Source organism: Tachyglossus aculeatus, chromosome 7 (genome assembly GCF_015852505.1).
Source record: "Tachyglossus aculeatus isolate mTacAcu1 chromosome 7, mTacAcu1.pri, whole genome shotgun sequence".
Classification (NCBI taxonomy): Eukaryota; Metazoa; Chordata; class Mammalia; order Monotremata; family Tachyglossidae; genus Tachyglossus; species Tachyglossus aculeatus.
This window is the reverse complement of record NC_052072.1, coordinates 46,948,384-47,236,741: the sequence shown is the minus strand read 5'-3', so window position 1 is coordinate 47,236,741 and position 288,358 is coordinate 46,948,384. Positions and strand designations below refer to the sequence as shown.

General features: G+C 46.0%; 10 protein-coding genes and 2 non-coding genes across 12 annotated transcripts; 2 read left to right on the top strand and 10 right to left on the bottom strand.

Moving 5' to 3' along the window:
* Positions 1 to 79,772: 79,772 nt before the first annotated feature.
* On the top strand, positions 79,773 to 276,584 carry TSPEAR (thrombospondin type laminin G domain and EAR repeats). Its single transcript, XM_038749174.1, has 12 exons — positions 79,773 to 79,866; positions 224,128 to 224,348; positions 226,699 to 226,937; positions 234,520 to 234,610; positions 235,935 to 236,091; positions 238,449 to 238,580; positions 240,959 to 241,185; positions 250,203 to 250,389; positions 251,332 to 251,561; positions 270,521 to 270,708; positions 274,057 to 274,158; positions 276,431 to 276,584. Exons 1-12 carry the CDS (start codon positions 79,773 to 79,775, stop codon positions 276,582 to 276,584), a joined length of 2,022 nt encoding a protein of 673 aa, XP_038605102.1.
* On the bottom strand, positions 88,745 to 89,530 carry LOC119930640 (keratin-associated protein 10-3-like). The gene has a single exon (XM_038749178.1). The coding sequence runs from the start codon at positions 89,528 to 89,530 to the stop codon at positions 88,745 to 88,747; it is 786 nt and encodes a 261-aa protein (XP_038605106.1).
* Positions 95,722 to 96,507, bottom strand: LOC119930637 (keratin-associated protein 10-3-like). Its single transcript, XM_038749176.1, has one exon. The coding sequence runs from the start codon at positions 96,505 to 96,507 to the stop codon at positions 95,722 to 95,724; it is 786 nt and encodes a 261-aa protein (XP_038605104.1).
* Positions 101,747 to 102,532, bottom strand: LOC119930636 (keratin-associated protein 10-3-like). The gene has a single exon (XM_038749175.1). The coding sequence runs from the start codon at positions 102,530 to 102,532 to the stop codon at positions 101,747 to 101,749; it is 786 nt and encodes a 261-aa protein (XP_038605103.1).
* LOC119930643 (keratin-associated protein 10-4-like) lies at positions 107,823 to 108,533 on the bottom strand. The gene has a single exon (XM_038749180.1). It carries the CDS (start codon positions 108,531 to 108,533, stop codon positions 107,823 to 107,825), a length of 711 nt encoding a protein of 236 aa, XP_038605108.1.
* On the bottom strand, positions 111,769 to 112,554 carry LOC119930639 (keratin-associated protein 10-3-like). Its single transcript, XM_038749177.1, has one exon. It carries the CDS (start codon positions 112,552 to 112,554, stop codon positions 111,769 to 111,771), a length of 786 nt encoding a protein of 261 aa, XP_038605105.1.
* LOC119930641 (keratin-associated protein 10-3-like) lies at positions 115,183 to 115,905 on the bottom strand. Its single transcript, XM_038749179.1, has one exon. The coding sequence runs from the start codon at positions 115,903 to 115,905 to the stop codon at positions 115,183 to 115,185; it is 723 nt and encodes a 240-aa protein (XP_038605107.1).
* Positions 119,398 to 120,282, bottom strand: LOC119930834 (keratin-associated protein 10-12-like). Its single transcript, XM_038749537.1, has one exon. It carries the CDS (start codon positions 120,280 to 120,282, stop codon positions 119,398 to 119,400), a length of 885 nt encoding a protein of 294 aa, XP_038605465.1.
* On the bottom strand, positions 124,557 to 128,939 carry LOC119930833 (keratin-associated protein 10-6-like). The gene is made up of 3 exons (XM_038749536.1): positions 128,209 to 128,939; positions 128,018 to 128,102; positions 124,557 to 125,330 (listed from the first exon to the last, which is right to left on the bottom strand). Exons 1-3 carry the CDS (start codon positions 128,937 to 128,939, stop codon positions 124,557 to 124,559), a joined length of 1,590 nt encoding a protein of 529 aa, XP_038605464.1.
* Positions 134,718 to 139,711, bottom strand: LOC119930832 (keratin-associated protein 10-3-like). Its single transcript, XM_038749535.1, has 4 exons — positions 139,602 to 139,711; positions 139,327 to 139,508; positions 139,139 to 139,165; positions 134,718 to 135,535 (listed from the first exon to the last, which is right to left on the bottom strand). Exons 1-4 carry the CDS (start codon positions 139,709 to 139,711, stop codon positions 134,718 to 134,720), a joined length of 1,137 nt encoding a protein of 378 aa, XP_038605463.1.
* LOC119931182 lies at positions 219,526 to 219,663 on the bottom strand. Its single transcript, XR_005452039.1, has one exon. It is a non-coding gene; the product is annotated as a small nucleolar RNA SNORA7 (small nucleolar RNA).
* Positions 274,319 to 274,456, top strand: LOC119931260. Its single transcript, XR_005452110.1, has one exon. It is a non-coding gene; the product is annotated as a small nucleolar RNA SNORA7 (small nucleolar RNA).
* Positions 276,585 to 288,358: the final 11,774 nt, after the last annotated feature.

The following is a 288,358-nucleotide window of genomic DNA, read 5'->3' as shown; positions in this document are numbered from 1 at the left end:
TATTTTTTATTCCATTTGTTTTATTAATGATGTATATATATATCTATAATTCCATTTATTTATACTGATGCTACTGATGCCTGTCTACTTGTTTTGTTTTGTTGTCTGTCTTCCCCCTTCTAAACCGTGAGCCCGTTGTTGGGTAGGGATTGTCTCTGTTGCGGAATTTTATTTTCCAAGCACTTAGTACAGTGCTCTGCTACACAGTAAGCGCTCAATAAATATGATAGAGTGAATGAAAGTAGTCCCTCAAGTCTAGGAGCAAAGCTATTCCCTGGTCAGTGTGGACAAGACAGGATATCTATGTGGGCCAATCCTATTTGGAAAACCAGGCAAGTCACTTCACTTCTCTGGACCTCAGTTACCTCACCTATAAAATAGGGGTTGAAACTGTGAATCCCACATGGGACAGGGACTGTGTCCAATTTTTAGGCTGTGAGCCCACTGTTGGGTAGGGACTGTCTCTATATGTTGCCAACTTGTACTTCCCAAACGCTTAGTACAGTGCTCTGCACACAGTAAGCGCTCAATAAATACGATTGATGATGATAATGATGATGATGGTGATTCGATTGAATCCACCCCGGTGCTTAATACAATGCCTGGCACCTAGTAAGAGCCATAGAGATACCATTGTTATTATTATTATTATCATTAACTGAAATTCATCCCGACTCTCCTTTCTGCTTCATCTTAAACTCCAGCCTTCATTCTTTCTACTCATATTGCACTCTGTCCCATCAGATACCTTTCACCCAATGTCCCCCGATATTTGCGGCTAGGTGTCACGTTGTTGTTTTTTTTTTCCGAGACCCCAGAAAGGATGATTAAAAAAGTAATTAACTGAAATAGATTGATTGACATAAATAAATGAGTTGCGTGAATCATCTGCGATGTACCAGCCTACACATGTTCGGCTACCAGGTGAACTGAACTGCGGGGGGAAAAGCTACCAACTGCCAGAGGAGCAAAAATTCCTCCTACTCCACAGACAAGGTGGAGGACAATGCCCGTCTTGAGCTACATGGTGGTTTCATCTTAAAATGTAGGTGGCAAAGGAAGTCGCTGTCTTTGTCAGGTGCCCCACGGAGGCAAGTTGAAGAGGAATGTGCTGCCAGATGGCTCAGAGGTAGGGATCTGGCAGAGATTGCTTCACTCCTCATCCCCCGTTGAGTAAAAAGACTGCCGTAGCCTGTCTCCTGGGCCTCAAATATGCTGCCCTATCCCAAACTGGGCCAGGGTTCTTGGAGAAGGGCCAGCTGTCTTCAGTCTGGAGGCTGTGGTGATGGATTTTTGCGGAGAAGGGTGCTGCACCATCCCTGCTGAGGTTGTCGTTATTATAAGTAGTAATGATAATAATAACAATAATGGTATTTGTTCAGCATTTGCTACGTGCCCAGCACTGAGCTGTGAGCTGGAATCGGTAGAATCGAAGTTTTGCCTGAGAAATTCTGCACCAAGTACTGTCTGCATTAAGTAAAATTTCAAGAAATCCGGGAGCCTGGGCCAAGTGGCGGGAGGGGGCTTTTGTAACCTACAGGGGGTGAGCCCAGATCAGGGTAGAGTGGGGGAAACGGCTGGAAGGAAAGAGACGACGGGGGGGATGAGGAATAGGAGGGAATGATAACGATAATTGCGGTATTGAAGTGCTGTGTTTCAAACACTGTACTAAGCCCCGAGATGGATGCAAGTTAATCAGGTCAGGCACAGCCCCTCTGAGTAGGAGGAAGGGAACAAAATGAAAAGCAGCACGAGCCTGGGAGTTGGAAGGTCATGGGTTCTAATCCCGGCTCCGCCATTTGTCTGCTGTGCCACCTTGGGCAAGTCACTTCACTTCTCTGGGCCTCAGTTACCTCATCTGTAAATGGGGATTAAGATTGTGAGGCCCAGGTGGGACAGGGACTGTCCAACCTGATTACCTTGTATCTACCCCAGTGCTTAGAACAGTGTCTGCCTAGAGTGACATGCCTAGAGCATTTCTGTAGAAAGATAATCCAGGGAGCAGAGTGAAGTATAGACTGATGTAGGGATACACAGGAGGATGGGAAATCAGAAAGGAGGCTGATGCAGTAATCCAATCAGGATAGGATGAGAGATTGAACCAACAAGGTAGCGGTTTGGATGGAGAAGAAAATTTTTCAATCTTTGTTTCTGAAATGTTTCTCAATTTCAACAATCAATCAATGGTATTTATTGAACGTTTACTGTGTGCAGAGCACTGAACTAGGCATTTGGCATTCAATCATATTTATTGAGTGCTTACTGTTTGCAGAGCACTGTACTAAGCGCTTGGAAAGTACAGTTCGGCAGCAGATAGAGACAATCCCTACCCAACAACAGGATCACAGTCTAGAAGGGACTAATAAATACCATAAAAAAAATGGAAGGGATGGGGAAAGAACTTTGTGATCATGGAAGGAAAATATACCATAAGCCGTAGATGCAGCGTGGCTCAATGGAAAGAGCCTGGGCTTTAGAGTCAGAGGTCATGGGTTCAAATCCTGGCTCCGCCAATTGCCAGCTGTGTGACTTTGGGCAAGTCACTTCACTGGGCCTCAGTTCCCTCATCTGTCAAATGGGGATGAATACTGTGAGCCCCCGTGGGACAACCTGATCACCTTGTAACCTCCCCAGCGCTTAGAACAGTGCTCTGCACATAGTAAGCGCTTAATAAATGCCATCATTATTATTATTATTATTACCTTTCCCATAATGATCTTGCAGTCTAGAGGACGAATGTACAGTCTAGAGTCGTGAGGAAAGAATACCTGGAGTCAGAGGCTGGCATCGGATGAAAGGCCAAGAGACCGTCAGAACCCGTTCCAGAGCGAATGCCCAGCGGAAGAGCAAATTCCTCCACCAGTAGCATCTGTGTTACAGAAAGATTGTAGAAACGGAATGCTAGTGAACTTGTGTTTGATGAGCACCTAGAGACTGTTAGGCCAGAAGGGAACCTCCATAGGAGAAAGGGGAACACGGAAAGCCCTGCTGGATGCTGTTGGTGGGATTTGCTGTTGGGTGCAGAATCTTGTGAGTTTTCAGACTCAGATTTTCCAAGTCCTTCCCACTGCCATCCTCTCCTCTCTTGGCTTCCCTCCCCTCCCACCCAACTCTTCAGTTGGGCCAGAAGGGAACCTCCACAGGAGAAAGGGGAACACGGAAAGCCCTGCTGGATGCCGTCGGTGGGATTTGCTGTTGGGTGCTGAATCTTGTGAGTTTTCAGACTCAGATTTTCCAAGTCCTTCCCACTGCCATCCTCTCCTCTCTTGGCTTCCCTCCCCTCCCACCCATCTCTTCAGATGTCTCTTGATCATCAGCCGCCTTGACTCCTGTCCTGGCTCTCTGAGCCATAGCTCACCAACTATCTTCACATCCCCTAATCATGAAACCCCCAGTGATCCCCGGTGGAGAGCTTTCCATGAAGTTTTCATCTATTATATCTGCATTCAGTGCAGAGGTTAGCAAATATCCTCTGCGACACATATACTACAAAATATATCACATCCCTTATGAACAAATAACAGCAACATAAAAACAACAACAGCATTGAGAAGCAGCATCATCAAGTGGATAGAGCACGGGCTTGGGAGTTAGAAGAACCTGGGTTTTAATCCCGGCTCTGCCATTTGTCTGCTGTGTGACCTTGGGCAAGTCATTTCTTTGCGAGGCCTCAGTTCCCTCATCTGTCCCTCATCCAGTCAGGGATTAAGACCGTGACTGGAGATGCGTCTAACCTGATTGGCTTGTATCTTCCCCAGCTCTTAGTACAGTGCCTGGCACATAATAAGCACTTAACAAATACCATGAAAAAACAAAAACACAAATCAAACCCATCCACCCTCATTCATCATCCATCCTCACTCTGGCCATCTTCACAATCATCATTGTCACGGCCATCGAGTTGCAGGGAGCAGGAGGAGCTGCCCGCCTTTGTCAGCTGGGTTCAGGTGGAGGGTTTAATAATAATAATTATGGTACTTGTTCAGTGCTTACTATGTGCCAAGCACTGTTCTAAGCACTGAGGTAGATACAAGTTGATCAGGTTGATGATGATGATGGTATTTGGTAAGCGCTTACTCTGTGCCAAGCACTGTTCTAAGCGCTGAAGTAGATACAAGGCAATCAGGCCGTCCCACGTGGGGCTCACAGTCGTAATCCCCATTTGACAGATGAGGAAACTGAGGTCCAGAGAAGTGAAGTGACTTGCCCCAGGTCACACAGCGGACAAGTGGTGGAGCTGGGATTAGAACCCAGGTCCTTCTTACTCCAAGGCCCGGGCTCTTTCCACTGAGCCACACTGCTGTCCCATCTAGACTGTGAGCCCATTGTTGGGTATGTTGCCAACTTGTACTTCCCAAGCGCTTAGTACAGTGCTCTACACACAGTAAGCGCTCAATAAATACGATTGAATGAATGAATGAATGTAGGGTTCACAGTCTTAATCCCCATTTTACAGTTGAGGTAACTGAAGCCCAGAGAGCGGAAGTGACCTGCCCAAGGTCACACAGCAGACAAGTGGCAGAGCTGGGATTAGAACCCAGGTCCTCCTGATTCCCAGGCCTCTGTTTTATCCACCAAAGCCATGCTGCTTCACACTTGTCTCGTGGACTGTTAGCCCCTTGCTCCTCCCTACCCCACCCAATCGACTTGTGTAGAAAGGGATTCATTAGTCACCGGAGGCAAAGCACAAAGCAGGTATTCTTCCTTAAAAGAGAATCGTGTAATTTGTGGCTTCACTTGGCAAACAGCAATTCATTGTTTGTTCTTTTTGCCTAAGAGCCCGGGTTCTATCCTTGGCTCCCTTACTGACTCCCTGTGTGACCTGAGACAATCTGCTTCACCCCTGTACGCTTCAGGTTCCCCATGAGTAAAATGGGGGAAAACAATGCTTCTCCCTCACCCCACAAGGACCTCGTGTGGGTTCTTGAGCATCTTTGAGGAAAGAACCAGGAGTACAGTCAAGGAAGATGCACCTTTGGATGGTTTTATAGTTTCTACTGCTTTTGGTGGTAACAATAATGGGAACAGCAACAAAACAGGAAAAAAATCACCAGAAGGGTTGGAAGGATCTGACTGCAGCCTCACTGAGTCTGGAAATGTCTTAGCAGCATGGCCCAGTGGATAGATCATGGGCTCGGGACTCAGAAAGACCTGGATTCTAATTCTGGCTCCACCACTTGTCTGCTGTGTGACCTTGGGTAAGTCACTCAACTAACCTGCCCCTCAGTTCCCTCGTTTGTAAAATGGGGATTAAGGCTGTGAGCCCCATGTGGGACACGAACTGCTTCCAACCTGTTGACTTTGTATCTACCCCAGCGCTTAGAATGTGCCTGGCACATAGTAAGCGCTTAACAAATACCATAAAAATTGTTATTTTATATCCGCTTTTCCTCAAATGTAAAATGAGGATGCAGTACCCGTTCTCCCTCCTACTTAGACTGTGAGCCGCACATGGGGCAGGGAAGAGCTGATTAACTTGTATCTACTCCAGGGTGATAATAATAATGATCACCACCAGCATCTGCTTATCTTCCCTATTAGAACAGGGATTCCCTATTTTATTTCTTTATGACCCCCTGCCCCTTCTCAGGATCTCACCTGGAGAGTTTCCAGTACTCTACCAGTCTCGGCTACAGGAGGGAGAGTCAAGCAGAGGCATACGCATTTCTTTCCTAGCTTGAGCAGTGGCTAGCGAGTGGAAGGCGCGTGGAAGAGAGTTGAGGGCAGAGAATCAAGTTTTCTGTGTAGAAGGTGGCAATGGTAAACCACTTCTCTATTTTTACCAAGAAAACTCTACGGATCCACTACCACAGCGATTGCGGATGGAGGTGGGCGTTCTGGGAGAGATGTGTCCATGGAGTCGCCGTGGGTCGGAGATGACTGGACGGCATAAGACAAGACCAGATGACCCCCTAATACCTAGTTCTGCCATTTGCACATAATAGATGGTCAATAAATAATGTTGACTTTGTTGTTGTTGATGAGGTCCAGGTGTAATAATAATAATAATGATGGCATTTATTAAGCGCTTACTATGTGCAAAGCACTGTTCTAAGCACTGGGGAGTTTACAAGGCGATCAGGTTGTCCCACAAGGGGCTCACAATCTTAGTCCCTATTTTCAGATGAGGTAACTGAGGCCCAGAGAAGTGAAGTGACTTGCCCAAAATCACACAGCTGACAAGTGGCGGAGCCGGGATTTGAACCCATGCCCTTTGACTCCGAAGCCCTGGCTCTTTCCACTGAGCCACGCTGCTTCCCTTCTGGTTCAAGCAGGTGAGTGATGCTCTTGTGTGTACTCCTAAGTAGTATGATTGGTTACCTCACCAGTCACTGTCAGTCTCCTAGTCTGAAGAGCAACGGTCAAAATGTTATCCTCAAAAGGATTCCTTTAGTTGTTGAGTTTTTTTTTAATGGTATTTGTTAGCCGCTTACTATGTGGCAGGAACTGTACTAAGTGCCAGCGTAGGTAAGAGATAATCAGCTTGGACACGTTCTGTGTCCCGCATAAGGCTCACAGTCTCAATCCCCATTTTACAGAGGAGGTAACATGCACAGAGAAGTGAAGTGACTCACGCAAGGTCACACAGCAGACAAGTGTACCTTTTCACTGTCATCAATTAACTACACTACTATGTGCAGAATACTGTTGTAGGCATGAGACAAAATGGTTAAGAGCCAGATTTGAAATTTTGTTTCAGCCAAAAGACCCATGACCGTTTGGTCCCAAATCTGCTTCTTACACCACATGGTTAGACGAAATCACTCAGTGAGGTCCCAGAAAATAATTAGTTGGCCAGCATCTTATTGCAACACAGCGGTGTTGGACTGAGAAAGCCACATGAGGAGAATGAATTTGAATTTGATTTCGTATGTTCAAAAAGAAACTCATCTCTCCCCACGTAAGCTTTCTCCTCCTCCTAACTTTTCCATCACTCTTAACAATGCAAACTCCCATTGCTCCCTCAATCTTGCTGGTTCTTCCTTGATAATATTTCAGGAATCTACCCCTTCCTCTCCTCTGTTAATACCAACGATCTTGGTATTTGTTCAGCGCTTACTATGTGTCAAGTACTGTAACTAAACGCTGAGGTAGATATAAGAAAATCAGGTCCCACATGGGGCTCACCTGCTAAATTGGAGAGAGAACTTACTGAATGTTGATAAAATCCCCGTTTTGAAGATGAGGGAACTGAGGCACAGAGAAGTTAAGCATTTTGCCCTAGGTCACACAGCAGGTATGTGGAAACCTAGTCCTTCTGACGCGTAGGCCCGTGGTCTATCCACAGGCCATGCTGCTTCTGTTCTGACCACCAGCCGATTAAAGCGTCTCACCCCCACCCATCACCTACAACAATCTCTTTACTGATTTACCTGCTTTGTGCTTCCCCCTCAAAAAACCTTCAGTGGCTACCATTTTCTTCCTTTTTGCCCATCCCTCTTTACCCCAGCCGCTGACCCTATTGTGACTCGTTTTTTTTTTTGCCAGTTCACTACCTGGGAGCACTTTCTGAGCCAAACCCTGGCAGAGGCCAAGCGATTCACTTGAAACAGTTCAAGTCTTAATGGATGTTCACACTTTTTCCAAGTCACTGAAGGGCTTTGGGCTGAGGAGTTACTTCAGCCAGCCTGGAGCCTCTGCTTCTCCGAAGCCGGAGAGTAGAAATGGAGGTGATCGAAAGCTGTGGATTCTAGTTACATCCTCTTGCCTGATCCTGGAGGTCTCTGCTCACGGCAGCACCTGCCTTTCTGTGTGATTTATCTTTTTGCTTTGCAGCGCAGTAAATTAAGCCAGGTAGTTTAGGAAAAAAAATGGAGCCATTTCTCCTGGAGATTTCCAAGCACTTCAAACTTTCTTTAGCCTATACAATATTTTCCTCCAGTATCAGAGTGATTTTTTACAGCCGGACAAGCTGAAACACAGAGACATAGTGACTTGCCCAAGCTCTCCCAACAAGTCGGTGGCAGAGCTACGACAAGTCCCTACGGCATTCTTCATTAGATAAGTCCCGCAAGCGTAGGCTAACCTATCTGGTTTCAGTTCCTGACATGGTTTTAGAAGAGGAAAATGCAGTTGGTCTAATTATGAAGGGGCGATGTTCCAGCTAGTGGGGGGAAAATGGAAAACTGGAGCTATCAAATTCCAAACTCCCATTTTCAGGCACACCAAAAATGTCTAAGGTGTAACGTCACAGAGCAAAGAGTATATTAATTTATGGGATTGACAGTTTGCCGAAGGGCACGTAATGAAAAGGGGTCATGTGTTTCAGCATGAAAAGGGGGAGAGCAGAAAGATAACTCAGGGAGTGGTGTAGGTGTCCAATTTTTCATTTTTAATGGAAACTGGGAAAGGGGTGCTGAAATGAGATTTTTCAGGGTGGTGGGGTCCACCCAGGGAAAAACAATAGTAAATAAGAGGGACAGAAACCGAGCAAAACAAGAACATTTATTTATTCATTAATTCAATCATTATTATCATTAGCAATAGTTATTATTAAAATAATAATAATAATGGTATTTGTTAAATGCTGACTATGTGCAAGGCACTGTTCTAAGTGCTGGGGTAGATATAGGATAATTAGGTTGGACACGGTCCCTCTCCCTCTTGGACTCAGTCTTAATCCCCATTTTACAGCTGAGGGAACTGAGGCACTTAGAGGTAAAGTGACTTGCCCAAGGTCACAAAGCAGAAAAGTGGCAGAGCTGAGATTAGAACCCATGGCCTTCTGACCCCAAGGCCGATGCTCTATCCACTAGGCCATGCTGAGCACTTACTGTGTGCTAAGCACTCGGGAGAGTACGATACAACAATAAACAGACACGTTCCCTGCCCACAATGAGTTTACAGTCTAGGGGGGAAACAGACATTAATATAAATAATGTTTATCATGAAGACTCAGTGCAAAGTCAGAATTGGCTGTGCAATTTAGGACCGCTGCGTTCCAAAACTTTGACTGGAAAATCTTGGTTCCCGATTTTTCTCCCCTAGAGCAGTGGTTTTCAGAGAATATTTTCTGGGTTGTTCCTGGAACCGTTACAGTTCTTGTGGCTGCAGCTTTTTAAAAATTAGACAAATGATGAGGAACGATTTGAAGTTGAAGATATTGCCTGGAATCAATCAATAGTGTTTGTTGAGCACTTACCGTGTGCAGAGCACTGTACTAAATGCTTAGGAGAGTACAATGTAACAGAGTTGGTAGACGTTTCCTGCCCACAACAAGTTCGCAGTCTAGAGGCACTGAGGTCCCGTTTTCACAGCTCGAAAAGTTGTGACCTGTTAGTAATAATAATGATAATGGCATTGATTGAGCGCTTACTATGTACAAAGCACTGTTCTAAGCGTGGGGAGGTTACAAGGTGATCAGGTTGTCCCAAGTGGGGCTCACAGTCTTAATCCCCATTTTACAGATGTGGGAACTGAGACACAGAGAAGTGAAGTGACTTGCCCAAAGTCACACAGCTGACAAGTGGCGGAGCCGGGATTTGAACCCATGACCTCTGACTCCAAAGCCCAGGCTCTTTCCACTGAGCCACGCTGCTTCTCCCGAATGCCACGCCCTCACCTGCTTCCTCTTGAGAAACTTTCTCTTACAAAGGAGTGGAGAGAAACCAGGAAAAAGAGCAGGACTTAAAGTATTTGAAAAATGAATATTTCAATAGAGTGCTGTCATTTTGATTCATTCACTCAATTGTGTTTATTGAGCGCTTACTGTGTGCAGGAGCACTGTACTAAGCGCTTGGGAAGTACAAGTTGGCAACATATAGAGATGGTCCCTACCCAACATGATTTTGGTCATTTGATTATTACCCCAAGATCATTAATGGCCTCACTGGAGGACAATTAGTCTAAAGATCTAGATAATCTTTCATTTTAGCGTTATTCATTTCAAATACTACTAATAATTGCGGTATTTGTTAAGCATTCATTCATTCATTCAATCGTATTTATTCATTCATTCATTCAATCGTATTGAGCACTTACTGTGTGCAGAGCACTGTACTAAGCGCTTGGGAAGTACAAGTTTGCAACATATAGCAGTTACTATGTGCCAGGCACTGTACTAAGCACAGGGGTAGATACAAGTTTAACAGATTGGACACAGTCACCATCCCACATGGAGCTCACGGTCTCAATCCCCATTTTACAGATGAGGTAACTGAGGCATAGAGAAATGAAATGATTTGCCCAAGGTCACACAGCAGACAAATGACAGAGCAGGGATTAGAACCCATGACCTCGTGACTTCTGTGCCCGTGCTCTATCCACTATCCCACACTGCTTCTATTACTCTATTCTATTTATTTATTTTACTTGTACATATCTATTCTATTTATTTTACTTTGTTAATATGTTTGGTTTCGTTCTCTGTCTCCCCCTTCTAGACTGTGAGCCCACTATTGGGTAGGGACCGTCTCTATATGTTGCCAACTTGTACTCCCCAAGCGCTTAGTACAGTGCTCTGCACACAGTAAGTGCTCAATAAATACAACTGATTGATTGATTGATTGATTCTCTTTTTAACATTCAAGGGGCCGAAAAGTCCAGCGATCCTGACTGAAGCAGCATCTCCGAATTCACATTTTTCTGTATACAGTAAAAACTGGGGATTGCTATGCAAATCTTCATCAAAGGAGAATTATGAAGATGGATTTAATAAACCAGTCAGTGCTTGAAAAGCATCTCAACATGGTAAGTCTGGTCTGTGATCTGAGCTGATCGCTCCTCTACCGCTCACCACCTCATTGTGCCTCGTTCTCCTCCGTCCTACCGTCGACCCCCGGCCCACATCCTCCCCTTGGCCTGGAATGCCCTCCCTCCGCATATCCACCAAGCTAGTTCTCTTCCTCCCTTCCAAGCCCTACTGAGAGCTCACCTCCTCCAGGAGGCCTTCCCAGACTGAGCCCCCTTTTTCCTCTCCTCCTCCCCATCCCCCCCGCCCTACCTCCTTCCCCTCCCCACAGCACCTGTATATATGTTTGTGCCGATTTATTACTCCATTCTACTTGTACATATTTACTATTCTATTTTGTCCTTCCAAGCGCTTAGTACAGTGCTCTGCACACAGTAAGCGCTCAATAAATACGATTGAATGAATGAATGAATGAATTTTGTCCATGATGTGCATCTAGCTTTACTTCTATTTATTCTGATGACTTGACACCTGACCACATGTTTTGTTTTGTTGTCTGTCTCCCCCTTCTAGACCATGAGCCCGCTGTTGGGTAGGGACCGTCTCTATATGTTGCCAACTTGTACTTCCCAAGCACTTAATACAGTGCTCTGCACACGGTAAGCGCTCAATAAATGCGATTGAATGAATGAATGAATCTTAAAATCACTGAAATCGAGATAAAGTCAAAATTGTGTATGAACTGAACTTCTTGAAGATATTCAAAATCGAAACCAGCCCAAGTAAACTGCCATCATCGTTGACAAGTTCAGGAAGGCCCATAAGAGTCTTGTTTTAAATTTCCAAAGTGTGCTTTAGGCATCTTTGACAATTTTACCGTAAGCTCCTCTGAGGGTAGGGAACATGTTTACCGACTCTCTTTTTCATAGTATTTGTTAAATGTTCTGTTATGTGTCAGGCACTGTACTAAGCCCTGGGGTAGATAAAAACTAATCAGATTTGACACAATCTCTGTCCCACATGGGGCTCACACTCTTAATCCCCATTTAACAGATGAGGTAAATGAAGCCCAGAGAAGTGAAGTGACTTGCGTAAGGTCACACAGCAAAGTAGTGGAACCTAGATTAGAACCCAGATCCTTCTGACGCCCAGGCCTATGCTCTATCCACTAGGCAATATTGTTTCTCACTAAGTCAGGCTCCTTCTCCACAAACAATGATCAATGAGCGAATCTGTCCCCATTTCTGGAAGTAGAATGCTTGGCGAAACCTTGTGAAAATTGCCCTCCTGAACAACCATTCTAATGCTTCTTGTTTCTCCTCCTCCCTAACCCCGTAAGAAAATACGGGTAAAGATTACATTAGCTTTTACCGTTTTAATCCCCCGCAAGGTTTGTCTGTTATTTTTCGTATCTCCCACCCCAGCTTCTTTCCCAGATTCAGTTCACGGACGCCGTGATAGAAGAAAAAAAGCGTAAAGCTGTCTTTGACTTGTATTGAAGTAGAAGTCGAGTGGGATGCAATCGAACTACCTGGCGAGCCTCTTCATGGGTGATTTTCAAGTGGAAAGAGCACAGACCAGGAGTCAGAAGACCCAGATTCTCATCCCTGCTCCCCTACATAATAATAATATTATTATCCATTATTATCCGTGTTAGAATCCATGACCTCTGATTCCCAAGGCCGTGCTCTTGCCACTGAGCCACGCTACATGCCTGCTGAGGGTGACCTTAGGCAAGCCACTTAGCCTCTCAGTGCCTCAGTTTCCTGATCTGTAAAATGGTGGTAAAATAACTGTTCTCCCTCAGACTGTTAGCCCTGGGTTGGACTAGGCCTGCATTTGATAGGATTATCTTGTATTTACCCCTATACCTGGCATAGAGTAAGCAATTAATAATCAAATGATCAATCAATGGTATTCATTGAGCACTTACGGCATGCAAAGCAATGGATCAATCAATCATATTTATTGAACACGTACTGTGTGTAGAGCACTGCACTAAACACTTGGGATCGTATAATGCAACAGAGTTGGTAGAAGCGATCCCTGTCCATGAAGAGCTTACAGACTAGAGGGGGAGAAAGATAAATATAAATAAGTAATAAATTACCATGCCATCATTACCATAAATAAGTAATAAATGCATCATTACTAGTAGTAATAATGGGACTTGCCAGGTGCTTACTATGTGTCAAGCACAGGGGAAACAAAGTGGCTCAGTGGAAAGAACACGGGCTTGGGAGTCAGAGGTCATGGGTTCTAATCCTGTCTCTGCCACTTATCAGCTGTGTGACTTTGGGCAAGTCACTTCACTTCTCCGTGCCTCAGTTTCCTCATCTGGAAAATGGGGATTAAGCCTGTGAGCCCCATGTGGGACAACCTGATGACCTTGTATCTCCCCCAGCGCTTAGAATAGCGCTTGGCATATAGTAAGCATTTAACAAATACCAAAATTATTATTATTATTATTCAGTTATTTCTTCTGGTACACGTGTTCTCTTGACCCCACCTCACCTTCTAGTTATCGCCCCATATCCCTCCTACCATTCCTTTCCAAACTCCTTGAGCGAGTTGTCTACATGCGCCGCCTCGAATTCCTCAACACAAACTGTCTCCTCGACCCCCTCCAGTCTGGCTTCCGTCCCCTACATTCCACAGAAACTGCCCTCTCAAAGGTCACCAAAGACCTCCTGCTTGCCAAATCCAACGGCTCATACTCCATCCTAATCCTCCTCGACCTCTCAGCTGCCTTCGAGACTGTGGACCACCCCCTTCTCCTCAACACGCTATTCGACCTTGGCTTCACAGACTCCGTCCTCTCCTGGTTCTCCTCTTATCTCTCCGGTCGTTCTTTCTCAGTCTCTTTTGCAGGCTCCTCCTCCCCCTCCCATCCCCTTACTGTGGGGGTTCCCGAAGGTTCAGTGCTTGGTCCCCTTCTGTTCTTGATCTACACGCACTCCCTTGGTGACCTCATTCGCTCCCACGGCTTCAACTATCACCCCTACGCTGATGACAAGCAGATCTACATCTCTGCCCCTGCTCTCTCCCCCTCCCTCCAGGCTCGCATCTCCTCCTGTCTTCAGGACATCTCCATCTGGATGTCTGCCCGCCACCTAAAGCTCAACATGTCCAAGACTGAACTCCTTGTCTTCCCTCCCAAACCCTGCCCTCTCCCTGACTTTCCCATCTCTGTTGACGGCACTACCATCCTTCCCGTCTCACAAGCCCGCAAACTTGGTGTCATCCTCGACTCCGCTCTCTCATTCACCCCTCACATCCAAGCCGTCACCAAAACCTGCCCATCTCAGCTCCACAACATTCCCAAGATCCGCCCTTTCCTCTCCATCCAAACCGCTACCCTGCTCGTTCAAGCTCTCATCCTATCCCGTCTGGACAACTGCACCAGCCTTCTCTCTGATATTCCATCCTCGTGTCTCTCCCCACTTCAATCCATACTTCATGCTGCTGCCTGGATTGTCTTTGTCCAGAAACGCTCTGGGCATGTTACTCCCCTCCTCAAAAATCTCCGGTGGCTACCAATCAATCTGTGCATCAGGCAGAAACTCCTCACCCTGGACTTCAAGGGGTCCATCCCCTCGCCCCCTCCTACCTCACCTCCCTTCTCTCCTTCTCCAGCCCAGCCTGCACCCTCCGCTCCTCTGCCACTAATCTCCTCACCGTACCTCGTTCTCGCCTGTCCCGCCATCAACCCCCGGCCCACGTCATCCCCCGGGCCTGGAATGCCCTCCCTCTGCCCATCCGCCAAGCTAGCTCTCTTCCTCCCTTCAAGGCCCTACTGAAAGCTCACCTCCTCCAGGAGGCCTTCCCAGACTGAGCCCCTTCCTTCCTCTCCCCCTCGTGCCCCTCTCTATCCCCCGATCTTACCTCCTTCCCTTCCCTCCAGCACCTGTATATATGTATATATGTTTGTACATATTTATTACTCTATTTATTTTACCTGTACATATCTATTCTATTTATTTTATTTTGTTAGTATGTTTGGTTTTGTTCTCTGTCTACCCCTTTTAGACTGTGAGCCCACTGTTGGGTAGGGACTGTCTCTATATGTTGCCAACTTGTACTTCCCAAGAGCTTAGTACAGTGCTCTGCACACAGTAAGCGCTCAATAAATATGATTGATTGATTGATTGATTGATTACACAATTCTGCTCTAACACAATGGAAATATTAGGGTCAGTTCAGAGTCAGTTCTGAGTCTAACGTGATCCACAAGTTGGCTCAGTTAGGAATGGTGTCAGGAGAAATGACTGGCCAAAGGGTGCGGTGTCAGTCAAAGCGCAATGCTGCTTTGCTACTCAGCAGTGTACGGTACTGAATGGATTTTTTTATGGTATGTGTTAAGCGCTTACTGTATGCCAGGCACTGTACTAAGTGCTGTAGTAAATACAAGCTAATGATAATAATACTAATGGTATTTGTTAAGTGCTTACTATGTGCAAAGCACTGTTCTAAGTGCTGGGGGCTACAAGGTGATTAGATTGTCCCACGTGGGGCTCACAGTCTTAATCCCCATTTTTACAGATGAGGTAACTTAGGTGCAGAGAAGTGAAGTGACTTGCCCAAAGTCACACAGCCAATAAGTGGCGGAGCCGGGATTAGAACCCATGACCTCTGACTCCCAAGCCCGGGCTCTTTCCACTGAACCACGCTGCTTCTCTGGTCGGACGCAGCTATTCAGGTCGGATACAGTCCCTGTCCCACATGGGGCTCATATTTTTAATCCCCATTTTATAGGTGAGGGAACTGAGGCACAGAGAATTAAGTGACATGCCCTTGGTCACACAGCAGACAAGGAAATGAGCAGGGGTTAGCACCCAGGTCCTTCTGACTCCCAAGCCTGTGGTCTTTCCACTAGGCCACGATATTGCTTTTGTGTTTATAGTAGTAGCGGGGATAGTATTTATTAACCGCTTACTGTGTGCAGAGCACTGCATCAAGCACTGAGAGAGAATACTTAGGGTTATATTACAATAAAATAGCGATCGGATGGCGTGAGTGGAAGGCAGCCTAAGTCTCTCAAGTCAGAGCCAAAAGGGGCTTGGAGAGGTTGGCTGGAAGTCGCTCTGGCCAGGACCGTGGGCAACCCGTCCCTAGAAGCCAGCTAGCGGGTGGGCGAACTCTCCAAAATCTCTGCTTCCCAGTCCCTCTGGCTGTTTAGAAGACCTGCTGGCAGTGGTGCTAATTATTAGTATTATTATTGGTCATCATCATAATTGTGGAATTGAAGAATTTTGTGCCAAGCACTGTACGAACTGCTGGTGTAACAAGGTAATCAGCTAAGATATTCCCTGTCCCACATGGGGATCCTACGCTATTGAAAAGGGAGAACGGGTTTTGATCCCCTTTTTTCAGGTGAGAAAACTGAGACTTGGAGCAGAGAAGCAGCGTGGCTCAGTGGAAAGAGCCCGGGCTTTGGAGTCAGAGTTCATGGGTTCAAATCCCGGCTCCGCCGACTGCCAGCTGCGTGACTTTGGGCAAGTCACTTAACTTCTCTGGGCCTCAGTTACCTCATCTGGAAAATGGGGATTAAAATTGTGTGAGTCTCCCGTGGGACAACCTGATCAGCTTGTAACTTCCCCAGCGCTTAGAACAGTGCTTGGCACATAGTAAGCGCTTAACAAATGCCAACATTATTATTATTATTATTATTATTAATAAAATGAGTTGTCCAAGATCATCCAGCAGGGAAAGGGCGAAGCTGGGGTGAGGGTCTTCTGACCCCCAGGCCGGTGTTCTTCCCGCTAGGCCAAGATGCTTCTCATGAACCCCCTCCTTCTTCTCCCCCTTCTCTCCCTCTCCATCCCCCCCACCTTACCTCCTTCCCCTCCCCACAGCACCTGTATATTTGTATATATGTTTGTATGTATTTATTACTCTATTTATTTTATTTGTACCTATTTATTCTATTTATTTTATTTTGTTAATATGTTTTGTTTTGTTCTCTGTCTCCCCCTTCTAGACTGTGAGCCCACTGTTGGGTAGGGGCCGTCTCTAGATGTTGCCAACTTGGACTTCCCAAGCGCTTAATCCAGTGCTCTGCACACAGTAAGCGCTCAATAAATATGATTGAATGAATGAATTGTCCCCGCCTCTTTTGTGGGAGCACTCTGATGGCTGTTTCAAGGACCAAACGTCATTGTCGTATTTATTTGGTCGTATTTATTGAGCTCTTACTGTGCGCAGAGCACCATACTAAGCGCTTGGGAGGGTACAGGAAAACAATAAAGGGACACATTCCCTTCCCACAACAGGCTTACAGTCTAGAGGGGAAGACAGACCAGCCAGTCGGTCAGTTCCAATGGTCTGACCATCCTCACAATATCCCCTAGCTCCTTAATCCAGCCTTCACCCCCAGACGGGCCAAGACCAGCTTTCATCAGGCCCCTTTCCTGTGCCTCCCTGTTTTTCATTCTGGGACCCGAGTTGTGGGGCCTTTCTCTAGGAATTTAAGCACTGTAAAATAGATTTACTGTCTAGCCACTTAGCAGCTGACATTCAAATGAATCTAGGCGCCTCAGGTTAATGAAAGATAAGTTCATACAATTTACCAGCAGCGCTCGGGGACTTCTCTTTGACAACTTGAGGGAACGAGCATACTTTTACAAGCTGCGCCTTGCATTCTGTGTAGGGGCTGTGAGGAGCAAACGTATAAATCAGTGTGAATCTTCACCTGACACGCATCTTCAATACCTTCTTTTATGACTGCCGAGTTAAGCTAGTTGTATCCAATTTTATTGTTTTTGATAACTTCCTGAATCTCTGGGATTGCAAAATTGTAATAAATACATCACTTTCTTTAACGTGTGAGAATCGGATTACATTTCCTCTGAACCCAAGTGGGTAAGAAAAGGAGACAGATGCTTTTGTTGCAAAGTAAAGGAAGGCTTTTTCTGTGGCTCTTGCCATGGAAGGGGAAATGTTGTGAATTGGATCTGTTCTGGGGACAGATCTTGGTAAAAGATTTATTGATTCATTCATTCCATCGTATTGATTGAGCACTTACGGTGAGCAGAGCTAGAAGCAGCGTGGTTTAGTGGCAAGAACCTGGGCTTGGGAGTCATAGGTCATGGGTTCTAATTCCGGCTCCGCCACTTATCAGCTGTGTGACTTTGGGCAAATCACTTCACTTTTCTGGACCTCAGTTCCCTCATCTGTAAAATGGGGATGAAGGATGTGAGCCCCATGAGGGACAATCTGATTACCTTGTATCTACCCCAGCGCTTAGAACAGTGCTTGGCACATAGTAAGCGCTTAACAAATACCAATATTATTATTATTATTGCTAAGCGCTTGGGAGAGTACGATGCAACAGTAAACAGACACATTCCCTGCCCACAACAAGCTTACAGTCTGGAGGGGTGGAGACAGATATGAGTGTAGATAAATTACAGCTGCGCTGTGGGGTTGGGAGAGGGGCTGAATAAATGAAGCAAGTCAGGGCGATGCAGAAGGGAGGGGGAGAAGAGAAAAGGGCTTGTTAGTCAGGGAAGGCCTCTTGGAGGAGATGGGCCTTCACTAAGGCTTTGAAGTGAGGGAGAGTAATCGTCTGTCGGATTTGAAGAGGGAGGGCATTCCAGGCCGGAGGCAGGACGTGGGCGAGGGGTCAGTGGCGAAATAGATGAGATCGAGGCACAGTGAGAAGGTTAGAATTAGAGGAGTGAAGTGTACGGGCTGGGTTGTAGTAGGAGAGTTGCTAGATGATGCTAAATCTTGTACATATTTACTATTCTATTTATTTTGTCAATGATGTGCATCTAGCTTTACTTCTGTTTACTCTGATGACTTGACACCTGACCACATGTTTTGTTTTGCTGTCCCACCTCTAGACTGTGAGCCCATTGTTGGGTAGGGACCGTCCCTATCTGTTGCCAACTTGTACTTCCCAAGCACTTCGTACAGTGCTCTGCACACAGTAAGCGCTCAATTAATACGATTGAATGAATGAATGAGGTAGGAGGGGGCAAGGTGATAGATGAGTCCTTTACCCCCTCTAGACTGTAAGCTCATTGTGGGCAGGGAATGTCTACCAACTCTGTTATATTGTACTCTCCCAAGCTCTTAGTAAAGTGCTCTGCACACGGTAAGTGCTCAGTAAATATGATTGATTGACTGATTGTAATTTTTCTCAGCTGCAAAACAGTCATTTAAATAGGATTACTTACTATTTACCATGACTGTGCAGATTAGTAGGGCCCCGAAGACATCAGTGTTTAGCTTTTCCCCATAGTCCTGGAATAATGGGAGAACAATGGAAGAGAAGCAGCATGGCCTAGTGGATAGAGCACGGCCCTGAGAGTCAGAAGGACCTGGGATCTATTCCTGACTCTGCCATTTGTCTGTTGTATGACCTTGGGCAAGTCACTTAACTTCTCTGGGCCTCCATTACCTCATCTGTAAAATGAGGATTTAAGACCGTGAGCCCGTGTGGGACAGGGACTGTCTCCTACCTGATTATGTTGTATGTATCCCGGCACTTAGTACAGTGCCTGGCACGTAGTAAGTGCCTAACAAATGCAATAAAAATAATTGTGGTATTTAAATGCTTACTATGTGCCAAGCACTGTTCTAAACACCGGGGTACGTGCCGGGCTATCAGTTTGGACACAGTCCCCGTCTCAAAATTGGCTCACAGTCTAGGTAGGAGGGAGTGGCATTTAATTCTCATTTATACAGCTGAGGAAACAGAGGCATAGAGAAGTGAAGTGACCTGCCCAAGATCACACAGCTGACAAGTGGTGGAGGCGGGATTAGAACCCAGATCCTGGGGCACACATTGGCTTGAGGGAAGGTAGAGAGATGACGCTGCAGTTCTCTGTTCTTTCCCTCCTGGGCCTCCCTTTCTCCTGGCCTTTGCCTGGGCATGGTTTTATGGCATTCCTTTGGTCTTCTTCTCACTAGTGCAACCCTGCCACTGGTCTGTGGACATGGTGGGAGTTCAATAAATACTTGTGGATAATGATAATAATAATAATAATAATTGCGATATTTGTTGAGAACTTACTATGTGCCAAGCACTGTTCTAAGTGCTGGGGTAGATACGAGTATTCAGGTTGGACACAGTCCCTGGCCCACGTGGTCTGTGGACGTGGTGGGAGTTCAATAAATACTTGTGGATAATGATAATAATAATAATAATTGCGATATTTGTTGAGAACTTACTATGTGCCAAGCTCTGTTGTAAGTGCTGGGGTAAATACAAGTAATCAGGTTGGACGAAGTTCCTGACCCACGTGGGGCTCACCGTATTAATTCCCATTCTACAGATGAGGTACCTGTGGCACAGAGAAGTTGAGTGGCCCAAGGTCACACAGCAGACAAGTGGTGGAGCCGGGATTAGAACCCGCGTCCTTCGGACTCCCAAGCCCGTGCTCTTTCCACTAGGCCACACTGCTTTTCACAAGTGAGGATTTCACACACACACACACATATCAATATATATATATAATAATAATAATGGCATTTGTTAAGCGCTTACTATGTGCAAAGCACTCTTCTAAGCGCTGGGGAGGGGAAACAAGGTAACGAGTTTGTCCCATGTGGGGCTCACAGTCTTCATCCCCATTTTACAGATGAGGTAACTGAGGCTCAGAGAAACAATCGTATTTGAGCGCTTACTGTGTTCAGAGCACTGTACTAAGTGCTTGGGAAGTACAAGTTGGCAAAATATAGAGACAGTCCCTACACAACAGTGGGCTCACAGTCTAAAAGGGGGAGACAGAGAACAAAACCAAGCATACTAACAAAATAAAATAGAATAGATATGTACAAGTAATATAAATAAATAAATAAATAGAGTAATAAATATGTACAAACATATATGCAGGTGCTGTGGGGAAGGGAAGGAGGAAAAATGGGGGGGATGGAAAGGGGGACGAGGAGGAGAGGAAGGAAGGGGCTCAGCCTGGGAAGGCCTCCTGGAGGAGGTGAGCTCTCAGTAGGGCCTTGAAGGGAGGAAGAGAACTAGTGAAGTTAAGTGACTTACCCAAGGTCACACAGCAGACGTGTGGTGGAGCCGGGATTCGAACCTGTGATCTCTTACTTCAAAGCCCGTGCGCTTCCCACTGAGCCATGCTGCTTCTCCATATATCGATGTCCCTGAAAACCTAAAAGGTAAAGTTGATTCAGCATCTCTAAGCCTCCTTTTTCGTTAAAATGCTGGTTGGGGTGACACCTGTGAGCTAGCAGTGTCCCCATTTTGCAGAGGGATGATGAGGCTGAGGAATGAGCTGGGTTTTTTTTTTTTTTTTGGTTTGGTTGTTTGTTTTTTGTTTTTATGGTATCTGTTAAAGCACTGTGTGCCAGACACTGTAAGAAGCGCTGGGGTAGGGACTAGCTAATCAGTTTGGACATAGTCCCTGTCCCGTGTAGGGTTTACAGCCTTAATCCCCATTCTACAGATGAGGTACCTGTGGCATAGAGAAATTGAGTGGCCCAGGGTCACACAATAGACAAGTGGTGGAGGCAGGATTAGAATCCAGGTCCTTCGGATTCCCAGGCCGGTGCTCTCTCCATTAGGCCACGCTGCTTCGCTGATGCTGTTATAGATTATTTCAACTCTCCCCCCACGTTTGCGTCTTTAGACGTTAATTATTTCTCTGCCAGCTCATCACTAATGAATTCGCAGCGCATTTGTGACCGTGTTTATTTTCATTCTAACCAGTTTCCAGCTGTACAGTTGCCGTTGGCCTTTGAAAACATGTCCTACTGTAAATCATCCTTTTAAGTTCCTCGACTGAAGCTCTGTCACACGAACACGGCAGAGTAAACCTGCTCCCTCTTGTTCGTCCTTTGTGTAGGCAGTTTGGCAGTGTATGAAAAGAGGGGTTTGCTATTTAGTGTTAGGCCCGGAGCCTTTAGGGCTGGCATGCAGCGAAGGGAAAATACAATTCATTAGCTCCCGGGATCTTCGGATTCAGGGGACATTCATCCATCGTGGCGCTGTGAGTATCGCGCAACGATTCGGCTTTGTCCTGAGGTCTCAGGGGTGGTCTGAGGGACTGAGGTGAAAAGAAGGAACTGGGATATTAGCGTAGGAGTGAACCTCCTTCCCTTCCCCACAGCACCTGTATATATGTATATATGTTTGTACATATTTATTACTTTATTTATTTATTTATTTATTTATTTATTTATTTATTTATTTTACTTGTACATATCTATTCTATTTATTTTATTTTGTTAGTATGTTTGGTTTTGTTCCCTGTCTCCCCCTTTTAGACTGTGAGCCCACTGTTGGGTAGGGACCGTCTCTATATGTTGCCAATTTGTACTTCCCAAGCGCTTAGTACGGTGCTCTGCACATAGTAAGCGCTCAATAAATACGATTGATGATGATGATGTTAGTATGTTTTGGTTTTGTTCTCTGTCTCCCCCTTTTAGACTGTGAGCCCACCGTTGGGTAGGGACCGTCTCTATATGTTGCCAATTTGTACTTCCCAAGCGCTTAGTACAGTGCTCTGCACATAGTAAGCGCTCAATCAATATTATTGATGATGATGATGATGATGATGATGATATGTGGTGACCAGGGCTAACTTAAAACAGTGTGGAGGGGCTCGAGGAACATTACCTCCAAAAGAGAATTGCCTGAGAGGAAACTGAGGCCGTCAAAGCCAGGGCTCAGTGCCTTACCTTCGTTCCTTTTTCTAATTATGTGGAGTGGTTAGATTAACTGGTTCGAAGCCACTTTGGCGGCGTGTCTCGGTGGAAAGAGCCCGGGCTTTGGAGTCAGAGGTCACGGGTTCGAATTCCGGCTCCGCCACTTGTCAGCTGGGTGACTTTGGGCAAGTCACTTCACTTCTCTGGGCATTCAGTGACCTCAGCTGGAAAATGGGGATTAAGACTGGGAGCCCCACATGGGACAACCTGATCACCCTGTAATCTCCCCAGCGCTTAGAACAGTGCTTTGCACATAGGAAGCGCTTAATGAATGCCATAAAAAAAAAACTCTGCTTGCTTCCAGATTTTGAATCAAAATGGATGATGACTCTCTGTTTTATCCAATGGTGTGAAATGAGGTGGCTGAGAAGCAGTTGTGGCTCAGTGGAAAGAGCCCGGGCTTTGGAGTCAGAGGTCATGGGTTCAAATCCCGGTTCTGCCACTTAGCTATGTGACTTTGGGCAAGTTACTTGACTTCTCTGTGCCTCAGTTCTCTCATCTGTAAAATGGGGATTAAGTCTGTGAGCCCCTCGTGGGACAACCTAATCACTTTGTATCCTCCCCAGCGCTTAGAACAGTGCTTTGCACATAGTAAGCGCTTAATAAATGCCATCATCATCATCATCATCAATAATGCCATGGTGAGGCCCGTGAGGTTTAATGATAATAATGACGATGGCATTTATTAAGCACTTACTATGTGCAAAGCACTGTTCTAAGCGCTGGAGGTGTTCTAAGGTTTCTGGAGGTGTGTTGTCTTCTGTTCTCTCTCGTGGCTCAGTGGAAAGAGCCCGGGCTTTGGAGTCAGAGGTCACGGGTTCAAATCCCGGCTCCGCCACTTGTCAGCTGTGTGACTTTGGGCAAGTCACTTCACTTCTCTGGGCCTCAGTGACCTCATCTGGAAAATGGGGATTAAGACTGGGAGCCCCACATGGGACAACCTGATCACCCTGTAATCTCCCTAGCACTTAAAACAGTGCTTTGCACATAGTAAGCGCTTAATAAATGCCATCATCATCATCATCATCATCAATAATGCCATGGTGAGGCCCATGAGGTTTAATGATAATAATTACGATGGCATTTATTAAGCACTTACTATGTGCAAAGCATTGTTTTAAGCGCTGGAGGTGTTCTAAGGTTTCTGGGGGTGTGTTATCTCCTGTTCTCTCTCGTGGCTCAGTGGAAAGAGCCGGGGCTTTGGAGTCAGAGGTCATGGGTTCAAATCCCGGCTCCGCCACTTGTCAGCTGTGTGACTTTGGGCAAGTCACTTCACTTCTCTGGGCCTCAGTTACCTCATCTGTAAAATGGGGATGGAGACTGTGAGCCCCCCGTGGGACAACCTGCTCACCTTGTATTCTCCCCAGTGCTTAGAACAGTGCTTTGCACATAGTAAGCACTTAATAAATGCCATTATTATTATTATTCTTTAACTCCTTTTTTGAAAATCAGTGAAATAAGACTTGTAGCACTAGTTTATTTTGCCAGTCAAAAAATATCTGAGGGCTAACTATGGGCCGTGTAAGGCATTGGACACTGGACTTGTATGTTGGATAATATGCCTTAGTGTTCTGTTGTTGCTGTCTGTTGTTTAAATGGTATTTGTTAAGTGCTTACTAAGCGCTGGCACTGTACTAAGCACCGAATAGATGTGAGCTAATCGGGTTGGACGCGGTCCATGTCCCGCATGGGTTTCGCAGTCTTGATTCCCATTTGACGGATGCGGTAACTGAGGCACAGTGGAGTGAAGTGACTCAGCAGACAAGTGGCGGAGCTGGGATTAGAACCCCGGTCCTTCTGACTCCCAAACCCAAGCTCTATCCACTAGGCCATGCTGCTTCCCAGTTGTACTTCCCAAGCACTTAGTATGGTGCTCTGCACACAGTAAGCGCTCAATAAATCCAATTGATTGATTATTTTACCTTTTCTCAGGATTCTTACATTCCAAGGAGTTTTGGTCTGAAGCCACAGTGGGATTCAGGCAGTGCACGGCTGACCCCTCTTCAGTAATCGACCCAGAAGGATTCAGACTAGAATCTTGTTCGAGATGAGAAGCAGCGTGGCTCTGTGGAAAGAGCCCGGGCTTGGGAGTCAGAGGTCATGGGTTCAAATTCCAACTCCGCCACTTGTCAGCTGTGTGACTCTGGGCAAGTCACTTCACTTCTCTGGGCCTCAGTTCCCTCATCTGGAAAATGGGGATTAAGACTGTGAGCCCCCTGTGGGGCAACCTGATCACCTTGTATCTCCCCAGCGCTTAGAACAGTGCTTTGCACATGGTAAGCGCTTAACAAATACCATCATTATTATTATTATTCTCTGGGCCTCGGTGACCTCATCTGGAAAATGGGGATGAAGACTATGAGCCGTCTCTAGACTGTGAGCCCGTTTCTAGACCGTGAGCCCGTTGTTGGGTAGGGACCGTCTCTATATGTTGCCAACTTGTACTTCCCAAGCGCTTAGTGCAGTGCTCTGCACACAGTAAGCGCTCAATAAATACGATTGAATGAATGAATGAATGAATATGAGCCCCATGTGGGACAACCTGATCAACTTGTATCCCCCCAGCGCTTAGAACAGTGCTTTGCACATAGTAAGCGCTGAACAATCAATCAATCGTATTTATTGAGCGCTTACTGTGTGCAGAGCACTGTACTAAGCGCTTGGGAAGTACAAGTTGGCAACATATAGAGACAGTCCCTACCCAACAGTGGGCTCACAGTCTAAAAGACTGTGACAAATACCATCATTATTAATACCATCATTCTTGTTATTATTATGTAAAGAGTGTGAGGCCCAGTAGTTTCCACAGTCAGCTCCCTCCCCGTCTTCTGAAAGATGGCGGCATCTTTGAAATCTCGTGGTAGACCAGCGTGGCCGAGTGAATCGAACACAGGCCTGGGAGTAAGAAGGACATGATAGTGGAAAGAGCATGGACCCGAGCATCCGAAGGACCTGGGTTCTAATTCCAGCTCCGCCACTTGTCTGCTGTGGGGCCTTGGGCGAGCCACTTCTCTTTGCCTCAGTTGTCTCAGCTGTCAAATGGGGATTAGGACTGTGAGCTTCAACTGGATTAGCTCGTATCTACCCCAGTGTTTAGTAGAGGGCTTGGCACACTGTAAGTGCTTAACGCGTACCGTTTTTTCCAGCATTCCCTGCGGTATGTGAGGATTGCATTCATCATCAATCGTATTTATTGAGCGCTTACTATGTGCAGAGCACTGTACTAAGCGCTTAGCACTGTACATTCCCTCCTGGCATGTAGATTTCTGCAGGAATGCATCCGTCCCAGGTGCTTTTCCATTTGTCATAGCTTTGACAGCAGAAGCTACTTCCTAAGATGTCAGGGGCTGGGACCACTGCTTCCTCTTTTGTCCAGTTAAAGCACCGCCCTGGAAGTCCGAAGGACCTGAGTTCCAATCCCAGCTCTGCCACCTGTCTGCTTTGTGAACTTGGGCCAGTCATTTAACTTCTCCGTGCCTCAGTTACCGCATCTGTAAAATGGGGATTAAAGACCGTAAACCCGACGTGGGACAGGGACTGTGTCCAACCCGACTAGCCTGTATCTACCCCAGCGCTTAATACAGTGCACGGCACCTTGGAAGTGCTTGGCTCAGTGGAAAGAGCCCGGGCTTTGGAGTCAGAGGTCATGGGTTCAAATCCCCGCTCCACCAATTGTCAGCTGTGTGACTTTGGGCAAGTCACTTCACTTCTCTGGCCCTCAGTGACCTCATCTGTAAAATGGGGATTAAGACGGCGAGCCCCCTGTGGGACAACCTGATCACCTTGTAACCTCCCCAGCGCTTAGAACAGTGCTTTGCACGTGGTAAGCGCTTAATAAATGCCGTTATTATTATTGTAACATATACCGTAAACATGGGAAAGGAGAGTTCAGAAGATTATTGTGGTGTTCTTGCCATCCAGGTAAGATTTCCTTTGGGTCATTGGTGCGGATGGGTCCAACTACGCTTTCTGTAATCTTTAACAGGGCTGCGGTAGTGGAAATGGGATCATAAAACTGAAGAGTTGAAGTCCTTTGCTGGAGGTGAGCAGATCTCTCTGGCTTTGGCATCCCTTGAATTGCATCTCCTGTCAGAGGTTTGTGAGGGGCTACGTTCTGTTAAAATCAAGGAACTGTAAGGTCTCATTGGACCACTTTAAGCTTGGTCACAAGTAGTTTTTTAGTCTTTGAATCATTTTCATCGAACCGGTCTTGATGACATCTCTTTGCCGTCCTCATTATCTTATTGGTTGCAGGCAGACAGTTTGGGAGAAGGGCTTATTTGCTATCTATAGGACTACTTGTAGTTCGTTCATTCATTCATTCATTCATTCATTCATTCATTCAATATCATTTACTGGGACTATAGTAATAATAATCATAATGATGACATTTATCATCATCATCAATCGTATTTATTGAGCGCTTACTATGTGCAGAGCACTGTACTAAGCGCTTGGGAAGTACAAGTTGGCAACGTATAGAGACAGTCCCTACCCAACAGTAGGCTCACAGTCTAAAAGGGGGAGACAGAGAACTAAACCAAACATACTAACAAAATAAAATAAATAGAATAGATATGTGCAAGTAAAATAAATAAATAATGATGGCATTTATTAAGCGCTTACTATGTGCAAAGCACTGTTCTAAGCGCTGGGGAGGTTACAAAGTGATCAGGTTGTCCCACGGGGGGCTCACAGTCTTAATCCCCATTTTACAGATGAGGTAACTGAGGCCCAGAGAAGTGAAGTGACTTGCCCAAAGTCACACAGCTGACAGTTGGCGGAGCCGGGATTTGAACCCATCACCTCTGACTCCAAAGCCCGCGCTTGTACCATTGAGCCACGCTGCTTCTCCTAGTACAGGCGGGTGGTTTTTCCCAATAGGGATGCTGCGATGTTGTCACTGAATGTCTTGCAGGTTTATTTTCCGGGAGCCCTATTTGGACTGCTTTTTTTCAGTGCATTGGTGCTACCGATTTAGAATTTGGAAATTACAGGTTGGTGGTCAGTTCAGCATCTGACCCTACACATAGCTGCAATGAACCATACGTATCTCATGCTATCGAAGCAGCATGGCTCAGTGGAAAGAGCAAGGGCTTGGGAGTCAGAGGTCATGGGTTCGAATCCCGGCTCCACCACTTGTCAGCTGGGTGACCTTGGGCAAGCCACTTAGCTTCTCTGTGCCTCAGTTACCTCATCTGTAAAATGGGGATTAAGACTGTGAGCCCCACGTGGGACAACCCGATCATCTTGTGTCCCCTCCAGAGTTTAGAACAGTGCTTCTACTGAGCACTGGCCCTGCTGAGAGCTCACCTCCTCCAGGAGGCCTTCCCAGTCTGAGCCCCTTCCTTCCTCTCCCCCTCATCCCCCTCTCCACCCCCCGCATCTCACCTCCTTCCCTTCCCCACAGCACCTGTATGTATGTATATATGTTTGTACATATTTATTACTCTATTTATTTATTTTACTTGTACCTATCTATTCTATTTATTTTATTTTGTTAGTATGTTTGGTTTTGTTCTCTGTCTCCCCCTTCTAGACTGTGAGCCCACTGTTGGGTAGGGACTGTCTCTATATGTTGCCATGTGGGGCTCACGGACTCAATCCCCATTTTTCCTGATGAGGTAACTGAGGCACAGAGAAGTGAAGAGACTTGGCCAAAGTCACACAGCAGACAAGTGATGGAGATGGGATTAGAACCCAGGTCCCTCTGACTCTCAGGCCCGGGCTGTAGCCACTAGGCCACAGTCTTCTGAGTTCAAACTGCAGCCGCTTGCAAAACTCAGAATCAACCTGGAGTGACGCTTGGTAAAAATACTGAGAAGCAGCTTGGCGTAGTGAGAAGCAGCATGGCTTAGTGGATAGCGCACGGGCTTGGGAGTCAGAAGGTCATGGGTTCTAATCCCGGCACCATCACTTGTCTGCTGCGTGACCTTGGACAAGTCACTTCACTTTGCTGTGCCACAGTTCACTCATCTGGAAACGGGAATTGAGACCGTGAGCCCCACATGGGACAGGGACTGTGTCTAACCCAATCTGCTTGTAATAATAATAACAATAATAATGATGATGGCATTTATTAAGCGCTTACTATGTGCAAAACACTGTTCTAGGCGCTGGGGAGGTTACAAGGTGATCAGGTTGTCCCACAGGGGGCTCACAGTCTTAATCCCCATTTTACAGATGAAGGAACTGAGGCACAGAGAAGTTAAGTGATTTGCCCAAAGTCACCCAGCTGACAATTGGTGGAGCCGGGATTTGAACCCGTGACCTCAGACTCCAATGCCCATGCTCTTTTCCACTGAGCCACGCTGCTTGTATCCATCCCAGTGCTTAGTACAGTGCCTGGCACATATTAAGCACTTAACAAAAACCATAATTCTTATTATACAAATCAAGACATGGTTCTTCTGAACTTTGGGGAAAGTAAACATAGTAGCTACGAACTTAACAATTAGAGAGACGCGGTGTTTAGCCTTTTCTAAAAATTTAGGGAATGCATTTCATCATGAAGGAGGCCTGAGGGCTAAAACAGCACAACCCCCTGCCTCAGACCCCGATGTGGCCATAAAGGTACTTTTTTTGAGTGATTTGGGGTATGACAATCACTTACCTTGTCTTTTTTTGGTTCCTCATTTGCAAGATCAGAGGGAAAAAATCCTCAGGGATGCTGTAGAAATTAATGTGTGGATAAATCCTTTTCAATGAATACAATTAAGCCACCGAGGCGAGATTGGTAGAGCTTAAGACTGGAAGAAATAAGCCGCCCAATTGTAGATAAAGACACAAATCCTCAGGCTCCTTTAGAAAGCAGCCCCTCATTTTCCCTCAATATCAATTTTACATAAGAACCCCAGCACTGGCTGTGGATCTGAATAATCCGACCTCAACTCCTGATTCTTCGAGTGGGGGAAATCCTTAAGCAGGTTGTTATGTGCTGCCAGCCTTGAATCGCAGCCAAATTACGCAGAAAGAGATTTCATGCCTTTTACCATTAAAATGCTGTCAAAACTCAGAAAATAAATTAGATAAGCATTGCCTTGGGTAAGAACTAACAGAGTAAACAATTGGGTCGTTTGCACCCAAATGGAAGTTTATGAAGCAGCCTCTTTGGCTCTTTGGGGGCTGGTTTTTTTTTTTTTTGTGTGTGTGTTTTTAATGATATTTGTTAATTCATTCAATCGTATTTATTGAGCGCTTACTGTGTGCAGAGCACTGTACTAAGCACTTGGAAAGTACAAGTTGGCAACATATAGAGACGGTCCCTACCCAACAACAGGCTCACAGTCTAGAAGGGGGAGACAGACAACAAAAGGTATTTGTTAAGCGCTTACTACAAGTCAAGCACTGTTCTGAGCGCAGGGGCAGGTTGGACATAGTCCCTGTCCCACATGGGTCTCACAACCTTAATCCCCATTTTGCAGATGAGATAACTGAGGCATAGAGAAGTCAAGTGACTTGCCCCAGGTCAAATAGCAGATAAGTGGCCTCTATATGTTGCCAACTTGTACTTCCCAAGCGCTTAGTACAGTGCTCTGCACACAGTAAGCGCTCAATAAATACGATTAAATGAAAAAAAAATGGTAGAGCGGGAATTAGAACCCAAGTCCTGCTGAATCCCGGCTCCGCCAACTGTCAGCTGTGTGACTTTGGGCAAGTCACTTAACTTCTCTGTGCCTCAGTTTCCTCATCTGTAAAATGGGGATTAAGACTGTGAGCCCCCCGAAAGACAACCTGATCACCTTGTAACCTCCGCAGCGCTTAGAACAGTGCTCTGCACATAGTAAGCGCTTAATAAATGCTATCATTATTATTATTATTATTAATCCCTAGCCCATGCTTTATCCATGTTGCCACTTGTACTTCCCAAGCGCTTAGTACAGTGCTCTGCACACAGTAAGCGCTCAATAAATACGATTGAATGAACAAATGAAATAGGCCAAGCTGTTTTGCATACTATGTGCCAGGCACTGTACTAAATGCTGGGGTAGATACAAGCTAATCAGGTTGGACACAGTCCATGTCCTATATGGGGCTCACAGTCTTAATCCCCATTTTACAGTTGAGATAACAGGCCCAGAGGAGTTAAATAATATCCTGAAGATCACACAGCAGACGAGTGGCAGAACCGGGAAGCGCTTAGTACAGTGCTCTGCACACAGTAATCGCTCAATAAATACGATTGAATGATTAGAACCCAGGTCCTTCTCACTCCCAGGTTAGTCTCTATCCAGTAGGCCATGCTTAAAGGAAGTTGAAAATACTCCCTGTTAAGGTCAGTTTCAATTTTGATGAGTTTTCTAGCCTAATTTAGTAATAATAATAATGATGGTACTTATTAAGTGCTTTCTACGTGCAAAGCACTGTCCTAAGCACTGGGAAGGTTACAAGGTGATCAGGTTATCCCACGGTTATCTTCATCCCCATTTTCCAGATGAGGTAACTGAGGCACAGAGAAGTGAAGTGACTTGCCCAAAGTCACACGGCTGACCATCATCATCATCATCATCAATCGTATTTATTGAGCGCTTACCGTGTGCAGAGCACTGTACTAAGCGCTTGGGAAGTCCAAGTTGGCAACATATAGAGACAGTCCCTACCCAACAGTGGGCTCACAGTCTAAAAGGGGGAGACAGAGAACAAAACCAAACATACTAACAAAATAAAATAAATAGAATAGGTATGTACAAGTAAAATAAATAAATAAATAGAGTAATAAATATGTACAAACATATATACAGGATACATATATACAGGAGTGGAGCTGGGATTTGAACCCATGACCTCTGACTCCAAAGCCTGGGCTCTTTCCATTGAGCCACGCTGCTTCTCGCTTTGGTAGATGGTTGCTTTGGGAGATCGAAAAGCTTTGGCATGAGCTAATGGGGACCATGTCCTTTTCCAATTAATCAATAGAAATGATTCATTCAGTGTGTACTGTTTTCAGCGCACTGTAATAATAATAATAATAATAATAACAATAATAATAATAATAATAATAATAATAATAATGACATTTATTAAGTGCTTACTATGTGCAAAGCACTGTTCTAAGCGCTGGGGAGGTTACAAGGTGATCAGGTTGTCCCACAGGGGCCTCACAGTCTTCATCCCCCTTTTACAGATGAGGAAACTGAGGCACAGAGAAGTGAAGTGACTTGCCCAAAATCACACAGCTGACAAGTGGTGGAGCCGGGATTTGAACCCATGACCTCTGACTCCATAGCCCGGGCTCTTTTCCACTGAGCCACGCTGCTTCTGTACTAAGCGCTTGGGAAGTACAAGTTGGCGAAATATAGAGACGGTCCCTACCCAACAGCGGGCTCACAGTCTAGAAGACTCGGGAGTCAGAGGTCGTGGGTTCTAGTCCCGGCTCTGACACTTATCAGCTGTGTGACTTTGGGCAAGTCACTTCACCTCTCTGAGCCTCGGTGACCTCATCTGGAAAATGGGGATGAAGACTGGAAGCCCCATGTGGGACAACCTGTACCCCAGCACTTAGAACAGCATTTGGCACATAATCAATCAATCAATCGTATTTATTGAGCGCTTACTGTGTGCAGAGCACTGTACTAAGCGCTTGAGGAGTACAAGTTGGCAACATATAGAGACAGTCCCTACCCAACAGTGGGCTCACAGTCTAGAAGGTGGGCTCACAGTCTAGAAGCTCACAATAGAAACAATTCATTCAGTGTGTACTGTTTTCAGCGCAGTGTACCAATCGCTTGGGAGAGCAATTATTCCATCAGTGCTATTTATTAAATGCTATGTGCAGATTACCCTACTAAGCACTTGGGAGAGTTTGCTACCACAGAATTTTTTAAAATGGTATCTGTTAAGCGCTTACTATGTGCCAGGCACTGTACTAAGTGCTGGGGTAGATATGGGCTAATCAGATTAGACCAGTCCCTGTCCCACATGGGGCTCCCAGTCTTAACCCCCATTTTACAGATGAGGTAACTGAGGCTCAGAGATGTTAACTGACGTACCCAAGGTTCCACAGCAGACAAGCAAACTAGAGAAGCAGCTAGTCTAGTGAATGGCCAACTTGTACTTCCCAAGCGCTTAGTACAGTGCTCTGCACTCAGTAAGCGCTCAATAAATATGATTGATGATGATGATTGATGATAGAGCATAGGTTTGGGAGTCAGAAGGACCTGAGTTCTAATTCTGCCTCCGCTACCCGTCTGCTGTGACACCTTGGGCAAGTCGCTTAATTGATCAGTGCCTCAGTTACCTCATATGTGTAATGGGGATTAAGACGGTGAGCCCCACGTGGGACAGGGACTGTGTCCAACCTGATTATCTTGTATCTATCCCAGTACTCAGTACAGTGCCTGGCACATAGTAAGCGCTTAACCATTAAAAAAGTGGCGGAGCCGAGGTTAAAACTCGGGTCCTCCAACTCCCAGGTTCAAGCTTTATCCATGAGAAGCAGCGTGGCTCAATGGAAAGAGCACGGGCCGTTGAGTCAGAAGTCATGGGTTCAAATCCCAGCTCTGCCAATTGTCAGCTGTGTGACTTGGGCAAGTCACTTCACTTCTCTGTGCCTCAGTTCCCTCATCTGGAAAATGGGGATTAAGACTGGGAGCCCCCCGGGGGACAACTTGATCACCTTGGAACGTCCCCAGCACTTAGAACAGTGCTTTGCACGTAGTAAGTGCCTAATAAATGCCATTATTATTATTAGGCCACACTGTTTCCCACATTCCCTACTCACAGTGCTTACGGTCTGGAGGAGGAGTTGGCAAACATTAAAGTTAATTATGGATACGCACATTAGTCCTATGGGGCTGAAGGTGGGGTGAATAGCAAATACTTAAAAAGTACTGATCCAAGTTCATAGGCGACAGAGAAGGGAGAGGGAGCGTGGGAAACGAGGGCTTAGTCGAGTAAGGTCTCTTCCTTGTTTGACATTCCTGGAAGTAGCTGGTTGCTGTGTCCAGACACCAATTTTCCCTGGATACGCCAAGACCATGGCAAAATGATCCTATTTCCCGAGGGATTCTTATGGGATCCTTCCTATCTGCTCTGATTTCTTACAATTAATGGTTGCTAATCGTGCCTTATCTGCTGTTCACAATCTTTTCCCGTGGCTAGTCACTTAGGTTCCTTTCCCTCCCATCCTAAGGAAAACAGGTCCAGTCAGGAATTCTGGATAATACAGAGGTTAACAGCAATCTTCTCAGCGCTGCTACTTATCGGTGTGATCAATTCTGATCAGGTCCACATAAACCTTCTTTGTTTCTCATTTATTTATCAGAGTTTCCTAGGGTGACATCAGGAAAAGCAGACAGGCTGAGGAGGAAGGAAAAGACTTGCTCCTAAGGAAAAGGATGGTTTTGCCGTCTGTCATTCAGCCGGGCTGAGTTCCTCGATCGAGATCTTGAGGGTCTAAATAAATGAGGCTTTGTTGGGTAGGGACCGTCTCTATGTGTTGCCAACTTGGGCTTCCCAAGCGCTTAGTACAGTGCTCTGCACACAGTAAGCACTCAATAAATACGATTGATTGATTGATTGATTGTCTACATGGTAATAGTAACGATAATGATGATGATGATAGCAAGACTCTTGATGCTGGTATTTATTAAATGCTTATGTGCTAAGCTCTAGGGGTAAGATAATCAGATCGAACATGATAGGTTGGACTCAGTCCCTGCCCTGTACAAGACTCTTGGTCTAAGCGGAAAGCAGAACAGGTATTTTATCCCCATTTTACTAATGAGGAAACCGAGGCACAGAGAAATTAAGTGACTTGCCCGTGGACTCACAGCAGGCGAGTAACAGGTCTGATATTCGAACCCAGGTCTCTTTACTTCCAGACCACAGTCTATCCAGTTTGTGTGGGGCAGTCCTTGCTAATGTCAAACTGAAATATTCTGCTGATGCCTGGGTTTTCCCACTGGAAAATGCATGAAAACAATACACTTGTCCTGTGCATTGGCTTCTTTTCCTCCCAGCTAAAAAGCCTTAATGGAGCAGTCGATCAATCATATTTATTGAGGGTTTACTGTGTGCAGAACATTGCGCCAAGTGCTTGGGCGATTACAGTAGTAGAGAATTGGTAGACCCACTCCCTGACCTCGAGAAGCTTGCAATCCAGAGAGGAAGGCAGACATTAAAATAAATTATAGATTACGTACTGAGGTGCTGTGAGGATGAAGGTAAGGTACAAATCTACAATAGCCTGTGCATTGTAAACTTGTCCTCTAATAATAATAATGGCATTTATTAGGCGTTTACTACGTGCAAAGCACTGTTCTATGCGCTGGGGAGGTTACAAGGTGATCAGGTTGTCCCACGGGGGGCTCATAGTCAATCCCCATTTTACAGATGGGGGAAGTGAGGCACAGAGAAGTGAAGTGACTTGCCCAAAGTCACACAGCTGACAATTGGCAGAGCCGGGATTTGAACCCATGACCTCTGACTCCAAAGCCCGGGCTCTTTCCACTGAGCCACGCTGCTTCCCTAAACTGCTTTCTCTAGACTGAAAGCTCCTTGTGGGCAGGGAATGTGTCCATTGTATTCTTACACTGTATTCTTCCAAGCGCTCAGTACAGTGCCTTGCACACAGTAAGCGCTCAGTTGACAGAACTGATTGGTCGATTGATGCAGATCGATCCAGAAAGAGAGTCGAATCGGCTTCAGAAAAGTGAGGCCTCGAATGCCTCTTCGAGCAGTGTGGCCTAATGGGTAGAGCAGAGGCTTGGCAGTCCGAAGGACCTGGGTTCGAATCCCAGCTCTGCCACTTTTTCATTGGGGGATCTTGGGCAAGTCACTTAACTTCTCGGAATCTCAGTTACCTCGTAAAATGGGGATCAAGACTGTGAGCCCTGTGTGGGACGTGGACTTTGTATCTATCCCAGCACTGAGAAAAATCCCTGACACATAGTAAGTGCTTAACAAGTACCATAAAAAAAAGTTATTTGGGCTGCTCTTCGGCTCTTTGATAGTAATGGTTAATAGTGAGTCTTTTATAGGGACGCAACCTTAAGTACTGGCTTAGTGACAGCTAAATTAACATTAATGAGCTTCTGCGGATCAAACCCGTTCGAAGCAACTCGTCTGTATTTCAAAACAGAATTTGAAACCAGTATTTATATTCAAGGTACCATTACCCGGAGGCCATTCTGAGAAATCCCTATAAATTCTAACACACTTTCCCAGCGCAAGCAGCGCTCAGTATCGTGCTCTGCACACAGTGAGCGCTCAATAAATACGATTGAATGGATTTTATTCCAAGTCATCCTTGTCCCCTTGCTCCCACTGGCAAGTGAAGAGTTATTGCCAGCGGCATAAAGGAAAAAGGGGAAAAAAAAGGGGCGTGTGATTGCTTTATGTGGCTGTCTGAGGGAAGCTTCAGTGAGAGACTACATCTATGGATTTGCCAACTTGTACTTCCCAAGTGCTTAGTACAGTGCTCTGCACACAGTAAGCGCTCAGTAAATACGATTGAATGAATGAATGGATTACTCCCATGTATCTGAAATAGTGGCATAACGATAATGAATAAGGCTCCTTGTGAGCAGGGATTGTTACTACCACCCTCGTTGTATTGTACACCCCCAAACGGTCAGTACAGCGCTCTGAACAGAGTGAGCACTCAATAAATACCACTGAATGATTAACTGATTAGATAGGAGGCTACCAGAATGTGCATCACAGGAAGGAAATGTTTTTCTTGCCAAAAGGCACATATATGTTGCTTATGTTAAAGGGAAAACAGTCAATGTGAGATTATCATTGTGAGTTTTGTGCGTCAGTACCAAGTTACAACTATCAGCCCATTCATTCATTCATTCATTCAATGGTATTTATTGAGCGCTTACTGTGTGCAGAGCACTGTACTAAGCGCCTGGGAAGTACAAGTTGACAACATATAGAGGCGGTCCCTACCCAACAGCGGGCTCACAGTCTAGAAATGTGACTTCTAAGTGCAAAAAGTGATCTGCACTTGTGGGAAATAACAGCATTTTGCCTCTACTGGTATTTACTCCCTCTTAAATAACAGCACGGCAGCCAATTTACAGATGGCTTCAGGCAGGAAAGCTGAGCCCAATAGTATAGAATTAAATTGGAAAAAGATAATGATCATTGTGGTATTGATTAAGTGCTCACTATGCTGCTAAGAACTGTGCAAATATCATTCATTCATTCATTCAATCGTATTTATTGAGCGCTTACTGTGTGCAGAGCACTGTACTAAGCGCTTGGGAAGTACAAATTGGCAACATATATCATCCTCATCCGTGGTACTTATTGAGTGCTTACTGTGTGCAGAGCACTGGAATAAGCACTTAGGAGAGTACAGTCCAACAGAGTTGGTAGATACATTTCACACAATGAGCTTACAGTCTACAGGGGGTTTATATGCAGTTAGTTACCTATTCTTATATCTATAATTACATTGTAGGTCAGTTGGTTCAACTGTAACAGTGGTGGTTTTGCTGTCAACTCCGCTACTCACATCGTTTGTTTTGTTCGGGCTTTTTCTGAACAGTCGAAGTTGCGCAAAGGAGGAAATGATCAGTGAATTTAGGCAAGGACGAGACTCAGTTCCTTATTGTTAAGGGGATGGTTGGCGGATTCAAAGTATATGGTTTCAGCCAGGAATTAAGCATGCTGTCCGCAGCGATTTGAATTAAGCGTTCTCCCAGTCTGCACTTCAGGATGGTCTAGGATTGGCTCCACATTCCAACCAGATAAATTGTATGAAATTTACTCCTTTAATTTCTCAGAAATTACTATGAATAGATAGCCAAAGTATTTCTTATTTATGTATGTATGTATGTATTTATTTATTTATGTATTTATCTATTTATTATTGTGCATTTATTGAACACCTACTGAATACAGGGCATTGTACTGAAATGCCCAAGAAGTACAAGACAGTTCCTGCCCACAAGGAGCTTCCATTCTAATGGGGGATACAAGCATAGAAAAATTCACAAACAGTGAATCAAAATTAAGTTGAATGTTCAATCGAACGTACATTTTATATTAATGCTGAGGCTAGGCTTATGCACAAAAGGCAGTTGACAGAATTCTGGGTTCTGAGGAGTAATCAGGGAAGGCTGGTTGGAGGAGGTGGGATTTTAGGAGGGCTTTGAGGTGGGGAGAGTTGAGGAGAGGAAGTTAGTTTTAGGCAGAGTTGAAACTGTGTGGCCTAGGGTAAAGAGAACAGCCCTGGTAATCAGAGGACATGAGTTTTTAATCCTGGCTCAATGGAAAGAGCCTGGGCTTTGGAGTCAGAGGTCATGGGTTCAAATCCCGGCTTCGCCAATTGTCAGCTGGGTGACTTTGGGCAAGTCACTTCACTTCTCTGTGCCTCGGTTACCTCATCTGTCAAATGGGGATTAAGACTGTGAGCCCCCCTGTGGGACAACCTGATCATCTTGTAACCTCCCCAGTGCTTAAAACAGTGCTTTGTACGTAGTAAGCGCTTAATAAATGCCATTATTATTATTATTATTACTTGCTCGCTGTGTGACCTTGGGCAAGTCACTTAACTTCTCTTTGTGCCTCAATTTTCTCATCTACAAAATGGGGATTCAATGGGGCAACAAGCAAAGGGATGGAGGTGAGCAAGGTGAGAGCAGGGTACCGCCAGGAGGTGGGCTTGGGAAGAATCAAGTAGATAAGGGCAAGGGGCATAGAGTAAGCACTTAACAAAAGAAAGGGAAATAATAAGGGAAAATAAATCAGAATAAGTAATCAATCAGCATTTACAAGTGCAGGAGACTCAGTTCCTTTAAACCCTGGTCCTTGGACTGAAGTTTGAAAAAGGAAATCCAGCCGAAAACAAAAGGCCCCAAATACTCTAGATTTCCTTTACCTGTGCTGACCAGCTTCAAGAAGTTTTCCAGAGCTTCTCTCTCTGGGTTTGCATTTAACTCATTGTTAAATAGGGACTTCCTTCTCCCCCCCCCCAATTTTCATTCATTCATTCAATCGTATTTATTGAACACTTACTGTGTGCAGAGCACTGTTCTAAGCACTTGGGAGAGTCCAATAAACAGACACATTCCCTGCCCACAGTGAGCTCTGTTCATAGATAAAATCAGGAGATAATATGTTTGAATGAATGAACCCAAATGTGATCGTGATTTTTCAATCCCTGCTCAGACGTAACTGCTGTTACCAAGCAGTTCATTCATTCATTCAATCGTATTTATTGAGCACTTACTGTGTGCAGAGCACTGTACTAAGCGCTTGGGAAGTACAAGTTGACAACATATAGAGACGGTCCCTACCCAACAGTGGGTTGTGATTAGATCCTCTCCAACATTTCTTGTGTGACCGGAAAAGCAAAATTTCTTTTTCAAGAGTGAAGGTGGTTTGTAATCCAGGTGATCGTTATGCATTTATATATTCATATATATCTTACATATATATTTCACATATAAATACATATTATATACCAGCTCTGTTGTCTTGTAGTCCCCCAGCACTTGATACAGTGCTCCGCACACAGTAAGTCCTCAATATCATCAAGGATATTTTTATATTTAGAGCCTCCTCTCCATTAAGAAAAATATATTCTTTAAGCAGAATTTTTTAAAAAACCAACCAAACATCACCGTATATTTTACCACACTTTAAAGAAAACACCGCGAGGCGGAAGAGGTGCTCCATGTCTAGAAAGAGAGTATTGAGTTCCTGGCAGGGAATGTGTCTGTCCTTTGTTACATTGTATTCTACAACCGCTTCGTACAATGCTTTGCACACAGTAAATACTCAATAAATACTACTGAGTGAAAGTTGACTCGACAGGTAAACATGCAAGTATGATGAGAGGTATGGGTTAAAAAAAAATTGCTCTCACTCATTTTAATTACCACAGACCTAGGATGGTCAATTTAATTTGAAGTAATATAACTTGGCCTGTTTAAATAAGCCATCGTGTACTATATTTCCAAACAGACAGCATGGCTTAGTGGAAAAAGCATGGGCTTGAGAGTCAGAGGACGTGGGTTCTAATCCCCGCTCCTCCACCCGTCTGCCGTGTGACCTTGGGCAAGCCACTTAACTTCTCTGGGCCTCAGTTACCTCATCTGTAAAATGGGAATTAAGACTGTGAGCCCCACATGGGGCAATCTGATTACCTTGTATCTACCCCAGTGCTTAGAACAGTGGTTGGCACATAGTAAAGCACTTAACAAATACCACAATTATTACTAAGTAATTTGCCAATCTGTAATTTCATCCAACAGACTCCCCTTGGCTCTTTGACCATTTTTAATGATCAAAGTGTCCCTCAAGAGGTAATGATAGTTAAATATTAGATCAAAGTTAAAAGATTAATTAAAAAGAAATAACTCTTAATAATAATAATGATGATGGCATTTATTAAGCGCTTACTATGTGCAAAGCACTGCTGTAAGCACTGGGGAGGTTACAAGGTGATCAGGTTGTCCCACGGGGGGCTCACAGTCTTCATCCCCGTTTTACAGATGAGGGAACTGAGGCCCAGAGAAGTTAATGAAGGAGAGGGAAAGGAACCCTTTAGAGTTAAGTGCATCGAACTAGTAAGGATAGGGTTTGGTAATCTCTTATTGATGACAGAGAGTTTCACAGGAAAACTCAAATGAAATATTTAATTTTCACGGAATTACAATTGTGTCTTCTGCTACAGTGACACAGTCCAATCAATCAATCAATCAATCAATCGTATTTACTGAGCGCTTACTCTGTGCAGAGCACTGTACTAAGCGCTTCAGAAGTCCAAGTTGGCATCTGTTTGCTCCATTCTCAGCCCCAGAGCACTTATATACATATTCATAATTTATTTTTATGTCTGTCTCCCCCTCTAGATTGTAAATTCCTTGCGGCAAGGGAACATATCTACCAACTCTGTTATATTGTACTCTCCCAAGTGCTTAGTACAGTGCTCTACACACAGTAAGCACTCAATGAATACCACTAGGCTATGAAGCTCCTCGAGGGCAGGAATTATGTCTACTGGTGTTTCTGAATTGTTCTTTCCCAAGCACTAAGTACAGTGTTCTACACATAGAAAGTGCTCATTAAATATGATTTATCTTATTCATTCATTCAGTCATATTTATTGAGCGCTTACTGTGTGCAGAGCACTGTACTAAGCGCTTGGGAAGTACAAGTTGGCAACATATAGAGAATTTTATATCTACGATGGTATTTGTTAAGCGCTTACTAGGTGCCAAGCACTGTTCTAAGTGCTGGGTTAGAAGGATACAAAGTCATCAGGTTGTCCCACGTGGGGCTCACAGTCTTGATAAGTAGCGTGGCTTAATGCAATGAGCCCAGGCTTGAAGATTCAGAGGTCGTGGGTTCTAATCATTCCTTCATTCAATCATATTTATTGAGCGCTTACTGTGTGCAGAGCACTGTACGAAGCGCTTGGGAAGTACAAGTCAGCAACATGTAGAGACAGTCCCTACCCAACAACGGGCTCACAGTCTAGAAGGGGGAGACAGACAACAAAACAAAACAAGGAGACGGGTGTCAAAACCATCAGAATAAATAGAATTATAGCTGTATGCACATCATTAATAAAAATAAATAGCGTAGTAAATATGTAACACAATCCTGCCCCCGCTGCTTGTCAGCTGTGTGACTTTGGGCAAGTCACTTCACTTCTCTGTGCCTCAGTAGCCTCATCTGGAAAATGGGGATTAAGACTGTGAGCCCCACGTAGGACAACCTGATCACCTTGTGTCTCCCCCAGTGCTTAGAACAGTGCTTGGGACACAGTAAGTGCTTAACAAATGCCATCATCATTATTCATCTCCATTTGACCAATGGGGTAACTGAGGCACAGAGAAGTTAAGCGACTTGCCCAAGGTCACACAGCTAAGTGTGTTAAAATGTTACAAGCGTGTGTAAAATCTAATGTAAAAGTATATTAAAATATGAGTCACCTGCTGCTTTGATAATAGGGCTGCAGGTACCTTAGGGTGACCCACAGTCAGTGCCCTAATCTTTGAGGTGATGCCAAACACGCCCGGGCTGCCGAACTTTCTCTGGGTGTGTACATCATCATCATCAATCGTATTTATTGAGCGCTTACTGTGTGCAGAGCACTGTACTAAGCGCTTGGGAAGTACAAATTGGCAACATATAGAGAGAGTCCCTACCCAACAGTGGGCTCACAGTCTAAAAGACTGTGTACATGTGTGTATATTAATATCCTTCTAGACTGTGAGCCCGCTGTTGGGTAGGGACCGTCTCTATCTGTTGCCAATTTGTACTTCCCAAGCGCTTAGTACAGTGCTCTGAACACAGTAAGCACTCAATAAATACAATTGAATGAATGAATGAATCCATCTCCCCCTCTGGACTGTAAGCTCGTTGTGGGCAGGGATTGTGTCCGTTTATTGTTGCATTGTGCTCGCCCAAGCGCTTAGTACAGTGCTCTGCACACAGTAAGTGCTCTGTAAATAGGGTTGAATTGAATTTTAATTGAGGTGCTAACTCCAGGTGACCTTGAGCAGTGCCCATAAGATGATGGTGACGCCGGGGCTGCTGAACTTTCTCCAGGTGTGTACATGTGTGTATATTAATATCCTTCTAGACTGTGAGCCCGCTGTTGGGTAGGGACCGTCTCTATATGTTGCCAACTTGTACTTCCCAGGCGCTTAGTACAGTGCTCTGCACACAGTAAGTGCTCAATAAATATGATTGAATGAATTGGTTAAGCACTGTTGTAAGCACTGGGGAGGTTACAAGGTGATCAGGTTGTCCCATGGGGGGTTCACAGTCTTCATCCCCATTTGACAGATGAGGGAACTGAGGCACAGAGAAGTGAAGTGACTTGCCCAAGGTCACACAGCAGACATGTGGCAGAGCCGGGATTCAAACCCATGACCTCTGACTCCAAAGCCTGGGCGCTTTCCATTGAGCCACGCTGCTTCTCTATGTTAGGCCCATTTTCTGAATTGTATAAAGGAAGTTGGCAAGCTAACAAGCCACCCCCTGGGCTGTTCTCCACCAGATGGGAAGCAGCATGGCTCAGTGGAAAGAGCCCGGGCTTTGGAGTCAGGGGTCATGGGTTCAAATCCCGGCTCCGCCACTTGTCAGCTGTGTGACTTTGGGCAAACCCTTCACTTCTCTGGGCCTCCGTTCCCTCATCTGTAAAATGGGGATGAAGACTGTGAGCCCCCCGTGGGACAACCTGATCACCTTGTAAACTCGCCAGTGCTCAGAACAGTGCTTTGCACATAGTAAGCGCTTAATAAATGCCATTATTATTATTAGATGGGCCATCAGGGCCACTTTTTTTTTCCCAAATCGATCAATTGGGATTGAGGAGCCAAGTAGTATCCCAATGCTGGGAGGGAGGGGCCCTCTCAGGTGCCTTGCATTGTGTTGCCCAGGCAACAGGGCTCTGTTGCACCTGGTTATTAGGAGTGTGGCAGTCATTTCCTGCAGTGAAGGAAGGAGCTGCCCCCGTGGCTCCATCTTCCCTCTTGCCCTCAAGCCATTTTCCTGGCCTGAGGCTCCCCGCAACAGGGGGGCATTTCAGGAGCAAAGGGCTTCCCGCAAGCAGAGGCTTCTGAAAAGGCAAGAGATGGGAGGGAGGGGGTATAGAGTCTCAAAAAAGGCAGGAAAAAAGAAGAAAAAAAAAAGAGGAGGAAGTAAAGGAAAAGAAACAAAATGGGAAAGGAAGAAAAGGTTAAGAAAACACAAAAGAAATACGGGAAAGAAAATGGAAAGGAAAGGAAGAAAAGAGACCAGAAAGCTTCCATTGGTAGACAAGGTAAATAAATACTCTGATGTCTGTCACCCTTGGTAATTGTCCTGCTCTTCCTGCTTTCTCCCATTTTTTTTCTGCTTTGTTCTCTCCAAATCTGTTTCTTGGTCTCTCTCATAATAATAATAATAATAATAATAATACTAATGATGGTGGTATTTTTAAGCACTTACTATGTGGGAAGCACTGTTCTAAGCACTTGGGAGGTTACAAGGTGATCAGGTTGTCCCACGGGGGGTTCACAGTTTTAATCCCCATTTGACAGATGCGGGAACTGAGGCCCAGAGAAGTGAAGTGGCTTGCCCAAAGTCACACAGCTGACAGTTGGCAGAGCTGGGATTTGAACTCATGACCTCAGACTCCAAAGTCCGTGCTCTTTCCACTGAGCCACGCTGCTTCTCTCATGTCTTTGGGTCTGTCTCTTTGACTCTCTTTTCTCTGAATCTGTCTCCCTGTCTCTGTCTCCCCTCTGGCAAACCTGGCTGTTCGGAGGGCCACCAAAAAATTCTGATTCTCTCTCTCTCTCCCCCTGACTGTCCCTCCACTTTTGTGCAGAAAACAGATTGGCATTATGTAACCCAACCAATGAGTGGGTTCCTCTTTGCTGCATTAATTCCCTCACCTCTTCTGAAGCCCCACTGTTAACCTTGTACATTATAGGAGCCACAAGTATATTAAAATGTGTGTCACCTGGTGCTTTGATGATTAAGTTGCAGGTGCTTTAGGATGACCAACAGTCCTTGCCCTAATCCTTGAGGTGATGCCAAGAAAGTTCTCTGGAATTGGGGTACCAACTCCAGGTGATCTGGAGTAGTGCTCATAGAAAAAAGTGAATTTTTCTCCCTCCTGTTTGGGTGACTCAAGTCTTGTAGCTAAAAAGTAAGTCGATTTGTTTTTCCACTAGGAACATCATTCATCGCTACCAATAAAGATTTTATAATCTTAACTTGCTGATTACCTGGTTGCTGAAACATAAATCTCATAGGATTCTAGTCCCAGATTACTAATTGTAAATAGGACAGTGGGCAGCTATCTACATTCTGTACTGTCATTGCATCATAAATGTTCTTTCACTGTAAATCTGCTTAAAGGAGAAAAGTAGTTCTACAGATAATTGATTATGACATCATTTTAAACTTTGCTCAAAATATTAAGAAAATCCCAAGTGAATTTTTCTCCCTCCTGTTTGGGTGACTCAAGTCTTGTAGCTAAAAAGTAAGTCGATTTGTTTTTCCACTAGGAACATCATTCATCGCTACCGATAAAGATTTTATAATCTTAACTTGCTGATGACCTGGTTGCTGAAACGTAGATCTCATAGGATTCTACTCCCAGATTACTAATTGTAAATAGGAAGGTGGGCAGCTATCTACATTCTGTACTGTGTGTCATTGCGTCGTAAATGTTCTTTCACTGTAAATCTGCTTAAGGGAGAAAAGTAGTTCTAAAGATAATTGATTATGACATCATTTTAAACTTTGCTCAAAATATTAAGAAAATCCCAAGTGAATTTTTCTCCCTCCTGTTTGGGTGACTCAAGTCTTGTAGCTAAAAAGTAAGTCGATTTGTTTTTCCACTAGGAACATCATTCATCGCTACCGATAAAGATTTTATAATCTTAACTTGCTGATGACCTGGTTGCTGAAACGTAGATCTCATAGGATTCTACTCCCAGATTACTAATTGTAAATAGGAAGGTGGGCAGCTATCTACATTCTGTACTGTGTGTCATTGCGTCGTAAATGTTCTTTCACTGTAAATCTGCTTAAGGGAGAAAAGTAGTTCTAAAGATAATTGATTATGACATCATTTTAAACTTTGCTCAAAATATTAAGAAAATCCCAAGTGGATTTTTCTCCCTCCTGTTTGGGTGACTCAAGTCTTGTAGCTAAAAAGTAAGTCGATTTGTTTTTCCACTAGGAACATCATTCATCGCTACCGATAAAGATTCTATCATCTTAACTTGCTGACGACCTGGTTGCTGAAACGTAGATCAACAGTACCGAAGGCTTGTTATGCTATATTGCAGCTGTTTGGGTTTAAGTACTGACTATTAAAAAACATTTATTTGACAGTACATTAAAGTAGATTGAACATCAAAGTTACACAGACCAAGCAAGCATGGGGCAAACCTTAAAGGCTGAAAAATTTTGCAGAATACACATTTTTCTTAATATCCCCACAGGATCTGCCTTGTTACATTAAACTTTGGAACTGAACTGGGACTAAAATATTGGGTCTAAAAGGGGATAAGGGCTGAAAAGCACTGAGTTGAGTTCACAAAGACGTAGGTTGTTGTTTTTTTCTGATCAGTCATCAAACCCATTTAATTAGGCTTGATGACACATAGTTTAATGAAAATATGTGAAGGAAATGAAAAAAAAACCCCAAAAACCCAACCCAACCTTTCATGTAGAATATTTATCAATCACTCATGCTTGTATACTGGGAGGTTTCATTTTAAACAAATGCCCAGAACAAAAATGCATTAGAATGTGGCTTTAATAATAATCAAAGGACCAAGAAACACTCTTATCAAATCCTTTACAAAGAGTGTAGCAAATATCGGCAGGGGATTCATCTGTTTATCATTGTATTGTACCCTCCCAAGTGCTTAGTACAGTGCTCTGCACGTAAAAAGCGCTCAGTAAATACAGTTGATTGATAAGGTTAGAGAAAACTCCGTGTGTGCCAGTCTAAATGGCCCACTATTGTCCAGGTTTGTCTTTATCAGGATTATATGTCAATTTACAGCCCTTCTGAAGTCTTTTCAGCTTGCGCAGACCCCGTATTAGCAAATTTAACCCAAACGGGAATGCCTTATAAGTTGCCAATATTTTATAGCCCCTTTATTTGTCTATTTCTTCAAGGCCTGTTCAGCTACATTTCTACACACAAATAAGATCTTACCATCAGTAACTTCATCCTCAAAAATGAAGGGCATTTTTTTATACTGTGTGCTCTGCACACAGCACTCAAACACAATTGACTGATTATATATATATATATATATGTGTGTGTGTATAAAGTTTAATGTAACAAGGTAGATGCACACACACAAACACATATACATATATAAATACATGCATTCTTTACCAGTCAGGAGTGGATTTTAAGGCATTATGAAATTTAAGACAGTTACTTGAAATTTGTATTTGATTGCCTGAAGTGTGTACTTCTCACGGCATTTTATTTCCTCTTGTCCAAATTTTATTCATTGCAGGGAAAACCAATTCATCTGAATAGTTGGGTCCAGGGAGACATAATGTGAATTGAACTGATTTTGAAATTGAACATAGCAGATATCATCTTCTTGGAAATTGCTAGAGTTTCATTCCAGACAGACATTTTTTCTTTACTATTACTTGCAGTCGGGCCTGCAAACTCAATGGGCACCATATGAGTTTGGCTTGAAGAAAATCTTTTTCTACCACGAATTGTTTCCTCAACAGTTAATTATACTGAGGTCCTGTTGAGCAAATCTCACTCTAAAACAAGATCAGGCCACTGGTCAAGTCCCCTAGAGCTATTGCATAAAAATTTTTAACAATGTTCATAATTGTGGCCTCGTCAAAACTCCTCACTCTTGGCTCTCGATCACCTGGCCCCCTCCTACCTCACCTCCCTTCTCTCCTTCTCCAGCCCAGCCCGCACCCTCCACTCCTCTGCCGCTAACCCCCTCACTGTACCTCGTTCTCACCTGTCCCACCATCGACCCCCATCTCACGTCCTCACCCTGGCCTGTTATCCCCTCCCTCCACACATCCACTAAACTAGCTCTCTTCCTCCCTTCAAAGCCCTACTGAGAGCTCACTTCCTCCAAGAGGCCTTCCCAGACTGAGTCCCCTTTTTTCTCTCCTCCTTCCCACCCCCAGCACTTGTGTATATATTTGTACAGATTTAACTCTATTTATTTTACTTGTACAAATTTACTATTCTATTTATTTTGTTAACAATGTGCATATAGCTTTAATTCTATTTGTTGTGATGATTTTGACACCCGTTTGCATGTTTTCTTTTGTTGTCTGTCTCCCCCTTCTAGACTGTGAGCCCGTTGTTGGGTAGGGATCATCTCTATATGTTGCTCCCAAGCACTTAGTACAGTGCTCTGCACATAGTAAGCGCTCAATAAATACGATTGATGATGATGTTGCTGACTTGTACCTCCCAAGCACTTAGTACAGTGCTCTGCACACAGTAAGCACTCAAATACGATTGAATGAATGAATAATTCAGGGCTTTAAGTTTGCTGAATAGCCACTATACTGTGTGGGGCATAAACAAATATGATTTTTTGTAAATTTGTCTTAAATCTTTGTCTACTCTATGCATTTTCAAAGCTGATATATTCTCAGCTTCAATATTTTGTATGGCTAGACTGTCAGGTCACGACTGTGGGCAGGCAATAAAACTCTGTTGTACTTTCAAGCACTTAGTACAGTGCTCTGCACACAGTAAACAGTGAATGAATACCACTGACTGATGGCTTGCTGAAGTCCAACTTGCACTTCCCAAGCACTTAGTACACAGTAAGCGCTCAATAAATATGATTGAATGAATGTGCTGCTTCACTGTGAGCAGATTCCACATTTTGTAAGACAGGTCTTGGAAAAGAGTAAATCTTTACCCTGAAACCTCCCAAGTGGCAGCAATCTGATGGGATGGGGTAGGGAGCTGCTAAAACAGCAAAATAATAATGGTATTAATTAAGCGCTTACTATGTGCTGAGTATTGTTCTAAGCCCTGGGGTAGATACAAGGTAATCGGGTTGCCCCACTAGGGGCTCACAGTTTTAATCCCCATTTTACAGAAGAGGTAACTGAGGTTAAAGTGACTTACCCAAGGTCACACAGCAGACAAGTGGCAGGGCCGGGATTAGAACCCATGTCCTCTGACTCCCAAGCCTGTGTTCTTTCCACTGAGCCACACTGCTTTTGTCCATTTGGAGGACGGGTCTCACGGGCTCTGAGGCTGGTGGTCCTCAGCTCTAGTAACATTCATTCAATCGTATTTATTGAGCGCTTACTGTGTGCAGAGCACTGTACTAAGCACTTGGGAAGTCCAAGTTGGCAACATAAAGAGATGGTCCCTACCCAACAGTGGGCTTACAGTCTAGAAGGGGGAGACAGACAACAAAACAACATCACTTCTGCCATCCCTTTGCAATCCCTGCTGATGTTAGGCTTCCCTTTAGGCGGCCCTAGAAATTTGGCTGCCCGTGAGCATCGGATTCTATTGAGCTAACAAGCAGCATTCCATATGTATATATGTTTGTACATATGTATTACTCTATTTTACTTGTACATATCTATTCTATTTATTTTATCTTGTTAGTATGTTTGGTTTTGTTTTCTGTCTCCCCCTTTTAGACTGTGAGCCCACTACTGGGTAGGGACTGTCTCTATATGTTGCCAACTGGTACTTCCCAAGCGCTTAGTACAGTGCACTGCACACACTAAGTGCTCAATAAATACAATTGATGATGATGATGTGACATATCATTATAGCTAATCAATCAATCGGGCAATAAATATTTATTGAGCACTTACTAAGTGCTTGAGAGAGTATAATGATTGTCCAATTTATTCCTCTAGACTATAAGCTCCTTGTGGGCAGGGAAGTTGTCTACCGACTCTGTTACATTGTACTCTCCCAAGCGCTTAGCGCAGTGAACCCGTTGTTGGATAGGGACCGTCTCTATATGTTGCCGACTTGTACTTCCCAAGCGCTTAGTACAGTGCTCTGCACACAGTAAGCACTCAATAAATATTGAATGAATGCTCTTTGCACAGTAAGCGCTCAATAGATATCATTGATGGTGATCAGATCAAACACAATCCCTTTATATGGCATAGTGGATAGAGCACGGGCCTGGGAATGGGTTCTAATCCCGGCTCCACCACATGTCTGCTGTGTGACCTTGGGCAAGTCACTTCACTTCTCTGTGCCTATTTACCTCATCTGTAAAATGGGGATTGAAACAGCCCCACGTGGGACAGGGACTCTGTCCAACCTGATTCGCTTGTATCCAACCCGGTGCTTAGTACAGAGCTTGGCACGCAGTGAGCCCTTAACAAATACCACAGTTATTATTATTTCCCATTTGGAGTGAAGGGGGAAGAAAATCAGGTTTCAAATTCCCATTTTACAGGTGAGGAAACCGAGGCCCAGAGAATCAATCAGTCATAGTTACTGAATGCTAACTCTGTGCAGAGCACCGTATTAAAGCACTTGTCTGTGGTTTTTATTGAGTGCTTACTGTGTGCGGAGCACTGTGCTAAGCATTTGCGAGAGTACCATAAAATAGAGTTGATAGACACAATCCCTGCCCTGAAGGGAGATTACAATTTAGTGGAAGGTAAGTGACTTCATTCATTCAGCCGTATTTATTGCGCACTTACTGTGTGCAGAGCACTGTACTAAGCGCTTGGGAAGTACAAGTTGGCAACAGATAGAGATGGTCCCTACCCATCAGCGGGCTCACAGTCTAGAAGGGGGAGACGGACAACAAAACATATTAACAAAATAAAACAGAATAGTAAATATGCGCAAGTAAAATAGAGTAATGAATATGTACAACCATATATATAGGTGCTGTGGGGAGGGGAAGGAGGTAAGGCGGGGGGTTGGGGATGGTGACTTTGGAGAAACAGCGTGGCTCAGTGGAAAGAGCCCAGGCTTTGGAGTCAGAGGTCGTGGGTTCAAATCCCAGCTCCGCCAATTGTCAGCTGTGTGACTTGGGGCAAGTCACTTCACTTCTCTGGGCCTCAGTAACCTCAACTGTAAAATGGGGAGGGATTAAGACTGTGAGCCCCCCGTGGGACAACCTGATCACCTTGTAACCTCCCCAGCACTTAGAACAGTGCTTTGCACATAGTAAGCGCATAATAAATGCCATTATTATTATTTCCCAAGGCATAGTGCACAGCAGGCAAGTTATAGAGCCAGGATTAGAACCCAAGGCTCCTGATTCACAGGTCCATGCTCTTCCCCTGGGCCACCCTGTGAACCTAGAGTGTTTCTCTGGGAGGATCCATCATTCACCCCACTGTTCCAGGGTCATCACCTTCCCTTCCCAGGTAATAATAATAATAATAATGGTACCTGTTAAGCACTTAAAATGTACCAAGCACCGTTCTAAGCACTGAGGTAGATACAAATTAATCAGATTGGACACAGTCCCTGTCCCAGAATGGGCTCATGCTCTTAATCCTCCTTTTTTACAGATGAGGTAACTGAGGCACAGAGAAGTAAAATGACTGCCCAAGGTCACACAGCAGAAACGAGGTGGAGCTGGCATTAGAACCCATGACATTCTGAGTCCCAAGCCCGTGCTTTATGCCACGAGGGCCCCGTTAACTACCACAGGGGCTGCTTCCATCTTGGGCTTGGAACCTAAAAATGAAATAGTAATAATAATAATAATAATAATGGCATTTATTAAGCGCTTACTATGTGCAAAACACTGTTCTAGGTGAAATAGTAGACAAAGCTAACATGTCTGTGCCCTGTCAGTACTGGACAGGGGACAGACCAACTGAAAATTGGACTGTCCAGGATAAAACCGCGTCAATAGCCGCTCCAGTCCTGGGCCCTATTTTGAAATTGTTGGTAATTTCTTAAATTCACTTTTAACTAAAAACACATTCAATACTTGAAGCCCCTCGTTTTTCGGAAAGATCTTGTTCATGTTAGAAGTAAAAAGCTTTGTGCTCCGCTTCAGGTCATTTAGAAAGGCAGTGGTGAATTGAACCTCTCTTCGCCTCTTCACATTCTTGTTTTGATTTAAAAGAAAGGCAAGCAAGGGTTGCTAGGCAAATACACAGGAGAATGACTTTCATTTTACATGGAAGAAAACATCTTTTAATTTGGCTGTAATTCCTGCCAAAGTTCCTGCTTGGTCACTTCCAGGTTTGCACATAGTAAGCGCTTAATAAATGCCATTATTATTATTATTATTCCATTTCTTTCTCTTTTCATGTGTAGCTGATTTTTGAGAAGATCTTTAATGATATTCAACACGCCATTCCTTGGTGGGGCGGGGGGGGTCATACAAATGTAAATTTGATAGTGGATTGTTGTACAATGTAGTAATATGGTTTTCATTTTCTTTGGCAAAAACTTTCCGCATGTTGCAATCCACTTTTAATATTTGAAAAAACAATTGGTTGGGATATCTTCTGTTTCAAACATGTTCAGGAATAGATGGAGACGAGTATGAAGGTTTGTGCGGGGTAAGCTCCGTTCACTGGTACCCTCTCTTAATCCATCCAAGCCCAGAGGACCTGTTTTGAGGATTTCACTTAAGGCTGTGGCTTCCGTGCATACGAGAGCAAACTGGGATAAATTTCCTAGCTCAGAGGGGCAAACCAAAGAAGACGGAGTTCGCTAAGGGCCTCTCTGAATGCAGTGTAGGCCTTTTAGTTAGAGTTAATCAATTAGGAAAGCCTCATCGTCTTATACACGGATCATAGGCCTGGGATTCACAAGGACCTTGTCTCTAATTCTGATTCCAACACGTTGTCTGATGTTTGACCTTGGGCAAATCACTTAATGTCTCTGTGCCTCTGTGACCTCATCCGGAAAATGGGGATTAAGGCGGTGAGCCAAGTGAGACAAGACTCTGTCAAACCCGATTTGACAGTCCCTGGAACATAGTAAGCATTTAACAAATACCATAAAAAAATTATCCATCGAGGAAATATTATCTTTTATGCTATCAAGAGAAGCAGTGTGGCTCAGTGGAAAGAGCACGGGCTTTGCGGTCAGAGGTCATGGGTTCGAACCCTGGCTCCACCACATGTCTGCTGTGTGACAATGGGCAAGTAACTTAGCTTCTCTGAGCCTATCTCATCTGTAAAATGGGGATTAATACTGTGAGCCCCACGTGGGACAACCTGATTACCCTGTATCCCCCCCAGTGCTTAGAACAGTGCTTTGCACATAGTAAGCGCTTAACAAATGCCATTATTATTATTATTATAAAGTCAGAGGAGACAAACAGATTTTCTTTTTTTGCCTGGCATTTAGGTCTGCTAAAGGAGGAATAAAAATGTACAGATATTAAAAGGCGGGGAAGGGGATCTGGGTATTTTTTTTACAATTTTAATTTACTTCAAATGAATCCGGCCTTTGTTCCTAGTAGAGCCATGTGTCAGTAAATAGAGGCCTTTGCTCATAAAGAGCAGGAGATAAATACGGGAGCGGGGAGGATGGGGGGGCAGGGGGGAGCCGGGAGACTGCGTGATGGTGATGAGCAATCCCTTGATCACACCCTGAGCCCAAGGTTTTTGAGATATAATTATAGCCCTTTCTCTGTAAGCCCAGGCAAGGCAAGGAGGAGTACCATCCTTCCCATTTGCAAAACCTTTGAAGTTGGGAACTTGAAGAAATCACTCATAGCTGCTCTTGCATCTTTGCCCTGTTAATTGCAGTTTGCCTTTCGGAAGGCAAGAGCCTCTGGAGAGCTAAGTCTCTCTTGGCTCTTCTCGACAGGAGGCTGGTGGAAATTACAGTGCAGCTCATGGTAGAAGCTAAAACCTACACTTTTATTAAGTTTAGATTACTATGGGTTAATCTGGAGAAGAATTTAAAAAATGTGCTCGCTTAATGCTGGGTTGTCTTAATGGCAGAAAGAGTGGGAACTATTCCTATTGTAGGAAAGAATGGAATTTTCCAGGCACCTCACTTATTCTTAGAGAGAGAGAAATCAGAATTAGAAAGGCCAGGGTGTTATATTGTATTCTCCCAAGCGCGTAGTACAGTGCTCGGCACATATTAGGAGCTCAAAAAAAATACAATTTGTTCAATTGTATTTCATTCAATCGTATTTATTGAGCACTTACTATTGGCAGAGCACTGTATTGGCAGAGCACTTGGGAGAGTACAACAGTAAAGACACATTCCCAGCCCATAAAAAGCTTAGTCTAGAGGCTGGGGGGAGACAGACATTAATATGAATAAATAAATTACAGATATTATTACCTAAGTGCTGTGGTGCAGGGAGGGGGGGATGAATAAATGGAGCAGGTCAGGATGATGCAGAAGGGAGAGGGAGAAATGATTGACTGTTTGGAAGAATAAAAGAGGATGTGTCATCTTGAGGGGCTTCAAGGTTCATACGAAGGAAGAGGTCCACAAGGTTCTCGTGGTATCCAGCCTTCTGGATGGCTGGGAGACCTGAACTCACTACAGAAATCACTTCCAGCTCCTGAAGCAGTGTCATCAGCATTGCCTACGAATCAATTTCAACCTGAACATCTGCTTTCCCTCCTACTCAGACTGTCAGCCTCATGGGGGACAGGAACGGTGGGCAACCTAATTAATAATAATAATAATGGCATTTATTGAGCACTTACTATGTGCAAAGCACTGTTCTAAATGCTGGGGAGGTTATAAGGTGATCAGGTTGTCCCATGGTGGGGTTCACAGTCTTAATCCCCATTTTACAGACGAGGGAAGTTAGGCCCAGGAAGCAGCGTGGCTCAGTGGAAAGAGCCGTGCTTTGGAGTCAGGGGTCATGCGTTCAAATCCCGTTCTGCCACTTGTCAGCTCTGTGACTTTGGGCAAGTCACTTAACTTCTCTGTGCCTCAGTTACCTCAGCTGTAAAATGGGGATTAAAACTGTGAGCCCCCCGTGGGACAACTTGATCACCTTGTAACCTCCCCAGTGCTTAGAACAGTGCTTTGCACATAGTAAGCACTTAATAAATGTCATTATTATTATTATTAAGTGACTTGCCCAAAGTCACACAGCTGACAATTGGTGTAGCCTGGATTTGAACTCCAAAGCCCGGGCTCTTCCACTGAGCAACACTGCTTCTCTCACTAACTTGAGTCTAATAATAATAATGGTACTTGTTAAGTACTTACTATGTGCCAGGCACCATACTAAGCACTCAAATGGATACAAGCAAATTGAGTTGGACACAGTCCTTGTCTCACGCGGTGCTTACAGTCTCAATCCCCATTTTACAGATGAGGTAACTGAGGCACAGGGAGCAAAGTGACTTTACCAAGGTCACGCAGCAGACAAGTGGCCAAGCTGAGATTAGAACCCATGGCCTTCCGATTCCCAGGCCCGTATTTATCGTAGAACAGTGTAGTAAGCATTTAACAAATACCATTTGAAAACAAAAATGTCTGGACAAGATTCCAATAATGAGATCAGGGCAGGCAGTCGGATCACCAGCACTGAAGCAACGCGCACAGAAACACAGCGTTGGTGGAATGGGCATGTGGGGAGAATGCACAGCATGATGGCAGGGTGCCCAGGGGGCTGCTCGGTGATGAACTGAAAGGGGACACATGCCAACCCGGAGGACAGAAAAGACAATGTAAAAACTCCACGAAACCCAGTCTCAAATAACGCACCTAAAATGGACTGAAAGGACCCGCTCAGACAGACTGGTCGGGCACGTGGAAATTGGGAGGTGGGCTGCTCCCAATTTGAAGTCTCTTCAAGAGCAGAGACTTTGTGAAGACCAAGTTGTAAGGAAGCCAAGTCGAAATCAGGGACAAACAAGGATTTTTCCTTACTTGTTAACAAGATAGGAAGAAGGTTTTTTGTGTGTTTTTATTCTTTTCTGGTATTTACGGGCTTACTTTGTGTCGGGCACTGTACTAAGTGTTGGGGAGATACAAACTAATGACACAGTCCGTGTCCCAAGTGGGACTCATAGCCTTAATCCTCATTTTATAGATGAGGTAACTGAAGCACAGAGAAGTGAAGTGACTTGCCTAAGATCACCCAGCAGAGAAGTGGTTAGGATGAGAACCCAGGTCCTCTGAGTCCCAGGCCTGTGCTCTTTCCACTCCCGCTGTTGGGTAGGGACCGTCTCCATATGTTGCCAACTTGTACTTCCCAAGCGCTTAGTACAGTGCTCTGCACACAGTAAGTGCTCAGTAAATACGATTGAATGAATGAATAGCCCCCACATTGGTCTTTTCAGCCACACTCCTACACAAGTACAGGACTTCACTCCCTGATATATTATCGTCAAAAACAAATATTTAGTATGTATAGAGTATACCACATACTATATATATATATACTATTATACTATATATAGTATACTGTATATTATAGCATATAGAATATAGTGTATTTATAGTGTATATTTATGTCTGTATGTATGCATAATGTATAAAATATTCATAAGATATATTTCATACATTATAAACAATAATAATGGCATTTGTTAGGCACTTACTATGTGCAGAGCACTGTTCTAAGTGCTGGGGAAATACAAGGTGATCAGGTTGTCCCACATGGGGCTCACAGTCTTCATCCCCATTTTACAGATGAGGTAATTGAGTCCCAGAGAAGTTAAGTGACTTGAACAGAGTCACACAGCTGACAAGCGGCAGAGCCTGGATTTGAACCCATGACCACTGACTCCTAAGCCCGTGCTCTTTCCACTGAGCCACGCTGCTTCGAACAACTTCAATTGTGTTTCTCTGTCTTCAATCTAATTTAATAATAGTACATTAATTTATATTCATTTCTATCAAAAGTATTTATTGAGCACTTAACTCTGGGTAAAGCACTTGACAGAGCACTTGGGAGAGTAAAATAAAGCAACCAGACATGATCCTTGCCTCGAGGAGTTTACAATCTCATGAAGAAAAATCTAAAATAAAATTAACTAAAATAGAGTATAACTAGAATCTTCATTCTAGTAGCACACAACCCATTTTTTTTGAGGAGGGTTGAGGATTTTAATTTTTTTAGGACTAGTTTCATGCCATGAGTCCACATTACTGGACCAAGCATGGAACATATTAGCGAAAAAACAAAACCAAAGTGATAGCATTCTTATCTTTCCTTTTTCTTGATTTGCTAAGGGATAGTAAAATACTGAAACTTCAAAATCCACTAGTATCAAGTTCTTGGAGAATGAGTTACAGTACTATTTCTATTAATGATGAATAATCTCTCTCCTCCTCTAAATCTACCCCCTACACCTCTGCTTCTGACCCAATCCCTTCATACCTTTTTAAAATACTCACGCCCTCCTCTCTTCCCTCATTGACTGCCATCCTCAACCGTTCACTTTCCAATGGCTTCTTCCCCACTGCTTTCAAACATGGCTACATATCCCCTAATTTTAGAAAAAAAACCACACAGCTTTGTCACCGTGGCTCCTTTCAGTTATTGCCCCATCTTCTTCCTACCGTTCCTCTCCAAACTTCTTGAGAGAGTTGTTTCCACCTGCTGTCTTCTCTTCTGTCCTCAATTGTCTCCTTGATTCCTTCCAGTCTGACCCATTTCACCCCAAACAGCCCTCTCTAAGGTAAACAAATCGCCAAATCTGATGGCTGTCACTCTAGCCTAATCCTCTTAGACTTCTCACCTGCCTTCGACACTGTAGATCACCCCCTGGTCCTTGAAACTTTATCCAACCTTGGCTTTACTGACACTGTCCTCTCTTGGTACTCTTCCTACCTCTCAGACCACTCCTTCTTAGTTTATTTTGCTCTTTCCTCTACTGCCTCCCAAGCTCTAACTATGGGAGTCCCTCAAAGATCAATTTTAGTGACCATTCTCTTCTCCCTCTATAACCATTCCCTTGGAGAACTCATTTGTTCCCATGGCTCCAACTACCATCTCTATGCAGCTCATTCCCAAATCAACAACTCCAGCCTTGACCCCTTTCCTTCCCAGAAATCTCTCATTTCCTCCTGCCTTCAGGACATCTCTACTTGGATGTCTCACCTCAAACTAAACAGGTCCAAAACTGAACTCCCACCCAAACTCTGTCCTCCTCTGGTCTTTCCCATCACTATAGACAATAATACTATCATCCCTATCTCTCAAACCTTTAACCTAGGCTTTGTCCGAGTCTCATCTCTATTTCAATCAGTCACCAAATTCTTTCTGTTCTACCTTCACAACATTGCTAAAACCACCCTTTCCTCTCCACGCAAACTGCTACCTTGTCGATCTAAGCACTTATCCTATCCTACCTGGACTACTGTGTCAGCCTCTTTGCTGACCTCCCTGCCTCCTGTCTCTCCCCACTCCAGCCCACATTTCACTGGGCCACCCAGCTCATTTTCTTTAAAAAAAAAAAGCTCAGTCAATGTCTCTCCACCCCTCAAGAACCTCCTGTGACTGCCCATTCACCTCCACATCAAACACAAACTCCTTCCCGTTAGCGTTAAAGCACTCAGTCATCTTGCCCCATCCTTCCTCACCTCATTAATCTACTACAACCCAGCTTACAATGTTCACTCCTCTAGCACGAACTTGCTCACTGTACCCTCATCTCATCTATCTCACTACCGACCGCTTTCCCACATAATTCCCAGCCTGGAACACTTTCGCCGCTTCATATTTGCCAGACCACCACTCCCTCCTACCCATTTCAAGCATTATTAAGGTCTCATCTCTGAGGCCTTCCCCAATTAAGCCCTCTTCTTCCCACTCCCTCTCTCTTCAGCGTTGTCTATGCACTTTGGACATTTGATATTTTCCCCACCCTCAACCCCACATTGCTTACGTACATATCTTGAAATTATGTTTTGAATTACTTATGTTTTATGTCTGGCACCCCCTCTAGAATGTAAGGCTTCTGTAGGCAGGGAACCTGTCTGCTAACTCTGTTGTATTGTACTCTCCCAAGCGTTTAGTACGGTGCTGGGCTCCTAGTAAGCACTCAATGACTACCGTTGATTGACTAATATTGTCGGGGGAAGAGAGGGAGGAATGGGGTAAAGGGAATTAGAAGGGAGGAAATGATGATCACTTTTCTAAACCCGGACATTGCCTTGGGGTCAAACTAAAAGGTTTCATTTCTTTCTGGGATGGCAGAGGCTCCATTGTGCTTCTCAGTGTTTGTTTTCCAAATACTAAAATTAGAACTACCTGGAAGCAGGCCGATGTGAGCAAATGTGTGTTTCCCACCTGGGAGAGTCTTCAAAGCAAAACCGGCTAAGTACTTCAGATCTCTTTCTCTTTGAATCTGCTAATAAGGCGTAATTCATTGAGGGCAGTTTTTCAGGGTGTGGCACATCTCAAAGTCTTTTACTGAAATGGACTGAAACTTTTGTAGGGCAGTACAATGGGGAATGGCAAAAAAAATAACAGTCGTCCTGTTTCGTATCATGTCCTACTGTTATGCGGCTGCTAGGCAGCTACACAGTTGATTCAGTGGAAAGCGCTCTGCTTTGGGAGCAGGAGACCTGGGTTCTAGTTCTGTTCTCCTTGGCTGGCAGTATGGCCTAGTGAATAGAGCACTGGTTTGGGAGTCAGAGGACCTGGATTCTAATCCCACCTTCACCACTTATCAGCTGCGTGACCTAGTCAAATCATTTCACTTCTCTGTGCCTCCGTTACCTCATCTCTAAAATGGGGATGAAGACTCTGAGTCCCATGTGGGACACAGACTGTGCCCAACCTGAGTAGTTTGTATCTACCTGTCACATAGTAAGCGCTTAGCAAATACAGTTTAAAAAAAAAACAGGCAAAGATTGCACTGGAACTTTGTACCTGAACTGCACTCCTGTTAGGCTACTTTCTGGTTGTCCTTCTAACGTTAGCAAGAACATTATTGGCAGGGACAAGAGACTTTGGGAGGCTCTGCAGAAGGCACCATCAATGATGATAATAATAATTGTGGTATTTGTTAAGCACTTAGTGTGTGCCAGGCACTGTACTAAGTGCTGGGGTGGATACAAGCCAATTGGGTTGGACACGGTCCCTGTCCCACGTGGGCCTCTCAATCTCAATCCCCATTTGACAGATGAGGTAACGGAGGCACAGAGAAGTTAAATGAGTTGCCCAAGGTCACCCAGCAGACAAATAGCAGAGCTGGGATTAGAACCCATGACCTTCAATCAGTGGTATTTATTGGGTGCCCACTATGTGCAGAGAACTGTTCTAAGTCCTTGGGAGAGTACAGTACAACACAATTAGTAGACCTGTTCTCCGCCATAAATAGCTTACTAGACTGTGAGCCCGTTGTTGGGTAGGGACCGTCTCTATATGTCACCAACTTGTACTTCCCAAGTGCTTAGTACAGTGCTCTGCACACAGTAAGTGCTCAATAAATATGATTGAGTGAATGAATGAGCTTACAGTCTAGAGGGGACTGTCACCATAATAATAATAGTGGTATTTGTTGAGCACTATTTGTTGAGCACTTCTGTACCAAGCACTGGAGTACATACAAGATCATTAGGTCTTACATGAGGTGTGAAGTCTAAGTAGGAGGAGGAATCAGGTGTTAAATCCCCATTTATAGATGAGGGAACTGAGACAGTGAAATTACAAGGCTTATTATAATAATAATGATGACATTTGTTAAATACTTACTATGTGCAAAGCACTGTTCTAAGCGCTGGGGAGGATACAAGGTGATCAGGTTGTCCCACGTGGGGCTCACAGTCTTCATCCCCATTTTCCAGATGAGGTCACTGAGGCACAGAGAAGTGAAGTGACTTGCCCAGAGTCACACAGCTGACAAGTGGCGGAGCCAGAATTTCAGCCCATGACTCGTGCTCTTTCCACTGAGCCACACTGCTTCTCTTGCCTAAGCTCATCTGTCATCCCTGATGGGAGATTACATCGTGAATTCAGCGAGGTCGATTTAAAATGAGCCCCATCTTTAAATCTAGGTATTGGGTCACCTGTTTGTCAATTCAGGTTAACAATGAACATGTTTTTAGTTTGGCAATTGCTAATCCAGCTGTGCAGTGGATCAAAGAATTTGAAATCCAGGGTTTTCTGGTTCCTTGTCCTTTGTTCTGTTCTAACTAGATGGCTCAGCCTTCTGAGTTCTTATGAGATTAGCAGGGTTGAAATATTTTATGGAGAAAGACAGATTCTTTGGGGGAACATGCCTTGGCAAATGAAATAAACGATTAAAAAATGTTAGTATCATTAGAATTTTGTTCTCATTAGGGTTTGGAAATATTCATTACAATGGCTACAATTTGACCTAATACTCTGGTCAGTTTTTCACATTTTTAAAAACATTTGTTTATCTAATTGGGCTCTTAAATTTAATTGTCAGGACCATTATAGCAAATTTGCAGATGACTAAATGCAAATTTAAGATTCTTTAAATAAGAAATATTATGTCCATTGTTGTTTTGGTTGCTTTTTACCAGGACTCATATTTCATAGGATGACTATTTGCAGGAACCCTGAGGTTAAACTAACTGTCAGAATTATGTAGAGGAAATTGCCAATTTCTATGGACATTGGGGCCCATAGCATTCCCATTTCCTTTTGACTCTTTTGTTCTCTTGTTCAGTAGTCTGCGAAATAGCTCATGGCTGTGCTACTTGAGAAGCAGTGACATTCCAATTAAATGGACGTGGCCGGTAGTTAGACCTTTACCCTTCTCATTATTTAAGCAGTCTGATTTTTAGTAACTAGATTGGATCATTAGACTGAAGTTTTACTTAGTGCTCTCTATTGTCAAATAGAGGTTATTTTGGGTTTTGCTTTTAAGGCAGCTGTTAGCCTTTTTATCCTTTGGAACTGTGTCACCCTAAGTTCAATTAATCATATTTATTGAGTGTTTACTGTGTGCAGAACACTGTATTAAGTTCTTGGGAGAGTACAATATAAAAGACTCAGTAGATAAATTCCCTTCTTGTTCTGAGTAGATCAGTCATATTTAAGGGCTTCGGGTGTGCAGAGCACTGTATAAGTGCTTGGCAGCTCTGTTCCTCGCCATTCCTTTGGGGTTTCATTGGCTAATTTGCTGGTGGCCTTGAATTTTCCACAAAGATAGGGCACTAGACTGCAAGTCAAAAGATGTAGTTGTGCTCAGACTATTTTGTTGAGTGAACGTGGGTAACGTAATTTAACATCATATGGAATGATTTACATATATTAATCACAGAAAAAAGTTGGATAATTGGTCAAAACAAAGTACAGTTCTATGAAGACAAACTGCAGAAATTCAAGACAGTGATATTATGTCTAAGAACAGGAGAGAAATTGAAGGGGAGCACAAGTTGAATATAAGTCAACAATGTAATAAATTTCTCAAGTAAGAATGATTCTAGACTGTGAGCCCACTGTTGGGTAGGGACTGTCTCTATATGTTGCCAACTTGTACTTCCCAAGCGCCTAGTACAGGGCTCTGCACACAATAAGTGCTCAATAAATACAATTGAATGAATGAATGATTAGGCTAGGCAAAAGAGTAAATGCAGTCTCCATGGTACTTGCAATCTAGTGATTTGGCCATTTCTGTGTTTTTGTTTTTTTTAATGGTATTTGTTAAGCATGTACTACATGCTGGAGTAGATACAAGTTCATCAGGTGGGACAGAGTCCCTGTCCCATATAGGGCTCATAGTCTTAATCCCCATTTTACAGATGAGGTAATTGAGGCACAAAGAAGTTAATAATAATAATAGTAATAATGATGGTATTTGTTAAGCACTTACTGTGTGTTAAGCACTGTTCTAAGCGCTGGGGGGGGGATACAAGGTGATCAGGTTGTTCCACATGGGGTTCACAGTCTTAATCCCCATTTGACAGATGAGGGAACTGAGACACGGGGAAGTTAAGTGACTTGCCCAAAGTCACACAGCTGACAAGTGGCAGAGTCGGGATTCAAACCCATGACCTCTGACTCCCAAGCCCGTGCTCTTTCCACTGAGCCACGCTGCTTCTCGGCTGTTAAGTGAAGTGACTTGGCCAAGGTCGCACAACAAACAAGACAACCCAGGTCCTTCTGATTCCCAGGCCTGTAATCTATCCCCTAGGCTGGGCTGCTTCTGTTGGATATTTTTTCCTAGGTTACAGCCACCTCACAAAAAAATGTAATCCAGAGATAGTCAGGCTTGTCTGATACTTCAGCAATCCAACTAATGATTAGACTCTGAGCCTTTTTCCTCAGGAGACTGAAATTGGGGACTTTTTGTCTATAGCCCCCAAACTAGGATCAAAACCACCTTTCCGGCATTTGGGACTTGCCAAGGCAGTTAGACGATGGCAAACAGAGTTTTGTTCCTAGCATCCATGGCCACACCAGATCCCAACCAAGACAAGATCAAGTAAGGGTTTAATCAGGACCACAGATGGTAAAGGATGACAATAAAAAATACTAAAGTCGATGTTACGGGGTAATGTTTAAAGCTATTGAAATTCAAGACTGCCAGAGCCAAGCTGAAGATCTGATTAACTGCAATCAGACACTATGTGCCTTTAGCAAGCAGCTGCTTGAAAGCTCCTTCGGGGAAATGGCCAGGGACAGTATTCAGTCTAAGATAAGCTCCAAACTAATTCGCTCCAGTTTCCTTTTTACCCCAGGTGTAGTTTAAACTGAGAGACATACTTTACCACATGTCTCCCCCTTTTAGACTGTGAGCCCACTGTTGGGTAGGGACTGTCTCTATATGTTGCCAACTTGTACTTCCCAAGCGCTTAGTACAGTGCTCTGCACACAGTAAGCACTCAATAAATATGATTGAATGAATTGAATGAATGAACATGAAGATCTCTTCTAGCTGGGCCTTAGAGAAGCCGACAGGCACAACACACCACAGTCAAGCGAAAAGTAACCGACTTCATTCTCCAGTTTCTCCCTGAGGAGGAATTGCACCCATCCTCACTACTGGCTGAAGTGCCAATCTTGTCAGCGTGGCTCAGTGGAAAGAGCCCGGGCTTTGGAGTCAGAGGTCATGGGTTCAAATCCAGGCTACACCAACTGTCAGCTGCATGACTTTGGGCAAGTCACTTCACTTCTCTGTGCCTCAGTTCCCTCATCTGTATAAAGGGGATTAAGACTGTGAGCCTCCCGTGGGACAACCTGATCACCTTGTAACCTCCCCCGTGCTTAGAACAGTTCTTTGCACATAGTAAGCGCTTAATAAATGCCATTGTTATTATTATTATTATTATTATTATTATTATATGTCCCAGTAGGTTTTAAGATCTATTGGTAAAAATAGCTTCTTTGTATCATGGGTTTTGTAGTGCATACTCCCTCCCCTACATATCTCATGTCAACCATTTTAAAGCACCTTCCTCCAGCTGTGGCCTTACCTTCCAACAGTCATTGCAAAATACCAAAACAGATGAGGCCACCTGTGATTTTGGGGATTATGAAGTCTTGCTTCAATTTTAAGGGAAAGATGGAGAAAGACAGAAGAGTTCTTAGGTGTAAAGAGGTGCTTAGAAGATGTCCTGCTCCACTGTACTTCATGAAGATAAAACTGTCATTTTACCTAAATTGGAAAAGTTCTTCGCTAGTTGAGAAAAAAAAAACACTTTTATAGGCAGCAGAACGAGCTTCAGCTTTGGCAAAGGCTCATAATAATAGGACAACTCATCCAGTTAAAGTGATGTTGTGCTTTGAATTACATTAACAAAGATTAGGCAATAGTTTAGTGATGTTTTACCTACCAGTTAGAGTAGATAAAGGAATTTCATATTATTTTGTCAGATGCTGGAACAGATTCCAATTTATAACATAGACATACATGGGAAAACGTGCCCCACAATATAGCCATTCGTGATACAGCCACATTTTCAGGGAACATAACCCTGCCTGTGTAGACAAATTCCATGGCATGTAGGAAACGTGGGGTAATCCTCCCAATTAGTCTCAGCACCAATCAGAGCCTTTCTATTATATCATGTCCAATTTAGAGATAGAAAACTTGTTCAGGAGTTAATTATAAGGAACTGAGCAGGACAATAAAGACAAATTGTTTAAGAAAGGCTAAATGAGTTGAAATCATTTAACCTAGGAATCGTTCTTTATTTGTTAGTACTCAAGTGCTTCACTGAAGATGTTCATAAAAACATAAAGTATGTTAAAAATTCTAGGTTGAGGCAATAGTCTCTAGGTGACTTAAAGCATATTTTATAAAGGCTTCCACTGAGGATAGAATAGAAGGGAGTGGAGAGAATAAATGATTTAGTTGAGTTCGAAGGAAGAACTTTCTACTTTTAGAAATGGTTGCTGAAACTCTCCAGTGGGATAGTTTTTTGGTGTACTACTGCTCCCTGGTGAAAAGGAGAAAGACCAGATAATCTCTCACCTTCCTATTGTACTTATATAAAGCAGAAGATTTATATAGGCCTGTAGCAGGTTCACCTGTTTTAACACTGATTTGGCCATATTCTTAACACTGCTGTAAAACAAATAGAATGTAAACTGCAAATTGTAGAAATAACTTTAGCAGTTTCAATGTTGTCAGGAAGTAGATCTGGACAAAGCTTTTTGAAAGGGATTCAGAGTCCTTTCACGATCATTCCGATTTCCACTTTCTGAGAATGTGAAAGTGGAAGGGAAATTGAAAGAGGAGTGCTTTGGGCTTGAATTGTCTCAACTCCCTTTAAGAAAGGTCTACATGAGGTTAAAAGTATATACTAAATCTTTAGAATTATCCTTGCGGGAAATCTGTCGGGATGTCAGAAATGCAACAAACCCTTCGATCGCCAAAACAAGACCATCTCCCTTAAAGCATAAGGAAACTCCAGACCAGAGAAGCCGCATGACCTACTGGATAGGGCACGGGCCTGGGCATCAGAAGGATGTGGGTTCTAATCCCTGCTCCACCACTTGTCTGCTGTGTGACCTTGGGCAAGTCACTTACCTTCTCTGGGCTTCAATTCCCTTATCGGTAAAGTGGGAATTGCGACTGTGAGCCCCGTGTGGAACAGGGACTGTGTCCAACCTGATTTGCTTGTATCCACCCCAGAGCTTCGTACAGTGCCTGGCTCATAGTAAGCGCTTAACAAATGCCAGTTATCATTATCATTAGGGAGGGGCTAATTCACTCACTTCCATATATCGACTTGATACCTGCAGTGGCCCTGTTAATGATATGTTGAATTTAAGACTGTGAGCCCATTGTTGGGTAGAGATTGTCTCTTTCTGTTGCCGAATTGCACTTTCCAAGTGCTTAGTACAGTTCTCTGCACACAGTAAGCGCTCAATAAATGTTGAATGAATGAACGAAAGTCTTGAAAGATTGGGCAACCAAAAAGGGCCCCAACTAGCAATGATGTAGGTCATTTAAAATAAAAAAATGAAGAGCGTGTGGGAGCTGGGGAAATGCCATCCAGCTGCAGTGGCGGGGCAGAAATCAGGAGCTCCCTGCTCCCACCCTCTCAACGGGGAGGGCTCAGGTTCTGCGGAGATTGTGGAGATGGAAGGAAGACTTCCAGAATAACCCACAGGCTCTTGACAGAGTGGGTGGCCTCTGTTCCTCAGGCCCCTTAAAAAATCCAAACACACACACACACATCTTTCCCCCTCTACTCATCCACATAAAGCATGTCAGATTTCCTGTCCTCTTTCCCACCCCTTGAATCATTTCTATCTCCAGGATCTGGGTGGGTATGCAGGGCGTATCACCTTCTGGAGGTGTTCTGCTTCCTTAGATCCACTAAAAGTCATTGTTATTTTTGCCTCCTTAGTCTCATTTGTGGCAAGGAAAGCATATTGATATAGCATCCAAGTTACTGTCATTTTCCTAGGTTAATTTGAACTGGTTTTATAACAAACAGAAGCTTAAAGCGCCCCAGTGCTCTGTTCGGTTCCTGGCACGTAGTATGCACTTAATAAATGCTGTTATTATTATTCTTATTGGGAAGAAAACTATTTTTATCCATTATGTGTTCCTTTATTATTCCTACATTAATTAGCGTAGGCTCAGAATGCTTATTTTCAACCATCATAAAGCTCTCTAACTTTACCCAGTGTGACTGTAGGTTCAAACTGTAAATTCCATCAGTCTGAAGGCTAAGCCTTTGGTCTTACCAACCATAGTTTTGTCAACTGAGTTTTTCTTTCAGGAATCTAACCTCAGTGGCTGTGCAAGGAATACCCATTAGTGATTGTGTGTGTATGTGTTTTTGTAATGAGTACTCACATGCCCACACAAAGTGTACTGTGTGTTGTGTGTGTGTGTGTATATATATATATATATATACATTTATATGTATATATATATATATATGTATATATATATATATATGCTGGTGTAGGTATTTTAGTTTGTTTTGGTATTCATTAAGCACTTACTATGTGCCAAGCATTGTGCTAATTGTCAGGGTGGATTAAAATATGGCAGATCAGACACAAATGCTGTAGCATGTGGGTTTTATAATCTGGGTGGGGCTTGGAAGACAGAAGCAAGGTAACAATGGGTTGCAAACAACAACAAAGAGAGTCAGCCTCCGGAGCTGATGTCTTGATGTCAAGACACATCAAAGAATCAATCTGGGGAGTGGGGGTCCTCAGAAACCCCACTGCTCTGAGCCATGTGTGATTGAGTCCTTGTCCCCCTCTGCCGTACAATGAATGAGAGTTGGGTCATGCTGTGTCCTGCAGGTTCATTCATTCATTCATTCAATCGTATTTATTGAGCACTTACTGTGTGCAGGGCACTGTACTAAGCGCTTGGGAAGTACAAGTTGGCAACATATAGAGACGGCCCCTACCCAACTCTAGGCTCACAGTCTAGAAGGGGGAGACAGACAACAAAACATGTGGACAGATGTCAAGTCATCAGAATAAACAGAAGTAAAGCTAGATAGATGCACATCATTAACAAAATAAATAGAATGGTAAATATGTACAAGTAAAATAAATAGAGTAATAAGTCTGTACAAACATATATACAGGTGCCGTGGGGAGGGGAAGGAGGTAGGGCGGGAGGACGGGGAGGGGGAGAGGAAAAAGGGGGCTCAGTCTGGGAAGGCCTCCTGGAGGAGGGGAGCTCTCAGTAGGGCTTTGAAGGGAGGAAGAGAGCTAGCTTGGTGGATGTGCAGAGGGAGGGCATTCCAGGCCAGGGGGAGGACGGGGGCTGGAGGTCGACGGCGGGACAGGTGAGAACGAGGCACAGTGAGGAGGTTAGCAGCAGAGGAGCGGAGGTTGCGGGCTGGGCTGGAGAAGGAGAGAAGGGAGGTGAGGTAGGAGGGGGCGAGGTGATAGACAGCCTTGAAGCCGAGGGTGAGGAGTTTTTGCTTGATGCGTAGGTTGACTGGTAGCCACTGGAGATTTTTGGGGAGGGGAGTAACATGCCCAGAGCGTTTCTGCACAAAGATGATCCGGGCAGCAGCGTGAAGTATAGACTGAAGTGCGGAAAGACAGGAGGATGGGAGATCAGAAAGGAAGCTGATGCAGAAATCCAGTCAGGATAGGATGAGAGATTGAACCAGCAGGTCTGAGGAAGGCTGCAGCCATAGAGTCTTCCCAACTTTCTGGAGGCGGTAAAGGCCTTGGAGAAAAACGTCCTCCCTCTGCCGTGCTGAAGCATGGGTTGTTGCGAGTTGGGTTACTGTCTAGCTGGTTCATCTTACTCCGGGGCAGCAGGCCTTAGTGTTCCAGGGCTGAAGTAGCAGCAGTGTCTCGAGCTGTCTCTGTCTCCTTTCACCTTGGCTGGGGATGGGCCCTAAAAATTGCCTGCCCAACTCACTCACATCAATACCAGTATTCTAGGATACGAAGGACAGCTTTATCCTTGAGACACTTCTTCTGCCTGACCACGTAGTCTTTCATTCATTTACATTTATTGAGTGCTTACTGTGTGCAGAGCACTTGGAAAGTACAATTTGGCAACAGAGACAGTCCCTACCCAACAACGGGCTCGTAGTCTTCAGCTCTTTGCTGCCACTAGAAGCTTGGCCTAGCAGATAGAGCAGGAGACTGGGAGTCAGAAGGACCTGCTGTGTGACCTTGGGCAAGTCACTTCACTTTTTTGTGCCTCAGCTACCTCATCTGTAAAATGGGGATTGAGATTGGGAGCCCTACCTGCCCAATCTTGTATCCACCCCAGTGCTGAGTACAGTGCCTGGCGCATAGTAAGAGCTTAACAAATAACACAATTAATATTACTGCTTCTGTGTGGGTCTACTGCCATAGCATACAGGTAATATGGATTTGGTACATTACCCCCTCTAAATGGGGATGGAATAGAAAACCTCTGAGCTTCCCTTCCATATCTGGGATTGCATGATAGCTGACAGAGCGCAGCAAAGTCACATGAAGCCCTTTTTAGTCCAACTTCTGGGACGTTTTTCGTTCTTTTCTTCGTAATGCTGCTTTCCAGATCTGAAAGTGAGGTTAATTAAGAACCGGGAGTTTCTTGGTGGTGCATCTGCCTATATCAGAGTATTTTCATTGCAGAGTTTGCCTTATTGCCTCATTTAAAATGAAAGAGGGGTGTGCCTTTATAGCTCAAGTTTTAAAGGGCTAATTGTGACAACTTTAAAGCTCCTGAAAAGTCAGACAGGCAGAAACCAAGATGCATTCATTCTAGGCAAGAAATTCAAGTCTTGAATTACCTTTTACTATGAAAGTGAAAAGTATTTGCTTAGAGGTTTATTATTATCCTTTTAGTATCAAATGAGGATCACTTTCTCCTTTTCCCTCAAAGTCAGAAGCCAATATAGATGTCACCTGGGACAAAATAATAATAATAATTGTGGTATTTGTTAGGTGCTTACTATGTGCCAGACACTCTACCAAACACTGGGGTGAATACAAGCAAATCAGGGTGGAAACAGTCCCTATCCCACATGGGGCTCACAGTCTTAACCCCCATTTTACAGATGAGGTAACTGAGGCACAGAGAAGTGAAGTAACTTGCCCAAGGTCACACGGCAGTCAAGTGGCAGAGCTGGGATTAGAACCCATGACATTCTGATTCCCAGGCCCATGTGCTATCCACTATACCATACTGCATCTTTAAACAAATCAAATCAACATCGAAACAAAAAAATCAAGGTTTCCGAGGTTTTAAAAGAAATTTGATCGACACTTGTAGCTAGAAAAAAAAATCATTTGTAATAAAAGTGTAACATGAATGTAAGATATGAAGGCATTTTACTTAAATTATATATCACTGGGATCCACCTAAAAAGGCATAATTCTGAAGCACTTGCAGTTAGGCGAAGGGAATATAATAAAATCATGAAATCCTGTCACCTACTAGACTATCTAAACCTGAGGTTACAGAAGGAGCCACAGCAGCCTGTAGTTGGAAAGTTTCAAGCCTTTTCTTGTTTTGGAACTTCTGGCTCATGATACTGCATGAAAATTTTGCATGAGCCAGGAAAAAATGTCTGATTTTATGGCAAGTGGAAACAGTTTTGGGTCGCCAAAAGGTAACAGTAGTTAAAATCTGTTATCATCTTGGAGCATTATTGTGTTTTCCTGCCATCTAGGAGCTGGCAACTATTTAAAATAGAGTCAGTCAATCGTATTCTGTGAATGCTTACTATGTGCAGAGCACTATACTAAGCGCCTGGGGGAGTACAATATAACAGGCACATTCCCTGCTCACATAGTGCTTACAGTCTACTCCCACTGAGGGAGAAGCAGTATCAAGACTGAGCAACAGAGAGGATGTCATAAATTCTCCCAGGGATGTAGAAAAGAAGAGGTCTTTATTAAGGTGGCCAGTCTCCCAGTTTTCAGCTTTTATGTCTCCTGTTCTAGCAGTATTACCCGTATTACTACTAATAATAATAATAATGGCGTTTGTTAAGCGCTTACTAGGTGCACGAGAAGCAGTGTGGCTCAGTGGAAAGAGCACAGGCTTTGGAGTCAGAGGTCATGGGTTCAAATCCCGGCTTTGCCAACTGTCAGCTGTGTGACTTTGGGCAAGTCACTTCTCTCCTCTGAGCCTCAGTTACCTCATCTGTAAAATGGGGATTAAAACTGTGAGCCCCCCGTGGGACAACCTGATCATCTTGTAACCCCCCCAGCGCTTAGAACAGTGCTGTGCACATAGTAAGCGCTTAACAAATACCATCATTATTATTATTGTTAGGTGCAAAGCACTGGGGTGGGGGGATACAAGTTGATCAGGTTGTCCCACGTGGGGCTCACAGTCTTAATCCCCATTTTACAGATGAGGTAACTGAGGCTCAGAGAAGTTAAGTGGCTTGCCCAAGGTCACACAGCAGACGTGGTGGAGCCAGGATTAGAACCCATGACCTCTGACTCCTAAGCTACTGAGCCACGTACGATTTGAGAGCCTAGGTGATATAATGCACTGTACTAAGTCCTTGGGAAATCCCAAAGGTTTGGATCCAACATCATTGCTTTCATGTTCAGTGGTTTGATTTTAAGTCCCCAAATCTCCCACCGCCTGAGCTCCTGCTGCCGGTTTCCCCTGCTTGGAAATGGTACCCGTGGTCACAGCAATCTGGTGGGGGTCAAAAAAAATTCTGGAGCAAGTAGGGAAGGAGAGGTTGGGGTCTCCCTGGAGAAACCCTCTGGGTTCAGGTAGCCTCGGGTGGACGTCCACCAAATGGTGCGTTTGACGTTATTAGGTTGCACTGTGGGCCCGATGTAACACGTATGATGTCACGTGCGGCAGTTATGTCCAGTATCTCTGAGTGATGTCATTGGTTGCCCCAGTAACTATAGACTCTGTGACAGGTTCCCAAACTCTTAAAAACAACAAAAACTGAGTAGGTGCCATGTTGATTAGGAGAATGCTTAAGATGCAGTTTTCCTCTCATATTAACAATTTAGAAGATCCTTTAATTACACTTCTTTGGTAAAAAAAAAAAAATAATAATTATGGCATTTAAGTGTTTACTATGTGCCAGGCACTGTACTAGGTGTTGGGGGGGATACAAGAAAATTTAGTTGGACACAGTCCCTGACCATGTAATGGGAAAATAGAATACCACATTCAAATGATGAAGAGATGTCATATTTGTGGCTATACTTATGAAATGGAATGTTTCAGGGAGAATTGTTTGCATAAGCCATCGTCGTTCCATCTGGGTCTGAGTCAGTCAATCCATAGGCTTTAGCGAATGTCTTCTGTGTACCAGTGCAGTGTGCTGAGCACTTGGTTAAGTGCGACAGGAAAAAAAAAAAGGTATGATCTCTGACCTCAAGGAGTTTTACAATCTATTGGGGGAGAGAGGCAGATACAAATTATTTACAAGAATGGGGATAGGAAGGAGAACAGAGTTACCACAGAGTATGGAAAGAAGAGTACATTCTAGACTTTAAGCGCGTTGTGGGCAGGGTGTGTGTCTACCAACTCTGTTATATTATTATACTGTACTCGCCTCAGAGCTTAGTACAGTGTTCATCACACAGTAAGCGCTCAATGAATATGATTGATGAGTAGATTCATTCATTCAATCATATTTATTGAGCACTTACTGTGTGCAGAGCACTGTACTAAGCACTTGGGAAGTACAAGTTGGCAACATATAGACATGGCCCCTACCCAACAGTGGGTCACATGAATAAATCAGTGAAGAGTTGTAGAATACGTTGATAGTTGCATACGTTAATAATAATTATGGCATTCATTAAGCGCTTACTATGTGTCAGGCACTGTACCAAGCGCTGGAGTGGATACAAGTCAATCAGGTTGGACACAGTCCCTGTCCCATGTGGGGCTCACAGTCTCAACCCCCATTTTACAGATGAGGTAACTGAGGCCCAGAGAGATGAAGTGACTTGCCCAAGGTCATATGGCAGACAAGTGGTGGAACTGGGTTGCTAAGGCTGCCTGGGTTTATTATATACATGCTAGGGGGTGACTTCTGGAATGGTGGGAATAAGCAAGCGAAGCTCCTCTAGAGTGTAGGGTAGGGACTGTATATGTTGCCAACTTGTACTTCCCAAGCGCTTAGTGCAGTGCTCTGCACACAGTAAGCGCTCAAATACGATTGAATGAATGAATGTATGCTTATTGTGGGCAGGGAACGTGTCGACCAACTCTGTAATATCGTATTCTCCCAAACAGTAGAGTGCTCAATAAATATAACCGATTGATTGATTGGAATGTGGGACAGCAGAATGGCATTGAACAAAGGGAAAGTGTGGTCTGGCAGATTTGGAGAGGGAAGGTTGTAAGCAAAGCGTGAGAGGTGGGTGAGTTGAGAACGAGCCGTAGGTGAGTTTGAGAGGAGCAGAAAGCAAAGAGCATCAACTGGGGAGTAGTGAGGAAAGAGAGGAGGACTAAAAGGAGAGGAAAATTGGTGGTAAGCAAAAAAATGAAATATTACCAGCGTTAGCATTCTCTAAAGCATGGGAATATGGAGTGTGATGCAGCAGCTCATCTAGAAATAATTCATCAACAAACTCAGACACGGCAATGAAATTTATGCTACGTTCATCCCGATGTTTGCTAATTAACAAAATTGTGCTGCTACATTTGGATTAACTTGGCTGAGGCAGATCTTGCTCTTCCATAAAATAGAAGGCATTAAAATTGACATTTAAATTTCTATCAGATCTATCTTGAAGGAAACTGTAAGCTAGTATAATATATCATAATAATATTGGCATTTGTTAAGCGCTAACTATGTGCCAAGAACTGTTCTGAGCGCTGGGGTAGATACAAGGTAATCAGGTTGTCCCATGTGGGGCTCGCAGTCTTAATCCCCATTTCACAGATGAGAGAACTGAGGCACAGAGAAGTTAAGTGACTTGCCCAAAGTCACACAGCAGACAAGTGGTGGAGCCGGGATTAAAACCCACGACCTCTGACTCCCAAACCTGGGCTCTTTCTACTGAGCCACACTGCTTCTCTAGTAGTACATTTTTAGTACTGTACTATTTTTAGTAGTGGGCAGGGAATGTGTCTACCATCTCTATTATATTGTACTCTCCCAAACACTTAGTACAGTGTTCTGCAGTTAATAAATAGTATTAATTGACTGATTGATTGGAAGAGTTGATCAGTGCAGATGATATATTGGTTGCGAGGTGATGAATTGTGACATTGGCGAATGTATATCGTCGCTACTGTATAGTATACCACTGATCAATATAAAGTAGCTAAGATTGAATATTAACCATTAACATTCAATTGCCTAGTACCGAGTAAAGCAAAACCATATTACAAGTTTGGAAACAGCTGTCACAAGAGGTATTGGAAAACAGCTGTGATAGGTCAGTAATTCCCAATCAGCCGATGCTTCATTTACTTGTTTAATAAAGTTAAAAAATGATGATAGTGGAGTTTACTGTTGTTCCTCCGGTCAAAATATTCTGATATTAGATGCAGAGGAGATAAATGAATAGGTGGATCTGAAAGTGGAACTGAAATTGATGGGGACACTGAAGTACATCAAGGAAAAGCCAGTTATAGTGGTGACATACTGGACTTAAATATTTTACTGGACTGGGAATTCAGAAGAGAACACCCGCCTAATCAGCAGAATTTTTATTTTAAGTATAGATACTCTGTTACTATATTTGGCAAGAGCTTTTATTCTTGTAAAGGGTAAAGGTAAGATAACCCAATCCCTCTGTCTTCTTCGCTGATCATCGAGCCTGTATGCTTTGATCTCTTTGCCGTAATAACTTGCTGAAGAGGATCATAGTCTGAAGGAAGAATGTTGAACTGGAGGTGAGCTGGAGCTGAGTTACCCGTGTTTAATTTCTGTTCCGACCTCTATTTTGAATGGCATCTGTCCAAGTCATTTCGCCTTGCCATATATTTGTTCCCGTTTCTACTGTTTTATTGTTGAGGAGAGTATCTTATGTAGGAGCTGCATCGGATTTTGTCAGGGAAATGGCGACACGTACGCTGTCATCCCCAGGCCAAGGTGAACTAGCAGAGTTGGAATCCACACTCTCCTCCAAGTTTGCCATCATCCAGAGACAGTGGCCCACCGTTTGCCAGGGATTATTGTAGATGAGCCTGCCTCACACAAGTATCCTAGAGAAGCAGCGTGGCTCAATGGAAAGAGCCCAGGCTTGGGAGTCAGAGGTCGTGGGTTCTAATCCCAGCTCCACCACTTGTCAGCTGTGTGACTTTGGGCAAGTCACTTAACTTCTCTGAGCCTCTGTTCCCTCATCTGGAAAATGGAGATTAAGACTGTGAGCCTCATGTGGGACAACCTGATTACATAGTATCTCCCCCAGTGCTTAGAACAGTGCTTGGCACTTTTTTTAGAGAAGCAGCATGGCTCAGTGGAAAGTGCACGGACTTTGGAGTCAGAGGTCATGGGTTCAAATCCCGGCTCCGCCAATTGTCAGCTGTGTGACTTTGGGCAAGTCACTTAACTTCTCTGGGCCTCAGTTACCTCCTCTGTAAAATGGGGATTAAGACTGTGAGTCCCCAGTGGGACAGCCTGATCACCTTGTAACTTCCCCAGTGCTTAGAACAGTGCTTTGCACATAATAATAATAATAATAATGGCGTTTATTAAGCTCTTACTATGTGCTTACGTAGTAAGCGCTTAACAAATACTATCATCATTATTATTATTATTATTATAAAAATAAATAAGTCTGTACATTGCTTTGAGGAAAGTATCATCCCATTCAACATTTTCTTTCCGTATTAAAAAGCATCATAAGATTTCCTTAAAGTTTGTATAGGTTTCTTTTCTAAATTAAACCTGTCTTGAAAAAAAAAATGAACTCATGTAATTGCTTGCCGTCTTACCTGAAAACTTTACTTTCTCACATCCGGAGGAAGTGGAGGAGTTGTCAGGTGAAAGAAAAGGAGAAGGAGTACAAAGATCAGAACACAGTGGCCATTGGGCTAGTTCCCATTGGAGTGTAGTAGGGATCCAGGGGAATATGGGAGGTGGAGAAGAGGGATACGTAAAGCCAAGAGTTATTTTGAGCCAAGGAATAATAATGAGGGGGTTATACTTCTGTGGCAGAAGTGAAGTACTGAATATTATATTGACCCCCGGTAGCAGAGTTTGTCCTAGTGGATAAAGTACAGGCTTGGGAGCCAGAGAACCTAGGTTCTAATCCCAGCTCTGAGATGTGCCTGCTGGGTGACACTGAGTAAATCACTTAACTTCTCTGCGTTTGTTTCCTCAACTGCAAAATGGGGATTCAATACTTTTTCTCCCTCCTGCTTAGACCATGAGCCCCATTTCGGATCTGATTATCTTATATCTACCCACCAAGTGCTTAGGACAGTCCTGGGGGCATATTAAGTGCTTATCAGATATGACAATTGTTATTATTAGTAGGAACGGTGTCTGACCTGATTAACTTGAATCTGCCCGAGTACTTAGAACAGTGCTTGACATACATTAAGAACTTAAGAAATACCATTAAAAATGGTGCTTGGACATAATGGTTGAGTTCAAGCACAGTGTTTTCTGATAAGAACTTTCTTGAGATGCCCTTATCTGTGCAAGATTTAACCCTACTTCACAGAGAGCCTCGAAATCCATGAGAAAGTAGGACGCTTATTTTCACGTGACTGCAGACATCGGCAAGGCCCCATTGTTTGACTGACAGTGATCAAATTGTGAACTGTTTAGATCAGCCTCCTTGATCAAATTCATTCATGGGATGGTATACTTTTCTTTACCCCTCTCCTCCCAGTCTCATCCCCGACTCATTCCCTCCTCTCTCCTTTCCCCTTCCTCCCTGTATCCAATTTCAGTCATCATTTTCTCTCTCCTCTTTCTCTTCCTGCCCCTACTTCTCTGAACTGTCCCCAAAGCTCCATCTACTCCAAGCTCCGCTCCAAGCTCAAAGAGTATGAAAGAATATACAGGTGAAACACAGACACTGGCCCTCGACGGACAATGAAGCAGTAAAACACTGAGACAGCATAAGCGAAAAGGACAAATACGTAATACACCAAATAAAAACAGAAGTCACTAGGGGGTTGTGTTTAGGGGAGCAGAATTTCAAGTTCCTGGTGATTGAGTCCCCAGCATACAGAAGCCACAACAATGGCTATCAATCAATCAATCAATCAATCAATCGTATTTATTGAGCGCTTACTATGTGCAGAGCACTGTACTAAGCGCTTGGGAAGTACAAATTGGCATCACATAGAGACAGTCCCTACCCAACAGTGGGCTCACAGTCTAAAAGGGGGAGACAGAGAACAGAACCAAACATACCAACAAAATAAAATAAGTAGGATAGAAATGTACAAGTAAAATAAATAAATAAATAAATAGAGTAATAAATCGTAGCCACTAGGAAATTTTAGGCAGCAGGGGCTGTTCTTTTTCCTGCAGCATGCTGGAGGCAGGCAGTCCAAGTTCAACTGGCCGTGGTGGTTGGGGAGAAGGGGGTTTGAGAGCATGGAGGGAGGTGAGGTGGCGATTGCCAGATGTTTCAATCAATTGTGGTGGAGAGGGGACAAAAAGAAAGAGTAGTCAATAGTTTTTATTGAGCACTTTTGTGCAGAGCACTGCACTAGGACTTAAGAGAGTACAATGACTTTTATACTTGGCCCGATGCACACAGAGCAAGCTGGGAACAAACAGTTCACTTCACCATGGTTTGGTGATGGGGGTTGCCAAGATCAATCAATCAATCATATTTATTGAGTGCTTACTGTATGCAGAGCACTGTACTAAACACTTGGGAAAGAACAATTTCTGGACTGTGAGCCCGTTGTTGGGTAGAGACCGTCTCTGTATGTTTCTAAGCACTTGGTACAGTGCTCTGCCCAATATAAGCACTCAATAAATATGATTGAATGAATGAATGAACAGTATAACAGTTGGTAGACACATTCCCTGTCCACAGTGAGCTTACAGTCTAGAGAGGAAGGTGGACATCAATATAAATAAATAAAAAATGGATATGCACCAAAGTGCTGTGGGGCTGACGGAGGGGTGAATAAAGGGAGCAAATTAGGGTGATGCAGAAGGGAGTGGGAGAAGAGGAAATGAGGGTTTAGTCAGGGAAGACCTCTCGGAGGAGATGTGCCTTCAGTAAGACTTTGATGATGGGGAGAGTAATTGTCTGTCGGATATGAGGAGGGAGGGAGTTCCAGGCCAGAGGCAGGATGTGGGTGAGAGGTTGGCGGTGAGATAGATAAGATCAAGCGGTTAGTACAGTACTCTGCACATAGTAAGTGCTCAATAAATACGACTGATGATTGATGATGATAAGATCGAGGTGCAGTGAGTCAGCATTAGAGGACCAAATTGTGTGGGCTGGGTTGTAGTTGTAGAGCAGTGAGGTGAGGTAGGAAGGGGGAGGTGATTGAGTGCTTTAAAGCTGATGGTAAGGAGTTTCTGTTTGATGTGGAGTTGGATTATTATTGCATTTGCTAAGCGCTTACTATGTGCCAGGCACTGTACTAAGCGCTGACGCAGATGCAAATCGGGTTGGACACAGCCCCGTCCCACATGGGGCTCAAAGTCTCAATCCTCATTTTACAGATGAGGAAACTGAGACCCAGAGAAGTGAAGTGACTTGCCCAAGGTCACACAGCAGACAAGTGACAGAGCAGGATTAGAACCCATGGCCTTCTGGCTCCCAGATCCATGCTCTATCATGGTGGATGAGCAGCCACCGGAGGTTGTTGAGGAGCGGGGAAACACGGACTGAATGTTTTTGTAGAAAAATGATCCGGGCAGCAGAGTGAAGTATGGACTGGAGTGGGGAGAGAAAGGAAGCTGGGAGGTCAGCAAGGAGGCTGATTCTAGACTGTGAGCCCGTTGTTGGGTAGGGGCCATCTCTATATGTGGCCAACTTGTACTTCCCAAGCGCTTAGTACGGTGCTCTGCAGACAGTAATCGCTCAATAAATACGATTGAATGAATGAATTCAGTAATCAAGGCGGGACAGGATAAATGCTTGGATTAACATGGAAGCAGTTTGGATGGGGAAGAAAGGGTGAATTTTAACGATGTTGTGAAGGTGGAATAATAATAATAATAATGATGATGATGATAGTATTTTGTTAAGCACTTACTATATGCCAAGTGCTGTTCTAAAAGCCAGGGCAGATATAAGGAAATCAGGTTGTCCCACATGGGGCTCACAGTCTTAGTCCCCATTTTACCCATGAGGTAACTGGGGCACAGAGAAGTTAAATGGCTTGCCTAAGGTCACACAGCAGTCAAGTGGCAGAGCGGGGATTAGAACCCCCCTCCTCTGACTCCCAATCCCGTGTTCTTTCCAGTAAGCCACGCTGCTTCTCTGGAACCAAGAGATCACGCCGGGAGGCGAGGCAGATAATTGCCAGATACTTTGCTCAGTCGCGGTGGTGAAGAGGTGGTGGAGTTTTCTAGCTCTGCCAGAACTGCAGGTTCATGGGCGTTTCTGGGATGACCATCTGCCATATTTACAGCTGCTTGGGAAACCCCCGTAAAAAGGCCTGGAAGGGCCAGTTTTCCCCAGCGGCGATGGTAGCAATAGTGCAGCTCCCCTTTTAGACTGTGAGCCCACTGTTGGGTAGGGACTGTCTCTATATGTTGCCAACTTGTACTTCCCAAGCGCTTAGTACAGTGCTCTGCACACAGTAAGCACTCAATAAATACGATTGATGATGATGATGATGGTGGCAACCACCGCCGCTACAGATACCATTGTTTACTCCACTGCGGCTGAGGAATTCACTCCTCTCACCCCAGCCGAAGGTGAGCTACTGACAGATCCTGCCTTAGGCCCTTCAGGTGGCAGGACAGAATTTAGGATCTGTAAAACATACAGTTTTAAACTCCGCAATCTCTATTGCTTCCAGGTTATTTTCATCCTGAGTGCCCAGTGACAGCATCTGAGCACGTCAAATTAAAGTTTCACCTGAAGCCATTTGTAATTCTGGACGCACATATTCTTGGGTCTTGCCTTGCAGTCAGATTCCACTAGTAATTTAATAATTCCGAGACAAGAAACAGTATTACTCACGTGGGAGGCACTATAAAAGAAAATGAGTCCTGTCTAGGAAAATAGTCTTTCAATTTCCAGGTGTAGAATTCTAATCATCAGTGTTTAAAAAAATGGTAAGGGCTAGAATTGTTACCTACCCTTCAATTGTTTTTCAGGACTTCGTTTCATGAATAGTCACTTTTTTTTTTTTGCTGGTCAGGCCATTGTTTTCTTATGCAATGAATATTCATTTCAGTAGGAGTTGGGTAGAACTTTGTATCAAATACATTTTAAAAAGATACAGTAAAATCATCTATTTGTATGAAACTAGGGCTTAGTTGAATAACAAAGAGAGAAGAAAGCTCTTTGCAAAGTTTAAATTCTAGGAAATTTCATGAAGTAAGTTAACATTCAAGCCTAACAACTATTATCTCTGTACACTGTTGATTTTGATTTTTCCCTGTAAGTTCTGACCTCTTTAAAGAGGGAAATTCCTTTACCTAAACATTAAAAAACAACTCAAGAAAGAAAAAAAAACCCCACACTCTCGAGAGGGTTGGGCAAAAGATAAAAAGATCTCCAAGTCATCTGAACTCCTCCTCCTTGACAACTGACTTCTCATTTAAATGTCTATTAAAACATAAGCTCTTTGCTTTCTTTTCAGGCTGTTGGTAAGAAGACTTCCAATATTTGTGAAGAGTTGTAGTTTGCCATAGGTTATAAAAATTGGTAGAAATCACCTAAAGAAAATAGTTTCTGCAGTGTTGTTTTTTTTTTTTAAAAAAAACCAACTGCATGAATTATTCTTGCTCTCCCTTTGGGGAAAAATGCCTGTTACCTAACGAATAATAACAGGCTAAAGCGAAGATTTTTATCAGATGTCATCTGCAAGCCAGAGATAAATATATCAGGAAAATTAAGAGCTAAAATGACAGACTCTGGGCCCTCCACTTGACAAGCTCAGGTGCTTTCTTTGGAGTAACAATTTGCAGCTTTTTTTTTTTTCCCTCCCCGCCTTCAGTAAGAAGCCTTTGGGAGCCTTTGAGGAGATCGTTTTCAAGCTGTTGGCATGTACCTGTGAGTGAAGTGAATGATGTGGTCCAGCCAGCTTCTCTTTACTCAGGTAATGAAGAACCGCGTCGGAGTCGTGCGTAGCTGTCCGTCTACTTACTGGCAGAAGGAGGGAAGTTGCTGTGGATGGATTTACTGAACCAAGTCCCCTGATGTCTGCTCTGCTGCGGATTTGTGCCGTGCTTCTGCACTTGGGAATCCCCAGCTGCACTGCCAGAGGATGGACGTCATGGGAACACTGCACAGGTAGGAACTGGCTCTCAGGATAGGTAATTAAAAATTATTCTATTAAAAAAATGATTTACTGGGTAAGGGCACTGAAGATGAGAAAGCACGTATCGCTCCCTTAACCTTTTTGCTCATTGCTAACTGGAAACAATTTTAAAACTGGGGCACTTCAAAAATCATAAGATATTAAAATCCTCCCCTGGGGACTTTACGAATGCCAAAACGCCAAATTAAGATGATGAGCCCAGAAAACGACACTGGGAAAGAGGTGCTCTAAGAAGGATAAAGTGATAAAGAGTTTTGCTGCTAATAGTTAATGCTTCTAAAAGCTGGTTGTTTAAACAGTGAAGATTGACAGTGATTCACATGTGTTAACCTGCTGAAATGAATGGCAGTTTTGTATAAAGGTGCTTACACCTGCCCTTCAGGAATGAAAATAGCAGTGACTGCTGTCCCTTTACGTGCACACCGTGGAAATGAAACATTTCCTCAAAATGACCGGAAAGGTCATTCTTGATCATTAAAGCATGACTCCCCAGTGAAACGCTAACCTATAGTAATAAAAGCCAAGGGGAGTTTCCTGGGTAGATTAAACGTGCTGGAGAGCAGTTTATAAGGAACCCCCATATAAATCTCTGACCAAAAGATTGGATAAAGTGTACTGGAGCCAGAATAAAGGAACCAAAAAATAAGCAAAATAGGAAAGCAAGAAGTTGGCTTACTTTAAAATTGAAGGAAATAGGTTGGGAATAACTAAGGGAGGAACTGGAGGAAGATTTTTGCCCCAGCATTGTGTTTAGAAAGTCTATTTTGACTTAATTGTTAACAGTTATGCTTTTATAACCATCCTAGGATTTATGCCAGAAGATTGTATTTATCAGGCCTGTAATTAAAACAAAGAAAACTTAAACATGAGGTTTGCAAAGGCGGTAGTTAGAAAACATTCAGTTATAAAGTAAAACAATCCAGTTTCTTAGAAACATTCTTGGTGAAGGGTGTCTTCAGACTCCAGTAAATCTATAATTTGGAAAAATATTCATTTAGGTTAAAAGGTTTTGCTGCTGCCCAGAAGTCTGTCTTTATACGCAGAAGAAAGTTGATAGAAAAATTACACTTTCATCTACACTATTTCCTGAAAAGGAAGTCGTTCCACCATTGAAACAAAACAAGCCCTTTTCCTTCCCTAGTCTTCCCAACAAAAATGCAACTCCAAATCTAGGATTTCAGTCGAAGTTCGGGAGGATTCTAGTGTTTTTATGCTTTCAGTCCATTGGCTTATTTTTATTGGGGGGGGAGATGTTGTAATCTTTAGAAATCTTTTATTCTTTTTAAGTGTCTTTATATATGATATAAAATACAAGTTTAACCTTCTGTTTTCTGGAAAAAGAGATCATTGATTTTCATTGGAATATAGAAATTTAGAAAGCGTAACTGGGGTTTTTGATTTTGGGGGAAGGTTGAGAGGACAGTGTTCCCCCAAAAGGTTTTAGTGCTGCCGTCCTGTCCAGGCAACTCCAGACTGAGCAGGCAGTGGTGGAACAGAGAGACTAGGAGAGAGATAAAAGGCAGGGAGGAGCAGGTGAGCAAGGACACCGCTGCTCTTCCCAAACGACCTGGTCGAAGCTGAGCCGGGTTTGAAGAGTCCTGGATCCAAGTGGGACCCAGGGCTAAATGCCATCATTATTATTCAGTGCCAAGCAACCAGATGTGGTGTGTTGTCTTACACGTGGTTGTCCCTTCTCGCCCCCACCCTCTCGATGAAAAGCTGGCCCCTGTGGAGTGGAGAGTAAGGAAGAGACAGCTGATGATGCATCTTTGAAACCAGTAGACAGGCATTTCTGTTTGGGATGGAGAGAAATGACTAGCAGTTGGAAGTTTTTAAGAATCAATCATATTTATTGCGGGCTTACCGTATGTAGAGTACTGAACTAGGCACTTATGAGAGTACAATATAACAGAGTTTGTAATCGATCAATTGTATTTATTGAGTGCTTACTGGACACAGAGCACCGTACTGAGAGCTTAGGAGAGTGTAATATAACTGAGTTGGTACACACGTTCTCTGCCCGCAAGGAGCTTATAGTCTAGAGGGGGAGACAGACATTGATGTAAATAAATAAATTACGGCTATGTACACAAGTACTGTGGGGCTGAGGGAAGGGTGAAAAAGAGAACAGGCCTGGGTACTAATCCCCACTCTGCTCTTTGCCTGCTATGTGTGACCTTGGCCAAGTCACTTAATGTCTCTAGAGCTTCGGTTTCTTCATCCTCTTGACTGTAAGCTTGTTGAGGATCTGTTTAATCATTGTGTTGTACTCTCCCAAGTGCTTAGAACAGTACTCTGCACACAGTAAGAGCTCAATAAAGATGATTGATGGATTAGTTGGACACACCCTGTTTATGGATTTTGGAACATCTGGGTTGAGGATATTGTGAAGTCAAGCAAAGGTAATCTTAGTATGAGAGAGAAAAGACTGTCTTTGAAGAAACAGCCAGAGGAGAGTGAGAGATTGAGGATAGCAATTAAAAAAGGAGAAAGGTGAGACCAAGTATTTTTAAGAGGTGAGAAGGGATGGGGCTTATGGCCCATGAAGAGAAATTCGATTTTTAAGAGCAAGTGGGAAACCTGTTCAAATGAATGAAATAGGTTTGTAAATGAGGTTTACCACTGAAGAAAAATATGAAGATAAAATTGGAATGCGCAATATTTTGAGTCACCTTAAAATCTTATTCCTAACCAGGATTGAATTCATCTACCTCGTTTTTGTATAATGAGGTTTTATCCAATCTTATAAGCAAAACCCAGAGTGAGTAGCTGAACCACTTAAACTACAAGCTTCAGTGATCGGAATAAAATGAGTGATGAGTCAGAAATCTGTCTTTTCAAGTTCCCGCTAGCCATTTGAATAAGAAGAAGAATAATTGCATTTATTAAGTGCTTACTGTATGCTCAGCAAGGAAGGTTAGATATCCCAACCCTAACCTTAATCTGTACAGGTCTCACAGTCTGTGCCCAGTTTCCAGATGAGGAACCTGAGGTCCAGAGAGGCGAGGTGACTTGCCCAAGGTCACACAGTAGATGAGGAGTGGAGCAGGGATTTGAACCTGGAGCCTTCTGATTCACAGTTCTGTGCTCTTTCCTCCTCTCTAACCTTCCCGCTTCCTATCTCTCTCCACTCCAGTCCAAATTTCACTCTGCTTCCCAGATCGTATCTCTGAAAAAAAAAGTCAGTCTACATCTTCCCACTCCCCAAGAACCTCCAGTGGTTGCTCCTCTTGTCTCTGCCTCAAACAGAAACTTCTTACCCTCCGTTTTAAAATGCTGAATTACTTTGCCCCCCTCTGTCTTATCTTGCTGATTTCCCACTACAACCCAGCCGGCACACTTAGCTCCTGTAACACCAACCTACTCACTGTACTTAGAGAAGCAGCATGGCCTAGTGGCTTTTTTTTTTTTAATGGCATTTATTAAGTGCTTACTATGTGCAAAGCACTGTTCTAAGCACTGGGGAGGTTACAAGGTGATCAGGTTGTCCCACAGGGGACTCACAGTCTTAATCCCCATTTTACAGATGAGGTAACTGAGGCACAGAGATGTTAAGTGACTTGCCCAAAGTCACACAGCTGACAAGTGGCGGAGCCGGGATTCGAACCCCTGACCTCTGACTCCCAAGCCCGTGCTCTTTCCACTGAGCCACACTGTGGAAAGAGCCACTGTGCCCACACTGCTTGGGCACAGTTTTGGAAGTCAGAAGACATGGGTTCTAATCCCGGCTCTGCCACTTGTCTGCTGTATGACCTCGGGCAAGCCACTTAACTTCTCTGGGCCTCAGTTCCCTCATCTGTAAAATGGCTTTTGACTCTGAGCCCCACATGGGACAACCTGATTTCCCCGGGGCTTAGAACAGTGCTTGGCACATAATAAGCACTGAACAAATACCGTCATTATTATGATTACCTCAATCTCATCTACCTCACCACCAACCCCTCATCTACGTCTTTCCTCTGGCTCGGAACTCCCTTACTCTCAGAACCTTATTATAAAGCAGTCAGTCAGTTCATTCATTCATTCATTCAATCGTATTTATTGAGCGCTTACCGTGTGGAGAGCACTGTACTAAGTGGTTGGGAGAATACAGTATAACAAAGTTGGTAGACACATTCCCTGCCCACAAGGCACCAAGGGACCTTCCCTGACCAAGCCCTAATTTCCCCTTTCCCTCTCATTCATTCATTCAATCGTATTTATTGAGCATTTACTGTGTGTAGAGCACTGTACTAAGCGCTTGGGAAGTACAAGTTGGCAACATATAGAGATGGTCCCTACCCAACAATAGGCTCACAGTCTCTCCCTCCTGTGTTGCCCTTGCATTTGGATTTGTACCCTTTAAGCACTTGATATCACCCTTAGAGCACTTATGTACATATCTGTAATTTATTTATATTAATGTCTGTATCCCCCTGTAGACTGTAAGCTCATTGTGGGCAGGGAATATGACTGTTACGTTGTTGTGCTCAAATCTCTCAAGTGCTTAGTACAGTGCCCTGCATGCAGTAATCACTCAATAAATACGATTGATTGGAACATGTCTACCAATTCTCTTATACTCTCCCAAGAGCTTAGTACAGTGCTGTGCACACAGTAAGTACTCAATAAATACCATTGATCAATTTTTCACTAGGCAATGCTGCACCTGTATTATGGTAGCAGATGTTATTTATAAAGCCCACCCCCCTCTTCCCTCAAGTTTAACAGATAATTAAAGGACAACCTAATGAAAAATATAATGGACTAGCTAAGAAAAACAAATGATACTTATCTAAATATTTATTGTTTCAGTTCAGAGTGATCATAAGCACTTTGAAGACGGACAGACAGGATTTTATTTCTCCCAAACATTTAGTCTTTTATTGCATGTAAGTATTTTGGGTTTCTTTCAGAGCAGGGGCATAATTATTTGAAGTGCAGAAGACTTTAGAGACACAAATAATGAAATAGCCTGCTACACTATTTTTATTTTAGCAATACAATATGTGGTGACCCAACCTGTCAAATTAAGAGAAAATGACCTGGAATAATAGTGACAGAGCCAGGTTCCTGCTAGATCATCACCTGGGGGGGCCACCCTACTCAGATAAACGCTTAGTACAGTGCTCTGCACACAATAAGCACTCAATAAGTACGATGGAATGTATCTGACCTAGCTTTTCACTTTCTGTAATCAAAACATTATCACTGGGGAAAATCCAGAAAATGCAGTTGATACCCAATGAAGGAAATCCCAGGGAAGAAATTTGCCAGGAAGGGAAAATCCCTGGGAATTAACTTTAAATTCCAACACTCCCCAACTCCCCACCCCTAAGGGAACTGCATCTTTAGCCCTAAAATGGTCTGCTCAATATGGATGATGGCTATAACCTGCTGCTCTGGGCAAAGTTTTCCCTGAAGGAACTTTCTCTTTCTGCATCAAGGAGCATGCCTGAAAATGAAGTTAAAAAGCACAAAATATTAAATAGACATGTTGCCAATTGTGTCAGATGAGAAACAAAGATCAGGTGAGTACGTAGGATCCTTGCAGGACATTAGACAGTAAAGAAGTTTGAAATACACAAAGATAAAACTAGGAAACAGGATGGAGAGATGAAAGCAGTTAAGTCAGAGAAGGCTTCCTGGAGGAGATAGGATTTCAGTAGAGCTTTGAAGATGGGGAGAAGAGTGATCTGCTGGATGGGAGGAGAAAGGAATTCCAGTTTGGAGGGAACAAGAAGTCAACAGCTAGAAAAACTAGATGGAGAACCAGTGAGTAAAGTGTTAGAGAGGTATAATAATAATAATAATAATCACATTTGTTAAGCACTTACTGTGTGCAAAACACTGTTCTAAGTAGTGGCAAGGATCCATAGCTGAGTGAGTACTTTAAAGCTGACAGTGAGGAGTTTCTGTTCGATGCCAAGAGGGATGAGCAACAACTGGAAGTTTTGGAGGAGTGGAGTGATGAGTGTAGAAGAAGATGTTCAGAAAAATAATATGGACAGCACAATGATGGCTGGAAAGGGGGAAGGCTGGAGCCCACTAAAGTAACACTTTCGATGGAGAGAATAATAATAATAATAATGGCATTTGTTAAGTGCTTACTATGTGCAAAGCACTGTTCTAAGTGCTGGGGGTGGGGGATACAAGGTGATCAGGTTATCCCATGTGGGGCTCGAAAGTGGTGGATTCTGGAAATGTTCTGAAGAGAATGATAAGGATGATGCCCAGGTTGGGGGCTGAGGAGGTTGGGTGGATGATGATGATGATGGCATTTATTAAGTGCTTACTATGTGCAAAGCACTGTTCTAAGCTCTGGGGAGGTTACAAGGTGATCAAGGTTGTCCCACGGGGGGCTCACAGTCTTCATCCCCATTTTACAGATAAGGTAACTGAGGCACAGAGAAGTGAAGTGACTTGCCCAAAGTCACACAGCTGACAATTGGTGGAGCTGGGATTTGAACCCATTACCTCTGACTCCAAAGCCCGGGCTCTTTCCACTGAGCCACGCTGCTTCATGGTGGGATAGGATAAGTGCCTGGATTCATGTAGCAGTAGTTTGAATGGAGAGGAAAAGGTGGGTTTTAGTGCTCTTGTGAAGGCTGAACTGACCGGATTTAGTGATAGATTGAATATGTGGGTTGAATGAGAGAGAGGAGTCAAGGATCATGCCATCTTGCTTGTCCTGTGCTCCTCTGTCCGGTGGCTTTGCTTTGTTAGGTGGTGTTCTGCGATGAGGGAGTGAAACCACTTCACTGTGTCCCCGCGGGGCCCGAAAGTACCTGCCTTTAGGACTGGCACCTGTTGGCACAACGGAGGAGAGTTTCAGACCCCATCAGGCAGTTTCTGGCCAAGCCTCTGAATACGCTGGGGGCCACAAACCACAAACAGGCAAGCCGACCTCGCCGGAGCGATCCGCTAATCTTGGCGAGGCTCTTGGAAGTTTTTCATTTCCCTCTGTCCCAAAGGCCTTGGCCCCTGTCACTGCCTGAGTCCCCACCACCATTTCATTCATTCATTCATTCAATCGTATTTATTGAGCACTTACTAGGTGCTTGGGAAGTCCAAGTCGGCAACATATAGAGACGGTCCCTACCCAACAAAGGGCTCACAGTCGAGAAGGGGGAGACAGACAACAATTTCCTTTCATTGACATTAAAGCAACCAGATGGGTAAGGACGGAGGCTTCCTGTCCTCCTGTCCTGAGCAGGGTTCTGATTAAGGCACAGAGCCAGAAAAAGCAGTTCCCAGAGTATTGATCATGGCCAGTATTAAGTACCAGGTGCCCAGTAGGATGGCGGAGAGCAACTTGTGTCACCTCAGCAGAGCGTAGCCGGAGGACAGGCCAAGTCCCTAGGAGATATGAGGCTGTCCTTTGCTGCAACGACATTTTATCATTGTTGGGAGAGCCTTGACACCAGTCAGCAAGCTCAGACACTGAAGGGAGCAGTGGCAGTCTCCTGGGGAGGTGGGTGGGAGCATTCCTAATGTCGCCAGCTGAACCAGACTGTTCACCAGGGTCCTGGACAGCCAATATGGGGTCCGTGTAAAGGTCTCTGGGCCATCCCGGCCCTGCTCCCTACTGTAGGGAGTTGGCCGAGGTCTCCTTAACCCTGGGAGCTCAATAATAGTAATAATAATGATGATAGTAGTAATAATAATGATGTCATTTGTTAAGTGCTTACTATGTACAAAGCACTGTTCTAAGCGCTGGGGGGATACAAGGTGATCAGGTTGTCCCACGTGGGGCTCACAGTCTTCATCCCCATTTTACAGATGAGGGAACTGAGGCTCCGAGAAGTTAAATGACTTGCCCAAGGTCACACAGCAGACATGGTGGAGCGTAGTAATAGTAGTAATAATAATAATAAGAATGATGAGGGAATTTGTTAGGCGCCTTCTATGTGCCAAGCTCCCTTCTAAGCACTGGGGGAGATACAAGGTAATCAGATTGTCCCACGTGGGGCTCACAGTCTTAATCCCCATTTAACAGATGAGGTAACTGAGGCACAGAGAAGTTAAGTGACTTGCCCAAAGTCACACAACAGACAAATGGCTGAGTTAGGATTAGAACCCATGACCTCTGGCTCCCAAGCCCGTGCTCTTTCCACTGAGCCATGCTGCTTCAAATTGTTAAGCACTTACGATGAGCCAAGCACTGTTCTAAGCACGGGGGTAGATGCAAGGTAGGTTGTCCCACACGGGGCTCACAGTCTTAACCCCCATTTTACAGATGAGGTAACTGAGGCACAGAATAGTAAAGTGATTTGCCCAAGGTCACACAGCAGACAAGTAACAGAGCCGGGATTAGAACCCACATCCTCTGAATGGAGAGAGCAGCAGCACTGAGAGCCAGGTGGGGTAGGAGACAGCTGACTTAGTTTATTAGAATCACCCTGAAGGTTCCCGGGCTGTGAGACAATTCAGTCAAGCAACTTCCTTCTAGACTGTGAGCCCACTGTTGGGTAGGGACCGCCTCTATATGTTGCTAAATTGTACTTCCCAAGCGCTTAGTACAGTGCTCTGCACACAGTAAGCGCTCAGTAAATATGATTGAACGATTGAATGAACTTCCCAGACAAGGACACGAGAGATTTTTTGTGAGTGTAAGGCGGGTTTCTGGTGTGCAGAAGGACCGACTCAGGAGCTTAGGATTTGAGCTGTAGCCAGGAGCTCTGTGGACTGTCCTGGAGTGCCAGACTGGCCTTCTCGGTGGCCCAGGTGGGTTTCGGCCCGGTGGTTGTGGGGCAGTGTGATAGGACCCGTCCTGTTCATCTGTGCAGAAAGGGGCTGGAAGGGAAATAGCTCCCTGGAGAAGGTTACCGGGGATGGTGGAGGCCGGCCCTCTTTGTGCGGGGCTCCCTGTTAACAGCAAGACTTCTGGCTGGAAATGACCCCGCAGCAAGCAGGCCGGCTGCAGATGGGTCGGCAGATCATAGAGACGCAGGAGGCGGGCCGGCAGCAAGAAGGCTGGCAGAGGGCAGGCGCACAGCAGCTGGAGTCGCAGCAAGCCGGCTTGCAGCAGACGGGCACGCAACAGACTGGGCGGCTGCACACTGGGCGGCAGAGGAGGGACACGCAGGAAGTGGGGTGGCAACACGTGGAGTCGCAGCAAGAGGGCTGGCAGCGAGAGTCTCCGCAGGAGACACTCGGGCAGGGGGTGGACACGCAGCAGACTAGCTTACAGCACACGGGGATGCGGCAGACTGGCTTGCAGCAAACGGGGATGGAACAAGAGTCTGGACAGCCAGCGGGTGGGCAGCAAGCTGACTGGCCACAAGAGTCTTGGCAGCAAGCTGATAGGCAGCAGGAGTCTTGGCCACAAGACTGTTGGCAAGAAGATGGCGAGCAGGAGCTGGCACAGGCCAACTGGCAGGGGCTGGGGCCACAGGGTGACTGGCAGCCGGTGGGCACGCTGCAAACCGGCCGGCAGAGGAGAGCCACGCGGCAGGTGGGTGGGCAGCACACCGTGCCACAGCAAGCGGGCTGGCTGCAGCTGGGTTCGCAACAGGATGGCGCGCAGCAGGGAGGTTCGCAGCAGGTCTCTTGGCAGTTGTCCAGGGGATACGAAGAAATGTTGCAAGAACCGGGCAGGCAGACGAAGCTCCCGCCACTGCCCTCGCTCAAACAGATGGAGACGGCAGAATCCATGGGAACGCAGAGCCCGGGGCAGCAGGTGGTGGCCATATCGTCAGTGAGTTGGGCTGGTTGGTGACAAGTGGGACAAGAATGACCATCTTCCCACTGTGTGGGGCTTTTATATCCACCGAGCCTGGTCCAAATCGTGGCAGGGCATCTTTTCCTTGTTATTGTGAATGCTGTATGGGTCAACTTCCTTCTGAACTGCTCATTAGCCGTGGATTTAGGTACGAATGAAATGTTGTTCAACTCATAACATCCTTATTTTGGTTTGTGGTTGATAAGGTGCATCCATACTGCTACATGCATCTCCTTAGCGTCTAAACATAAGGCTGTAAGCTCACTATGGGCAGGGAATGTGTCTGTTTATTGTTATATTGTAATAATAATAATAATAATGATGATGATGATGATGATGATGGATTTTTGTTAAGCACTTACTATGTGCCAAGCACTGTTCTTAAGCATTGGTGGTGGGGGGATACAAGGTAATCAGGTTGTCCCACATGTGGCTCACAGTTTTAATCTCCATTTTACAGATGAGGGAACTGAAGCCCAGAGAATAATAATAATAATAATAATGTTGGTATTTGTTAAGTGCTTACTATGTGCCAAGCACTGTTCTAAGTGCTGGTGTAGATACAAGGTAATCAGGTTGTCCCACGTGGGGCGCACAGTCTTCATCCCCATTTTACAGATGAGGGAACTGAGGCCCAGAGAAGTGAAGTGACTTGCTCAAAGTCACACAGCAGACAAGCGGCAGAGTCAGGATTAGAACCCATGACCTCTGACCCCCAAACCCCTACTCTTTCCACTGAGCCATGCTGCTTCTCCGTTGTACTCTCCCAAACATCTAGGACAGTGCTCTGTACAAAGTAAGTGCTCAGTAAATACGATTGAACGACTGTCAAGCATCTCAGCAGCAGGGGGGCTTCAGCCGTGGGACCTGCTGGTGTGTGATGATTGGGTGGGCGAGGATTGGGTGGAGAGACGGTACCAAATTAGCGATTCTGGGACCCTGTTCCACAATGGCTGATGAGCGATTGTGACATTCACTTCAAGTAGCCCCACACTCAGGAGGGTGGGGAGGAACCCAGGAGATGCACTCCTAACCGCCTTTCCCTGAGGGAAGTCTTTTTGTTTTTTGGGGGTTTTTTTTCACTGATATTGTTAAGCACTTACTATGTGCCAGTCCCTGTACTAAGCCCCGGGGGCAGATACAAGATAACCTGGTTGGACACAGTCCCTATTCCACATAGGCCTCAATCTTAATCGCCATTTTACAGATGAAGGAACTGGGACGCAGAGAAGTGAAGCGACTTGCCCAAGGTCACACAGCAGAATTAGAACCCAGGTTCTCTAACTCCCAGGCCTGTGATCTTTCCACTAGGCCACACCGCTTCTCAGTTAAATTGTAAGCTTGTTTTGGGCAGGGGATGTGTCTTCCAACTCCGTTATATTGCACTCTCCCAAGAGCCCAGTTCAGTGGTCTACTCACAGTAAGTGAGTAGAATATATGTTGCCAACTTGTACTTCCCAAACGCTTAGTACAGTGCTCTGCACACAGTAAGCGCTCAATAAATATGATTGAATGAAGTGCTCATAAGTACTTTGAGTACAATGAGCTCATAAGCTCATTGATTAAGTTAAGCAGCTACTAATTTCATACATGTTGTTAACTTGGAACTGAGTCAATCAGGGATGATTGGGAAGGATGTAGGAGGGGACAGATAGTTGGAGGGGAAGTCCATTAGCCATTTTAGGGGGAACAGATATGAGCTGTGATCCTAGGAGGGTAGCACATGTGGAAGGCTCAGAGCTATGACCCAGGAAGGACAAAGAACAGGGGATGGGATCAGAGATAGGATCTGGGGGCTCAGCTCCCTTGAAGTTTAGGATCCAGAGGGTAGTACTCTGGAGGTGCAAGTCTCCTGCACCCAAGGGGGAGAAAGTATCAGTGGAAGGGGAGTCCTGGAATCATTATTATTAATAATAATGGTATTTATTGAGCACTTACTGTATGCAAAGCACTGTACTAAGCGCTTGGGAGAGGACAGTGTGACATCAGATGCATTCCCTGCCCACAGTGAGCTCACAGTCTAGAGGGGGAGATAGACACTAATATAAATAAATTACAGATATATACAGATATGTACATATGTGCTGTGGGGAAGGGAAGGAGTGTGAATGAAGGAGCAAACATGAGTGGTGAAGAAGAGAGTGGGAGAAGAGGAGAGGAGGGCTCAGTCAGGGAAGACTTCCTGGAGGAGATGTGCCTTCAGTAAGGCTTTGAAGTGGGGGAGAGGAATTATCTGCCTGATATGAGGAGGGAGGTAGGATGTGGGTGAGAGGTTGGCGGTGAGATAGGCCCTAAGCGCTTAACAAATACCACAGTCTATTTCATCAGTCTGTACAGAGCCCTGCCTTAAGAACTTGGAGAGGGAAGCGTACAGGTAACCGTACCTAAAAGGAGCAAATACCGTGAGCACCCCAGCCTAGCAATTCCTTTAGAAAGACCCAGGCTTCAGCCAAAACAGGGAAGGGGGGGGATCTCCAAAGACAATGGAAGATGGACAAGAGAGATACTACCTGTTTACCTAGGCAAACAACAGAAACAACAGAACAGAAATCCCCTCTTTCCTCTCTGCCCCTCATCCCCCCTCCATGCCCCCGCCTTACCTCCTTCCCCTCCCCACAGCACCTGTATGTGTGTATATATATATATAAATCTGTACAAATTATATATATATATATATATATGTACAGATTTATTACTCTATTTTACTTGTCCATATTTATTCTATTTATTTTATTTTGTTAATATGTTTTGTTGTCTGTTTCCCCCTTCTAGACTGCGAGCCCGCAGTTGGGTAGGGGCCGTCTCTAGATGTTGCCAACTTGTACTTCCCAAGTGCTTAGTACAGTGCTCTGAGCACAGTAAGCGCTCAATAAATATGATTGATTGAATGAATAGGCTAAGATAGAGGAACAGTGAGAAGGTGAACACCAGAGGAACCAAGTGTGCGAGCTGGGTTGTAGAAGAAAAGCAATGAGGTGAAGTAGGAGGGGGCAAGGTGGTTGTGCTTTAAAGCCAGTGGTGAGGAGTTTTTGCTTCATGTGGAAGTGGATGGGCAACCACTGGAGTTTCTTGTGGAGTGGGGAAATGTGGGCTGAGCGTTTTTGAAGGAAAATGATTCGGTCAGCAGAATGGAGTATGTTGCCAGTTATGTTGCCAACTTGTACTTCCCAAGCACTTAGTACAGTGCTCTGTACACAGTAAGCACTCAACAAATACGATTGATTGATTGATTGAGTATGGACTGGAGTGGAAAGAGACAGGAGGCAGGGAGGTCAGCAAGGAGGCTGATACAATAAAAATAATAATGGCATTTATTAAGTGCTTACTATGTGCAAAGCACTGTTCTAAGCGCTGGGAAGGTTACAAGGTAATCAGGTTGTCCCACGGGCGGCTCACAGTCTTAATCCCCATTTTACAGATGAGGGAACTGAGGCACAGAGAAGTGAAGTGACCCAAACTCCCACAGCTGACAATTGGCAGATCCGGGATTTGAACCCATGACCTTTGACTCCAAAGCCCGGGCTCTTTCCACTGAGCCACGCTGCTTCTCAATAAACAAGGCAGGATAAGATCAGTGCTTGTATTAATGTGGTAGCAGTTTGGATGGAGAGGAAGGGGCAAATTTTGACAATCTCATACCTGCAATACCAACAAGAAATTATAGAGAGTTCCGGTAGGTGTGGGGAAAATGTTAGACCCTAGGGAAAGACTATTTGGGTGAAACTTTGTACATTACCCAATTACTATGTTAAGAATATTGCCAGAAGACTAGTAAATGTTACTGAGCTCTCTGAAGGTGTCTGTCTGTGGTAAGGTGAGGAGATGTTACAGGTTTCTGGGAGATGCGTGGATTTAGGGAGCTGGGAGAGTGCTTTTTCTGCGAGCTTCCTATATTCAGCCCCAGGAGAGGGATGGTAGGCTAGCCATTGAGAGATTCACTTGCCTTCAGAGAGACGCCTGGCTTTAAGACCAGGGGAGGTGGCAGCGAGAAAGGGCCAGGGATTCAGGGTTTGCCATTCCGCGTGGGGAGGAGCTGGAGGGATTTAGAACCCAGTATGGGCTAGTTTGGGGTGGAATACTCCTAAAGTGACTCCAGAGCCTATTTTGGGTGGGTTTTAGGGCTGACCCCCCCAAAACATCAAAGGAGTTGTGTGTGCATTTGTGAGATCCGGGTTGGATGAGCCCAACCCTTTCTAAAATGGTCAGGAAATGGAGAGAGCTGGCCTGATGGCTGGGCTAGTGGTCAGATCCCTTGAGTGTCTGGCCATCTCAGCCAAGGCCAGTCAGGACCAGCAGGGAACTTCTTGTTCTGCCATCCGGGTGTAGCGGTGGTCAAGTGGAATCCTGGTGGGAAGGGTCTATCTGACAGCTTCCAGTATTGGAGGCTGGTGTTTCCATTTGCACCAGCATCAATCAATCAATGGTATTTATTGAGCGCTTACTGTATGCAGAGCATTGTACCAAATGCTTGGGAGAGGAGAATGCAAGAGTTGACACGTTCCCCGCCCACATCAAGCTAGAGTTAGAGAAGCAGAGTGGCTCAGTGGAAAGTCAGAGGTCATGGGTTCAAATTCCGACTCCGCCAACTGTCAGCTGTGTGACTTTGGGCAAGTCACTCAACTTCTCTGAGCCTCAGTTACCTCATCTGTAAAATGGAGATTAAGACTGTGAGCCCCCCGTGGGACAACCTGATCACCTTGTAACCTCCCCAGCGCTTAGAACAGTGCTTTGCACATAGTAAGTGCTTAACAAATACCATCATCATCATCATTATTATTATTATTACAGTGATTGTCCAGGGGAGTTTGGGAAGGCTGGACAAGAAGCCTGGGTAGAAGCCTTAGGGAGCACTATGAGAGTAAATCTGCAGGGCCCTGAGAAGGTCAGGGCAAGGTTTTTTCAAGGTTTCCACGTTGGTGTTTCCTTTGCTCCTCCATCAGTGTCTGGTGGAATGTGCCGTGGTGGGAAAAATGTCCCAGCAAGTGAAGCTTCTTTCTCGCATCCCTGTCTGTCTCCTCAGGCACACAAGCTTCTGACTCATGTTCTGGCCCTGATTGGGGCAGTGGGGGCGAGTTAAAAGCCCTGGCAGGGAGCCTTTACCTGCCCTGGGTCCCTTGGGGGCCTGCCATGGCAATGGAGTAGAATAGGACATCAACAGAGTGGCTGTCTACCCTTGCTGAGGCCCTTGGGAAGAAATTCCCTGAGATTCTGCCATCCAAAAGATTCCGGCCCCTCCACCTCCAGGGCCGCTTCCTTTCCTTGGCCTGAAAGCAACCAGGTGTCCTCGGCCTCTTGTCCTTCTGCCGGAGCGGGATTCCGGTTATTGCTTGGAGCCCAGGTCCAGAAAGAATGGTGCCCCAAGGGAGGGAGTCCCTGGATCACCAACCTCCAGCTCCCAGGTGCCCCATATGTTGGCGGGGAGGCAAGTCTGAGGGCCCGGGATTTTGGCTCAGGGGATCTTAGGCGGACAAAGGCAGAAGTTAAGTTTTTTTGTCGTGTGAACACTGTTGTTGTCGCTTGAGCCTCACCTCTAGTCTGAGGGGAGTTGGGAAGTGAACATTTCAAGGTCCTCGCTGGAATGCAGGCCCGGCTGATTCCCTGGGCCTCGAGGCGGACCAACTTCTACCCTGGGATCCTGGACGGCCAATCTCGGGTCCTCACCACGGGGGCCATCCCCGGCTGGGTGCCCACAATTGGGACTTGGCAGAGGCCGCCCTAACCCTGTGTGCCCACGATACTGATGGAGCAGCGGCGGCATGGAGAGCCAGGTTGGGTAGGAGCCAGCTGAGATGAGTTTATTAGTCACCCCCAGGAGGTTTTGGCCCATGAGACAACTCAGCCAAGGAACTTGGCAGACACAGACAAGAAGAGATCCTTTGGGAATGTAAAATCAGGACCCCGCTGTGGAAGGCTAAGCGTTGAAGCCATATTCAGGGGCCCTGTAGACTATTTCAGTGGCACTGGACTGGCCACCCAAGTAGGTGCGTGTCGTCCCGGCTGTTGTGGGGACTTGTTCTGGGATCCATCCTGGTCACCGGTGCGGAAAGTGTCTGGAAGGAGAGCATCTTGCTGGGGGACCACAAGAAGAGGTGGAAGTTGGCTCTGGCTTTTACAGGGCTCCCTCTCAGCAGCAAGACTTCTGGCCAGAAGTGACCCCGCAGCCAGCGGGCCGGCTGCAGATGGGTCGGCAGACCAGAGAGACGCAGGAGGCGGGCCGGCAGCAAGTGGGCTGGCAGGGAGCCGGCGCACAGCAGCTGGAGTCGCAGCCAGCCGGCTTGCTGCAGACGGGCACGCAACAGACCGGACGGCTGCACGCTGGGCGGCAGAGGAGGGATACGCAGGAAGCGGGGCGGCAGCAGGTGGAGACGCAACAAGAGGGCTCGCAGCTAGAGTCTCCGCAGGAGGCACTCGGGCAGGGGGTGGACACGCAACAGACTGGCTTGCAGCATACGGGGATGCAGCAGACTGGCTTGCAGCAAACAGGGATGCAGCAAGAGCTTTGGCAGCCAGCGGGTTGGCAGCAAGGGTCTTGGCAGCAGGAGTCTTGACAGCCAGCTGACTGGCCGCAGGAGTCTTGGCCGCAAGACTGTTGGCAACGAGATGGCGAGCAGGAGCTGGCACAGGCCAACTGGCAGGGGCTGGGGCCACAGGGTGACTGGCAGCCGGTGGGCACGCCGCAAACTGGCCGGCAGAGGAGAGCCACGCGGCAGGTGGGTGGGCAACACACCGTGCTGCAGCAAGCGGGCTGGCCGCAGCTGGGTTCGCAACAGGGTGGCGCGCAGCATGGAGGTTCGCAGCAGGTCTCTGGGAAGTTGTCCAGGGCATAGGATGAAACGTTGCAAGAACCGGGCAGGCAGACGAGGCTCCCGCCACTGCCCTCACTCGAGCAGACGGAGGCGGCAGAATCCATGGGAACGCAGGGCCCGGAAAAGTAGGTGGTGGCCATATCGTCAGTGGCTGGCTACAGTTGGGTTGGTTGGTGCCAATGGTGAGTTGGGTGAGACTGACCATCTCGTCCCTGCTGCGGGGTTTTTATATCCACCCCGGCTGTCTCAAGGGCATCTTTTCCTTGTTTTTGTTGTGCAGGTCTATTTCCTTTCAAACAGCTCATTAGCTGTAGATTTAGATGCTGGTGAAATGGCGTTTAACTCCAAACATCCTTAGTCTGTTTGACAGATGCAGCCCTTCCAGGCTGCTGCCTGAGCCCCCCAGCCAGTCATCCTAAAACAGTGGTCCTAGGGTCCTGTTCCTTGGTGGGTGATTAGGAAGCCTACAGGAATGATTTCTGGAAGCTCAGGAGTGCGTGTGTGTGATGGGAGAGGAGGATGCACACACTGTTTGTGTGTACTTGTTTGTTCAGACAACAGCCCTCTGGAAACACCCAGCAGAGATGGATAGTTCCCTTAGGGCAGGAAAGATGATCCGCAGGTGTGCCCAACCCTGCAACTGGGGCCCGCAGGGAATATGATAATAATAATAATTATGGTACTTGCTAAGTTCATTCATTCATTCAATCGTATATATTGAGTGCTTACTGTGTGCAGAGCACTGTACTAAGTGCTTGGGAAGTACAAGTCGGCAACATATAGAGACGGTCCCTACCCAACAGCGGGCTCACGGTCTAGAAAAGTTAAGTACTGACTATGTGCCAAGCACTGTTCTAAACACTGGGGTAGATGCAAGTTAATCAGATTGGACACAGTCCCTGTCCCACATGGGGCTTCGCAGTCTTAACCCCCCATTTTACAGATAAGGTAACTGAGGCCCAGAGAATTGAAGTGACTTTCCCAAGGTCGCACAGCAGACGTGGCGGAGCTAGAATTAGAACCCAGGTCCTTCTACTCCCGGGCCCAGGCTCTATCCACTGTTCTGCCACTTTTCCCCTGGCCTCACAGTGTGTCCATGGTGGAATGGGATCCTAACAATCAGTCAGTCAAAGCTATTTATTGAGTGCTCATTTCATGCAGCGCACTGTGCTAAGCACTTGAGGGAGAATGGCAAAAACGTTCCAATATAGGGACGTCAGCCATGGTGGAGTGGGTAGACCGCGGGCCTGGGTGTCAGAAGGTCATGGGTTCTAATCCCGGCTCCACCACTTGTCTGCCGTGTGACCTTGGCAAGTCACTTCACTTCTCTGTGCCTCAGGTACCTCATCTGTAAAACAGAGACTGAGACTGTGAGCTCTCTGTGGTACAGGGACTGTACCCAACCTGATTAGCTTGTGCCATCGCACTGCTTAGTACAGTGCCTGGCACATAGTAAGTGCTTAACAAGTACTACGATTATTATCACACACACACCCCCTAGACTTTAAGCCCATTGTGGGCAGGGATTGTCTTTATTGCTGAAATGTAATAATAATAATAATAATAATGATGATGACATTTATTAGGAGGCCTTCCCAGACTGAGCCCCCTCCTTCCTCTCCCCCTCCTTCCTCTCCCCCTCCTTCCTCTCCCCCTCCTTCCTCTCCCCCTCCTTCCTCTCCCCCTCCTTCCTCTCCCCCTCCTTCCTCTCCCCCCCTCCCCATCCCCCCGCCTTACCTCCTTCCCCTCCCCACAGCACCTGTACATATGTATATATGTTTGTACATATTTATTACTCTATTTTATTTGTGCATACTTATTCTATTTATTTTATTTTGTTAATATGTTTTGTTTTGTTGTCTGTCTCCCCCTTCTAGACTGTGAGCCTGCTGTTGGGTAGGGACAGTCTCTATATGTTGCCAACTTGTACTTCCCAAGTGCTTAGTACAGTGCTCTGCACACAGTAAGCATTCAATAAATATGATTGAATGAATGTGCAAAGCACTATTCTAAGCGCTGGGGAGGTTACAAGGTGATCAGGTTGTCACACGGGGGGCTCACAGTCTTAATCCCCATTTGACAGATGAGGTAACTGAGGTTAAGAAAAGTTGAGTGACTTGCCCAAAGTCACACAGCTGGCAATTGGTGGAGCTGGGATTTGAACCCATGACCACTGACTCCAAAGCCCAGACTCTTTCCACTGAGCCACGCTGCTTCTCTTGTACAAGCACTTAGTACCGTGCTCTGCACACAGTAAGTGCTCAATAAATATGATTTAATGAATAAACAGATACCATCACCTCAAAGAACTTACATTCCAATGGGGGAGGAGGTAGTGAAGGTATAGGATTATAAGGATAGGCATAGAAGTACTGTGAGGGATGAAGATAAACTCCTAAGTGTTTAGGTGGTACAAACTAAAATGCATAGGTGATATAAGAGGGAAGGACTGGAGGGAGATGCTAACTTTCTCACTGTACTTCGATCTCGTCTATCTCGCCACCGACCCCTCGCCTACATCCTGCCTCTGGCCTGGAACGCCCTTCCTCTTCAAATCCGACAGACGATTATTCTCCCCCACTTCAAAGCCTTACAGAAGGCCCATCTCCTCCAAGAGGCCTTCCCTGACTAAGCTCCCCTTTCCTCTTCTCCCACTCCCTCCTGCATCGCCCTGACTTGCTTCATTTATTCAGCCCCTCTCCCAACCCCACAGCACTTACGTACACATCTGTAATTTATTTATATCAATCGTCTGTTTCCCCCTCTAGACTGTAAACTCGTTGTGGACAGATAATGTGTTTATTGTTTTATTGCACTCTCCCAAGCGCTTAATACAATGCTCTGTACACAATAAGCACTCAATAAATATGATTGAATGAATGAATGAGAGATTAGTCAGGCAAGATGTGATTTTTGTAGGAATTTTAAGATCAGGAAAGTGGCGGTTTTCCAGTTATGAAGCCAGTGAGAGTTTGAGGCAGGAGGTGGGGGGTATGAGGAAGAGGAGGATGGTATGAGAGTGAGGCACGGTCGAACCAGGGAATCCATGTGCTGTAGTGAGAGAGGAGTGAGGATAGATCATAGAGATGGACCTGATTGGGTCCCCTTAAAGTTGAAGGTGAGGCATTGGTGGGGAGATGGACGGGCAAATATTGGGCGTTACTGATGGGTGGGAAGGCAATCGCAGAAAGATTTCTTAGAAAAATGATCTAGGCAGCAGAGTGAAGAATGGACTGGAGAGGGGAAAGACTGGAGGAAGGAAGGTCAGTGAGAAGACCGATGCAGTCATCAAGATGGGATATGACAAGCGCTTGAACCACTCTGATATAGTAGCAGTTTGGATGGAGTGGAAGGCGCAGATTCTGGAGATGGTGTGAAGGTAGCCCTGACAGGATTTGGTAACTTGTGGAAATTGAAGGAGAGAAATGAGTTAAGGTTGTGAGTCTGAGAGACAGGAAGAATAGTGCTGATGAAACCAGCATTGGGAAAATTGAAGGGAGGGGAGGGTTTAGCAGGGAAGATAAGGAGTTCAGTTTTCGATATGTTGAGTTTGAGGTGATGGTGGGCTACTCAGGTATCGATGTCCTGAAGGCAGGAGGAAATGTGATATTACAGGGAGGAGGAGAAGTCCGGGTTGGAGATAAAGATTTGGGAGTCATCCACATATCTGTTGAGAATCATTCTCTGGCAAGATTGCCAAGGGATGTTTTGGGAGGCTGTCCAAGAACCCAACTAGATAGAAGCCTTAGAGGCCACTGCGAGGGTAAAGAGTCAGATCCCTGAGTGGGTGGGATGTCCACTGAAGACCTCCAGTTTGGCTTGTCCCTTGCTTCTCCGTTTGGTGCCCGGAAGAGGGCCGAGAATCGAACTTACTGCGTGGAAGGAGGCAATGGAAAACCACTTCCGGAGTTTTACCAAGAAAACTTTATGGATACACTGCCAGAGAAATTGCAGATGGAGGTGGAGCATTCTGGGGGTGATGCATCCATGGCAACGCTATGGGGTGGAGAAGACTAGACAGCATAAGACAAGACCAGGGCATGCTATGATTGTGAGCCAATCATCTCCCCTGAGGTCCCCACCTGTGGCTTCCTGGAAGTACTGGTCTGAGGGCTCCTCTTGCTCTGGTCCCAACTGGAAAAGCAACAGGGAGTTCCAAACCCTGGTGTGCAGTTTTTGCCATTGTTTCTGTGTCTCCTGGGGGCCAGAATTAACCAGCCGAGGACTGGCAAGGGAGCCACACTGAGCGACTATTGTAACCTGGCCAGGCTCTTAGCATTTCCTTGGTTCCCACCGTTCCAAAATCCATGGCCGTTCCACCACCTGCCTCCCCAAGGCCACTCTCTTTCTTAGAATCAAAGAGACCAGAAGCCTGAGGGTGGAGGATTCCCAACCTTTGGACCTGAGGAGGATTCTGGTTATCACATGAAGCCCCAGGTCCCATGAGCACTAAACAAGCCATGAGCACTAAGCAAGCCCAGCAGGCTAAAGTGTGATATGGCGGTGTGGAGTCACGTTCAAAATATATTCATTAGCCCAAAGACTACCTGAGTTCCTGGGAAACAAAAAGTGGTTTGTCATTGTGTGGGAACCCTTTTGTTATGGGCACCATTCATTCGTTCAATCGTATTTATTGAGCACTTACTGTGTGCAGAGTACTGTACTAGGCACTTGGGAAGTACTAGTTCGCACCGCAAGTCAGTGAGATCTGGCACTGGATGGGGCAGTGGGAGTATCTCTAGCTAGAGTGTGAGCAGTCTGGGTTCACCCTAAGCTTTGATCCATTGTAGGTCTGGGGGCTTCAGTGTCTGTTAACACAACACAAACTCTCCTTTGGGGTCCTGGGCAGTCAACAACTGGTCCTTCCCAAGAAGGCTGGGCTTAGTCCATGCCTGACTCTTAGATAGGGATTTGTCCAAGGCCACCCTGACAGTGCGAGCCGGAGTAGTGACGGAAAAGCAGCAGCACGGAGAGCCAGGTTGGGTAGGAGCCAGCTGACTTAATTTATTAGAGTCACCCTGGAGGTTCCTGGACTGTGAGACAACTCAGCCAAGCAACTTCCCAGACACAGACACGAGAGATCTTTTGCGAGTGAGGCCCGGAAGGACACTTGCAGGAGTGTTTGAGCAGTAACCAGGGGTCTTGCAGACTTTGTCAGGGCTTGGGGCCAGGAGCACGGGACTGGTATACTGTGGATCTTGGTAAGCATTGGCCTGGCTCTTTTAGATAAGCAAGCTGGGGTCCATCCTTGCTGCTGTCGAGGAAAGGGGCTGGAAGGGGAGCAGCTCTCTGGAGGACCACTGCCGGGTAGTGGAGGCTGCTTTAGCTCTAAGGAGCTCCCTCTCAGCAGCAAGACTTCTGGCCCGAAGTGACCCCGCAGCCAGCAGGCCGGCTGCAGATGGGTCGGCAGATCATAGAGACGCAGGAGGCGGGCCGGCAGCAAGCGGGCTGGCAGGGGGCAGGAACACAGCAGCTGGAGTCGCAGCCAGCCGGCTTGCTGCAGACGGGCACACAACAGACCGGGCGGCTGCACACTGGGCGGCAGAGGAGGGATATGCAGGAAGCGGGGCGGCAACACGTGGAGTCACAGCAAGAGGGCTGGCAGTGAGAGTCTCCGCAGGAGGCACTCGGGCAGGGGGTGGACACGCAACAGACTGGCTTGCAGCATACGGGGACGCAGCAGACTGGCTTGCAGCAAACGGGGATGCAGCAAGAGCTTTGGCAGCCAGCGGGTTGGCAGCAAGGGTCTTGGCAGCAGGAGTCTTGACAGCTAGCCGACTGGCCGCAGGAGTCTTGGCCGCAAGACTGTTGGCAACAAGATGGTGAGCAGAAGCTGGCACAGGCCAAATAGCAGGGGCTGGGGCCACAGGTTGACTGGCAGCCGGTGGGCACGCCGCAAACTGGCCGGCAGAGGAGAGCCACGCGGCAGGTGGGTGGGCAACACTCCGTGCTGCAGCAAGTGGGCTGGCCGCGGCTGGGTTCGCAACAGGGTGGCGCACAGCATGGAGGTTCGCAGCAGGTCTCTGGGCAGTTGTCCAGGGCATAGGATGAAACGTTGCAAGAACCGGGCAGGCAGACAAGGCTCCCGCCACTGCCCTCGCTCGAGCAGACGGAGACAGCAGAGTCCATGGGAACGCAGGGCCCAGGGAAGTAGGTGGCGGCCATATCGTCAGTGGCTGGGTATGGTTGGACTGGTGACAAGTGATGAGTGAGGAGAGAATGGCCATCACCCCACCGTGCGGGGCTTTTATATCCACTGTGTCTGGCCCGATTCATGGCAGGGCATCTTTTCCTTGTTTTTGTTGTGCAGGTGAACTTCCTTCTCAACATCTCATTAGTGATGGATTTAGGTACTGGTGAAATGGGTTCAAGTCATAACATCCTGAGTTTGGTTTGTGGCTGACACAGCCCATCCCAACTGCTCCTTATCCTGGTTGTTCCCCCCAAAATAAGTCAACGGTGAAAGTTTATCAGCCCGGGAGGGCGTCAGCTTTAGGACGTGTGACTGACGAGGCAAGGATGGGGTTGGAGAGGTCATCCCAAGCCAGTGACCCCGGGATCCTGTTCCACTGTGGGTGATTAGAGATCCCAAGGCAGTGGCCAGGGGAGAGCTAGTCATGCCTATATGTTTCCCCATTCGATTTGGTCCAGACCCTTTTGGCATCCTCCAGTGAATGTGCTGAAGCTGTCCTATGACTGAGTTGGCAGGAAAATCTTCCAGGGGTCCCTAGACCCCCAACCGTGGCCAGAAAGGACCAGCAGGCAACATCTCTTCCTGCAATGTGATGGCTTGCTTCTGCCCTCAGGGTGTGTGGGCGGTAGATTAGGACCCTGGCAGCAGAGTTCTGTCCAGCAGACACCCAACCATGGTGGTATTGACCAGTCATTGAGAGCCATACCCTGGAATTAACCTGGCAAGACTGTTGGACATTCTTTGGGTTCCCCACCACTTTTAAGGCCCTGACTCTCTGATAATGATAATGATAATAATAATAAGAGGAAGAAGAATGGCATTTACTAAGCACTTACTATGTGCAGAGCACTGTTCTAAGCGCTGGGGAGGTTACAAGGCAATCAGGTTGTCCCACAGGGGGCTCACAATCTTAATCCCCATTTTACAGATGAGGCAACTGAGGCCCAGAGAAGTGAAGTGACTTGCCCAAAGTCACACAGCTGACAATTGGCAGAGCTGGAATTTGAACCCATGACTTCTGACTTCAAAGCCCGGGCTCTTTCCACTGAGCCACACTGTGTGATGTCCACGCCTCTAGAATCACTTGCTTTCCTACCTTCACAACGTCACTAAAACCCCCCCTTTCCTCTCCATCTAAACTACTATTCTGCTGATCCAAGCGCTTATCCTATCCTGCCTTGAGTACTGCATCTGCCTCCTTGCTTCCTCTCTCTCCCCACTGCAGTCCGTACTTCACTCTGCAGCCCAGATGATTTTTCTTAAAAGAGGTTCAATCCACAGATCCCCACTCAAGAACTGGTTGCCCATCCACCTCCTCATCAAACAGAAACTCCTTACTGTTAGTTTTAAAGCACTCAGTCAGCTCTCTCCCACCTGCAACTGGGAATATCTCCCCGGGAGCTGGGACGGGAGCAGGCCTATATCACCAGAAGCTCTGCTGGGGCATGGGCTAGGGTCCTTCCCATCCCTCCACGCCAGCCGACCTCTCCTCTGGGGTTATGGGTGGCCACCATCCAGTTCTCGTGAAGAGGACTGGGCCATTCCTAATTAGGTGTCCCCGATTTAGACTTGATTGAGACCTATCCCCATGAGCCCTAAGGAGCAGCAGCAGCACTGAGCCAGCTGACGTGAGTTTATTAGGGTCACCTGAGAGGTTTCTGGACTGCAAGACAGCTCAGCCAAGCAACTTTCCAGATGCAGATGCAAGATATTCTTTGCGTGTGTAAGGCAGGATCGTGGTGTGTGGAAGGACCCGTTCGGGAGCTGAGTGATTAAGCTGTATTTACGGGCCCGGCGGACTTCGCAGGGAGAGAGGTCAGGGATGCCAGGCTGGCTTTCTGTGTGTCCTGGTTAATTCATTCATTCAATCATATTCATTGAGCGCTTACTGTGTGCAGAGCACTGTACTAAGTGCTTGGGAAGTACAAGTCGGCAACATATAGAGATGGTCCCTACCCAAAAACGGGCTCACAGTCTAGAAGGGGGAGACAGATAACAAAACAAAACACGTGGACGGGTGTCAAGTCGTCAGAATAAATAGAAATAAAGCTAGATGCACATCCTTAACAAAATAAATAGAATTATAAATCTGTACAAGTAAAATAGAGTAATAAATCTGTACAAACATATATTAAAGGTTCTGTGGGGAGGGGAAGGAGGTAAGGCGGGGGGGGGATGGGGAGGAGGAGAGGAAAAAGGGGGCTCAGTCTGGGAAAAAGGGGGCTCAGTCTGGTTGTTTTCGGCCCGGCTATCGTGGGGCAGTGGGCTGGAGTCCATCCTGGTCACTGGTGTGGAAAGGACAGGAAGGGAAGCAGCTATCTGGAGGATGACCAGGGGCAGTGGAGGTTGTCCCCGTCTGTGTGAGCTGGCTGCAGGTGGTTTGACAGATCACAGATACCCAGGAGGAGGACTGGCAGCAAGTGGGCTAGCAAGAAGCAGGCACAGAACAGCTGGGCATGCAGCAAGCCACCTTGCAGTAGACGGGCAAACAACAGGCCGGTCGGCTGCCAACTGGGCGGCAGAGGAGGGATACACAGGAAGCGGGACAGCAGCGGGTGGAGTCGCAGCAAGAGGGCTGGCAGTGAGAGTCTCCACAGAGGCACTTTGGCAGGGTGTGATCCAGTAGACTGGCTTGCAGCAAACGGGGACCCAGGAGGAATATTGGCATCCGAATAATTGGCAGCAAGGGTCTTGGCGGGGAGTCGACTGGCTACAAAGATTCCCAGCAGCGAGACAGTTGGCAGCAAGATGGCAAGCAGGAACTGATGCTGCCCAGCTGGCAGGTCCTGGGGCTGCAAGATGATGACTGACAGCTGGTGGACATGCCGCAAACTGGTTGGCAGGGGAGAGCCATCCGGGTCTGCAGCATGTTTGGCATGCAGGCTGGCAGCTTCTGGGTACGCAACAGGATGGTGCACAGCAGGAAGGTTGGCAGCAGGTCTCTTGGCACTCATCCAGGTGGCAAGATGAATCATTGCAAGAGTGGGGCAGGCAGACGACTGCCCTCGGTCCAGCAGATGGAAACAGTGGAGGCAGAGGCAGTGGGAATGCAGGGCCCGGGAGAGCATGTTGTCAGTGGCTTGCTGTGGTTCGTTCAATCAATCAATCAATCAATCGTATTTATTGAGCGCTTACTGTGTGGTTGTATTGGTGATAAAAGATGAGTGAGGTGAGAATGACCATCACCCCATTCTATGAGGCTTTTATCTCCACCACGGCCAGCCTGATTCGTGGCAGGACATCTTTTCTTTGTTGTTGTGCAGATCAACCGCTTTCTGAACAGCTCGTCTGCAGTGAATTTAGGTACTGGTAAAGTGGTGTTCAACCCATAACATCCTTAGTTTAGTTTTTGACTGCCACAAGCCCTACAGATTCCTGCCTGCCCCGTTCAGCCCCAGACATAAATTGACGGCCAAAGAGCAACAGCCCCCGGCAAACTTCAGCCGTGAGACCTTCAGATGAGCCACTGGGGATGGAGAGGCCATCTCGAAACAGGGTTCCCAGGGCCCTGTTCCACAATGGGTGACAAGCAATCCTATGACAGTGGCCTAAGGAGTGGTTTGTGTGCCTATGCGTGGTCCTGTTATTGTGGCCCAGACCTTTCTATTATCATTCCAGCCAACGGGAGGATCCAGCCCAGTGACTGAGGTCTCGGGAAAATACCCCAGGATTCTGTAGTCCTAGAGGAGGGCAGTCAGAGCCGGCGATGCTTCCTCTAAACATCCTAAGGATTTGCCTCCACCCCAGGGGTGCGTGAGTCGTTTAATAGGATCCTGTTGGGAGAATCTGTCCAACCGACACTCCGCGGTGGAGGGTGTCAGGTGGGGGTTTTTGAACATCAAGAGACATGCCCTGGTATGAATGCTAAGCCCGGGTTAAAGCCTACGTGGTAACTGCAAGACTAGTTCCGTGGGTCCCTAAGAGGGTGGGGTGACAATTCAAGTTCTCCACCTTGGTTTGTTCTACACTCCTTAAGAATATATCCACCACCTCCATTATGTTGTACTTTCCCAAGTACTTAGTGCAGTGCACTGGACACATTAAGCACTCAGTGAGTATGATTGAGTGATTGCCCAGTGGAATGTGATGGATTGGGGGATAGTGCCGCCATGAGGGAAGGCTCTTCCTTGAGGCTGCCCAGATGGACCAGTCATGGGGGTCCCCTTACTCTGACCCAGATTGGAGTGGGGAGGAAGAATTCCAGACCCTGGCAGGCCTCGCATGGCAACCCATAAGGAACTAGAAAGTGGGTCTCATCAGGGTGACATCTAAACAGGCGAGTGTCTTTGGCACTCCATGTGGCTCTGCCATCCAGTAGGGACTGGTCTCCTCCACTGTCTGCACCCCTAGTTCCCTCTCCATCCTTGGGCATCAAAGTGACCGGATGTCTCAGGATGGAGGCTTTCTTCCCTGAGCAAGATTCTGGTTATGGCACAGAGCCCTGGGCCAGAAAGAGCAGTGGCCAGAGCGAGGGGTTCTGCTGATCATGACCAGTGCCAGGTCCCCAATATGATGGTGGGAAGACAAATCCGAGAGCATCTTGTCACGTCTCAGGCGAGAGTAGCCGGAGGACAGGCTGAGTCCCCAGGAGATGAGGCGGTCTGAACATTTTATTGTTGTCGGGAGAGTTATGCCACCAATCTCAGACACTGGAGAGGGGCAGTGTCAGTGTCTCTTGGGGAGGTGGGTATGATCATTCCACTGTCATTGTCAGCCCTGCATGGGGGGTGGGACTGAGGGCTTCCAGGTGCCCCCAGATGAACCTGTCTGTTCTCCAGGGTCTTGGACAGCCAATATGGGCTCCTCACCAAGGATACCTGTTCCCTCTGGTTGGAAATTGACTGAGGTTGCCTTCATCCTGGGAGCCCACAGTAGTGAGAGAGCGGCATCAGCACCGAGAGCCAGTCGACTTAGTTTATTAGAGTCACCCAGGAGGTTCCCGGATTGAGAGACAGCTCAGCCAAGCAGCTTCCCAGATACAGGCACAAGAGATATTTGGAAGCGTTAGGTGGGGTCCTGGTGGGCGGAAGGCCGCCTCAGGAGTCGAGTGTTTAAGCCGCGGTCAGGGGCGCGAGGCCCGGGTGATGGACTGACTTCCTGAGTGGCCCAGGGGCCAATGCTGGGGCTCGTCCCGTTCATCGGTATGGAAAGAGTCTTGAAGGGAGCAGCTTGCTAGGAGACAATCTTGGCTGGTGGAGGCCGGCCCTGTCTTTGCGGGGCTCCCTATCAGCAACAGGACTTCTGGCCAGAAGTGACCCCGCAGCAAGCGGGCCGGCCGCGGGTGGGTCGGCAGATCATAGAGATGCAAGAGGAGGACCGACAGCAAGCGTGCTGGCAGGAGGCAGGCGCGCAACAGCTGGAGACGCAGCAAACCGGCTTGCAGCATACCGGGATGCAGCAGACCGGTCGGCAGCAAACTGGGCCGCAGAGGAGGGATACGCAGGAAGAGGGGAGGCAACACGTGGAGTCGCAGCAAGAGTCTCCACAGGAGGCACTTTGGCATTGGGTGGGCACACAGCAGACTGGCTTGCAGCAAACGGGGATGCAGCAAGAGTCTTGGCAGCAATCGCTTTGGCAGCTAGCCGATTGGCAGCAGGAGTATTGGCCGCAAGACTGTTGGCAACAAGATGGTGAGCGGGAGCTGGCGCAGGCCAACTGGCAGGGGCTGGGGCCACAGGGTGACTGGCAGCCGGTGGGCACGCCGCAAACTGGCCGGCAGAGGAGAGCCACACAGGAAGAGGGTGGGCAGGACACCGTGCTGCAGCAAGCGGGCTGGCAGCAGCTGGGTTCGCAACAGGATGGCATGCAGCAGGGAGGTTCGCAGCAGGTCTCTTGGCAGTTGTCCAGGGGATACGAAGAAATGTTGCAAGAACTGGGCAGGCAGACAAGGCTCCCGCAACTGCCCTCACTTGAGCAGACAGACACGGCAGAATCCATGGGAACGCAAGGCCTGGGGCAGCAGGTGGCAGCCATATCGTCAGTGGGTTGGTCCAGTTGGGCTGGTTGGTGACAAGTGATGAATGAGGAGAGAATGACCATCTCCCCACTGTGTGGGGCTTTTATATCCACCATGTCTGGCCAGATTCACAGCAGGGCCTCTTTTCCTTGTTGTTGTTGTCAATTTTCTTCTGAACGGCTCATTAGCCGTGGATTTTGGTGCCAGTGTAATGCATCTAAAATCGTCACATCCTCAATTTGGTTTGTGACAACCACAGACCATCCAGACCCCTGCCTCCTCACCTTTGTCCCCCAAAATACATCTCCGGTCAAAACATGTCAGTTCCTGGCATCAGCCATGGGATCCGCTGGCGTGAAGGCCATCCCAAACTGGGGGTCCTGGGATCCTATTTCACAATGGGAAACTAGCACTTCTGAAACAATGGCTTGTGTTGAGAAGCAGCGTGGCTCAGTGGAAAGAGCACGGGCTTTGGAGTCAGAGGGCATGGGTTTGAATCCCGGCTCTACCACATGTCTGCTGTGTGCCCTTGGGAAAGTCACTTAACTCCTCTGAGCCTCAGTTACCTCATCTTTAAAATGGGGATTAAGACCTTGAGCCCCCCGTAGGACAAGCTGATCACCTTGTAGCGCTTAGAACAGTGTGTTGTACATAGTAAGCGCTTAACGAATGCCACCATCATCATTATTATTATTGTGTTGGGGAATGCCCACCTATGTGTGTCCCTATTTGATTTGGCCCAAACCCTTCAGGGACACTCCAAGTGAATGAAGATCTCAGCCTGATGGTTTGGATGGCAAGAAAATGCCCCGGACAACTCCTCATCCCCATCTTAGGTAGCCATGACCAGCAGGAAACATCCAGTCTTGGCATTTGGGGGCTTTGACTCCACCATTAGAGTGTGTAGGCAGTGAAATGGGGTACACTTGGTAGACTTTTGTCCAGCTAGTATCCAGGCAATGATGAATAGGCGGTGTGGAACTAGCCCACGATCGACAGATGTGTCTAGCAAGACTGCTGAGTGGTGTTTTGGGAAACAGCGAGCCCGGGCTTTGGAGTCAGAGGGCATGGGTTCAAATCCCAGCTCCGCCAATTGTCAGCTGGGTGACTTTGGGCAAGTCACTTCACTTCTCTGGGCCTCAGTTACCTCATCTGGAAAATGGGGATGAAGACTGTGAGCCCCCTGTGGGACAACCTGATCATCTTGTAACCTTCCCGGCGCTTAGAACAGTGCTTTGCACATAGTAAGCGCTTAATAAATGCCATTAAAAAAAAAAGGAGCCTGCATGGAAAGCCTTTGGCCCTCTGAGAGAACAAACCCCTAAATGCATAAGGATGTAGAGTGTCAGTTCAAGGTACAGCACTTAGAACAGTGCTTTGTACATAGTAAGCGCTTAATAAATGCCATTATTATTATTATTATCCACCTCAGCTTCTCCTGCGCTCCTCCCTCAGTCAGTTGTATTTATTGAGCACTTACTGTGTGCAGAGCACTGTCCTAAGTGCTTGGGAGAATGCAACAATAAGCAGACATGTTCCCTGTCCACAAGGAGCTTACGGTCTAGGGCATGGATGCTTTTATGAGTGACATCTACCCCAGCAGTTGCCCAAGATGCACCAGTCTCGGGACTCATCTTTCCCTTGTCCACAATTTGAGGGACAGGGAGACTCCAGGACACAGCAAGGGATCTCTTCCCAAGCCACTGGGTCCCCTGAAGGGCACATAGAACAGAGAAGCAGTGTGGCTTCATGGAAAGGGCACAGGCTTGGGAGTCTGAGGTCGTGGGTTCTAATCCTGCCCCTGTCACTTGTCAGCTGTGTGACTTTGGGCAAGTCACCTAACTTCTCTGTGCCTGTTACCTCGTCTGTAAATTGGGGATTAAGACTGTGAGCCCCACGTGGGACAACCCGATGACTTTGAATCTACCCTAACGCTTTGAACAGTGCTTGGCACATAGTAAGTGCGTAACAGATACCAAAGTTATTATTATTATTATTGTTTTAAGTAGGGGGTCAGCAAGCCGTCCTCATTGGACCCATCTAACCCAGAGGAGGTCTTGGGTGCTGCCTGACGATGGGTTATCCTCAAGGCCCGGATCCCACTACTCCTTGGGCCTCTAGTATTGCTTCCTTATATTCATACTTATTGAGCACTTACTGGGGGTGCAGAGCACTGTACTAAGCGCTTGAGAGAGTACACTATAACAATAAACAGACATTTCCTGCCCACAATGAGCTTACAGTCTAGAGGGATGTGTTTGGGATGACTAGCTTTCCTTCACATCAATATGACAGGGTGCCTGAAGATGGAAGCCTCCGCTGCTCCTCACCTGACCTGAGTAGTAGGATTGGGGTTATTTCACAAAGCTCAGGGTCAAAAAGTTATTTCGCAAAGCTCAGGGTCAGAAACAGCAGTTTTTGGAGAGAGGGAGTCCCCGAACCAACCATCAACCCAGCTCTTCAGCGGGTAGGAGCCGACTAAGTCAGTGAGGAGCCGTCGCATAGAGTGCCTTGTTTTGTCTCAAGGGAGTGCAGCCAGAGAACTGGTGGAATCCCTGGGGAACCAGGCTAGATTGTTTTGTATGCACGCTTCGTCTTTGTGGGAAAAGTCACACAACCACTCAGTGGGTTCAGACACTTGGAGATGCTAATAGGAGAGTCTCCTGGGGTGGTAGAGTATGAACAGTCCAGGGTGATTGTCAGCTCTGCTGGAGTGTGGGCTTCAGTGCTTCCCCTTTGGGGTCCTGGGCAGCCAACATCCAGCCCTGGTGCCCCCAGCCAACACTCGGCTGAGACCACCCTAACCCTGGGTGCCCAAAGCAGTGACTGAACGGCAGCAGAAGCACTGAGAGCTGAGTTCAAAAGTAGCAAGCTAACTTGAGTTTATTAGAACACCCTGAACGTTTCTTGATGTTGAGACAACACAGCCAAACAGCTTCCCAGACAGGCACACAAGAGATCCTCCTTCTTTTGTAAGATAGAGTCCTGGAGTGGGGAAGGACATGCTAAAGAGCCTTTTGCTTGAGCCAGGCCCAGGGGTACACTGCCAGGGAGCAATACTGGGTGATGAACTGGACTCTGATGTGGTCCAGTTCTGCTTGGGGTTGTCTGTCATGGGGCATTGTGCTGGGGTCTACCCTGGTCATTGGTGTGGAAGGAGTCTGGATGGGGAAGGGGGACAACAAGGGGTCGGTCTTGTCCGTGTGGGGCTCCCTGTTAACAGCAAGACTTCTGGCCGGAGGTGACCCCGCAGCCAGCGGACCGGCTGCAGATGGGTCGGCAGATCATAGAGACACAGGAGGCGGGCCGGCAGCAAGAAGGCTGGCAGGGGGCAGGCGCGCAGCAGCTGGAGTCGCAGCCAGCCGGCTTGCAGCAGACGGGCACACAACAGACCGGGCGGCTGCACACTGGGCGGCAGAGGAGCGATACGCAAGAAGCGGGGCGGCAGGAGGTGGAGATGCAGCAAGAGGGCTGACAGCGAGAGTCTCCGCAGGAGGCACTCAGGCAGGGGGTGGGCATGCAGCAGACTGGTTTGCAGCACACAGAGACACAGCAGACTGGCTTGCAGCAAACGGGGATGCAGCAAGAGCTTTGGCAGCCAGCGGGTTGGCAGCAAGGGTCTTGGCAGCAGGAGTCTTGACAGCTAGCCGACTGGCCGCAGGAGTCTTGGCTGCAAGACTGTTGGCAACAAGATGGTGAGCAGGAGCTGGTGCAGGCCAACTGGCAGGGGCTGGGGCAACAGGGTGACTGGCAGCCGGTGGGCACGCCGCAAACTGGCCGGCAGAGGAGAGCCACGCGGCAGGTGGGTGGGCAGCACACCGTGCTGCAGCAAGCGGGCTGGCCACAGCTGGGTTCGCAACAGGGTGGCGCGAAGCAGGGAGGTTCGCAGCAGGTCTCTTGGCAGTTGTCCAGGGCATAGGATGAAACGTTGCAAGAACCGGGCAGGCAGACGAGGCTCCCGCCACTGCCCTCGCTCGAGCAGACGGAGGCGGCAGAATCCATGGGAACGCAGGGCCCGGGGCAGCAGTTGGCGGCCATGTCGTCAGTGGATGGATACAGTTGGTCTGGACTGGTGATCAGTGATGAGTGGATGTGAGTGAACATCTCCACTCTGTGTGTCCTTTTTATATGCTCCATGGCCCTCTGGAATTGTTGCAGGGCATCATTTCCTTGTTGTTGTTGTGCACGTCAACTTCCTTCTGAATAATTCAGAAAAATAATAATAATAATGGCATTCATTAAGCCCTTACTATGTGCAAAGCACTGTCCTAAGCACTGGGGAGGTTACAAGGTGATCGGGTTGTCCCACCGGGGGCTCACAGTCTTAATCCCCATTTTACAGATGAGGTAACTGAGGCCCAGAGAAGTGAAGTGACTTAGCGTGGACTATTCAAAAGAGCATGGGCCTGAGAGTCAGAGGACCTGGGTTCTAATCCCAGTTCTGCCCCTCGTCTGCTGTGTGCCCTTGAGCAGGTCACTTGGCTTCTCTGTGCCGTGGTTGCATCATCTGTAAAATGGGGACTAAGGCTGTGAGCGCCGTGTGAGACATAGACTGTGTCCAACCTGATTAGCTTGTATCTACTCTAGCACTTCGTGTAGCGCCTGGCACGGAGACAACACTGAGTCGATACTACTTTTATTTAAATAAAAAAAAACCTAATTTATTGCGGTGACTGTACGTGCCTGTGAAATTGGAGTCACAACAACCTTAGCTTAGTTTGTGGCTGACGTGGCCCATACAGTTTCCAGTCTGCTCTCCTTAACCCCTGACATAAACTGATGGTGAAAGCGTGTTAGCTCAGGGCTAGTTTCAGCTGCCAGTCGATTCAGGGGTGGGGATGGAAAGGCCATTCTAAACGAGTGGTCCTAGGATTCAGTTCGGCGTTGGGTTACTAGCAGTCCTAAAGCAGCGGGGTGGATGTACGTGCCTGTGTGAGGTCCTGTTGAATTGAGCCCAAACCCTTTTGAAATCATCCTCTTGGCTGTAAGCTCACTATGGTCAGAGAACGTGTCAACTTGTTCTCTTATACTGTCAATCAATCAATCAATCATATTTATTGAGCACTTACTGTGTGCAGAGCAATGTACTAAGCGCTTGGGAAGTACAAGTTGGCAACATATAGAGGTAGTCCCTACCCAACAGTGGGCTCACAGTCTAAAAGGGGGGACAGAGAACAAAACCAAACATACTAACAAAATAAAATAAATAGAATAGATATGTGCAAGTAAAATAAATAAATAAATAGAGTAATAAATATGTACAAACATATATACAAATATACAGGTCCTCTTCCAAGCACTAAGAACAGGAGTCTACACATAGTAAGCTCTCAATAGATAGCATAGATTGATTGATTGATTAATCTAGTGTTCCAGGAGGCTGACCTAGAAGAAGCCTGGACAGAAGCCTGAGGGGTCACTACATAAGGAAAACTGGGGGGTCCATGAGGGGTGAGGTTTGTGTTCAATCTATCTGCACCTGCTCATTCCCTTCTTCTCCTTCTTTACCTGTTGGAATGTGCTGTGATGGGAGAAGGCTTCCCAGCAAGTGAAATCTCTTCCCTGCATCCCGACACTTGCCTGCCCGGATGTCCCCAGCTCAGGGCTCATCCTGTTCCAGCTCTGACTGGAATGATAGGGGAGCATTTTGGACCCCATTCCAGAGTCTCCGCCCAAGTTCTGAATCCTCAGCCAGCCACGAGAGCCGGAAAGTCAGGGCTGGCAAGCCGGCATCATTGTAGTGACCATCGACTCTTGCCCTTCTCTTGACAAAGACCCTCCTCTGCCTGCTCCTCCACTTTTCCTTGGAATCTAAGTGACTGGGTGTCTGAGGGTAGATATCTCCTGGTCCTCCTGTCCTGACTAGAATTCTGGTTTTTGTACAGTATCCAGTCCCAGAAACAGTATTTCGGGAGCAAGGGAGTCCCCTGACCACCAACTCACCCTACCTGGCAGGAGCCCACTAAGTGCAGACCCATGTCCACAAGCGCCTTGTCCTTTCCCAAGGGAGAGCAGCCTGCAGATTGGCTGAGTTCGAAGGGAAAATGAGGTGGTGCTTTATTTCGAGGACATTTTGATGTAATAAGTAGAACCACGCCGCAAGTCGGTGTTTTCAAACGCTGGATGGGGGCAGTGGAAATGGTTTTGAGGATTTAGGGTGTGAGCAGTCCAATATCACTGTGAACTCTGCCAGAGTGACTTGCCCTCAGCCCAAATCGGCCTCTCCTTTGAGGTCCTGGGAAGAATGAGGTCTTGCCAAGAGGACTAGGCCACCTCCGGCCGGATTTCCCTAGTTGGGACTTGGCAGAAGCTGCCCTAAACTTGTAAGCCCAGAGCAGTGTCAGAGAAGTCGCACCATTGAAAGCCAGGTTTGTTAGAACCAATTCACTTGAGTTTATTAGAGTCAACCCGCAGGTTCTTGGACTGCGAGACAACTCAGCCGAGCAACTTTCCAGACACAGACAGAAGAGATCCTTGATGAATGAAAGACAGGGTCCTGATGGAAGGAATGACCAGCTCAGGAGCTGCGTGTTTGAGCTGTGGCCAGTGGCCCCACGGACTTTGTCGGGGAGGGATCCTGGGCCAACACTGGGGTAGTAGAGGCCGGCTCTAGCTTTGAGGGGCTCCCTCTCAGCAGCAAGACTTCTGTCCAGAAGAGACCCCACAGCCAACGGGCCGGCTGCAGATGGGTCGGCAGATCATAGAGACGCAGGAGGCAGGCCGGCAGCACGTGGGCTGGAGTGGGGCAGGCGCACAGCAGCTGGAGTCGCAGCCGGCTGGCTTGCAGCAGACGGGCACGCAACAGACCGGGTGGCTGCACACTGGGCGGCAGAGGAGGGATACGCAGGAAGCGGGGCGGCAACACGTGGGGTCACAGAGAGAGTCTCCGCAGGAGGCACTCGGGCAGGGGGTGGACACACAGCAGACTGGCTTGCAGCACACGGGGACGCAGCGGACCGGCTTGCAGCAAACGGGAATGCAGCAAGAGTCTTCACAACCGGCAGATTGGCCGCAAGAGTCTTGGCAGCAAGAGTCTTGCCCGCAAGAGTCTTGGCAGCAAGATGGTGAGCAAGAATCGGTGCAGCCCAACTGGCAGACGCTGGGGCCACAGGATGGCTGGCAAACTGGCTGGCAGAGGAGAGCCATGCGGCAGGTGGGTGGGCAACACACCGTGCTGCAGCAAGCGGGCTGGCCGCAGCTGGGTTCACAACAGGATGGCACGCAGCAGGGAGGTTCACAGCAGGTCTCTTGGCAGTTGTCCAGGGCATACGATGAAACATTGCAAGAACCGGGCAGGCAGACCAGGCTCCCACAACTTCCCTCGCTCGAGCAGATGGAGACGGCAGAATCCATGGGAACGCAGGGCCCGGGGCAGCAGGTGGTGGCCATATCGTCAGTGGCTGGCTACAGCCTGGCTGGTTAGTGACAAGTGGTGAATTGGATGTGAATGACCATCTCCACTCTGTGTGGGCCCTTTATATACTCCGTGGCCTGCCAAATTTGTTGCAGGGCATCATTTCCTTGTTGTTGTTATGCAGGTCAGTTTCCTTTTGATCGACTTATTAGCGGTTGACGTAAGTGCCTGTGACACTGGACTCAATTCATAGCATCCTGAGTTTGGTTTGCGGCTGACGTGGCCCATTCAGATTTCAGTCTGTCCCCCTTGGCTTCCAAACATACGTTGACAGTGAAAGCGTGTCAGCCCGCGGCCAGTTTCAGCGGTGTGATGTGTTGACGTTAGATTGGTCAGGCGGGGATGGGGAGGCTATTCTAAACCAGTGGTCTTAGGACAGGCTGTTATAAACCAGTGGTCTTGGGATCCTGTTTGGCACTGAGTGACTAGCAATCCTAAAGCAAGGGAGTGGGCGTGTGAGGCCTATCTTGTTTAGTAAACCACAAACCCTTTTGGAATCATCCAGTGAATAGGGTGAGACGGCCTGATGATGGCAATGGTGGCAACATCCAGGTCCAGAGTCTCTCAAAGGAGCACTAGCAGACCGCTCAAGGCCGGGGAGTGTTGTTGGTGGGAATCAAGGCCCTAGGACCCCCTCTACCACCTCAGAGCCGGTGAGAATGAATTGAACTTTGCTCTCTCTTCTGCACGGCAACAATGACAATGACTTCCTTCCCTCTTTGGCTCCCATGCCTATTGGCTTCACCCTATGTCCTAGACTTAAGTCCTGCCTTAAACCCGCAGTGCCCCCAACTCCCTTCTTGTCCTGGAGGCAACTGGCAGTGCTTAATACTGTACTCTGCACTTCAGATGTATTTAATCAATACTATCACTCCGATCATAGAATCTAATGACGCGGGAGCCACTGGATTGACCCTGTCCCCATATCTTCCTCACCCAATTCCCATCCACCCTCATCCATGTGTATATATCTATAATTTTATTGATCTATTTTGATGCTATTGATGCCTGTCTACTTGTTTTGTTTTGTTGTCTGTCTCCCTCTTCTAGACTGTGAGCCCACTGTTGGGTAGGGATCGTCTCTATCTGTTGCCGAATTGTACTTTCAAAGCACTTAGTATAGTGCTCTGCACACAGTAAGCACTCAATAAATATGATTCAGGCCCTGCGGGGACCATTTTATGTCTGCATTCTGGGGATTTGCCTCTGCTCTGAGTGTGTGTCAGTGGTGTAATAGGGCACTTAGTACAGTGCCTGGCACACAGTAAGTAAGAGAAGCAGCGTGGCTCAGTGGAAAGAGTCCTCTGAGCTTTGGAGTCAGAGTCAGAGGTCATGGATTCAAATCCCAGCTCCACCACTTGCCAGCGGTGTGACTTTGGGCAAGTCACTTCACTTCTCTGGGCCTCAGTTCCCTCATCTGGAAAATGGGGATTAAGACTGGGACAACCTCATCACCTTGTAACCTCCCCAGCACATAGAACAGTGCTTTGCACATAGTAAGCTCTTAATAAATGTTATTATTATTATAATTATTATTATTCTGTCAGGAGCCTTAGTCCAGCACCACCTTGCAGCGGGGGGTAGTGTTGGGTTTTCCCATCCCTTTCAACACATCCCCTGACATGATTCCCAAGGGATGGGAAAGGCATGGGTCCATGAGCGGCTGAGGTTTCTGTTCAAAGTGTCCACATCTGCTCACCCCTTGCTTCTCCATCAATGGCTGGTGGAATGTGCTAAAATGGGGAAGGATGTCCAGACAAGTGAAGTCTGTTTCCTACATCCCTACATTTGTTCCCCCAGATGCACCTGCCTCAGGGCTCATCCTGCTCTGGCCCTATTGGGAGCAGCAGGGGAGCATTTTAGATCCCACTATGGAGTCTCTTCCCAAGTCTCTGGGTCAGTGTTCCCAGAGTGACTATCTAACCTTGCCAATCCCTTAAGCAGGAGTTCTCTGAGGTTCTGCCATCCCAAGACCCTAGGGATGCCCTACATCCCCAGGGTTGCTTCCTTTCCTTGGCATCTAAGTGACCGGGTTTCTGAGGACAGAGTGTTCCTGGTAATAATAATAATAATAATAATTAATAATAATAATGGCATTTGTTAAGTGCTTACTATGTGCAAATCACCGTTCTAAGCTCTGGGGAGGATACGAGGTGATCAGGTTGTCCCAGGTGAGGCTCACAGTCTTAATCCCCATTTTCCAGATGAGGGAACTGAGGCACAGAGAAGTGAAGTGACTTGCCCAAGGTCACCCAGCTGACAAGCAGTGGAACTTGGATTAGAACCCATGACCTCTGACTTTGTACGTATTTATTCTATTTATTTTGTTAATATGCTTTGTTTTGTTCTCTGTCTCCCCCTTCTTGACTGTGAGCCCACTGTTGGGTAGGGACCATCTCTATATTTTGCCAACTTGTATTACCCAAGCGCTTAGTACAGTGCTCTGCACACAGTAAGTGCTCAATAAATACGATTGAATGAATGAATGAATGACTCCCAAGCCTGTGCTCTTTCCATTGAGCCATGCTGCTGGTCCTCCTATTATGAGTAGAATTCTGTTTTTTGCATAGTATCTAGAGCCAGCAGCAGCATTTCCTGGAGCGAGGGGGAGTCCCCTGACCACCAACCCGCCCCAACTGGAACCACCAAGTCAGGGTGGAGTTACCTCAGCAAGTGCCTTGTCTTTTCAGTGGATCGGCTGAGGCTCGAGGCGTTACCAGGCAGTGCTTTGCTTCGGGGACACTTTGATGTAGTGAGTAGAGCCACGCCACAACTCAGTATTTTGGGTCAGTGGAGGGGGATAGTGCATGTGTGCTTGAAGAGGTGAGGTATGAGCAGTCCGATGTCACAGTCACCCCTACCAGACTGTCGGCCAGGGGGTTTCCCCATCCCTCAACCCAAATCGGCCTCTTCTTTGAAGTCCTGGGCAGCCCGGGGTCCTTGCCAAGAGGACCGGGCCACCCCCGGCCTGGTGCCGTGGCTTGGACTTGGCTGACGTTGCCCTAACAGATGAGCCAGAAGCAGATACAGAGCAGCAGCAGCAGCAGAGACACTGAGAGCCACGTTAGGTAGGAGCCGGCCAACTTTGTTTATTAGTCACCTTGGATGTTCCTGGGCTCTGAGACCACTCAGCCAGGCAACTTTCCAGACCAGGATGAAAGAGATCCTTTGAGAGGGCGAGGCGGGGTCCTGGAATATGGAAGGACCCGCTCAGAAGGCAACTTTATGGGCCCCAAGGACGTTGCCGGGTGCGAGGCCGGGGGTACGGGACTGGCCTTCTGGGTGGCTACGTAGCTGCTGGCCCGGGCGTCATGGGGCAGCATGCTGGGATCCGTTCCGGTCACTGGTAAGGAAAGGGGCAGGAAGGGGAGCAGCTCACTAGAGGACCACCTGGGTTGGCAGAGGCGGCCTTGGCTGTGCGGGGCTCCCTCTCAGCAGCAAGACTTCTGGCCGGAAGAGACCCCGCAGCCAGCGGGCCGGCTGCAGGTGGGTCGGCAGATCAGAGAGACACAGGAGGCGGGCCGGCAGCAAGAAGGCTGGCAGGGGGCAGGCGCACAGCAGCTGGAGTCGCAGCCAGCCGGGTTGCAGCTGACGGGCACGCAACAGACCGGGCGGCTGCACACTGGGCGGCAGAGGAGGGATACACAGGAGGCGGGGCGGCAGCAGGAGGAGTCGCAGCAAGAGGGCTGGCAGTGAGAGTCTCCGCAGGAGGCACTCGGGCATGGGGTGGGCATGCAGCAGACTGGTTTGCAGCACACAGGGGTGCAGCAAACTGGTTTGCAACAGACTGGCTTGCAGCAAACTGGTTCACAGCAGACCGGTTTGCAGCAAACTGGTTCACAGTAGACCGGTTTGCAGCAAACTGGTTCGCAGCAGACTGGCTTGCAGCAAACTGGGAGGGAACAAGAGTCTTGACAGTCAGTTGGCTGGCAGCAAGAATCTTGGCAGCGTGCTGATGGGCAGCAAGAGGGCTGGCAGGAAGATGGTTGGTAGCAAGGGGGCAAGCAGGAGCTGGTACAGGCCGATTGGCAGCCGCAGGGCCCGCCACAAACTGGTCGGCAGAGGAGAATCATGCGGGAGGCGGGTTGGCAGCACGCCGAACTGCAGCAAGTTGGCTGGCAGCAGCTGGGTGCACAACAGGGTGGCCCGCAGCAGGGAGGTTCACAGCACGTCTCTGGGCAGTCGTCTACATGATAAGATGAATCATTGCAAGAACCGCGCAGGCAGACGGGGCTCCCTTCACTGTCCTCGCTTGAGCAGACGGAGACAGCAGAGGCGGTGGGAACATAGGGCCCGGGGCACCAGGTGGCGGCCATATCTCCTGTGGCTGGGGATGATTGGACTGGTTTCCAACGGTCAGTGGGATGTGAATGACCCTCTCTCCCCTTTCTGGGCCTTTTATATCCTCCACAGCTGGCCCAATTTGTGGAATGGCATCTTTTCCTTGTTGTTGTTGTTGCTTAGGGCAACATCCTTTGGAGCAGCTCGTTAGAGGTGGATTCAGGTTTGGTGAAATTGCCTTCAACTCACGACATCCTTAGTTTGGTCTGGGGCTGACGTGGCCCTTCCGCCCTGTTGCCTTCCACCGTCAGCTCTCAAACAAACGTTGAAGCCCACTGGCATTTGGTTGGCAGGGCAGGAATGGGGTAAGAGAGGCTTTCCCAAATGTGTCATCCTGCTACCTTCTTCTTCCGTAGCTGATTAGCTACCCTAGAGCAGTGGCCTGTAGGTTGTGAGGAGTGGTAGAGGCATATGGTTTTGTGGTCCTGTTTGGTTGGACACAAATCCTTCTGTAAACATCCAGTGCGTAGTCATCACTGGCCCGATGACTTTGTGGGTGGGAATATCATAGTAAATAATAATAATAACAATTATAGTATTTGTTAAGTGCTTTCTATGTGATAGGCACCCTGCTAAGTGCTGGGGGAGATACAAGTAAATTAGGTTGAACAACATCCCTGTCTCACGGGGGGCTCACAGTCTCAATCCCCATTTTACAGATAGGGACAGAGAAATGAAGTGACTTGTCCAAGTTCACACAGCGGGCAAGTGGTGGAGCCAGGATTGTTGTGCCCACCCCAACAGCCATGTGCAGTGTCGGGTGGCAGGGAATATCTGGTCCCAGAATTCTGGCACTTGGCCTCTGCCTTCAGGGTGTGTGAATGCGGGAATGGGTTCCCATCAACCAAACAATCAAACAGTGCTGTTTAATGACTGCTTATTAGTTGCAGCATTCATTCATTCAATCGTATTTATTGAGCGCTTATTGTGTGCCATGCACTGTACTAAGCATAGTACTAAGCACTTGGGAGAATACAATATCATCAATGTTACTTCATTATCAATGGCACTTATTGCACGCTTACTGGGCACAGAGCACTGTATTAAGTGCTTGGAGGAGTACAATACAACAGAGTTGGTAGACACATTCCTGCCCACAATGAGCTTAGAGTCAAGACAATAGTATAAGCAGTTACCATCCAGCCTAAAGAGGTAGCAAACTAGTGGAGGAGGTGGACAGTAAAATAAATGACATGTAGTCAAGGCATCCAATTGTAAGACTATATATACAAGAGCTCTGTGTGTGTGTGTGTGTGTGTGTGTGTGTGTGTGTGTGTGAGAAGAAAACCTAAGGGTTAAGAGGGCATGGACTTCAGCACATAGGTGAGGGGAAGGAGTGGATTCTGGAGAAGGTGTGACAATAGACCTGGCCAAATTTGGTGACTCAGTGGAAAAAATAATAATAATAATAATGGTATTTGCTAAGCACTTACTATGTGCCAAGCACTGTTCTAAGCGCTGGGGTAGATATAAAGTAATCAGGTTGTCCCACAGGGAACTCACAGTCATAATCCCCATGTTACAGATGAGGTAACTGAGGCACAGAGAAGTTAAGTGACTTGTCCAAGGTCACACAGCTGCCAAGTGGAGGGGCTGGGATTAGAACCCAAGACCTCTGACTCCCAACATCAAGCTCCCTGTAGTTAATCTCTAGAATGCAAGCTCACTGTGTGCTGGGAATGTGTCTGCTTCTACTGCTCTACTGTACTCTCCCAAGTGCTTAGTACAGTGTTTTGCACACAGTAAGCACTCAGTAGATTCAACTAAATGAATGAATAGTTGGCGAGAGATGAGTCTAGGTTGTGAGTTTGAGAGACAGGGAAAATGGTGATGATGTAACAAGTGATGGGAAAGTGGAGGGGGGGTTTAATGGAAGATAAGGAATTCAGTTTTGGATATATTAAGTTTGAGGTGATGGTGGGATGGACGAGTAGATGTGTCTTGAAGACAGGAGGAACTGCACAATTGCAGGGAAGGAGAGAGGTCACCTTAGGACGTATAGATTTGGGAGCCTTCTGCAAAGAGATTACAGCTGAGGCTATGGAAGATGATGAGCACCCCAAAGGAGTGGGTTCAAATAGAGAATAAAAGTGGACAAAGAACTGAATCTGCAGGGATCCCACAATTTAGAATGAGAAGTAGAGGAAGAGACAATAAAATAGACAGAGAAGGAAGCATCCAAGGAACCCAGGAGAGGAAAGTTTTTCAAAGATATCAAGGCTTCTTAGTGTTTCCGGAAGGGGATATTCCCCATTATCAAAGCTTACCCAGAAGACACCCTATATAGTAGATGGCAAGGAGAAGGTCACTGGTGACTCCATAAAGAGCAGTTTCACTGGAGTGGAGAGGGTGGAAACTGGATTTGAGTGTTTGAAGATGGAGACAGCAAGAGTGAATACTGAGGAATGGTCATAGGAAATGAGGGACGATACCTAGAGTGATGCCGAAGGTGCCAAGTAGGGATTTTTACAAAAGGAGATGTGTAGGCATCTTTGAAAATGGAGGGGGCAGGGCAATTGGCGAGTGATCTGTTAAAGTTGGGAGTCCGGGAGAGAAGAAAGATGAATGCAAATGCATTAATAAGCTATGGGGTAAGGGGGTCAGAAGTGAAGATGGAGGTGATAGATTCTGAAAGTAAGCAGGCGATCTACCTATCGAGCATCAGCCGGGAAAGATGGGAGAGTGAATGGGACTGTTAAGAGTGGATAGTGACTGAGTAGTTCAAAGGAAGTTTTTGGGGTGGTCACGATCGTTGTTGGTATGAGGCTTCTGTCCAGCAGATATCCTGTGATCGAGGGTAGAGTGGAATGTTCTCATCGTTGAGCACCATGCCTGGCATGATTGCCAAGGGGAGTTTGGGGAGACTGGCCAAAGAGAAGTCTAGGGAGAAGGCTTAGGGGCCACTGCAAGAGTGAGGCTTCAAGGCCCTGAACAGATGAGGAGTCTAGTCAAGTTTTCCTCCTCAGCTGGTCCCTTGTTCCTCTGTCAGTCTCTGGTAATATGTGCTCTTCCCTGAAGATCCAAACCTGTTGAGCCCAGATAAACCAGTATCAGGGCTCATCTTGCCCCTGGACCTCATTGATGTGGCATGTAATCTTTGTCCAAGCGTTTGGACCTCCTGGGGGCCACAAATAACCAGTCGGAAGAGAGCCACAGTGGAGTTACTTTGTAATCTGGAGAAGCTCTTGGGTATGTCCTCTGGTTCCCACTATTCCAAAGTGGCTAGGGTTACAGGCCTTAGTGCCACTACTTTTCCGTGGAATCAAGGTGACCGGGTTCTTGAGGATGGAAGATTCCTGTCCTTGTCCTTATTTAGAAGTCTGGTTGTAGCATGGAGCCCGAGTCAGAAGCGGCAGTTCATGGAGCAAAGAAGTCCCCTCACCACCACAGCCTGCCAGCTGACAGGCATCTCCAAATACGTCTTTTAGCCGGAGAGATAGGAGGAGGTCCTTTATTGCCTGGACATTTTGTCACTGTGGGGTCAATCGCTGCACAAGTCAGCGAGCTGTGTGCTGGAGTAAGGCATGGACACGCTCCTGAGGAGCTGGGGTGCGAGCAGTCCAGGGAAACTGTCGTCAGCTTTGCTGGAAGGCGGCCCTGGGAACTTCCCCAAGTCTCCACCCACTCTGGCCTTTCCTTTGGGGTCCTGTGCAGTCAGCATTCGTTCCTTGCCAAGAGGGCCAAGCCATTCTGAACTTGCTGCCCCAGTTGGGACTTGGCTAATAATAATAATAATAATAATGGTGGTATTTGTTAAGCAGTTCTAAGCGCTGGGGGGATACAAGGTGATCAGGTTGTCCCACTTGGGGCTCCACCCTAATGCCACCCTAACCGTGTGAACCCAGAGTAGTATTGGGGCAGCAGCAGCACTGAGAGCCAGGTTGGGCAGAAGCCAGCCAACTTATTTTATTAAAGTCACCATGGAGGTTCCCGGACTGTGAGACAACTCAGCCAAGCGACGTTCAAGATGTGGGCACCGGAGATCCTTCATGAGGTAGAGCGGGGTCCCGGTACAGAAGAAAGAGCACAGGAATTGAGTCCCGGAGCAGTAGCCAAATGGTTCCGTGGGCTCTACCGGGGTGCAAGGCCGGGGCCACTGGACTGCCCTTCTCTGTGGCCTAGGTGGATGTTGGCCCGGCTGCCTTGGGGCAGTGTGCTGGGGCCCGTTCTGATCACTGGTGTGGCGAGAGGCTCACTGGGGGGACCACTGGGGAGGTGGAGGCCAGCTTTGGATCGGTGGAGCTCCCCCTCAGCAGCAAGACTTCTGGCCAGAAGTGACCCCACAGCGAGCAGGCCAGCTGCAGATGGGTCGGCAGATCATAGAGATGCAGGAGGCGGGACGGCAGCAAGCGGGCTGGCAGGGAGCAGGAACACAGCAGCTGGAGTCGCAGCAAGCCGGCTTGCAGCGGACGGGCACACAACAGACCGGGCGGCTGCACACTGGGCGGCAGAGGAGGGATACGCAGGAAGCGGGGCGGCAGCACGTGGGGTCACAGCGAGAGTCTCCGCAGGAGGCACTCGGACAGGGGGTGGACACGCAGCGCACTGGCTTGCAGCACACGGGGACACAGCGGACCGGCTTGCAGCAAACGGGGATGCAGCAAGAGTCTTCACAACCGGCAGATTGGCCGCAAGAATCTTGGCAGCATGAGTCTTGCCCGCAAGAGTCTTGGCAGCAAGATGGTGAGCAAGAATCGGTGCAGCCCAACTGGCAGACGCTGGGGCCACAGGATGGCTGGCAAACTGGCCGGCAGAGGAGAGCCACGCGGCAGGTGGGTGGGCAGCACACCGTGCTGCAGCAAACGGGCTGGCAGCAGCTGGGTCCGCAACAGGATGGCACGCAGCAGGGAGGTTCGCAGCAGGTCTCTGGGCAGTCATCCAGGGCATACGATGAGCTGTTGCCAGATCCGGGCAGGCATACGAGGCTCCTGCAGCTGCTCTCGCTAGAGCAGATGGACACGGCAGAATCCATGGGAACGTAGGGCCCGGGGCAGTAGGCGGTGGCCATATCGTCAGTGGCTGGCTAGTGAGGGCAAGTGGTGAGCCAGAAGTGGTGAGAGAAGAGAATGATCCTCTCCCCCTCGTGTGCGGCTTTTATATTTTCCACGGCCAGTCAGGTACTTGGCAGGGCATCTTTTCCTTGTTGTTGTTGTTGTTGTGTGGGTCAGCTTCCTTGTTGTTGTTGTTGTGCGGGTCAGCTTCCTTCTGAACCCCCCTTCTAGACTGTGAGGCCACTGTTGGGTAGGGACCATCTCTATACGTTGCCAACTTGTACTTCCCATGTGCTTAGTACAGTGCTCTGCACACAGTAAGCGCTTAATAAATACGATTGAATGAATGAATGAATGAACAGCTCGTTAGTGGTGCCTTTAGATACAGGTGAAATGGTGTTCAATAATAATAATAATGATGGCATTTATTAAGCATTTACTATGTGCAAAGCACTGTTCTCAGCGCTGGACCCACAACATCCTTATTTTGGGGTGTGGATGTTGCCGCACGTGAAGACTACTCCCTGCCCCATTCAGTCCTCAGACATAAGTTAATAATACTAATACTAATGATTATGGTATTTTAAGTGCTTAATAATAATAATGATGATAATGGCATTCATTAAGCGCTTACTATGTGCAAAGCACTGTTCTCAGTGCTGGACCCACAACATCCTTATTTTGGGGTGTGGATGTTGCCGCACGTGAAGCCTACTCCCTGCCCCATTCAGTCCTCAGACGTAAGTTAATAATACTAATAATAATGATTATGGTATTTTAAGTGCTTAATAATAATAATGATGATAATGGCATTCATTAAGCGCTTACTATGTGCAAAGCACTGTTCTCAGCCCTGGACCCACAACATCCTTATTTTGGGGTGTGGATGTTGCCGCACGTGAAGACTACTCCCTGCCCCATTCAGTCCTCAGACATAAGTTAATAATACTACTAATAGTGATTATGGTATTTTAAGTGCTTAATAATAATAATAATAATAATGATGGCATTTATTAAGCGCTTACTAAGTGCAAAGCACTGTTCTCAGCGCTGGACCCACAACATCCTTATTTTGGGTTGTGGATGTTGTCGCACGTGAAGACTGCTCCCTGCCCCATTCGGTCCTCAGACATAAGTTAATAATACTAATGATAGTGATTATGGTATTTTAAGTGCTTAATAATAATAATGATGATGATGGCATTCGTTAAGTGCTTTCTATGTGCAAAGCACTGTTCTAAGCGCTGGAGGAATACAAGGTGATCAGGTTGTCCCACATGGGGCTCACAGTCTTAATCCCCATTTTACAGATGAGGTAACTGAGGCTCAGAGAAGTTAAGTGACTTGCCCAAGGTCACACAGCAGATGTGGCGGAGCCATGATTTGAACCCATGACCCCTGACTCCAAAGTCCGTGCTCTTTCCACTGAGCCACGCTGCTTCTCTTACTATGTGCCAGGCACTGTACTAAGCGCTGGGGTGGATACAAGCAAATTCATTCATTCAAAAGTATTTATTGAGCACTTACTGTGCACAGTGCACTGTACTAAGCGCTTGGGAAATACAAGTCAGCAACATATAAAGATGGTCCCTACCCAATAACGGGCTCACAGTCTAGAAGGGGGAGACAGACCACAAAACAAAAATAAAATGTCAACCTGTAATGGAAGTTCACATTTAAGATCATCATCAATTGTATTTATTGAGCGCTTACTGTGTGCAGAGCACTGTACTAAGTGCTTGGGAAGTACAAGTTGGCAACATACAAAGACGGTCCCTACCCAACAGTGGGCTCACAGTCTTCCACACTCCTCGTCTTGTGGACAGAAGTCAAGGAAAAGTCAAAGCCAACACTGTTTAAGATTTCTACATTTGTTAAGGGAAAAAACAGCTGCAAATGGAGATGATAACAAGTCATCTACAAGGCCCATCAGATCGAGGACAAAACTGCATAAACGTCACAAAGAACGAGCCACGCTACGGAGCCGCAGTGTGAATTAGAGTAGTGGGTGAGACTTACCCAAATCGGGTTGGACACGGTCGCTGTCCCACATGGGGCTCAGTCTCAATCCCCATTTAGAGAAGCAGCGTGGCTCAGTGGAAAGAGCCCGGGCTTTGGAGTCGGAGGTCATGGGTTCAAATCCCCACTCTGCCAATTGTCGGCTGGGTGGCAGCTTCTCTGGGCCTCAGTTCCCTCCTCTGTAAAATGGGGATGAAGACTGTGAGCCCCCCGTGGGACAACCTGATCACCTTGTATCCCCCCTGCAGCACTTAGATCAGTGCTTGGCTCATAGCAGGCAGCGGTACGATTGTCTCCCGGGAGCTGGGTGCGAGCCCTCCGGAGGCACTGTCAGCCCTATTAGTCTGGGTTTTTCCCCACCCCTGACCCCACCCAGCCTCTCTCTGTCACGGTCCCAGGCGGCCAAAATCCAGGTCTCACCTAGAGGATCAAGACAACCCTGGCCTCGTGCCCGGAGTTGGGACTTTGCCAAACCCACCCTAACCCCGCGAACCCCAAGTAGTGACAGAGCAGTATCGATACCAAGAGCCAGGTTCCGTAAGAGCCAGCCGACTCAGTTTATTAGAGTCATCCATGAGGTCTCTGACTGTGAGACAATTCCGCCGAGCAACTTCCCAGAGACGGACACGGGAGATCATTTGCGAGTGTAAGGCGGGGTCCTGGTGTGTGGAAGGACCAGTGCAGGAGGTGGATGCTTGACTATGACGGGCTGTGATGCCAGGGCCACCAGCGAGGCCTCCTGAGTGGCATCGGTGGGTATTGGCCTGGCTGACCTGGGGCCTGTCCTGTCACAGGTGTGGAAAGGGTCTTGAGGGGAGCAGCTCACTGGGAGACCACTGTGGATTGTGGAGGCCGGCTTTGGCTGTGTGGGCCTCCTATCAGCAGCAAGACTTTTGGCCGGAAGAGACCCCACAGCCAGCGGGCCGGCTGCAGGTGGGTCGGCAGATCAGAGAGACGCAGGAGGCGGGACTGCAGCAAGCGGGCTGGCAGGGAGCAGGAACACAGCAGCTGGAGTCGCAGCAAGCCGGCTTGCAGCTAACGGGCACGCAACAGACCGGGCGGCTGCACACTGGGCGGCAGAGGAGGGATACGCAGGAAGCAGGGCGGCAACACGTGGGGTCACAGCGAGAGTCTCCGCAGGAGGCACTCGGGCAGGGGGTGGACACGCAGCAGACTGGCTTGCAGCACACGGGGACGCAGCGGACCGGCTTGCAGCAAACGGGGATGCAGCAAGAGTCTTCACAACCGGCAGATTGGCCGCAAGAGTCTTGCCCGCAAGAGCCTTGGCAGCAAGATGGCGAGCAAGAATCGGTGCAGCCCAACTGGCAGACGCTGGGGCCACAGGCTGGCTGGCAAACTGGCCGGCAGAGGAGAACCACACGGCAGGTGGGTGGGCAGCACGCCGTGCTGCAGCAAGCGGGCTGGCAGCAGCTGGGTACGCAACAGGATGGCGTGCAGCAGGGAGGTTCGCAGCAGGTCTCTTGGCAGTTGTCCAGGGCATACGATGAAACATTGCAAGAACCGGGCAGGCAGACGAGGCTCCCACAACTGCCCTCGCTCGAACAGACGGAGACGGCGGAAGTCGTGGGAACGCAAGGCCCGGGGCAGCAGGCGGAAGCCATATTGTCAGTGGCTGGGTACGGGTGGTCTGAGGAGAAGAGGTGAGTGGGCTGGGAATGACGGTCTCCCCTCTATGCGGGGCTTTTATATCTGCCTCAGCCAGCCTGATTCGTGGCAGGGTGTCTTTTCCTTGTTATTGTTGTTGAGGTCAACTTCCTACTGGACAGCTCATTAGAGATGGATTTAGGTGCCGGTGAAATTGGGTTCAACCCAATTGGGTTCAACTCATAACATCCTTAGTTTGGTCTGTGGCTAACAATCCTGTGTGCTCCACTTGGACCCCAAACATAAGCCGATGGTCAACACAGGTCAGCCTCGGGCAGTCTTTAGCTGGGGGAACTGTTTACGTGCCGTCAATCGGGTGGGGATCGTAGGTGAGAGACAATTCCAAATCCAGAGTCCTGGGACCCTGATTCTCTGTGCATGCCCGGTGATTCATTCATTCATTCATTCAATCGTATTTATTGAGCACATACTGTGTGCAGAGCACTGTACTAAGCGCTTGGGAAGGACAAGTCGGCAACATATAGAGATCCGAAGACAGTGACTTGAGGTGGGTTGTGCCCGCCTATACGTTTCTCTGTTCAACAGGGCTCAAACCCTCCGAAAAGACCCAGTGAGTTGGGATGGTGGCCTGATAGCTGGACTGGCTAAAAAAAAAAAAATCCTTTGGGAATTCCCACCCTCCCAATTGGGGTTATCCAGGTCCGGCGGGCAACATCCGGTCTTGGCATTCGGTGGCTTTATCTCTGCCCTCAGGCTGTGAGGGCCGTGGAATAGGATCCTGTAGGAATGTCCTGTCCAGCAGATGCTTATCCGTGGTGGATAGTGTGACATTTACCCGTCATTGAGAGCCATGTTCTAACATGAGTGTAATGGGATGGTTTGGGAGTCTGGCCAAGAAGAAGCCTGGATGGAAGACTTAAGGGCTTCTATGAGGGTAAACCTGTGTGTCACTGAGCGGATAGGTGTCGGTTTAAGGCCTGGCACCTTGGCTTATCCTGTTCTCCTCCATCAGTACCTGGTATTCGTTCATTCATTCAATTGTAGTTATTGAGCGCTTACTGTGTGCAGAGCACTGTACTGAGCACTTGGGAAGTCCATGTTGGCAACATATAGAGACGGTCCCTACCCAAAAGCAGGCTCACAGTCTAGAAGGGGAGGACAGACAACAAAACGAAACGTATTAACAAATTAAAATAAATAGAATAGTAAATATGTAATATAAGATTGAATGAATGAGTGAATTCATGTCCAGAAGATTACCACTCTCCCCATCTTCACAGTCCTAAGAGAATCATATCTTGTCCAAGAAACCTTCCCTAACCTCTGCTTTCCCTAATCTAGTTGCCCTCCCGTATTAACGTATTAACAAAATAAAATAAATGGAATAAATATGTACAAATAAAATACAGTAATAAATATGTACAAACGTATATACATATATATAGGTGCTTGGGGAGGGGAAGGAGGTAAGGTGGGGGGATGGGGGGAGGGGGAGAGGAAGGAGGGGGCTCAGTCTGGGAAGGCCTCCTGGAGGAGGGGAGCTCTCAGAAGGGCTTTGAAGGGAGGAAGAGAGCTAGCTTGGCGGATGTGCGAGGGAGGGCATTCCAGGCCAGGGGGAGGACATGGGCCGGGGATCGATGGTGGGACAGGCGAGAACGAGGCACAGTGAGGAGGTTAGCGGCAGAGAAGCAGAGGGTGCGGGATGGGCTGGAGAAGGAAAGAAAGGAGGTGAGGTAGGAGGGGGCCAGGTGTTGGACAGCCTTGAAGCCGAGAGTGAGGAGTTTTTGCCTGATGCGTAGGTAGAACTTGCTGTGGCTTGGGAAGGAGCCCCTGTGAGTGATTGTGGCTGCCCGCATACACCAGGCTCAGGGCTCATCTCGCTCTGCTCCAAATTGGAGTGGCGGGTGAGAAGCAGCATGGCTCAGTGGAAAGAGCCCGGGCTTTGAAGTCAGAGGTCATGGGTTCAAATCCCAGCTCTGCCAACTGTCAGCTGTGTGACTTTGGGCGAGTCACTTCACTTCTCTGGGCCTCAGTTACCTCATCTGGAAAATGGGGATTAAGACTGTGAGCCTCCCGTGGGACAACCTGATCACCTTGTGACCTCCCCAGTGCTTAGAACAGTGTTTTGCACATAGTAAGAGCTTAATAAATGCTATCATCATTATTATTATTATTATTTCCCAAACCCCAGGAAGGAGTTTCTGCTCAAGACTTTGGTTTCCCTGGGGGCCGCAAACCGAACCAGACAGGGGTGGGCAAGCCAGCCTAACACTGGTGAGGTCTCACTAGTGTGGTCATCTAAACTCGCAAGGCTTTTGAGCATTCTTTTAGTTTCCTGCTGACCTTAGAGCCCTGGCCCCTTTGCTGCCGACACGCCTAATGTCACTCGCTTTCTTGGGAAAGAAATCGATCAGATGATTAGAGATGGTAACCTCCTGTCCTTTGGCCTAGCAGGATTCTGGTTATTGCCCAGAGTCCAGGAAGAAGCAGCAGTTCCCAGAGCCAGGCAGTCCCCCAAGCATCAGTCACCTCCAGCTGCCAGATATGCATCCATTGTCGGGCAGGGACTGTCTCTATATGTTGCCGACTTGTACTTCCCAAGTGCTTAGTACAGTGCTCTGCACACAGCACTCAATAAATACGATTGAATGAATGAATGAATATGCGCTGTGTCATACTGGGCCCATATCCAAGCCCTCTCTGTCTTGTCCTGAACCTGGATGGAAGTGTGAGTCCCTGGCAGACACAAGTCAATCAGTGGTATATTTCGAGCACTCCCTGTGTGCCGAGTATTATACTAGGAGGTTGGGAGAGTTACAGTATAGTTGGTAGACTTCATTCATTCAGTCGTATTTATTGAGCGCTTACTGTGTGCAGAGCACTGTACTAAGTGCTTGGAAAGTACAGTTCGGCAACATATACGATTTGGCAGCATATACAGTTCGGCGACATATACAATTTGGCAACATATACACTGTGGGCTAGACTGTGAGCCCACTGTTGGGTAGGGACTGTCTCTATATGTTGCCAACTTGTACTTCCCAAGTGCTTAGTACAGTGCTCTGCACACAGTAAGCGCTCAATAAATACGATTGATTGATATACAATTTGGCAGCATATACAGTTCGGCAGCATATACAATTTGGCAACATATACAATTTGGCAGCATATACAGTTCGGCAGCATATACAATTTGGCAGCACATACAATTTGGCAACATATACAATTTGTCAGCATATACAATTTGGCAACAGATACAATTCAGCAACATATACAATTTGGCAACATACACAATTTGGCAGCATATACAGTTCGGCAGCATATACAATTTGGCAACATATACAATTTGGCAGCATATACAATTCGGCAACATATACAGTTTGGCAACTTACATAGACTTGATCCCTGCTTTCATGGAACTTCCAATCTAGTGGGGCAGGCAGATTTTAAAATAAATTTCAGATAGGGAAAGCAGCAGAATATAAAGAAATATACGTAAGTGCTGTGGGGCTCGGCGTGGGTGAGTATAATAAAGTGCTTAGGGGAACATTGCACAGAGAGTTTGTTATTGGGGAGAGAATCTTGCCAGCAGTCAACGAGCTCTGACTCTGATGGCAAAAACTGCTCACTATTGGCTTCAAAACTCTCCATCACCTTGCCCCTTTTTACCTCCCCTCCTTTTACGCCTTCTACAGCCCAGTCCTCACATTCCGCTCCTCTGGTGCTAACCTTCTCACTGTGCCTTTTTCTCACCTGTCCCGCCATCGACTCCCGGCCCACATCCTACCTCTGGCCTGGAATGCCCTCCCTCCTCACATCCGCCAAACTAGCACACTTCCCCCCCGTCAAAGCCCTACTGAAAGCTCACATTCATTCATTCGTTCAATCATATTTATTGAGCGCTCACTGTGTGCAGAGCACTGTACTAAGCGCTTGGGAAGTACAAGTCGGGAACATATAGAGACAGTTCCTACCCCACAACGGGCTCACTGTCTAGAACTGCTCCTCTTCCCCCCCACTCCTCATTTCCCCAACTTGCTCCCTCTGCTCTACCCCCCTCCCCATCCCCCAGCACTTGTGTATATATGTACATATTTATTATTCTATTTATTTTATTAATGATGTGTATATATCTATAATTCGATTCATATTGTGTTATTGGTGTCTGTTTACTTGTTTTGCTGTCTGCCTCTCCTCTTCTAGAGGAGAAGCAACATGGCTCAGTGGAAAGAGCCCAGGCTTTGGAGTCAGAGGCCATGGGTTTGAATCCCTGCTCCGCCACGTCTGCTGTGTGACCTTGGGCAAGTCACTTAACTTCTCTGAGCCTGTTACCTCATCTGTAAAATGGGGATTAAGACTGTGAGCCCCACATGGGACAACCTCATCACCTTGTATCCCCCCCAGCGCTTAGGACAGTGCTTTGCACATAGTAAGCGCTTAACAAATACCATTATTATTATTATTATTATTATTAGACTGTGAGTCCATTGTCAGGGATTGTCTCTATTTGTCGCTGAATTGTACTTTCCAAGCACTTAGTATGGTGCTCTGCAAATAGTAAGTGCTCAATAAATACGATTGAATGATTGAATGAATGAATAGACAGACCCAAGTGTGTAGGTAATGTAGAAGGGAGAGAGAATAGGGTGATTAAATTAGGGAAGGGTTTAGTGGAGATACGATTTTAGCAGGGCTTTGAAGATGGGGAGAGTAGTCCCCCAAGCATCCATCACCTCCAGCTGCCAGATATGCATCCGTTATTGGGTAAGGACCGTCTCTATATGTTGCCGACTTATACTTCCCAAGCGCTTAGTACAGTGCTCTGCATACAGTAAGCACTCAATAAATACGAATGAATGAATGAATATGAGCTGTGTTCATACTGGGCCCATATCCAAGCCCAGTAGGGTTATGAAGGTGGGGAGAGTTCCATGCAGGAGGGGGAGGGTGACAAGGGGTCATTGGCAAATGATAAAGTAGGTTAGTGTTAGAGGAGTGAAGTGAGCAAGCTGAGTTGTAGAGGGAGAGGATTGAAGTTAGGTGGGATGGGAGAATTGATTGAGTGCCTTAAAGCCTTCGTTGCGATTAGAGTTTGTCATTGTGGGGAGAGTCTCACCAGCAGGTCAACAAACTCTGACTCTGATGGCAGCATGGGAGAGTCTCCTGGGAGCTGGGGTGAAAGCACTCCAGTGTCACGGTCAGTCCTGTCCAAGTGCAGACCTGGGTCTTTCCCCACCCTCGACCTCACCCGACCTCTCAGAGTCCTGGGCAGCCAAAGCCTGGTTCTCACTAAGCGGATCGGGCCACCCCTGGCTTGGTGCCCACAGCTGGAATTTAGCCGAATCCACCCTACCCTGCGAGCCCCAAGGAGTGAGAGAGCAGCAGAACACTGAGAGCCAGGTTGGGTAGGAGCCAGCTGACTTAGTTTATTAGCGTCACCCAGGAGGTTCCTGGACTGTGAGACAACTCAGCCGAGCAACTTTTTCCAGACAGGGACAGAAGAGAATTTATGCGATCATAAGGTGGGGTCCTGATGTGTGGAAGGCCCGCTCAGGAGTCTAGGATATGAGCTATAGCCAGGAGCTCTGTGGAGTATGCGGGGTGGGAAGATGGGGACACAAAACTGACCCCCAAAGTAGCCCTGGTGGGGCTTTAGCACAGCTACTGTGGGGTAATGTGCAGTATGCCGCGAGGAAAGAGGCTGGAAAGGGAGCAGCTCACTGGGGGATCACCAAGCGTGGTGGAGGCCGGCCCTCTATGTGCGGGGCTCCCTGTTAGCAGCAAGACTTCTGGCCGGGAGTGACCCTACAGCCAGCGGGCCGGCTGCAGATAGGTCGGCAGATCATAGAGAGGCAGGAGGCTGGCCGGCAGCAAGCGGGCTGGCAGGGGGCAGGTGCATAGCAGCTGGAGTCGCAGCAAGCCGGCTTGCAGCGGACGGGCACGCAACAGACCGGGCGGCTGCACACCGGGTGGCAGAGGAGGGACACGCAGGAAGTGGGGTGGCAACACGTGGAGTCGCAACAAGAGGACTGGCAGCGAGAATCTCCACAGGGGGCACGCGGGCAGGGGGTGGACACGCAGCAGACTGGCTTGCAGCACATAGGGACGCAGCTGACTGGTTTGCAGCAAGTGGGGATGCAGCAAGAGTCTCCGCAGCCAGCTGATTGGCAGCTAGTGGATTGGCCATAAGAGTCTTGGCAGCAAGACTGTTGGCAACATGGGTCTTGGCAGCAAGATGGTGAGCAGGAGCTGGAGCAGGCCAACTGGCAGGGGCTGGGGCCGCAGGCTGACTGGCAGCCGGTGGGCACGCCGCAAACCGGCCGGCAGAGGAGAGCCACGCAGCACATGGGTGGGCAACACAACGTGCTGCAGCAAGCGGGCTGGCCGCAGCTGGGTTCGCAACAGGATGGCGCGCAGCAGGGAGGTTCGCAGCAGGTCTCTTGGCAGTTGTCCAGGGCATAGGACGAAACGTTGCAAGAACTGGGCAGGCAGATGAGGCTCCTGCCACTGCCCTCGCTCGAGCAGATGGAGACGGTGGAGGCCGTGGGAATGCAGGGCCCAGGGCAGAAGGTGGTGGCCATACTGTCAGCGGCTGGGTGCGATTGGGCCGAGGAGAAGAGATGAGTGGAAAAAGGTTGACCATCTCCCCTGATGCAGGGGTTTTATATCTGCCTTGGCCAGCCTGATTCATGGCAGAGCATCTTTTCCTTGTTGTTGTGTAGGTCAATTTCCTTCTGAACAGCTCATTAGCAGTGGATATAGGCTCAACTCAAGTGCTTTGCACATAGTAAGCACTTAACAAATGCCATCATCATTATTATTATTATTATTATTATTATTATTAACATCGTCAGTTTGGTTGGAGGCTGATAGGGCTCATCTAGGCTGCTACTTATCTCCCTCAGCACCCAAACATAAATCAAAGATCAAAGTGTATCAGCTCTGGACCGGCTTCAGCTGGGAACCCTACTCCTCTGCTTTTCAAATAAAACTTTCTCTCTAGCCAAGATTATCATCTTTCTCATAGTCGGCGATGAACTGCAGCACAGTTCTGGTAGGAAATGATGGAAGAAAGATTGGATTTATAAACCAGGGTAGACAGAATGTGTCTGAAACCTGCAATCCGAGATCTGCATTCCACCTAGATCTCCAAATGGCTTAATCTCAATGGGGTTGACTGGCATGTTCTCCAGAAAGTTGAACTTGAACTCTTATATAGTTGCGTGGATTCATCAGCCATTATCATCAAGTCCCTAGTCAAATCCCATAGGCTGACCCAAAGGTTTACCAGAACTGAGGATCTGGATTCTTTCCTAGTTTTGCTTATATGTGTCGCATAATAGCCTCATTCTCACTGGTGCTCTTTGGACACAGTCTTCTTATAGCAGTTCTTCTCATGCCCTTAGAATGGGATTATACACCCTATGGGAGGTCGATACAAAATTATTGACTGTTAATCTTAAAAGCAACAATGAAGACGCATACTTATGTGAGTTGAGACATTCCCCAAAACAAGGAAGAACAAACAGAATCACATTTGCTACCTGCCAGGCTATGTCCATTTATTAAGCAAATGAAGATACATTTTCAAAATGAATATCAGCAAAACATAGTGAAATAACATATCCTTGTGGTACCTTAGATGTACCTAAAAATGACAGCAGAAATAGAGTGCACTCACAGAGGATCTAAACTTCAAAAAACATCCTCTCCAAAGGGCTCGGTAAATATCAGGGTGCTAAAACCAAAATTGTTTTCTCACAAAGGAATGATATAGCATATTCAGGAATGACCCCAACTCTGCTTGTTTTAAGGAGAGTTTTTAGAGCGATTTTCTTTTCATTCATCGTGTCGCTTGAATATTCACTTTCCAATGAAAAGGTTTGTTATCGGGGAATGTTTTCATTAAACTGAGAGAAGCAATACTGAACGATGACAGTTAAGCGCTTCTACTGAACACATTTTGGACAGATGATGTCTTGGGAATTACAAGTGAATCAGCAGATCCGAGATTTGCAGGATGTATAGGAAACTGGTGGGCAGCGGTGGGACTGACAGGAGGTAGGGCAACAGATGGCTTAGGGCAGACGGGCTCCCAGCAGGAATTTGTATGCCAGCCCCTGTGACGTGACACGGCTCCTGGATCATTCTGTTGGTGTCGTTCCAAATGTCCTGCCTTGGGGAGATTATTCTGCTTTCTGCCTCCTGATGCACAACAATGTCACGTTCTCTTTGGCAAAGGTCCCTTTGGGTCTTTCCGAGTGCAGGGTTCTGTGCCTGACTTGGAAGCTGAAATGGCAGGCTAATCGCTAGGGAGAGGTGGTGATTGTAAGTGCCTTGAGGCAGGGATTATGGGTAGCTACTCTACCAAGTGCTCACTACAGTGCTCTCCACAAAGTGCTCAGTAAATTCCCTTGCTTCCCTTCCCCACAGCACCTGTATATATGTTTATACATATTTATTACTCTATTTATTTATTTATCTTACTTGTACATATCTATTCTATTTATTTTATTTTGTTAATATGTTTGGTTTTGTTCTCTGTCTCCCCCTTCTAGACTGTGAGCCCGCTGTTGGGTAGGGACTGTCTCTATGTGTTGCCAACTTGTACTTCCCAAGCGCTTAGAACAGTGCTCTGCACAGAGTAAGCATTCAATAAATATGATTGATTGATTGATTGATTGGTTGACTAATTTGATATGCTTGGGATTGTCTCATGATTTTTAGAGAAGCGGCATGGCTCAGTGGAAAGAGCACGGACTTTGGAGTCAAAGGTCATGGGTTCAAATCCCAGCTCTGCCAATTGTCAGCTGTGTGACTTTGGGCAAGTCACTTCACTTTTCTAGGCCTCAATTACCTCATATATAAAATGAGGATTAAGACTGTGAGCCCCCTGTGGGACAACCTCATCACCTTATAACCTCCCCAGTGCTTAGAACAGTGTTTTGCACATAGTAAGCGCTTAATAAATGCTATTATTATTATTATGACCTTGGAAAGCCTGTCCCAACCACAGGTTGCTTGACCCTCTCTGAAGAGACACGGGAATCTCCTCAGGATGGGAAAAACAACATGAAAATATCTCTGCCAAACTTACAGAGCGAGCCTGGCTCTCCAGTGATGTTTCGGATGTTGCCAGCTATCCCGGCCTCCATATAGACAAATAATTCTATTATTTGTTTAGCGGCAGGCAGTCTGCGGCTGCTATATATCAAGCACTGTTCTAAGCGCTGGGGTAGATCAGGTTGGATACAGTTCATGTCCCACATGAGGCTCAAAATCTTAACCCCTATTTTACAGACGAGATAGCTAAGGCACAGAGAAGTTAAGTGATCAACATAAGGTCACACAGGAGACATGGGGCAGAGCTGGGATAAGATCCTAGATCCTCCTATTCCCAGAAACGTGCTCTTTCCAATAGAGTATGCTGTTTCCCAAAGACGATAGACAAAATCAATGAGAAGAAATCCTGATCCCTCTCCAAAGAGTTTGTCCAATGAACTCCAGGACAGCAGTCTGGCTCTTACAGTTACCTCAGGCACTGAGGGCCTGGAGGGCCATAGTTTTACCCAACTGGACCCAAGTCCAAAGCCACCACAGGATACTCTGGAGCTTTCTGAGGGTGCTTTGGCTTTGACTATGGCCTTCACTCTCCCTAACAAGCCCTACAAAGAAGAACCGGGTCCTTGGCTTCCCTGTAAATTCTTTTGGACAGGGATCGCATCTACCAGCTCTTGTATTGTACTCTTAGTCCAATATTCTGCACACAGTAAATGCTCGATATATACCACTGATTGATTGCTTAACCCGTGTAATCCTGAATGAGCAGAGAGAGGAACCGTCCACTGGGATTATTGCTTTCTTTGACCAAAGCCCTCCCCGTGGAGCCCAACTGAAGAGAAAAGAGCAGTTTTTTGGTAAGCTAGTCTTCTGAGCAGTCTGGGCTAAAGAGCATGGCCGTAGTCTGGGTGGAATGAGAAGCAATTTTTCAAGTGCTAGGTACCAAAGAGTTTATTAAGTGGAACTGAAAGGTGGCTCATGATGTGGAGAAGGGCAGAGTGTGGAGGAGAGGCGAGTCCCTGAAGAGCAAGACCTGGGACAAGGTGAAATGGTCAAGGGAGACCAAGTGAGGAGCTGCTTGGGGAACTTCCCTCCAGCAAGGTCGAAGAGAGCCCTGGTTGGGAACCAGACTCGCCCATCCAGTAGCCATGGCCATCGGGGTCTGGGTGGGTGACATGGCGATGAGGGTCGTGGCTCAGGTGCATCAGGATGAGCACCTCGGCCCCCACCCTGTGTCAACTGGGCGGCGACGTGCTGGTCAGATGGAACTCGTTCAACAGCAAGCAGGGCTGGGACAAGCAGGTTGGCAGAGGAGAGAAGTACAGGAGACGGGTGGGCAGCAGGAAGTGGGGCAGCAGACCACTGGCTTACAGCAGATGGGCACACACACCACGGGCTGGCAGCAAGGTGGTTGGCAGCAGGATGGCTGGCAAGGGCTGGACCCACAGCAAGCTGGGCTGCTGCAACTATCTTTGACACAAGACGGTTGGCAGCAAGAGGCCGAGCCGCCGCCGGTCCCACAGGGCACACCGCAGGCCGGGCGGCAGAGCAGAGCCACACGGGAGGCTGGGCGGCAGCATGGGGTTGGGCAGCAAGTGGGTTTGCAGCAAACGGGAACACAGCACACAGGCTTGCAACACACGGGCTTGCAGCAGACGGGCACACAGCAAGATGGCTGGCAGCCGGGGGAGCAGCAGTTGTCGGCCATGGTGTCGATGGTTGGAGTTTCTGGAGTGTTACTGAATGACTGAGATGACTTCTCCTCTCACTCCGGGGGCTCTTATACCCCTCTGGAGGATGTGTTGTGATGTGATCTGAACCCTTTTCCTTATTGTTGTTTAGACCAGTTGCCCTGAAACCATCTCATTAGATTGAAGTGACGCTGGCCATGAGACAACACACAGACTGTCCCAATCGATTGGCCATTTTGAGTTGCCCTGGGCTTGTTTGGAGTGTTCTGCCATCCAGAAAAAAATAGGCTGCTTTTCCTGGTTGCGCATATGTGAACAGTTGCCACTCTCTCTTGGAAAGAGGAGGAACACAAGGGGTTAAAGTGGGGCTTTTGAAATAAAACAGTTTCATTCTACGTAACACTGAAGGTCAACCTGTAATAATAATAATAATAATGGCATTTATTAAGTGCTTACTATGTGCAAAGTGCTGTTCTAAACCTGTAGTGGGCATTGAGTGTGTATGTGTGTCTGTGTGCGTGTGTGTGAGTGAGTGAGGGAGAGAGCATGCCTTTGAGATAGTGTATAGGTGGGGTTTTTTTCCCCTTCTGAAGCATTCCAGGAGTGGAAATAATTCGGTAGTTGCTTGGTATGTTGATAATACAGTGTCAACATGCAAGAACCTGAATGAATTTAATGCATGCTCCACCCCGGTGTCTACTGCCTATACTTATTTTTTCTATCGAATTTCAAGTCCCTCTAGAAAACTAATCTAGTATTATGAGCCTCCTGCTTGCCAAATCCAACGGCTCATACTCTGTCCTAATCCTCCTCGACCTCTCAGCTGCCTTTGACACTGTGGACCACCCCCTTCTCCTCAACACGTTATCTGACCTTGGCTTCACAGACTCCGTCCTCTCCTGGTTCTCCTCTTATCTCTCCGGTCGTTCTTTCTCAGTCTCTTTTGCAGGCTCCTCCTCCCCCTCCCATCCTCTTACTGTGGGGGTTCCCCAAGGTTCAGTGCTTGGTCCCCTTTTGTTCTCGATCTACACGCACTCCCTTGGTGACCTCATTCGCTCCCACGGCTTCAACTATCATCTCTACGCTGATGACACCCAGATCTACATCTCTGCCCCTGCTCTCTCCCCCTCCCTCCAGGCTCGCATCTCCTCCTGCCTTCAGGACATCTCCATCTGGATGTCCGCCCGCCACCTAAAGCTCAACATGTCGAAGACTGAGCTCCTTGTCTTCCCTCCCAAACCTTGTCCTCTCCCTGACTTTCCCATCTCTGTTGACGGCACTACCATCCTTCCCGTCTCACAAGCCCGCAACCTTGGTGTCATCCTCGACTCCGCTCTCTCATTCACCCCTCACATCCAAGCCGTCACCAAAACCTGCCGGTCTCAGCTCCGCAACATTGCCAAGATCCGCCCTTTCCTCTCCATCCAAACCGCTACCCTGCTAATTCAAGCTCTCATCCTATCCCGTCTGGACTACTGCATCAGCCTTCTCTCTGATCTCCCATCCTCGTGTCTCTCTCCACTTCAATCCATACTTCATGCTGCTGCCCGGATTATCTTTGTCCAGAAACGCTTTGGACATATTACTCCCCTCCTCAAAAACCTCCAATGGCTACCGATCAATCTGCGCATCAGGCAGAAACTCCTCACCCTGGGCTTCAAGGCTGTCCATCACCTCGCCCCCTCCTACCTCACCTCCCTTCTCTCCTTCTACTGCCCAGCCCGCACCCTCCGCTCCTCCACCGCTAATCTCCTCACTGTGCCTCGCTCTCGCCTGTCCCGCCATCGACCCCCGGCCCACGTCATCCCCCGGGCCTGGAATGCCCTCCCTCTGCCCATCCGCCGCGCTAGCTCTCTTCCTCCCTTCAAGGCCCTGCTGAGAGCTCACCTCCTCCAGGAGGCCTTCCCAGACTGAGCCCCTTCTTTCCTCTCCCCCTCGTCCCCCTCTCCATCCTCCCGTCTTACCTCCTTCCCTTCCCCACAGCACCTGTATATATGTATATATGGTTGTACATATTTATTACTCTATTTATTTATTTTACTTGTACATTTCTATCCTACTTATTTTATTTTGTTGGTATGTTTGGTTCTGTTCTCTGTCTCCCCCTTTTAGACTGTGAGCCCACTGTTGGGTAGGGACTGTCTCTATGTGATGCCAATTTGTACTTCCCAAGCGCTTAGTACAGTGCTCTGCACATAGTAAGCGCTCAATAAATATGATTGATTGATTGATTGAGGGCAAAATCTCCAGGCTTAATAGTTAGACCTAGATTGAACTAAGCCACTAAGCTTTTGCTGTGGGAAGCTTGTGTGATTCGTGTGTATAAGACACCAAGCGCCCAGATCTGTCTCCTGGGGTTGTCCCAATTGTGCTGCCTTTGGGAGGTGAATCTGCTTTAAGGCTGTTGATGCCTAGCAGTGACACGTTCCCCTTGGCAAAGACCCAATGGGTCTTTCCGATTCTAGGCCTTTCTGTTGTCTAAACTGGGCATTCAGGCTTGGGAGCCGATAAGGCAGGCTGCTTGCTAGACAGAGGTTGTCAGTCAATGTGCTTGGGATTATTTCCGCAGCCCTGAGATCCCCAGAGGCATCCGCTGTCCCAGTCGCAAGCTGCTTTTCCCTCTCTGAAGAGCCTACTGCCCTGCTATCGACACTGGAATCTCCTCAGCAGGGGGAAAACTGTGGGAAAATCTCTTTACCAATCGTTAAGAGTGAGCAGGCATTGAGAGCCAGGTAATGAGTGGTGTTTCCAGAGCCCGGGCTTTGGAGTCAGAGGCCATGGGTTCAAATCCCAACTCTGCCAATTGTCAGCTGTGTGACTTTGGACAAGTCACTTCACTTCTCTGGGCCTCAGTTACCTCAACTGTAAAATGGGGATTAAGACTGTGAGCCCCCGTGGGACACCCTGATCACCTTGTAACCTCCCCAGCGCTTAAAACAGTGCTTTGCACATAGTAAGCGCTTAATAAATGCCATTATTATTATTATTTCTGATGCCACTCGCTAGCCTGGTTTCCAGATAGAGGCAGCCAAAAGAAATCCTGATTATTCACCATGCTGTGGCAGCTCTGGAGAGTTTCTGGGTGGACAGTTTTTTTGGGTAACCGCAGACACTGCTTGGCTTCTGAGCCCTAGTTGTACCAAAGACAGCAAAAGAGAAGCAGCGTGGCTAGTGGGAAGAACATGTCAGAGGACCTGTGTTCTAATCCTAACTCTGCCAGTTGTCTGCTCTGTGACCTCAGGCAAGTCACTTCACTTCTCCGCCTTCAGCTACCTCATCTGTAAAATTTGGATTCAGACTGTGAGCCCCATGTGGGACATGGATTGGGTCCAATCTGATTAAGTTGTATCTACCCAAGCACTTAGCACAATGCCTGGCACATACTAAGCACTTAAAAGTATCATAAAAAAAATAAGTCCATTATCATCTTCCAGAAGACACTCTTGAGCTTGCTTTTTGCTTGCGCTTTGGCTTCAGCCGCAAATATCCTGAACAGGTCACTTGCAGACACCCCATGGCAAGATACCTGTGTTGACATGTCTTTTCCTGACATGACAGGAAAAGGAGAGGAATGTTCTGGGAAGATACCACCAATCAGTCCCCCAAAGCCCTCTTTGATCCAGGTCCACCCTCATGGAATAGGTGCTGAAACTGAAGGTACGAAATGACTTTTATGGTTAATTAGTCTTGTGGACGTTCTGGGCTAGAGGACCTGGCCATATCTCAGGTGGAATGAGAAGCCATTTTTCAGGTGCTGGGTTCCAGAGAATTTATTAGATAGAACTGAAAGGTGACTTATGATGTGGAAGAGGGCAGGGCCCAAAGGAGAGGTGAGTTTCTGAAGAGCAGGACATTGTTCAGAGGGGAAGAGGCAATGGGAAGACCAGGTGAGGAGATGCTTGGGGAATCTTCCCTCTCTCAGGGTCAGGGAGATCCCTGGTTGGCTACCAGACTCACCCATTCGGTAGCCAAGCCAGACAGAGACTGGATGGGTGACACATTGGTGAGGACTGTGGCCCGGGGGCATCAGGAGAACAGGTATCGTCAGGTAATAAACAGTTTATTAAGTGGAACTGAAAAGTTACTTGTGGCTTCACATATGGCAGAGTCCAGTGTGGGGGCTGAGTCTCCTGAAGAGTAGGACCTTATCTGGGGGAAAACGGCCAAAAGGAAAGCCAGGTAAGGAGTTGCTGGGGATCTTCCCTCTCACGGGGTTGTGGAGATCATTTGTGGAGAATCAGAATCGCCCATTCAGAAGCCGAGACAGTCGTGGTCTGGATGGATGTCGGGGGGGTGAGGATCATGGCCCAGGAGCATCAGGATAAGCATTTCAGTCCCCATCCTGTATGAACTCTTCATCAATGTGCTGGTCGGAGGGAACTTTTTTAAGAGCAAGCAGGGCTGGAGCAAGCGGGTTGGCAGAGGAGAGAAGTACAGGACACCGGTGGGCAGCAGGAGGTGGGGCAACTGGCCATGGGCTTACAGTAGACGGGCACACACACAGCCGGCTGGCAGGAAAGGGGCATGCAGGAGGATGACTGGCAGGGACTGGACCCGCAGCAAGCTGGGCTGCAGCAACTGTCCTGCCCGCAGGATGGCTGGCAGCAAGAGGCCGAGCCACTGCCAGCCCCACAGGACACACCGCAGGCCGGGCGGCAGAGCAGAGCCACGCGGGAGGCTGGGCGGCAGCACGAGGTGGGGCAGCAAGCGGGTTTGCAGCAAACGGGAACACAGCAAACGGGCTTGCAACACACGGGCTTGCAGCACACAGGCTTGCAGCAGACGGGCACACAGTAAGATGGCTGGCAACGGGGGGAGCAGCAGTTGTCGGCCATGGTGGCGGTGGTTGGAGTTTCAGGTGGGTGACTGACTGAGATGCCCTCTTCTCTCACTCTGGGGGCTCTTATACCTCTCTGGAGGATGTATTTTGTCGTGGCCCAAGACCTTTTCCTTATTATTGTTTAGAGCAATGACCCTCCTGCCATCTCATTAATCTATAATGGAGTTTTCCAGATGACAGTTCTCCAGCTTCCCAGTCCATTGGATGATTGGCCCTAACCTGGGCCTTTTAGGATGAGTCTGTCTCCCAGATATGGTGGAATGCTTTTCCTGGTTATAGGTACATGAACCTGGGCTCTACAGGGGAGGCGAAGCATAAAGTCTTCTAGACTGTGAGCCCACTGTTGGGTAGGGACTGTCTCTATATGTTGCCAAATTGTACTTCCCAAGCACTTAGTACAGTGCTCTGCACACACTAAGCGCTCAATAAATATGATTGAATGAATGAATGAATAAAGGGCTAAGATGGAGCTTTCAAAATAAGGCAGGCTCACTTCCTGATGGACCAGGGCATAATTCACGTCGGTCATTGAGACTGTGTGTTTGTGTCTGTGGATGAGAAAGCGTGTACAGTTCTGTTTGTTTTCCTCTTAAAGCATTTCTAGGGAGTAGAAATAATGTGGCGAGTCCTTGGAATCTTGGTAACCTTTTATCAACCCAGCACGTCATTGAATTGTACACAAGTTGCAGTCCAGATTAGGCTAGCCGTAAGTCATGTATGACAACTAGACCTCCAAGGGCCACTAGAAACTCTTCGAGGTTAATGAGGATGAAATCTCCAGGCTCAGTTGCCGGACCCGGATTGGACTGAGCTGTTGTGATCCGTCGCCCAGGAGGTTATTTGGTCCATGTGTCAACACCCGTGACAAGCAATGTGGCTCTAATACCTGGCTTTTGGAGTTGGCCCCAATATGCTGCCTTCGCCGGGTGAGCTTCGTTTTCACATTATGATGCAAAACAGTGACACGTTCCCTTTGTCCACCTCCATATCAGTCAAAAACAGGTGACCATCAGCTTTAAGCTACTCAAACGTTGAACTAGTCTTTCACCACCCTCCACTCCTACTCTACGTCCTCCTTACCCCTTCAAGTCAGACACACCCTAAAATCATATTTCCTTCAAAACTATCCCCCAACTAAGCCCTCCTATCACCTACTGTCTCTGTCCCTTCTGTATTGCCGATGCACTTGGATCTGCACCCTTCAAGCACTTGGTAGCATGGCTGAATGGAAGGAGCCTGGGCTTGAGAGTCAGAGGTCATGGGTTCAAATCCAGGCTCTGCCAATTGTCAGCCGTGTGACTTTGGGCAAGTCACTTAACTTCTCTGGGCCTCAGTTCCCTCATCTGTAAAATTAGGGGATGAAGATTGTGAGCCCCACATGGGACAATCTGATCACCTTATATCCTCCCCAGTGCTTATAACAGTGCTTTGCACATAGTAAGCGCTTAACAAATGCCATCATCATCATCATCATTCACTCCAGCCTCAGCCCCTCCACACTTCCAAGGGGAAGCAGCATGGCACAATGGATAGAGCATGGGCCTGATAGAAAGTCATGGGTTCTAATGCTGGCATTTAGCTGTGTGACCTTGGGCAAGCCACTTAGCTTCTCTGTGCCTCAGTTACCTCATATGTAAAATGGGGATTAAGACTGTGAGCCCAACGTGGGACAACCTGATCACCTTGTATCCCCCCCAGCGCTTAGAACAGTGCTTCACACATAATAAGTTCTTAACAAATACCACCATTATTATTATTATTCTCTGGGCTTCAGTTGCCTCCTCTGTAAAATGGGGATTAAGACCGTGAGCCTCATGTGGGACAGGGACTAAGAACTGGGGTGGATACAAGGTAATCAGGTTGTCCCACATGGGACTCCCAGTCTTAATCCCTATTTTACAGAGGAGGTAACTGAGGCACAGAGAAGTGAAGTGACTTGCCCAAGGTCACACAAGCAGAGAAGTGGCAGAGCCGGGATTAGAACCCACAACCTCTGACTCCCAAAACCATGGTCACTAGGCCAGGCTGCTGTGTCCCAGGTACTGGAAGCAGCATGGCTCAGTGGAAAGAGCCCGGGCTTTGGAATCAGAGGTCATGGGTTCAAATCCCAGCTCCGCCACTTGTCAGCTGTGTGACCTTGGGCAAGTCACTTAACTTCTCTGTGCTTCAGTTACCTTATCTGCAAAATGGGGATTAAAGCTGTGAGCCCCACGTGGGACAACCTAATCACCTTGTAACCTCCTTAGCGCTTAGAACAGTGCTTTGCACATAGTAAGCACTTAATACATGCCACTATTATTATTATTACTGTCAGACAGTCAATCAGTAGTATGCATTGAGAACTCACTGAGGGCAGAACACCGTACTGAGTGCTGGGAAGAGTACAGTGCAGCAATAAACAGACACATTCCCTGCCCACAACGAGCTAACAGTGTAGAACAGTAAAGCTTAAAGTCTACTGCGATGCCCTAATATTACTTCATTGGGCCACAGCCTGGTGACCCACTCTGTTGGCCACTGTTGAGTTCACCCCGGGTTCCCTGGCATTAGCCATCAGTATCCAGAACAAGCCCCCTACATACACTCTGTAGAACAAGGTCACTGTGTTAATTTTCTAGAATAAGCAGGGAGAGGAATATCGTAGATCCCAATCAATCAATCAATCATATTGAGCGCTTACTGTGTGCAGAGCACTGTACTAAGCGCTTGGGAAGTCCAAGTTGGCAACATATAGAGACAGTCCCTACCCAACAGTGGGCTCACAGTCTAGAAGGGGGAGACAGAGAACAAAACCAAGCATATTAACAAAATAAAATAGAATAGAGATGTACAAGTAAAATAAATAAATAAATAGAGTAATAAATATGTACAAACATATATACAGGTGCTGTGGGGAAGGGAAGGAGGACCGAAGACGGGGAGGACAGGAAGGAAAGCAGCGTGGCTCAGTGGAAAGAGCCCGGGCTTTGGAGTCAGACGTCATGGGTTCAAATCCTGGCTCCACCACTTGTCAGCTGTGTGACTTTGGGCAAGTCACTTAACTCCTCTGTGCCTCAGTTCCCTCATCTGTAGGCTGGTTATTCTTGATCTTCTGAATTGTACAATTTGGAGACGATGAAAATGGACTGATTTGACGGGTTCCTGTTGTCGGTGAAAACATTTCTGTGAATTTCCTTCTGGGGCTGGAAGGCGTCACATCGAGTAGCTTATCCTGTACGATGTCATCCAGTTTGAGTGACCTTTTAACGGGCATGGCGACCGCCCCACAGATCATTCTCCCAAATGCCTTCAGGAACTCAGCCTCTCCCTGTGGAGTACGTGCTGAAACGGAAGACGTGAATGCGGTTCTACGGATAGCTAGCTTTGTGGACACTCTGAACCAAGGTCACACAGTCTCTTCTAGACTGTGAGCCCACTGTTGGGTAGGGACCGTCTCTATATGTTGCCAACTTGGACTTACCAAGCACTTAGTCCAGTGCTCTGCACACAATAAGTGCTCAATAAATATGAATGAATGAATGAATGAACCAGAGACTATAGACATGACATTAGTGATGATTGTGATGATGGTATTAATCGCATACTATATGTCAAGCGCCGTTCTGAGCACCTGGGGTAGGTACAATCTAACCAGTTTGTACACAGTCTCTGTCCCCTGTGGGGTTCACAGTCTTAATCTCCATTTTACGCATATCTATTCTATTTATTTTATTTTGTTAGTATGTTTGGTTTTGTTCTTTGTCTCCCCCTTTTAGACTGAGTCCACTGTTGGGTAGGGACTGTCTCTATATGTTGCCAACTTGTACTTCCCAAGCGCTTAGTACAGGGCTCTGTGCACAGTAAGCGCTCAATAAATACGATTGATTGATTGATTGATTGATTTTACAGATGAGGTAACTGAGGTACAGAGAAGTTAAGTAGCTTGCCCATTATCACCCAGAAGGCAAATGGCGGAGCAGGATTAGAACCCAGGTCCTTCTGTCTCCCAGGCCCGTGCTCTATCCACTAGGCCACGCTGCTTCCCCTTGGAATGAAAATCCACTTTTAAGGTGCCAGATACCAAATGGTTTATTAGGTGGAACTGAAAAGTGGCTTGAAATTCGCAAGAGCGTGGAGTCCAGTGAGCAGCAAGCCACTGAAGAGCAGGAGCTGGTCCAGGGTGAAAAGGCCAACGGGCATATGAGGTGAGGAGCTGTACAGAGATCTTCTACTCCACAGGGCCAGGGAGATCCCTGCTTGGGAACAGATTAACTGTTCAGTAGCCAAGACGGATGGGATCTGGATGGAAGACATATTGATAAGGATCATTAGGCAGGATCATTGACCATCTGAGTCCGCATCCCTTGTGAACTGTCAGAGGGGACTCCTTCAACAGCAAGCCGGGCTGGGACAAGCAGGTTGGCAGAGGAGAGAAGTGCAGGAGACTGGTGGGCAGCAGGAGGTGGGACAACAGGCCACGGGCTTACAGCAGACGGGCACGCACACCACGGGCCGGCAGGAGAGGGTTGTGCAGCAGGATGGTTGGCAGCTGGAGGACTGGCAGGGGCTGGACCCGCAACAAATTGGGCTATAGCAACTATCCTGCCCACAGGATGGCTGGCAGCAAGAGGCCTGGCAGGGGCTGTCTCCGCAGCAAGAGGCCGAGCCACCGCCGGTCCCACAGGGCACGCCGCAGGCCGGGCGGCAGAGCAGAGCCACGCGGGAGGCTGGGCGGCAGCAAGTGGGTTTGCAACAGACAGGAACGCAGCACACAGGCTTGCAACACACGGGCTTGCAGCAGACGGGCACACAGCAAGGTGGCTGGCAACGGGGGGAGCAGCAGTTGTCGGCCATGGTGGCGGTGGTTGGAGTTTCAGGTGGGTGACTGACTGAGATGTCCTCTTCTCTCACTCTGGGGGCTCTTATACCTCTCTGGAGGATGTGCTGTGTCACGGCTCAAGCTGTTTTCCTTATTATTGTTTAGTCCAATTGCACTGCTACCTTATCATTAGGTACAGGCTGAGGTAGAGTTGGCCTTGAGTCAGTCCCAACCAATTGGATGCGTGTGGGGGTCAGGGAAACTCTGCTCCAGTAACAGCAGGCTTCTCTTCTGGTCTGTGGGTACTTGAATAGATATTTCATTCACTCATTCAATCGTATTTATTGAGCGCTTACTGTGGGCAGAGCACTGTACTAAGCGCTTGGGAAGTCCAAGTTGGCAACATATAGAGATGGTCCCTACCCAGCAACGGGATCACAGTCTAGATGTCACTTTTGCTTCTCAGAAGGAGAAGCCCAAAGGGCTGAGAAGCAGCATGGCTTAGTGGAAAGAACACGGGCTTGGGAGTCAGAGGAAGTGGGTTCTAATCCTGGCTCTGCCACTTGTCTGCTGTGTGACCTTGGACAAGCCACTTCTCTCTGCCTCAGTTATCTCATCTGAAACAGGAGGATTAGGAGTGTGAGCCCCATGTGGGACAACCTGATTACCTTGTATCCCCCCCAGCGCTTAGAACAGTGCTTGGCACATAGCGCTTAGCAAATACCGTCATCATTATTATTATTATCATTAAAGTGGAACTTTAATGAAACTTGGTTGTGAGCCTGCTTTTGGGTAGGGACTGTCTCTAGATGTTGCCGACTTGTACTTCCCAAGCGCTTAGTACAGTGCTCTACACACAGTAAGCGCTCAATAAATACGACTGAATGAATGAATGAACTTTCAAAATGTGGAAATATCAGCTATTGAGGGACCCAGAACCAATCCAATTTGGAGATTTAGTTTGTGTATGTGCCTATATGTGCACATCTGTGGTGTTGTACATGTGTGGATGAGATAGAGCACCTGTGAGCCCATTGTTGGGTAGGGACCGTCTCTATATGTTACCGACTTGTACTTCCCAAGCGCTTAGTACAGTGTTCTGCACACAGTAAGCACTCAATAAATACGATTGAATGAATGAATGTATCTGGTTTTCCTCCTGAAGCGTTTCTAGGGAGTGGAAATAATCCAGGGATTACTTGGTAACACAGTGTCAGCACACAAGAACCTGATTGAATTTAGCACATGTACCCATTATAAATGGACTTTTGAGGACCTCTAGAAAACCAATCTAATATCACAGTGACAAACGTCTGCAGGCTCAGTGCTCGGACCCAGTTTGGACAGAGTTGCTGTGCTTGGCTTCCGGCAGGGCATTTGGTTGGTGTGTCTCCCCCATGATGATTAGCCACTGGCTCCCGAGCCTGTCGGTGGGGATTGCCCTGAAAACCATTCCTTTGGGAGATGCACCTCCTTTTCACCTTCTGATGTGTAGCAGCGGCATATTCCCTTTGGCAAACTTCCCTAGTCTTTCTGGGGTCAGGGCTGTATGTTGTCTGCCTCAGGGCCCATGAGCCAATATGGCAGGCTAATCGTTGGGAGGGGTTTTGATTTGTGAGCATTTTGAGGACCTCGGTTGTTTCTAGTGACCATATTGTTCTCTCCTACATGCTTAGTACAGCTCTTCTGAAAAGTTGGGGGTCCTGGAGGGTTCCACTGTGCAGGCCAGAGGCTGCCTCACTCTCTCTGAAAGGCATATTTATGGCTTTGCTGTCAACACCTACATCCTCTTGGGAAGTTCATAAAAGTGGGAAATCCTTTGTCAGTCCAGCTGATGAGCAAGTATTGGGTTTGGGTTGTCAGCTTGATGGCCAGTGCCACTCCTAGTGTGGCCTCCAAATAGACCCAGGCAATAGAAGAAATCCTGATCCTTCCCCGTGGCTCTTAGTCTCTGAAGACCTCCAAGGCCAAATGATTCCTTCAATGTGCCCCAGACATTGCTGGACCCTAAGGTTACCACATTGGACAACAGCCCAGTAACCCATTCCACTAACCACACTTGAAGTCTATCAGTGTGCCCCGACACCCTATAGAAAAGTCATCGGGTTGTTCTTAGTGAGAAGGGGGAGGAATTCTTCTAGACACCACATATAGTGTAGTGAATAATAGTGCATGTGCCTGGGATTCACAAGGTCATGGGTTCTAATCCCGACTCCACCACCTATCTGCTGTGTGACCTTGGGTAAATCACTTCTCTGTGCTTGTTACCTCATCTGTAAAATGGGGTTTGAGACTGGGAGCCCCACACTGGACAGAGACTGTGTCCAACCCGATTTGCTTGTATCCACTCCTGCACCTAATACAGTGACTGGCACATTGTAATGGCTTAAAACAAATGCCGTCATTAGTATTATTAATAATGATTAATATAATAATTAATAGTAATGGTATTTGTTAACAATAATAATAATAATGATGGTATTTGTTAAGCGCTTACTATATGCAAAGCACTGTTCTAAGCACTGTAGGTATACAATGTGATCAGTTTGTCCCACGTGGGGCTCACAGTCATAATCCCCATTTTACAGATGAGGGAACTGAGGCACAGAGAAGTGAAATGACTTGCCCAAAGTCACACAGCTGACAGTTGGTGGAGCCGGGATTTGAACCCATGACCTGTGACTCCAAAGCCCGGGCTCTTTCCACTGAGCCACGCTACTTCTCTGCTTAATTATTATAATATCATTCTCCCAAATGCCCTCTTTAACCCAGACTTTACCCACTGAGTGAAAGCTGAGATGAAAGACAAGAAAGCAGTTCTATGGTTAGCTGATCTTGTGGACATTCTGGGGTAGAGAACGTGGCCATGACTTGGGTGGAACAAAAATCCATTTTTCAGGTGCTGGGAACAGAGACCGTTTATTGGGTGGAATTGAAAAGTTATTTATGACATGAAATATGGTAGAGCCCAGTGTGGGGGCTGAGTCTACTGAAAAGCAGGACCTGATCGGGAGGGGGGAAATGGCCAGAGGGAAGACCAGGTGAGGAGTTGCTGGGGATCTCAGGGTGGTGGAGATCACTCGGTGGAAATTAGAATCACCCATTCAGTAGCTGAGATAGTTGTGGTGTGGATGGATGGCCTGGTGGTGAGGATCATGGACCAAGAGCATCTCAAAGAGCATCTTTTCCCATCCCCTGAGAACTGTTCATCAGTGGGTAGATTGAAGGGAACTCGTTCAACAGCAAGCAGGGCTGGGACAAGCAGGTTGGCAGAGGAGAGAAGTGCAGGAGACCGGTGGACCGCAGGACGTGGGACAACAGGCCACGGGCTTACAGCAGACAGGCACGCACACCACGGGCCGGCAGGAGAGGGTTGTGCTACTGCTGAGCCTTAGCATTTCCACCTTGGGTCAAATCCCAGTAACACCTTCCCCCGGTCGCTCTTGAGTTCACCCAGGGTGCTCTGGCATTAGCCACCAGTATCCCAAATAAGCCTCCTATTGACACTCTGTGACAAGGTCCCTGAGTTGATGCATCCTGTCCTGAGTAAGTTGGAATAGGATTCTTCCAGACATTGTGCATTAGTCTCCCCAAAACCCTGTTTGACCGAGGCCCTTTGCATAATAACAATAATAATAATGATGGTATTTGTTAAGTGCTTACTATGTGCAAAGCACTGTTCACACGATGTAGGTGTTGAAATCGAATGTAAGAAAGTGGATCTAGAGTCAGATAGCTTTGTGGATAGTCTGAGCTGGAGGTCATGGCCCTCTATTAGTAGAAAAACTCATTTTTAAAGTGCCAAATGGTTTATTAGTTGGAACTGAAACATTGCTTGTGACTCGATAGAGGACGGGGTCCAGAGGGGGTGCAGCCCCTAGAGAGCAGGGTGAAATGGCCAATGGGAAGATGAGGTGAGGAGCAGACTGGGGACCTTCCCTCCAACGGGATTAGGGAGATCCCTGGTTGGAAACCTGACTCGTGCGTTCATTAACCTAGACAGTCGGGGTCGGGGTGGGTGGTAGTTAGTGAGGATCGTGGCCCAGGTGCCTCAGGATGAGCATCTCGGCCCTCATCCTGGGTCAACGGTGCATCGATGTGCTGGTCAAAGGGCAATCATTCAACAGCAAGCGGGGCTGGGGCAAGCAGGTTGGCAGAGGAGAGAAGTGCAGGAGACTGGTGGGCAGTAGGACGTGGGACAACAGGCCACGGGTTTACAGCAGACTGGCACGCACACGACGGGCCGGCAGGAGAGGGTTGTGCAGCAGGATGGTTGGCAGCAGGAGGACTGGCAGGGGCTAGACCCGCAACAAACTGGGCTGCAGCAACTATCCTGCCCACAGGATGGCTGGCAACAAAAGGCCTGGCAGGGGCTGTCTCCACAGCAAGAGGCCGAGCCGCCGCCAGTCCCACAGGGCACACCACAGGCCGGGCGGCAAAGCAGAGCCACGCGGGAGGCTGGGCGGCAGCACGAGGTGGGGCAGCAAGTGGGTTTGCAGCAAACAGGAACGCAGTAGACGGGCTTGCAGCAGACGGGCACACAGCAGGATGGCTGGCAGCAGCAGTTTTCAGCCATGGTGTTAGTGGTTGGAGTTTCTGGTGGGTTACTGACTGACTGAGATGACTTGTCTCGCTTTGGGGCTCTTATACCCCTCTGGAGGATGTGTGGTGTCACGGCTTGGAGCCCTTTTCCTTGTTGTTAAACCAATTTCCTTGCTATCATCTCATTAGCCCCAAGTGGAGTTGACCACGAGACGGCTCTCCAATTTCCCAACTGTTTGAATGATGGGAGCAAACTTGGACTGTTTATTTTGTGTGGTTTGGTTTGGTTTTTGAGCACTCTGTTCTCCAAATACTGCAGGCTCCTTTTCCTGGCTACACGTACACAAACTGAATTTTACTTTTGTTCATCAGGAGCAGGGGCATAAAAGGCTAAAGTGGAGCTCTCAAAATAAGGTAGGCACACTTCCTGTCGGACTGAGGGACAACTCATGTTGGACATAGTATCTGTGCCTGTGTGTTTGCCTCTTTGTGAGAGTGAGCATACAAGTAATAATAATAATTCATTCAATCGTATTTATTGAGTGCTTACTGTGTGCAGAGCACTGTACTAAGTGCTTGAATAATAATAATGATGGCATTTGTTAAGTGCTTACTATGTGCCAAGCACTGTTCTAAGAACCTTGGGGGATGCAAGGTGATCAAGTTTTCCAATGTGGGGCTCACAGTCTTAATCCCCATTTTACAGTTGAGGTAACTGAGGCCCAGAGAAGTTATGTGACTTGCCCAAAGTCACACAGCTGACAAGTGGCAGAGACGGGATTAGAACCTATGTCCTCTGGTTCCCAAGCCCAGGCTCTTTCCACTGAGCCACGCTGCTTCTCATCCCCTTCTAGACTGTGAGCCCGTTGTTGGGTAGGACCGTCTCTATATGTTATTGAGTTATACTTCCCAACCGCTCTACACATGGTAAGCGCTCAATAAATATGCTTGAATGAATGAATATGTTGCTGACTTGTACTTCCCAAACACTTAGTACAGTGCTTTGCACACAGTAAGCGTTTAATAAATATGATTGAATGAATGTGTATTTTCCCTCTGAAATTTTCAAGAGAGGAAATATTGTAGACCCTTGGCATCATGGTAACTTAATATCAACATAGCAGAGCCTGAATGAATTTCACACACGCAGCATCCTGGATTACATCAGCCTATGAGTCAGGTATGACAAATGGATGGTCAAGGGTCCCTAGAAACTTATTCTAGAACCAAGATTGGGCCGGGCTGCTGTGATATGTTTCCCAGCAGGTTATTTGCTTCATGTTTCAGCAACTGTGACTGAGGACATGGCTTCCGTCGCTATCTCCTGGGGTTGCCCTGAATGTGCTGCCTTTGGCAGGAGCACTTCATTTTCACCTTCTGATACTAAATAGCGACATGTTCCTTTTGGCTTAAGTCCCTTTGGGTGATTCCTCGTACAGGACTCTGTGGTTTCTGGACCCAGGATTCCAGCCCATGAGCCATCACGTCAAGTTAAAGGATAGGGAGCCATAGGGAGCCATGATGATTGTAAGTACCTTAACATCTGGAATATTGAGTACCTACCCTATTGAACTCTTCCAGGTCTCTGCACACAGTGAGTGCTCCACATGTACCAGTGTTGAAATGTATTTGGGATTTTCCCCCACATTTGGGAACGCTGAAAGTGTCAACTGTCTGAGCCACCGGCTGATTTACCCTAGGAAGAGCTTACTGCTCTACTGTTGACCAGGGCATGTCCTAGGGAGGGGCAAAACAGACAGGGTAAGTTGAAATTGGGAGCCAGGCTGACCAGCGGTGATTCTCATCACCTGCTGGTCAGACCTCAAATAAAGGCAACAAGAAGAAATCCTGATCCTGACCTATGGCCTTGGACTCAGTGTGCTCCGGGGAAAACCATTTCTCTGATATTCCCCAGGTACTGCTGAGCCCTAGCATTTCCACCTTGGGTCAAAGCCCAGTAACACCTTCCCATGGTCACTCTTGAGTTCACCCAGGGTGCTCTGGCATTAGCCAGATTAGTATCCCAAATAAACCTCCTATTGACACTTTGTGACAAGGTCCCTGGGTTAATTCATCTTGTCCTGAGTAAGTTGGAATAGGATTCTTCCAGATATTGTGCATTAGTCTCCCCAAAACCCTGTTTGACCAAGGCAGGCCCTTCACAAGATGTTGGTGTTGAAATCGAACGTAAGAAAGTGGATCTAGAGTTAGATAGATTTGTGGATAGTCTGAGCTGGAGGACGTGGCCCTCTCTTAGAAGAAAAACTCATTTTTAAAGTGCCAAACGGTTTATTATTTGGAACTGAAACGTTGCTTGTGACTCAGTAGAGGATAGGGTCCAGAGGAGGTGCAGCCCCGAGAGAGCAGGGTGAAATGGCTAATGGGAAGGTGAGGTGATGAGCAGACTGGGGACCTTCCCTCCAACGGGATTAGGGAGATCCCTGGTTGGGAACCAGACTCGTGTGTTCATTAACCTAGACTGTCGGGGTCGGGATGGGTGGCAGTTAGTGAGGATCGTGGCCCAGGTGCCTCAGGATGAGCATCTCGGCCCTCATCCTGGGTCAATGGTGCATCGACGTGCTGGTCAAAGGACAATCATTCAACAGCAAGCGGGACTGGGGCAAGCAGGTTGGCAGAGGAGAGAAGTGCAGGAGACTGGTGGGCAGCAGGAGGTGGGACAACAGGCCACGGGCTTACAGCAGACGGGCACGCACACCACAGGCCGACAGGAGAGGGTTGTGCAGCAGGGTGGTTGGCAGCAGGAGGACTGGCAGGGGCTGGACCCGCAGCAAACTGGGCTACAGCAACTATCCTGCCCACAGGATGGCTGGCAGCAAGAGGCCTGGCAGGGGCTGTCTCCGCAGCAAGAGGCCGAGCCACCGCCAGTCCCACAGGGCACACCGCAGGCCGGGCGGCAGAGCAGAGCCACGCAGGAGGCTGTGGGGCAGCAAGTGGGTTTGGAACAGACAGGAACACAGCACATGGGCTTGCAGCAGACGGGCACACAGCAAGATGGCTGGCAGCTGGGGGAGCAGCAGTTGTCGGCCATGGTGGCGGTGGTTGGAGTTTCTGGAGGGTTACTGACTGACTGAGATGACATCTCCCTATGGCGGCTCTTATACCTGTCAGGGGAATATTTTTTTCATGGGTTTAGGAATATTTTTGTCACAGGTTGGAACCCTTTCCTTATTGTTGTTTAGACCAATGGCCCTGCTACCATCTCATTAGCCTGAAGTGGAGCTGACCATGAGACAGCTTTCCAGCTTCCCAAATATTTGGATGATGGGTACAAACCTGGGCTTTTGGGGAGCACTGTGTCCTACGGATACTGCAGGCTTTTTTTTTTCTGGGTACATATCCATGAAATGATTTTTGCTTGGCTTATCAGGAGGACAAACATAAAGGGCTAATGTGGAACTTTCAAATTGAGGCAGGCTTCCTTCCCGTTGGACTGAGGGACAATTCCTGTTGGACATGGAATCTGTGTATGTTTGTTTGCCTCTTTGTGATGGGGAGTGTACAAGTATGTGTATTTTCCTCCTGAAGCTTTCAAGGGAGAGGAAATACGGTAATTCTTTGGCATCATGGAATATGATGCCAACGTAGCAGAACCTGGAAGAATTTCATACATGCTGCATCTCATATTATGCCAGCCATAAATTGAGTATTCATTCATTCAATCATATTTGTTGAGCGCTTACTGTGTACAGAGCACTGTACTAAGCGCTTGGGAAGTACAAATCGGCAACATATAGAGATGGTCCCTACCTGACAACGGATGCATATCTGGCGGCTGGAGGTGAGGAAAAAGAGGAAATCTGTATGTGGGTCATATTTCCTTTCACTCCTCAAATGTTCTCTTTGCAGGTCTTAAAGGCATAGGTTGAGAAACAAATGACAGGGCATTTTTTTGGTTGTTTTTTTTTGGCATGAAAGTTTAGGTGAAGAGTACTTAACGTCTGGAGATTATTTTGCATGAGGCGAATTTTTCCTTTTTCACCTCAAATATTATCTTTGGAGGCCTGGATGATCTTAGGTAGAGAAATGCCAACAGGAGATTTTTTTTTCCTCAAGCCAGTCTCTCCCTTTCCAGCTCCTACATTTTGTCTTCAGGTCTTGAAGACCTGTGGTGGACAAATTAATGGGATAATTTCTGCAATAAGCATGTTTCTCCTTTTGCACTTCAAATATTCCTCTTTTCAGGCACTGAAGATCTGGGGTAGTGAAATCAATGCAGAAGGGTTTTTGCAGGAAGCCAATTTCTCCTTTTCCACCTCAGATTATCCTGATTCACTCTCAATTAAAAGGTCTTAAAGGCCTGAAGTGGAGAAATAAAAGTCGGAGATAGGGTATGATGAATGGATGTTCGTGGGTCCCTAAAAATCGAATCTAGAACCAAGGAGGTACAATTTCCAAGCTCAGTAATCAGACCCTGATGGGATTGAGCTGTTGTGATGGTTTCCTAAGCAGGCTATTTGGTTCATGTGTCAGCACCCGTGACTAAGAACATAGCTCCTCTCCTTGTCTTTTGGGGATGCCCCGAATGTGCTGCCTTTGTCAGGGTCACTTCATTTTCACCTTCTGATGCAAAATAGTGACATGTTCCCTTTGACAAAACTTCCCTACGGGTCTTTCAGATGCAGGAGCCGGTGCTTTCTCGACCCAGAATTGCAGCCCATGACCCGACACGTCAGATTAAGGGCTGGGGTGGTATTGTGATTGTAAGCATTCTGAGGGCCCAGTTATTGCGTACCTACATTATTGTCCTCAGCCAAGGGCTCAGCACAGTACTCTGCACACAGTGAGGGCTACACACATACCATTGGTAGATGGATTAATGGATTGTACTTGGGATTTTCCTCCATATTTCAGAACGCTGGAGTTGTCAACTGTCTGAGCCACAGGCTGCTTTCCCCTGTGAAGAGCTTATTGCTCTGCTGTTGCCTGGGGCATGTCTTTTGATGGGACAAAACATACAGGCTGAGTCAAAATTGGGATCCAGGCTGACCAGAGGTGTTTCTGATGCTCCTGCTAGCCTGGCCTCATATAGATAGAGGCAACAGGAAGAAATCCTGATCCTTGCCCAAGCCCCTGATCTCAGAGCTCCAGGGTGAACAGTTCCTCTGATGTGCCCCAGTACGAGCACTTAAGGCCACACAGCCCAGTAACCCCTTCTCCGGTCACTCTTGAGTTCACCCGCGGTGCTCTGGCATTAGCCGGCACCCTATGACAAGTTCCCTGTGTTGATGCATCTTGTCCCGAGTGAGTTTGAATAGCGGTCTCTCAGGTATTATTATTTCTTCCCAAAATCCTGTTGGACCAAGGCCCTTCCCATGAAGTACGTACTGAAATTGCATATACGAAAGTGGATCCAGGGTTAGATAGCCTTATGGATATTCTGAGCTGGAGGACATGGCCATCTATTAGAAGAAAAATCAATTTTTTAGGTGCCAAATAGTTTATTAAGTGGAACTGAAAAGTTGCTTGTGTCTCGGAAGAGGGTGGAGTCAAGAAGGGGTGCCGCCTCGAGAGAGAGCAGGGCCTGGGCCGAGGTGAAATGGCCAATGGGAAGACAAGGTAAGAGCTGATTTGGGACCTTCCCTCCAACAGGGCTAGGGGGATTCCCACTTGGGAATCAAAATAGCACGTTCAGTAGCTGAGACGAACAGGGTCTGGGTGGGTGACAGGTGTTGGCCCAGGAATGTCAGGATGAGCACCTCGGGCCCCATCCTGCTCTAACTGTTCGTCGTCGTGCTGGTCAGAGGGAACTCGTTCAACAACAAGCAGGGCTGGGACAAGCAGGTCGGCAGAGGAGAGAAGTGCAGGAGACTGGTGGGCAGCAGGAGGTGGGACAACAGGCCATGGGCTTACAGCAGACGGGCACGCACACGACGGGCCGGCAGGAGAGGGTTGTGCAGCAGGATGGTTGGCAGCTGGAGGACTGGCAGGGGCTGGACCCGTAGCAAACTGGGCTACAGCAACTATCCTGCCCACAGGATGGCTGGCAGCAAGAGGGCTGGCATGGGCTGTCTCCGCAGCAAGAGGCCGAGCCGCCGCCAACCCCACAGGGCACACCGCAGGCCGGGCGGCAGAGCAGAGCCACGCGGGAGGCTGGGCGGCAACACGAGGTTGGGCAGCAAGTGGGTTTGCAGCAAACAGGAACACAGCAAACAGGTTTGCAACACACAGGCTTGCAGCACACAGGCTTGCAGCACACGGGCACACAGCGAGATGGCTGGCAGCAGGGAGAGCAGCAGTTGTCGGCCATGGTGTCGGTGGTTGGAGTTTCTGGAGGGTTACTGTGTGACTGAGATGTCTTGTCTCCCTTTAGTGGCTCTTATACCCCACGGGAGGATATTTTTGTCATGGCTTTGAGAATATTTTTGTCACAGCTTGGAACCCTTTCCTTATTGTTGTTTAGACCAATGGCCCTGCTGCCATCTCATTAGCCTGAAGTGGAGTTGACCACGAGACAGCTTTCCAACTTCCCGGATATTTGGTTGATGGGAAAAAACCTAGGTTTTTGGGGGTGTGCTCTGTCCTCCTAACAAAGCAGACTTCTTTTCCTGGCTACCATGTGTGAACAGATTTTTACTTCGATTTGATTGGAGCAAGGAGAAGCAGTATGCTCTAGTGGATAGAGTAAAGGACCTGAGTTCTAATCCCGGCTCTACCACTTTTCTACTGTGTGACCGTGTGACTTCTCTGTTCCTCAGTTCCTTCATTCGTAAAATAGGGATGAAGATTATGAGCCCCCATGTGGTACAGGGACTGTGTCTAATCCAATTACATTGTATCTACTCCAGTGCTTAGTGGAGCGCCAGGGACATAGTAAGTGCATAACAAATACCACGGTTATTATTATCATTATTACTATTATTATTATTAGGAGTAGGAACATGAAGTGCTAAGGTGGAGCTTTCAAAATGAGACCTACTCCCTTTCAGACTGAGAACAGGTCAAACTGAACATAGAGTCTGTGTATATTTCTCTTTGTGACAGTGAGTTTGCAAGTATGTGTATTTTCCTTGTGAAGTTTTCAAGAGAGAGGAAATAACCAAATAACATAGCAGAACCTGAATGAATTTCATACATGCAGCATCCCATATTATGCCAGCAATAGAGTATGATGAATGGGTGTTCAAGGGACCCTGGAAATCTATTCTATAACCGTGAGGGTACAAATTTCCAAGCTCAGTAATCGGACCCTGATTGGACTGAGCTCTTGTGATCGTTTCCCACCAGGCTGTTTGGTTCATGTGTCAGCTCCTGTGACTGAGGACATGGCTCCTCTCTGTCTCGTGGGGATGCCCCGAATGTGCTGCCTTTATCAGAGGCACTTCATTTTCTCCTTCTGAATGCAAAATAGTGGTATGTTCCCTTTGGAAAAAGTTCCTATGGGTCTTTCCAGGTGCAGGACTCTGCTTTCTGGACCCAGGATTCCAGCCCATGAGCCTGGACCCAGGATTCCAGCCCATGAGCCAACAGCTTAAGTGCTAGGGAGGCATGATGATTAAAAGGTCCTTTGCCAAGGGTTCAGCACAGTAATAATAATAATAATGGCATTTATTAAGCGCTTACTATGTACAAAGCACTGTTCTAAGCACTGGGAAGGTTACAGGCTGATCAGGTTGTCCCGCGGGGGGCTCACAGTCTTAATCCCCATTTTACAGATGAGGTCACTGAGGCCCAGAGCAGTGAAGTGACTTGCCCAAAGTGACCCAGTGGACAATTGGCGGAGCCGGGATTTGAACCCATGAACTCTGACCCCAAAGCCTGGGCTCTTTCCACTGAGCCACGCTACTTCTCAGTACTCTGCATACAGTGAATGCTCTACACGTCCCGGGGGTAGATGGATTGACTAAATATACTTGGGATTTTCCCTCACATTTGGGAGCCCTGGAGGTGTCAACTGTCTGAGCTGCCAACCGCTTCCCCTTGTGAAGAGCTGGTTGCTCTGCTGTTGACCAGGGCATGTCCTTGGGAGGAGCAAAGAGTGCAGACTGAATCAAAATTGGGAGCCAGGCTGACCAGTGGGGTTTCTGATGCCCCTGCTAGTCTGGTATCAAATAGAGGCAACAAGGCCCTGATCTCAAAGAGTTCCAGGGAGAATCATTCTTCCAATATGCCCCAGGTATTGCTGAGCCCTATCATTGCCATCTTGGGTCATAGCCCAGTAACACCTTCCCCTGGTCATTCTTGAATTCACCCAGAGTGCTCTGGCACTAGCCACCAGTATCCCAAATAAGCCTCCTTCTGACACCCTTTGGCTAGATCCCTGTGTTGATGCATCTGAATAAGCTGGAATAGGATTCTGTCCTGAAGAAGGTGGAATAGGATTCTTCCAGATATTATGTATTAGTCTCCCAAACACCCTGCTTGACTTCACATGATGTAGGTGTTGAAATTGAACATATAATAATGATAATGATGGCATTTGTTAAGCTCTTACTATGTGCAAGGCACTGTTCTAAGTGTGGGGAGGATGCAAGGTGATCAGGTTGTCCCACGTGGGGCTCACAGTCTTAATCCCAATTTTACAGATGAGGGAACTGAATCACAGATAATAATAATAATAATAATGATGGTATTTATTAAGCGCTTACTATGTGCAAAGCACTGTTCTAAGCGCTGGGGAGGTTACTAGGTGATCAGGTTGTCCCACGGGGGGCTCACAGTCTTAATCCCCATTTTACATATGAGGGAACTGAGGCACAGAGAAGTGAACTGACTTGCCCAAAATCACACAACTGGCAATTGGCGGAGCCGGGATTAGAACCCATGACCTCTGACTCCCAAGCCCATGCTCTGTCCATTGAGCCACATTGCTTCTAAAAAGTGGATCCTAGGGTTAGGTAGCCTTGTGGATATTCGGAGCTGGAGGACCTGGCCATCTATTAGATACAAGGAAAATCCATTTTTCAGGTGCCAAACAGTTTATTAGGTGGAACAGAAAAGTTGCTTGTGATCTGGAAGAGGGTGAGGCCTGGTTCAGACTTGGAGTGGGGAGCATGCTTCAGGGTGAAATGGCAAATGGGAAGATGAGGTGAGGAGCAGATTGGGGACCTTCCTTGCACCGATGTCTGCCTGGGAGCCAGACTTGTTCATTCAGTAGGCTAGGACAGTTGGGGTCTGGATGGGAGACATGTTGGTGAGGATCATGGCCCAGCGTCATCAGGATGAGCGTCTCAGCCCCCATCCTGTGTCAACTGTTTATCTACATGCTGGTCGGAGGGAACTCTTTCAACAGCAAGCAGGGCTGGGGCAAGTAGGTTGGCAGAAGAGAAAAGTGCAGGAGACTGGTGGGCAGGAAGAGGTGGGACAACAGGCTACGGGCTTACAGCAGACGGGCACGCACACGACGGGCCGACAGGAGAGGGTTGTGCAGCAGGGTGGTTGGCAGCAGGAGGATTGGCAGGGGCTGGACCCGTAGCAAACTGGGCTACAGCAACTATCCTGCGCACAGGATGGCTGATAGCAAGAGGCCGAGCCGCCGCCAGTCCCACAGGGCACACCGTAGGCCGGGCGGCAGAGCAGAGCCACGCCGGAGGCTGGGCGGCAACACGAGTTTGGGCAGCAAGTGGGTTTGCAGCAAACAGGAATACAGCAAACAGGTTTGCAGCACACGGGCACACAGTGAGATGGCTGGCAGCAGGGAGAGCAGCAGTTGTCGGCCATGGTGGCGGTGGTTGGAGTTTCTGGAGGGTTACTGTGTGACTGAGATGTCTTGTCTCCCTTTAGTGGCTCTTATACCCCTCCGCGGAATGTGTTTTGTCACTGTCCAAGACCTTTTCCTTATTGTTGTTTAGACCAGTTTCCCTGCTACCGTCTTATTAGCGTGTAGTGAAGTTTACCTTAAGATAGCTCTGACTTCTAACTGATGCTTGAAGCTACACTGGGCCTTTTGGGGATGGCTCTGTCGTTTAGAAACAGCAGGTTTCTTTTCCTGGATACAGGAACTAGGACTAACCTGACTTCATTTCCACAAGATATTCAACCTTTTCCTTTAAGATGCAGTTGACAAAGTAAGGCAGATTCTTCGTGTGTGCTTGAGGAAGTATCCAGTTTTGGGCACTGAGCAAGCTTCATTTATTCATTCAATCGTATTTATTGAGCGCTTACTGTGTGCAGAGCACTGGACTAAGCGCTTGGGAAGTACAAGTTGGCAACATATAGAGACGGTCATTCATTCATTCATTCAATCGTATTTATTGAGCGCTTACTGTGTGCGGAGCACTGTACTCAGCGCTTGGGAAGTACAAGTTGGCAACACATAGAGACGGTCCCTACCCAACAGTGGGCTCACAGTCTAGAAGGGGGAGACAGAGAACAAAACAAAACATATTAACAAAATAAAATAAATAGAATAAATATGTACAAATAAAATAAATAACTAAATAGAGTAATAAATACGTATAAACATATATACATATATACAGGTGCTGTGGGGAGGGGAAGGAGTTAAGGAGGAGGGGATGGGGAAGGATATAATATCAATATCAGTATAGTAATGTACTGTAGTAATAGTATAGTATCAGTATAGTAATAGCAATACTGATATAGTAATATTCATTCATTCAGTCATATTTATTGAGCGCTTACTGTGTGCAGAGCACTGTACTAAGCTCTTGGGAAGTACAAGCTGGCAACATATAGAGACGGTCCCTACCCAATAGTGGGCTAACAGTCTAGAAGGGGGAGATAGACAACAATACAAAACATATTAACAAAATAAAATAAATAGAATAAATATGTACAAGTAAAATAGAGTAATAAATATGTACAAGTAAAATAAATAGAGTAATGAATATGTACAAACATATATACAGGTGCTTTGGGGAGGGGAAGGAGGTAAGGCAGGGGGGTGTGGATGTCTGATAGTGAAATTAGGTATGTGTTTATTTTTTTCCAGAAGTGTTTCTAGTGAGTGGAAATAAAAGGGTGATTCATTATGGGTTTGTTACCTATTGCCAGCACACAAAAATCTGATGGAATTCTGCACACGTCGCACGTGAACATGTGCTGACCGTACCTCTGGTGTGATGAATGGGCCTTTCAAGGACCCCTAAAAATCTGTGGTACCATGGAACGAAATCTTCCATCTTGTCAGACCAAGATTGGACTGAGTCACTGTGTTCCGGCTCTCGGCAGGGCATTTGGTTTGTGTGTCAGTCCCTGTGATTAATGACCAGACTCCTCTGGGGGTTATCCCAAATGTGGGAACGTGTGTTTCACCCTCTGATGCATAACATCCTTTAGCAAATGATGGGCCTCTCCTGGAGCTGGGCTCCATGGGTTCTGTGTAGCCGGCAAATCCTTGGGGAAAGGTTGTGATTGTAAGTGCTCTGAAGGGCCAGATTGTGAGTACATTATTTTATTCTCCCCAAGATCTCCTCTGCAGCCCTCTGCACACCTTAAGCACACTTCACTTCAGCATTTAGAACAGCCCTCGGGACATAGTAAGTGCCTTGGGGAAAGGTTGTGATTGTAAGTGCTCTGAAGGGCCAGATTGTGAGTACTTTATATTATTCTCCCCAAGATCTCCTCTGCAGCCCTCTGCACACCTTAAGTGCACTTCACTTCAGCATTTAGAACAGCCCTTGGGACATAGTAAGTGCCTTGGGGAAAGGTTGTGATTGTAAGTGCTCTGAAGGGCCAGATTGTGAGTACTTTATTTTATTCTCCCCAAGACCTCCTCTGCACACCTTAAGCAGGCTTCACCTCAGCATTTAGAACAGCCCTTGGGACACAGTAAGTGCCTTGGGGAAAGGTTGTGATTGTAAGTGCTTTGAAGGGCCAGATTGTGAGTACTTTATTTTATTCTCCCCAAGACCTCCTCTGCAGCCCTCTGCACACCTTAAGCATGCTTCACCTCAGCATTTAGAACAGCCCTCGGGACATAGTAAGTGCCTAACAAATACCATAAAATAATTCATTACATCTCATCCGTTATTGGGTAGGGATTGCCTCTATTTGTTGCCGAATTTTACTTTCCAAGTGCTTAATACAGTGCTCTGCACACAGTAAGCCCACAGCACTTGTGTATATATGTGCATATCTATATAATTATGTTTATATCACTGCCTGTTTTGATGTGTACATACCAATAATTCTATTTATCTGTGTTGATGCCTGCTTATTCGTTACTGAGAGCTCACCTCCCCCAGGAGGCCTTCCCAGACTGAGCCTCCTTTTTCCTCTCCCCCTCCCTACTTCCTTTCCCTCCCCCAGCATCTGTATATATGTTTGTACAGATTTTTTACTCTATTCTACTTGTACATATTTACTATTCTATTTATTTGGTCAATGATGGGCATCTAGCTTTACTTCTCTTTATTCTAATGACTTGACACCTGTCCACATGTTTTGTTTTGTTGTCTGTCTCCCCCTTCTAGGCTGTGAGCCCGCTGTTGAGTAGGGACTGTCTCTATATGTTGCCGACTTGTACTTCCCAAGGGCTTAGTACATTGCTCTGCACACAGTAAGTGCTCAATAAAGATGAATGAATGAATAAATACAAATGAATGAATCAATCAATCAGTGGTATTGAGTTCTTACTTTTTTATCATCATCATCATCAATCGTATTTATTGAGCGCTTACTATGTGCAGAGCACTGTACTAAGCGCTTGGGAAGTACAAATTGGCAACATATAGAGACAGTCCCTACCCAACAGTGGGCTCACAGTCTAAAAGGGGGGAGACGGAGATCAAAACCAAACATACTAACAAAATAAAATAAATAGAATAGATATGTACAAATAAAATAAATAAATAAATAGAGTAATAAATATGTACAAACATATATACATATATACAGGTGCTGTGGGGAAGGGAAGAAGGTAAGATGGGGGGATGGAAAGGGGGACGAGGGGGAGAGGAAGGAAGGGGCTCAGTCTGGGAAAGCCTCCTGGAGGAGGTGAGCTCTCAGCAGGGCCTTGAAGGGAGGAAGAGAGCTAGCTTGGCAGATGGGCAGAGGGAGGGCATTCCAGGCCCGGGGGAGGACGTGGGCCGGCGGTCGATGGCGGGACAGGCGAGAGCGAGGTATGGTGAGGAGATTAGCGGCGGAGGAGCGGAGGGTGCGGGCTGGGCTGGAGAAGGAGAGAAGGGAGGTGAGGTAGGAGGGGGCGAGGGGATGGACAGCCTTGAAGCCCAGGGTGAGGAGTTTCTGCCTGATGCGCAGATTGATTGGTAGCCACTGGAGGTTTTTGAGGAGGGGAGTGATATGCCCAGAGCGTTTCTGGACAAAGATAATCCGGGCAGCAGCATGAAGTATGGATTGAAGTGGAGAGAGACACGAGGATGGGAGATCAGAGAGAAGGCTGATGCAGTAGTCCAGACGGGATAGGATGAGAGTTTGAATGAGCAGGATAGCGGTATGGATGGAGAGGAAAGGGCGGATCTTGACAATGTTGCGGAGCTGAGACTGGCAGGTTTTGGTGACGGCTTGGATGTGAGGGGTGAATGAGAGAGCGGAGTCGAGGATGACACCAAGGTTGCGGGCTTGTGAGACGGGAAGGATGGTAGTGCCGTCAACAGAGATGGGAAAGTCAGGGAGAGGGCAAGGTTTGGGAGGGAAGACAAGGAGTTCAGTCTTCGACATGTTGAGTTTTAGGTGATGGGCAGACATCCAAATGGAGATGTCCTGAAGGCGGGAGGAGATGCGAGCCTGGAGAGAGGGGGAGAGAGCAGGGGCAGAGATGTAGATCTGGGTGTCATCATAAGAACTTACTATGTGCCACGCCCTGCACTAAGCGAAGTTGGATCCAGTTTCTGGCCTGCATTGGGCTCATAGTCTTAATCCCCATATTACAGATATGGTAGCTGAGACATAGAAAAGACGAATGACTTGCCTAAGGTCATGTAGCAGAAAAGTGGAGGAGCAGCATGGTGTAGAAGAGCAGCCTGGTATAGTGAACAGAGCTCGGGACTGGGAGCCAGAAGGTTGTGGGTTCTAATCCCAGCTCTGCCACTTATCTGCTGTGTGACCTTGGACAAGTCACTTCACTTTTCTGTGCCTCACTTACCTCATCTGTAAAATGAGGATTGAGACTCTGAGTTCCACTTGGTAAAGGGACTGAGTCCAACCCAATTTGCTTATATCCACCCCAGCACTTAGTACAATGCCTGGAACTTAGTAAATGCGTACCAAATACCACAATTATTATTATTAATAAGTGACTTACTCCTTGCAGAGCCTGAACTAAGCGCTTGGAAGAGTACAATGTAACAGAGTTGGTAGACACATTCCCAGCCCACAGTGAATTTACAGTCTAGAGGGGGAGATGAATAAATAATTTATAATATGAAATCTATAGATATGTACAAAAGTTTTGTGGGGCTGAGGGTGGAGCAAATGCCGAATGCCCAAAGGTCACATTTCCAAGTGCGTAGATGGCCCAGAAGAGAGATGGAGCCAGGGAAAAGAGGGCTTAATTGGGGAAGGCCTCGTGTAGAGGTGACATTAATCACATGGATTCACTGAATATACTTAGGATTTTCCCGTAGCCAAGGGAGCCTGAGAGGTATCCACTGCTCAAACCACCAGCTGCTCCACTCCATGTGAAGAACATGCTGTCCTGCTTTCGACATGCACATCTTCTCAGGTGCCTCAGACCTGCAGGAAAGCCTTTGTAAAAATTTTACTCAGTGAACAGGCAGTATAATTTCTCACTTCTTAATGGATAGAATTGAATGAACAGGAAGAGGAATGTGATGATAATAATAATAATAATAATGATGGTATTTGTTAAGCGCTTACTATGTGTTCTAAGCGTGGGGAGGTTACAAGGTAATCCGGTTGTCTCATGTGGGGCTCACAGTCTTCATCCCCATTTTATAAATGAGGTAACTGAGGCACAGAGAAGTCAAGTGACTTGCCCAAATTCACACAGCTGATGAGTGGCGGAGTCGGGATTTGAACCCATGACCTCTGGCTCCACAGCCCAGGCTCTTTTCCACTGAGCCACGCTGCTTTGATGAACACCGCATATTTGTCCCCCCAAAACCCCGTTTGACCAAGACCCACCATGTGGAGTAGAAGCAGAAACTGAATGCGAGAAAATAGTTCTGGAGTTTGGTGGATATTCTGTGCAAGAGGACAGGGCAATGTCTTGGGTGGAATAAAAATTAATTTGCAAGGTGCCAGTTACCAAACAGTTTATTAGACGGAACTGAAAAGTTGCTTGTGACTCGGATTAGGATAGTGTCTGGTGGGGCAGCAAGCCCCTGAAGAACAGGACCTTGTCTGAGCTGAAGTGGCCATTGGGAAGAGACGAGGTGAGGTGCGGTGGCCCTTGGAAAGCGTGAGCCTTAGAGCGTCGGTGAGTTCCCTGATTGGAAACCAGGCTTGACCGTTCACTAGCCAAGACAGACGTGATCTGAACAGATAGCCTGCTGGTGAGGATAATGGCCCAGGCCCATTGCAGTTAGCATCGGCCCCGATCCTTTGTGAACCGTGTGTCTATGTGCTGGTTGGAGAAACTTCTTTAACAGCAAGCTGGGCTGGGGCAAGCAGGTTGGCAGAGGAGAGAAGTGCAGGAGACTGGTGGGCAGGAAGAGGTTGGACAACAGGCCACGGGCTTACAGCAGACGGGCACGCACACGACGGGCCGGCAGGAGAGGGTTGTGCAGCAGGATGGTTGGCAGCAGGAGGACTGGCAGGGGCTGGACCCACAGCAAGCTGATTTGCAGCAACTATCCTGGCTACAAGTTGGTTGGCAGCAAGAAGGCTGGCAGGGGCTGTCTCCGCAGCAAGAGGCCGAGCCGCCGCCAGTCCCACAGGGCACACCGCAGGCCTGGCGGCAGAGCAGAGCCACGCTGGAGGCTGGGCGGCAGCACGGGGTGGGGAAGCAAGTGGGTTTGCAGCAAACAGGAACACAGCACACAGGCTTGCAGCACACGGGCTTGCAGCAGACGGGCACACAGCACGATGGCTGGCAGCAGGGAGGGCAGCAGTTGTCGGCCATGGTGGCGGCGGTTGGAGTTTCAGGTGGGTGACTGACTGACTGAGATGATGACTTCTCTCACTCTGGGAGCTCTTATACCCCTTTGGAGGATGTGTTGAGTCATGCCTTGAGCTCTTTTCCTTATTATTGTTTAGACCCATGGCCCTGCTTCCATCTCATTAACACGCAGTGAAGTTGACCGTGAGACTGCACTCAGACTGTCCTAACTGACGATCGTAACTCCCCTCGGCCTATTCTTAGGGTTCTGTCCTCCAGAAACGGCAGGCTTCTTTTTCCAGCTACAGACACAGGAACTTTTGTCACTTTGACTCTGCCATTATATGACACCTCTTTTTTTATGGTGTAGTTGTAAAAAAAAAATAGGCGTCTCACTTCCTGTTGGACTGAAGGACAGTGCACATTGGATATTAGGTCTGTGGGTTTGTGTTTCTGAGACACCCTCCTCAAATCCGTTGTGACCCTGTCCCTCCCACCTCTTGCCCTTGATCTTTCGATCTTCTGCTGCTAATAACCTTGCCATGTACTTCTTCAATGAAATTGACCCTTTTAGGCATGATATTCTTAAAATCTCCCCTGCTCCTTTTCGGTCCCTTCCTCCTTCTGCCAATTGCATAACTCTCCCCTCCTCCCCAGCAGTATCTTAAGACATCTCTATCCTCCTCTCAAATATTAGCCCCGCTACCTGCACTGTTAACCCCATCCTGAGCTTTGGAGTCAGAGTTCATGGGTTCAAGTCCCGGCTCCGCCAATTGTCAGCTGTGTGACTTTGGGCAAGTCACTTCACTTCTCTGTGCCTCAGTTTCCTCATCTGGAAAATGGGGATTAAGACTGTGAGCCCCCCATGGGACAACCTGATCACCTTGTAACCTCCCCAGTGCTTAGAACAGTGCTTTGCACATAGAAAGTGCTTAATAAATGCCATTATTATTATTATTATTATTTCCCACCTTATCAAAATATTTTCCCCCTCCCTTCTTCCCACACTGCAACAACTCACTTTCCAATGGCTCCTTTTCTACTGCTTTCAAGCATGTCCGTGTATCTCCTGATCTAAAAAGCTCCCTCACCCCATCTCCTTCCTCTCCCCCTCCAAAGTCTTTGAGTGAGTTATCTATTCCCTTTGCCTCCACTTCCTCCCCTCCAACTCGCTCTTGGATCCCCTGCAATCTGGCTTCCACCCTCTTGACTTCACAAAAACTCACTGAACTCCTATTACAACCCCATCTGCACACATCACTTCTCAATGCCAACCTAATCCCTTCCCCATTCGTATGTGACAGGCCACCACTCTCCCCACTTTGAAAACCCTCCAAAAATCATATCTCCCCTATGGGGCCTTTCCTGATTGAACCCTCATTTCCATCTATCCAGCTTTCCTTCACCTTTGCACTTGACTCTAACCACATAAGCACTTCGATGCCCCAGTTCAGCAGCACTTATGTACATATCATTATTCTCTACTGTCAATCTGTAATTTATTTCCTGTTTTCCCCCAAAACTATAAGCTCCTTGTGAACAGGGATCATGCTTACCACTTCTATCGTATCGTACTTTCCCAAATGCTTAGTACAATGCTCTACCCTCAGTAAGTGCCCAGTAAATACCATTACTTGAGTGTGCATGTGTATCTATTTTCCTTCTGAAGCATTTTTAGGAGTGGAAATAATGTGACGATTCCTTGGGATTTTGTTTACCTAATACCAACCTGCAAGAATGGACTTTAGCATACATTTCACCCCAGCATATTCGGCTCATACCTCTGATGTGATGACCACACCTTTGAGAGCCGTTAGAAAACTAATCAAGTGTCATGAGGATGAACTCTACAGGCTCAGTAGCCAGATTCAGGACAGACTGAGCCCCTCTGTTTCGACTTCCAGCAGGGTATTTGGCCTGTCGGTCAGCCCTTTCTACGAGGAACCAGACTCCCATGAGTGTCTGTTGTGCTGCCTTGGGGAGGGGAACCAGTTTTCTACCTCCTGATACATAGCAGTGACATATTCTCTTTAACAAAAGTCCCTGTGAGTCCCTTCTGGAGCCCAGCTCTATGTTGTCAGGGATCTCAGCCCACGAGCTAATATATCATGCTAATTGTTAGGGAGGGACTGTGATTGTAAGCTCCTTCTGGGCCTGTTTCCTTTGTACTTCCCGAGTTAAACTGTCACCAAAACTTGATACAACGCTCAGGAAACATCCACCCCAGTGCTTAGTACAGTGCCTGGCACAAAGTAAACGCTTAACAAATACCACATTATTTTTTAATGGCATTTATTAAGCGCTTACTATGTGCAAAGCACAGTTCATTAAGCACTCAATATATCCCACTGATTTGATTGACCATGCTTAGGATTTTCCCTTGACCCTCAGAGCGCTGGAAGTATCCACTTCAACCACTGGGAAGAGTGTGCTGCTCTGCTGTTGACAAGCCCATCTCCTCAGGTGCCTCGACACTGCAGGACACTGTTGCCAACTTGTACTTCCCAAGCGCTTAGTCCAGTGCTCTGCACACAGTAAGCGCTCAATAAATACGATTGAATGAATGAATGAATGCAGGAAAATGTCTGTATTAAACTTCCTGAATGAGCAGGCGCTGGATGAGGAGCCAACCAATGTAGTTTCTGGCTTTCAGATGGTCAGAGGTAAGGAGAAGAAATCCTGATCCTTCCCCGTGGCCCCGTGTCTTCAAAGGGATCCAGGGTGTGCAGTTTCTTTAATGTACCAGGAGAACTGCTGAACCCTAGAATTACCTAGCATAATCCATATATACCATTCTCTGGCCACCCTTGTCCAGGCCCAGCATACTTTAATATAAGCCATAATGGCTTAGTACAGTGCTCTGCACACAGTAAGCGCTCAATAAATACGATTGAATGAATAAGCCACCCGAATTCGGAACGAGCCAGCAAAAAAGCAGTGCTAAAGTTAACTAGGTTTATAGACCTTCTGAGCTAGAGGACATGGAGGAATGAGAACTAATTTTTCAGTTATGAGGTACAGAGACGTTTATTAGGCGGCACTGAAAAGTACTTTGCGACGTGGAAGAGGGTGGGGTCTGGAGAGGTGGCAAGTTCCTGAAGAGAAGGATCTGGTCCTGGGTGAAATGGCCAATGGGAAGACTAGGTGCTTGGAGATCTTCTCTCACACAGGGCTAGGGAGATCATTGGTCAGGAACCAGAATTGACCGTTCAGTAGCTAAGACAGACGGGGTCTGAACGGTGGCATGTTGATGAGGAATTCGATGAGCAACTCGGTCCCCATCCTGAGGGAACGTGTTTAGCAGCAAGCCGGGCTGGGACAAGCAGGTTGGCAGAGGAGAGAAGTGCAGGAGACTGGTGGGCAGCAGGAGGTGGGACAACAGGCCACGGGCTTACAGCAGACTGGCACGTACGCGAGGGGCCGGCAGGAGAGGGTTGTGCAGCAGGATGGTTGGCAGCTGGAGGACTGGCAGGGGCTGGACCCGCAGCAAACTGGGCTACAGCAACTATCCTGCCCACAGGATGGCTGGCAGCAAGAGGGCTGGCAGGGGCTGTCTCCACAGCAAGAGGCCGAGCCGCTGCCGGCCCCACAGGGCACACCGCAGGCCGGGCGGCAGAGCAGAGCCACGCGGGAGGCTGGGCGGCAGCACGGGGTGGGGCAGCAAGTGGGTTTGCAGCAAACGGGTGTGCAGCACATGGGTTTGCAGCAGACGGGCACACAGCAAGATGGCTGGCAGCAGGAGGAGCAGCAGTTGTCGGCCATGGTGGCGGTGGTTGGAGTTTCTGATGGGTGACTGGCTGACTGAGATGATGACTTCTCTCACTCTGGGGGCCTCTTATACCCCTCTGGAGGATGTGTTGTGTCACGGCCCCCAGCCCTTTTCCTTATTGTTGTTTAGACCAGTGACTCTGCCGCCATCTCATTAGGTTGCAGTAGCGTTTACCACGGGACAGCTCTCAAATTTCCCAAGCAACTGGACGATTGGAGATAACCTGGAAATTTTGGGATGACTCCGTCCTCCACTTGGAGCAGGTTTCTTGTCCTGGCTACAGGTTTACGAACGGGCATGACTTCGATTCATTCATTCATTGTCGTATTTATTGAGCGCTTTCTGTGTGCAGAGCACTGTACTAAGCGCTTGGGAAGTACAAGTTGGCATCGACAGGAGGACAAGCATAAAGGGCTAAGTTGGGGCTTTCAAAATAAGTCAAGCTCACTTCCTGTTAGATTGAGGGACAACTCATGTTGAACATTGGGTCCGTGTTTGTGTGAGAGAGAGGCAGGGGGAAGAGAGAGAGAGACTGGGTACCTGTGCTTCCTACCTGAAACCTGTCAGTTTACTTGTTTTGATGTCTCTCTCCCCCGTTCTAGACTGTGAGCCTGTTGTGGGCAGGGATTGTCTCCATTTTTTGCTGAATTGTGCTTCCCAAACGCTTAGTACAGTGGTCTGCATGCAGTGAGTGCTCAATAAATATGATTGAATGAATGAATGAAACATTTCTAGGAAGAATAATTTTTCTGGTGATCACTTGCCATCCTGGTAAGGTATTATCGACCCAACAGAACCTCACTGACTTGAGTGCATACTGCACTCCAGCTTAGTCTAGCCATAAATCGTTTGTGATCAGTAGACCTTCAGGGGTCTCGAAAACTTGTCTAGGGGCATGAGGAAAAAATCTCCAGGCTCAGAAGTTGGACTCAGATTGGACTGGGCTAATGTGATATGTCCCCTAGCAGGTTATGGGAAGCAGCATGGCTCAGTGGAAAGAGCACGTGCTTTGGAGTCAGATCATGGGTTCGAATCCCTGCTCTGCCAATTGTCAGCTGTGTGACTTTAGGCAAGTCACTTCACTTCTCTGTGCCTTAGTTACCTCATCTGTAAAATGGGGATGAAGATTGTGAGCCCCCCGTGGGACAACCTGATCACCTTGTGACCTCCCCAGTGCTTAGAAAAGTGCTTTGCACATAGTAAGTGCTTAATAAATGCCATCATTATTATTTGGTGCATTTGTATATATGCTTGTATGTATTTATTACTCTGTGCATATTTATTCTATTTATTTTATTTTGTTAATATGTTTTGTTTTGTTCTCTGTCTCCCCCTTCTAGACTGTGAGCCCACTGTTGCGTAGGGACCGTCTCTATATGTTGCCCACTTGTACTTCCCAAGCACTTAGTACAGTGCTCTGCACACAGTAAGCACTCAATAAATCTGATTGAATGAATGAATGAATGCATGTTGGGAGAGCTGTGCTCTTCTGCTTGCCTTGTATAGGATTTGTGCTGCATTTTGGAGGTGAACCTGCTTTTTGCCTTCAGTCTCCCCCTCTAGACTGTAAGCTCGTTATGTGCAGGGAATGTGTCCGTTTACTGTTATATTGTACTCTGTACACTGTACTTAGTACAGTGCTTTGCACATAGCGCTCCATAAATACAACTGAATTGATGCAAAACAGTGGCATGTTCCCTTGGCAAAAGTCCCTTTTGATAATAATAATAATGATGGTATTTGTTAAGCACTTCCTATGTGCCAAGCACTGTTCTAAACACTGGGGGTGAGGGGGTACAAGGAAATCAGGTTGTCTCACATGGGGCTCACAGTCTTAATCCCCGTCCACTTCGAGACCCAGCCAGGATGCCACTAGTATCCTGAACAATCCCCCAACTGATACTCTGTGGCAAGGTCTCTATATTATCATGCATGGCTCGGAATGAGAAAAAAGGGGGAACTACCAGTCACCGGGCATCGGTCTCCCAAATGTACTCTTTAACCCAATCCCTCCCTTGGAATAATTTCTGAACTGTAGGAAAGAATGCAGTTCTGTGGTTAGCTAGGCTCTTGGACGTGCTGCGATGTAGAACCTGGCCATGGGTTAGGTGGAATGAAAATCCATCTTTCAGGTGCCAGATGACAATCAGTTTATTAGATGGACCTGAACAGTGGCTTGGGACTGGAAAGAGGGTGGTGAAGGAGGGCCACAAGATGCAGAAGAGCAGGACATGGCCCGGATGGAAGCAGCCAATGGGAAGATGAGGTGAGGAGCATCTTGAGGCCCTTCCCTCCCACAGGATCGGGGAGATCCTGGGTTGGGAGCCAGCATCACCCGTTCGGTAGTCAAGATGAATACGGTCGGATTGGGCGACACGATGGTAAGGATCATGGTGGACCAGATAGGTCATGATGAGCTTCTTCAGCCCCCATCCCGTCTAAACTATGCTTCGATTTGGTAGTTGGAGGGAACTCATTTAGCAGCAAGCAGGGCTGGGACAAGCCGGTTGGCAGAGGAGAGGAGTGCAGGAGATGGGTGGGCAGCAGGAGGTGGGACAACAGGCTACGGGCTTGCAGCAGACGGGCACGCACACAGCAGGCTGGCAGGAAAGGGGCATGCAGGAGGATGACTGGCAGGGGCTGGACCCACAGCAAGCTGGGCTGCAGCAGCTGTCCTGCCCACAGGATGGCTGGCAGCAAGAGGCCAGGCAGGGGCTGACTCCGCAACAAGAGGCCGAGCTGCCGCCGGTCCCACAGGGCACACTGCAGGCCGGGCGGCAGAGCAGAGCCACGCGGAAGGCTGGGCGGCAGCAAGTGGGTTTGCAACAAACAGGTTTGCAGCACACGGGCTTGCAGCAGACAGGCACACAGGAAGATGGCTGGCAGCAGGGAGAGCAGCAGTTGTCGGCCATGGTGGCGGTGGTTGGAGTTTCAGCTGGGTTACTGACTGACTGAGATGTTGCCTTCTCTCACTCTGGGGGCTCTTATACCCCTCTGGAGGGTGTGTTGTGGCATGGGTTGATCCATTTTCCTTATTATTGTTTAGACTACTTGCCCCGCTAGCATCTCATTAGCATGTAGTGGAGTTGACGATGAGACAGCATTCAGTTGCCTCAGCGGATTGGATGATGAGAGCTACCCGGCTCTATTTGGGTGCTTCTCCTTCCAGAAATATCAGGCACCTTTCAGTGTGGCTCAGTGGAAAGAGCCCGGGCTTTGGAGTCAGAGATCATGGGTTCGAATCCCAGCTCCACCACATGTCTGCTGTGTGACTTTGGGCAAGTCACTTCACTTCTCTGAGCCTCAGTTCCCTCATCTGTAAAATGAGGATTAAGACTGTGAGCACCCCGTGGGACAACTTGATCACCTTGTATCCCCCCCCCCCCACAGTGTTCTGCATATAGTAAGCGCTTAACAAATGACATCATTATTATTATTATTACCTACAGGTATGCGAATGAGGTCACTATTGCCTGTCAGCAGGAGAAAACCAAGGGCTAAGGAGGACCTTTCAAAATATTCATTGATTCGGTCGTATTTACTCATTCATTCATTCAGTCGTATTTCTTGAGCACTTACTGTATGCGGAGCACTGTTCTAAACTCTTGGGAGAGTACACTAATAAACAGATGCATTCCCTGCCCATAACGAGCTCTGGGACCAAAGAGCAATCCAATCTGACATTGTCTCTGTGTGTGTGTGTGTGTGTGTGTGTGTGTGTGTGTGTGTGTGTGTGAATGCATGCATGCACGTGCGTTCATGTTACTTCTGTACCTTGGTGTGAAAGATAGCGTACCTGTGTGTCTAATTTCCTTCAGAAGCCTCTCAAATGAGTGGAAATAGGGTGGTTGTTCCTTGGGCTGTTTGTTATCTAATGTCAGCACACAAACACTTCATCAAATTGAGCACTTTTTGCACCCCAAGGTGTGATGAAATGGACCTTAGTAAACTAGTCTCATACCACAGAGGAAATCACTGGGCTCAATAATGGAACCCAGATTGGACTGAGTCACTGTCCTTGGCTCCCAGCAGGGCATTTGGGGAGCGAGTCACCCCATTGATAATGAGGCACCAGCTCCATTGCCTATAGGTAGGTGTTGCCCTCAAAGCCCTCCCTCTGGGAGGCGAAACTCCTTTTCACCTTCTGATGCGTAATAGTGACGTATTCCCTTTGGCAAAGTTTGCTACGAGTCTTTCTGGGGTCAGGGCTCGGCTTTGTCTGCTTCGGAGCCCACGAACTGATATGGCAGGCTAACTGTTGGGAGGGGTTTTGATTCTAAGCATTTTGAGGGTCATTTCTACCGACCCTATTGTTCTCTCGTCCAATTTCTGTGCACAGTGAGCATTCAGCACAAGCCATGGGCTGGTTAATTGAATCATTGAGAGTTCTTGGGATTTTCCGACAACCTGTGCTCTCCTGGCCATTGGCTGCTTCACGCTCTCTGGAGAGCATGCTGTTCTGCTATCCACACCAGAATCTCCCTGGGAGGGGCCAAAGTACCAGAAGATCTCTCTACTGAACTGGTTGATTGAAATGGCATTATTAGTCACTTAGTTTTAGCATCTCTTGGTCTGTTCTCTATTTACACACTAGTCCTAGAAGAGATCCTTCTTCCCCATGGCTCTGGATCTCCAAAGACCTCCAGGGCAAGCAAGATGAGAAGCAGTATGGCTCAGTGGAAAGAGCACAGGCTTTGGAGTCAGAGGTCATGGGTTCAAATCCCAGCTCTGCCAATTGTCAGCTGGGTGACTTTGGGCAAATCATTTAACTTCTCTGGGCCTCAGTTACCTCATCTGTGAAATGGGGATGAAGACTATGAGCCCCACGTGGGACAACCTGATCATCCTTGTAACCTCCCCAGTGCTTAGAACAGTGCTTTACACATAGTGCATAATAAATGCCATCATTATTATTATTATTCCTTTCATGTGCCCCGGGCACCACTGAGCTCTAATGTTACCACACTAGGCTACAGCCCAGAACACTTTTCCACTGGCCACTCTTGACCTCTTCCAGGGTACTCTGGAATTAGCCACCAGTATCTTGAACGAGCCATCTACCAACGTTTTGTGGCCAAGTTCCTCTATTGTGGCCAAGTTCCTCTACTGGCCTGTCTTTTCCTGAATGAACACAGAGGGTAATTTTCCAGACATCACATATCATTCTCCCAAATTCCTTCTTTGACCCAAACTCTCCCTGTGAAGTAGATGCTGAAACTGAAGGCAAAAAAGGGGTTCTACAGTTAGCTAGTCTTGTAGACGCTCTGGAGCTAGAGGACGGGGTCATATCTTGGGTGGAATGAAAATTCATTTTTAAGGTGCCAGGTAACAAACAGTTTATTAGGTGGACCTGAAAAGATACTTGAGACTTGGAAGAGGGTGGTTTCTGTTGGGGGGTGGCCAGCCTGTGAAGAGCAGGACCTATTCCTAGATGAGAAGTTTATGGATTTAAGAAGGTCCAGGGGAAGACAGCGTATGGAGCTGCTTGGCAATCTTTACTCCCACTGGTTCAGGAAGATTCCTGGTTGGAAACCAGACTCCCCCATTCCACAGCCAAAACAGATGTGGTCTGGATGGATGACACGTTGGTGAGGATCATGGCCCAGGTGCATCACGATGAGCATCTCGGTCCCTATCTTGTGGTGAGCTGTGCGTCGACGTGCTGGTCGGAGGGCTCAACAGCAAGCTGGGCTGGGACAAGCAGGTTGGCAGAGGAGAGAAGTGCAGGAAACCTGTGGGGAGCAGGAAATGGGACAACAGGCCACGGGCTTACAGCAGACGGGCACGCACACAACGGGCCGGCAGGAGAGGGTTGTGCAGCAGGGTGGTTGGCAGCAGGAGGACTGGCAGGGGCTGGACCCACAGCAAACTGGGCTGCAGCAACTATCCTGGGCACAAGAAGGCTGGCAGGGGCTGTCTCCGCAGCAAGAGGCCGAGCCGCCGCCAGCCCCACAGGACACACCGCAGGCCGGGCGGCAGAGCAGAGCCACGCGGGAGGACGGACGGCAGCACGAGGTGGGGCAGCAAGTGGGTTTGCAACAGACAGGAACACAGCACACGGGCTTGCAGCACACGGGCTTGCAACAGACGGGCACACAGCAAGATGGTTGGCAGCACGGGGAGCAGCAGTTGTTGGCCATGGTGGCTGTGGTTGGAGTTTCAGGTGGGTGACTGAATGACTGAGATGATGTCTTCTCTCACTCTGGGGCCTCTTATACCCCTCCGGAGGATATGATGTGTCACAGCCCGAGCCTCTTTCCTTATTGTTGTTTAGACCAGTTGCCTTGTTACCATATGATTATCCTGATAGAAAAGTAGCACGGCCTAGTGGAAAGAGCGTGGGCCTAGGAGTAGGAGGACCAGGTTTCTAATCTCAGCTCTCCCACTTGTTTGCTGTGTGACCTCGGGCAAGTCACTTAACTTCTAAGTGCCTCATATCTCTCCTCTGCAAAATGAGTATTCAGTATTTTTTCACTCTTCTGCTTAGACTCTGAACCCCACGTGGGACTTGATAATCTTGTATTCACTTTAGCTCTTAGTACGGTGCTTGGCACATAGTAAGTGCTTAACAAGTATTATTATCATTCTTATTTTTAATAATAGTGATACTAATATTCAATAAATTCAATAAATTCAATGAATACGATTTATTAATATTATTATTGCAGAAGAGGTGTTTACCATGAGGCAGCATTCAGACAGTCCCAACCGTTTGGATGATTGGAGAAAAGCCGGTCCTTTTTGAGAGCTCTGGCCTCCAAAAGCGTAGATGATCGATCAGTCCATGGTATTTATCGGAATATAAAATCTCTGTCCACAAGGATTCTGCAGGGAAGACCAATGAAAATAAATTACCAATAGGGGAAATAATAGAGTATAAGTTTATGTACATAAGTGCTGTGGGGCAGGGGGGAGTATATTAGTGATTAGGGTTTACAGAGTCAAGATCATAGGTGTCTCATAGGGGAGCACAGGTAGGGAAAATGAGGGTTTAGTCAGAAAAGGCTTCTTGGACGAGATATGATTTTAGGAGGGTTGATTTTAGAAGGGATTTTAGGAGGGAGAGTCTTGGATATGAAGTGGGAAGGATTGCTAGGCCAGAGGGAGGACGGGCACCAGAACTAATGTGATTTTTGTCTCGACAGAATGTTGAGCCCCTTTCTGTAAGGTGCAGTGTGAAAATAAGGCTGTCTTACTTCCTATAGGATTCAGGGACAATCCACATTGAGCAATGAGTGTGTGTGTGTGTGTGTGTGTGTGTGTTTTACTGTGTTATAGCGACAAGCAAATATGTCGGTATTTTTTTTCCAAAAGTATTTTTAATGAGTGGAAATAGAATGGTAATTCATTGGGATCTTACCCAATATCAGCACCCAAGAAACGGACAGAATTGGACACTAGTTGCAATTCAGCATACACTGGCTAAATCTCTGAGAACTACTGTAGTACCCTGAGAACCAAAGAAGCAGCATGGCCTAGTGGAAAGAGCCCAGGCCTGGGAGACTGGGGACCTGGATTCTAATTCCACTCACGTGCTGTGTGACCTTGGGCTAGTCACCTAGTTTCTTTGTGTCTTTGTAATACTGGTAATGATGGCATTTACATATTGTACATGTACACATTGTACATACTTGTACATATCTATTCTATTTATTTTATTTTGTTAATATGTTTTGTTTTGTTCTCTGTCTCCCTCTTCTAGACTGTGAGCCCACTGTTGGGTAGGGACCGTCTCTATATGTTGCCAACTTGTACTTCCCAAGCGCTTAGTACAGTGCTCTGCACACAGTAAGTGCTCAATAAATATGAATCAATGAATGAATTGAATATGCTTAGAATTTTCTCAGGACCCGGGGAGTCCCAGAGGTATCCGCTCTCCGAGCCCCCGGCTACTTCCCCTTCTGCAGATTGTGCAGCCCCGCTGTTGTTGTGTACATCTCAGGTGCGTTAAAACTGCAGCAACGTCTCTGTGTCAAATTTACTGAATGAACAGACAAGCAGAGTTCCTGGTCTCCAAGTGGAAAGACGTAAAGAAGAGAAATCTTGATTCTTTGCCATGACCCAGCACCTTCAAAGAGTTCCAAGGCAGGAAATGGCTTTAATGCACCCCAGGTGCAATAAGGCCTGGGCTTTGGAGTCAGAGGTCATGGGTTCGAATCCCGACTCCGCCACATGTCTGCTGTGTGACCTTGGGCAAGTCACTTAGCTTCTCTGAGCCTCAGTTACCTCATCTGTAAAATGGGGATGAAGACTGTGAGCCCCACGTGGGACAACTTGATCACCTTGTATCCTCCCCAGCGCTTAGAACAGTGCTCTGCACATAGAAAGCGCTTAACAAATGCCATTATTATTATTATTATTTATTATTATTATTACCAAGGGTGCTTAGGCACTGACCACCAGTATCCCTGACAAGAACCACCCCCCCAGACACCCTGCAAGGTCCTTCTGTTGTCCTGTCTTTTCTTAGTTGAGCAGGACGAGGAATCTTTCAGACCCCACTGATGCCCTCTTTGAACCAGGTCCTTCCCCGAGGAGTAGATGCTAAAACCGGTGACAAGAAAGCAGTTCTGTCATTAGCTAGTCTCATAGACATTTCGGGCTAGAGGACATGGCCATGTCCTGAGTGGAATGAGAAGCCACGTGTCAGCGAATGAACAGTTTATTAGATGGAATTGAAAGGTGGCTCGTGACATGGAAGAGCGAGGGATCCAAAGGGGTGGCAAGTCCCTGAAGAGCAGAACTGGTCTGGGGTGAAAAGGCTAATGGGAACACTCTCCCATGGAACACTTAACAAATGCCATCATTAATTAATTAATTAACACTAGTTGAGGACCTGATTAAGGACCTTTCCTTCAAGAAGGTCAAGGAGATTTGTGGTTGGGAACCAAAATAGCCCATTCAGTAGCTTAGACAGATGTGATCTGGATGGATGGCCCGTTGATGAGGATCGTGGACCAGGCGTGTCATAACGAGCATCTCGGTTCCCATCTTGTGGCGTTCACTAGCCAAGACAGATGTGGTCTGAATAGGTGGCCTGCTGCTGAGGATAATGGCCCAGGCCCATTGCAGTTAGCATCGGCCCCGATCCTTTGTGTACCGCGTGTCTATGTGCTGGTTGGAGAAACTTCTTTAACGGCAAGCCGGGCTGGGACAAGCAGGTTGGCAGAGGAGAGAAGTGCAGGAGGCCGGTGGGCAGCAGGACGTGGGGCAACAGGCCACGGGCTTACAGCAGACGGGCACGCACACAACGGGCCGGCAGGAGAGGGTTGTGCAGCAGGATGGTTGGCAGCAGGAGGACTGGCAGGGGCTGGACCCACAGCAAACTGGGCTACAGCAACTATCCTGCCCACAAGATGGCTGGCAGCAAAAGGCCGGGCAGGGGCTGTCTCCGCAGCAAGAGGCCGAGCCGCTGCTGGTCCCACAGGGCACGCCGCAGGCTGGGCGGCAGAGCAGAGCCACGCGGGAGGCTGGGGGGCAGTAAGTGGGTTTGCAACTGACAGGAACGCAGCACACAGGCTTGCAACACACGGGCTTGCAGCAGACGGGCACACAGCAAGATGGCTGGCAGCAGGGAGAGCAGCAGTTGTCGGCCATGGTGTCGGTGGTTGGATTTTCGGGTGGGTGACCGACTGACTGAGCTGTCGACTTCTCTCACTCCGGCGCTCTTATACTCCTCTGGAGGATGTTTTGCATCATGGCTCGAGGCCTTTTCCTCATTGTTGTTTAGACCAGTTGCTCTGCTACCATCTCATTAGGCTGTAGTGGAGTTCCCCTTGAGACAGCCCTCAGACTGCCCAACCTTTTGGGAAATCTCTCCATTCACACCGCCACCATGCTGTTCCTATTCATCATTTCCTGCCTCGACTACTGCATAGGGTTCTGCGCTGATCTCCCCTCTTCCTGTCTCTCCCTTCTCTAGTCCATACTTCACCCTGTTCCCTGGGTTATTTTCCTGAAAAACCATTCAGTCTATATCCCCTCACTCCTCAAAAACCTCCAATAGTTGCCCATCCACCTTCCCATCAAACAGAAATTGCTTATCAAAGGCTTCGAGGTACTCTATTCACTCTCCCCCTCCTACCTTAATTCACCAATCATCTACTATGACATAATCCACACACTTTGCTCATGATGATGATGATGATGGTATTTGTTAAGTGCTTACTATGTGCAAAGCACGGTGCTCATCTTACACCAACCTATTCAATGAACCTCGATCTCATCCATCTCACTCCCGGACTCTTACCCACATTCTCCCTCAAGCCTGGGTCTCCCGCCCCGCTTCATATCCAACAGACCATCGCTCTCCTCACCTTCAAAACCCCATAAAGTCACATTTCCTCCAGGAGTTCTTCTCCAACATAGCCCTCATTATTTTGTTTTGTTTTTAATAGTATTTGTTAAACGCTTACTAAATGTACCAAATGCTGGGGTAGATATAAGCTAACTGGGTCGAACACAGTCCGTGTTCCACATGGGACTCACAATATTAATTCCCATTTTATAGATGAGGTAACTTAGAGAGAAGTTATGTGATTTTCCCAAGGTCACACAGCAGACAAGGTGCAGAGCTGGGGTTAGAACCTATGTCTTTCTGATTTCCATGCCTGAGCTCTATCCACTAGGCCATGCGGTTTCCCTATATACCCTCATTTCCCCTATACACCCTCATTTCCCCTATACACCCTCCCCTCTGCAGCACCTGTCCGCTTGGCTGTGAACCCTTTAAGCAGTTTGATTCTCATGCCAGCCCCATAGCACTTAGGTAAATACCTTTATACCTTTGTACTCTACTATTTTCCAGTACCTGGGATTAATTTAATTTCCTATCTCCACTTGTAGACTATAATCTCCTTGTGGACAGGGATGGTTCTAGACTGTGAGCCCACTGTTGGGTAGGGACCGTCTCTATATGTTGCCAACTTGGACTTCCCAAGCGCTTAGTACAGTGCTCTGCACACAGTAAGTGCTCAACAAATACGATTGAATGAATGAATGGTTTCTACCAATTTTATTGCTTGTACTTTCGCAGTGCTTAAGACAGTGCTCTGCACACTGTGAATAGTCAATGAATGCCATTGATTACTTGTTTGTAGTAACCCTGGGTGAGAAGCAGCATGGCTCAGTGAAAAGAGCCCGGGCTTGGGAGTCAGAGGTCATGGTTTCTAATCCCAGATCCACCACTTGTCAGCCATGAGATTTTGGCAAGTCACTTCACTTCTCTGTGCCTCAGTATCCTCATCTGGAAAATGGGGATGAAGACTGTGAGCCCCACGTGGGACGACCCGATCACCTTGAATCCCCGAACGCTTAGAACAGTGCTTGGCACATAGTAAGTGCTTAACAAATACCATTATTATTGTTATTTTGGAGGTCTCTGTCCTCCAGAAATAGGAGAATTCTCCTAGCTACGAGTACTTGAGTGGACATCACTTTCACTTGAAAGGAGGAGGAACCCAGTGCATTAAGGGGCAGTTATCAAAATATGGGAGAATCATTTCCCGGGGTACCTGGGGACAACACATTTTTGGCTTTAGTTTGTGTGTATGTGTGTGTGTGCCATTGTGCGGTGTGTGTCTCTGTGAAAGAGAAGGTGTACACATATGTTTATTTGCCTCCTAAAGCATTTTCAGGGAGTGAAAAAAGTAAGGTGAGTTCTTGGGATCTTGGGATCTGATCCACTTTCAGCATACAAGTGCCTGACCAAATTTGGCACACGTTGCATCAAAATACGTGGTGGCCACACGTCTGATGCGACAAGTGGTTTTTCCCTGTCTGCACACTTCAGTCCTCTAGTGCTAACCATCTCACTGGGCCTCAGTCTCACCTACCCCTCCGCCGACCCCTCGCCTATATCCTGCCTCTGGCCTGGAATTCCCTCCCTCTTCAAATCCTATAAACAGTTACTCACCCCCTCTTCAAAACCTTATTGAAGACACACCTTCTCCAGGAGGCCTTCCCTGATTAAGCCCTCTTTTTTCCCCCTCTTCTCCCACTCCCTTCTTTGTCTCCCTGACTTGCTCCCTTTATTCTTTGCCGCTCTCAGCTCCACGTCACTTATGTACTTATCTACAATTTATTTGTTTGTATTAATGCCTGTCTCCCCCCATTGGACTATAAACTCTTTGTGGGCAGGGAATATGTCTGTTTATTGTCGTATTGTACTCTCCAAGGTGTTTAGTACAGTGGTCTGCACACAGTAAGCACTCAATAAATATGAGTGACTACTGAATGAATGAAAAGTCCAGTTCCACAGTGTGGGGACCAAATCTCCAGACTCAGTAATCCGACTCAGATGGGGCTGCTGTGTTTTGGTTTCCAGTGTGCCCATCCCTCACGGTTTGTGTGTCATCCCTCATGCCTAGAAACCAGACTCCTGAGCCAGTCTGCTCTAGTTGTCCCGATTGTGTCACCTTTGGGAGATGAGCCTGCTTTTCACCTCCTGATAGCAACGATGCCACATCCCCTTTGTCCAAGGCTCCTTCAGTTCTTTCGGGCTGCAACACTCTGTGTTGTTTGACTCGGGACCCATGAGCCAAGGCGGCAGGCCAATCGCTAGTTGGTGGTTGTGAACATGAGTGCCATGACATAGTTCGTGTTCACCTACTCTACTCTACTCTCCCAAGTGCTTAATACGCTACAATTGAGTAAACGCTCAATTCATACCACTGATCGGGTGATAGATTGAGTGTATCTGGGATTATCTTGCTCCATCGCAAAGTCTGGAGATCTCCGCTGTCCTGGCTGCAACCCGCTTCACCCAGTCTGAAGAGTTTGCTGCCCTAACGGTTGACCCGGGGAGCTCCTCGGGAGGGGCCAAACAGCAGGAAAATCCCTCATTCAACCCTCCACGGTGATCTGGCATCAGGAGCCAGTATTTCTGATACCACATGCCAGCCTGGCCTCCAGAGATACACAGCAAACAAAAAGAAATCCCAATCCCTACCATGGCCTCAGGTCCCCAAAGACCTCCAGGATGGGCCATTCTTTTACTCTGCTATAGGTATCACTGTCCTGCTGAGCCTTAGAGATGTCGCTTCGGGCCGCAGTCCAGGAACCCATCCTCTACATCATTTCTGAACTTGCCCAGGATGCTTTCCCATCAACCGCCAGTATCCTGAACAGATTCCTCACTGACACACTGTCACAAGGTCCCTGTCTATACATCTTGTCCTAAAGGATCAGGAAGAGGAATCTTTGGGACACCCCATAGCCATCTCTCCAGTTCCCTCTTTGAGCCAATGCCTTCCCTGAGAAGTAGATACTGGATGTGAAGACAAGGAACCAGCAACATGGCCTACTGGAGAGACCACTGGCCTGGGAATCAGTCTACCTGGGTTCTAATCCTGGCTCTGCCACTTGTCTGCTGTGTGACCTTGGGCAAGTCCCTTAACTTCTCTGTGCCTCAGTTCCCTTATCTGCAAAAGTGGGATTCAATACCTGTAGTCCTTCCTACTTAGACTGTGAGTCTCACATGGGGCCCCATCATCTTGTGTCTACCCAAAGCTTAGTACAGTGTTTGGCACTTGGCGCTTGACAAATACACTGTTTTTATTACTATTATTATTATTAATAATTGGTAGGCTTTTGGATATTCTAGGTTAAAAGGCATGGCCAGAGCCATGGCTTGGCTGGAATGAGAAGCTATTATTATTATTATTATTATTAATAATAATAATTAGTAGGTAGGCTTTTGGATATTCTAGGTTAAAAGACATAGCCAGAGCCATGGCTTGGCTGGAATGAGGAGCTATTATTCGGGTGTCAGAAACAAACGGTTTATTCAATGCAATTGAAAAACGACCTGTGTCATGAGGGAGAGCAGAGACTGGAGGGACGGCAAGTTCCTGAAGAGCAGGCCCTGGTCCAGGGTGAAATGGCCGCCAGGAAGACCAGGTGAGAAGCAGCTTGGGGACCTCTCCTCCCACAACATCAGGAAGGTCCCTGGTTGGGAACCAGAATTGCCCATTCAGGAGCTGAGACAAGTGTAGCCTGAATGGATGGTCCGTTGGAGAGGATCACGGCCCCGGTGTGTTGCGATGAGCATCTCAGTTCTCATCTTGTGGAGAACTGTGCGTCGACATGCCGGTCGGAGGGAACTCTTTCAACAGCAGGCAGGGCTGGGACAAGCAGGCTGGCAGAGGAGAGAAGTGCAGGAGACTGGTGGGCAGGAAGAGGTGGGACAACAGGCTACGGGCTTACAGCAGACGGGCACACACACGACGGGCCGGCAGGAGAGGGTTGTGCAGCAGGATGGTTGGCAGCAGGAGGATTGGCAGGGGTTCGACCCGCAGCAAGCTGGACTACAGCAACTATCCTGCCCACAAGATGGCTGGCAGCAAGAGGCCAAGCCGCCGCCAGTCCCACAGGGCACACCGCAGGCCGGGCGGCAGAGCAGAGCCACGTGGGAGGCTGTGGGGCAACAAGTGGGTTTGCAACAAACGGGTGTGCAGCACACAGGCTTACAGCACACGGGCTTGCAGCAGATGGGCACACAGCAAGATGGCTGGCAGCAGGGAGAGCAGCAGTTGTCGGCCATGGTGATGGTGGTTGGAGTTTCAGGTGGGTTACTGTGTGACTGAGATGATGACTTCTCTCGCTCCGGGTGCCTCTTATACCCATCTGTAGCATGTGCTGTGTCACATTCTGAGCTATTTTCCTCATTACTGTTTAGGCCAATGACCCTGCTATCATCTCATTACCTTCAAGCGGTGTGTGTAACACTCATCCTTGCCAAGTGTTTGGATGACTGGTGCTTTCATGGTCCTTTCTGAGGGCTCTGACCTCCAAAAACAGCAGGCTTCTTTTCCTAGATGCAGGAACCAGAACTTGACACCACTTTTGCTCAGCAGAAGGAGGAACCCAAGCAGCTAAAGAAAAACCTTCAAAGGCAGCCTCACATCCGGGGGCAGAGAGATCATTCACGGTGGGCATTAATAGTTGGTGTGTGTGAGTGTGTGTGTGTGTGTGTGTGTGTGTGTGTATATAATAGAGAGCTAGAATAAGAAATAGGGAATGTGCATACATGTGGCTCTTTCCCTCCTTAAGCATTTTCAGAGAGTGGAAACTCCATGATAATTGCTTGAGGTCTTGACGCAGCCGAGTCAGCATTCAAGAACCTGATTTAATTTAGAGAATGCTCCACTCCAGCTTGCTCTGTCCATGCGTGTGACACTAATGAACCTTTAAGGATCCCTGACAAGCTATTAGCGGCAGGATAAAATCTCCAAAATCATTCAATCGATCGGTAAAAGGTATTTATTGAGTGCTTACTGTGTACGGAGCACTGTACTAAGCACTGGGGAGGAGTAGAATACAACAGTGCCCACAGTGAGCTTACAGTCTAGAGCAGGAGACAGGCATTGGTTGGGCTTAGTTTGGACTCGGCCGCTGCGACTTGGCTACCAGCGGGTTTGGTGTATGTATTGACCCCTGTGATGAGAGCCCCGGCTCCTGGACTTGTCTGTTGGGTGGCTCTGAATGTACTGCTTTTGGAAGATGAACCTGTTTTTCACCTCCTGACGGTCCCTTTGGCCGATTTCTTTGTGTTTGTTTCCGATTGCAGGGCTTTATGTTGTCTGACTCAGGGATTCTGGTCTATAAACTATTGTGGGAGGTTAATTTCTTAGGAATGGTTATCGTAAGATCCTTTAGGGCTGGGATCAGGTGGCCCTACCCTATTGAGATCCCCAGTAGGTTTGCAGTTTGCTGATCGGAGACTCCTGTGATCAGTGAAAGGCTTCGGGAAAACGTTTGGCATTCAGATTCTTCCAATTCAAACACTACTTTATGATCTGGCCATTTTCCGATTATTTTTCCCAGCCAGTAGTTAGTATTAGTATTCATTAAGCACTTACAGAACACTGTACTAAGCGCTGGGAGAAAACACACAGACAGATATTAGACTTTATCCCTGCCTCTTGGGGGATTCATAATATGACAGGCAGGTTGTGATTGATTGGCAAATTGTCTTGTTGAGTCCCAGCCATGCCTAGGGAATATCTGTTTGATGGAAAAATCTGCCTGTAAGGCTCCTTCACACCAGTGATGCAATTCCCTTTGGTTGAGCTGCAGAGATCCAGCAGTGGAGGTAGGGGAGATGGAGATCAATCAATCAATCAATGAATCGTATTTATTGAGCGCTTACAGTGTGCAGAGCACTGTACTAACCACTTGGTAAGTACAAGTCAGCAACACATAGAGACAGTCCCTACCCAACAGAGGGCTCACAGTCTAGAAGGGGGAGACAGAGAACAAAACCAAACATACAAAATAAAATAAATAGAATAGATATGTACAAGTAAGATAAATAAATAAATAAATAGAGTAAGCCTATTTCAGGCTTATTTCACCCCCTTTCTCATGTCCTGTCATATCCACTCTCCTAGAGTGTCTTCACAAACCACCAGCCCTGCTCCCTCCCTCAAACACAAAACTGTGAGCCCAATGTGGGACAGGGACTTTATCCAACCCAATTATCTTGTGTCTACCAGTGCTCAGTTTGGTATCTGGCACATAGTAAGAGCTTAACAAAAACCATTAACAACAACAACGTATCAAAATCTTACAATTAGCCTGCTACTCTGCACTCAGTACCTAGTAATAATAATATTTGTGGTGTTTATTAAGTGCTTACTATGGGTTAGGTACTGTACTAAGTGCTGGAGTAGAATACAGGCAAATCAGGTTGGACACAGTCCCTTTCCCACATCGGGCTTACATTCTTAATCCCCATTTTTCAGATGAGGGAACTGAGGCACAGGAAAGTTAAGGGAGTTGCCCAAGGTCACACAGCGGAGAAATGGTAGAGCCGGGATTAGAATCCATGGCCTTTTGACTCCAAGCCTGTGCTCTGTCCACTGTATCTTGCTTTTCTTGGTTGTACGGTGAGCCTGAGCGAAGTCACCATCACTCAGGACTCAGGCTTCCAGCTCCAGGAAGGTTGGTGGTAACCAGGTGTTCTCCAGAGAGGTGGCCAAAGGGTGCCCAAGAGAACCTGGTGGGTTTTTCTAATAAAAATAATAATTATAGTACTTATTAAGCACTTACTATGTGCCAAGCACTGCTGTAAGCCCTGGGGTAGAGGAAGTTAATCAGGTTGGACCCAGTCTCTCTCCCACATGGGGCTTGATCGCTATTTTGCAGATGAGGTCATTGAGGTCCGGAAATTGAATGACTTGACCAAGGTCACAGAGCAGACGTGTGGCAGAGCTGGGATTAGAACCCAGGTCCTTCTGACTTCTGGGCCCATGCTGTATCCACTAAGCCATGCTACTTCTCCAAACAGGGGACCCACCCCTACCCTCCACCAGCCCCGGTTTGAAGTAAACTTCCCACGAATCCCCTGTAAAATCCAGGGTGGGCTGGCTGGTGGCAGCTGTGACTTTCTTACTTGCTTGGGGGGGTGGGGGGTAGCAGGATATGGTGAGGAGAGCCTTCTGGAACCCAGATTCCAGCTCAAGGAAAATCGTAGGTAAATGGGTGAAACTTGGTCCTGTGGAAATTGGGGTAATTGGGTAGCCTTTGGGGAGGGGGCCCTGTAGTAGAGGTAGTCTGACCGCACCCTACTTCCTCATTTCCAACAATGCTGGAACAGAGATGTAATAGACTTGAGAAAGGCAACAGTAGTTTTGTCAAAACTCCTGTAAAACTACCAATCAGGGAATTTGCCAGACTGGAGAATCTCCGTCCATATAGAGATCTTTTGTTGCCCCCTCCCAAGGGCTTAGCCCGGTGCTCTGCACACAGTGAAAGCTCAATAAATACCACTGATTCAATGATCGATTGAATGTGCTTGGGGTTTCCTAGACAGCCTTATGTGCCCTGGGTTATCCATTGTACCAGTCATGAGCTGGCTCACCCTCTCTAAAGAGCAGGACAAGGCCGCATCTCTTCTGCATCCAACTGAGAGAATGATCAGGCAGAGGGTGAGGGACAACTGTCAGTGTTTCTGATGCCCTTCCAAGTCTGACCTCCAAACAGAGAGAGACAATCCAAATCGATCAGTGATATTTATTAAGTACTTACTGTGTGCAGAACGCTATACGAAGCACTCGGAAGAGCGCAGCACAACAGAGATGGTAGACACGTTCTCTGTCTGCAGCAAGCTTACAGTCTAGAGAAAGAAATCCTGAACCATCCCCATGGCCCCCGATTCCTCAGATAGTTCTAGGGGAAGCATTTCTTTTAATGTGCTCCAGGCGCTGCCGAGCCTTACCATTACCACAATGGGCCACGGTCCAGTAACACCTTCCGCGGGCCATTTCTGAGCTCGCCCAGGGTGCTTTTTCTTCAGTTGCAGAATTCTGAACAGGCCTCTGCAGATGCACAGTTGCCAGGTTCCTTGTGGACAAGTCTTCCTGAATGAACAGGAAGAGGAATCTTCCAGACCATACTCATCAATCAATGAAAATGCTCTTTGCCCCAAGCCAAGTTCTCAATGGAGTAACGCAAAGGCAAGGAAGAACTTGAGAACTTCTTCATGAGAAGGAACGTGTCCTAATGGATAAAGCACAGGAGTCAGAAGGACCTGGGTTCTAGTCCTGACTCCACCTCCTGTCTTGCTGTGTGAACTTGGGCGAGACACTTCACTTCTCAGACCCACATGGGACATGGACTGTGTCCGACCCGATTATCTTGTATCTGCACCAGTGGTTAGAAAAGTGCCTGGCATATAATAATCATGGTATTTGTTAAGCGCTTACTATGTGCAAAGCACTGCTCTAAGCATTGAATAATAATAGCATTTATTAAGCGCTTACTATGTACAAAGCACTGTTCTAAGCGCTGGGGAGGTTACAAGGTGATCAGGTTGTCCCACGGAGGGCTCACAGTCTTAATTCTCATTTTACAGATGAGGTAACTGAGGAGCAGGGCAGTTAAGTGACTTGCCCAAAGTCACACATCTGACAAGCGGCAGAGCAGGGATTTGAACCCGTGGCCTCCAACTCCAAAGCCCAGGCTCTTTCCACTGAGCCACACAGAATTTACAATAATGATGGCGTTTGTTAAATGCTTGCTATGTGCAAAGCACTGTTCTAAGCACTGGGGAGGATACAAGGTGATCTGGTTGTCCCACGTGGGGCTCACAGTCTTAATCCCCATTTTACAGATGAGGTAATGGAGGCGCAGAGAAGTTAAGTGACTTGCCCAAAGTCACAGAGTTGACAATTGGCAGAGCTGGGATTTGAACCCATGACCTCTGACTCCCAAACCTGCGCTCTTTCCACTGAGCCATGAGTAAGCTCTTAACAAATACCATAAAAAAATAAATAAAGTTCTCTGATTAGCTAGCCTGGAGGACATTCTGGGTCAGAGGACGTGACTATGGCTTGAGTGGAATGACAAGTTTTTTTCAGGTGTCAGATGCCAAAGAGTTTATTAGGTGGAACTGTAAGATGGTTTGCCATGGGGAAAAGGGTGGTGCTTGGAGGGGTGGCAAGTTTCTGAAGATCAGGAAATGGTCCAGAGTGGGAAGGCCAATGTGAAGATGAAATGAGCACCTGCGTGGAATCGTTCGCTCCCACTGGGTTGGGAGAGCCCCAGGTTGGGACTCGGAATTTCCCGTTCAGTAGCCAAGACAGGTGTGGCCTGGAAGGATGGCACGTTGGTGAGGATCGTGGCCCAAGGATTTAGCAGTAAGAATCTCAGCCCCCATCCTGCGTCAACTGTCGATGTGCTGGTCGGAGGGAACACGTTCAACAGCAAGCCGGGCTGGGACAAGCGGGTCGGCAGAGGAGAGAAGTGCAGGAGACTGGTGGGCAGCAGGGGGTGGGACAACAGGCCACGGGCTTACAGCAGACGGGCACGCACACGACAGGCCGGCAGGAGAGGGTTGTGCAGCAGGATGGTTGGCAGCAGGAGGACTGGCAGGGGTTGGATCCACAGCTAGCTGATTTGCAGCAACTATCCTGCCCACAGGATGGCTGGCAGCAAGAGGCCGAGCCGCCGCCAGTCCCACAGGACACACCGCAGGCCGGGTGGCAGAGCAGAGCCACGCGGAAGGCTGGGCGGCAGCACGGGGTTGGGCAGCAAGTGGGTTTGCAGCAAACGGGAACACAGCAAACAGGCTTGCAGCACACGGGCTTGCAACACACGGGCTTGCAGCAGACGGGCACGCAGCAAGATGGCTGGCAGCTGGGGGAGCAGCAGTTGTCGGCCATGGCGTCGGTGGTTGGAGTTTCAGGTGGGTTACTGATTGACTGAGATGATGACTTCTCTCACTCTGGAGGCTTTTATACTCCTCTGGAGGATGTGTTGTGTCACGGGCTGAGCCCTTTTCCTTATTTTTGTTTAGACCAGTTTCCCTGATACCATCTCATTAGGCTGTAATGGAGTTTACTGGGAGGGAGCATACAGACGTGCCCAACCAATTGGATGCTTGGAGCTTCCCAAGACTTCAGCCTTCCCAGACTGAGCCCCTTCCTTTCTCTCCCCCTTGTCCCCCTCTCCATCCCCCCCATCTTACCTCCTTCCCTTCCCCACAGCACCTGTATATATGTATATATGTTTGTACATATTTATTAGTCTATTTATTTATTTATTGTACATATCTATTCTATTTTATTTTGTTAATATGTTTGCTTTTGTTCTCTTTCTCCCCCTTCTAGACTGTGAGCCCACTGTTGGGTAGGGACTGTCTCTATATGTTGCCAATTTGTACTTCCCAAGCGCTTAGTACAGTGCTCTGCACATAATAAGCGCTCAATAAATACGATTGATGATGATGATGATGATGGAGCCACTCTTGGCCCTTGCAGAGGGCTCTGCCTTGCACACACAGCAAGCTTCTTCAGTTGGCTGTAGGCACATAAACTGTCGTCACATTTTTTTGACAGGAGGGTGAACCTAAGGGGCTAAAGTGGTGCTTTCAAAATGAGGCAGTCTCACTTCCCTTAGGATTGAGGGATAATCCTTGCGGGGCTTTAATTCTCTCTATGTGTGAGACGGTTTATGTATATTTGTGTGTGTATGTGTGTATGTCTGCACCTACGTACTCATGTTTATATTTGAGAGAGACATTGAGCTTACTTGTGTGTCTTTCACCTTAATTTTTCCTGGAAGTGCTTGAGAGGTTGTTAATACAATACTAACTTTGATGTCCTCTAGATGTCTTCTAGACTGGGTAGGGACCATCTCTATATGTTGCCAACTTGTACTTCCCAAGCGCTTAGTACAGTACTCTGCACACAGTAAGTGCTAAATAAATATGATTTAATGAATGTCCTCCTGTCATCTCAAGCTTAACATGTCCAAAACAGAACTCCTATCTTCCCACCCAAACCCTGTCCTCTCCTTGACTTTCCCTTCTCTGTAGATGGCAACATCATCCTTCCTGTCTCACGAGCCCATAGCCTTGGCATTATTCTTGACTCCTCTCCCTCATTCAACCCACATAATCAATCCATCACTAAATCCTATCGATTCCATCTTCACAACCTTGCTAAAATGCATCCTTTCCTCTCCATGCAAACTGCTACCACATTTATACAGTCACTCATCCTATCCCGCCTGGATTTTTACATCAGATTCCTTGCTGACCTCTCAGCCTCCTGTCTCTCCCCACTCCAGTCCATACTTCACTCTGCTGCCTGGATCATTTTTCTTCAAAAACTTTTGGGGCATATCTTCCTACTCCTCAGAAAACTCCAGGGGTAGCCCATCCACCTTTGCATCAAAAAAAAACTCTTCACTATTGGCTTTAAAGCTCTCCATCACATTCCCCCCACCCCCATCTCATTTTGCTACTCTCCTAGTACAACCCCACCTGCACACTTTGCTCCTTTAATGGTAACCTTCTCATTGTGCCTCGATCTCATCTGTTTCATCTTTGAGCCCTGGCCCACATCCTGCCTCTGTCCTGGGACACCCTCCCTCCTCAAATCTGACAGGCAATTACTCTCCCCACCTTCAAAGCCTTATTGAAAGGCACATCTCCTCCAGAAAACCTTCCCTGACTAAGCCTCTCTTTCCTCTTCTCCCATTCCCTTCTTCCCCCATTCCAGCCCCACAGCACTTATGTACTTATTTGTAATTTATTTATATTGATGTCTATCTGCTCCCCGCCCCCCTTGACTGTAAGCTCATTGTGGACAGGGAATGTGTCCACTTATGATCGTCTTGTACTCTCCCAAGTGACTAGTACAGTGCTCTGCACATAGTAAGCGCTCAAAAAATATGATTAAATGAATGAACCTCAAGAACCTGATTGAATTTAGACCATGCCGCCCTGAAAATGTTTTGCCCTGACCATACGCTGGCCAACCCTTGTTACGATGAATACACCCTCAGGGTCTCTAGAAAGTTAGTCCAGAACCATGGGATCAAAGCCCCCAGGCTCAGTAGTCGGTTGCATATTGGGTGGACCTACGCTGTTTTGATTCCCAACGGGGTATTTCGTTCATGTGTCCGCCCCGTCATAAGGGATGTGGCTTCCACAACTGTCTGTTGGGGTTGTCCCTAATTTTCTGCCTTTGGGCGTTGAGCCTATTTTTCTCCTTCTGATGCATAACAGAGACATGGTCCTTTTGGCAAAGGCTCCTGTGGGTCTTTCCAAATAAAGGGGACTGTGCTGTATGACTCAGGGATCCCGGGCCCCAAGCCAGTATGGCTGGATAATCGTTTGGGAAAGGTTGTGATTGTAAACTCCTCGAAGGCCCGGATTGTGTGTTTGTATTTGATTGCTCTCCCAAGTGTGCTTAGAAGTGGGTTCCATACACAGCACTTAGTAAATGCCATTAATTGATCAATTGATTGACTGAATAATCTTGGGGATTTTCCCCACAACCTCGAGAACCTGGAGGTATCTGCTGTCCCAGTCACTAGTCGCTCTGCCCTCCCTGACGAGGATGCAGCTCCGCTGTTGATCTTGACAAAACCTCAGGAAGAGCAAAACAGTGGGAAAATCTCTCTACTAAATGTCTCAAGTGAACAGTCATGGAGAGCCAAGCAACCAGTGGTGTTTCTGATTCTGCCTGCCTGTCTTTCCTCCATAGAAACAAAGATAACGAGAAGTCTTGATATTTCTCCTCTGGCCTGTGCTTTCAAATAGCTCCAGGCTGGATGATTTCTTCAAGTTATCCCATTTAACTTTGCTGTACTGAGCCCCAAGTTTCTACAATGGGTCACCATACAGTAATGTCTTCTTATGGGCCATTCCTGAACTCATCCTAAGTTGTTTGACATTGGCTACTATTAACCCTAACAAACCTTAATTATAATAATGATCAGAAGGAGAAAAACAGGCTCACCTCCCAAAGGCAGAAAATTAGGGATGATCCCAAGTTGTGGAAGCCACGTCTCTTATGACTGGGGCTGAAACACGAACAAAATATTCTGTTAAGAATCAAAACAGTGGAGGGCCACACAACTTGGGGACTTTGATCCCATGGTGTTAGCCTAACTTTCTAGGGACCATGAAGGTGCGTTCATCGTAACAAAGTTTGGCCAGTGTGTGCTCAGGGCAATGCATGTTCAGCGTGGCATTTATTATTAATTTTTATTATTTCGATGTTTGTTAAGCACTTACTTTGTGCCAGGCACTGTACTAAGCGCTGGGGTGGACACAAGCAAATCGGATTGGGCACCATCCCTGTCTCACGTGGGGCTCACAGTCTCAATCCCTATTTTATAGATGAGGTGACTGAGGCGCAGAGAAGTGGACTGCCCAAGGTCACACTACAGACAAATGGTGGAGCCAGGAATAGAACATTTAGCGGACAGTAGTTACCAGGGCCCTGTGTTGACACACTTTGTGAATGAACAAGGGGAGGAATCTTCCATATATCATCTATCAGGCTCCCAAACACCCTTTATGACTAAATCCCTCCAGTGCTGAAAACAGTTATAATCTATAAAGCACCTGCATGCTTAGCTAGTCTTGCGGACATTCTGGGCTAAAGGACACGGCATGGCCTTCGTGGAATGAAAATCCATTTTTCAAATGCCAACTACCAAACAGTTTATTAGGTGGAATTATAAGGCAGGTTCGGACAAGGAAGAGGGCAGAGTCTGGAGGGGCAGGAAGTCATATTAGTGAGGATTGTAACACAGGCATGTAGTGATGAGCATCTTGATCCCCATCCTGTTTGAATTGTGCAATGCTGGTCAGAGGGGATACATTCAACAGCAAGCAGAGCTGGGACAAGCAGGTTGGCAGAGGAGAGAAGTGCAGGAGACAGCTGGGCTGCAGGACATGGGGCAACAGGCCACGGGCTTACAGCAGACGGGCACGCACACCACGGGCCGGCAGGAGAGGGTTGTGCAGGAGGATGGTTGGCAGCAGGAGGACTGGCAGGGGCTGGACACGCAGCAAGCCAGGCTACAGCAACTATCCTGCCCACAGGATGGCTGGCAGCAAGGAGGCTGGCAGGGGCTGTCTCCGCAGCAAGAGGCCGAGCCGCCGCCAGTCCCACAGGGCACACCGCAGGCCGGGCGGCAGAGCAGAGCCACGCGGGAGGCTGGGCGGCAGCATGGGGTTGGGCAGCAAGTGGGTTTGCAGCAAATGGGAACACAGCAAACAGGCTTGCAGCAGACGGGCTTGCAGCAGACGGGCACACAGCAAGAAGGCTGGCGGCTGGGGGAGCAGCAGTTGTCGGCCATGGTGTCGGTGGTTGGAGTTTCAGGTGGGTTACTGACTGACTGAATAGATTTGTCTCCCTTAGGGGGCTTTTATACAGCTCAGGATGATGCGTTTGTGTCAAAGCCCAAGGCTTTTTCCTTGTTGTTGTTTAGACTAATTGCTCGGTTGCCATCTCATTAACCCTACTGTGCGAATGCACTCAGACTGTCTCCACCGATTGGATGTTGCATTCATTCATTCATTCAATCGTATTTATTGAGCGCTTACTGTGTGCAGAGCACTGTACTAAACGCTTGGGAAGTATAAGTCGACAACATATAGAGACGGTCCCTACCCAACAGTGGGCTCACTACTCTGAGCCTTTCTAGTGGGTTCTGTTCTTCAGAAACAGCAGCTTCATTTCATCGCTATAGGGATGTGAACTGCATCACTTTTCCTCGACAGGAGGATGAACCAAAGGGACTAAGGTAGCGCTTTCAAAATGAGGCCTTTTTGCTTCCTTTCAGGTGGAGGAAAATGCACACTGACTCTGCGTTGGTGTGTTTGTGTGTTTTTGTTTGTGTGTGTATGCCTTTGAGATAGTGTATACCTGTGTCTATTTTCTTCCTGGTGTGCCTCCAAAGAGTAGAAATTGCATAGTAGACTGTGAGCCCACTGTTGGGTAGGGACTGTCTCTATATGTTGCCAACTTGTACTTCCCAAGTACTTAGTACAGTGCTCTGCACACAGTAAGCACTCAATAAATACAATTGAATGAATGAATGAATAGTATGGGATCTTGGTAATCCAACAACAACACATAAGAACCTGATATAATTTCATCCATGTCACAACCCAGCATGAGCTGGTCTTTCCTTTGATTTTGTGAATGGACCTACAAGAGACCCTCAAAAACCACTCTAGTCCCATGAGGGCAAGATCTCCAGGCTCGATAATGAAACCCAAATAGAGTTGAGCCTCTGTGTTTTGGCTTCTGTGGTTTGCTCTCTCACTCTCACTCCCGGCTTCAAGGCTGTCCACCACCTCGCCCCCTCCTACCTCACCTCCCTTCCCTCCTTCTCCAGCCCAGTCCGCACCCTCCACTCCTCTACTGCTAACCTCCTCACTGTGCCTCGTTCTCGCTTTTCCCACCATCGACCCCTGGCCCCCATCTTCCCCCTGTCCTGGAATGCCCTCTCTCCACACATTTGCCAAGCTAGTTCTCTTCCTCCCTTCCAAGCCCTACTGAGAGCTCACCTCCTCCAGAAGGTCTTCCCACACTGAACCCCCTTTTTCCTCTCCTTCTCCCCATCCCCACGGCCCTACCTCCTTCCCCTCCCCACAGCACTTGTATATATTTTTACAGATTTATTACTCTATTTATTTTACTTGTACATTTTTACTCTTATATTTATTTTGTTAAAGATGTGCATATAGTTTTAATTCTATTTGTGCTGATGATTTTGACACCTCTCTACGTGTTTTGTTTTGTTGTCTGTCTCCCCCTTCTAGACTATGAGCTCGTTGTTGGGTAGGGACCTTCTCTATATGTTGTCGACTTGTACTTCCCAAGCGCTTAGTACAGTGCTCTGCACACAGTAAGCACTCAGTCAATATGATTGAATAAATGAATGAGTGCTGGTCACCGCCTCGATGAAGAACCATGTTCTCCTGCCTGTCGGTGTTTCCCGAATGTGATGCTTTTGGGCGGTGAACCTGTTTTTTGCCTGCTGTTAGATAACGGTGGTGTGTTCCCTTTGACAAAGACCCCAGTGGGTCTTTCCGGTTGCAAACTTCTCCATTGTCTGACGTGGCATCTAGGCCTGTGAGCCGATATGGGAGGCTGATCACTAGAGAGAGGTTGCAATTGAGTACGTTTGGAATTATTCATATAATAATAATAATAATAATAATGTTGGCATTTGTTGAGCACTTACTATGAGCAAAGCACTGTTCTAAGCTCTGGGGAGGATACAAGGTGATCAGGTTGTCCCACGTGGGGCTCACACTCTTCGTCCCCATTTTCCAGATGAGGAAACTGAGGCCCAGAGAAGTGAAGTGACTTGCCCAGAGTCACACAGCTAAGTGGTGAATTTGAACCCATGACCTCTGACTCCCAAGCCCGGGCTCTTTCCACTGAATCACACTGCTGCTTGGGATGATTCCACAGCCTTGAGAGACTTGGGGTTATCAGTTGTCTGACCGCAGGGTATTTCACCCTCCGCGAAGAGCCCGCTGCCCTGCTATCAACGCGAGAATCTCTTTGGCCAGGGCACTGTTGCCAGAATATCTATGGACCAAATGTACAGAGTGAGCTGCCATTGGAAGTCCGCCTGTCCAGTGGTTTGTATATATGTTTGTACATATTTATTACTCTATTTATTTATTTTACTTGTAAATATCTATTCTATTTATTTTATTTTGTTAGTATGTTTGGTTTTGTTCTCTGTCTCCCCCTTTTAGACTGTGAGCCCACTGTTGGGTAGGGACTGTCTCTATATGTTGCCAACTTGTACTTCCCAAGCGCTTAGTACAGTGCTCTACACACAGTAAGTGCTCAATAAATACGATTGATTGATTGATTGATTTTACGATGCCACCTGCTAGCCTGGCCTCCAGATGGACAAAGGCAAACAGAAGAAATTCTGATCCTTCTCCTCCCTTTTTCTTCTAAGCGCTTCAGGGTAGGCAGGGTTCTGCTTTTTCTAAGTGCTTCTAAGGCTTCTAATCCTGGCTCCACCACTTCTCTGCTGTGTAACCTTGGGCCAGTCACTTAACTTCTCTAATCCCAGCTCCGCCACATGTCTGCTGGATGACCTTGGGAAAGCCACTTAACTTCTCTGGACCTTAGTTCCCTTATCTGTAAAATGGGGATTAAGAGTTTAAGCCTCATGTGGGACAGGGGCTGTGTCCAACCTTTCATCCATTCATTCATTCAATCGTATTTATTGAGCGCTTACTGTGTGCAGAGCACTGTACTAAGCGCTTGGGAAGTACAAGTTGGCAACATATAGAGACGGTCCCTACCCATTCATTCATTCAATTGTATTTATTGAGCACTTACTGTGTGCAGAGCACTGTATTAAGCGCTTGGGAAGTACAAGTTGGCAACATATAGAGATGGTCCCTACCCATTCATTCATTCAATCATATTTATTGAGAGCTTACTGTGTGCAGAGCACTGTACTAAGCGCTTGGGAAGTACAAGTTGGCAACATATAGAGACGGTCCCTACCCATTCATTCATTCATTCAATCATATTTATTGAGCACTTACTGTGTGCAGAGCACTGTATTAAGCGCTTGGGAAGTACAAGTTGGCAACATATAGAGATGGTCCCTACCCATTCATTCATTCAATTGTATTTATTGAGCGCTTACTGTGTGCAGAGCACTGTACTAAGCGCTTGGGAAGTACAAGTTGGCAACATATAGAGACGGTCCCTACCCATTCATTCATTCAATCGTATTTATTGAGCACTTACTGTGTGCAGAGCACTGTATTAAGCGCTTGGGAAGTACAAGTTGGCAACATATAGAGATGGTCCCTACCCATTCATTCATTCAATTGTATTTATTGAGCGCTTACTGTGTGCAGAGCACTGTACTAAGTGCTTGGGAAGTACAAGTTGGCAACATATAGAGACGGTCCCTACCCAAGAGCAGGCAATGTCCTATGAATCAATTTTTAGCAAATTCGGTTAATGCAAGTGACTCATTCTCCGCTCTTTTCCTCCAGACATCCATCCTTTATTGGTAGCCTGAGATCTCTCCAGTTGAATTAGAGCTAGATGAGAGATTCCTTGCATTGGATGGAATCAGTGTCTCTCTCTCTCACTATATATATAGTGAAATATATATATTTCTCTTCCCCCATAAACATTAAAAACCTCAATCGGAAATGAAGATGGGAAAGAGAAAATCCAAGGTTGTATAATTTTTGGACTCCACTCTGGGTTTCAGATGGAAGGCTACTATAATTTTTCAGGCTTGATTTTTTTAAGTATAATCTACTGATGCTAATGTCAGTCTCTTAAATTGGATTTCGTAGTTGAATTCATTCTTAGAGCACACAGTATTAATTCAATCAACCCATCACTAGAATAGTAGGGGGAGACAGACAACAAAACAAAGCATATTAACAAAATAAAATAAATATGTACAAATAAAATGGAGTAATAAATACGTACAAACATATATACAGGTGATATATACCTGATTAACTGGCATCTATTCCAGTACTTGGAACTGTGCTTGGCACATAGTAAGCACTTAAGAAGGACCATAATTATTATTATGCTCTGTGCCTCAGTTACCTCATCTGTAAAATGGGGATGGAGACTGTGAGCCCCATGTGGAAAATGGACTGTATCCAACCCAATTTACTTGTATCCACCCTAGTGCTTACTACAGTTGCCAGCACAAAGTAAGCACTTCAAAAATACCATAATTCCATAATATTTATTAATATTATTAGGCAGTTCCTTTAAGTACTCCTAGACACTGCTGAACTTCTGATCGAATAGGGCCAGTAACACCTTCTGAAGACCACTCTTGAGCTCACCCAGGGTTTTTGGCGTCAATCACCAGTTTCTACAACAAGCCCCCCACAGACACACTACTGCAAGGTTCCTGTGTTGACACGTTTCATCCTGAATGGACTGTGAGAGGAATCTTCTAGACAACACTTACCAAATGCCCCGTTTGACCAAGGCTCTCCATGAGGAGTAGGTGCAAAATAGAATACCTTAGAAGAGTTTTATGGTTAATTGGCTTTGTGGACATTCAGAAGTAGAGGATGCGGCCGTGACTGTGTTGGAATGAAAAGTCATTTTTCAGGTGCCGGGTAGCAGACAGGTTTTATTAGGTGGAATGGAAAGGTGGCTTGCAATGTGGAAAAGGGTAGAGTCTGGAGGGGTACCCAAATCCCTGAGGAATAGGACCTAACTGGGGTGAAAAGGCCAATGGGATGATTAGGTGAGGAGCTGCTTGGGGAACTCCCCTCCAACAAGGTCAAGGAGGTTCCTGGTTGGGAACCAGAATCTCCTGCTCAGTAGCCGAGGCAGATGTGGTCTTAACGGATGCCCTGTGGATGAGGATCCTGGGCCAGGCTTGTTGCAGTGAGCATCTCGGTCCTCCTCCGCTGTGAACTGTGTGACGACTTGTTGGTAGGAGGGGACACTTTTAACAGCAGTCAGGGCTGGGACAAGCAGGTTGGCAGAGGAGAGAAGTGCAGGAGACTGGTGGGCTGCAGGACGTGGGGCAGCAGGCCACGGGCTTACAGCAGACGGGCACGCACACGATGGGCCGACAGGAGAGGGTTGTGCAGCAGGATGGTTGGCAGCAGGAGGACTGGCAGGGGCTGGACCCACAACAAACAGGGCTGCAGCAGCTATCCTGGACACAAGATGGCTGGCAACAAGAGGCCGAGCCGCCTCCAGCCCCACAGGACACACCGCAGGCCGGGCGGCAGAGCAGAGCCACGCGGGAGGTTGGGCAGCAAGTGGGTTTGCAGCACACGGGGACACAACAAACGGGTTTGCAGCACACAGGCTTGCAACACACGGGCTTGCAGCACACGGGCACGCAGCAAGATGGCTGGCAGCTGGGGGAGCAGCAGTTGTCTGCCATGGTGTCGGTGGTTGGAGTTTCAAGTGGGTGACTGACTGACTGAGATGATGACTTCTGTCACTCTGGGGGCTTTTATACCCCTCTGGAGGATATGTTGTGTCATGGTCTGAGCTCTTTTCCTTATTATTGTTTAGACAAATTGCCCTGGCACCTTGTCATTATCATGTACTAGAGTTTACCATGAGACAGCCCTCACGCTGACCAGCCGATTGGTTGTTTGGAGCTACGGTCCCCTTTCAGACTGCTCCGTCATCCAGAAACAGTCAGCCTCTTTACTTCTACAGGTACAAAATTTGACTTCCCTTTTGCCTGATAGTATGATGAGATCAACTGAATCAGGTGATTTCAAAAGCTACAAGGTAAGTTTCAAGACTTTCAAAATAAAGCAGTCTCATTTCTGGCGGGCCTGAGGGACAATTCATATTGGCCACTGAATATTTGTGTGTGTGTGTGTCTAAGTGTCTCTGTGTGTAGTGTGTATCTGGGTGTCTCTATGAGAGGCAGTATGTACCCATGTGTATTTTCCTCCTAAAGTATTTCCACGGGGGGAAATTGTATTGTGATTCCTTGATCTTGGTAATCCGATGTCAAAACACACAAGAACCCTGGTGCAATTCATGGACTTTTGTGGGTCCCTGGAAAATTAGTCTAGTAACAGGAGCTGTGACTAGATCTCGAAGTCTAATAAGCAGACCCAGCTTGAACTGAGCCTCTATATTCTGGTTCTTTTTGGGGTACGGAATTTGAGTGTCAACCCCCATAAAATAGGGACCAGGCTTCCATGTCTCTCTGTTGGGACTGTCTCGAATGTGCTGCCTCTGGGAGGGGAGCCTGCTTGTCAACCAACCAATTAATCATATTTACTGAGTGCTTACTGTGTGCACTGAACTAAGCACCTGGGAGAGTACAATATATCAGTATAATAGAGTTGGTAGGCATACTCCCTGCCCACAACATGCTTACAGTCTAGCAAGGAAGATGGACATTGATATAAATAAATTGTGGTTATGTGCATATGCTGTGATTGCTGGATATAAAGAGGGAGGGTGTTCCAGACCTGAGGTAGGATGCAGATGTGGTCAGGGGTGAGATAGACGAGATCGAATATGGTGAGTAGGTTGACATTAGAGTGGTGAAGTTTGTGGGCTGAGTTGTGGTTGGAGAGCAGTGAGGAGAGGTAAGAAGGGGCATTGAGTGCTTTAAAGCTAATGGTAAGGAGTTTCTGTTTGATAAGTAAGCTTATCCTGTAGACTGTAAGCTTACTATGGGCAGGGAATGGACCGGTTATATTGCATTCTCCCAAATACTTAGTACGGTGCTCTGCACACCAGTAAACAGTAAATATGATTACTTGATTGGAGGTAGATGGGCAACCACTGGAGGTTCTTGGGGAGTGGGGAAACATGGACTCTACATTTTTGTAGAAAAATGATCTGGGCAGCAGAGTGAAATATGCACTGGAGTGGGGAGAGACAGAGGGTTGAGAGGTATAGTAATCAAGGTGGGATAGGATAAGTGCTTGGATTAGTGTGGCAGCAGTTTGGATGGAGAGGAAAGGGCACCCTGATTCATAGCAGTGACGTGTTCTCTTTGGCAAAGGCCCTCGAGGATATTTCCGTGTGCATGGCTTCCTGTTTTCTATGTCTTGGATCCCAGCCCCTGATCTGATATGACAGGCTAATCATTAGGAAAGGGATCAAATATGCTTGGGATTTTCCTGCAGACTTTGGAGTCCTGGAGGTATCCTGCTGTCCAGGCTAACAGCCGCTTTCCCCTCTCTGAGGAGCATGCTGTTCTGCCGTCAGTAAGAGCATCTCCTTTGCTAAATGGTGGACTTACAGTTCTGGCCATATTGTGCGCACAAACAGGCTGCGACTCGTTTTATTTCCTTGAAGCATTTCCAATTCGAGAGACAGGATGATGAACAAAGAGGGAGAGTAACCTGTGCAAACTCAGCACTGGCCCTGACCATGGCTCAGGTATAGTTGGATGAAGACTGTGATCGTTGCCAGCCATGACATCCAGATTTAGGGTTTGGGATGAAACAGCTAATATTCTTAACATTTCTCTCTAACTTCCCTTCCAGTAATTTATTCTATAGGTCCATGAATTTATCCACACTTTTCTCGAGTTTATTAATATTTTCAGTTGTCCTGCTTCCAAAGTGACAAATAGCCTGACCTCAATCCCTGCTCCGTTAAAATGTTGCTTTCTGTTGCTTTGTATTCTTTTCTCTTCACTCTTCAGTAAGTGCCCTCTCATTATGTTGCTATAAGGTCTGTAGTAGTAGACCCCTCTAAAGTGTGAGTTCATTGTGGGCAGGGAACATATTTACCAATGCTGTTAAATTGTATTCTCTCAACCACTTAATACACACAGTAAGCGTTCAATAAGTACAAGTGATCGATTGATTAGTAGTCATGGTAATAATAATAATAATGATGGCATTTATTAAGCACTTACTATGTGCAAAGCACTGTTCTAAGCGCTGGGGAGGTTACAAGGTGATCAGGTTGTCCCACGGGGGGCTCACAATCTTAATCCCCATTTTACAGCTGAGGTAACTGAGGCCCAGAGAAGTTAAGCGACTTGCCCAAGGTCACGCAGCTGACAATTGGCGAAGCCGGGATTTGAACCCATGACCTCTGACTCCAAAGCCCGTGCTCTTTCCACTGAGCCATGCCACGGTAGAGAAGCAACATGGCCTAGTGGATAGAGCGGAGGCCTTGGAGTTAGAAGAACCTGGGTCCTCATCTCGGCTCTGCTACTTGTCTGCTGTGTGACCTTGGGCAAGTGGCTTCACTTCTCTATGCCTCAATTACCTCAACTGTAAAATGGGGATTCAAACTGGGAGCCCCATGTGGGACAGGACCTATGTCCAATCTGATTAGCTAGTATCTACCCCAGAGCTTAGAACAGTGTTTGACACATAGTAAGCACTTGACAAATACCATCATCGTTATAATTATTTTTTGAGCACTCACTATATAAAGTACTTGGGAAATGACATCACAAAAAAGAAACGTTACCTATCCGCAGGGAGCTTTGCGCTTTCAGAACTACAGGGTGATTCAAAAAGAATTGAACACTTTAAAAATGTTATTAGTAACTGTTATACTGTATGTAAAAATGTAGTTAAAACCAATTTGTAAAGGAACTGTCTCAGTTATTTCTATAATCTTACAAATGCTCAATAAGTGCCCCTCCTGTCACATGGAACACATCAATCCTGTAATCTAATTCATCCCAGACTTTTTGTAACATATCACTGTTGATGGTCGGAATGGCAACTACGATGCATTCCTTCTTTCCTCAAGGCTGTGAGGAAGAGGCGATACAATCACGAGGTTTTTGATGTAGCACCACAAGAAAAAGTCACACGGTATCATATCTGGGGATCTGGGTGGCCACTGTTCCAGAGGCAGGTCAAAGGTTTGAACAGGATGCCAAATCCATCCCCATGGATCATTAAGGAACCTCCTGATGGTGAGATGAAAGTGAGGTGGAGCCCCATTCTTCTGGAAAATGAAGTTGTCAGAAACTTCCTGTAGCTGTGGGGAAAACCACTCCATCAGCATGTCCAGATACGTGATCCCTGGCACTGTGTTCTCTGCCAAACACAGAGAACCTGTATATATGTATATATGTTTGTACATATTTATTACTCTATTTATTTATTTATTTTACTTGTACATATCTACTCTATTTTATTTTGTTAGTATGTTTGGTTTTGTTCTCTGTCTCCCCCTTTTAGACTGTGAGCCCACTGTTGGGTAGGGACTGTATATGTTGCCAATTTGTACTTCCCAAGCGCTTAGTACAGTGCTCTGCACACAGTAAGCGCTCAATAAATACGATTGATGATGATGATGCCAAAAAGAGTGGACCAAAGACCCATGTACATGATTTCTACACTGTGAACCTGTTCCTGGGTAGGAACCGTCTCTATATGTTGCCAACTTGTACTTCCCAAGTGCTTAGTACAGTGCTCTGCACACAGTAAGTGCTCAATAAATAATGATTGAACGAATGATATGGGACAAAAGACATTAACTTATGGCGAATCCCTTACATGTTCACTTGCTATATGTTGGTTTTCAGTGCCCCATATGCAACCTTGTGGCGATTCACTGTTTTGCATAAATGAAACGTAGCCTCGTCCCTGAATGTGAGGCGACCTGCAAAGTCATCTTCATCTTCCATCTGACTGAAAACTCCAGGAGAAGTGGCGTTTCACCTTATCTGCCTCCATTAGGGCCCGCAGAAGGTGCAAGCAGTTAGGTTTCATCTTCAGCCTCTTATGGAGAATGTACCAGACCGTGGGATGAGGAACGGCTAGCTCTCCTTGTCGATTTCCTGGAACTTCTCTGCATGTTGACATGAATGCGATTCACGGCTTCCCCAGACACACCTGGCCGCCCGGTGCTCTGTCCTTTGCAGAAACACCCTTTCTGCTCCATCAGTTTGTAGCAGTGGTAAATGTTGTTACGACCTGATGGTGGTTTGCTGTACCGTACACGGAATGACCTTCCGAAGAACCAAGTTTAGCAAACTCTAACACAGAAAAGTTTTGAGAGTGTTCAATTCTTTTTGTATTGCCCTATATTTATAGTGAGTGATCAAACTAAATAATTAAATGTGCGATTGAAGAAACACAGGTGCGAGGCTGAGAAGACGGATGTAAATCCATGTTAATTCTAGTTCCACCCTGTCTGCCCCTTTCATGATGGGGTAAACTTCCATAATGTCTCTGTTTGGCCATTCAGGGATCAGGGAGTGTGGAATCTGCTCAATATTACTTTTTCTTCTAACCCACAAGGATCTTGGGCGACCTCAAAAAATGTTTCTAGGAAAGATATGTGATGATTAGTTATACATCAGTTTGAGGTGCAATAATAGGAAGGGATTTCACATGCCAAGTTATTGCTCCTCTGGGCATCCTGTTATAATAGTGCCGGCTGGTAAAAAATGGCAGAAGACATTTTTGAAAGGCTACTGAAGTCAGCTGGTCTGCAAGTAGCGGACAGGATCTTCCCATTACATACTTTGTTTTTAAGAGGGCTTCTTCAGCTGTACAGCTGCATTACTGAAGATGTTTTATATTATGTTCCGTCTGGTAGCAGTTGTTTAGTAATATGTGATTTAATAGACGATGCGTAAGAGCTAGGTAAAGTAATAAGAGAATACCTGGCATGAACTCCAAGAGGAGTTTTTGATTTATGCCAAGAAATGACTCTGTAGAGAAATCTAATTAGGTGATGCTTGTACCCAAGGAAATGGAAAACTGACCTCATTTTTAAGGTTATGTTTACCCGAGACGTGAGTTTTCTAAAATACTGTATTGTTTCATCCCCAAACTTTTTTTTTTGAGGGGGTTGGAGGTAGTATTTATTGCTTTCGCATTGTTAGATGTATGGAGCAAACGCAAGAACACAAAATACTTTCTTCATTAAATGAGAGCAAAATATTTGCTATAGATTAATGAAAAAAATGTCAGGGGTTGGAAAGTTGGTCCTGACGAGGCCTACGTGAGGCCATTCTTGTAATGGGCCCTAAGATGACGAAGGGGAGAATAGTTCCAGTTCTCCTTGCAAACCGGCGTGGGTAGTGAGACTCTTACCAGTCCCTGGGATGGGCTGGGTGGCAAGAAGCAGCGTGGCTCAGTGGAAAGAGCCCGGGTTTTGGAGTCAGAGGTCATGGGTTCAAATCCCGGCTCCTCCACTTGTTAGCTGTGTGACTTTGGGCAAGTCACTTAACTTCTCTGTGCCTCAGTTCCCTCATCTGTAAAATGGGGATTAAGATCGTGAGCCCCACGAGGGACAACCTGATCACCTTGTATTCAGCTTAATAATGGAAAGCACTTAATAAATGCCATTATTATTATTATTATTCCACCAGCGGAGACCAACAAGCAAAACTGCCTTTGACTCTCCGTCAGCCCTTGTCTGGTTCAAGGGGATAGACTGGGCAAGCTACGTGACAATGCCGAGCCCTCAGGTGGGCATGTATGTGCGAGAGCCACATCTGGTATCAAGGAGAGTCAGATCTAGCTTGCATGGCATAGGTTCCCAACCCCTGGGCTAAATAGATTAGCCACAGATATGATAATGGAATGACAAAGCCAGACTTTACTGTTAGTCATGAATTTCCTGCTGTTAGGATCCCAGAAACACACCCCTAGGAATCACAGAGAGAGCAAGAGCTATGCCTATTTGTTCTATCTTATTCTCCCAAGTGCTTGGGACAGTGCTCTGCACAGAGTAAGTGCCCAGTCAATAAACATCACTGGTTGATTGGAAGCAGAGAATCGCAGCTGTTTGGCTTTTCTTTACTTTTCTCTCTGCCTGGTGATTTGATTTGCGAGGAGCCAGAGCCGCAATTGGTGACAAACTCCTGAACAGCATACAGCAGTCATGTGGACTGTAAACTCTAGACTGTAACCTTCCTTTGGGCAAGGAATGTGTCTGCTTATTGTTATATTGTACTCTCCTTAGTGCTTAGTACAGTGTACAGTGAAAGATTTGTCTGCTGGGTGACCTTAGGCAAGTCATTTGACTTCTCTGAGCCTCTGTTACCTCATCTGTAAAACAGATTAAGAGTGTGAGCCCCATGTGGAAATAATAGTAATAATTATAATGGTATTTGTTAAGCACTTACCATGTGCCAAGCTCTATTCTAAGCACTGGGGGGATACAAGGTCATCAGGTTGTCCCACGTGGGGCTCACAGTCGTAATCCCCATTTTCCAGATGAGGTAACTGAGGCACAGAGAAGTTAAGTGACCTGCCCAAAGTCACTCAGCTGGCAAGTGGTGGAGTTGGGATTCAAACCCATGACCTCTGACTCCTGAGCCCATGCTTTTTCCACTGAGCCATGCCAGACTGTGTCCAACCTGATTACCTTGCATCTACCCCAGCACTTAGAACAGTGCTTGGCACATAGTAAGCACTTAACAAAAGTTCTTCTTCTTCTTCTTCTCCTTCTCCTTCTTTCTTCTCCTTCTTTCTTCTCCTTCTCCTTCTTTCTTCTTCTTCTTCTCCTTCTTTCTTCTTCTTCTTCTTCCTCTTCCTCCTCCTCCTCCTCTTCTTCTTCTCCTTCTCCTCCTTCTTCTTCTTCTCCTTTCTTCTTCTTCTTCTTCCTCCTCCTCTTCCTCTTCTTCTTCTTCTTCTTCTTCTTCTTCTTCTTCTTCTTCTTCTTCCTTCTTCCTTCTTCTTCTTCTTCTTCTTCTTCCTCTTCTTCCTCCTCCTCCTCTTCTTCTTCCTCTTCTTCCTCCTCCTCTGCTTGTTCTTCTTCTTCTTCTTCTTCTTCTTCTTCTTCTTCTTCTTCTTCTTCTTCTTCTTCTTCTCTTCTCTTCTCTTCTCTTCTCCTTCTTCTCCTTCTTCTTCCTCCTCTTCCTCCTCTTCCACTTCTTTCTTTCTTCTTTCTCCCTCCTCCCTCCTCCTTCTTTCTTCTTTCTTCTTCTTCCCTTCCCTGACTAAACCCTCCTTCCCCTTCTCCCATTCCTTTCCACATTGCCCTGAATTGCTCCCTTTATTCATCCCCCCTCCCAGCCTCCAGAGCACTTATGTACATGTCTGTAATTTATTTATGTCTATTAATGCCTGTCTTACCCTCTAGGCTGTAACCTCATTGTGGGCAGGGAATGTGTCAGTTTATTGTTATATTGTGCTTTTCCAAGTGCTTAGTAATGTGCTCTGCACACAGGAGGTGCTCAATAATCCCCCCACTCCCCTTTCCCTTTGGAGCAACCTTGGTTACGAGGGAGTTGAACCAGCAGACCCTCACCATTGCAGCCTCCAGAAACCCCAGCCACCAAATATGCTCTTGGACCTGTGGAAGCAAAATGGTTAAGGTCCTGCATTTGCCCCCTTCCCTCCTCTCCGAAGCGATTCAGCTGCAGGCCTGCCTCTGGTTACCAGTGCAATCCGGTTCACAACATATCTTCATTTTGTTTCTGTAGGAGTACCTGAAAACAAGATGAAGCTGCTCCTTTAGTGGGGTTAAATGAATCTAATCACCTTGAGAACAAGGTAGAAAACCTCACCCAAGGGGTTTGCCGCCCATCCTGATGCACCTATCCTGTATTGTACTTCAATTAAATGAGATACTGTTCTGTGTAAGAGAAGCTCCGGTTTACTCAAAATCGAAGTGGCCTTGAAAAGCAGGGAAATATCTGCCTCTTGACCACCTCTCCCTACGAGTGCTGGAAGAAGTGCTAGTAGAATAAACTTGTCTCTGTCATATCCTTTTTAAACAAAGCGCAGAGTTCCTACAGACCCATCAATTAATGACTGCTAATTGATGGTGGGATTAGTGATTGTCAGTGGGAGCTAAACCCAGGGCAGAGACAGGGCTGTGGAACAGCTTGGCTTAGTGGAAAGAGCTCGGGCTTGGGAGTCAGAGGTCATGGGTTCTAATACCAGCTCTGCCATTTATCAGCTGTGTGACTTTGGGCAAGTCACTTAACTTCTCTGGGCCTCAGTTCCCCCTGTAAAATGGGGTTAAGAGTGAGAACTTCATGAGGGACAGGGACTGTGTCCAACCTGATTAATTTGTGTCTACCCCTGTGCTTAGAACAGTGCCTGGCACATAGCAATTTACAAGTACTATAATTATTTTTGTATTGTTTCACCTGGAACTGGGGCCTTATCACATCTGCTTCTCAGTGATAGTAATAACTGCAATATTTGTTAAGCACTTACTACATAGCCATACTGTATTAAGCAGCGTGGCTCAGTGGAAAGAGCCCGGGTTTGGGATTCAGAGATCATGAGTTCTAATCCCACCTCCACCACTTAGCTGTGTGACTTTGGGCAAGTCACTTCACTTCTCTGTGCCTCAGTTACCTCATCTGTAAAATGGGGATTAAGACTGGGAGCCCCATGTGGGACAACCCGATTACCTTGTATCTACCCCAGCGCCTAAAACAATGCTTGGCACATAGTATGTGCCCAACAAAAACCATCATCATCATTATCATCATGAGCCCCCCCAACCCCTTTAGCTGGGAGGGTGGTCCTGGGCAGCCAGCCTGGGAATGGAAAGCCTCATGGCCAGGTGACAATAACCAGCTAAGCTGGATATAATATAATATAATATAATATAATATAATATAATATAATATAATATAATATAATATAAAAAATAATAATGGTATTTATTAAGCGCTTACTATTTGCCAAGCAATTGTTCCAATTGCTGGGGAGATACAAGGTAATCGGGTTGTCCCACGTGGGGCTCACAGTCTTCATCCCCATTATACTCTTAATTCCCGTTTTACAGATGAGGTAACTGAGGCACAGAGAAGTCAAGCGACTTGTCCAAAATCACACAACTGACAAGTGGTGGAGCCGGAATTAGAACTCACGACCTCTGACTGCCAAGCTCGGGCTCTTTCCACTGAGCCACGCTGCTTCTGAAGCAGCTTATGTAGCATGTCATAGCGACATTGCCGGTCATAACCATTAATCCCGGGCCCATGGGAGGATAAGTAAGCACTGCCAGAGGAGCAACGTGGCTTAGTGAAAAGAGCATGGGCTTGAGAGTCAGAGGTCATGGGTTCTAATTCCCGCCCAGGCACTTGTCAGCTGTTTGGTTTTGGACAAGTCACATAACTTCTTTGTGCCTCAGTTACCTCATCTGTAAAATAGGGATTGAGACTGTGAGCCTCACTTGGGTCAACCTGATTACCTTGTATCTACCCCAGTGCTTAGAACAGTGCTTGGCATGTAGGAAGAGCTTAACAAGTATTCATTCAATCATATTTATTGAGTGCTTACTGTGTGCAGGGCACTGTACTAAGCGCTTGGAAAGTACAAGTTGGCAACATATAGAGACCGTCCCTACCCAACAACGGGCTCACAGTCTAGAAGAAGTATCATCATTATTATTATTAGCAATCCTGGTGATTAGGGATGCAACGCTTCAACATCTTTAAATCTCCTTCCACTGTGGATCAGCCATCCGTGAAATGATCACATCCTGTTTTTAAAATTATTGTTATTGTCAGCCTATGTCAACATATTCACGTGCTTTCCATCGACAGTGTGAAGAAGTGTCTCCTTTGGTGTTGAACCTAGTAAGCATCATGTGGGACTGTGTCCAAACTGTCTACCCCAGTGCTTTCTGGAGTGCTTGGCACATAGTAAATGTTTAAGAAGAACCGTTCTGTTTGCTTTTTTTGAAAAAAGTCTCAATGGGGATCTCTTCAACCTGATGCTGTGGAATTTGGTGAACATGTCTCTGTACATCCTGTTCACCTCATTCATAATTTTATAGACGTCAATTATGCTTTGACTTTCACTTGCCTTCGTCTTCCCAAACCTGAGTCCTAATGCTTTCAGCCTCTGCTCATGAGGATACTTGTCAAAGACAGAACAAAGGGCTGGAAAGATCATTAGGTGTATGAACCAGTAATGCATTACTTGTGTTTTAATAGTATAACAGTGGTTATTTCCCCAATAACGTCTCAAGAATTGTATGCGTGCCATATTCCCAACTACTTACGTGAGTGGAATGAAGATAAGCTATCATTTGTAAAACTTTAATAATGTTCTTGTTTCTATGTAGATGTTTAGATTTGCTTTTCAGTCCAGGAAATTCAGCAAGCCGGCAGAATTGACACACCAGGGCTAGAATCTAAAATATTTTTTACTCCTTACCAAGTGGTTGCTCCCATTTCTCAGTCTGCCTTCAGTCTATCTGTGGTCTCACTCCCAGGGAACATCTGAGGAAAACATCCCTGGGGGTTGATTACACTGTTAAGTATGTTCCTATAAGTGCTTTTAAAAAAAAATTCTGAACATCAAATAATAATAATGGCATTTATTAAGCGCTTACTATGTGCAAAGCACTGTTCTAAGCACTGGGGGAGATACAAGGTGATCAGGTTGTCCCACGGGGGGCTCACAGTCAATCCCCATTTTACAGATGAGGTAACTGAGGCACAGAGAAGTGAAGTGACTTGCCCAAAGTCACACAGCTGACAATTGGCGGAGCCGGGATTTGAACCCCTGACCACTGACTCCAAAGCCCAGGCTCTTTCCACTGAGCCACGCTGCTTCTCTATCAGTTCTCTGAGTCTATCCATAGAAAGGTGGAAAGTATCTTAGGGCCCTTTTCTTTCCCAAGGAAGGAGAGACCAACTCTGCAAAGATCTATGGATTTAAATGAGTGGAGGGGACAAGGATTTATTCTGCACTTTCCCCAGGGTGTGAACTCCGAGTGGGCTCCCAGCGGCATTTCGGGTTGGGTTGGGCCAGTTTCCGCTTGCTGGGAAACATCCTATTGCTCGGTGTGGACAGGGAACGTAGCGGCTTGTAGAGTGCTTAGTATGGTGCTCTGCACAGAGTAAGTCCTCAATAAATACCACTGATGATGATGATGGGATGATGATATATATATAGTTAGCATAGTAACCAGTGCTATGCTCTGGTTAGCACACTTAAAAGGTTACATGGAGTTTCCTCCTCCAGGAGGCCTTCCCAGACTGAGCCCCCTTTTTCCTCTCCTCCTCCCCATCGCGCCCCCCGCACTCCCTCCTCCCCCTCCCCACAGCACTTGTATATATTTGTACAGATTTATTATTCTATTTATTTTACTTGTACATATTTACTACTCTATTAATGCTGTGCATGTAGCTATAATTCTATTGATCTTGACAGTTTTGACACCTGTCTACATGTTTTGTCTTATTGTCTGTCTCCTCCTCCTAGACTGTGAGCCCATTGTTGGGTAGGGACCGTCTCTATATGTTGTCAGCTTGTTCTTCCCAAGCGCTTAGTACAGTGCTCTGCACACATTAAGCGTTCAATAAATATGATTGAATGAATGAAAACAGAATGAAAGAGTGCCAAACTGTAGTTTTCCATAGGAAATAATGTAACGTACATAGTGCCTTACTAAAATCCCCAAATGCTGACTGTAACAATATAAATATTATATTATAAGTTATAAAACACAATGCATTTGTGTTTATTGGCAAATATGTGCTAGCAACCAAAGATTTTGAATTGGAATTTTTCTGAACATGTGGAAATACGGAACTTAATTTTAAAAACATTATCTCTCGCATTCTATTTAGCCAAAAGATAGCTTGAGAACTAAAAGCCCCACCGCTAAATAGATGTCGTGATCTAAGATTGAATTGAAATGGGCTTTAATCATTCTATCGAGTCAGTCAAAATACCTCAAGAGTCAGGGAGGGGAGGGGATTAAGCCAAAGTGAAATTTGCAGTCATTAAAATTCCATAGCCCTATAGAAAAAATGGACTAAAGTAAGAGCATTATGATGAAGATGGCTAACTTCAAATCTTCAAATGCCGTCGTGTAGTTTCTGACCCATAGCAACTCCATGGACGCACCTTCTTCAGAGCGTCCTGTCTTCTGTCATAAAGTCATTATGGTCAGTGTATCCATGGAGTTTTCTTGGTAAAGATATGGATTTTCCACTGCCTTCTTCCCCGCAGTAAAAAGCTGGAGTCTCTGCCGTTGTCTTTGATCAAAGTTTCGGTCAACTTTTCATCCACCTTTGACTCTTTCCTATGCTGCTGCTGCCCAGCAAAGGCGAATTGACTTTTCTGATGATTTGGCTTAGACCTTTCCATTATGGGTAACCCTCCATGGCATAGCTCTAAGCTTCAACAGCATATACAAATCATCAATCGTATTTCATCATCAATCGTATTTATTGAGCACTTACTATGTGCAGAGCACTGTACTAAGCGCTTGGGAAGTACAAATTGGCAACATATAGAGACAGTCCCTACCCAGCAGTGGGCTCACAGTCTAAAAGGGGGGAGACAGAGAACAAAACCGAACGTACTAACAAAATAAAATAAATAGAATAACTATGTACAAGTAAAATAAATAGAGTAATAAATCTGTACAAACATATATACATATATACAGGTGCTGTGGGGAAGGGAAGGAGGTAAGAGGGGGGGATCATCATCATCAATCGTATTTATTGAGTGCTTACTGTGTGCAGAGCACTGGACTAAGCACTTGGGAAGTACAAATTGGCAACATATAGAGACAGTCCCTACCCAGCAGTGGGCTCACAGTCTAAAAGGGGGGAGACAGAGAACAAAACCAAACATACTAACAAAATAAAATAAATAGAATAGCTATGTACAAGTAAAATAAATAAATAGAGTAATAAATATGTACAAACATATCATCATCAATCGTATTTATTGAGCGCTTACTGTGTGCAGAGCACTGTACTAAGCGCTTGGGAAGTACAAGCTGGCAACATATAGAGACGGTCCCTACCCAGCAGTGGGCTCACAGTCTAAAAGGGGGAGACGGAGAACAAAACCGAACGTACTAACAAAATAAAATAAATAGAATAGATATGTACAAGTAAAATAAATAAATAGAGTAATAAATCTGTACAAACATATATACATATATACAGGTTCTGTGGGGAAGGGAAGGAGGTAAGAAGGGGGGATCAGCTTGTAACCTCCCCAGCGCTTAGAACAGTGCTTGGTGCACAGTAAGCGCTTAATAAATGCTATTATTATTATTATTATTATTATTATTGTGAAGACGGCGATGAGGGCAGGGGCCTCCTCGCCATCATACAAATGGTGATGGCTCTACTGAATGCAAAATTGCTTTGTTTCAAGAAAATGGTAGGGTATGATAGATAAAACTGTAAAATTGTCTTTTTAAGAATTAGAAATCATGAAAAAACAGTTTTAACAACATCATTAGATCTAAATATTCATTCATTCATTCAATCGTATTTATCGAGCGCTTACTGTGTGCAGAGCACTGTACTAAGCGCTTGGGAAGTCCAAGTTGGCAACATATAGAGACGGTCCCTACCCAACAGCGGGCTCACAGTCTAGAAGGGGGAGACAGACACCAAAACAAAACATATTAAGCGCTGACTGTGTGCAGAACACTGTACTAAGTGTTGTTGCCACTGCCATAAAGGCTTGGACAGTTGTGTTCAAGGGCAACAGCTGAAAATGCACTAGAATTCATTCATTCATTCATTCAATCGTATATATTGAGTGCTTACTGTGTGCAGAGCATTGTACTAAGTGTTGTTGCCACTGCCATAAAGGCTTGGACAGTTGTGTTCAAGGGCAACAGCTGAAAACGCACTAGAATACATTCATTCATTCCTTCAATTGTATTTATTGAGCGCTGTGTGCAGAGCACTGTACTAAGTGTTGTTGCCACTGCCATAAAGGCTTGGACTGTTGTGTTCAAGGGCAACGGCTGAAAACACAATAGAATACATTCATTCATTCCTTCAATCGTATTTATTGAGCACTGACTGTGTGCAGAGCACTGTACTAAGTGTTGTAGCCACTGCCATAAAGGCTTGGACAGTTGTGTCCAAGGGCAACGGCTGTGAACGCACTAGAATACATTCATTCATTCATTCAATTGTATTTATTGAGCACTTACTGTGTGCAGAGCACTGGACTAAGCGCTTGGGAAGTACAAGTTGGCAACATCTAGAGACGGTCCCTACCCAACAGCGGGCTCACAGTCTAGAAGGGGGAGACAGACAACAAAACAAAACATGGAAACAGGTGTCAAAATCGTCCGAACAAGTAGAATTAAAGGTATATGCACGTCATTAACAAAATAAGTAGAATAGTAAATATGTACAAGTAAAATAGAGTGATAAATCTGTACAAATATATATAAGTGCTCTGGGGAGGGGAAGGAGGTAGGGCGGGGGGATGGGGAGGAGGAGAGGAAAAGGGGGGCTCAGTCTGGGAAGGCCTCCTGGTGGAGGTGAGCTTTCAGTAGGGCTTTAAAGGAAGAGAGCTAGCTTGGCAGATGTGAGGAGGGAGGGCATTCCAGGCTAAGGGAAGGACGTGGGCCAGGGTCGACAGCAGGACAGGTGAGAACGAGGTACAGTGAGGAAGTTAGCGACAGAGGAGTGGAGGGTGCGGGCATCATTCCCCTGTACAACATCTGTTCTGAAATTTTCCCTGAAAAAAAAAAAATAACTGGACGTCAAAGCTAGGGCGCTGGGAATTATATCTCTTTTAGGCCCACTGCCTAATTTAATTCATTCAATCGTATTTATTGAGCACTTACTGTGTGCAGAGCACTTGGGAAGTACAAGTTGATTCCTTAGATCCAGTCTTTTCCCTTTTAGATCCATGTCATGTGCTGATTTTCATGGGTAGAGCAAACATATATACTATGTACATATTCATTCATTCATTCATTCAATCGTATTTATTGAGCGCTTACTGTGTGCAGAGCACTGTACTAAGCGCTTGGGGAGTACAAGTTGGCAACATGGATATGCATAAGAATTTGTTTCACTTTTGAAGATGATGCTTCTGTGACGCAGTAGGAGCCTAACAACAGAGCACGTAGCCAGGTAAAGATTCGCCACGCTGGGGAGCCGGAAGGGTGATCCGAGGTCATGGTTTCCGAGAACGCTTCTAACCTCTGTCTTGTCTGACAAAACGTCAAATCATCCCAGGACAGATAGATGTCCAGTGTCATCGCCATTATCATCATCAACAGCATTTATCAAGCTCATACAGTGTCTTGTCTTATGCCGTCGAGTCGTTTCCGATCCATAGCGACACCGCGGACACATCTCCCCCAGAAATCCCCGCTCTCCATCTGAAATCGTTCTGGTAATGTACCCGTAGAGTTTTCTTGGTAAAAATTCAGAAGTGGTTTACCACTGCGGCCTTCTGTGCCAACCTTGACTCTCTCCAATGACGCTGCTGCTCAGCAGGGGTGAGTTTTGATTTGTAGCATATTGCTTTCCGCTCACTAGCCACTGCCCAAGCTAGGAATGGAAAGGGTAGGACTCTGCTTGACTCTCCCTCCTGTAGCCGAGACTGGTAGAGGACTGGAAACTCTCCAGCTGCAACCCTGAGAGGGAACATACCGTGTCCCCTGCCTTTAATCCGGTGGATAGAGCACTTCTTTGAGAATCAGGATCCGGTTCTGCCTGCTGGAATTATGCTATCAGTGGTGAAGCTTTCTGATGCCAAGGTGGGCATTCTGTAATCTGTAATCTACTAGGAATCCTGAAAAATAAAGCAACATGGGCATTGCAGACTGCCGTGGTGTTTCCAATACAGTTCAGCACCTGCCATGGCACAGCTAAAGTGGCTGATGGGTTGGCATGACCCGTTAAATGGAGCTGTAGTTTTCCTGGAGCTGTGTTAAAATGTTAAAATGATTCCATTTTAACTCCAGTAATGGGACTATGGATCAGGGTGGAGTCTTCCAATTCAATAATAATAATAATAATAATAATAATAATAATGGCATTTATTAAGCGCTTACTATATGCAAAGCACTGTTCTAAGTGCTGGGGAGGTTACAAGGTGATCAGGTTGTCCCACAGGGGGTTCACAGTCTTAATCCCCATTTTACAGATGAGGTAACTGAGGCCCAGAGAAGTGAAGTGACTTGCCCAAAGTCACACAGCTGACAATTGGCGGAGCCGGGATTTGAACCTCTGACCTCTGACTCCAAAGCCCGGGCTCTTTCCACTGAGCCACGCTGGAGTGTGACTCCAGATTAGGAGTGTCTGGGTCAGCCCACTCTATAGTCCTCCAATCAGTCAAGCGCAGTTACTGAGTGCTTACTGTGAGCAGAGCACTGTACTGAGCGCCTGGGAGAGTACACTATAATTAAAGCAGAGTTAGTTGACACAGTTCCTGCCCACAAGGAGTTTCCAGTCATCACACTCCAAGTAACTTTACAAGGCCATCTTGGAGTCATCACGCCGTGGATTTTATTTTACTTGTACATATCTATTCTATTTATTTTATTTTGTTAATATGTTTTGTTTTTCTTTCTCTGTCTCCCCCTTCTAGACTGTGAGCCCACTGTTGGGTAGGGGCTGTCTCTATATGTTGCCAACTTGTACTTCCCCAAGCGCTTAGTACAGTGCTCTGCACACAGTAAGCGCTCAATAAATAAGATTGATTGATTGATTGACTGGATTTACATTCCAGGAACAGGGCCAGAACTGAACTTGCTCCTCCGAGAAGAACGGATAGGATCTTTTAGACTGTGAGCCCACTGTTGGGTAGGGACTGTCTCTATATGTTGCCAACTTGTACTTCCCAAGCGCTTAGTACAGTGCTCTGCACACAGTAAACGCTCAATTGATTGATTGATTGATTGATCCTTTTTATTTCTTAGGTGCATTTGCCATCTGGAGCATTTCTGGTTTTCTTGACTGACTGATCATTCCAGAAGGAAACAAATGAACATTTCCAAAAGGGTGGGGTAGTGTTGCACCTCTCTTTCTCTTCTCGCAGACCTCCTTCTCCCTCAGATGTCTTCCTGAATATGGATTCAATGTAAACGAGGTTTCTGGGCTCAATGTTTGTTGAAGGTTATGGCAGATCATAAGCTTTCATAGATTTAGAAGAAAAAAGAGATTCAAATTACGATTAAACAATTGCCTGGGAAGTTCTTATCAGGAGTAGGCTCAATTTTCTCCTTCTGTCTTGCCCCATAGCACGGTATTCGTGAGGACATCAAAAGGCGGGCGTGGCGGCTAGTGTTAAAAGACTGTAATTGCCTTTTTTTGGCATGGTTTTGCAACAGCCTGGCCAGGTTAACTATGCCTGAGGTGTGGGTGTAAGACTGATGCCTACATTTATCAGATGCACAATTTATGATTCTCTAAATGTCCTCGTCATTCCCTGAGGCTATATGTTTGTTGCCTGTCTAAGAATAGACATTCATTATGTTTTATATCAAAATTCAAACCCCTAAGTAATACTCTGATTGAAACTTGGAACGTCCAAGGCATGAAATGCACAAATTAAAGTTCTAATTAATTTACCTGTTACCAAAAATGTGCTAAGCGCTGTAGGTGCCTAGCAGTGTTAAAAATAGCACACTAACAATCTAAATGGAAAAAAAATTGGTAACTGAAGATTAAAGTGCTTTTTTTTGTTGTTGTTTTTGTATTGTTTCACTGGGAACTGGGGCCTTATCACATCTGCTTCTCAATGATAGTAATAACTGTAATATTTGTTAAACACTTACTACGTATCCATACTGTACTAAGCAACGGAGAAGCAGCATGGCTCAGTGGAAAGAGCACGGGCTTGAGAGTCAGAGGTCCTGGGTTCTAATCCCACCTCCACCACTTGTCAGCTGTGTGACTTTGGGCAAGTCACTTCACTTCTCTGGGCCTCAGTTACCTCATCTGTAAAATGGGGATTAAGACTGTGAGCCCCCCAAGGGACAACCTGATTACCTTGTATCCCCCCGGTGCTTAGAACAGTGCTTTGCACATAGTAAGCGCTTAACAAATGCCATTAATATAAGCACTGGGAGGGAAAAAAGGTAATCTTAGACACAGTGGCTGCCTCACTTGAGCTGAGTTTATGTAGGAGGGAGAATTGGTATTGAATTCCCATTTAACAGATGAAACTGAGACAGAGTTCATTTCTAGACTGTGAGCCCATTATTAGGTAGGGTCCGTCTCTATATGTTGCCAACTCGTACTTCCCAAGCGCTTAGTTCGGTGCTCTGCACACAGTAAGCGCTTAATAAATACGATTGAATGAATGAATGAAATGCTTTGCACTAGTAAGCGCTTAACAAATGCCATTAATATAAGCACTGGGCAGGAAAAAAGGTAATAGACACAGTGCCTACCTCACATGAGCTGAGTTTAAGTAGGAGGGAGAATAGGTATTGAATTCCCATTTAACAGATGAGGAAACTGAGACACAGAGTTCATTTCTAGACTGTGAACCCATTGTTGGGGAGGAACCGTCTCTATATGTTTCCGACTTGTACTTCCCAAGAGCTGAGTACAGCGCTCTGCACACAGTAAGCGCTCAATAAATACGATTGAAAGAAGGAATGAATGAATTCCTTCATTCAATCATATTTATTGAGCGCTTACTGTGTGCAGAGCGCTGTACTCAGCTCTTGGGAAAGTATAATATAACAATAAACAGTGGCATTCCCTGCCCACCACGAGCTCACAGTCTAGGAGGGGAGCTCACACTCTAGAATAATAAAAATAATAATAATTGTGGTATTTAAGTGCTTACTATGAGCCAGGCACTGTTCTAGGCACTGGGATAGACACAGTCCCTGTTCTACTTAGGACTCACTGTCTTAATCCCCATTTATCAGATGAGGGAACTGAGGCACAGAGAAGGAAAGTGACTTGCTCAAGATCTCACAGTAATCAAATGGCAGAGCCAGGATTAGAATGCAGGCTATCCGACTCCTGGACCTGTTCTCTTCCACTAAGTCAAGAGAGTAAACAGGCACGATCCCTGCCCACAGGGAATTTACAGTGATAACATTCCTCTCTGTGCCACCCTGGGGATCTCTTCCTGAATGTCACATGTACCAGATGCTGACAAGTAGTCCGTTTGTCTGAAGCACTTGAAATAGTTCACAATTTTTCTGCAAATATTTTTGTGGGTGTACTTTGAGGGCACATTACTCCAGTCGAAGTGGGGAAGCAGTGGGGCCTAGTGAAAACAGTACGAGTGGGAGAATCAAAGGACCTGGGTTCTAATCCCTGCCGCTTCACTTGTCTGCTTTTTGACCTTGGATGACCACTTAACTTCTCTGAGCCTGTTAGCTCATCTGTAAAATGGGGATTAAGACTGTGAGCCCTTTGTGGGACAGGGAATGTGTCCAACCAGACTATCCTGTATCTATCCTAGCACTTAGAACAGTTCCCGGCACATTGTAAGGACTTGAGAAATGCCATTAAAAAAAATCACGGGCGCTTCCGTGAGAGAATTTGAAGGACTTTCAATAATGTTACCCTCCTTTTGAGTTGAAAGAGTTTATTGAAGGATCAGAATTGTTGATGTGGACTTTTTGATTCCTTGTTGCATCCTCATGAATGGTTGTGTTGAATAGATTGAACAAGACTGTGCTTAAGGAATTAGTACACAATCCTACCTTGCTCTGGGGCGATGGGGAAAGGATCAGACAAGGCCTCTCCAATTCTGACCTGGTCAGTTGTATTAGGATCTTTATTTTAAAAAAATTCTCAAGGCAGCCAAACTTTTTGAGTACTTGCCTGATCCCAATGCTGCTTATGCTTTTCATATTACTATAAATACCATTTAGAAGAAGAATAATAGAAATCCTTAATAAAGATTATGCGTCGGGCTGATCTGTAATGAATAAGTCCCTGTGGACAGGGAATGTGTCTACCATTTCTTTTGTATTGTACTCTTCCGAGTGTTTAGTACAGTGGCCTGCACACAATAAATGCTCAATCATAGCACTGACTGGTTGATTGATAAGAAATGAATCTGACTCTCTTGGGACGAGAGCATGCAATCCGGCAATCCAGGAATGACCCATCTTTGGGATGTGTTTGGCACAGATCTACGTCCTTTAGACATTCTGTCGGAAGTGATCCCTTCTAATGGAAGAACAACTGGAATAAGGATGATCCAGGCCCAGGGAGCCCGCGGATTCCAGTTCTCGGCATCCACTCCCCAAATCCTCAGCTTTCCCGCCTCGCGGATTTTCCTCAACTGTGACCTCTTCCCTGAGGAATTTTCCATCGTTGTCACCTTGAAAGCTGTGAAACCTCTGCCCAAGGTAAGTGAATTCTGGACATGGAGTCAAGTGCAGGTTGACACAGGACAATTACTGAGTTCAGATTTTAGTGTCCTAGGAGAAAAACCAAGTCACTCCCGCTGTGATTCCCTAATATTGTCATAGTAATTTTCACCCCATAGGATCATTAGTAAATCTTACCAGATAAAATGAATACTCTCTAGACTTCTGTGAGTAGGAATTCTATACTTTAAAATACTGTGGTATGATTGTACTGTAAATTACCTAATCAGGATATGGAGGATGAGTCTGGGGAAGCTGTAAAATTAGAGCTGGTAGTATTAGTGCAAGATTTTGCTTATCTGCAGCATATAGACTGCAGAATTACATATCAGAATGTGAAGAAGTAAGATTTTTGGGTAGGATTAAAAACCTGGAACAACCAGCCCTGGAATCCACCCAAAGATAATATATTGGATTTAAGTCTGAATAGTGGACAGGAACTGAGGCGGAAGATAGATATTAAAGAACCATTGTGCAATTTTACATTAAACATTTTAGCCAAGAGGGGATGGCTGAAAAAATCACCAACATACAATATTAACTTTTAGTAAAGGAAACTGATCAAATGGAAATTTTAGTTGAGAACTAGGCTGAAAATACCAACTAAAAACAAAATGTAGCCAGAAGTCTATTTAAGTCTATAAGTCGGAAGCCTACTTAAAAGTACTGTATTAGAAGCTCAGGGAAAATGTATATCAGAGATGGACAAATCTAGGTGGTCAAACAGAAACACATAGCTAATTAATTAATTCATTCAGTTGTATTTATTGAGCGCTTACTGTGTGCAGAGCACTGTACTAAGCACTTGGGAAGTAATTGGCAAAGTAGCAGCATGACTACTACTACTATTATTATTACAATTACTATTACTCCATGAGAAGCAGTGTAGCCTAGTGGAAAGAGTACAGGCCTGGGAGTGAAAGGACATAAGTTTTAATCCTGGCTCCATCACCTGTCTGCTGTGTGACCTTGGGTAAGTCACTTCACTTCTCTTTGCCTCAGTTACCTCATCTATAAAATGGGGATTAAGACTGTGAGCCCTACATGGGACACGAACTGTGTCCAACCTGATTAGCTTAGATCTCTCCCAGCCCTCAGTACAGTGCCTGGCACATAGTAAGTACTTAACAAATACCATAAAAAAGATACCAAAGCTAATGAAATATTCCTCAGTTCCCCTGTAACGCAGGGGTTACCTTCCTGATGAATCCCACTTTAAAGAGATAATTGCTCTGTGATATACATTTGTTGGTTACAACACAACCACTCCTTAGAGAAGCAGCATGGCTCAGGGAAAAGAGCACGGGCTTGGGAGTTGGAGGTCATGGGTTCAAATCCCGGCTCCGCCAATTGTCAGCTGTGTGACTTTGGGCAAGTCACTTAACTTCTCTGGGCCTCAGTTCCCTCATCTGTAAAATGGGGATTAAAACTGTGAGCCCCACATGGGACAACCTGATCACCTTGTATCCTCCCTAGCGCTTAAAACAGTGCTTTGCACACAGTAAGCGCTTAACAAATGCCATTATTATTATTATTATTATTATTATTATTATTATTCCAGTGTTGCATCTGATTCTAGTCACACAGCTTGTCACACTGAAGAGCAGCATGGCCTAGTGGTTAGAGCCTGAGCTTGGGAGTCAGGGACTTTGACCAACTTGTAGCTAGCCCAGCGCTTAGAACAGTGCTTGACACATAGTAAGCACTTCACAAATATCATTTTTTAAAAAAGGACATTGTTGGGCAGAGGGGGCACAGAGAAGACCACCCAAAGTGGGCAAAGTGGAGATGCTTTTTTATGATAATCAACTGAAAAGATGACGGTGTTCATCCTGAAACAAATGAAGGTTAAAGCAGGAAGCATGATGGAGTCTCCAAAATCACGAAGGGCATAGACAGGGTGAACAACTATTTTTGTATTCACCAAATCCCACAGCTGGATCAGGGGATAACTTGAAGCTGGTAGATTTCAAATAAAGAAAAAGCAACACTTCTTCACATAACATGAGTGGGGAGCATTTGGAATTAGTTGCGGTGGGAAGCTCAGCAAACAGAAGTTACCTATAGGTGACAGAAGTATTTTGGACAAATCTGCGGATGAGCACTTCACAGTAAGTTACCAGGGAAGTTAAATGGCACTTCCTGAAGCATTAAGATCAGTATCAAAGAGGGTTCCCCCTAATATCCAAATACTACTTTCGGGAACCGATAACCACAGATACCATAGGCTGGAGGGTTCTTTGACCCGAGCCAATAATGATATTTACTGCTTCCTATGTCTTTATAGCTTATAAATCAACTCAGCAATCATTTTCTCAAATTCCTACAGAAAAATGAATACATCTTTACTGTGATTGAAGAGCAGAGCAACATGCTGATGCTAGGACTCCGGTACTCTCGAAATAAATTCCACTTCCTTTTCTGGAGCAAAGAAAATTCCGGTGGTTGGCAGACTCGGGTCACTTTCCGTGACATTACCGTGATGGACAACCAGTGGCACACGCTGATTTTGGCCGTGTCCGGAGGGTCCTTTTCTCTCACTGTGGACTGCAGCTTACCCACAGACATGTAGGTATAAGTCTTGAAGAAATAAGGTGATGAGAAATGTTTTCCTATCAAGCAGGAGGGCTTGAACGGACATGTCTTCTCTGTATGAGACAATGCTCCTTTAAAGCCCAGTAAAGGACTGCATTTCCAATGACTAAGTCTATTTGGGGCAAACTAATGCTCAGTTGGGAAAAAAAAGAGCAAATCCAGACTTCTTACAACACCAATGGAAGCAGCCATATAAAAGGAACATAGGTGACTTGCTTTTTCTGTTCTCATAAATTTTCCAGGGCAATGAAAGCCATTTGTTTGAGCCTGTGGAGACCTGGATTGCTTATTAAGCGCTTAGTACAGTGCTCTGCACACAGTAAGCGCTCAATAAATACAATTGATTGATTGATTATGAGCGGCAGCTGATTGGTCTTTAAGGCTTCTGAACTGGGGGAAGGGAGGGTGCCTCCTGTGACAAAAAAAAAATCCTTAAATTCCTTTTAGTTTAGCGAAGATCATTCCTATCATTGCTGAACCCTCCCTGTGAGACGGTTAAGTTAATGAGAGCGGGAATCGTGTCTACTACCTCAATTGCATCTCCTCAAAAATCTCCAGTGGCTACCTATCAATCTGCGCATCAGGCAGAAACTCCTCACCCTGGGCTTCAAGGCTGTCCATCACCTCGCCCCCTCCTACCTCACCTCCCTTCTCTCCTTCTACAGCCCAGCCCGCACCCTCCGCTCCTCCACCGCCAATCTCCTCACCGTACCTCATTCTCGCCTGTCCATCCATCGACCCCCGGCCCACGTCATCCCCCGGGCCTGGAATGCCCTCCCTCTGCCCATCCGCCAAGCCAGCTCTCTTCCTCCCTTCAAGGCCCTACTGAGAGCTCACCTCCTCCAGGAGGCCTTCCCAGACTGAGCCCCTTCCTTCCTCTCCCCCTCGTCCCCCTCTCCACCCCCCCATCCTACCTCCTTCCCTTCCCCACAGCAGCTGTATATATGTATATATTTTTGTACATATTTATTACTCTATTTATTTTACTTGTACATTTCTATTCTATTTATTTTATTTTGTTAGTATGTTTGGTTTTGTTCTCTGTCTCCCCCTTTTAGACTGTGAGCCCACTGTTGGGTAGGGACTGTCTCTATATGTTGCCAATTTGTACTTCCCAAGTGCTTAGTACAGTGCTCTGCACATAGTAAGCGCTCAATAAATACGATTGATGATGATGATGATCTCCCAAGCACTTTGTACTAGAACTATTGATTCGTTTATTGTTTGACTGGGGAACCTGATCTCACAGTTAACCGGTTTATAGCTATTTTCTGGCCATGTTGATTCTTTAATCATTATCTGGACAATTTGGGTTTTGAATTATCCAGACTGACCACAGATACCAATCAAAGGTACCAATTATCCATTCAATCTGGATGATTCAAACCCTTACATTTAAGTAGCCTCCACTTCATATTGCGATAAATAGGTCTAATCCCAGGGAACAAAGTATTGGAATGTTAAGTCTTAATCAGCCCAACTTTTCCCAACTCATAGGAAGCAATGAGTGTTTCTTGATTTTAGAAAGAGTAAACCCTAATCCTTTCCCACTGCAGTAGTCTCAATCAGTGCAATTTATTGAGCACCTATTGAGTGCTAGGCTTTTGGAAGAATACTACACATTTTATGGTATTTAAGTTTGTTGTTAAAGGTATTTGTTAAGTGCTTACTATGTGCCAGGCACTGTACTAAGTGTTGGGGTAAATGCAGGCTGATCAGGTTGTAATAATAATAATGATGATAATAATTATTAAGCGCTTACTATATGCAAAGCACTGTTTTAAGCTCTGGGGAGGTTACAAGGTGATGAGGTTGTCCCATGGGGGGCTTACAGTCTTAATCCCCATTTTACAGATGAGGGAACTGAGGCCCAGAGAAGTGAAGTGACTTGCCCAAAGTCACACAGCTGACAAGTGGTGGAGTCGGGATTTGAACCCATGACCTCTGACTCCAAAGCCCCTGCTCTTTCCACTGAGCCACGCTGCTTCTCTAAGCAGCGTTGTACACAGTCCATGTCCCTCATGGGGCTCTCAGTCCTAATCCCCATTTTACACATGAGGGAATTGAGGCACAGAGGGAATTGACTTGCTCAGTGTCACACAGCAGACAAGTAGCGAAGCCCAAATTAAAACCTGACTTTCTGACTTTCAGGACTGTGCTTTATCCACTAAGCCACACTACTTCGCTTCATGCTTATTCTGTGCTAAAGCCTGGTGTAAATACAAGTTAATCGGGACTGTGTTCCTGTCCCATATGGGGCTCACAGTCTAGGGTAGGAGGGAGAACAGGTATGTGCTGTGTACACAGTAAGCGCTCAATAAATACAATTAAATGAATATAGGCTCCATTTTCAGATGAAGAAACTGAGGTACAGAGAAGTTAAGCAACTTGCCCAAGGTCATACAGCAGACAAGTAAGCGTGGCTTAGTGGAAAAAGCCCGGGCTTGGGAATCAGAGGTTGTGACGGGTTCTAATCCCGGCTCCGCCACTTACCAGCTGTGTGACTTTGGGCAAGTCACTTAATTTCCCTGGGCCTCAGTTCTCTCATCTGTAAAATGGGGATTAAAAGTGTGAGCCCCACCTGGGACGACCTGGATTACCTTGTATCTACCACAGCGCTTAGAACTGTGTTTGGCATGTAGTAAGCGTTTAAAAAATACCATCATTATTATTATTATTGTTAAGTAGCAGAGCTGGCATTAGAACCCAGGATGTCTGACTCCCAGTCTGGAGCACTTTCCTCTAGGTCATGCTGCTTTCTCGATGTTCTTTTTGTTCTTAAGGAATTTATAGTGCAAAGAGGGAGTTGGAGAGAAGAAAATCTCCAAAAGGGAGAAAAGGAGGAAGAACGAGATATGGCAGAAAGTAAAACAATGAAAAGAACCAAGGTGCAGGAGTATATAATGATTGAAATATAGCATTTGGCAAATTCAGAAAGCATTGAAAGGCAACACGACATCTCAGTCATGAAGAATGTGCTAAGGGAAACATTCCGGAAGCTTCACTCCCCCCTGGAAACTCCTGGGCAATATTCCTATTTCCAAGATTGAGATGCTCTTCCTATGGTAAACCTGATGATATTCGTCAGGTCTGGGCTAGAGCGGTAGACTTGGGAGTCATCCACAGAGAGTAGTGATAGTATTTATTAGTGTTTAGTATTTAATAGAGGCAGGAGATGAAGAGTGATTCTGCAGCCTCTATTTCCATTTTTTTCTGAGCTAAGAGGAGTCCCAGCAGCTCTGAATGCAGCTTTTCTTATAATAATAATAATAATAATAATAATAATAATAATTGTGGTATTTGTTAAGCACTTACTTTGTGCCAGGCACCTGTACTAAGTGCTGGAGTGGATACAAGCAAATTGGTTTGAACACAGTCCCTGTCCCACATGGAACTCACAGTCTCCATTCTACAGATGCAGAAACTAAGGCCAAGAGAAGTGACTTGCCCAATGCCAACACAGCAGAAAAGTGGCAGAGTTAGGATTAGAACCCATGACCTTTGACGCCCAGGCCCATGCTAGGATTATTCTCCTTGCTCCAAATGAGGAAGTTGCCTTACAATTTGCCAGCCTCAGAGAAAATAATCATTTGGTCACAGAACAGAAGTATGGAACAGTAGTCACCTATTACCTGCCCATAAGCTTCCCAGATACAGAGCCAGCAATCTGGCTTTGAGAAAAACCAGGTTACCTAATGAAGAACAATTTCTCGAGAGAGGTACCAGAGTCGTCATTTTCTGAAGAGGTCTTCTCTCTTCAGATGTTTCTAGACTGTGAGCCCACTGTTGGGTAGGGACCGTCTTTATATGTCTCTATATGTTGCCAACTTGTACTTCCCAAGCGCTCAGTACAGTGCTCTGCACACAGTAAGCGCTCAATAAATACGATTGAATGAATGAATGTTGTCCGTCAGTTTCGGATTTGCAAGCAGATTTAGCCACAAGCCTCCCAAATAGACCCAGAGTCATAAATAAGGAACTGAAAACCTGTCTCTAAAACAAAAATACCTTCCTTTATTTTTTAAAAAATGGTATTTGTTAAGCACTTGTTATGTGCCAAGCATTGTTCTAAGCACTTGGGTAGATACAAATTAATCAGTCCCTGTCCTACAGGGTGCTCAGAGACTAAGTCTTCCATCATCAGCACATTTGCTTCCACGATGATAAATAACGGCCGAGATAAGAGACAATTTCTTTAAGAAGCTGGATAGGCTAATCACAGCTGCAACATTGAAGCAGTGTGGCTTAGTGGAAAAAGCATCGGCTTGGGAGTCAGAGGTCGTGGGTTCTAATCCTGGCTCCACCACTTGTCAGCTGTGTGACCTTGGGCAAGTCATTTCATTTCTCTGTGCCTCAGGTGTACCTCATCTGTAAAATGGAGATTAAGACTGGGAGCCCCACGTGGGGCAACCTGAGAACCTTGTATCTACCCCAGTGCTTAGAACAGTGCTTGGCATGTAGTAAGCGCTTAACAGAGGCCTTCCTAGACTGAGCCCCCTCCTTCCTCTCCCCCTCCTCCCCCTCTCCATCCCTCCTGCCTTACCTCCTTCCCTTCCCCACAACACCTGTATATATGTTTGTACGTATTTATTACTCTATTTATTTATTTTACTTGTACATATTTATTCTACTTATTTTATTTTGTAAATGTGCTTTGTTTTGTTCTCTTTCTCCCACTTCTAGACTGTGAGCCCACTGTTGGGTAGGGACCGTCTCTATATGTTGCCAACTTGTACTTCCCAAGCATTTAGTACAGTGCTCTGCACACAGTAAGCGGTCAATAAATATGATTGAATGAATGAATGAACAAATACCATCATTATTATTATTATTATTATTATTATCTAACACCTAAGTTTTAAGGTGATTTCAACTATAGATATGAAAAGTACTGAAACTTGAAAAAATATCGTAGGACTACGTGGGATTTCGTGAATGCACAAAATATCAGCTTCAATTACCAATGCCATTGTTCACCTACTTCCTAAGAGACAGACATGGATATTCCCAAGTTCTTAATGGTTTTTCTCTGATTAGAGCATTGTCTAGGCAGTTTGATCACAGTAGAAAGAACTCAGGCCTGAGAGTAAGGGAACCTGAGTTCTAACCTCGGCTCTGCTATTTGCCTAATCCTGGACAAGTCACTTAACTTCTCTGTGCCTCAGTTTCTTCATCTTTAAAAGAGGGATAAAATACTGTTCTCCCTCTACCTTTGACAGCGAACTCCAAGTGAGACAGGGACTGCATCTGACCTGATAATCTTGTTTCTTCCTTAGTGCTTAGTACAGTGCTTGGCACATAGTAAGCAGTTAATAAATATTATTTTTATTAGAGGAAATCAAAACTGAACAGCTCATTGGAGCCATGCAAGCTGCAGTGTTGGACTCAGTGCCATACAATACTTTACCAATTTGCACTAGGACTTTATGTATCTGTTCCTTGTTTTTGAAGATGAAGCTGAAAAGCAAAAACAAAACAAAAAAGAGTGACTGGTCTTCTTTGCCACATTATGTGCACAAAAAGATAGGTCCTTGCCAATAATGTGTTGGTTCTATGTAGGGCCTATCTCTGTTTTGGAGTCTACCTCTTGATTTTCCAATCACCACGAAGACTTTGCTCAAGAAGAACAGTCCCTCTCCCAAACACACATCAGGCAAGCAAATCTGTCAACCGCAATGCCTTAACAACAGTCCTCTGCTATGTCACATTGCTTAAGACTGTGCTTCATTATGTCCTTAAATATTTTTTTTATGATATTTGTTAAATGCTACTACATGTCAGACACTACACTAAGCGTTGGAGTAGATATAAGCTAATCAGTTTGGGCACAGTCCATGTCCCACATGGGGCTCACAGTCTTAATCCCCAGTGGTGAGGTAACTGAGGAACAAAGAAGTGAAGTGACTTGCTCAAGGTCACACAACAGACGAGTGGCGGAGTCAGGATTAGAACCGGGTCCTCTCACTCCCAGGCCATGCTCTATCTACTAGGCCACACTACTACTTGCGTGGGCACCTTTTTAATTCATCATTAAACAGCTGCTGGATATTCTGTTATTATCCATTCTCCTGACATTTCGGCCCATTGAAGATGTGCTCCTGTGAGCATTATCTCAACTCTGGGAGAACATTTCTGGACCTCATTATTGATAATCTTGTTCCACAATTTGATGTTGAGTGTGGTGTCACTATTGAAACTTCTTAAGAAGCCGGATGTGTCTTCTATAGTAGGTCCCAGTCCCATCAGCGCTTAGAACGTTGCTTGGCACATAGTAAGTGCTTAACAACTGCCATCATCATCATTATTATTAATTCTATATGGAAGACTGGGCACCAGAACAGTTGTAAAGACCTTCAGCTGGATCTTGTTGCCCACATAATCACCAAATCCCATCTGTTTCTAGCAAAATCCATACTGCCCTCTTGGATTCTTTTATTCCCCTTCTCTGTTTCCCCAGGAATTTTGAATAATGTATTGTCTAGGTAGCATAATTTGGTGACAGAATAAAGTTCTGGGTTGCCAATGAAGATTTTGGGTTGCAATTTGGTAGAGCTTCCCTGTTGCCGGCTAGCTCTTCTCTAGAACTAATTGACCATCCACAGTGCTGCGCAGAGTCTGCAAAGCAATCTGCAACCATTTGCATGTCTTCTTGTGTAGGTCCAGGAGAACAGTTGTCAATGTAGAGCAATTGCTAGATATTTATCTCAAAGTCTTTTGATAAACCTCAAAACCTACTGAATTAGAATGCATTACAATCCACCAGGAAAATTGGGAGGTTTCCTTGGGAAAGACAGAGAACCCAAATGGGGTGTAGCAAAAGAAAGCAGATACATAGCAGAGATAAGTGTTGATGAAGAACCTAATGATCAAGCTAATGATCAGTTTTTGGCTTATGCACAATGATTTGGAGCTTTGGGAAAGTTTTGTCGACAACGCTGACACGCTCCAGTTAGTGTTTTAGAAAGATGGCACCGGCAGCTCTGTGTGAGAGATAGATTGAAGAGGAGGGAGACTGGAGCTAGAAAAACCAGTAAGGGGACTCTGACAAGAATCCAGATGGAGGCGATGCTATCTTGAACCAGAACTCAAACTGGTGACATAGTTGAAAAGATGGAGAAAAGTAGATGGAAAAGAGCGGAGATGCCATGTTACACCCCTGAGAGGCATCTAGGGAGAACTGAGTGAAACCAGAGTAGGAAATATTCACACTAGAGAGTTATTCTAGACTGTGAGCCCACTGTTGGGTAGGGGCTGTATCTATCTGTTGCCAAATTGTGCTTTCCAAGTGCTTAGTACAGTGCTCTGCACACAGTAAGTGCTCAATAAATGCGATTGAATGAATGAATGAATTTTAATTGTTCTGAACAAATTGCCCTGTACGTACCCCGGTGCTTACTACAGTGGTTGGCACAAAGTAAGCAATTGACAAATACCACGATTATTATTATTATTATTATTACAACTCATTCGGGAAACAGTGATGAGAATTAATTGTTTTTACATATAGTCAGCCCAACTGCTTGTATTCACGTAATTCCTATTTCAACATTTTCAGGGTTATTGATACACCCTTCCCGATGACACTGTCTATGAAAGGATCCAGGTTTTTCATTGGAAGCAGGAGACGAAAGAAAGGCTCCTTTACTGTAAGTATGATATGAGGATATGGACTATGTAAGTACAAATTTCAGAATGCAAGAATGAGATTTACTGTTACTCTTGACCTACACCACAGCCCGTGACCACCTCTTTTTTTTTTAATGGCACTTATTAAGCACTTACTATGTGCAAAGCACTGTTCTAAGCGCTGGGGAGGTTACAAGGTGATCAGGTTGTCCCCAGGGGGGCTCACAGTCTTCATCCCCATTTTACAGATGAGGTCGCTGAGGCCCAGAGAAGTGAAGTGACTTGCCCAAAGTCACACAGCTGACAATTGGCGGAGTCGGGATTTGAGCCCATGACCTCTGACCCCACAGCCCCTGCTCATTCCACTGAGCCACACTGCTTCTCTTGTGAAGGCAGGCTCTACAAAGAAAGGATCCAAGCCGACTGGGATGTGGTTTTTCCATTTTTGTATCGTCACCGCCTCTTGACTTCAAAATAGCTGTTTCCCCACCACCCCCTCCACCCTCCAGGTGAACGGATCAAGAGGGATTTCCACTTTCTTAAGTAACTCCTAGGTAACGTTTCCTTGGTAACGAGTCTTTAACATCGGAAAGACCTTAAGTCTGTTTCTCCAGGCCAAGGTAGGGCAGCTTTTAAGAACTGGCTTCCCAATCACCTTCCCGCCTAACAAAGCGAAGGAGCCGGTAATTATATATAAAACATTTTAATAAATCACAGCTACCTAAAACTATAATCTTGCTATGAAAGCCAGTAACATAAAATAATTCCAAAGAGAACTGCCCAGTTTCTGTTCGTAAATACTCTCACCTCTTGTTCTTGGTTGTTAGCCCACTGGGGAGAGGGGACAGACAACAGGGACAGAAGGGAAGGCAAACAATAAAAACATAAATATAACATAAAAGATAAGGACAAGGATAAATTCAGAAAACAATAATTCCAAAGAGAACTGCCCAGTTTCTGTTCTTAAATGCTCTCACCTCTTGTTCTTGGTTGTTAGCCCATTGGGGAGAGGGGACAGGCAACAGGGACATAAGGAAAGGGGAAACAATAAAAACATTAAAATAACATAAAAGATAAGGACAAGGATAAATTCAGAAAACAAAAACAAAAATCGCAGTAGAGAGACAAGAGGAGCAGAGGACCAGGTTTCTGGCAGCTCAGAGTTCATCAGTCACAACCACAACAGGAGCAAAAACCACAACCATCACCACACATTTTGGGAAAAACATACATAATTCCAAGAAGCCCTCAACTTTCACTTTTTCTCCTGAATCTGGCCTGCTATGAAAGTGGCAATTCCCATGAAGACTTGGTTTTATTTTTTATTCTTCCTCTTCTTTTTAGGGGTTGTTAAGACAAGTGGTTCTGTTGCCAGGCTCTGATGCTACCTCAAGAATGTGTCCTAGCATGAATGCTAAGCTGGCTGTGCTCTCCATCCCTGCAATTCTACAAGATCTCCCAAGGATACAGGAGGACAATGAGGTGCTAAAATATCCTTATGGTTAGTAAACCGGAATGCCTATCCTACATCAATCCTGTGTGGGGTTATGATGAATTTGGAAGGGTTAATTAGAGAACAGTGAAGAGAATTAAAGGATTGGAAAATAGGAAATATGATGAAAGGATAAAATACCGCGACAGTTTTTTGTGGAGAAAAAGTTGGAAAGGGGTCAACTGTAAACTTGCTCTGGGCAGGGAACATCTCTGCTTACTCTGTATTGTACTCAGTGCTCTGCACATAGTAAGCGCTCACTAAATACCACTGATTGATTCTGGGGGGAGAATTAACCACTGCCTAAGAAGGTAGGCATTTGTTTCTTAAGAGGGGCACATAGTTCTATCACAGGAAACAAGTCTTGAGCTATATGTCTGGTTTTCCACCCTCTCCCTGATTAGTGAAGACAACTGATACAGAGGCAGAAAAAAAACATAATTTGATCCAAATAATATAGCATGACTGAAAAATTCTTGTTTCAGGCAGGTCAAGTTTTAGCAGTATTTTCAAACAAAAAGAATTATATAGAGAATGTCCTGCTATCTAGGAACAACTCTTCAAGCTCACACAGGAAGAGCCTAAAAATATCAACAAAAACCCCAATGATTTAGGTTAGTTAAAAAAAAAGAATTTTCCAACTGAATGTTATTATACTCAGGAAAGGCGTTTTCTGAATGTGTGGCAAGATTTAGTCTATCAGGTTTTCAAAGTGTCATAAACTATGCATTTGATGTATTAGACTATAAGCCCGCTGTTGGGTAGGGACTGTCTCTATGTGTTGCCAATTTGTACTTCCCAAGCGCTTAGTACAGTGCTCTGCACATAGTAAGTGCTCAATAAATACGATTGATTGATTGATTGATTGATTGATTGATGTACAGGAACACTAATGGATGGCGAAACTGCCATAAATGAAATCACCAGAGAATAATCCTCACGTTTCATTTTGCTTATATGAATCTGATGTCTTCACATAGGTGGCCAAGATCAAATTTTTAGTCAGGTTTAATAATGATAGCATTTATTAGGTGCTTACTATGTGCAAAGCATTGTTCTAAGCATTGGGGAGGTTGCAAGGTGATCAGGTTGTCCCACGGGGGGCTCACAGTCTTCATCCCCATTTTACAGATGAGGTAACTAGTGCCAGGCACTAGTCTAACCTCAGACGATAATGATAATATTTATAGAATATTTATTTCTCTATTTATTTATTTATTTTATTGGTACATATCTATTCTATTTATTTTATTTTGTTAGTATGTTGGGTTTTGTTCTCTGTCTCCCCCTTTGAGACTGTGAGCCCACTGTTGGGTAGGGACTGCCTCTATATGTTGCCAATTTGTACTTCCCAAGCGCTTAGTACAGTGCTCTGCACATAGTAAGCACTCAATAAATGCGATTGATGATGATGATGAGGTAACTGAAGGACAGAGAAGTTAAGTGACTTGCCCAAAGTCACACAGCTGGCAGTTGGCAGAGCCGGAATTTGAACCCATGACCTCTGACTCCAAAGCCCGGGCTCTTTCCACTGAGCCACGCTGCTTCTCTAAAAGTTTATGTGCCCGACGTGGGGCACGAACCCACAACCCTGAGGTTTGAGGTGAAACTTCTTGTACTGTGCTATAGACTTGGAGATATTTTTGAAAGAAAGCGCTGTGTACTTTTTGGGATATCTGGTAAGAAAATGGGCTAAAAAATAGCTTTTTCGTGGAGTATTTTTTATAAGCACACCACATATGTGGTGATTATGGCCAGGGAGTCATCTGCAGGTGGAGTCCACGCTTAAGTTTCATTATTTTGAGAACTTTGGGAAGAAGCCAGCTCAACTCCAGTGTGGCTCTGAACCAGCCTAGATAAAGTCAGTCAGGAACATATAGCATTTATGGCTATTCCATCCACACCCCACTATTCCAATCACACTCCACTATTCCGTCCACACTCAGGTCCCCGGCTTTCCGGGAGGTTGCTACCAGCACCTGGAGGGGGCTTGTAGCCAGATAGGAGCCGCGTGGGCAGAAATGACTGACTTAGAGCCAGATTGGAACCAGCCCACACAGTTTTAAGGCCCAAATGGTGATTTACAGAGGTTGTGTCGTAGTCCAAGAAATGTACTCTCCAGTGTCTCGCAGTTTAGAAATGGAGCATCTCAGCTTCGTAAATGCTAACCTAACCTTTTCAGTGAAATTGCTTGCTTTGAGCTCCCTCAAATCGAAGGAAAGTCTTGAAATAATGCATACTGCCTTTGGATGATTCTTGTAGGAATTGCGGGATCCTCTAATTCATGGTCAAATGTATTCCTAATTCACTCTTTCTCCCATGTGCATTGAAAAATAAAACAGTTTTTGCTTTGGTTTTGTATTTAGAAGCTGATATGAAAGTAACCCTTGGATCCCGCCCTCACTGCACCAAAATGGAAAGTGCCCAATTTTGGTTTGATGTTTCTCACAAGGGGCTATATTTTTGTGATGGAAATGAGTGGATTGCCATGATAGAAGGTAAGCACAGCACCTTATTTGGCTAACAACTCAGTTTGAGGTCTAGGGCTCCTAAAATGTAGTTACAAGCACAAACCCTGATGTGACCAGGCTCTGTGTAGGTCATATTAGTCAAATACTTATTACCCGCTAAGTTACTAAGGGGATAGCACAATTCACCGTTGGCTTCTGGGTTTATGAAATCTTTCTGTCATACCTATGATTAGGCCTGTACCTGTTATGCCCTTTAAATCAGTAAATAGGGGATCGGTGTGTGATTGAGAAAGATTCCCGGTGAGAGAATTGAATTTTACATTAAGGTGGTAGTGTTAGGTCCAGACTAAAGGTTTCCATTTTTCTCAGTGCCGGCTAGGAGCTTCAAGTGTCTCCTTCTCCCTCTTTTTTCTCTCTCCCTCTCTCTCCCATTTCTCTTTTCTGTCTCCCTTTGCTTTTTATCTCTCACTCTCCTCCTACTTTCTCTTTCCCTCTCTTCCCCATCGCTTTCATGCTATCCTTAACTGTCTTTGCAAAGGGAGACTCTGTTGCCAAATACATATTTACCCAAGGAAAGCGAAATTTATTCTCTAATCATCATCTCTAAACCTTTAACCTCCTTTCATTTGCCTTAAAAGTGGAATACAGTACTTGCTGACAAAATTGAAATTTTGCAGGGTGCCATCTTGTTTGTAGAAAGAGAGAAGCATTGATCCACTGAGTTACCAGTCCGTTTTCTGCTACTCTTTCCGTAGGGCCAATAGCTGGAGTTGTATGGTGGGAACTGGTATTGAGGGTCACAGAACTTTTAGACAGGGGCTGTGGGAGGTGGGAAAGAGGAAATTTAGAGCAGCTTGAAGGCTGGTAGAAAGAAAGGCAAGACAAACACCTGCCCAGCCTAAAAACCTTGGCTTTGCCCAGTTCAGGCTGAGCTCCGGGATAACGTGTTCTGGTTCTAGATCAAGGTTGGCCAGGGCTAGAAGAATCTGAGGCCTCGCTTCTTGGGGAAGTGACTCATATGCTGTCAATTGTGACTCATATGCTGTAAATTCATCCATGCTCGGTTAACCCCTGTGGTCTGCTGAGCCTGGTAGTTCCAGCATCCTTGAGGAACGATTGCACTCGCTCCAACACACTGTGTGCATCCCAGTCCTCAGAAGCCTGAGAAGTGGAAGCACAAGAGGGAGTCTGAGGCATCACCCATGGGACCCAAGAACTGACCAAGCTAATAATAATAATAATAATGGCATTTATTAAGCACTTACTATGTGCAAAGCACTGTTCTAAGCGCTGTGGAGGTTACAAGGTGATCAGGTTGCCCCACGCTGCTTATATACTAATCAAAATTATATAATAATAATAGTGCTCGTTAAGCACTTACTATGTGCCAAGCACTGTTCTAAGCACTGGGGTAGATAAAATGCATCCCCTATCCCACACTGGGCTCACAGTCTTAATCCTCATTTCACAGATGAGGTAATAATAATAATAATAATAATAATGGTATTTATTAAGTGCTTACTATGTGCAAAGCACTGTTCTAAGCTCTGGGGAGGTTACAAGGTGATCAGGTTGTCCCACGGGGGGCTCACAGTCTTAACAGAACAGCGTGGCTCAGTGGAAAGAGCACGGGCTTTGGAGTCAGAGGTCATGGGTTTGAATCCCGGCTCCACCACATGTCTGCTGTGTGACCTTGGGCAAGTCACTTAACTTCTCTGAGCCTCAGTTACCTCATCTGTAAAATGGGGATTAAGACTGTGAACCCCACATGGGACAACCTGATCACTTTGTATCCCCCCCAGCGCTTAGAACAGTGCTTTGCACATAGTAAGCGCTTAACAAATGTCAACATTATTAATCCCCATTTTGCAGATGAGGGAACTGAGGCCCAGAGAAGTGAAGTGACTTGGCCAAAGTTACAAAGCTGACAGTTGGTGGAGCCGGGGTTTGAACCCATGACCTCTGACTCCAAAGCCCGTGCTCTTTCCACTGAGCCACTCTGCTTCTCTGACTGAGGCCCAGAGAAGTTAAGCAATTTGCCCAAGGTCACACAGCAGGCATGCGGCAGAGCCGGGATTAGAACCCAGGTCCTTGCTCTATCCACTAAGCCACGCTGCTTCTCAGCCTCAAAGGAGCCTGGGTTCAAGGACTTATTGGAAGCAATGAAGTAGGGGTCAGAAGACATGAGGCGCACGGTCCCCAAGAAGATGGGGAGCTAGGGGGGAACCAAGGAGGAGGGCAGACAGTTAGGAGAGTGACTTGCTAGCGCCGGAGAGAGAATGATGATTTGTCACAAATCTCTAGTCTTTATAACATTGGGAATCACACCAATTTCCTTGCAAAATGGTTCGGCTCCAGAAGACGTCTGTGGTGGTAGTAACTGATATCTTTTGTTCAAATTCAAGCCAAAGAGAAGTTGGACTATGTGGAAGAATATCAGAACCTGGTCACTAACTCTGAAACCATGGGCATTGAGGTCTTCATCATTCCCAAGGTGGGGCTTTTTGCTGCCACAGCCAATCGACTCACTAGTTCAGCCATCTATAAATGGACTGATGGAAAGTTTATTTCTTATCAAAACATCCCCACCCACCAAGCCCAGTCTTGGAGATACTTCACTATAGGAAAAAAGGTAATCCTCTTTTTAAGAGACTTTTCAGTTCCATTTTAATTTTGTCACTCCTTGCAAGGTTTGAGCCAGAAAACACTGCTTTGACATCACTGTAAGTTTCTGAAGTAAGATCTAGAGGATACCCCATTTTTGAGTGTTGAGTGGGAGGTGAGACTAGGGCAGATTTTGGAAAAATACAGTATTTTAAAAGACAACTGCACTCCCACAGATGCGAGTCCAGAATTTAGTCAAACAACAAACTGATAATTGTTAGCACTGACTGAGGGTGTGGCTGTGTAATTTTAAAACCTTCAAGAAAAGGAGGGTAAAGGCTGTGATAGTGAAAGAACCCACTATCCTGCCTGAGTCATTCATGGTTTTCTCCCTCCCTACAACTCCTTTTCTTCCTTCCCCCAACAAGCTTTTCAAAGAGGGCTCTAAATTAAAAAAGTAATACCTTTAAGTATTTTGTAGTGTTACTTAGATATTAGCAGAACTTGTGTATCATTTGGAAAATATCCAGGTCTGCCCTCACTGGGAATCTTAGTACCCACATTGTTCATATTCTCTCTTACCGGGTCCCAGGCTTTGTTCAGTCACATCACTGGCTTTCAACTTTCATCTTCTTTTTAATTAGAATTATGGTCTATCTCATTAATCGGTCATGGGTATATTCACAAATAAAAAGATTGTTTCTTCACAGGGTACATCGAAACAAAACATACCCTAAAGGAGCGGGGAGATTATGGTGTGGGGAGGGGAAATGACAGAGAATACTTTTTGATGTGCATTTTTCAGCCCCTCTATGCCTTTTAGGTTTATGGCATTCAAAGGCCCCTTGGTAAGGAGGAAAGAAAGTAGATTTGAAATCTGCAGACCTGAACAGATTTCCTAGATTTATCAGGTTTTTTAACTACCTCTCTTTAGTCATCATCATTATCAACACTTCTGAGGGCTTGTAGTGTGTAGGACATTGTATTAGTAGACACTTGAGAAACATACTGATAAAGTAAAAGATGCAATTCCTGCTTTCAAGGAACCTGCAATCTAACGACTTTCAATCTCTCAGTGGCTCAATCTTTATGTTGAGTTAATATAAGCGAAGAAAAAGTAGATTGCCTAGGAGTTAAAAGTTCACCTCCCCTTGAGGAGCAGAAACTGAAAGGAAAAACCAAAATGGGAAAATAAAAGCAATAAAAAGAAATACTCCTACCTTTCCCTTACTAAAATTCTTAAGAATTGAAAAAAAGGTACTTCGTCTAACCTGATTTACTTGTATCTACTCCAGCACTTAGTACAGTGTCTGCCGCATAGTAAGCACTTAACAAATACCATAAGTCATGATTATTATTATTGTCTATACAATGCCTATTACAAAATATTTATTTATATAAATGTCATGGATAAAAGACTTTTCTTCGCTGCATGATGAGAAATAACAACAGAGAACTTTTGATATACTAATGCCTTTAAAGGACAAGCACTTAGTGCTCTGCACTCAGTGAGCTCTCAATAAATATGATTGAATGAAAAGAGATCCAAAAGATTTTTTTTTTTCAGGTTGGGCTGGTATATTTTTTTTCTTTTTTTGACATTTTTTTTTGATCCATTTCCCTTCATGTGATCCTCTTTCCCTAGCTTTTTCACCTTGCCTTCCCACTTTCTTTTACTGATCCCGAGGACCCCAACTCTCCCTCTTCACCTCTACTCTAACTCGCTGTTCGTACAAAATTCATCCCTCAGGCATCTTCTTTCTTCTTGACTTTCTAATAATGGCATGGTGTTTAAAGCATGCCACCTGTGGTCAATGCACTGTACTCAGCTCTCAGGAAGGTATACCAGAAGCCCAAGACCCATTCCCTTCCCACAAGGGAGTTCCTTGAGCTGCATTTTCAGTCTATATTCAACATCGAGTAGCAAGACAGGATCACAAACAACCAAGTCCTGGAATACAATCTGTGTCTTAGCACTGACATTTTGCTCAGTGCAACACAGCTTCTCTTGGAGGTACTCGGGAGCGTACAGTACATCTGAGTTGGTAGACACATTCCCTGTCCATAACAACCTCAGAGTCTCGAGAGGGATACAGACATTTATATAAATAAATATTTTGTAGTAGGTATTGTATAGATAATAATAATCGTGACTTATGGTATTTGTTAAGTGCTTACTATGTGGCAGACACTGTACTAAGTGCTGGAGTAGATACAAGTAAATCAGTTTAGACACAGTCCCTGTTCCACATGGGGCTCACAGTCTTAATCTTCATTTTGCAGATGAAGTAACTGAGGCAAAGAGTGGTGAAATGACTTGTCCAAGGTCCCACAGCAATGTGGTAGACCTGAGCTTAGAACCCAGGTGTTTCTGACTCCCAAGCCTGTGATCTATCCACTAGGCCAAGCTGCTTCTCTAAATCCATAGGTATATACATAAGTGCCATGGGATAAATAACAAATGTCCAAAAGTCACAATTCTAAGTGGATCCAATGGATGACAGTAGGATAACCAAAGAGCCGCTGTTTGGTGAGCTGAAATTGAGCAAGTCAAACAAAGAAAACATCTTCAGGATGCAAAACAAAACCTCAGATGGCATTACATCTGGCAGACTGTCATGACAGAGTCCAATCGAAAGGAAGCGTGTCCCTTTTTGAGCTGAAATTTCAAGAGTATCGTGAAACAAAGAAGCAGAACTGAAAGCAATGTCAGGCATTGAAAAACAAAACCATGACTGCACATTATAAGGACAGTTGAGTATACATAGTGTAGTTGGATTTGTGGATCTCTTATAGGGCTTTTCAGCTAAACCCACCCCAACTGGTTAATTCTTCACCAACAGTGATGTATTTTGGACACCTACACATATAATAAATCTTTATGGATGCTTGTAGTTTCAGTTGTGGGTTTTTCCACATGTTTCTCTACCTATTGTCTTGTCTTCCTGGATCTGTGTTGTTCCCAAGTATGTTTTTCAGTGTGAGTATATCCATTTCTGTTTCTCTTCTTAGTGTTTTTGTTTGCTACGTGAATGTGGCTAAGGCTTGCAACTTGTGCCCAGTCTCTCACTCTGCCTTTTGCGATTGGATATGAACAATCTGGACTGGAGGTCATTTTCTACCTCAGCAGTTATCCACCTTGATGATGATGATGGTGATGATGGCATTTATTAAGTACTTACTATGTGCAAAGCGCTGTTCTAAGTGCTGGGGAAGTTACAAGGCGATCAGGTTGTCCCACGGGGGGCTCACAGTCTTAATCCCCATTTTACAGATGAGGTAACTGAGGCACAGAGAAGTGAAGTGATTTGCCCAAAGTCACACAGCTGACAATTGGTGGAGCTGGGATTTGAACCCATGACCTCTGACTCCAAAGCCCGTGCTCTTTCCAGTGAGCCACACTGCTCCCCCGGAGCCTGAGTTACCAAACACTTCAGTTGCAGCCACACTTTAAGTCCCCAGACCCCCCGGGGTTCACTTCCATCTGCTTCTTGGGGCCGGTCCTCTTCCCAACTATGTCAAGACCCTGGTTCCCAGACCCCAGGACCCTGCTTATATTTCCTGGCTCCAAATCCCCTCCCCATCTTATGTCCAAGCTCTTGGCCTTTTCCCTATTTCATCTCCTTGCATCTCACTTTATTTTCCAGCTCTGACTGAGTCCCTTCCCGCCTGGACCTCCAGGAACTTTGGGCAGCCAGTGGTTATGACACTAGATTGCCTTAGGATTCTGTCATTTACCTCCTGATGCTACCAAGTTGAACTTCCCACCGATGCGTGGATCGTCACAATCACTACGACTAAAAGTAGAACTTTTGTGGATCCCAAAGGTGTTTTGGGTGTCAAGACCAGGGAGCATAATTTGTGGTGGTTCTGTGCAACGTGGGACAGATAGCCACGTTACCATTTAATATGCTATCCAAAAGAAACTCCTCAAATGAGAAAGGTTCAGGCCATGTGAGCTGGTATCCTGTATACTTGTATGATAGCCAGGGGGAACAGGCAGGGTATTTAAAGTAAAATATAATGAATGAACAGGTAGAAGCTTGCTGAACCCATGAGCACTTTACTCTCTGCAAGTGATTTCAGATGCACATGGCAGCCCGAAATGTTGCTTCGTAGTAAGTTTCCCCTGAGTGGGTGCCACGCTGTAACCCAGGAAAGTCTCATGCCAGGGCCTCTCTGCAGGACCTTCTTGCTGCTGCAACCCTGGGCCTGGCTGCCCAGAACTGCAGGATAAAAATCCTGGGGTCCCGGCCTACCAGTTGACCTGGAAACCTGCCAGTCTCCAGCAAATGAGTTAGAGACGGCCAAATTCTGAATCTTTCCATTGTGAAGTCCACCAGAGTACTGGGGGACACAGCAGTGGATATCAGGGGACTGATAGGTATAGCAGAGCACATGGCCGGTGAGGGGGAGAAGTTGAGGATGGCAGCCTACACCCGGGAATCTTAGGGAACAGCATCTCTCTCCCCTCAGACATTTCTGTGGAGAAGCAGCAAGGCCTTATGGCTAGTCATGGTCCTGGAAGTCAAGAGGACCTAGAGTCTAATCACTTGTTTGCCGTGTGACCTTGGACAAGTCACTTCACTTCTCTGGGCCTCAGTTACGTCATCTGTAAAATGGGGCTTAAGACTGTGAGCCCCATGTGGGATAAGGGGCTGTGTCCAACCCAATTTGCCTGTATCCCCATCGGCACTTAGTACAGTGCCTGGCACGTAGTAAGTGCTTAACACATACCACAATTATTGGTAGTATTTTTTATTTTCTTGTCTCCCGGCTTCTCTACTCTTTCTGACTGTCTTCTAATGTCCCACTTCAACTCTACCCCTCCTTCCTAGAATTCTGAGCCTTTCTGCCCTTCAAATTTCTTGTCAGTTGATTACTATTTATTACTTTCCGCTGCTCCACCAAGGAGCAAAAGCAGTTTTTAAATCCCAACTTGTGGGGACCACTCGCTGGACTGTGATCTCAAAAGATGAAATCTATTTCTGTGGACCGCCAAAGCCTTAAAGAGATCATATGTACACGGTGCTCATCATTCATTGAAAGAGGTGGAAAATCAAGGCTAGGTTTAATTTTAAAAGCTTTCCAGCATCCTGGCACTCTTTTTAAAACCTTTTTCAGGATCCTGGCATTAGAATCATACTAGGCCAGGGTGTGACCACAGCCGCTCTCTTCCCCACATTCAAAACTATATCCAGTGCTGGAGAAAGTCAGGTTGGGACAAGCAATCATTTGGAAATCAGGTTTGCACATGGAGACCCTCAGGTTGCAAGAGGAGTGGGATGCATGGATAAACTCTTGGAAACTCTAAAGAGAGTTTCCTTTCCCTTCCGTTTTGGAAGACTCTTTAGAGATGCCTGGCTCAGCATGATTTCAGAGATCAGGTCAAGTACTGGAGAGTAAGAATGCTTCTTCATTGGGCTGGCATAGGTACGCAATGCATTTTTTGCAACATTGTAAGAGTATGGCGAAACATGAGGTCAGTACAAGCAGCGTGAAGCAGCGTGGCTCAGTGGAAAGAGCCCGGGCTTTGGAGTCAGAGCCGGCTCTGCCACTTGTCAGCTATGTGACTCCGGGCAAGTCACTTCACTTCTCTGTGCCTCAGTTCCCTCATCTGTAAAATGGGGATGAAGACTGTGAGCCCCCCCGTGGGACAATTTGATCACCTTGTAACCTCCCCTGCACATAGAACAGTGCTTGGCACATAGTAAGCGCTTAATAAATGTCACCATTACTATTACTGTTACAATTAGCACCGGTATTTAGATGAAGGGGGGACTTTATTTTTTTCTAATTTGGTGGTACGCAATGGAGTTTGGTGGCTCATCAAGTTTGATGAGCCTAAATTAAAGCCTGTGTACTCCAAAATGTTGAGGGAAACAAATACACAGTGACTATCTCACTATCTGATCTAGGCCAAGCATGAACTGGGCTTTAAAGCCCTGAGAAAAGATCATTTTGTGATAGATGATGAATTCTTCCATCAGGGGCATTGGAGGAGTCTCAGTGCAGGACTGAGATTATAAATTCATTGTGGGCAAAGAACAGGTCTACCAACTCCTTTCTATTGTATTAATGAATCATATTTATTGCGCACTTACTGTGCTAAGCACTTGGGGAGAGTACACTATACCAGTGTTCATAGACATGTTCCCTGCCCACAACAAACTTGAAGTCTAAAGGGGAGACAGGCATTAATATAAATAAATGAATTATGAGTTTGTACATAAGTGAGGGGGGAATAAAGGGAGCAAATCCAAGTGCCAGGATGACACAGAAGAGAGTGGGAGAAAAGGAAATGAGGGTTTAGTCAGGGAAGTCCTCTTGGAGGAGATGTGCATTTACTAAGGTTTCGAAAGGTGGGGAGAGTGATTGTCTGTTAGATATAAATAGGGAGGGCATGACAGGACGTGGGCCAGAGGTCGGCAGTGAGATAGATGAGATAAAGGTACAGTGAGTAGGTTAGCATTAGAGGCATGAAGTGCGCGGGCTGGGTTGTAATAGAACAGCAGCAAGGTAAGGCAGGAGGGAACAGGGGGATTGAGTGCTTTAAAGACAATGATGAGGAGCGTCTGTTTGATGCTGAGGTGGTGGGCAATTCCTGGAGGTTCTTGAGGACTGGGAAAACGTGGGCTGAATAGAGAAGCAGCATGACTCAGTGGACAGGGCATGGGCTTTGGAGTTAGAGGTCATGGGTTCAAATCCTGGCTCCACCAATTGTCAGCTGTGTGACTTTGGGCAAGTCATTTAACTTCTCTATGCCTTAGTTACCTCATCTGTAAAATGGGGAATAACACTGTGAGCCCCCCCTTGGACAACCTGATCACCTTGTAACCTCCCCAGTGCTTAGAACAGTGCTTTGCACATAGTAAGCGCTTAATAAATGCCGTCATTATTTTGTAGAAAAATGACTCGGGTGGCAGAGTGAGGTATGGACTGGAGTGAAGTGAGACAGGAGGCAGGAAGGTCAGCAAAGAGGCTGATGCAGTAATCAAGGCATTATAGGATAGGTGCTTGGCTTAATGTGGATTCAGACCATGTTTCCCCAAGAACCTCCAGTAATTGCCCATCCACCTCAGCATTAGACACTCCTTGCCGTCGTTTTTAAAGCACTCAATCACCCTGTCCCCTCCTGCCTTACCTTGCTGCTCTTCTACTGCAACCCAGCCCGACAACCCAAAACTTCAGCTGGGATGGAGAGGAAAGGAAGAATTTTAGCAATATTGTGAAGATTGAATGAACAGGATTTGGTGATGTTGGATATAATAATAATAATAATAATAATAATAATAATGGCATTTATTAAGTGCTTACTATGTGCAAAGCACTGTTCTAAGCGCTGGGGAGGTTACAAGGTGATCAGGTTGTCCTACAGGGGCTCACAGTCTTAATCCCCATTTTACAGATGAGGGAACTGAGGCACAGAGAAGTTAAGTGACTTGCCCAAAGTCACAAAGCTGACAATTGGAGGAGCCGGGATTTGAACCCCTGACCTCTGACTCCAAAGCCCGTGCTCTTTCCACTGAGCCACGCTGGATATGTGGGTTGAATCAGAGAAGTGAATCGAAGATAACTCCAAGATTACAGCCTTGTGAGACAGGGAGGACTGTTGGTGCTGTCTACAATGATGGGAAAGTCAAGGGGAGGACAGCGTTTGGGTGGGAAGATAAGGAGCTCTGTTTTGGACATGTTAAGTTTGAGGTGTCGATGAAACCTACAAGCAGAGATGTCCTGAAGGCAGGAGGAAACACGGGACTGCAGGGAAGGAGAAAGATCAGGGCTGGAGGTGTAGATTTGATAATTATCCGCATACAGATGGTAACAGAAGCAATGGAAGTGAATGAGTTCTACCAGGGAGTGGGTGTAATGGAGAATAGAAGGGGACCCAGAACCGAACCTTGAAGGACTTCCACATTAAGGGGGTGGGAGAAAGAGGAGGAGACCACAAAAGAGTCTGAGAAGAAGCAGCCAGAAAAACAGGAGGAGAACCAGGAGAGGAGTGTTTTTACTCTCCCAAGCGCTTAATACTGTTCTCTGCACAGAGTAAGCTCTTAATAAATGCCATTGATTGATCGATTGAGGCCCTGCACAGAGGAATTGATCCTAGTGTTAATGGCTAGCTCAGTGTCACTCGCACTCTCGCATCTCTACCAGTCACTCCAGCTGGGGCACCGGGTCTAATGTGTAGCCAGGCAAGGTGTGCCACACATTGCAAGTGCGTGTGTACCTAGAGAAGCAGTGTGGCTCAGTGGAAAGAGCCCGGGCTTTGGAGTCAGAGGTCATGGGTTCAAATCCCGGCTCCGCCAACTGTTAGCTGTATGACTTTGGGCAAGTCACTTAACTTCTCTGGGCCTCAGTTACCTCATCTGTAAAATGGGGATTAAGACCATGAGCCCCCTGTGGGACAACCTGATTACCTTGTAACCTACCCAGCGCTTAGAACAGTGCTTGGCACATAGTAAGTGCTTAATAAATGTTGTTATTATTATTATTATTATTATCTTCACCAGCATTATTCAACTTCAGGCAGAATCAGGACTAGAACCCAGATCTCCTTATTCCCAGACCAATGCTCCTTCACTGGTAGAACAGCAGGACTCCAGAAATATAGGAAGAGGAGGGAGATTCCATTAATCTTAGTTAACTATTGTTTTCATGAACCTACTGAAACTGGCTTGGTTCAATTGGGGAATGAGAGACAATCGTACCTGATGAAATGTTCTAAAAAATGCCACATAATATTTTCAAAATGAGAGTTGATCATATCAAGCAGTATTCACACCAGCATCAAAATGCCCCTCGCAGACAGATACTAACTGCACTGCATAACCCTTCTAGATGGTGTGATCTAATCCAAAGGACATATTCTGTCGGTCAGTGGCAGCACCTATAAAGTAAATCCAGGATTCTTTGAGACTCCCTCTGCTCTCCTCTATCAGTTAGACCTAGTTGAAATGCTTCCTGACTCTCGGGAAAGATTCCACACTAGAAAAATACTTTCAATGAAGGATTTGAGATGACACCGGATTCGTTATTTTTCAGATCTTCCTGGCAGTGGCTAATTTGGAGCAGAATCTAAAAGGTCAGGAGTTCTCGGTAATTTACAAGTGGAGTCACAGAAAGCTGAAGTTCATCACCTACCAGAGGATCAATACCCACAGCGCTAGAGATTGGGAGGCATTTGAAATTGAGGGAGAGTTCTTTTTGGCTGTCGCAAATCACCGAGAAGGTAAAAGAGACGTTCTTAATGGGAAAGAAAAATTGATTCAGGTTTAAAGTGGACAAACTGATTTGGCAGGGAATGTTACATTTCATCTAAATAAATAAAATTGTTTCTATAGAATCACCTCATTTTTTTTTTCCAGGCCTAAACCCGTGTTAAGCAGGCCACTGGCAAGATTTATTTTGATCACTCTGCTTTCTCGTATTATTCTTCAGGAACTAGATTTGTCCAACTTATTGGTGTCATTTGCAAACTGAAGAAGCTTTTTATACAAGGAACAGATAAAATCTGGTAATTTGATGGTGGTTATATAAGTAACCATTGTCCAAGGCTAGGCCCTCTGGAAAACATCTCGATTTAGGCCCATACTTATTTACTATATTCTCCCAAATTGAATAACTGCATTTTGTATATTAAAAATCTGAGCTGTTTAGAGTCTGTTCCAAGTGAATAATAGGTCCCTTCTTCTGTGAGCTCATAATGTTAGAAATAAACTTGGCTTCTCTCTGTATTTTTAAAGCATTTGTATTTAAGCCAAAGTTAACAAACACAGAGTTGAAAGACACATATGTGCATGGAAATGTAAATACAGAAAATGTAGACGAAGGATTATTCCTAGATCAGGTCCTAATTGCACAGAAATGAAATATTAAGAAAAGATTACCAGATTGAAAGGTCGTGAAAGCTCCTGATATAATGAGTTTGTGAATTTTTGTACCTAAATTAACAAATGCGCATTATATCTAACGTTAATCACGTAGCCAATAAGACCATCTCTTCTCCCTCTAACGAGATTCTCACTCTTGGCCATGCTTGTCATTTTGGAGCTTCGTGTGTCAGAGAACAATATGGAGAAAGTTGTAATCTGTTAGTTTAATATTACTATCTCTTTTTAAAGTGAAAAGACCGTTACATTTCCACTGAATTTACAAATGTTCTGTCTTCCAGGAGATAACCATAATATCAATAGTGTCATCTACAAATGGAACCCAAGAACTGGGCTTTTTGAAGCTAATCAAACCATTGCTACCTCAGGAGCTTATGACTGGGAATTTTTTACTGTTGGACCATACTCATTTCTGGTTGTTGCTAATACATTTAATGGCACATCCACTAAGGTCTACTCTCACGTGTACATCTGGCTCATTGGATCCTTTCAGCTTTTCCAGTCATTTTTGGTAAGGAAGCATAATAAATAGAAGTACCCTTAGGTACAACTCCATAAAGTCATTCACCATCTCACCTGAGAGAGATGCTAAGAATGAAAAAAATCCTGATTCATGCCAAATAGTAATTGCAAAATGGGCATCTACTTGATGTAAATTAAAGAAGGCATTTCTGTAAGACAAGTCCTCAAGCTAATTTAGGCTGATGCACTAAGGGTTTACTTTCATGTTTTGGTTGGCTGATTTATCATCTCAATCCTTTCAGTTGTGTCACGAGTATTTTGAGTAATCAGTCAATCGTACTGATTGAGTGCTTACAGTCTGCAGAGCACTGTACTAATCACTTGGGAGAGTACAAACAGAGTTATATCACAAGGGAGGGTAAACCAGGTAAGCAGTAGCCTGTGTTGAACTAAAAGTTTATGCAACACCAAAGAGGCCGTTCCTATTCTCTGCATTCATCTAAAAATATATAAATGACCGAGGACCTTGCTGGACCTCTCTTGTAAATTCAGTCAAACTCAAGCTGTAAAACTAAAATAATTAAATACTGGGCACACAGTCAGGAAGTATGATTTCATGAGCTCTATTACTAATAATTCAAATATATTTCCTTCCCCTTTTCTTTCCTCTGTCTTTACTCACCTGCACCCAAAAAGAGTGAGGACAAAATCTTTCAGGATAATCAGACAGATTCTTCCCTCATAGCTCCAAAAGGGCCCAACCAACAGTGACCTTTTTTTGTGATATTTATTAAGTGCTTACTATGTGCCAGGCATTGTACTAAGCTCTGGAGTTATACAAGCTAATCAGGTTGGACACAGTCCATGTCCCACATAATAATAATAATGATGGCATTTATTAAGCTCTTACTATGTGCAAAGCACTGTTCTAAGTGCTGGGGAGGTTACAAGGTGATCAGGTTGTCCCGGGGGGGCTCACAGTCTTAATCCCCATTTTACAGATGAGGTAACTGAGGCACAGAGAAGTGAAGTGACTTGCCCAAAGTCACACAGCTGACAACTGGTGGAGCCGGAATTTGAACCCATGACATCTGACTCCAAAGCCCGGGCTCTTGCCACCGAGCCACACTGCTTCTCTGGAGCTCACCTGGGGCTCACAGTCTTAATCACTATTTTCCAGATGAGGTGACTGAGATACGGAGAAGTTAAGCGACTTGCCCAAGTTCCCACAGCAGGCAAGTGGCAGAGCTGGGATTGGAACCCAGATCCCTCCTACCCCCAGGCCCGTGCTCCATCCACTAGGCAACCCTGCTTCCCCTCCTTCAGAACAGGAAGCACTCTCCCTCCTCCGTCCTCCCTTCATCGACCCTTCAGAGAGCTCATGAAATCATGCTTCCTGACTGTACGCTCAGTATTTAATCATTTTAGTTTTATAAATTGAGTATGACTGAATTTACAAGAGCGGTCTTTTCATATTTTTAGATGAATGCAGAGAATAGCAGTGTCCTCTTGGGGTTTGCATAAACTTCTAGTTTTCCTAATCACCGCCCGGGCACGTACAGGGAGGTGTCAGAAGGAGAACAGCTTGGCAGCAGCTGCTTGCCCAGCAAAATCGCCAGGCCCCAGACAATTAGTCTCCCCCCACCTTCAAAGCCGTATTGAAGGCGCATCTCCTCCAAGAAGCCTTCCCTGACTAAGCCCTCCTTTCCTTCTCTCCCACTCCCTTCTGAGTCACCCTGACTCGCTCCCTCTATTCATCCCCCTTCCCAGTCCCACAGCACTTAGGTACATATCTATAATTTATTTATATTAATGTCTGTCTTCCCCTCTGGATTGTAAGCTCATTTTGAGCAGGGAATGTGTCCATTTTTTATTACATAGTCCTCTCCCAAACGCTTAGTACAGTGCTCTGCACACAGTAAGAGCTTAGTGAGAAGCAACATGGCATAGTGGGTAGAGCTTGAGCCTGAGACTCAGGGGGTTGTGGGTTCTAATCCTGGCTCTGCCACTTGTCTGCTGGGTGAACTTGGGCAAGTCACTTCACTTCTCTGTGCCTCAGTTACCACATCTGTAAAATGAGGATTGAGATTGTGAGCCCCATGTGGGGCAGAGACTGTGTCCAAGCTGATTTGCTTTTATCCATCCCATTGCTTAGTACAGTGCCTTTCAGTAAGTACTTAACAAATACCATTATCATGATTAATAATGAATACTATTAAATGAATCAATCAATCGTATTTATTGAGCGCTTACTATGTGCAGAGCACTGTACTAAGCGCTTGGGAAGTACAAATTGGCAACACATAGAGACAGTCCCTACCCAACAGTGGGCTCACAGTCTAAAAGGGGGAGACAGAGAACAGAACCAAACATACCAACAAAATAAAATAAATAGGATAGAAATGTACAAGTAAAATAAATAAATAAATAAATAAATAAATAGAGTAATAAATATGTACAACCATATATACATATATACAGGTGCTGTGGGGAAGGGAAGGAGGTAAGATGGGGGGATGGAGAGGGGGACGAGGGGGAGAGGAAGGAAGGGGTTCAGTCTGGGAAGGCCTCCTGGAGGAGGTGGGCTCTCAGCAGGGCCTTGAAGGGAGGAAGAGAGCTAGCTTGGCGGAGGGGCAGAGGGAGGGCATTCCAGGCCCCGGGGATGACGTGGGCCGGGGGTCGACGGCGGGACAGGCGAGAACGAGGTACAGTGAGGAGATTAGCGGTGGAGGAGCGGAGGTTGCAGGCTGGGCAGTAGAAGGAGAGAAGGGAGGTGAGGTAGGAGGGGGCGAGGTGATGGACAGCCTTGAAGCCCAGGGTGAGGAGTTTCTGCCTGATGCGCAGATTGATTGGTAGCCACTGGAGATTTTTGAGGAGGGGAGTGATATGCCCAGAGCGTTTCTGGACAAAGATAATCCGGGCAGCAGCATGAAGTATGGATTGAAGTGGAGAGAGACACGAGGATGGGAGATCAGAGAGAAGGCTGGTGCAGTAGTCGAGACGGGATAGGATGAGAGCTTGAATGAGCAGGGTAGCGGTTTGGATGGAGAGGAAAGGGTGGATCTTGGCGATGTTGCGGAGCTGAGACCGGCAGGTTTTGGTGACGGCTTGGATGTGAGGGGTGAATGAGAGAGCGGAGTCGAGGATGACACCAAGGTTGCGGGCTTGTGAGACGGGAAGGATGGTAGTGCCGTCAACAGAGATGGGAAAGTCAGGGAGAGGACAAGGTTTGGGAGGGAAGACAAGGAACTCAGTCTTCGACATGTTGAGCTTTAGGTGGCGGGCAGACATCCAGATGGAGATGTCCTGAAGGCAGGAGGAGATGCGAGCCTGGAGGGAGGGGGAGAGAGCAGGGGCAGAGATGTAGATCTGGGTGTCATCAGCGTAGAGATGATAGTTGAAGCCGTGGGAGTGAATGAGGTCACCAAGGGAGTGAGTGTAGATTGAGAACAGAAGGGGACCAAGCACTGAACCTTGGGGAACCCCCACAGTAAGAGGATGGGAGGGGGAGGAGAAGCCTGCAAAAGAGACTGAGAAAGAACGACCGGAGAGATAAGAGGAGAACCAGGAGAGGACGGAGTCTGTGAAGCCAAGGTCAGATAGCGTGTTGAGGAGAAGGGGGTGGTCCACAGTGTCAAAGGCAGCTGAGAGGTCGAGGAGGATTAGGACAGAATATGAGCCGTTGGATTTGGCAAGCAGCAGGTCATTGGTGACCTTTGAGAGGGCAGTTTCCGTGGAATGAAGGGGACGGAAGCCAGACTGGAGGGGGTCGAGGAGAGAGTTGTTGTTGAGGAATTCTAGGCAGCGCGTGTAGACAACTCATTCAAGGAGTTTGGAAAGGAATGGTAGGAGGGATATGGGACGATAACTAGAAGGTGAGGTGGGGTCAAGAGAGGGTTTTTTTAGAATGGGAGAGACATGGGCATGTTTGAAGGCAGAGGGGAAGGAACCAGTGAATGAATGACCTTGACCCTGCCCACTAATGATGAGGACCAGAGAAACACTCCAGGTTTATGTGGTTGTTGGTGGTAGAAGTTGAATGAAGGAGGTAGACAGCTTTCTCCTTTATTATGGATTTCTGATGGAAGCCCAAGTCAAATATTCATTTGGCCCACCGCTAACTGATGTGTGAAACCAGGAAAAATGTCTCCATTAACAATATGGACACAGGCTCAGAATGGTTTAGAGGGAATCCCCCTCTCAAGGTAAAATAGTTTGTTTTGGCTGGCCTAGCTTAATGATGAGTTTGAATTGCCCCAAATTCCTTATTCTTTTAGATCTGCTTAAGAAGGGAGAACCTGTTAGGGCATGGGAGAACTGCTTCTCCATTGTTTCTTAACACTAGTACTAATAGAGCCTGGTTGAATGTGCTGGCCATTTTCTTCTGTGATGATTTAAACAGGCAATGTTTCCTTGGCAACTTTATTGAAAAATGCCCTTAGGTTGGATATATAAGCGGTAAGCCAGTTAGTCCTTAAATCTATGTTGCAGAGCAAATTAAATGGAGGGTATTAAATGGACTGTAATGGACAGTTCCTGTTGGTAGAAAAGAAGATTTCATTTCTAAAGGTTCAGACTTTTATCAGATTATTTTTAAATTGAAATTAACGTGTTCTCCATGCACTGGCGTTAACTTCTGTTTGACTTGTCTATTCTCCAGTGAATGGTGCTTTGAGAGTTTATAAATCTATTCTGAGGAAGTGGTTTCCTCTTCCCTCTATTGAGCGTAGACTTTACTCCAGGAAAGCAGTGTGGCCTAGTGGAAAGAGCCCGGGCTTGGGAGTAAGAGGATCTGGGTTCTAATCCCAGCTCTGCCACTTGTCCGCTGTGTGATCTTGGGCAAGTCACTTTATTTCTCTGTGTCCCAGGTACCTCATCTGTAAAATGGGGATTAAGATTGTGAGTCCCATATGGGACTGGGATTGTGTCCAATCTTGTGTCTACTTGAACACTCAGCATAGTGCCTAGCACACATAAAAAGACAAGCAACCTCTTTGTAAACTTTCCAGAAAATTCAAAGCACCTCACTTAGCGGACGGTATTTCTCAGTCAAAATTCCATCTATTTATCAAGCAATGGCAATTTCTGAGTGCTTACTGAGCTCATCTCCTCCAGGAGGCCTTCCCAGACTGAGCCCACTCCTTCCTCTCCCCCTCCCCATCCCCCCACCCTACCTCCTTCCCCTCCCCACAGCACCTGTATATATGTTTGTACAGATTTATTACTCTATTTACTTTACTTGTACATATGTACTATTCCATTTATTTTGTTAGTGATGTGCATCTAGCTTTACTTCTGTTTATTCTGATGACACCTGTCCATGTGTTTTGTTTTGTTGTCTGTCTCCCCCTTCTAGACTGTGAGCCGCTTGTTGCCAACTTGTACTTCCCAAGCGCTTAGTACAGTGCTCTGCACACAGTAAGCGCTCAATAAATACGATTGAATGAATGAATGAATGAGTGCTTGGGAGAGTACAAGAAAACAGAATTGGTAGACATATTTCCTGTCCACAAGGAGCTCACATTCTAGAGAGGAGATCACAGGGTTTATGAGGGCAATAAGGGGAAATCAGGGCATATCCCATAATAATATTTAATTTCTGTTCACCCTAGTCAGCCCTGAAGCTGAAAAAAAAAAGCTGAAAAACTACTGCTTTTCCTCTCCAAAATTCTTCTCCAAATGCAGAAAAACATCTGTTATTATGGGCAAATCAGAAGAGTTGCTTCTATATTGCTTTAAAATAAGATAGACACCCCCCACCCCCAGCCCAAGCTCCCAGAAAACTCCCAAGCAATTTTTTCTGTGGTTGAAGCAAAAGAAAAACTGTGTTTGGGGTGTTTTGGGTGTAATTGGGGTGATTAGATTTCACATCTTGAATGCTGAGACATCTCTTTGAAAATGCTGCCGTAGCCTAGTGTGGAGAGGAATAGGGAGTGGTGGGTTTGGTAGTTGTGGACAAACCATGTCCACATGGCTTGTTCTGAGGGATGGAGCAAGATTTTGACATCTTGGAAGGGTCTGGGTGGAGAATTCTTCTTAGTCGGGTGTGGGTGTGTTTGGCAGTTAAACGGAACAAGACCGAGACCTCTGGGAGACATCCTGTGGGAGGGAGGGGAAGGAGGAGGGAAGAGAGGTTGAGAAACCCTCTCCGTAGTTCTATTTGGGATGATAGTCATGGCATCACCTATAAGGGAGAAAATATTAATAATCATAATGGTGATATTTGTTAAGCACTTACTATAATTTTGGCATTTGTGAAGTGCTTACTATGTGCCAGGCACTGTACTGATTGATGGGATGGATACAAAATAATAATAATAATAATAATGGTATTTCTTAAGCACTTACTATGTGCCAGCACTATTCTAAGCCCTGGAGTACTACTACTACTAATAATGGCATTTATTAAGCACTTACTATGTGCAAAGCACTGTTCTAAGTGCTGGAGAGGTTACAAGGTGATCAGGTTGCCCCACTTGGGGGTTACAGTCTTAATCCCCATTTTACAGATGAGGGACCTGAGGCACAGAGAAGTGAAGTGACTTGCTAAAGTCACACAGCCAACAATTATCAGAGTCGGGGTTTGAACCCGTGACCTATGACTCCAAAGCCCGTGCTCTTTTCCATTGAGCCACGCTGCTCAAGGTAATACAAGGTAATCAGGTTGTCTCACGTGGTGGGGTGGATACAAAATAACAATAATAATAAGCGCTTAGTACAGTGCTCTGCACGCAGTAAGCGCTCAATAAATATGACTGAATGAATGAATAATAATGGTATTTGTTAAGCACTTACTATACACCAGCACTATCCTAAGCCCTGGAGTAGATACAACTTTGTCTCATGTGGGGCTCACAGTCTTAATCCCCATTTTATAGAAGAGGTAACTGAGGCACAGAGTAGTTACGTGTTTTGCCCAAGGTCACACAGCCGATAAGTGGTAGAGTTGGGATTAGAACTCATGACCTCTCCCAAACCCATGCTCTTTCCAGTGTCACACTGCTAATCAGGTCAGACTCAGTCCTTGTCCCACACAGGGCTCACAGTATAAATAGGAGAGAGACATTTTCAGAAATCTATTTTTCCTGCAGCATCAGTGATTTCAACCTTATTCTTGACTGACTAAAAGGGAGATTTGCTTCTAGTTCTTTTGGTCATAAAATAGTAAGGAGGGCTAAAATCTTCCAGGTTTATGTTAAGGTTTTGTCTTTGCTTTACTTTATAATGTGTGGCCTAGTGGAAAGAGCATGGGCCTGGGATTCAGTAGGTCATGAGGTCTAATCCCTGCTCTGCCACTTGTCTGCCGTGTGACCTTGAGCAAGTCACTTTAGTTCTCTGTTCCTCAGTTACCTCATCTGTAAAATGGGGATTGAGGCCGTGAGCCCCATGAGGGACATGGACTGTGACCGACTCGATTACCTGGCATATAGTAAGCTCTTAACAAATGCCATTATTATTATCATTAATAATATAATATTAATAATAATGATGAGGTTGTATTCCTGTGCTTAAGCTTCTGGTTGGCCTGAAAATTTGCTCACCTACAACACAGAGTGCTGTACTTGGCTTTTGCCACAAAATCATGGCATAATATATATTAAATATTGTGTCACCTAAGGAACATTCCCTTTCCCGGCCCTTAGAACAGGCTTGGCACATAGTAAGTGCTTAACAAATACCATCATATTATACCACATAGGTGGATACAGAATATTCCAAAGAAATCATAGAATCTCTCAAAGAAAAGCCTCAAACCAATCATAAAATCCCTGAAAAATCTAAATACTGTTCTTGTCTAGCCCTAACAACGCTACCAGATAAATAACTGAAACACAGCCTTCTGTACATATGCGGCAATAACTTGTTTTGGTTTTCAATGGTTTCTTCACTGGGTCTCACTGGTAGAATATTTCAGACCACTATCTCTTAGGACGATGCTAACCAAAAAATATTTTGATGTTGCCTGGAGGCTAGTTTTAATTCTATAATTGCTACCTCTCGGGGAAGATAGTTGAAGCGTACAATTAATGGCTGTTAGTGTAACAGGAGATTTTTACTCACTGTTATGAAGTAAGTTTGAGTTAAAATTAGCCATTGCCTCATACCTCACTTTACCCTTGAGATAGTGGAGAAAGTGCATGCATGCGTATGCACACATACACAGACACACACAATCACTGGGTAGCCTAAATCTGTTTAAACTTTGCAGGAAAGCTGACCCACTTTTTTCTGGATAACTCCTCTCTAAATGTACATTAATACCATAGTCCTTTAGTAAATCCAAGCAGAGCTCTTCATTTAATCTGTTTATGTCAACAGCTAGCCTAGCCCCACCAAACTAGCTAAAGAGGTTTCTAGTGCAACGTGTTAGCTCAAGGAGTGTCCATTATTTCTAAAATGATGCATCTATATTAATTGACAAAATATGACTTCTCTGTTTGCGAGTGAATTACATCTACCCATGACGGAGAAAAAGTAGTGACTTCTCCACTGTATGTAATTTTCACCATAAGTACTGCATCTCTAAATGAGATGCAGCTGCCTTTTGAATCTGATTTCCAGAAAAACAAGCCTCATGCATAATAAATGATAGGGAAGGTGCTCTTGGAAAACCTGCTAGTTTTTTAAAGATCTGTGGAAACCCAGGGTTTTGTGACAGTTGAACCCCAAACCATTGTGAAATGCAATGAATCTCACTGAAGAAAGATATTATGCATGTCTATAATAATAATGATAATTGTAGTATTTGTCAAGTGCTTACTGTGTGCCAGGTACTGGAGTGGATAAAGCTAATCGGGTTGGACACAGTCCCTGGACCACATGGGGCTCACAGTCTCAATCCCCATTTTATAAATGAGGTAACTCAGGCCAGAGAAGGCCCTTCATTCATCAACCCTCCCATCGCCACAGCACATATGTGAGAGACTGTGTGTGGAATTGTTCATAGGTTAATTCTCTCTGCCCCACATATAGCCTACAGGATTTCATTTCATCGCTATTCTTCCTACTTCAGAACCATACGTCCATTTGGGAGATCAAGTCTGTACAAATCTAAGTCCGTGATCATTCAGGGTGTAATTTTTTTTTCATCTGTGAGATCATGTTCTGTTTTTCCCCTGCGGTATTTTTAAAATAGAGATCTGCTGCCTCTGGCTTACGTTCTTTTTATCTTTTATCTGAAGTTGTTTGGCCCAAGGCCACACTTTTTCAGGGAGATAAATCTTCTTTCAAAAACAGGATTTTGGAGACAGTTCATCACGGAGCAAACCAGATATTAAGTGCTAGTGCAGCATTGACAGTCCTCGAGCCGCGGTCTCAAAACCAACTTTAGGCAAGCAGGAAACACTAATGCCATCTCCAAACCCATCCCAGGAACCCAGGGACCTGCCTAACTGATAGAGGGTCTTGCGTGCTTTCCCATTCCTACCCAGTCCTGTATCCCAACCCCACTGCCATCCCAGGTGGACTCAGATCTCAGGAGTTGAGCTTAGACTAACAGTAGAAAGTACAAGGTCATTATTGCCACAAGCAGGCTGGAAATTATCCTAACCAGGAGACTCTAAGGGATAATAATTGAGGTAACGGATGCCATACTCACGTTTAAACCCTCAAGTTCCTTGAGGTATTTTCTGGTTCAGCCACACTGAATAATTGCGGTATTTGTTAAGCACTGCACTGAATGCTGGGGCAGATACAAGATAATCAAGTGTTACATGGGGCTCACAGTCTAAATATCAATCAATCCAACAATCTATCATAATTACTGAGCACTTACTGTCTGCAGAGCACTGTACAAAGAGCTTGGGAGAGTACAATATAACAATATAATAGAGTTGGTAGTCATGTTCCCTGCCCAAATTGAGCTCACAGACAAGGCGGGGAGATGGACATTAAGGTAAATAAATTACGGATATGTACATAAGTGCTGGGGGCTGAGGGAGGGGTGAATAAAGGGCAAGTCCAAGTGAAAATGTAAGACAGAGAACAGGTATTGAATCCTCAGTTTGCAGATGAGGGAACTGAGGTATAGAGAAGTTAAGTGACTTACCCAAGGTCACACAGTATATGAATTGCCTAGCTGGGATCAGAACCCAGGTCCTCTGACCTCCGGGCCTGTGCTCTTTGTAGGCTGGGCTGCTTCCTAAATGAACGATGATTTTTTTTAAAAAAGTGTTTTTTCAAGCTTCTTTTGGTTGGGTTAAAAACAAGACTGCTACTTTTTGTGTCATTAAGAAACACTCTGGGTCCTTTAACTTCATTTTTTTTTTAGCTCCATGAACCTCTGCTCATGTAGCCTCTCTGAATAAGTACTGAATCCATAATCCTGGTCACAAAAGCCAGCACACATGGCTGTGGAACTTTCTTATAGCTGACTGTGGATAGCACTCTGGGTTTAGCGGGCCAAAAAGCCGGATTATTTTGCTCATGTTAGCTTTACCTCATCTCCATTCATTCACTCATTCCCACAGGCAGAATGGCGAGTCGAATCACTTAAAATTCTATGTTTCGGCTTTTGGTTGTGTAGTAATAATAATAATGATGGTATTTTTAGGTGCTTACTATGTGCAAAGCACTGTTCTAAGTGCTGGAGGGGGATATATTGTGATCAAGTTGTCCCACGTGGGGCTCACAGTCTTAATCCCTATTTTTACAGATTGAGGGAACTGAGGCTCAGAGAAATTAAATGAATTGCCCAAGGTCTTGGTTAGTAGTCTTGGTTATGTATTCACTGCACTTATTACAGTGCCTGGCACATAGTAAGCGCTTTAACAAATACCGTTATTATTAGGCATTTCTAGCCTCATGAAAAACATCCTAAAAATACTCAATCAATCAATCGTATTTATTGAGTGCTTACTGTGTGCAGAGCACTGTACTAAGCGCTTGGGAAGTACAAGTCTCCTTGCCGAACCCCCAATGGGCTGATCATTTTCTTGTGGAAACCATCTCAGGGGGTTTAACTGGAGGAACTCTCAGGTTTGACCTTGCTGCCGTTATCCCAGGTCTGACCAACTCTGCTGGGAATGTAATTATTCTAGAAATGCTGTTATCAAGTCATTTTGATGTGTTCTCATGTAAATAATTGCTGCCGTGGGATTTTGAGGGCAGGTTTCCAGGGAAATTCCAGGTTGACCGAAGTACCTTCTGTAGGGAAAGAACCATTCTGAGGTTTCAGAAAACTCCATCATTTAACCAGCCCTCAGAAGCAGCATTGCTTCTGGCAATTATACGTCGTTTCTTAGTGGAGGTTGGTTTTGGCAAAGCTGTTTTGATTGTTGGGATTTATTCCCCTCCGTCGATTAGTATCTAATAAGCTTTGAATTACCAAGAGTGACATGTGATTGCCATGAGCTTAGGACTGGATTCATTTAAATCACAGGTAGCGTGGATAATGCTTGGCAACGTGACTCGAGGAAATTGGGACGGTAAATGCTTTTCTGCTTTACCTCCTATTATCCATTTGTGAAAATCACTATTGCGGTCTCAGAGTACACCAGCAGATTAAAGGGGTGGCACTGTTTGAGGTAGGCTTCAAATATAATTAACTAGAAAATTGGACTTGGATAGAAGTGAATCTTGAAACTTGAGGATACCTACTACCTAAAAGATATATTTTACAATACTAAGATACCCTTACAAAAAATTAATATACATTCAAATGATTACATATAAGAATTCATTTCTGAGCATGATGTACACACAAAAATACAGACATGCATACAAATGTATCCTCACATGAATTTAGACTGTGAGCTTATTGTGGGAATGGAAGATGTCTGTTGTTGTATTGTACTCACGCAAGTGCTTAGAACAGTACTTTGCACATAGTAAGCGCTTAATAAATGCCATTATTATAAATTGCACGATAAGTCTAGGAATACAGTAAGTATGTGCAAATATATAAATATGGCTCACCTATTTCAACCTGTTAAATGTGCCCCTTTCGAAAATCCTTGTAGGGAGACTAGAGAAGCAGTGTGGCTCAGTGGAAAGAGCACGGGCTTTGGAGTCAGAGGTCATGGGTTCGAATCCCAGCTCCGCCACATGTCTTCTGTGTGACCTTGGCCTAGTCACTTAACTTCTCTGAGCCTCAGTTACCTCATCTGTAAAATGGGGATTAAGACTGTGAGCCCCATGTGGGACAACCTGATCACCTTATATCCCCCCCCAGCGCTTAGAACAGTGCTTTGCACATAGTAAGCGCTCAAGAAATGCCATCATTATTATTATTATTACTGCTTTTGTGGCTACAAGGAGGATTGAAAGCAAAGGCTGACTGGTACCAAAATAGGAATGAGGCCAAGGCACTGAAAGGTGATTAGCCCTGAGCCCTTCTGATAAAACCAGGTGTTGGGGGAGGGCAGAGGGGTGAGGAGAGAAGGCCTTCCCAGACTGAGTCCTCTCCTCCCTCTCCCCCTCCTCCCCCTCCCCATCCCCCTGCCTTACCTCCTTCCCCTCCCCACAGCACCTGTATATATGTATATATGTTTGTACAGATTTATTACTCTATTTATTTTACTTGTACATATTTATTCTATTTATTTTATTTTGTTAATATGTTTTGTTCTGTTGTCTGTCTCCCCCTTCTAGACTGTGAGCCTGCCATTGGGTAGGGACTGTCTCTATATGTTGCCAACTTGTACTTCCCAAGCGCTTAGTACAGTGCTCTGCACACAGTAAGTGCTCAACAAATACGATTGAATGAGTGAATGAAAGTCAGATATGAGAAGCAGCATGGCTCTGTGAGTCAGAGGACCTGAGTACTAATACCCACTCTGCCGCTCCCCTGCTGTGTGACCTTGGGTAAGTCACTTAGCTTATTGGTCCTTCAGTTTCCCCCTCTGCAAAATGGGAAGTCAATGTCTGTTCTCCCTCCTGCTAAGACTGTAAACCCCATTTGAGACAGGAATTGTGTCCAACCTGATTTTCTTGTATCTATCCCAGCACCATTGTTGGGTAGGGACCATCTCTATATCTTCCCGACTTGTACTTCCCAAGCGCTAGTACAGTGCTCTGCACACAGTAAGTGTGCAATAAATACGATTGAATGAATGAATGAATGAATGAATGAGACTGGGCGTTAGTCTAATCCCACTCCACCACGTGTCTGCTGTGTGACTTTGGGCAAGTCACTTAATTTCTCAGTGCCTCATAAGAGCCCCATTTGGGATATGGACTGTGTCCAACCAGATTAGCTTCTATCTACCCCAGTGCTTAGTAAGTATGCCTGGCACATAGTAAGCGTTTAACTAACACCATAAAAAAACCCCCAAAAAAACATGGTGGGGATGGCAGTGAGAATCCAGCTCACTCTTTATCCTGGTGTAGACTAGGGGAATACTAGCGGTTCTAGGGTAGGGATCGTCTCTATCTGTTGCTGAATTTATCTCCTTCTACAGCCTGCGCCTGCGCCTGCCGCTCCTCTGCCGCTAACCTCCTCACTGTACCTCGTTCTCGCCTGTCCCCCCGTCGACCCCCAGCCCATATCCTCCCCCTGGCCTGGAATGCCTTCCCTCCGCACATCTGCCAAGCTAGCTCTCTTCCTCCCTTCCAAGCCCTACTGAGAGCTCACCTCCTCCAGGAGGCCTTCCCACACTGAGCCCCCTTTTTCCTCTCCCCCTCCCCATCCTCCCCACCCTACCTCCTTCTCCTTCCCACAGCACCTGTATATATATGTTTGTACAGATTTATTACTCTATTTTACTTGTACATATTTACAAGTAAATATTATTTTGTTAATGATGTGCATCTAGCTTTATTTCTATTTATTCTGATGACTTGACACCAGTCCACATGTTTTGTTGTCTGTCTCCCCCTTCTAGACTGTGAGCCCGTTGTTGGGTAGGGACCGTCTCTAGATGTTGCCGACTTGTACTTCCCAAGTGCTTAGTACAGTGCTCTGCACACAGTAAGTGCTCAATAAATGCGATTGAATGAATGAATTGTACTATCCAAGTGCTTAGTACAGTGTTCTGCACACAGTAAGCGCTCAATAAATCTGATTGAATGAATGAATAGGGCTGAGTCCTGCAGGGTGGAAGAGTGGGAGTAACAGGGGTGCAGGCCAGATTTTCCCAATCACAACCCCATGCTCTTCCTGGTGCCGCCCTCGCTCTCAGCAGAGCCTGCTGGTCCTCTGTATTCATTCAATCGTATTTATTGAGCGCTTACTGTGTGCAGAGCACTGTACTAAGCACTTGTCAGCTGGTCAACTGGCCTGGCTGGCGGCTTCCAGCAGCCTGGGCCTATCCTATGATCTCGGGCGGGGGCTACATCGGACTCAGTCCTGCTCCCTGGCCCAGATACCGGTGTAGGGAAGCTCAAGGAAACAAAAAAAACAAAAACTATCTGCTTTGAAATAATGCAAGTCCAAACAGGCTAACTGGTGATTGTTTTTTTTTTTAACCAGTGCTCTGTTCTGGATCCTTCCATTGCACTTCCACCCCTGGACACAAACAAGTGAAGAGCTCGGAGTCAAGGATTCCATTTTGTCCTTTCCCCTTTATTTGCTAAGCATATCCTGGAGTAGGATTTTCAGTTTTCTCGTGCTTCTGCTTTTCTATCTGCAAATTGAACCAAATCATTCCTACGTGCCTTGTTTCAACCCAGAGACTGATGAGATGCTCCGAGTTTTTATTTTATAGCAAGAAGTGCCATCTCTAACTCCTAGTCCTCGTTAGTATCAGTGTTAATATGATATGCTTTTTTTTTGCAGTTTTCTTGTGTAACTAGGCTTCCAGCTTCCCAATAAAATGGAACCCTTGCCATTAAAAAGTACAAGAATAGGCCTTTTTTTCTGAGATGTAGATCAGTATCATAATTTGTATTGGCATTTATTACTCCATTTCTTTTACTTGTACATATTTACTACTCTATTTTGTTAGTGATGTGCATCTAGCTTTATTTCTATTTATTGTGATGACTTTATTGTACATTCTTATGCTATTTTTTTAAAATCATTTATCAATCTACTTTAAAAGGCTACAGAGCTGAATGAAATTTCTGCCCCGAGATAAACTATTTAATTAATTGATCCAGATAATTGTGCTGGTGACTCTCATCGTCAGTCTTCCCACTGTGTCTTGAGGAGTGCTATTCTTAGGGTGAGGTGGCAAGTAGAATCCAGGTCGCTCATCTGTTTCGAAAGACATCGTGAGCCTGACCCAAATTCCAAATAGGCTACATCTCCGTTGCCTAAATAAAAGCTTCATTTTAAGAGTTTTCTTTATTCCCTGGTTTTCTCCATTTTAAATGATGATAATAATAATAATAAGGTATTAAGTGCTCCCTATGTGCCGAGGACCGTGTTAAGCTCTGGGGTAGATACAATGCTTGCAGTTCTGGTACAGTCCCTGTCCGACGGTTAGAGAAGAAACATGGCATAATGGATACAGCACAGACCTGGGAATCAGGTCATGGGTTCTAATCCCTGCTCCACCATGTCTGCTGTGTGACCTTGGGCAAGTCACTTCACTTCTCTGGGCCTCAGTTCCCTCATCTGTAAAATGGGGATTGAGACTGTGACGTGGGACAGGGACTGTGTCCAATCTAATCACCTTGTATCTCCCAGCACTTAGAACAGTGATTGGCACATAGTAAGCACTTACCAAATACCATTATTATTGTTATTACTTATAGTTTAAGGGGCAGGGACAACAGATATTTTAATGTCTATTTAGAGATAAGAAAACTGAGGCATGGAGTAGTTAAATGACTTGTCCAATGTCACACAGCAGGCACGAACCAGGTCTCCAGACTCCCAGATCTGGGGTCTTTCCAATGGGTCAAGCCACACGCTGATAAATAGATGATATTTGTAAGTTGTTTGGAGATCCTTGAACAAAAAATTGTCTGAAAGTATACAATGCTGTTTAAGTACTTCCCAAGCGCTTAGTACAGTGCTCTGCACACAGTAAGCACTCAATAAATATGATTGAATGAATGAAGTAAAACTGTATCATGCGTCCGATAAAATTCTTAGTATCACTGACAAACCCTAGTTCTATTTCAAAGAATCTCTCCATTCAGGTCCAATTTGGGGCCCTACTTTAAGGAATTAAACTTCAATTCTCGTGTTTTCTGCCTTCTGATACCTTATCACCAATCCGCTCAAAACAGAGGAAGACTTTCTTACAAGACAACACTGTTCTGTTCCCCGTTCTTCCCCTCTCATCTCAGAAAAGCTGCCGCTGGCTAGGAATTCTAGGTAACAGCACCCTCTAATGCGGCACAAGGAAAACTTCCATTTTTTTGTTGGCCAAAATTTCCTGATTTCATGGGGTCAGGGCTTCACCTCCTTTCGGTGTATATCTATTTTTATTGCAGATAGAAGAATAACGGCTCATAGCTCTATACGGCCAACCTTCAGACTCAAAGATGTCACTACTCAGGGAGAGAGCCTATCCTCATAAGTCGGTGGGCTTTGTAAAAGAGAGCAAACCCTTTCCTGTGAGCTGGTCTGTGAGCTGCATTTTCCCTGCTTGTTAGGGGCAGGGAACGTGACTGCTAGTTCCGTTGCATTGTACTCTCGAAATGCTTAGTACAGTGCTCTGCCCATAGTAAGCTCTCAGGAAGTAACCTTGACTGATTGACTGATTCTAACCAACCGCTGGGTTCTGAGCAGCGTTCACTCCAAGTAGCTAGAAAGTGTGCACAACTCTGTGCAAGTTTGCAAGGGAATCTCTCTTAGTTACATTCAAGGATCCCATCTCACTGTTAGCTCTCTTATCTAATAATTAGCCATTGTGGTATGTGTTAGGTACTTACTATGTGCCAAGCACTGTACTAAGCCCTGGGCCACACACAAGACAACCTGATTGAACATAGCCCCTGTCCCACATGGGGCTCACAGTCTAAGTAGGAGGGAGAGCAGGTACTGAGTCTCCACTTTATTCATTCAATCGTATTTATTGAGTGTTTACTTGTGTGCAGAGCACTGTACTTTACAGATGAGGAAACTGAGGCCCAGGGAAGTGAAGTGACTTGCCTAAGATCATACATCAGGCAAGCTGCAGAGACAGGATTAGAACGCAGCTCCTTAACTCCTAGGCCTATACTCTCTCCACCAGGACACACTGCTTCTTCTAAACAAAAGACAACCCTACCTATCTCCACTATACTAACAGTGTAGGAGCCTGGGCTTTATTATGTCTTTAAAATTTGTTTCACCCTCTCTGCTGGTTTGGGGCTGTCCCTGCTGAAGCTTCCTGGGTAAACTGCCATCATCCATCCTCCAAACAAGGGCCAGGAAGAGAAGCTGTGGGGCTTGGTGATCTGCTCCCATCCCAGTCTGCTCTCGAGTCTGAGATCACCTGGGCATTTAGATTTCTTTCATGATAGATCCAACGAGTTGACTTTTAGATATTCCCATTTTCCTCCAGTCCACTTGAATTCAATTTCCATTCTTTTGGGATGAGCTGGCTCTGTGAAAATTGCCATTTTCAATTTTTTTCCCAGTATTTATTATTATCTACGTTCATCTTCATCAAATCTCTTCATTTTGTCCTAGACATTTGGTGCTGCAGACTGGGAAGCTTTCTACATTGGAGACAGAATCTTTCTGGCTGTGGCAGCCACAATAATGACAGTGACATGCTAATACAAAATAACTCCTATGCCGTCAACTCAGTCATCTGTGAGCTTAACATCACTGCCCAGATGTTTGTCAGATTTCGGGATATTCCCACCTACTGGTGTCCCAGGGAGTCATTGTTCATCATCTATCCTCCAGTTTTATCATTTGTCGTTGCTTATGGTTCACAATCATTTTTGAGCAAGGGGACAAAACTGGGAGGTGGTGAAACATCAAGAGGTGTGCTCTTTGGGGTTGGGCTTTGAAGGGATGAAGGAGAAAGGGAGAAAAATAGTGGAAAGGAAGAGGAGGGAAGTAGGGTGGAGAGGAAGGAAAAGCTGCTCACTGGTGCTACTCCTCCTCCCCAGGGTGGTTTTCATTATATTAATTTCTGCCTCCCCCTCTGGACTGTAAGTTCACTGTGGCCAGGGAATGTGTCTGTTCTACTGTACTCTCCCAAGACCTTAATACAGTTCCCTGCACACAGTAATTGCTCAGAAAATACGATTGACTGGCTGACTGATTGACAGGCCAAGTGCAGACGTCTCAGGAGAGATGGTGGAAATGGCACTCCAAGACTACCAGATTATAGGCATGCTGCTGCAAAGAGGCACCATTTCCCTTTCTCCTAGCCCCAGATTTCCATGGGGAAGGATTATCCACCCATCTCTCTCCCACCTGGGTGTCCCCGAGATCTGGCGTTACCCAGGGTGGTGATGTCTTTCTGGCCCTGCAGGCAGAGGATGCCTCCTTGCTGTGCCTCCAGGGAGGGCGTGAATATGGGGAAGCAGCTAGATCTTGAGAGGAAATTTGTGGTGTTTCTTTTCCTTTTCCTGTTTGGTGTCTCATAAGTGCTAGTGCAAATACTCTCAGACAAACGAGTCTAAAATCACCTGGGCATTTAGATTTCTTTCATGATCAATCGATCAATCAATCAATCATATTTATTGAGTGCTTACTGTGTGCAGAGCACTGTACTAAGCGCTTGGGAAGTACAAGTTGGCATCATAAAGAGACGGTCCCTACCCAACAGTGGGCTCACAGTCTAGAAGGGGGAGACAGAGAACAAAACCAAACATATTAACAAAATAAAATAGAATAGAGATGTACAAGTAAAATAAATAGAGTAATAAATATGTACAAACATATATACAGATATTCATGATGAATCCAACGAGTTAACCTTTAGATGTTCCCATTTTCCTCCAGTCAACAAATTCAAAATCCATTCTTTTGGGATGAGCTGGCTCTGTGAGCCTGTTTATGTTGCCAACTTGTACTTCCCAAGCACTTAGTACAGTGCTCTGCACACAGTAAGCCCTCAATAAATGCGATTGAATGAATGAATGAATGTGAAAATTGCCATTTTCAATTTTTTTCCCAGTATTTATTATTATCCATGTTCATCTTCATCTAATCTCTTCATTTTGTCCTAGACTTTTGGTGCTGTGGACTGGGAAGTCTTCTACATTGGAGACAGAATCTTTCTGGCCGTGGCCAACAGCCACAGTTATGACAGTGAAACTCCAATACAAAATAACTCCTATGCCATCAACTCAGTCATCTATGAGCTCAACATCACTGCTCAGATGTTTGTCAAATTTCAGGATATTCTCACCTACAGGTATCATTTACAGCTTGTTTGGTAAAACTGGCCTTGGTGATTCTCCAAAATCTTTAAGTTCTTTTGCATAGTTGCTTATTATTATTTTGGATAATTTCTCCCCCGTTTCCCACATAGAAAATACTGTGAAAAGGAGGTGCATTCATGATGAAATAATGATTCAAATTAAAGATGAACAGGGTTTATTGGATGAGCACGAGAAACAGTTACATCTCTGCCTCCAATTTATGCGATCCAAGCATCGGCTTCAGTTTCTTTGCCTACAATAAGGTTTCTGTTTCTGGTGCCTGGCCATCAGAAAGCTTCGCTAGTCAGTATATCGGATATTCTCCAGACTTGGCCAGTCTTGACATATTAATTCTTGTGCAGAAGGACTATGTGATGATTTATCCCTCCCCATAGTTATACCACTGCCCTGAGGCATTTGTGTAAATTCTGTCAGTCTGAATAACAAACAGCTTCAGTTCCTTGCCCAACCCCAAGATTCTGGCTGATGTCTGTTCCTCAGTAAATCAATGACATTTATTGAGTGCTTACTGTATGAAGAACACTGTACAAATGCTTGGGAAAAGTACAGTACACTAGAGTATGTAGATGTGGGGTCTCTACCTACAAGGAGCTTGCAGTCTTCAGGGTGGCTTAGTGGAAAGAGCCCAGGCTTGGGAGCCAGAGGATGTGGGTTCTAATTCCCTCTCCGCCACTTAGCTGTGTGACTTTGGGCAAATCACTTCACTTCTCTGTGCCTCAGTTACTTCATCTGTAAATAGGGATTAAGACTGTGAGCCCCATGTGGGACAACCTGATAACCTAATGGATATTCCAGTGCTTAGAACATTGCTTGGCACTTGGTAAGCGCTTAACAAATACCATCATCATTATTATTATTATTTTGCAAAAGCTTCCTACTATCCCTCAGACCTTCATAGGGTTTATTCACACCCTCGGTGTGATTATGCATTGCCCCTACTTGGTCAGTCCAGAGTCTTAGAAAACCAGCCTTTTTAATCACCCAACACCTTCCATTCCCCCCAAGTCTGTTGGAAAAGAAAGTTTGGGCTGTATTTGAGATTCTTCATGAAACTGACTAAGGTGATTCATAATCTAGATTTATGTATGCTTTGGGGTATCTGGAAATTAAGGAGAAATTTGTAAAATTTTGAGAATAAAGAGCTATCGACTTAGGAAAAATGTAACCAAGTTTTGTTACTTAATATTGGCCTATAATCAGTCCTTCATGTTGATATGAACCAGAGTAGTTGTAATCCTGAATTGAGCTCATTGCAAATTGTTTTCTTCCCTGGTTTTGCCACGTGACTTTTTTTAATGGTATTTGTTAAGCGCCTACTAGGTGTCAAGCACTGTTCTAAGCGCTGATGTACTCTCCCAAGCACTTAGTACAGTGCTTTGCACACAGTAAGTGCTCAATAAATACAATTGAATGAATGAATAAGCTCTGAGGTAGATAAAAATTAATCAGGTCATACATAGTTCCTGTCCCACACGGAGCTCACAGTCAAGTAGGAGGGATAACAGGTATCGAATCCCCATTTTATGGTTCAGGAAACTGAGGCTCAGAGAAGTTAAGTGACTTGCCTAAGGTCACACAACAAGCAATTGACAGATCTGGGATTAGAACGCAGGTCCTTTGGTTCCCAGGCCCACGTTCTTTCCACTAGGCCAACGCTGCTTCCCTGTTATGACTGTTGTTATTATATGATGTTCTCTGGTTTCTACAACTATTTGGAAAGAATGTGTAACTCAAACTGGAATGTAAAACCACTTAACAAACTTGTTTGTATAATAACCAGAAGTAATGAAAGTGTTGACATAAATATGCACAGCTATTTTAATTAGGTTTTTGCAGATTATTTATAGCAACAATGTTCATTATACGATAGATGCACACGTATTACTGTATAAATCTAATGCACACCCACATTAACAGAAACCTTCAAAGAATTTGTGCAGAACTACAGATCCCTGCTTTCTCTCTTCTCTCTACTTACCCATTTTCATGCCTCATTGTTTTCTATCTCTCCCCACCCATTTTCATGCTAGTTCTTTCCCCTCTTACACTGACCTCCTCTTCCAACTTCTTTACTCAGTGTCTCCGAGCTCTCTTTTCTACGCTGGACCCTCTATACTTTGGTTTTAGCCTACGTTCTCAACCACATCCTCTGCTCCCTTGTATTCTCAGCAGCTCTTTCTTAGTTCATTTTCTCTTCTTGCTTGTTTCAACCCAGTTCAAACTTCAAACTGGCTCTAAAACAAGTTACCATACTTCCAGAGCCTTTGCAAGCCTATGGAAGTCCAGCTCCACTAGCCCCTGTGGGCCCCTTGACTAGCCATCTCATTCCACTTTGTGATTCAAGCTTTCTCAGGACAGCTGATGAGGAAGGATTCCTATCGCTATATACATGAATATATATATATATATATATATATATATATATATACACACAAATCAGTCAATCAGTGTATATAGTGAGTGCTTACTATGTGCCGAACACTGTACTAAGCACTTGGGAAAGCACACTGGTGTTTTCATAGGCTTCATATTTTCTGTGGGTGGCACATGTGAGGTGCTCCTTGCTTCATTCAGGTTTCTCTACATTTTGAGGGGAAGGTTGTCTGTCCACTGTCTTCGCTTTACTTTGGCATAAATGAAGGTTTGGGAAGCGGGGAGGGTAGTGGCCAAGGTTATTGTCCCCATGAGCCACTCTCAATTGACCTTCTCTGAGAGATTATATGATCAATAGATAGATTAATGGTATTTATTAATAATAATAATGATGATGATGGCATTTATTAAGCACTTACTATGTGCAAAGCACTGTTCTAAGCTCTGGGGAGGTTACAAGGTGATCAGGTTGTCCCACGGGGGGCTCACAGTCTTAATCCCCATTTTACAGATGAGGTAACTGAGGCCCAGAGAAGTGAAGTGACTTGCCCAAAGTCACACAGCTGACAATTGGTGTAGCCGGGATTTGAACCCATGACCTCTGACTCCAAAGCCCGGGCTCTTTCCACTGAGCCACACTGCTTCTCTATTTATTGAGTGCCTATTGTGTGCAGAGCACTGTTCTAAGCATTTGAGAGAATACGATTATGTACAGCATGAGGAGGAAATGCTTGTGATCTGGGGTTTAAGCTCTGGGATGAGCTACCTATCTTCTCCTAGCTCCCCATGGTGGCTTGTGGAGCAGGAGGAAGAGATTAGCCCATGAAATTATGGAAATAGCTAGAAGAAGTGCCTGGAAGCTGCATCAGATTCCCTAATCATCAATGAACTAAGGACCTAAAGTTTCCTAATGTAAATCTTCATTTTTATACCTGGCTATTTTGCAGTGCTCTGGACTGGGAATTTTTCTCAATTGGAGAAGACTATTTTCTGGTGGTAGCCAACTCCTTTGATGGTGATTCCTTCTTTGTGAACAGTATTATATACAGGTACCTAATGAAAATCTTCATTTTTATACCTGGCTATTTTGCAGTGCTCTGGACTGGGAATTTTTCTCAATTGGAGAAGATTATTTTCTGGTGGTGGCCAACTCCTTTGATGGTGATTCCTTCTTTGTGAACAGTATTATATACAGGTAAAGATTTTCCACCCCTCTCAGGGTCGCACCTGGAGAGTTTCCAGTACTCTACCAGTCTTGGCTACGAGAGGGAGAGTCAAGCAGAGGCCTACCTGTTCCATTCCTAGCCTGGGCAGTGGCTAGTGAGTGGAAGACAATCTGCTACAAGTCAAAACTCACCCACGCTGGGCAGCGGCGGCACAGGAGAGAGCCGAGGGCAGAGGGTCGAGTTTCCTATGTGGAAGGTGGCAACAGTAAACCACTTTTGTATCTTTACCAAGAAAGCTCTATGGATACACTACCAGAACGATTGCAGGTGGAAAGCGGGGCGTTATGGGAGAGATGTGTCCGTGGTGTCGCTGATGGGTCTGAAATGACTTGATGGCATAAGACAAGACCAAAGATTTTCCAGAGATGTGTGACCTTATTCTTACTCAGCTTTCTACACCATTCCAAAATGAGGGAAGCCAGTCACCCGTTCAGGAAAACTAATATATGATTAATGAATCGCAATGTATTCTGATTTCATTTAGGCTCAAGAAGGGTTTAGATCAATTTCTGAACAGTTGGCCCAAGATATATGACTAGAGGGAAAGGTCTGTAATGTTAAAAGGCTTATGAAGGATTAAGTTGCTACAGGGTCTAAGTTGGGGTAGGAATGGCCAAGTGTGGGATGTTAGAGGGAATATTCAAAACCGTCAAGATGGATGTCAAAGACAACTGACCATCCAATTTCTCTAGTGCCACTGTCAGAGATAAATTATTGATCTGGATGAAATATTGAGCTGGGACAGTTACTTAATTTAGTATCAGTCTAGGTCCTGAGGACAGGGGAGGTGAGTGTCAGAGAACTGTCCAGTGGAAAGAGCCGGGGTCAGAAAACCTCTGTACTAGTATCGGTTCTGCTGCTTGCCAGCTGTGTGACCTTGGAAAAGTCACCTAACTTCTTTATGCCTCCATTTCTTCGTCTATATTATGAGACTAACGATTCCTGCCTCTTGCTGCCTCCTAGGGATGTTGTGATGACAAAAATGAGATAATATGAAAATATAATGCAGAAAAATACCTGAAAAGCAGCATATAAACTAAATTTGGTGGGCATTTTTTTAAAATCACCAATCCACTGTCTCTCCAAGATGACCACCTAATCTAGAAGTGGGAATGTGTTAGTAAATCTTCATATTGTTTGAGAGCCTGTAAGAGAGGAGTCCTGCTAAGGAGCCTGAGATCTGGAATGATCATGGGGAGATTGGGCAGGAGAGGGGAGGGTGAAGGTAATGGCAATACCCCTGGGTAAATCAAAATTTTAGTATCAATTACTACTTATAGGAATTAAGAAATATTATTGCCTCTTCCCCATAGGCTGGGACAGGAACTGTGTCTGTTGTAATGATCTTGTAGAAGCAGCGTAGCTCAGTGGAAAGAGCCCGGGCTTTGGAGTCAGAGGTCATGGGTTCAAATTTCGGCTCCGCCAACTGTAAGCTGTGTGACTTTGGGCAAGTCACTTAACTTCTCTGTGCCTCAGTTACCTCATCTGTAAAAATGGGGATTAAAACTGTGAGCCCCCCATGGGACAACCTGATCACCTTGTAACCTCCCCAGCGCTTAGAACAGTTCTTTGCACATAGTAAGTGCTTAATAAATGCCATCATTATTATTATTACTCCAACACTTAGAACAGTGCTTGGCACATAATAAGCTTTCAACAAACTCCACATTTTTATTATCCCTTTGGTATATTTCAGTGTGATTAGTGAATGATGTGAAATTTGCCCATCCAATAGAACATGGTACTTCTAATAACAGTTTAAAAGCATTACTGTTATTATCTAGTATGTATCAAATGCTTAACACAGTCCTTATTCTTCAGAATTTTATGCATTCAAGAAATTTAGGGCTTCATCCTCTATACTAAGCCAAGGAACAGAAAGATGAAAATTTCTTAAATGGTGATAGACTGGTCTTTCGCCATTGGAAACTGATATCAATCAATAGGAGAAAGCAAAAAAAAAAACAACACATGGACCATAAATTAGAAGAAAGATCTTGCCTTCCTCTTCTTTTTAGCCTTGTGTGGGAACTGTTGACTCAGAGGGGGTCATTGTCATTCTTTGGAGACTGACTCCTACTCTTTCCTCCTTCAGGTGGCAAGGTTACGAAGGCTTTGTAGCAGTTCACAGCCTTCCAACGTTTGGATGTAGGGATTGGGAGGCTTTCAACACAACCACAGGCTATTACCTCATGTACTCCAGTGCCAAGGAACCGCTCTCTAAGGTTCTGAGACTGAAAACTGTTTGACGCCGGGGCGGGTGGGATGGGGTGACACTGCCACCTGCACGCTGAATCAGAGGGACTCAACAGAATCCCTTAAGGGTCAAACTCGTCTGATTACTCTGGCCCTATGTTTCACCACTGGAACTATCTAGAGCCCCAGGGGACACTCAAGAGGAGCAACTGGTTTGCTGGAAGGTGAATTCCAGATGGAAACAAGTTGGACGGCTAACCACTTGAAATGGGAAAACACTGATGATCTGAGCGGATTTGGGTCCTGCCCCTTCTACATACTTCCTAGGAAATAGCTATGGTGAAGTTTTAAAATGCTCTTTCCTCTTCCAGAAATATGGGGCTGAGGCAACTATCTCACAGTGCTGTTATCTCATCAGTTTGGGCACTTGGCTAGAAATCACATCGTTGCTCAAAAAAACATTACGCCTAAGAAGACCCTTGGAGCTTGTATCTTGGCTGACCTAAGATGACTCAGACTAAGATGACTAACTTTTCCAGTTAGATTTCTGGCTACTTTATTTTCTTGTTGGTAAGGGAGATTCACAAGTTCTCACATTAATGTGCATTTGAATTGGGCTTGGGTGATTTTCAATCCATATTGGTCTAATTTCATGTTTACATAAATCACCTCTGCTTCCCACCCCTTGTCATGCTCCCCCCCCAACCAAAAAACCCCCTACAGTTCCTTATGTCACCTGACCAAGAAAACAAAATGATTGACTATAGCCTATAAACTAAAGTACTTCTACAACCATAAATTCTCATAAAAGGCATATAAAGAGGAAAGGAAAGGGAGCACTTATGAAATTTCTACTGTCTGCTGCCTTTTTTTCTTTAGCCTTGCCTGATTTTTTTTTTGTCATGGCATGTAGGTGCATGATAATTTATATGGCTGATTTACATGCTAATTCAGTGTGTGGCTACTAGAATGCAATGCGTTACAGACCTGGCTAAAAGTAGGCTGGAGCATTTTTCTCTTCAATATAAATTTGTGAAACTACTAGGATTTGATGATGTAATGATATTATTACTGAGAGAAAATGTCCAACTCTGCTCTATGCCGCTTAAAAAATGGTTGTGCATTTGGCTTATGGATCTCATGACTCTCATCTCTTTCTATCTTAGTTCTTACTAACTTTGCCGAACTTTCTCTACTTTGCTTGTATTCTGTTTCAGATTATCATTAAGCAGATAATTTCTAAGAAAACTTTTAATTGAAGAAACAGGTGCAGTTTGGCCAAATTGCACTTTCTCCTAAGAGTGAAACATCTTGATCAAAACACTTCTGTACATTTAGCAGTCCTTCATTTTCAGAAATATCACAACCAATGATGAGATCCAACATCCCCCTCTGCAGTGCTGTCACATGAAGATAGAACTTATTCGTTCCATTGTATTTATTGAGTGCTTACTGTGAGCAAAGCACTGTGATAAGTGCTTGGGAGAGTACAGTAAAGCAATAAAAAAACACATTCCCTGCCCACAGTGAGCTTAAAGTCTAGAGATCTTAAAAAGATAGATTATTGGATTCGTCCCATGCGAAATCTGACCGTTTTTCAGACTGCCTCTTAGTGTCCTGATCTTCAAATCTCCCTAGAATTAACTAGCCAGTGAGTCAGATATCATTAGCTCCATTATTACTGTTATTACTAATAGTAGTAGAAGTAATAATAATAATAGTAGCATTTGTTAAGCACTTACTTTGTGCCAAGCATTATACTGTGTTGAGGTGGAAACAGTGTGGTAGAAGCAGAGAAGCAGTGTGGCTCAGTGGAAAGAGCCCGGGCTTTGGAGTCAGAGGTCATGGATTCAAATCCCAGCTCCACCCCTTGTCAGCTGTGTGACTTTGAGCAAGTCACTTAACTTCTCTGTGCCTCAGTTCCCTCATCTATAAAATGGGGATGAAGCCTGTGAGCCCCCCGTGGGGCAACCTGATCACCTTGTAACCTCCCCAGTGCTCAGAACAGTGCTTTGCACATAGTAAGCACTTAATAAATGCCATTATTATTATTATTATTATTAAATAGAAGATTATCAGATCCCACATGGGGCTTACATTCTAAGTAGGAGGGAGGGCAGATATTGAATCCTTTTTTTGCTAATGAGGGAATTGAGGCACAGAGAAGCTAAGTGACTTACCCAAGGTCACACAGCAGAGAGGTAGTGGAGCCAAGGTTCGAACTCGGGTCCTCTGACTCACAGGCCTGTGCTCTTTCCACAAGTCCATATGCTGCTTCACTAAGAGGTAAGGTCATTTCATAAAAAATGTTGCCAACTTCCATTCCGTTTCACTTACTCAGACCTGTCTGGTGACTTCAGTGGAAAGTGTGGATGAATTTCTGATGGTGGAATGTGATCCAGTTGCTAAATTGTTTTTGGATTTTTTTCCTTTTAACTTTTGAAGCCACATAATGGTTAAAATGGATTACAGTATTAGATATGATAATGGGAAACTATTCCTTTGTGACATTGGCTAATCGGGACATTCAGTGCCTCTTTTACTGATTCAGTTAAATTTATAGGAAAAAATGGGGGAGAGTCCAGAGAAAAACCCTGGAGGGGGCCTTCCAATAAAGATTGGCCCTCTCTGTTGCCTTGACAGCTGTATGAGAATTGCCTGATGCTAAACTCTGTGTATCCACAAATAACACCGCTTGGAGTTTCCTCTTTAATTGCCATTTGCTGACCCTGTTGCCACTGCTTGATGGCTAAGAGGGAGGATTTGATCAAGAAGGAAAGTGGAGGATCAAAATAATATCCTAAACCACTAAACTGTTTGCTTTCGTAAAATAAAATAAGGAGTTGGTTGTGTTCTTGACGAATCCCAGATTAAGAAAAATGTGCACTGTAATATACGTGCCTTGACCATATCCTTACCTCCAGTACTGTATCACATTCTACTCAGGTAGAAGTGCATTGCTGTAAGAACATTTCCTAATTCTTCAACAGTGTTATATCCAAAATAGGACTGAAAATATCCATTTTCAGAGAATGCTTGGGCAGTTTGCTTAATTTCTTCATGTCTGTTTCCTCATCTGTGAAATGTGGATTAAGGCTGTGAGCTCTATATGAGACATGGACTGCATCCAACCCGATTATCTTGTATTTACCCCAGCACATAGTACAGTGCCTGGCTAGTATGCATTTAACAAACACCCCAATTATTATTGTTATTAGTACCCATTATTTTCCCAGTGGCTCCAAGAACGTTGTGCTCACTTCACTTGCATTCACTTTTTTGGTTCTGACTCTATCTCTCAGCTACAATCTTCTCTTGGTACTTCTGCAGCCTCAATCTGTTCCTCACTTCTGTGCATTTTTCCTCAACTCCAGAACGTAATGGACTATTTTTTCTTCCCTAAGTAATTCCAGTTCTCCCTTTGAGAACTGCGATTCATCTGTTGATCTTTGATTTCTGAATTTCTGGGTGATTTGTTTCAGATAATTGTAGGTTTTTCAGATGATTCACCTGTTCCAGCTATACACTCAGTGAAATTATAACAAAGGTGCTAAGGATTTTTATCCAACTGTATAAGCAGGTGTACATTTCTTATGGACTCATTTTTATGATTTTTTCAGGCAATAAACTATCGAGAAGGACCCGGGCAGTGAAAACTCAATCAAAGATGTTCTATTTTATGATCTCAAATCCTTCTCCAATATGGTCTTTTTTGATGTTCATTGTTATGTTGCTATTTTTGTTCATTATTGAAACTGTTTCTATCATGCTTTTAAAGGGGGCATTTATGTTTTATCAATGAGTAGACATGTTTAAAGAGTTTTACATATGTAGGAGTGCCTATTTATTTTATAGATCTGTAGTTTATTATATATTTATAACAGCATTTATGACTCAGTGGTACAGCCGACTGTACGTATTGTTTTACACTGGTAATAATAATTATGTTTCCATAAAGAACTGTGCATTTGGGCTTAGTGGTTTTTCATGTTCTGCCTTCACTGTGGAGGGTGTTTTTATCCCTATTCTGACCTCTACCTTTCCCCCAGGAGAACAGAAAAAGATTCTCCCTCCCTAGTTTTCCATTCTGTCTTCAATCAATCAATCAGTCTATCATATTTATCAAGCATTTTACTATGTGCAGAGCACTGTACTATGCTCTTGGGAGAGTACATTGTAACAGGGTTGGTAGATATGTTCCCTACCCACAATGAGCTTACAGTCTAGAGAAGGTCATCTGTTTATCGTAGCTTTTTGCTTCTGCAGAGATTGCTGCGGTGATCCATGCAGATATTTAACTCAAAGACTTCTCTTAGGAAAACAAGTAGAAGGAAGGCAACAAACTGCCAGAGTTAGGCATCTTGAAGACAAAGCACAGGATAAAAGCCAACTTATGTGATAAGGTGATTCTAATTACAGAGTCCCCACCAAAATGATTAACCTCAAGTCTGCATAATAGTCCCCATTTCTCCAACCAGTAAGTGCAACAGTTATTTGTCCTTGTTCTGTTTTAGGGCTTTATTATTTCATTTGTCACCAATCTCCCCTCCTCAGTTAGGTCCCTTAGACTGTGAGCCTCTTGAGAGTCAGAGACCGTATCTAATTCCCACCCATGTATTTTTGCCAACATTTATCTTGGTTCTCTGCACAGTGTAAATGCATAATAAGAACTATGACAACTATTACTTTTTCCACACGTTGAACCCTCACCTCTGATAGTGGTCACCAAGGTAAATGTTTAGTGGACATAAGGTCAGTAGAGCTCCAAAGTCCATCTGTGTTCTTGTTGTGAGACTTTTCTAGCATTCAGAATCAGAGGGCCCAGTCAGGTAATCTGGAGCGATCCCAAATGATTTTATTCATTCATCCATTCATTCAATCATATTTATTGAGTGCTTACTGTGTGCAGAGCACTGTACTAAGTGCTTGGAAAGTATCTTTAGAGGACCCCCGCAGAGATAGCCCCAGCATAGCAGTGACTGGACCCAGCCAATAAAGGGAAAGAAGAATCACTGATCAGAATAGTACTAGGCACCATGTTGTTATTCAAAGATTCCTTCTTTTTTCTTTTTCTTTCCTTGCTTCCTTCCCTTCTAGACCTGCTAAGGTCAAGGCTTCAGTCACGTAAGCCATCATTAACATCAACAAACTGCCTCTGAGAATTTGCAGGTACCAATAGAACCACTGGCCCGCAGTTCACACATGTCCAGAAATCTAATTGCTTCATTATATTGTTTCTATTCGATTTCAGGGACTAAAGCCACGCATACCTATTCCTACATTTAACAATCTTGTCAACTGTTTTGGTCAAATGAATCCTGTCTGTAAAGTCCCTTTATGGGCACTGCATAAAATCCTGCTTCCCTCCCCGGATGGAAACATGACTGGCAGAAGTGAGAGGGTGGGAGTGACACTGCCTAAACCATTCTCTCTACAGTTGATTCCTTCATTAGATTTCAGGGCCGAGGCTTGTCCATTATTCTCGGCGTGGGTCTCCACCATCCAACTACAGGATATTATTACTTCCTAGGGAAATGTACCCCTCTCAGGATCACACCGGGAGAGTTTCCAGTGCTCTACCAGTCTCTACTATGGGAGGAAGAGTTAAGCAGGGCAAGTGGAAGGCAATCTGCTACAAGTCAAAACCCACCGGTGCCGGGCAGCAGCAGGCAATGGTAAACTATTTCTGTATTTTTACAAGGAAAACTCTGTAGCTACATGACCAAACTGATTGCAGATGGAGAGTGGGACATACTGGGAGAGATGTGTCCATTGAGTAGCTATAGTCAGAGACAACTCAACAGCATAAGACAAGACAAAGGAAAAGTATCATCAGAGACCGGCTTACCTCTGGCAATGGGGTCTATTTAATTTCTCTATTTGCACAAGCATTCTTCATTAAGGCTTTTAACATAGTCTTTCACATAGTCATTCTCCAACTCTTAACATCCTGGCCGGGACAGGGAAATGGAACAGGTCATAATAATATTCATTCATTCGTATTTATTGAGCACTTACTGTGTGCAGAGCACTGTACTAAGCGCTTGGGAAGTAGAAGTTGGCAACATATAGAGACCAACAGCGGGCTCACAGTCTATACCACTTCCTTCCTCTCTCCACTTCTTTGGGTGAATAGTGTTGCTCTTCTCTGTCTATTTTTTATAATAATAATAATAGCTGTGGTGTGCTTACTATGTGCCAAGCCATGTTCTAAGTGCTGGGGTAGATACAAGGTAATCAGGTTGTCCCACGCGGGGCTCACAGTCTTAATCCCCATTTAGCAGATGAGGTAATTGAGGTACAGAGAAGTTAAGTGATTTGCCCAAGGTCACACAGCAGACATGAGGCAGAGCAGAATTAGAACCCACGACCTCTGATTCCCAGGCCCAAGCTTAGTGATGTCGAGTCTGCGATGATTAGAGTGTGATCGCCTTTCAGGAGTGGATTATTTCAGGAGTGGATTAACACTCCAAAATGTAGAGTGAGTATCTGGAAGTCTTGTTATAAAGCCCCAGCAACCAGTTAGGTAAGCCTTTCAGATCACACTCACTCACCTGTGCTGGTCCTAGGATCCAGGTTTCTGTTTTTTTTTTATTATGGAAATAATATATTCGCTACTTAAACTGTGATGATAACATGAAAAACGAATGCAGCTATGTTTATAAAATGCTTTTATTTCTTTGAAACAGGGTTTCTGTAGAGTCATCAATCAATGCTATTTATTGAATTCACTGTACTGAGTGCTTGGGAAAATACAAGTACAGGAGAAGCAGCGTGGCTCAGTGGAAGGAGCCCGGACTTTGGAGTCAGAGGTCATGGGCTCAAATGCTGGCTCCACCAATTAAAATAATAATAATAATGATGGCATTTATTAAGCGCTTACTACGCGCAAAGCACTGTTCTAAGTGCTGGGGAAGTTACAAGGTGATCAGGTTGTCCCACGGGGGACTCACAGTCTTAATCCCCATTTTACAGATGAGGGAACTGAGGCCCAGAGAAGTGAAGTGACTTGCCCAAAGTCACACAGCTGACAATTGGTGGTGCCAGGATTTGAACCCATGACCTCTGACTCCAAAGCCCGTGCTCTTTTCCACTGAGCTACACTGCTTCTCTACCAATTGTCAGCTATTACCTATTAAAGTCACACAGCTATTACCTCATCTGTAAAATGGGGATAAAGACTGTGAGCCCCACGTGGGACAACCTGCTTACCATGTATCTACCCCAGCGCTTAGAACTGTGCCGGGCACATAGTAAGCGCTTAACAGATATCATCATTATTATTAGGCATTTAATCCCCATTTTACAGATTAGGAAACTGAGACACAGCAATGAGAACCCAGGTTTCCCTGACTTCCAGTACTGGGCTCTTTCTACTCAGCTATGCCGCTTTTCTTGAAATGGCAGAATGGATTCTTCAAGAAGTGATGTTACTTCTTCAGTAAACTGGTCCCTTCCTCAGGCAGGTGGAGGTACTGCTCCAGCTTTGAGTAAAGATAGATACCTTACCCCAATTAATCAAAAATAAAATAGAAAAAGAATGAAAGTTTAAGTCACTCTTGGTCAATAAAGATTTTGTGAAATTACTTCTAAACCATGGACTTGGGAAAATGGGATGGGCCATAAAATTCAGCTTCAGGAAATCCCCCTCCTCATCCCTGTCATGGGATTGTCATTTTTTTTTTCAGACTAAATTAGAGGATGAAATTTTCTGGAAGGAATGACTGGAGACCGCTTACTGATTGCTGCATAGATACAAGTTAATTAAGTTGTCCGCAGTCTCTGTCTTACATGGGGCTCACCAAATTAAACCTCATTTTACAGATGAGGTAACCGAGGCACAGAAAAGTTAAGTGGCTTGTCCAAAGTCACACAACAGGCAAATGGCGAAGTTGGGATTAGAACCCAGGCCTTTCTGATTCCCAGGCCCATGTTCTATCTGCTAGATTGTGCTGCTTCTCATGGGGACAATGTTCTTACAAACCTAGTCACATAGAGGCCAAGGGCGAGTTTGTCTTGTTGAGTATGAAAAGGTAAAACTGCAAATTTTAACAGGGATTTGCGATTCTTAAATCTAGCAACCCCAAAAATCCTTCTCCCTCTTTCACTTACATGAAACAAAGCAGCACATTTCCTTCTTACCCTAATATAGCCACACTTAGCCAAAAGTTCATCTCTGACATTAACTCTGTTAACAAGCCCTTCTCTGGTTCCTCCCCAATCTCTTCTAGTCCCCATAAAAAATTCTTGTGGTCCTGCTTTCTCCAAATTATGTCCTGGGGACTCTTGCTGTTCTCTCACATCCTTCACCAGACTCCATCTTCCTCCCTGCCTAGGTCGAACTACTTAGATGAGGAAATTTAGGTCAATGATAGTGGAAAAAGAAGAAACAATAGAAAAATTCAGAAATGACAACTTTAAGAAAACGGTATTGAAATTCTAATTGGAAAATGCCAGAAAATAGAATGTGCATTCTGTAGAGTCACAAGAAATTCATATACAAATCATACACTTATAAACTTTGTATTTTTCCCTCCTGGATGAGGCCTAGGGAAAGTCCCAGTATTTATCTTAGCTTGTGAGCCCCTAAGGGCCTAAGGACTGTAACTAATTCCCACCGATGTATTCTTTCCCAGAATTTAGTACAGTGTTCTGCATACAGTGCCTAATAAATACTATTACAAATAATAGTAATAATAATAATGAGAAGCTGGGTGGACTAATGGATAGAGCATGGAGCTGGGAGTCAGAAGGACCTGGGTTCTAATCACACCTCTGCCGCTAGTCAAGTGACCTTGGGCAAGTCCGTTCAGTTCTTTGTGCCTCGCTTATACTCACCTGTATAATTGAGAATAGGCCTATGAGCGCTCTAGGGGACAGACACTGTTCAACCTGATTATTTTGTATCTACTCCAGCACTTAGGAATAATAGTGGTGGTTGTTAAGCACTTACTATGTGCCAAGTCTTGTACTAAATGCTGGTGTAGTTAGCAGATAATCAGGTCAGACACGGTCCCCGTCCCACACGGGTCTCACAGTTTTAATCCCCATTTTACAGAGGAGGAACCTGAGATTCAGCGAAGTGACTTGTCCAAGGTCACACGGCAGGCAAGTGGCAGAGCTGACATCCAGTGCTTAGAACAGTGCTTTGCTCATAGTAAGCGCTTAACAAATACCATCATTATTATTATTATTATTGGAACCCAGGTCATGCCCTTTCCACTAGCAATAGTAGTATGAACAGTAGTAATAGCAGTAGAACAGTGCTTTGCACAGAGTAAGTGCTTAATAAATGCCATCATTATTAGTAAGAGTATTTATTAAGGACTTGCAGAGTGCAGTACTAAGCTCTGGGAGAAAATCCACAGTTGGGAAATTAAACATGTCTGTGTCCCTGATGGGAAATCACTAGGCCTTGTTGTTTCTACTACTTATTTGCTGTTGAATGCACTCCCCTCCCTGTTAACCCCAGTCTATTCTGTTTTCAGGTTGATGAGACTCTTCATTTTATTAGGCCAGGTGAAGCTTTTCATTTGCCTCCCCCCAATTTCTTTCCCTCCGTCTGCACATCCACTAGATAAATTCAATCAGCCTTCTCTACTGACAGAAGGTGGCAGTGGAATATCATTCCAAGAAGTCTCTGAGGAAGGAAGCTCATCAACCCCTGGGTTATTTCATTAGAGGACCAGAGTGGTCACTGAGTACAATCCTGCTAATGAGTTTGTCGAGCTGAAACCTCACAGCAAGAAAGAGGTGGAGGGAGGGCATAAAGATGGATGATGATGATGATATTTATTAAGCGCTTACTATGTGCCAAACACTGTTCTAAGCTCTGGGGGGTTACAAGGTGATTTATGGTGACAGAATTACGAGCAGGAGTTTTTGTTTCAGCTCACTGTGGGCAGCGAATGTATCTTTTTATTGTTATATTGTACTCTCCCCCAGTGCTTAGTACAGTGGTCTGCATACAGTAAGAACTCAACAAATATGATTGAATGAATGATATTATGTCTCCCTTGGGGCATGTGATGCCCCAGAACATATACATGCACAAGTTTAGAGCACAACGATAAGACAACCTTGAATTCTCTTTATTATTACTGTTGTGACTTATCACTGCTTTTAAGGAGCAAGCAGGCCAAGGGACTTAGCAGCAATCACTCACATATTTAGTCCTCAGAAGCCCTGTGATCCACAGAATCAATCACCAGTATTTATTGAGCATTTCCTAAGTGCTTGGGAGAGAACAACCGAGTTAGTGGACATGTTTACTGCCCGTGAGGAGCTTACAATCCGGTGGGGTAGACACAATCAATGCCTATTCATAGCCCTAATCTTCACTCAGAGTAACCCTAGCCTTTGACCCAACTTTAACTTATAATTTAGGTGAAACCCATTGAATTTAGCTCTTGAGAGAGTACTGCAGAAGCAGGACAAGAAGTTTTCGATCTAGTGGAAGAGACAGGTATAAGGCTTATACAAATACTAGGAGCAAGAGGAAGAGCAGAGATGCAACAGGTGGCAACAGAATTATGCCACGGTGAAATAATGGAATAAATAATTGAAAATATATTGAACACATATGAAGTTCAGAAAGTAGAAATAAAATGCGTAAGTGCTGAGGATTGTGGTTGGGTCAATGGCCATGGGGTGGCTTCCTAGGGGAAGGGAATTTTACGTCTTTCAAAGTGGGGAGAATTTTGGTCTGGAACATTTGGTTACAGAAGGAGTTTGGGGGCTTTTTATGATATTAAGCATTTACTAAGGGTTTAGCACTGTTCTAAGTGCTGGGGTAAGTACAAATCATTCAGGGCAGATACCATCCCTGTCCCATATGGGGCTCACAGTCCTAATCTCCATTTTACAGATGAAGAAACTGAGGCACAGAGAAGTGAAATGACTTGCCCAAGCTCATAGAGCGGACAAGTGGCAGAGTTAGGATTAGAACCCAAGTCCTTCTGACTCTCAGGCCTGTACTCTATCCACTGGACCACCTTGCTTCTCTGTGGGGATGAGGAAAGAAGCCTACAAAGCACCTCTAATAGTAATAATAATAATAATAATAATAATAATAGGTTTTTTTAAGTGCTTACTATGTGCCGAGCACTGTTCTAAGTGCTGGGGTAGTTACAAGGTAATCAGGTTGTCCCACGTTGGGCTTACACTTCTAATCCCCTTTTTACAGTTAAGGTAACTGAGACACAGAGAAGTTAAGTGACTTGCCCAAGGTCACACAGCAGACAAGTAGCAGAGCCGGGATTAGAATCCATGTTCTCTGACTCCCAAGCCCGTTCTCTTTCCACAAAGCCACACTGCTGGTAATAGTATTTACTGAGCATTTACCGTGAGAAGAGTACTTTATTAAGTGCTGGAAAAGAGTATACAACTGGCCTAGTACAGTGCTCTGCACACAGTAAGCGCTCAATAAATACGATTGAATGAATGAATGAATTAGGCACAGATCCTGACCATCAAGAGGCTTACGGTCTCTGAATAAAAAGGTAGGATAGAAAGGACTTGAAACAAACACATTAGAAGTGATGAAAGAAAACAACATAAGAGACAAGGTCAAATACGCTGAATAAAAAACCAAAGTCCGCAGGGAACTGTGTCTGGAGGAGCAGAATTTCAGATTCCTCGTGATCGAGTCCGCAGTATATCCAAAGCCACAGCAATGGCTACCATGGCCACGGACCTTCTGGAGGTTTGGTGGAGGTCCCCTGCTGTGGGTTTTCTCTTTCCTGCAGGGCAGTGGGAAACAGGGTGGGATTGGGCCTCCTCAATGGTGCAGAGGGGAGCTGGGCTGGTTCCCGTGGAGGCAGTGTGG

Bases quoted from the DNA above. Each gene is read 5' to 3' on its own strand.
- TSPEAR (XM_038749174.1), top strand. From the start codon at position 79,773: ATGTCTGCTCTGCTGCGGATTTGTGCCGTGCTTCTGCACTTGGGAATC. The intron at 251,562-270,520 runs GTAAGGAAGCAT...ATTTTGTCCTAG, and splicing joins AGCTTTTCCAGTCATTTTTG to ACTTTTGGTGCTGTGGACTG. The intron at 270,709-274,056 runs GTATCATTTACA...GCTATTTTGCAG, and splicing joins CAGGATATTCTCACCTACAG to TGCTCTGGACTGGGAATTTT.
- LOC119930640 (XM_038749178.1), bottom strand. From the start codon at position 89,530: ATGGATTCTGCCGTCTCCATCTGTTTGAGCGAGGGCAGTGGCGGGAGC.
- LOC119930637 (XM_038749176.1), bottom strand. From the start codon at position 96,507: ATGGATTCTGCCGCCTCCGTCTGCTCGAGTGAGGGCAGTGGCGGGAGC.
- LOC119930636 (XM_038749175.1), bottom strand. From the start codon at position 102,532: ATGGACTCTGCTGTCTCCGTCTGCTCGAGCGAGGGCAGTGGCGGGAGC.
- LOC119930643 (XM_038749180.1), bottom strand. From the start codon at position 108,533: ATGGATTCTGCCGTGTCTGTCTGCTCAAGTGAGGGCAGTTGCGGGAGC.
- LOC119930639 (XM_038749177.1), bottom strand. From the start codon at position 112,554: ATGGATTCTGCCGCCTCCGTCTGCTCGAGCGAGGGCAGTGGCGGGAGC.
- LOC119930641 (XM_038749179.1), bottom strand. From the start codon at position 115,905: ATGGATTCTGCCGTCTCCATCTGCTCGAGCGAGGGAAGTTGTGGGAGC.
- LOC119930834 (XM_038749537.1), bottom strand. From the start codon at position 120,282: ATGGCCGCCACCTGGTGCCCCGGGCCCTATGTTCCCACCGCCTCTGCT.
- LOC119930833 (XM_038749536.1), bottom strand. From the start codon at position 128,939: ATGGCTTCCGCCTGCTGCCCCGGGCCTTGCGTTCCCACGACTTCCGCC. The intron at 128,103-128,208 runs GTCTTGCTGCTG...CACCTGTGACAG, and splicing joins GGGGTCTCTTCCGGCCAAAA to GACAGGCCCCAGGTCAGCCA. The intron at 125,331-128,017 runs GTCAAGCATCCA...TGCCCTCACTAG, and splicing joins TGGCATCACAGCCCGTCATA to CCAGCCACTGACGATATGGC.
- LOC119930832 (XM_038749535.1), bottom strand. From the start codon at position 139,711: ATGGCCGACAACTGCTGCTCCCCCGGCTGCCAGCCATCTTGCTGTGTG. The intron at 139,166-139,326 runs GTACTTCTCTCC...TCACCCACCCAG, and splicing joins CTGCTGCCCACCCGTCTCCT to ACCCCGATGGCCATGGCTAC. The intron at 135,536-139,138 runs GCGAGTCTGGTT...AATCGCACCCAG, and splicing joins TGGCCATGGCTACTGGATGG to CCGCTGACAGTATGGCCACC.